The sequence below is a fragment of the Acanthaster planci genome, linkage group LG01 (assembly GCF_054643075.1).
Source record: "Acanthaster planci isolate LZ-2023a linkage group LG01, COTS_SCS, whole genome shotgun sequence".
Classification (NCBI taxonomy): Eukaryota; Metazoa; Echinodermata; class Asteroidea; order Valvatida; family Acanthasteridae; genus Acanthaster; species Acanthaster planci.
In genome coordinates, this window is record NC_141777.1 from 18,489,771 (window position 1) to 18,734,292 (window position 244,522).

A 244,522-nucleotide genomic window follows, 5' to 3' on the forward strand; every position below is an offset into this window, starting at 1 on the left:
TTTGGCGAGATAAATCCCCCAAATACACAATTTCCCCGTTTTAATAGGGCATGATTTGGTAATAAAAGTATTTTACGGCAAGCAACGGGCGGCCTAGGCGGTTTCCAGAGTCTGCTTTATCCGCACCATCATCCATTTTGCTGTCGTTCGTATGCCGCTCGTCACCCAACGCCCACTCAAGGCGCTGTAAAGGGCTAATCCGTTTCACAATTTTTTGTGAAGAAAAAAGTCACACGGGGTTACAGTTTTAGACGTGTAAAACATATGCGAGCTGTAAGCACAGAAGCGCAAGCGGCTCAAATGTGATGATATCATCCTAACCCGCAGCTTATTTCTGTAAACATTAGCACAATTTAATGATCAAATGAATTACCTAATAATGTTTCCAAAGGAAGTAATGACCTCGTGGTCACAGGTCGTAAAAAGTTGGCCAAAATGAGAGCTCAATACGGTTGGCCCTTCCCAGCGTCCTTGTGGACGCTGGGCGACAAGCTAACGGATTCGCATGCTTCTTGATGAATTTCCGGTTATGTTGACCCCATGATCGCTTTAATACGGCAGAGGGCAGTAAAGTAAAACGTGATACACACACAGTTGTTAATATTGTGGTATGTAGGCCTACACAAATTGAGGAGACTGGGAGTGGTTCCAGGCGGGTAACCATGTGGTCTGGGTACTAGCTCTAGCTCTTACAACCCAACCCATCACAATCCTGGGTATGTAGAAAACGTTCTGAGTCAGCTTGTTATTATGCTCAGTTATGCCGGCCTTGGTCAGGGACAGGCTTTGATCACAAACCTGGAGAAAGTTGTGATATGATTCGTTTGTTCAGACCTCCATCAGTGCATGTATCCCTTCCCAATGGTGCGGATCCAGGGAGTTGAGTGTCAGTCCCCCATTGCCCTTTTTTTTTTAATCCATTTATTTATTTATTTTTATTTTAGAGGCCATCTAAAGGTTGGAAGACCTCCTAAAGCATAAACCACGTAGGGTTTCATTTTGTGTCCGCGGTTGAGGACAAACAAAGATATTGCGGGTGACTTCCACAACGGCGACAACTACAAAATGTAGCGCACCCCCCCCAAATAATAAGTACTATACCCAGTACAAAAAAAATCCTGCATCCATTCCATCAGCAGTTGAAAAGAATCATGTTAGTCGGGACTTTGTTTTGCTTGTAGCGATGCGAGATCGACGTGAACAATTCATAGTTTCAATTTCAAGCGCATCTCTGACCAGATGAATCTCCGTTGCTAGGAAAATTGCGCCCTCTCTTAGTCAGGCCTGGGTTCCTAGGCTTATACTGACGACAAGGGCTGCCTGCGATACGTATTCCTGTTTAAGGTAGTTTGCTGCCAGAGCAAAAGCTCCCAGTGTAGTTTGAGCCAACAGTGGTATAGTTCACTCTCACGCCATGTTTCTTGTACTCAAATCAGACTTGAGCACGTTACGTTGGATACAATAACAAGACGCTAAACTAACCCCCTTCTACCTCTGTCGTGTCATCTTGAGTATCTCAATACAATGTTCGAAAAGTATGGCGCGGGGCCTGGGCGCCACATTACACTGCTTCCAAAAACAGATCTCGAAGAAGGATCTGTTATATCCTGTACAGGGGAACTTTGAAAAATATTTCTCGTTGAAATGAAATAAATAAATAAAATTAATAACTCACTTTGGAAATATATATATGATGGCACCACAGGGCTTTAGTACATCAGAGTTAAGGCGCCTTTCCGTATGCGCGTCAACACCTGCCCCAGCGTTGCGTATCCGTCAAAATCGCTCCTGGAGTGAAATTGACGACCGAAAGCAACGCACACGTATGAACGCATCGTGTACGCAGCGCACCCAAAAACACACATACAGAAAGACGCTAAATAAGTATGTTCTGCAGTCGTCAGCGCAGGTCCATTTCCTACGCATTAAAATCAGGTAACCAGTACACAATCTACAACTGCTCAGTGAGTCGATGGCCCAATTCAGAAATCATTTTTCTTGTAGGGTTATTAACGGGCAACCTGACGTAAAAGAACTATAAAATGCCAATGACAAACAACTAATTCTTTTTTTTAACTTTATGTCAATTTGAAGCGGTTTTTCTATATGTACGTATATGGTGTAATCACCATGGTGGTATGGTAAAAACTGGCAGGCAATACGACAATTCCGTGTCCGAACTATATCAAACATTCCGACCTTTAGTGGAAAATGGGCGTCACGTACCCGACATGATCCTGTTGTGAAGGTCCAGATCTGATATTGTTCGGGACCTCACGGCAATGAATCATGCTGTAGTGGCAAAAATGATTCTGTGTTTTGATTTTTCAATCATCTTTGAAGGGCATGATTGTGAACCCACAAAGATTTTGGGGGGCAAAATCATTTCTGTTTCTAAATTACCCACACATAAACAGTGGCAGTTATTAGTGTTAATCTTTCTTGAGGGCGATCCTAAGACAAGACAGCGTTCCAGAGACGATGCGCTATTCCAGACATCCAACTCTAGGAGTGATCTACAGAACAATACGTGGTGCTGTGGTGGTGTGTTCCAAGTAACTTTACAACCATTAGTTGTAGAGGTTTGAATTTAGGCATGGATAGTTAGATCATGGTTATTTTTGTTTTAAGCTGTAATGTTGCTATACAGAATCTAAACAGGCGCTTTTTCAACACCAAAAACTGCATGCTTAAGCCATATCCTTGGGGAAAGGAGTCAGACAGAGGGTACGTTGTTCAATGGTTTACATTTATACACGCTCGCTGTTGTGCTTATTGACATAGACATCGCCACCCTAGCAACAAAAGCTTTTAACCCTAAGTAACAATAATGCCATTGTGTCCATTTGTTAATTAACTTTCTGGACTTCCAAGTGTGTAACCGAACAATGGTTCGGCACGAAAACGTTTAAGTTTACATTCTTAAAACGTCCTGGCAACAAAGTTATCATCACTGCACCTTCTTGCGTTCAAATGTGCAAATTTTGGAATCAGGAAACCGCGACTGTTTCGAAATTCACGTATATAGCTTCAACCGGGAAGCTATATATGTACATGACATATAACATGACATGTTTTCATTTGTCAATTTCTACGTCACTCTGCATTCCGTTAAAAGATTTGAGCTCACTCTGTTCTGTCAGCAAATTAGCGAGGTGGCTTGAAATCCACAACCAACTTCAAAGTTTTGGTAGACATCGGTATTTTCATGGAGTGCCCCTTATCATTGAAACCTGTGAGTTAATAATTCATCATAATCGATTCTGTCTCCGTGCGTATTTTAATTCCATAACAAACAACTAGTTCTCGCAGATTTACTATAAATTATTGAGTGACTGGTTGATTCTGACCACAGTCTGTCGGTTGGACGACTCAGCAAGTTGACGTACAGTGCTACACGTTGTGCCTGTAAGTAAATGGTATATACAATGTACATAAGTATATGAAGCCAATAAATTTTGTCAAAAAAGATATATTGGTTGATATTCGGTTACCGATTAGGATCTAATACTAAGTAAATGTTTTACGTAACACGGAAAAATGTCCAACTTTTAATGTTGGGTAAAAATATTAATGATAAAAACAGTCAAATTATACCAAATTTAAAGTTTACCTTTTTCAATTGCACGGTTCGTTTTTCAAAGGGCAATAAAACTTTTGTAATTGCATCAAAGTTCATTTTTTTAAACGGCATGGTGCTTTTTCCGAACGGCGGAGTTCACCTTTCAACTTCTGTGACTCACTTTTCAACGGAGTGGTTACTTTAAAAGACAACAATGGCCATTTCAAACGTTGTGATTTAACTCGTCAGAAGCCTTACCATGAGTTCTTAAATACTGCACTCCTCCCAGCTAATAGAACTGAAAGATTGTCTTCAGTTCTGCGTCAATAAGAAGGGGTGATGAGCATAATTCCCCTAAACAGACTTTCTCTCTTTTTCCTTATCATTTAAATTCCGAAGCGTCAACAACATCAGCGGCAATGGGTTGGTGTGATGTTAAACCCAAGAAAGCTATGTTGTTAAATGGCATTGCCAAGCAGTAATTGGTGGACAGTCTTTTTATCTACCAATTAAATCTACCAATTGGTCAATTGACGGTTACATGAATTTGCATGCATGAGATTGGCTCTCTTATTAGAGTGACTGTAAGCCAATATCACACACACTGAACATGTTTTGAGCTGGAGTGAGTCACGCGTTTACTTTAAGACCCGGTATGTACTTTAGAGGCTGAGTAAGCCAGTTTTTTTAACGGCCTGGTCACTACAGAACAAAGCGCACAGAGTGTATACGGGGGCCGGGTATGGCAACTTGAAAGGACAGCGATAAGGACAAACGCCTGCACTGCGCTAATTATTATGACCGTGTAGGCCTTTAGGGTGCACCACTACAAATAACTTCCCATAGATAGCAATGATAAATCCCCACACTTCACAAATATTTTAAAAAACTTACAACTCTCAATGGTGTTCAGGCTGCACAGAAAAAAAAATGATGTTCCACATGTCCTCTTTAATTTTCCTTTCAATTTTCGGGGGGTTGACCAATGAATTTTTGAGAAATTTTCACTAGAAGCAGACCACCCCTAAAATGAACAAAATGTCCCTGTCCAGAAAAGTAGCCATTTTGAAAAACCATCCCTCTGCAAAATGGCTCAAATAGTGCCACTTTCGGACCCGATTTCATCCAAATTGCTCAGAATTGAAAGCCCCGAGTCCGGCCCAGAGGTTCAGTCTCATATTTCTTCAATTCCATGGCTCTCAGGACCCTCTAATATAGAATATTTTGAGGGTATAACCTTTATTAATTAATAAGCTCGGCGGACATTATTTCTGGCTTAAATACAAGGGTTTACCCTTATGCGCCAAACGCTCATATGAGGAGCCCACATGCATGACATGCGGCGTGTTAGTCGCCCCATGCTATAGGCAGACGATGCAGGCGTTTCACAATAGTGCGCCTTCAAGATTTTGCAACGCGTTGCCCAATCACAAAATGCGCGAAAAATGTCGACTCAATGCGTGTTCTGAAAGGGTCGACAGATTTCGCGCGTTCTGATCGGCCAACGCATAGCAAACTCGAGGAGGTGCACTATTGTAAATAGCCCAAATTATTGCTTGGTCAGGAAAAAGAAGAACAAAGACAAACAAAAAAATTTCCTATTTTCTTCATCGACACTGAACCCATACACCAATTCTTTCCGGAAGACCACATGGCAGCCTAGGCCTAGGCAATATACGCTGTGCCGAACTCAATTCAATTTTTAACGTTCGGTACGGCAACAGTACAGCGTTTAGCGCGATTCAGCTCGGCAAATTGAATTCGGCACGGCAAGCGATTTAATTCGAAAGGGTAAGCTGTGCTTTGTTCGATCCAAAATGGCAGTGGCACGACGTCAAGTCTTGTCCTTACTGAGTTGTGTTCTTGGAGTCAACCTCATTATTGCCAACATGCGTTGTGGCCAAAACAGAGATGAATTTCTATTTCTCTATCCGCTCCGAGCGGAACAAAAGAGGGCGTGTTTTTTTTTAGTACTCACCATTGACATAATAACCTTGTTTGTGCACAAAATGCGCGGCCGAACAATGGCGGCGCTTCAGGAGGGTAATATGATGCTGTATGTTGAGCATTTCCGGTCAACATAACCTTTTTTCTCATAGGATGATGGCTAAGCCCTCGGCCTCCCTCCCGGTAACAAGCCAACAATAAACAGAAAATGCAAGAATATCATTTCCGGAAACAACTGACCATTAACTAGCCCACTCGAAAACGATAATTTTAACCTGTTTTTGTGTGTGTTTGTTTTTAATTTATTTTTATACACCTATTGTCTACGGTCTCACGTTAGAGATTTGAGAATTCCACCAGGACATGCAATATGTTTTGTCAGTAAATATTATGTCCAAACTGCCTATGTGTGTTTTTCCGTCCGGTTTCGATGAGCCAAGACTGAAAAAATTATCAATAAATTGATTTTAATTTACACACCCTCAGGAAAATTACTAAATAAAATTCATTCATATTGTGGCGCCGCGCCCCTCCGACGAAGGCGAGGGCGCCCTCCTCCTCGAGGCGCGGTGCGTCGGACGGCACGCCGGAGAGTCCCTGAGCGGCTAGGGACGAGTCCGTTGGGACCGAAGTATACCGTCCCCCAAGAAAGTTGGTCTTCGTCGAGATGATGGCTAATCTGATTGGTCGAAACTTAATGACGTAACCCGGACAGACCTGACTCGAAATAAACTTCGCCTGGACTCCTGACTTATATACAACAATTCACAAGCGGCTGGTTTATTCATCAACACACTCAACCAATACACCAGTAGAGGGCGCTATTGACGGGGAAACTGCGTGATTATACGTGACCGGACTTCGCCCAGAGCAGTGAACACCACAATTAATTGCGGGCATCCAGTGCCAAATCAGGGACTTTAGCAAGTCTACGGGGCTTATTGTCAGGGCTGTGCTACACGCAACTCACGTCACGAGATAGCAATGCGCCCTTGCATCGACCGCAAGCTCCTATCAGGAACTATACCGCACCACCAATCAACCCCTCAACCTACCGAGCCCCTCAACAGCACACGCACCACTCGGACTTAGGCACAGTCACACTAGGCTAGGTGACTTTAACCCTCGCACAGGATTCTCGACCCTTACCTCAGGATCAGCCCTTTATCAGGACCACTAAGCGTAGCCTACGCGTGCCTTTTATAGCTTTCGCGCTGCTCTGACCACGCCCGCGCACGTGCTCACGTGACTAAGCAGTGACTTCCGCTGCCCTATCGCACAACGCACAAGGCGGAGCCTATGCGCCGTGCTTGCTTAACACACAGCTATGCGCGCCTAACATCTGCCTCTGTTACTGGGCAGAGCGCCATCTATATCTTTGCACCGTGCCTAGTGACTAGCGCCCTCTGTCGCGTCACAATATGTTTAGTAAATGTTATTGAAAACCAACATGCGGCATACGGAAGTGTGAGAATCTTTTCTGTGAGCACAAAGTGAGCGCAGCTTTAAATAAGCCACCAAACTAAGTTACTGCCGTTTTTAATTAGACACTTATTAGCTTAAAAAGTTGAGTTCACAACCTGACTTAAAGATTTACATTTAACAATTACTTTCCGGCATAAAAAAGTCACCCTTTAACCGAGAACGAATAATTTTGTTATGTAGACTAAGTTTCTTTCATTGCGTTGACTTTGAATTCCGTTGTTTGTAACTTCATTCAACAGAAACGTCAGCACTCTGCTTCTCACTTTGGTTTCATCTCTGCCCCGAAGAAGAATTCTGTCACTCATATCACACTGTCTGTCACACGATTTGGGTTCAGTGCGTCTTTAGAACCGACAAGCGCAAATCATGACTATCTGGGAGATTTTTCCGGTGAAATCTGGAGTAAATAAATGACAAATTAGTCATTCAGTTTTTGAAACCACTTTTGCCAATAAGTAACATTTCAGACAGTCCCAACTTCAAGATAGTGAAGTTTCATACACAAAGCCTGATAGGCTGGATAGACTGTCATAAATTTCTTCCCAGGCCTATACATTATAAAGTACAACTTGAGAAACTTTCTGAAAGTAAAAAAAAAGTGCAACTCACATTTCTTTCTGTTCCTTCTCCTAAACATGACGTTGACCTCCGGTAAATCACTGCTGCGTACACCTCAACCATTTTTCTTTCCAAATTTATCCATTCTAAGTGCAGAATTCAGTTTTTATTGGAAATCTGACGATTGAAGCAACCGGTTTTTGAAAAACGCCATTTGAAAGTGTACGCAACGAAATTCGCAACGCTTGTTATTTACCCTCCTGAAAATGCGCATACTTTTTGGACGCGATGTCCTTTCCAGTCTATAAAATGGAGATCAATGGTCAAATTACACTATTTAACCAAAGATCGTATAGCACCGCGCTATACAATTTTTTACTATAACCGTGATTTTGAGAAGTATGGGCAAACAATGAGCGAAGCGACGGATGGCAGCGCGTCCAGTGCGCATTACGCGCAACGCACTTACATGGCCTGTATTTGTTTACATGTGCTCCCAAATTATGTTCTCATTTTTGATCTTGGGTACTGCTATTAATCATCTTTTCAAATGTTGCAACCGCATTGTTTTGAATTCCTATGGGCCAGATTAAGTAAATAGAGGATTTTTTTCAATAAAAAAAAATGGCTTCATATAATTCTATGGCTGGAATTCTTCAACTATACATAAATTTCCTATACCGAGGGGCGAATTTGCCCATAGTTTTGATTTTAGTCGGGCGCCGCGTAGATCACCAAAAAACCCTGCAGTTTTGAATCGGATCAGGCGGTCTATACGTTTATGGGTGGCTACTAAAAAACACGCCCTCTGTTGTTCTGCTCAGAGCGGATAGAGACTTACTTTTGTTTTCTTAGGAGTTCGTGCAAACTGAAAACCCGCACAAAAACATTCGAATATTTTAATTATTTCGGCATGCTTGCTCTCTCACCTTGACAATTGGCCTATGGACAAATGTTTAGGATTTATCTGTAAGTTTACCACTGACATGTCCGGTAAACACTGTCTAATATCCAATAACACACACCGCTCCAGTGTGTATTCTTATATCAGCTGATAAGAAGACAATTTGTGATGTCAATAGTTTTATAGTTCAAACTCAGAGGGCCTGGACAGTTCAAGACTGACTGATTTCCAACGTAAAATCAAATTGCTAAATATTGTTTCTACTATTACTTATTAAAACGTGTTTAATAATTAAACTTAATGAAACATTTTGCAAAACGGGCGTGAAAACAAAAATATAGATATAAAGTGTGATTCGATGTTACTTTTACTTACATCTTTAATTTTTTTTTAAAGATGGAAGTAAGTGTGTTCATTTCTTTAATAAAGACTAACTGGAAGGCAAAGACACAGACCATCCCTGCCCTCATTGGACATTACCGGGTGGATGGGGTCAGGCTAGGTTGAGTTTGGTTTGGTAAGATTTGCTTGAGGGAGGAAGAACTGAACAAAGGCTCGTTTCAAACAACTTCATATTCACCTCTTTGTTTGTTTGTTTGTTTGTTTGTTGGGGTGTTTGTTTGTTTGTTTGTTTGTTTGTTTGTTTGTTTGTTTGTTTGTTTGTTTATTGCAATACGCAGTATGAACGCAATTCATTTCGTACTTACTGATATTGTTAGAATAAATCTGAGACTACTAACACTTGTTTTATAAATTGCTACAAAGTAAAAGAGTTTTTTCTTAAGTTCTATGTTTTCTTAAATTCGTTGCTTAAATATGTTTGAAAAGTACAACATGTCGCATATATAAGCTGACATATTGGGCGTTTTGTTAGCCTTTTTAATCCAACCAGTGTTTCAATAAATCACACATCTTCATGTAGTTATCTCCTGACTGATGAACTGTACTGGGGTCGATTTTACAACTCGCTGTTCAGTTTGGACGACAGACAACGCATCGTGGTTATAATACCACAGGATTTTCAAGAAATTTACGACGGTCTGAATGTCTCAAAAGTACAGGTTAAGACATCGTAAATCACCTTGAATGGTGTCATCCTACCACGAGGACAGCCATTTAAGACAAAACTAAGAACAATTCCCGTCAAAAGTCTTAAACTTTGACGGTTAAATTGTTTTTAATGTAACCATTGTAAGGTTTCGAATTTCATACAAAATTACAATGAGATAAGGGAAAAGTGTTTGAAACATAATGATTGCAAGAACAAACTATAAGATGCTTATTTTCAAGCCGTCATGACACACATCACAATTTGTTTTGTGATTCCGAATATCTTTAAAAAATCCGTATTGTTCAAGAACTAAATTGTATGAAACAGTCGTCGCATTATGCTATAAATGTTCTTATGACGCATCGCACGTGTACAGCGATATCCTTCTTACAACCCATCGCCTGCAGTTATCCACCCAAATTCTATTAGGGATTTAAAGGCACAATAAATTTTCAGAAGCAATCTTTGTCAAACAAATGCACTGGAGCTACAAGATAAATTCTGTGTTTCAGCAAATCATCACGATCGTTTGTGACAGAAGGTAGACGGATTTTTAAAAGGGTATACCAGTATTAGCATAATTAGGGGACTTTCCGTTACTTCACAACCCTTAAGATCAAACTAGCGTTGTGCAGTATATATACATGGTTCTGACGGACATGCATAAATATGATTATTGTTCCATATTTAAAAGGCCTGCAACTGTATAGAATTCAATTTCGAATTTGCAGCATGCATTTAATTTTGTTAATTTTTTTGCGGCAATGTAAATGTACTCTAGTGTAGCTAGCAAGAGCCCTCTAGTTGAAAACAAGTAAGTTTATCACATGCACGTCAGTTTAAAAACAAGTGCTTAAACTTGGATATCTGCAATATTCATCACCATCATTTCTCTTCTGTTTTTTAATTTTATGGCGCCCTTGTCATCGCCATCTGTTGTTTTATTCTTAACATCATTCCTTCAACCCTACATTAATGTATACAGTTCTTCTTGAAAAAATTCAGTTCCAAAAATTACAAGAATACTTGTCCATTAAACAATGCAGTTGACCATATCGTTGTCAGTGGAGCTTGGTCAAACTCAAATGCTCTTCGCTGCCGGGAAAACATTTCTACACATTTGTTTAAAAATCAGACCTCTGCGACAAATCTTAGAAAATGGAAAATACACGGAATCCTTCTCGTCTAAGCTACTTGGTAGTTGGTAAGTGGTGCTGTTTCCTCGGAACGAGGTCTGCATGTTGCATAATTACCGGGCCGTTGAGCCTGTTAAAAAACAAACACAAAAACAGGGGCCGCTTGATTAATGGAATAAACAAGTGACCAACATTTACAGATACAATGATGAATATTTTCGATCTTCTGTCATTCTGGTTTTCAGACAAAAAAACCTCCTGATAGCATAAGTGTGGACTTGGGTTGGTTTGTTTTGCAGCATTAAATACACATTTTATATCACCGTCAATATGAGAAGTTTTCAGGGAAAAACATTAAATTTATCTGTAATTCATTTATTAGAGACGTATGTTATGCTGCCAAGACATGTGATGAAATATTCCTGTATCATTCATATTCATGTTTCCCATGTACGCTATAACAAAGTATTAAGTCAATGGTAACGGTAGCTTTAAGAAAGTGAACTGCTTGGAAATCAGTGGTTTCAAATATCCAAATACTGATCGAGATCTAGGGCGGTTATAAAGAGCCTACACAGGAATTCAGTGTGGTCATCTTTTTGGGATACTGCAGTAGTCGCCGCACAAATTTGCGATGAAGTTTTTGCCCTGAAATGTTTTCTAACTATATGATCATTAGCATATAGGGTTTCCCTATTAGCTTGTCCAGTAGCTTATCCAGGTTTTTTTTTTTTGGGGGGGGGGTTTCTGAAATCATGTTTCTATTTTTTGTTTATCTTTTAAGATAAGTAGCTCTATGGCCAGACAAAAACCAGAAGGGCATTGTCCACACCAAAAAACAATTCCACGTAAACAATTCCACAGCAAGCAGCTTGTGGATAGACTGCGGAATAGGCATTTTAATTGCATACCGGTCCTGGCCCGTAGTACGCAGGTCTGTTCCTGCCATTGCTCTTCACGCAGCAGCACTGCAATTTAAAGAAGAAAACATTGTTCTCACACGTGTTGCAAAGTTGCTGTGTACAAGGTCACATTTGGCAGAGTTGTTAGAGGCATTCTAATCTACCCCGATATCAGTTTAATGATACTCCTTGTAACTTCACCTTTGTTTCACCTGCGAATTATCTGCCCAACAAATAGTAATAGTTTTAAATCAATTCCGTTGATATTTCCATGTCAAATAACAAAGGTCAGATGGAACAGGGACCGTGAAATGTCACACTTCTGGACCCCTAATTTCTGGAATTACCCACCGTTAGTAATTGAAAAAAATCTCATGTAGGGTAGCGAGAAAATATAACCCACTGTAGATTCGTCAATTGTCATTTAAAGCATTCTACACAAGTTGTGGAGGGATTTCTCAGTCCAAATCATGGGATGGTTAAAACCGGCACAGGGGAATCGATTGGGACGCGTTTAGGTTTCGAAATTAATCTTTTAATTTCAAGCTGCATCTCATTTAACAGCGAGAGGATATCATCATTTCCGTGGACTAAAGTTAATCACCTTGTCTCGTGGTTAAATTAGTATAGGGTGGGTCAACTGTTTGACCATCAGATATATAGGAATAGTTGGTTACGGAGATTTTCCATCTAGGGCCTATTGATAGCTCACCACACACAAGGAGACGACCAGACTGATTAACAGGGCAACTGCGGCAGTGATGCTTGGCACTATCCATTCCCTCGCAGCCAATGGTTTGTCTGTTACAGAAAGAAAGGTGTATTTAGTTGTGGAGCATAGGTCTGCAATGAATTCCTGATGAGTACAAAAAGTAAACTTTTTGTGAAATCCCTATTTGTATTTCATTTGTTAAACATCTTGTAACTACATGTACATACCAAAAAGAGACTGCACTTTTAAGATGGATTGCTTAGTCACAATGCAGGAAGGTCTGCATATGTGTTAAATCCCTCTACTTACATGATGTGCCTTTGTGAGAAGGTTACTTAGACAAAATCAATATCAACCTTTGCAACACTTACCACAGGTATTATAGCACTCTATATCTCCATTGAGACACTGACTGTGGATAAAAATCAAATTTTAATATCATTTTATAAACGGCGGGCCTCAAAATAGGTAAAGACTTTGAGTATTTTAAATAGGTATGACAACATTCCAGAGTAGTCAGAATCATCGGGTCTAGTATCCAGACTAGGGGCAACAGTCAATTCCGTGAGGTACATGCCTTGGATGTACCATATAGAGTACACTGACGTAAAAGCAGGGAACAGAAAACACTCTGCTTTACGTGAATTTTCTGTCCTTGGACGATGCACACATCTGAACGTTGTGGAACTAGTTCGGCTTTTATTCGCCAGTGGAGGCGGGCACAAAGTAACATTATCAATTTAGGCGCTGATGGGGCCTACCATTTTTGGAAATGTCTGTAGGTGTACCCTTTCCCTTTTTGTCCCTTCATTGTTTTGTTTTGCTTTGTTTTTAGTGGAAAAATACTAGGCCTATAAGCACTCCGAAATTTGCACGTAGGCCTATCAGTTTTCATCATACACTCACACCCCCTGGTCTCTGAATTCACTGGCAACAAAATTGGAATTGCTGATTGAAAACTGAAGCGCAAACCAATCAAAATTTGGAATCTTTCAGAGAATATGACCAGAAAATGGGGATTGTTGAAAAGAATCTCATGTATCTGTAATTCCAAAGTACTAAACTGTTGTCGACAGCAGAGTGCAAGTGCAATACAAGCGTGACGCATAGTACTACCAGCACGTTTTTGTTTTTTGTTTTTTGTTCTTTCAGTTGATATTTAGAGCACTTGGCGGACTCATCTCGGTCTCGGTCCCTCTTGAAGGTGTTGGTGGCGGTCTCGAAACTTCTGGTGTCGGTCTTGGTCTCGGACTAACCGGTCTCGACTACAACACTACAACCCAACCGTGTTAAATCATATTAATAACGATATTTATGCCTTTTCTGGTTTTCCATGTATGCTCCTCAACCCTCGCTTTCGACCTCTTCAGTTTGTATTTGTGGCCGAAGGGGGGGGGACTCAGGTGTTCCAGGGAAATAAGTGGTTGCTTGCCCAAGAAAAACATTCGGCGACAAATTGTCGGTGGAAAAGGAAAAGAGCTTGGGAAAATATAGAACGAGGAAATCGGATGGAAAATCGCCAGATTCCAGAATGAGAACCCCGTTTATGTGGTTTGTCAACCCGTGAATAATGGGTGCCCCCCCTTTACTGTGAGGAGAGGCAAGCCTCCTTCCTGGCGACAAGTACATGTACTTGTGTCAGCGGAATAGCACTGGTTTAAAAAGTGGCCCACTTTCATGTAAATCAGCTCCGTCTTTGTATACAGAAGGGGCCACTGAGGGAGGATTTTGTAACACACTGTGCCATTGATAAGTCAATTGTGGCAAATTGGAAAAACTGATCAACTCAAATAAACAATTAACTTACCAAATCGTACATCCATCGTACCAAGGGGTGAAAATCTGGTTGTTTTGATAGTAATCACTCTCATAAACTGCTCCAAAGTAACACCCTCCAACTACGGAAAACAATGTAGTGAACCGCTACTCAATTTTCAAAATAAACCGACAAATATAATTTACAAGTCTAGCACGTACAAACAAGCCTGAGAATAGGGGTGCTGAGTGGTAATTGTGCCGAGATATGCTTCAAATGTTGAAGCTCACAACCCCTTTTTGTGTTAGATGCTGTGTGGTAAACATCAGCTCAGAAATGATGCTTATCCGCCCCGAGTGGGATCAATGAGGGCGCGGTTTTTCTTGTAATGGAGCCTCCTTCAGTGGGAACAAACGACTTTGAAATGCCGACCCCGGCAAGCTCGGTGGTCGAGTGGTTAAGACGTCTGCACTAGTAAGCAGGAGGTCGTGGGTTCGAGTCCCACCCGAGTAAGCTTGTGGCTTTTTCGCAAGCTCTCGGACAAGCACTGAGCATACAGTGTTTATTACTAATATATACGTTGGGTAAGGGCAAACCCCGTTATTTGAAGGAAGTAGGCTGTTAACATGCTTGTACATGAAAATCCCCGTGTGAAGTTTGTTGATATCAGATAAAGTTAATATAAGAGAGGTGCTGTATGATTCCAAGGATGTGAAAGGTGTATGTTCTAAGGGCCCGTTTACGAAGTCATTGGTTAATCCTTCAAGGCAATACGTGTCACTGTCGGACGATTAAAAAAAATTCGAATGTAGCTTTGAGCTCATTCAACACGACGTTGGGGAGGGGGAAAAAACGAAAAGCCTTGCTTATGGTTCCGACATCCTTACCTTTATTTGCTGTCATTCTTTTCTTAGGGTTTTGGTGTTGATACACACCGATTTCTTTCTTTCCCACTCACCTATGAAGTATTCTTGGTAAAAAAAAAAGTCCATCGGGGGGCCAAGTTTCACCCTCCCCCTTTCCCCCCCCCCACCCCCCGGCTATACCCCTTCCTAAAGCTAAATGTCGGTTCATACTTCATGCGAAAGCAAACACAGACGCGGATCAAACATTTGCGCTGCGAATTCACAAAAGTTGAATACATTTCAACTCGGCGAAACGTCCCTGCAAATCTGTCATGACGTCAAATTCGCTTCTCTTTCGTTCGCCAGTAGTACACCTATGAACCGGCCTTTACACATATGACCCACCATATACAGCTTGCTTGCACTCAGTACATCTGGACCCTTGCGACTCGGACGTTGACTCCAAGACACAGCAAATTTCTCCGTCGCTGCAGTCTTGGTCCGCATTGCAAGCGTATGTACAAGTCACGTCATCTTGGTGCGTGTATCTTTCGAAGCCACTTGGGCAAAAACCGTCTACAAGATGGAAGAAATGACTGTCAAGTTTATTTTCCACTGAGCTCGTTTAAACAACTTCCCCATCTCGTAGATACAGCTTTACACGAGATAGGAAATCATTAGAATAATACAAGCAGCCGTTTAATAGGGATAGTAAGTCACGGTCGGCGGATGTCCCCATACAATAAAACCATTGAATAGCTCCATGATAAAACTGACCAGAGTGAAATAACTTATTATTCTCGCAGTTCCTTCAATCGAGATTCAATCAATTACACCAAGAAGACTGAAATGTTAGTTGAATGAAATTATGTGCCTTTTTATTCTTGTTGTGAAAACACAGGCAAGCACAGGAAAGCTTCGACTGTTAAGGAAACTCACATGTCCACCTCGGCATGTAGTTGAACTTCATGAGGAAAGATATGGCTACATATCATTCATGAACAGAGAACTTCTTAGGAAAAGTTAATCAAAAGTGTCATTGCACTTAAATTACAGCTTCGGTACTTGCCAGTAGGAAAGTGAAAAACAACTTAAAATTCTTAAGCTATTCCTCAATAGAGAGAACCCAGTAGTTCAAGGATTTGCAAAATGCACATTACAGGTTTTCAAAAGAACGTGATTTTTCCGAGCCTTTGCGATGACGCAGGACCTCAAAGGCATGCACTCAATTTTGTAATGGAACAGGGAATTAGTTATCCAATACCAAAATATTGTAGTTTAGCCATCGTTTCAAAGAGATTACTTTTTCAAAAGCACCCCAATTCCCTCAACCCTAAATACCCCCAAAATTGTTTAAAGCTGTCAGCTTTAAAGTCACTCGATATTCTCATCGAGTCCATATATTTTGCAAGATTTCTTGAATGTTGAAGAGTTTATCGGTTTTCTGGTTATTTCCGGGAATGCTCATTTTTTCGGGCTAGTGTAAGGCTAAGTCCCTGATGTCATCAGTCTAGTCAGTCCCTGATGTCATCGTCTAGAAAACAATTTCAACAGGCATAAATGCATTGTTGAAACAAGAAAGTCAACGTCTGTTGTAATTCATTTTAATCCACACATCAAATCATTTATGGATGTCCAATGTGAATTAACAACAAAACTGATTTATGTGTAATATTGGTATGTTTATTTGTCATGCAACCCCCCCCCCCTTCGATTTTGTTACAATTCAAATTCCTTAATCTAGACCGAGGCACGAAAACACACTAACCGACTTGTAGTCTGGACTATTAAAATAACGTCTGGGTGCGAGGCAACCGCACGAAGCAAGCTGTCCTGCTGCATGCATTCCTGCCAGGCTAGCCCGATAGGAAACCCAACTTGAATAAAGGATACTGTATAATTGTGCCTCAGTAGAGATTTTTTTAAGGGAAGTCAAGTCCAACATTTCAACAATCCGAGGCATGAGGACTAATCTCCTCCCAAGAACCATTTCCCCATAGGAAAGTGCATGGGTATCTGCGGAGTTGTGCAACAGAAGGACAAGCAGCACGGCTTGGCCGTCGTGCCTGTGTACATGTACATTATGCCTATAGCTTGTACATAATGCATGTCGCAACACAGCAGTGGGTGTCATTATGTACATGTACAAATACGCACAGTCGCATTCCACTCGCCCGGGCTGATACATTAAAGCGTAGATGTAGCTAGCTGCAATGAATTTGCTTTGACATAATTTTTTGGCAACTTCGTTAGTCTTCTGCAATTTATGAGAACTATTTTACATTCTTATTTGGTTAAATGTTTTGAAAAGGGCACTTTTTGAAACGTTTAAAATTATCCATGCTGCATGTGATGTCTTCCTGGCCGGAAGACATTGGTTTTTCTGTTCAAATTGTGAACCAAGAATTTACTTACGGAAAATTCTGAGAATGGGATTGATGCTTGCCTATTGCTATACGGGTAAACAACAATGAATAAACAAAGAAGAAAAATCAGTCCAGCAAAATCTACAAAAATGCACAATATTTTTGTGTACAAAGCAATGTAACATTGAGGCTGTCTTCCTTGGATGACATCACAGTTTTGTACATAAATATGGAAATATTCATTAACGGTACCAAAAATGCAGTGAAATGAACTTTGAAATTGCGGAACAAAAATGTATCTGCTCGAATAGAGGCAACTATTTTGAATTGAGTGAATGCATCTCTAATCGATCTCGAAACTGCCCATGTGCTGGCCCAATGAAATGGCTAATGTTATTGAATTATTGCCGGTGGGATTTTCTTTTCCGTTTGGCGAATGTTCCTCTTGTACGCGGTGCGCGCTATACGATCTTTCATCCGGCACGTCCGGGTCACATCATTACTTCTAGTTCTGCTGCACCCCGACAGAAACACACCTCTGTCGGCATGGCCATCAGTAATCAAGTCACACGAAATATTCTTTAGAGCAGAATTTATTGTTTTACGCGGAATGTTTTTCTTTATTTCATGTATCCTTAAAATCTGTCTAAAGTGTTCTGTACGTGCAATTTTTGGCCCATTAAACTCGTGGCGGCCATTTTGTACAAGTTGAAGAAGTAGTGAGGAAGTTGAGGAAGTAGCAGAGATGTCAATCGCATGAAATCGGTATGAACTTTATCCTCAAACTCGGAAACTCGGGTGGTTACACACGAAAAATAGCACGAATCCGCTTCACGTAAGTATAGGCATGAGTGCATACATGCATGCTTACTGAAGCTAATGTGACAACATAAGACCTGCATGATTTCAAATTATAAGAAACATGCTGCAACGGTACCCAGGCTGTATCACTTACGGTTTTCGCCATGTGATGTGCCGATATATATCGCAAGGAAAATGACGAGTTCAAGTTGGAATTTCTCTAGTCGTTTCATATTCCTCGTCTTCGAGATGTGGATGAGGAATCTCTGATCAAGCCAGTGAAAGCACAGTCGCCAGGATCAGAAAACAACCCAAATGTGTTTTGCCTTGCATCGGCGATTGTAAATGTCTCACTTCCGCAAGGGGGATGCCAAGCGAGGCACGTGCAAAAATGAATATCTAGCGGCTTTCCTCATTGGTCGGCAGTGATGTCATCGTGTAAATGTAACATTCATGTGACTTATTATGCACTGAATGAAAGGGGAAAACGAACGGCATTTATGTTGTGCTTACACCGTCTACAGCGATATGTCAAAGCAGTGCTTCAGGTTGCCTGACGCTGAGTCACATGACGAGCAGCGGCGTAGCCAAGATTCTGAGCGGGAGACATTCGCAATAAACACAAACTTGTCATTTGACGAGAGTGTGTAAAACGGTCGGAATTTCACTCGTCTCGACAAGACTGTTCGGCGGACCAGTAACCTCTGACATAGCCAGGTTCTTCTACGGGGGGCAGTGATTGCCACCCTTTGCTACGGAGCCAGGCTGATCTCAGAGGGAAGAGAGGGGAAAGAGTTCCAAGGGGACAGTTGCCCCCTTGCCACATCTGATTAATATTGATGTGGCAGTTCAGGCTTTTTTATTTCATTATTATTTTTGCAACATCACAAACAGTGTCTGTTTTGAAGGTTCAGGTTGTCTGTCACCCCGTCCCGGTGGAATCATATTTTTACACCACACGCTGGGGAAACCGAAAGGAAATTTCAACCACGAGGCGTAACGATTGCTCTCCACTCAAGACTGGCAATATAACACTTTCCCGTAGGAAATTACATCATGTCTCCCCAGACAGCTGTGTAATAAAAACCGCGTCCTTTGTTTATGACGTGTACATGTTGTGTGCTTGGGGGAATTCCCCATTATAAGAACTCTTTAAATTAGTTGATTTGCACGTGACCAGGCCGGATTACGATGATCTCCACCCACGGACCACTGTAGTTCCAATGTAAAAAAAACTACATAACATTATTCACAACTGAGATATCTCTCCCATTATCCAACAGCAATAGGTCTACGATTTGCCAGGCAAGAAAACATGAATGCAGAAAACAGATATGCCTAAAGGACCGTTAAAAACTAGGAAGTGTAAACACTGTTTTGAATAGACTCGATTGTGACTGGATTCTTAACACAGTCAATGTGCTTTACGTCATAAAACGCTCAGCATATTACGCGAGCGTCATTGCGTTGTGCAAGAAACATTGACTCGTCACTCTATAGTCCTCTCAATACGGACGTTTTGGCATCATTTTCTGCAGGGAGCCCAAGGGTTCGAAATGCAATGGCTTACGATCCTTGAAAGGGATCTCCATACTGAAGGGGTCCAGGGACATGCTCTCACTGGAAAACGGAATAGGTCATCTAGGCCTGTAATCTGGCGTATTTGAACGACCTAAAAAGGCAAATCCAGCCCTTCTGTTACGTCGTTGTTTTATTAGTGAAACAGGGATGGTTACACCGAGTATAAGAAAGGGGGTTCACTCAAACCCTGACTATGACCCCCCCCCTCAGCGTAAGCCCTTGTTCTGCATGGCAGCCGCACACATAACTTCGGACAACTGAAGCCAAGGCATTCGAAGGAGAGATACTTATAAACTTTACAGTTGAAGTACCGATACATTTTCTTCTTATTAAGTGGTACAAAATTAATTCCGCCAAAAATATTCAAGCGATGTGCAATATTCAGCTTCAGTATAGTCCCCGTCCTTGCACTGGGCCTCATTCTTTAGCAAAAACATGTCAAGTTGCTCGTACGGACTTGACCGATAATGGCAAATGCGAACATTGTGTGTTCTTGAAGGGAGACGGGTTGCTCATAACAGTCACAAAGAAATGTTTGGATCTCGCATCAGCTGACAAAATCTGACTAACTTATTTAACAAAATTAAGATCCCCTGCTGTTTTATCTGTGTGTACATGTATTGACCATCTATAACAACCTTTTTCACAACCGGACTCAGACCTGGCAATTTGGATTCAGGATCTTAGTTATAGGATTTGAATCAGTCTCTGTCTCGTGGATTGGGCATGGACTCGGTGATGACTCAACTGCATCCCTGGTTATATTTTTTTCTTTTGTAACGAAGCGATGGTATGAACCTGTCAACCTTATCCCCTTATTTAAAAAATGGAATGTATGGAATGAAATTCGTCTTACTAATGCTGTACTGTTATTAAATTACCTATCAACTTTGCTTATTTGAATACTGATTAATTACCCTGCTATAGGAATTATTTCAATTTCAGTTTTATGTTTGTTACTTTGTCATAAACATAAAAAGTGCTATCACCGTAGTTAACAGCACGATACAGATGTATTTAAAAATTATATATAAATCTAATAATTGTAATGAAAAGTCACAAAGAAGCAACGACAAAGTAAACTCATACGACAAAAACAACTACCCGCATTTCATAATCCCACCCACTCCCACCAACCCTATCTGGAAAATCGAGTGTTAAACTGTTTGAATGCAGATGACAGAAAAAAAACCTAAATCTGTTTGTTTTCGACAGAGGGCGTCTGATTCTTCTCTAACGTGTGCCAGATGATGACAGAATGTAAAGGATGCTGAATGTCAGACACAGTGTCAAGAATGTCCACCCATGAAAGATTTACCCTTGCAAAAACTGCACACCCTCTGCTTTTGTTAATGTTACTAGCCAAAACTAATAGGTCTGAAAACGTAGTCAAGGTAATACTCTGATGCACATTACATAGCGGTACGAGTCTGGTCCCTCCCAAATTGGGAATTCTGGTCCCGTGAGGCGTAATTTAAAGTCACAATTGTGGCCCTGGGACAACTTTTTCTCAAATGTGTGTAATAATTATGATTTTGAAGAGGTATTAGGAATGGTCTTCCCCGTCTCAATTTTGGGTTTTGGCGAGTTGATTTCTTAAGACTTGGCATAATTTTTAAGCGATTTATCCTCGCGAAAACTTACTGTTTGTATCAAAATAAAATCAAAGTAATCTTTAAGATTATTCCACTGGACATAAATAAAAATTTAATGTCGAAACAAACACCAAGTTTTCAAACCAATACAATAACCGCACTGAAAGAAATATCCAAGACAAAATCGTTCTGAAGAGGGTACCACTGTTTGGGTCTCTGGGAATTCATCTTCGCGAGTGCCAGAAACAAATGGCTTGAACACCCTCAAAATGACGATAACATGATTGACCATTATATGGTTAAACATGCATGCCGTAGCCTACTACAGTGTAAATGCTTTATTTGTGGCCTTTCAATTAACAGGTGAAAAATGAACAAGAATATGGAGAACAAGGGAGATGGGTAATGCTGTTGGGGTTGTTGAAATAATACACTCCACGCAAAAATCCAGACTATTGACCTCATTGTCATAGAGCACTGGTTGTGGGAACTCCTTGGTGAGTAGTATTATTTCTACAGATAGTTACAAACTGCATGTTATAAATAACAGAAATACAAATCAACACCTAAGAGGTCTCGATTGTCACAAATATTTACGTCCCTAGCATTCATTAAACTAAAAACAGATGTAGGGGTCTACACACATAAGGTCACAAGTACTATGTAGATCCTTTCAGCTGTGGACCTATGTCTTGCCTTGCCAGCAATATTTCACAGACCTTCCATCAATCCAGAACCCCATGTATATCTATACTCTCAAATAACACAATAATTATTATTACGCACGTACACAACTCCTGCAAGTGTTTGTCAAAGATTGTACTTGCTTGTCACAATCAACTTCTCGTTTGTATTTTCTCTTAATTTTCATCATGAAACTAGCGTACGGGCACAGAATGTCCTATATCCAGCAAGAAATGCGACCGAGGGGTACCCCCATCATGTCCAATCGCTATACACACCCTAGAATATTGTTACCTAGCAACCCCCCCGTCTGAAAAGAATTCCTCAGATTTCAGTGAAACAGAGACCAGCACAAAGCTGGGGGGTTCTTTCGTCTCATATCTTGCTTCGTATGGAATGTCCCGCTTTCGTTTGACAGATCAGAGCTCAGTTACCATGTATACTGAAACATTTATTCTGAGACGCATATTATCTGACTAAAGCTGTCGATGTCTGATACTTTACTACACGTACTTAACAGGAAATTTGACCAGAACGAGCGAATTCTTTTACGTTCTTTAGGGCCTATGAGTCCTGGGTTCTATGAAATACAATTACATAACAATAAAGAGACGATCTTAGTTTACGGATACCAAACTTCATCTAGGATAGTCGTGCAGATTCCACAGTTTGCCTTGTTATTGAGTACTGAATTATTAAAGTAGGATTTTTCCTCAGTGGAGGTGGGGCCAGAACCCCACAAGTTGGGCACATTCTTTTAAGACTTACAAAAGTACTACGGGCGCATAGTCCTAAAAGTAATAGCGTTTCATGGTTCATCACCAATGGACGCCAAAGACTCTTATATAAACATTTCAGGTATTAAAACGATTTCAACTATTTCAGGTAGATTAACGACCCGTACGCAATTAAGCATTTTGCCAATTTAACCGAGACAGTTAAGCTGTGGTGTAGCCGTTTTCAGCTAGAGGAAGCTTCTCTTCCTTGGGAGGTGACATGTAGTAGACATTGCCAGGTTGTTGTGCCTTCAACAGAGAAAAGGAAGAAACGTATGATATTGATGACTTATTTTGAACGATAAATTCATAAAGGTATTTAAAACCATAAGGATTATACACATGATATAACATTCAGTAAAATGCTTTCAACATCCTTCTTGAGTTATACTTCCCCGAATTCGAGTCAAACACTGTTGTAGAAATTTCACTGCCCAAACAGTTTGACTCCACTAGAGGTCGTTTGTTTGAAAAAAATGTCAAACAGGTTTAGAAAGTCGTTTATGCATATAGAACAAACAATCTGAATTTAATGTTTACTTACCACTGCGGGACGTTGCTGCAAGACGATTGTCTGCTTTTTGTCACTGCAACAGCATTTAAGGCAGCAGCACTGAAACAAATACAGAGTTTGGAGGCGCATAAGCATGTGTCAAATCCATGGCTATAATCATTTGGCTGGATCCATTCAAGTCCATTTACAAGCTGAATATTATCCTGTGCTTAGGCTCGGCGGATATTGAGTTGCCAAAGGTGCATGTTACTGTATTTCATTCATAAGACAGTCGTATACCGTCTACAGCGAAATATAGCAACCTCTTAAGTGGGTTTCTCGCGACAATAAGACATGTGCGTTACAACAACGCAGAATATTTTACCCAGCGCACTGAGTATTAAATGTATCGAGATTCTTTTATAACCGGTCGCGGTTACATCAACTTCGAGGGATATTCAAAACATTACCGATTATATTCTGCCTGGATAACACAGCAAATGTTCAAAATTCAAAGGAAAATGGGTTTGAACTCACCACGGATAGAGTGAATATCACACTGATCAGGAGAGCAACCCCAGCGGAAATTCCAGCAGCAAACCACCCATGCGCCCAGAAATGCTCTAGAAAAAAAAGAGCGTGCCTCGAGGAATTCCCATGAACTTCCATCATAGGGTGCTCAAACAACAGGCTTTGTTGGTTGATGCTTCATATAAAATTGAGGTCCTGGACATTACCGTTTTACAAACTTCACTGGGTCTTATTTTGTGTGTGGCTCAATTGCTTTGTAAGTAGGGGGCCTACTATACAAAGAGACTTCATATGAAGCCATCACAGGCTGAACATCACCCATCTTCGAACAGTACCATCCATTAAGTTTTTAAGCATTGGTATATGTATAAAAAGCTCCCACTAAGTCATCCAGTTTTAGCTAAATTTTCTTTTGAAATGATGACAGGAGAACTAAACGTCTTGGAAAAAGTGCTCAAAAGACAGCACAACTTACCTCTCATGTAATCATCACCGCAGATATAGAAGCAGTTGGACTGTCCGTAGTAACACTGACTGCTCGAGAAGGGAAAAATTTAGATTGAATATTTAGTTCATATGTTTTTGAAAGAAATGAAAAATGAGGTTGAAAGAGAGAATTTGTATGTTTCAGTAATTGTTTACATCAGGAATTGCACTCAGTACTGTTCCCTTGTCCATATTACATACTAAATTTCTTTTAGAAATGGTGTGCCTTCATAATATAAAATTAAAATCTGCAAAAAAGGATTTTACAGCCAAGAAACAAAGTAACGCACAAAGCTTGTGCACAGTGTATAAAATATACAAGCTCAGCTCATTGTCTTGGATGTCTACATTCGACAACGCTGAACCTTTGCGTCTGCCAGAACAGATGATGACGGATTTGCTTCACTGAAAACCTGACCCTGATGGCCTAAATTTCATCCTGGGATGATAATACCAGTGAAAACTTACCAGACTCTACAGTAATCGGAACTATCATAATACGACTCCATGTACATCTCGCCATGGCTGTACTTTGTCCCGTAGGTGCCGTAACAATCTGGAATGCACAACAGGAACTAGATGGTTGAAACATTCCGTTTACGTACCCTGCAGCTCCATATGTAAAATGCCTGTCTGTTCTGACGACTATCATTCACTCCGATAAAACGATGGAAACGTATATTACGTTTACAGTGGGTATGAAGAATAACTGACGAATCAGATATTCAGGTGGAATGGAACTTAAAATTTGTAGACCAAAAGAACAGAACGTTATGGCAAAATACATATCTACAACAAATTTCCTGCATGTGGAAAAGGAATCGTACTGTCCAAAACAAACACAAAGTGCATTTCGCTGTTGCAGGGCTACTTAGTGTAGTAAGTTCAGAAATAAATATTCATAAGACAAATATGGCCATAGCATTTCCTTCTCTCCCTCCCAACCTTCCCCTCTCTCTTCCTGTCTTGTAATCGCAGCAGTGAAATTTATCTGTCTCTGGAACCTTTCAAAGAACTTACTGAATTGAAGCATTTGGGGAAACTTAGGAATACACCGAGACTCACCGTAATTAGCTTTCTTGCAAACGGGGCACCGTGAACCATCTACCTGCCGCCGTTTCCGATATGAGACCGGAAGATCATCGTAAATAATCCCTCCACTTTCTTCAACGCAGCACAGCTCCCCTTCCGCGCAATCATCGGACGAGTTGCAGTGGTTCTCGCAAGTGATGCCAAAGTCGTCATACCAGTGATATTTCTCAAAATTGTTTGGACATGTGCCGTGGTGATCGCCTAAGATATTACAACGAATGCATCAATGATACAATGTCGACTTCTGAGTTCTAAAGACAGAGGTGGATGCTAATAATAATACGTTTAAAGGCATGCAATTTTATCCAAGTTCAACCTTTACTTCACATCTCTAGAAAAAATACTTCTTATCGTTCATCGATAAAAGCTTGTGTTCAAAAGTTATCTGGTGATTTAGAATTCGTGACTGGAGGAAAGCATGTCAATGTTAGTAATTAAAGGTTGGTGTATCTTTCCAAGGCAGTTATTTTGAGAAGCTGGTTTTCAATTATTGGATGAACTACACGCGACGGTAATGCGTAGCTTGGGCCGTTTTCCAATACTCAACTTCGTATAACAGGCAAGATATGGGACGGAAGGGTACCCCCCTTACCTGTCCAATCCCTATACACACTCTAGACTATTGTTACCTAACACATCCACCCTAGAAGTCTGGAAAGAATTACTGAGATTCTGATCAAACAATGACCAACACAAAGGCGGGGGGGTTCTCTCCATCCCATGTCTCGCTTCAAATGTAACTTCGTCTCCGTCTCAGGCTACGTTCCCAAAACCAATCCCCGATTGTGGGTCTGAAGCGTTTAAATTACATTGAAATACTGTAATTTTTGGCTCTCTTACATCTTATTTGATACTTTGTGGCACTATTAAACTAAGTACTGAGATTACAGCTTTAAGGTCGGCTAGTAAAAAAAACAGTTGAAGCCTGAGACGGAGCCGAAGTTAAGTATTGGAAAACGACGGAGCCGAAGTTAAGTATTGGAAAACGATCTTGGTCTGTGTTTTCCTTCCTCCATGGTCTCATTTGTAAGTCGACTTGGGCTGTATATTACATGTAGTTTCAAAGTCAAATTCAGATTCAAATTTCTACAATCCTCTTCGATCCGCCACCTTCGGAGACAGGTTGAGTATTAACTGTCTAAGTCTGCAGCTACATGTATTTATCTTAGCAAATTAATCAAAAGTGATACACTAGCCATGCAAAAAATGGTAGAGCGCGAATGGCCGACCGTGCCACAAATTGTGTCATGGTCCAACGAATCTGTTGTAAAAACAGAAAGCACAGGTGAACTCACGGTGAGGTCTGTTGGTTGGTTTGGACAGCGGTTGCCTAGTCGTGGTGACTGTGCTGTTGCTAAATTCCGGGAACCTGCAGACGGAACAATCCTCACCGACGAAGCCGCGGCAGCATTTCATCTCTCCAGAGCAGTCACTGTCCCTGGAGCAATTGTGCGTGGACCAGCTACTGCAACCACGCCCAAAGGTGTAACGGGGCGCCGGGCACTTACCATCCTTCACGGTGTCTGTCAAAAGAAAATTGAAAGGAAATGATGCAGTGCTCATTCAACTATTACAGTCCATCTGTACATTGATGCTAATTTCAAGATATAGGTGAGACTTCAGTGTTTATACTTTTTGGATCTATCCATACCGCTAATAGGGAGGATTACCATCTGCTCTCAAAATAAGCTTCTATGAAAAATTCCAGCGAGTCACTCATTTCTGTGTTTGTCCGTACAACGGACTGTGAACATCTGTCAACCTTGTCCTCATGCAAACGGTGCTGAACAGTGACGAAATGTAATTGTAATGACATTCGCTATCATGGGAGGACAGAGCCTATCTTTGTGATCTATAAAATACATTAAACAACAACGAACCTCATTATCCACATTTCTAATTTACATTTTGGGGAAGACTTGTTAACCCCTTAATTTAAGGCCGGGATGCCCAGTAAAAGCCCTGGCCAGCAGCAGACCCACATTTAAACCGTAGGTGCATGATGAATAGAATGTGCGTGCAGATGCACTAATCCTCACACAAAGCCGCGGCTGTTGATCTCCCGGGAAGTTGTCTTTCTAATAAAGAAAGGTCAAGGCTGTTTTGTTATCAAAAGCTCGCGCTTGAACTGAGACTGTGCATAACAGTAACGGTTTTAGTGGGGTTTTAGTCAAAGTGCGCTCACCGGTGCATATAGTCTGCAACTACAAGAATTCGCTTGTCAAAATAGACAAGTCTGTCTTCATCTTGTCATTGTTTTGCCCTTCATCAACATAATTAATAGAACATACTTTATGATCAGTGCTTTCCAAGAGCTTGTAATTAAAATCACGCATTTTCTATCGGTGGAATGTGAATCCACAACCTCCCGCCTGCTATGCGCTCTTTTCACTCGACCATCGACCTGTGTCGTGGGTATGTGGCTGGGTCGAATCGATAAAGCAATGGTACATGCAGTTCTGAATACTGCAACTATTTACCACTCCTGATGAATTTTTCACAATACCTTGTCATTCTGACAAACAGAACTATTATTTTTTTCCACTGACAATAGCTACAAGTAGTTCTTGTCATAACTAAGATTTTACACCGTTTGAAGTTCACTGTTATTGTAACAATCTTGTCTTGTGGCACAAAACCTTGTCGATATGACAAACGGAGCTTTATCAACTGACTTAGCAGATCTTGTCATTATGACCAGAACCAATACTTAGTGTACATTATAAGGATTGCAAATCACCAAGTATGTTACTTTTACTTGAAATTGACTTTGGGGTGGAATTTTCATTCTATTCAGTAGGTGGCGCATGCCTAATACGAGGTGACAATTAACGTTCGAAATTTCTGGAATTCGAACGTTAGAATTAGGGTTGAAGCCCCAAATTCAAAATCGTTTGTCACATGTCTTCTGAAAGGATACTTTCATAAGAAATTAAGGAAAACATCGTAGTTACAAAACAAATTGCAAGATTTTTTGAAATGGAGGTTAGTTTTTTTTTTTTAAAAGGGAAGGTAAATTGGACAAAGTTTAGCGGAATTACTTTTTTCATAAGATAACATTTGCTTTAGAGATAATCACCCTGCTAATAAATGTATAAAGACAAACAGATCGTTACATGAAACACGTGTCAAATACATTGTGGAAATGTATTTTTACTTACAAGTTTGCCCGTGTACGGCGCACACCAGAGCTATAAACACAGCCAACAGCGTAGTTCTTCCCATTTTCTTTTACAGCCAAGTTGTGACGGTAAGTCTTTCAGAGCGACTTGTAAATGCAAATACCCGTATCCCAGCACAGCGTTTACTTTTATATCGTCACTTGAACACCTACAAAAATACAATACCTGCAAAAGATATATACTTCACCACCCCCCCATGTACATTATTCATATTCCTATATGTATTGAACGTGGTGGTACAGCCAAACACTGTTTGAAGCTCTCTCATTGGCTGTGACTGACGTCAGCGTGAACTATTCAAGTTCACCTTTTGTTATTTTGTTTACGCGGTGACAGGCAGTGTCTCGTGTTGCTTAACGGGGTTGCTCATTGGTTGTTAGTGACATCATAGATTTAATTAGATATCAAGCGGGCTAGTGAACATCTGTCAGTGTCACGGGTCCAGTACATGACGCTCGAAATATCGGAAACTGATTTGAATGATAAAATGGCATTAAAACAAATAAAAAGGGTGTAAAATGAAGAAATAAGTGAAAAAATTCCCTAAACTAGAAATGCAACTGGGAATTTAAACGTAAGTCCTCAATGAAGCAACGAAGGGCAATAATTTAAAACTAAATGACGGAAAGAGGTGTTCAACGCAGTGACAATGAAAGAAAGGAATTTTAAATTGCCACCAAGATACGTGCGTAAAATAGATTCCATCTAACTGTATTCGACTCATAATACACTGCTCATCTTATCTATTTTATTTTGCATGGGGAATAAATCATTTAGGGGTACCTTGTACATGTACATGTAGTACACTTGGTCTGAAACGGCTGTGTGATTATCAATGACTCATACCCATCACTGATATGCACGTGACCTGCGCCATTCCGTCAGGCTCACATGATGGTTGCAGCGTAAATAGCCTTCACCATGGTAACATGCAATGGTGTACTGAAGTCACGATCTTTTAATAGGCAGTTTTTAGTTATGATATTTCGAAATGGACCGCCTCTGGTTTCTTTAAGTAGATTGGAATAGCTAGCTAAAGAAAACGTCGATCGGAGTTTTCTGAGTTTATCATTGTTGTGTTATTGGACACGGATTACTCACACATTGCATACAAATCTTCTTGCTAATTTTTTTTTTGTGTAAATTAAGAAGGTAACTCGTTTGTCTGTTTTTTTAATAGAATTTTTTCAGGCAGTTTATAAAAACAAAGCTAGGAAGAGCGGTATCCATTTTCACTTGCTTTAAGAAAAAATAAATGCTCCCCTTGATTTCATGACCTGTGAAAGTTTTATCAAATGGGACTACCTTTCAGAGCACAAGAGGCCTCATACAGACCACTCATATTTTGCCTACAACTTGTATGGACGGCCTAAGTTTGCAGAAATATCTCCCGTTGGAAGGTTTTCAATTTTACCTCAAATTCGTTCAAAATGGACATCTGTCCCATTAATACTCTATGAATTATTCTTCATCTTTGGACCGACGACCAGCCATGGGGTTTAGCGGCTGCTTACAGGAAAACACGACTGTGACGTCAACAGAGCAGACTCTATTATCTGTATTAAGAGACGGGCGTTGAATCAAGCCCCTTCAAGGGCGGATTCGGAGGTGGAGGCACGAAGGCCATGTTCCCCTTCTCAAAGCAGCCTTTTCAATGAGAGAGAGACCTGTGTCTATATTATTTCCTTTCCTTTAGTAAGTCTGTAAAAAGCCCAAAATGTAGTTTTACTTCTCAGAAAGGCCATAAAAGGTTACTTTAAAAAATGCCAATTTACATGCCCAAAATGCAATTTTTGTCACAACCAAGTGTCTGTGTGAAATCGGGGTAATCTCACAACGCACGTTCTGCCAACACTTTGAAGTTTGATTTTTGATTTGAGGCGATAGGTACCACAATTTTTTTCACTGACCGTGCAAAAAAAATGTAACTGATTTATGGAGAATTAAAGAAAGTGCCTCGGGCTGAAACGTTTCTAAACCATGAGCGTCTATTAAGTCTATAAATCACAAAATATGAAGGGCCTGACGTTTCGATCCAAGCAGAATCTTTCTCAAAGGCATTTGTATTTTAGGTCATTGTTGTCAGCAAGCAGTTTGCAGCAGTTTTTTATTACTTATATTTGGAAGTCTATAAATCATTGATTACATGAAGAGACAGAAAACGCCCCACGCTTGAAGATTTTTGCCTCTCTGAAAGTTCAAATCAAAAACCTCTAACACAAAAACTTTGGTGTTGTTCTGAGCCTAGGGCAATTGTAGGCTATACGTGTGCTATATATGCATCTATGATTACTCGATTTGTGTAAAAGTAACGTCAGCAAAAATTGACACAACAGAGGTGTAGTTACATTTCAAAATCTTAAGTAAGAAACAGATTTTAAATGAGACTTGTAGGTTTGCACGTTGGCCATAAACAAGGTGTTGAAAGTTTGAGGGAACACAATGGAAGCCAATCTGTTTTGTCAGATGATAGGCCTAAGAAACAGTTGTTTTAAGTTCACGTTTCGATCAGGTGTGCTATGCTCGTCATCCGGATTCTGCTTTTCAGGACTTACGATTTGTTTTAGAGGCCGTAGTTTTAGGTGGTTTAAATGTCGCTCGGACTGGTGTCTCAGGTGGCATGCAAACATAGCAATCGGTTATCATGATTCGCCAGGCGTTACAACATTTCTGACTGCCCGGACACTGACTGTCGTTGGAACACAGCTTCCCACCGAAAGGTGGGGGGCAGGTTTCACTCCATCGAAACTGGGGAGATGGGCATGTCCCTGGCTTTAACCCTGTGAAATAAAGAATGGAATAGTCAGAAAAATAGCGTAATTCTTTCCTAAATTAGGAACATTCCAGGTGTAGTCCTTGAGCGAAAATAGTAAGAGTGAAATTTAATTAGAAATCGGCGAGTCCAAGTGCTGCAACTTTGCATCAATTCTGGAAATTACAAAGTAAAATTGCGTAAGTTCTTAGTTGCCTTACCATTTGCTTCCTGGGCATATACAACGGTAATCAGGGCCGTCACTAGCAGGCCAATCACAAGCCAATTCTTCTGCATCTTCCGCGTATTCTCGGGTATAACACGCGCACTGCTGTACTCAAAATGGACGAATCGACACTTCGACGGTCGCTTTATATAAATCCCTGAAGTCCAGGAGTAGAGTCGAATCAAGGTTCAAGAAGTGTTTACTGCATGGTTCTGATTAACGCAAACACGAGCAATATCTCTGTCGAAACACAAAGTTGACTTCTGCTCGAACCTTTGTTTCCCATTCTAACGACAATAATGAAGTTCAGCCCTGCAAATTTTCCCGTGTTAAAACGATGCATGTTTTTTTTAATGCTGGACCCACTGAGTTTCTAGAATAATGCCTTCCGCATGGTTTGACACCATCATTGTGACAATTTAAAAAGAGCTCACATACGGCGTTGTGAAATAATAATACGTAATTGTGTACACCGTCTACTGATTATGCTGAAACTTGGCGGTTGAGGAATCATATACTGTAAAGATGTCGGTCAACTTTGGTTTGATATTTTGCCCAATGTAGGTAAAATATCAACTCAGCAACCTTTGGGCAAATTCTTCCCAAAATTGGGTCTATGTTTGACCAACAGTTATGAACACTGTTTTGACCAACTCTATCTTTTTGCAGAGTTTGTCATCGTATGCGCGAGGTTGGCAAAGAGTGGCATTCAACCCTTTCATTTAGCTGGGGAATGTGGGAACCCTGCTCGTTTATGTGTCGTTCTAGCTCTGCACGGAAGAGAACTGTTCCATTCTCAGCTTGTTTCAAAATGGCATTTCAAATTAAGTCTAGTTTCTTTTCCCACCACGGCTCCGTTCAAATTGTGCCGTGCATCCACAGGAAATGTGCCCCATCGACGTGGTTTGACTGCACAATTAGTGTGTGAGAACGAACACCAAGATTCGCTGTCCCATGTGCAACACGGTACAAGTCACACAAGATGACAGGGTCATCTAAAATATTTAAAGCAGGTATTTGCCAGATAGTTTGTCCCATACTTTGTATAAAGCAATGTTTTCTTTGATTGTACATAATCCTTGCAAAGATTGTGGAATTCGTATAGCACCCAATCCGACTACCCATATAGGTTCTTAATGCAGATGCCAAGCAGCTAGTTGAATAAAAATTTTTAAAACTCATGATATATAAAAAGGGGAAAGGAATACCATCTAACAGTAGTTTTCTATATCCTAAATACGGTAATACGAGAGTTAGTTTAAAATTTTCCCAAGTGAAACGGAGTGCCTTCTTATGTTCACATGAAGGTCGCGCATCCGTATTTTTGAGGTGCGTAGGCTCGGAATCACTTCACATCCTTCGACCTTTATTTGGGTGATTGCTTTCATGCTTGTTCGTTACTGTCTCTGTGCCATTTTTCCTTGATAAAGATTCTGCCAGGATCAAAACGACAAGTCCTCTAACTTCCAGATTTCCAGATTTCAGAATTCAGTGTTTACACAGGGGCCTATTACGATTCTAAACAAAATCATAGTCAAAGTCTTTTTATTAGCTGTCATTGCAGTTTTTAAATTTGAAATGATAGAATCTTTCATTGCAGGCACTCTGACGATAAAAAAAGCCAACTGGGGAAAACACAAGAAATAAAAGCAATTAAATACTGAATATCACACATACCCAAAAGATAATTTCAAAACCTTAGAAATAACTTTAAATATTTTAATTACTTTAGCAAAACCTGAGAAAGCACAAGGTAAACGCGACGAGTGTAAAGGGACAACACCCGATCAGTTCACAGAACTCTTGGGTAGTTATTCAGAATACCCGAGATCTTATGCAGCTGGCGCATGTGGAAAATACTGAGGAACGCTTATCGTAGAACACAGACAAAAAGGTTGATCCACGAGTTTTGTCCACGAGTCCACGTCCACGGCGTCAGTCCCCTATCATTACAGAAAGATATTTTGGGGTGACATGAAAAAGGGTCATTCTATAAATTTGGGGTCCGACGTGTGACATTTTCCTGTCTCTATTAAATCTGACCTGTGTTATTTGACAAGTCGCTGAAATTAACTTCAAACTATTTCATTCGTTTGGCAGGCAGGCCCTATTTGCATCCCTGCTTACATAATTACAAAATCATACGCCAGATGTAATAAGGACAGGAAATTTGGACTCCAAATTTACAGATAGATCAATAAAGCGGGCAAGAAAGCTGAACTCAAGCCCGAAATTTGGGGTAGGCTTCAAATGAAAGATGATGTCAATGAAGGTAATCATACTGACGATGGATATTATGTGTCGTAGTATTATTGCGGTATGCCGATTGACTGCACAGTTTGTGGGCATTACGTCATAAAATGAATTACATATTCTAAATTTCTTCTTGTTTCTTGGTTCTTCTTGGTTGAATAACCTACAAACTGGAACAAACCCTAAAACTTCTAAAATGTAGATGCGAGTCGCATCTTCCCTTGTGCATAATTTAATTCGAGTGAAAGGTTACCACGATGATGCATACTAATTTACGGCCGGTACAAATGGCTTGGAATGTCCAACCAGCAAATTGGTTTCGCCAAAGTGTGCTGGTAGGTTGTTGCTGATGATAATTGAGGTCTGGCATAAATAACACAGCGACAATGTGTATGCCTGCACTGCCGTGGAAGCGAAGCAGCTGTTCCAACCGACGTAATCTCGATCTTCTGATAACAACACAACAAAATTGTCCAACTTCACCCCACTATTTCAGACACTGTTGTTGCGTGCAAAACAAGCCGATTCTTCGTTGTGGTCTCACTTTTCCAAGCGTCTAAGAGAATGAAGTTCTTTCGGTTGGTGCTGTTTGTTACATTCATTGCTGTGTGGGTCGGTAAGTGCATGTGGTATTTTCCATCTTTGTATCACCTCTTCTCCTGTTACGGGTTGGTCCTGTGTACATCGACGGCAGTTTGTTAGTGACCGTGCGGTTACTGACGCGGAACTGTATTCTTCATTTAGACGACGAATTGTCGAATCACAGTACATGTACTGAATTCGATACTGAAACCCTTCAATGTGGGAAATGCAACTTTCCCTAACCTAATTCTCCAAATTTGGTATAAAAAACATTTGTTTGGTTTGAAATTCCTTTGAGGGATGGAAATTTGTTAAAACAATCTCGGTAATATTGAAGAAAAATTGTGAGATTCCCAATAGCCTGGAAGATGGTAAGGAGAGGATCGCTATACCGAGCAACGTATTTTACCTGAACGTATTTTATTAAAGTCCTTCCATATCTGTTCATTGTATGGTCAAGGAAAACTTAAGGAAAAAACAGAGGTAATTTGAAATGTAAGTGGCACGAACATACAGGTTCTCAGTCCTGATTTTGTGAGCCCCTCGAAAATCAAAGTTTTCGTTCATGCAGTTGTGGGTTAAATTTGAAAAAAATACATTAGCTTTGGGCAATTGGTTGTTTCAAGTAATCAAAGCTTGTATCGTCTGTTTCACACTACGGTTTCGCATTTATGATCCATTTTCAATGGCCCTCGACGACACCACAAATAAGGGACAGTTTCAGTTGGTCTCCACTCCATCGTACAGCAAGGGGACCAAAGGAGTGACTGAATTCCATGAATCATTTTTTAGCTAATTTGAGTTGTCAGTTTTGAAACTGGAATTTGCTCACAGACTTTTAAAGGAATGCAGTCCTTTGTAATTTCTCTTAGTCTCAGGAGGACATGTTGGGCAGTGTCCTGCAATCGATGGAAGCTCCAGAGGTACCTGTGTGGAGCTGTGTTCGTCGGATTCCGACTGCATGAGCCACCAAAAATGCTGCTCAAACGGCTGTGGCCACGTGTGTACGACCGTCAAACAACCGCGAATCGGCCACAAGCCTCCGCTGCAGTGCCCGCCGATAGACAGTGGAACGGTCGGTATTTGTACTGAGGAATGCAGCTCGGATGACCAGTGCAAAGCAGGGAAGATATGCTGCAGCAACGGCTGTGGTCATGCCTGTGTCGAACCCGTGGAACCCCCAGGGAAATCTGGAAAATGTCCGGCGGTGGATGAGCGTCGAGACTCGGAGGACAACTGCACCGATGACTGCGGCGTAGATGCGGACTGCGAAAACGATCTGAAGTGTTGCAGAATTGGCTGCAATCATTCCTGTGTGGAGCCCGTACGCGACGCCAATGTCACCAAACCAGGAGTTTTGTCCACAGAAACCTCCGGAGTCATTTGGCATTTGCTCTGAGAGCTGTGACTTCGATGGCGACTGCCCCGAGAACCAGAAGTGCTGCAGTAATGGATGCGGACATGCTTGCATGAGCCCCGCCCCGTCTAAGCTCGGTCAGTGCCCGAAGGGTTCTGGTGGCCAAAATCGGAGTGTGCTCCGAAGATTGTCAGTCAGATGCAGATTGCCCCGATCAGCAAAGGTGTTGCAGTAATGGGTGTGGCCACTCTTGTATGGACACCACCCAATCCAAGCCAGGCGAGTGTCCTAAAGTACCGGATGGACTGGCGGGCATCTGCTGGGAAGGATGCTCTTCGGATATGGATTGCGAAGGAGTTGGGAAGTGCTGCAGTAATGGGTGCGGCCACGTCTGCGTGGATCCAGTGGTGGTTGTAACGCAGCCGCCTGAGCGGCATTGCCCGTTGGTCAAGGGCGATACCGTGGGCATCTGCGTTGATGAATGCAGTTCGGATAGCGATTGTGAAGCTGCTCAGAAATGCTGCAGTAACGGATGCGGGCACGTTTGTATGGATGCTGATACGACCGCCACAGCACAAGGTAATTAAGGTATATCTACGTTGCACACGTCACGACATAAATATTTGGGATCTCGTTTCGGCCTGCCTCACAGTATGTTTGTCATATCCGATCCTTGTACTTCCCAGACCCTCTTTTGATTAGAACAGCTTATCTTACATCCACAAATCTAAATGGAGCAACGAGAGCCAACCCCCCCGCCCAGAAACAGCAAAATTATTTGGTCTATTTCATTTCCGTGACTTCCAAAAGCTTGTGAAAAAAAACCAAATACAGCCCCATTCCTCAGAGAGACCATAAAGGGTTACATGAAAGAATTTCAGCATTTTCTAGCAACTTACAAACTATTTTGACTCCTCCCCCTCAAAAGTTGGTTCTGGATCCGCTCTTGCTCCTTTGGTTGCTAAATCACTCCTTTTCGCAATTTCTCCAGGTTGCCGACTGGGCGAAAATTATTACACAAATGGAGAAATGGTTCCCACAAGCGAAGACTGTCAGGCATGGTAAGAAAGCTTGGCATGAAGAACGAGCCAAAAACCAAAGAAAGATCAAATCATGAATCATAGATCTAAAGGCAAATGCTTATGTTAAATGAGTATATTCCACCTTGCAGGTTTCGATCACACACCACGTGCAAGTTCAATGGTTTCCACGTCACGGTTTTCTTTGTTTTGTTTTGTTTGTTTCATTTTAGGTATTTCACACACTATGTTTTAAGCCTCTATGCAGAATCTTGATTGATTGATCACCTTCCCTATATTGTTATTTTCTTAGATTTTTGCTGGCCATGGCCAGCTGTTAAATCCTGAAGTCAATCCTACAGCGGACTAACAATTGATTTGTGAACTTAGCTATTCTATCAATATGGCTAATTACTATCTGTCCGTGAAATATTCACCTACTTACTAATCAATCAATATTACATGCTTATTTTCAGCCACTGTGAGGAAGGGGAAGTGAGATGCAGTGATTTGGAGTTTTGTGGAAGAGGTAAACGAGCTTTTGTTGTTGTTTGTTTTGGTTGTTTCGAGTTATGTTTAGTACATGCAATGAACTTGTGTACCAAATGCACCAATGACAGTACGATGGCTCAGACATACCCTTATAGGCGGAACAACGGCATGACTGACTCACAAGGTGTCTCAAAGAGTGAACACAAAAATCTTTTTAACAAAATTCATTCCATCGCACACATTTCCAACTTGAACTCGAGAAGTTCCCTTAAAATTATCGTCACATCAAATAAAATAAGTTTTATTCAAATAGTTTGGTATCTCTGTGTCCCTTTTTGTAAATAATAAAGTATGCTTCAGGGCATAGACAGCGGTACCAGGGGGCCACGCAGGTTCCCGTCTTTGGTGTATTGTTTTTCCCCACGCATACCTCACTGCACGTATAAAGCACATTCCCAAATGATTTCATGCATTTTTTTAGTTACCATCAAAGGAGCCGCGGCAGAACTCAGCCCCTGTACTTTTTCCATTTCCCTTTTATACTTACATTTATTATTCAATAATACGTAGTTTCCAGCACATGATACAAAAAACACTTGATTGAACCGAGTTTAAACTGTACACAAAACCTAAATACAACGGATTCCAATGTCACTGCACGGTCGAGATGCGCCAGGACGGACCCCCCCCCCCACCACCACTGTACGTCAAACAAAAATCCATGATTTGACCCTTGAAGTATTGCAATCTGTTTTTAAAGATGATATGAATTGCAATCGTTTTGAGAAGTGCTTGGCTCTTTGAGGATTGATAACAAATTTATTGAGACTTCACACAGTGCATCTGTATGTTGTTTGGTTTGACCAGGAGTGTTCAACAAGGCCCTCGTTATGCCGCTGGTATTAAGCGCTGCCGGGGTGTTGCTTAGTCTCGCTCTCGTGATTCTGATCGTAAGAGTGAGTATCCCAGACGACAGGTAGTATATCAAGATGTTCAGCAGGTAGCAAAATCCTAACGAAAAAATGAATTTCGGTTCTTAGTTCGCGGAAAAATGAAACTTGCATTAATTAAGAGTTGATGGAAACTTTAAAGTTAATATTTTCGACAAAGCTTGGGTGTGAAGTGATGCGTCATGATGGCAAATATTAACTTAAACACTTTTTAAAAACTTAAACACATTTTTTTTATTTACAGTGTTTCCTGATCAGAGCAGCGTCAAAGAGGTCACGATACAAATTGATGCACGAGGTAATTCATTATGTTAGCTCAGTTTTCTGTTTTAACAACCATTTATACTTCACACTAGGCCTATCTGTGGAATTTATTGTGTAAAGAAAAGTCAATATATATTTCAGTGGAAATCTACCACTGTTACCAAAGGGGTCATAAATTTAAACTTGTGTAGTTTCTTCATTTCCAGTTTGCCAATTTTTTTTGTCTCATAACCTACCTCGATTTTTCATCATTGTGACAAAGCATAGGCCCTATATACAAACTGTACCCTACACATAACCACCCAATGGTTACAATTCCTGTTATTACACCATATGTCTTTAACACCAGCTTTTTTGCCCTTTTCCCCTTTGTCAAAGTGATTCATATTTTCCGAAGGGGCAGAGATTATTGTTGATGGTGTTTTAGTTTCAATCATTTTATCAACATTTTGCTATTCTTGATGGAGAAGAAAAGTTTGAAATGAAAGAATAATCTCTGGACATTATCTATTTCTCTCTCCCTCTTTGTTAAATTGTTGTTAAAGGTACCGGAGTTTGAGCCTATTCCAGGTGCCTCTACGAGGAACGCTCTTTAATTGGACCGTGCTTGGGCAGACCCACTTAAGGGAGCTGATGAAAGCCGTAGAGGTCACTACAAATATAATAACTGTGCGTAGCTATTATACGCCCTACTTTTAAAGTATGGTATTAGTTGCTTGGAGAAAGTTGTTCTGGTCTATTTCACAATCGGTTTTTAATAGGGAATGATTTCTTGGGGGGAAAATATAGCAATGAATGGCCTTCATTCATTTAGACTGTGACGCAGACCTGCCAACCTCACCGTAGGCATTGAGGTTAGGCATTACCACACAACAAATTAAAAGCTAATTCAAATGAGCCTTCAGTTCATTTAAATTTTAATTAATCTATTGTGTGGTAATGCCTGACCTCAGGAAGGAGTACGGCATGTTGGTAGGTCTGGTGACGTATAAAAAGGGGCAAAGCTTCAACACTTTTCCCCTTGATCGGTTTGACGATGTGGATCACTTGGTTATTCGAATGCTGTGACATGTGACAAATGCTGTGAAAATACCTTTTCAAAATTCATTGATACGCTCAATCGTAGGACAGAGCTCAGTTCTTCCATTAGCAGGGAGTAGTGTCATGTGGGTAGAGAAAGACGATTGGAAAGATCAGCATTCTTCAGGGATACGATTTTTCAGTTTTTCAGCTGATTTCAGCTTTTTCTGTTTTGGATTTCAGCTTATTTCCTCACTAGTTGTGTACAAAAGTATAGGAGATTTTCACAGTTCAGCTTCTTAATGCCTTTTTCAGCTGTTTTCAGCTATTTTTATCATTGGTCAATCTCATCCCTGTTTCTTTATCTTTCGTGTTTTGATGAAAGGAAACAAAAGACTCCCATGTCCACGTTTCTTTGTAAGAATTTCATTATTTCTCAAAACTGAACGAATAAAAGCTCTGACAAATAATTTATCAAAGATTTGTAAGCTGCTGGTCTGTCGTCAAAGTGTGCCATCACATCTTCATAATAGCGAATATCCATTGTTCCAGATATATGTATACATATGATGCTACATTTAATTTGGTGGGGTGTATATAAGTCGGAAAGCTATGTTGAATTCCAGAGACTGTAGAACACAGATTTCTCAGTACTGTTTAATTAAGCTAGTCCAGAAATCGTAATTTTTGCAACGCGTTAAGGGTATAGGAAAATATGGGGGGGGGCTGAATACATTTAACATAAAAGAGGGCGCTGATCATGTAATACGTAGTCTGTATACGTCCACGTAAGTTCACTGTGCGCCATTAACCTCTAGGCCTTTTCTGTCTCCCCTCCCTTTTTTGAAGGATTGGGGGACCCATTACCAGCTTTCATGCGTCATTACGTCAGTGCACAAGGGGTAAGCTAGACTAAACCGCTTGCAAACCCCTCACACTCAGACTCGAGTCCGACTCGAGTCATAATTTTTGGCAACTCGACTCAACTCCACTCCAGTCCCGACGGGTACATGACTGGACTCGAGTCTCTGCAAGCAAATGACTCGAATCGAATCTCTCATGGAGACTCAACTCGATTACAAGCTCATAAGACACGAGTCTCAACAAACAAGCAAAACTGTAGTTGGCTCGATACTTGTCAACCTAATTTATTTTCAGTAGGCCTAGGCCTATGTCTAAATGAAAATAAAATACCCCAAAAATGAATGATATGCAGTTGTGTTTTTATTGTATTTTGTTCAAAAAGTTGGGACTCAAATTGACTCGAGCTCGGTACTCGACTTGAATAAAGTGACTCGACTCGACTTCTTGAAACAATGACTCGACTCGATTCACAATGCTAAATGACTCGACTCGACACGAGTCACCAAATTTAATGACTCGTTACAACACTACTCACACTGTATTTAAGCAACAAACCTTAGAGGCTTCAAGTTCCATGAGGTACTTTGATGGGAGGGCCATTAAATGAGGGCGCTCTTTAAATCTTACAAAGTCATCAAAAATATTTCTGTCCCCAAAATTTGCCCTGTGAAGGATCTTAAAAAGCTTATTTTTCCTATCCCACGAAACGGAAATGTAACACGGTATTGCCTAGTATGTGTTACAGCTTGTCAACTCATCGATACTCTCTACGGTGCTTGCAAAATATCGGTTTCTGTCCTTGTGTTACTGTCTTTTACACTGGATCACTGGTAGACCTACATTATACCAAACTGAATCGAAACAATTCTGTATCTTCAGGTCAAAGGCATAAACGTTCACGGGTCTGCAGCAAAACTTTTCGTCGAGCTAAAATTTAGGCGAACTGAAGACGGCGTCGTAAGCAACATTGTGATGTATGGCCATTGGGGGCGCCCTTGAGTGTTTTGTTCGGAGCCGACGATATGCATGCATGTCGTCTGTATTTTCACTTTATTTTCACCACGAAGCTGTCTTTGAACGTTTGATAAGCAATGCCAGAAATGGAACTTGGGATTTTTTTCTGTTCCATCTTAGTACTTTTTGGAGTACAAGGTAAGATGGGTATTCAGTAATTCTAATGGTTTCATCGCGTCAGCCTAGGCCTATAACGCGCTACCTACCCGGTACGTCATTCATGTGCACCTACATTCGGCATGTTGGGGGGGGGGTGCTCTGGAGGCCGCACCCACCGTTCGAGCAGCGAATGTGCAGGGCAATTATAGAACAATGACAAAATTACCCTGGCTTCGACAAATCAGGAAAAACACAAGTTTCTCTGATGATGTCCAGAGATAGGCCTAACTCCTAAAAAAAAGGAAAGAGTTCCATATACTGACATTGACAATACCTGCATGTAATGCCCTGTGCAATGTACAAACTTTTGAGACTTGTCTGAAAAAACTGTTTTCTACAGAAATTTTTTGAAGTTTCTCACCTTAAGGCTTAATTTCACTTTTTGGGATATGTTATCACTTTCTGACAGCTTTCATAACCTTTTAACATGTTTCAGGGAAAATTACTAATTAGTGCTGTTCATGATTATAGAACTCTTACCCTAAAAAATGTCATGAAACCAATTTTCATTGTGATGATTGATGCCTACACTTCATGTAAAATGTATATAAAGCAATTTGGAGGGCTTTATCACATGTGCCAAGCAGGCATTACATTACATTACATTACATGGGATAAGATGGCCAACAAGCCATGTACATACATGTACATATGTTGTCCTGTGTTTTCAGAAATACATACAGTGCATTAGGGGTACTGGTAGTCTTGCTGGTAGCTCTTCTACACATGGTAATGTGAAGTGAGTTACTTACATGTACATGTACATCCTTGTTCCATGTTCACATTCAGTGTTGAACAAGTGCATGTAACTGTTTGATATTCAGCGTTGACAGTATGACATTCAGCAAGCGCTCAGGATGCACACCCTTAGCAAAGACCTTGCCGGCATTCTGGTTGCAACCGCAATGATGGAGTTCGTTTCTGACAAGATATAAGGAAGTTGCCTTAAATTTACCTGACTTCATGTACATGTAGCTGTATGGCATGATTCATATGTGAAATCTGTGTATATGTACATCTGTGGAAGAATCCATGCAGCTTAGGCATTTTTTGCATGCTTCGTACAAGTACCCCCCAAATAAACCTGTTTGACATTCTCATTGCATCATGGGATAGCATGGCAAACAAGTCATGCATTTAATGCATGAGCCTGTCGTTGGAATAAACCAGTCAAAAATCAATATTTCTTCGAAATATTTCTCAAGTATCTGCTCATCAGTGTCGGAGATGGATGCATACATGTAGGCTTACTGTACAAGAAACATTTTCAAAATACATGTAACAAACGTTAAAACAGGGTTGTTGATTTTTTTAATTTAAATCAGATTTTTTTATTTTCATAAAAATTTGAGACAAGTTGGCTCAACTGTCTATTCAAAAGCAAGCAAATTACCTGCTTGTGTAATAGTTTTCTTTTATTTATTTCTTTGTGGCAAAATTAAACAAATTTGGATTTAAATTAAGAAATTTAAATCAATTAATTTAATAAAATTCATAAACTACCATGTCTTAGCCGTAATGAAATGCATGCAGTAAAACACCCATCAGTACATGTACCCTCACAGAAGACACTTCCTTCAGAGACAAGTACATGCACATCAGGACTAATGCTCATACATGTACACCAAGGATAGAGTGCATACCAGGTTTTAAACCGAACTCTTTTAGTTTTGACAAAAGTAGAGTTCACAAGAATTTTTGTACATGCATCAAATGACTAATGAGTGAGAAACATGCCATGCATTTATTTTGCATGCTACGTGTACACGTGTACTTGTACAAAATGCTGGTATTTTACCTTGCTCTATGTGCAAAAAGCTGCCTCATTTTGTTTGTGATCCAGCTCCACAGAGCAATGACTTAGGCTTGATTAAAGATCACATTATTAAGGGCAACATTAAGGACTAACGTTTCTTATCTCAATAAAATACATGTATACTTGTAGAGATGTACATGTAAAAGGTTGATGTACACTGATATTTTACCATATTAAACCATCATGGAGGAAGGACACAGAAGGAGTTTGAACTGCCCGGGCTATAACTTCTGACCAATTAGCGCAAGCTTTCTGTCATGCCTGGTGTTTCCATAGCCAGAGCACAGCGAATGCTTGCTACACACCGCCTGTTTCACAACCATAAGCCCCCTTTGTACCCTATGATCATTGCTGCAATGTTTCACTGGTAATCTGTATCCTTAAAACGTTGTACACTGCAGTATAGGAAGTTGAATATTCATGCCATTGGTGGTGCTTGGTATGACCTGAAAACCACATCAAATTTAATGCTTGCTCAGTTGCTTGTATTAGGCTGTGTACCCTTAGTGTTCATGCACAGTCATTGCCCTGATGGACCGCTTTCTTCTGGAGTTTTGGGAATGAATAGCCAAGTTGTTTATAAGATATTATGTTTTATTTGAATCATTATTATTATGGCATTTATACAAATAGGTATTCCATAAATCTCTTGAGCACTCTGTGTGATGAAATAGCACATTTTGTTTGTCATGAACTTACATGTAACTGTCCAGTGATGGTCAACATGTTGGCCAGTCTTAGCCAAATTTGTAGAAAGACTTTGAAAACTGATGTTTTGGAAAGACAAAATAAAATTACAAACATTGTATGGATAAGAGAACCGCACATCAAAGTAAAAAGGTTATTCTTCATTATTATGCTTCATTTCTCCCCTCACTTGTTCTTTTGGGCTGCGGTTTCTAGCTGACTGGAAGCCAGGCCTGTGCCCAGCTGTGAGAAGTGACCGAGCTGGAACATGCAAACATGTCTGTACAACTGACTTTGATTGCCATGGTAACCAGAAATGCTGCAAAAATGTCTGTGGGACTGCTTGCCAGCGGCCAGTGATTGTTGGGGAATTGGAAGAGGATGCACCGTACCGGTACCTCCAAACTGTTGGTCCCAGCGACCCGCAAAGAAAGACAACATGTATGTGTCAAATGTGGATTTTTGTTTGCTGTTAGAGTTAAAACTTTTCACCTCTGCCTGCCCCAATTTCTACATGTTGCAACTTTGAAGTTGACATGTGCAGACATGTACATGTTCATCCTCACAGACTAGTGTAAGTGGCATAAGAACTGTATTACCACATCATGGCTGAGATGATGCAAAAGGCATTCACATTTCTCCAGCCTGCTAGTCTGTTTATGTTAAATCGGCACCGGTCGTTCTCACGAAGTGACACTAATGTCCAAAAAGGAATTTGTGAGGATTTCCGTTTTTTTCAGTATTCTCTTTTACAAGTATCGTGCTTGACCATTTTGACATGCTCCTACAAACAAAACATTGTTCATGTCATAGTTACATTAATGTTGCCAGGGGGAAAAACATCTTGAAAACAGCATTTGCATTTTCACGAAGAGACGCAAAAGTTCTTTGAGCATGGACTGTACCAAACGTATTGCAAGGAAACGGCTGAAAAGTAGGTCAACTTGGATTTTCTTTTTCACAAAGTGACATTAGCATTGTTACATGTGCATTCACAGTTGTGTGCTTGTAAAGACACGAACACCTTCCCTGTGATTATTATACATTGAACAGAAGGACATTCATGTACAAAAACATAATTTTTGTTTTCATGAAGTGATGCTCACCTTTGCTAATTATTTTTTGCTAATTAAACCTTGTTTTTGCACTAATTACTTGGGTTAAGTAAACGATTAGACATCAAAGAATCATTTAAGGAATTTTTGTTACATGATATTTTCACAAAATACTTATTTTGGTAGTTTTACAAAGGATAATCTTCCCTGGCGATTATTTCGAAAACCTGTTTTCCTCAAAATCCACATTAACATCACTTGGTGGTGACTGTGACAAATGTGCATGCACGATGTATGAATATTTTGGGAAAGACCTATATGTTGGATCGTAAAATAAAGTGCAAGACAAGACACCACAACTCACTTGAAGCATTCGAAATTAAACTCTGGCATTTTCCTCCCAAAACTTAATATTACAGTGTACATGTTCATGTATGTAACTGTATGTGCAGGTAGTGTAATGAATTTATCTCTTATCAACATTTATTTCATTGTTTCACAAGTGCCACATGAAGAACTTTGTCCGCAGCCAGTAGAAGACAATTCAGCGCCGCTGTGTGTCGACCCACCACCCTGTAAGATCGACCAGGACTGTGCCATCTTTGAGAATTGTTGCTTCACTGGATGCAGTTTCATGTGTGTTGCTCCAAAGGGGCTTACAGGTAATGTGGCTGGAATGTACATTTCTGTACGTATATGTATGTACAGTATGTTAGTCCCTCTTGAGTGTGGCCTTATCCTAGTGTTTTATACCTCTTATGGGGCCCTGGGAAATGTTTGGATTCTAGATGCTCTGCCGTACAATCTGAGGCATTTCCTGGCCACTTTCTTCAAATCAAATTTGCTTGTGTTTAGAACTTACCTGCAGTGGTGTATCCAGCGGTTGGAGGGAGACAAGTCGCCCCCACAGAGTTTTTTTTTACAAATAATATTTAATAATAAAAGAAAGTAATTGGTATAATTACATGTAGGACCTACATGCATAAATGTTAGCACCAAAACCCTTAGAAAACAACACCACAAAATAAAAGCAAAGATGTCCAGACTGTGGGTAAGACTTTTGGTATTTTTCTCATCATGTCCAATGAGTCGAAGCCGTATTCCCTTTTGAATTTGCCCCCCCCCCCGCCAAAGACTGGATACGCAACTGCTGACATGTAACATAAAGGCAAGATCTTGAAAGGGAGGGGGTTTGGTCATCAAAAGTAGATTTTTCCTCAGAGGCACTTTTTTGATTAGGTGCCGGTGTATCCTAAGAAAAAAGGGGCCCTCAAGTGTTATGGGAACATACTGTGTGTGTGTGTGATTTAGGTAAACTGGTTCTCAATGTGACAGAGTGAAAATGATATTACATGTACTGGGGAGACTGGAAACAGTCCAGAGTTTTGTGCATACCTGCAATTAATATTTTTATGTGAACGTATCTAGATTTGTTTGATTGTAAATGTTACTTTACTAACGCTGAATATTAATGCTGACAGACTCTTCATGTTCATTCCACTGAGTGCGGTAAACTTCTTTATACATGTACTTCTGTAACAGATGTACTGCCAAGGCAGTTGAGTATGGGGAAAATTTAGTGGCAGAAAAAAGTACACGGCAGCAAAACTTCAGGAGGACGGCATCATATGTTGGCTGGGCAGTCCACCCTGCTAAGCCCCTCATTTGGAATACTGACAGTACTTGTCACTTTGTCAGACTTTGATGATGCATTGTGTGAAAGACACATTAGTCATCGATCCTCCAACAAATACATGTACAGTATAATTAAGCTTACGTGTAGAGCCAATGATTTTACGTTTCCAAAATGGGTATTTTCCCTTTTGCAAAATTAAAAAATTCGAATTCAAAATTCAAATTCTGTTTAATACCTTCGTAAGCATGAGAGCAAGTTTTAAACTATGCATAGACACCATTTGCTCAACCATACCCCCCCAAAAAAAAAACGAAAGAAAAGAAAAGAAACAAATATTGTTTGGAAATACTCTGCAGTGTTTCCAACTTTTTTTATAATTTCTGTAGTGAAAATTTTTTTAAAAATCCACACAAAAAATGCGGCATCTCCACCCCTTGATTTCCCACCAGTACACGATCGCCCTTGGGCGCGATCATCAAAAACTTCTTACGATTAATCAATGGACAATTCATGTGCCACTCCTTGTGTATAAAATCAGATTACATGTACATGTATCATGAAGCCACCGAATAGGTCTTGCATGTGACAATTGTTCATCACAATATGTTATTATTAGATATGACTCCACATTTTTATTTGGTAGTAGTGCGACAAATTTCAGAAAGTTAACATTAAATCGGAGCCTTATTTTTGTCATGTTTGTGACAGAAAACTTCACTCTTCATCAAACACTGCTGAGGGTTCATAATGATACACCAAGCTTACTAGGTTTCATTTAATTCGAGAAAAACGTAATTCTGTTTTGCTACCACTGTTTCGTCGTTTTGCCATATGCTACTAGCCTTGTCTCAACGCGTCTGTGCAAATTTACAGACTGGATTCCCCACATGTGCAATAATCATATGTGTGAGTATGAACTTGTTTGCCCCTTGATTTCATTGCTAGTATGGTGCACATGTGAACGGCCAGTGTGTGTGCCGTACTGTGCCACTGTGTACTGTGCCGGCTACAAATTTTCTTTTCCAGGTGGGTGAGTCAAAAGGTATGAATTATTCATAAGACCTACTGCTGAACTAAACTCCAGTGACCCATCATACAGTATACTGCCGGCTGCCACTGAACGCATGGAGTTCACGCATGCGATAACGCTTGCAAGTATCGGTACCAGCGCGGATGACCCAATCATGTGGCGGAGTGGTGCAATTTAGCATGTTTCCAGCATTATTTGTTCATTAAAAGCAAGCATTTTAAAAGGGTTTGGTAGGAATTTATTTCTAGTACTTTGCTGAAAGTTTTCTTCACTTTTTAAGCCATTCTTAGTGGGAAATTTTGCAAGTTCTGTTTCAAGCAGTGGATTCTGTTTCAAAGTGTTGATTCTGTGAATTCCATCCATTTTCCGCAATTTTAGAAAATCATTGGCTCTATACTATACTACATGTACTGTCCCAAACTATTTGTACATAGATATAGGGTAAGAAAATCATTGGCTCTATACTATACTACATGTACTGTCCCAAACTATTTGTAAATAGATATAGGGTAAGAAAATCATTGGCTCTATACTATACTACATGCACTGTCCCAAACTATTTGTAAATAGATATAGGGTAAGAAAATCATTGGCTCTATACTATACTACATGTACTGTCCCAAACTATTTGTAAATAGATATAGGGTATGAAAATCATTGGCTCTATACTATACTACATGTACTGTCCCAAACTATTTGTAAATAGATATAGGGTATGAAAATCATTGGCTCTATACTATACTACATGTACTGTCCCAAACTATTTGTAAATAGATATAGGGTAAGAAAATCATTGGCTCTATACTATACTACATGCACTGTCCCAAACTATTTGTAAATAGATATAGGGTAAGAAAATCATTGGCTCTATACTATACTACATGCACTGTCCCAAACTATTGTAAATAGATATAGGGTAAGAAAATGATTGATTTTGTTTGTTACTAGGATAAATTTGTACTTAAAACCATTGAAAAGAACAATAATGCCAAACTATTTACCCAAGCCTGAAAAGTTGTGAAACGTGAGTGCACATACACACACCAAGCAATACCATACCATACTTTAGAAGTACATGTATGTGTAAATGCTTTTAGAAGTGATTGTACATGTATATAAAACGTCCATTTTAGTTTGGTCTCCAGTCTGGTGTGTTTGATCATGGAGAAATGTGTTTTATTTCTCCATGGTTTGATGTATACCATCTTATTGTGTAGAGTGATAGAGGCAGAAATGATTCATTTGACAGTGGCCCATGAACATGGATATCAGAAAAATCACAATGTCGAAACGACAAAGTTTACAAATCACAATTGTGGTGATTTCGGTTTGGGTTATTATGAGCTTCAAAAGCCCAGCCGGTCTTAAACAAACTGGCCAAGCACATACATGTATTCAACCATAATTACACATACATGTATTAAGTCCCCTGTATCTTTGGTACATTTTCTCTCCAGCCCTGTCAAACTCTTCACAAGTACATGTACTATAAGGTAGCATTGTACATGTATATGTCCTTTGACTGATATTTTATCCATCCCTGAGGTTGCAAATCTGACCTTGATTGATACTAGAATCCCTGATACCTTACCAAAATTGTGGCTTCCTAGGTCCATCTCTTGATTTTGTTAGTATTTCCTGTATGTTTTTTGGGGGCGGAGGGGAGGGGAGATTCCATACTCTCTGAAATCACACCTGTTGTTGATCCTAATTAATTCTGTTTGTCACAGCATGCGATCACAATGGCAAGATTTACCAGACTGGGGAAGATTACCTAGCATCTGATGGGTGTAACACATGGTGAGTTCACAGGGAAGCTTCAGGACCAGTCACAGAGGGTTTGTTCAAATTTGGAAAGTATTTGTTCAGGTTTTTCCCAGTGTTGTAGTTTTGTCCACTCAGACCATCCTACAACCAGACACAAGACCAATCATAAGTAACGTGAACAGTAACGGAACATTTTCTGTTGCACTTCATTTGAATACATGTAGCTTGTGATTTGAATTCAGACCGGAGGTCTTGTGTTGGTCTTATGATGGTCGCATGGGGTCTGTGATAAAAGAGGTCTTAACTACAATACTGAAGGGATCACGAAGGGTATCAGCCCTCTCATTTGACTATGTCCCAACCCTCTCTGGTCCTTCCTCCTTGAAATTCTGGTATGAACACTTCATTCCTATTACTGGTATGGGAATTACTGGTTTTTAATGGCTGTGTAAGTGATGGAATTTTCCCATTAAAGCATGCTAGGTAAGGCAGAACTAAGGCGTGCCATTCCAGCACCACCATCTTGCCTCTACATGTACATGTACATTCCAGCACCACCATCTTGCTTTACATGCACATGTGTAATATGACTACTGATCAAAACAATGATTTCCTTTTGTTGTTTTACGTGCAGCTATTGTTCAAATGGTTTCTTCAGCTGCACTGAGAAATACTGTGATTTTGGTGAGATCATTCATATCAATCCAGCATCTCTACCTGATAGTGCATGTGCTCGTACATGTATTACTTTGTCCATTTAAGCCCTCCCCATTGCTAACTGATTGTGATCAATTTTGATGAATTTTGTTAAATACATGTACAGGTAGTTAGTATCTAATTGTGCTGTTCATTACATGATTTGACTAGCCCAAAACATCTGATGAAGTTTGACATTGTGGGATCTTTGCATGATTACAAATGGACACCCGGATGCATGAAATAGAAGACAGGTGCACTTATTGACAGGTGCGTCATTTCAAGTGCAAAGGGCTCATACTCTGCTATAACTGCATGCATAACCGTAGAGATACATACGTGTATACATGTATGTAGTAGCATTGCAAATCTTTTCTTACAGGCTGTCAAACACTCCGTGTGCTGCATACACACTCACAGTTGTCTTTGAGAGAGTTATGATCATATGTTTTGTTGTAGATCCTGCTATTGACAAGACCCGGATTCTGACCCTTAGCCTCATTGCCCTGGGAGTTGTGTGCCTCGTGGGATGTGTGCTGTCATTGGCCAAGGTTAGTTGCTCATTTCAGTAATCCTGTAATGTCAGACCCTGTAACTTAAATACAGAACCATGTAAAGTTTTGCCCTTTTAACGGAGTCTTTTTAAAGGTTTACTCCACAAAAGCTGGCCCTTGGCGGTCACTTGTCTAAGATTTGTATGACATTGCTGACTGCATCATCATTTTTGTTTTTACACTTGGGGCTAATTTTGTGGAGTGATCTTTGCTACATGTACAATGCCCAGCCGTGGCATATGGATTAGCTTCAGTGACCTGTGTATGTGGACAAACACAGACAAAATGGCTAATTAGCACACAACATCCCTGCACGTTTATACATCATCCTGCATGAAGTGGGGAAGAATGATTTGTTCAAGTGTCATGCATTTAAAGACTCTGAATAGGATTTGCAAGATCTCAAAAACGGGACTGTTGAATCATCTTGAAATTCCTTAGTGTAAAGTAAATACACGTACATACATGTAATAGTATAATAGAGTTAGACAATCTGCAAAAATCCTACCGCCAGGAATGTTGTCATTTTCTAGAAAAGAGAAATTGTATAATTATTTCCAAAGATTGTCCGGACATATGATCTGTGGAAAGTACAATTTGTTCAAATACCACGACCATTAATTTTGGGCGCAACGAAACTGTGTGAAGCATTCACCTGTTACAAGAGTCTACACTAACGGTAATATGCAAACTGCCAATGCGCCTTCAGTATGCCTCAACTCATTATTAACTAATAAAACAGATACATATAACCATAACCAAAAGCCTAAACGATAATTTGAGCTACCGGTAGTTTGAAATTAGAGTTTCTTTATGAAACTGCGGAAATTTACCTTACGTGAATATACATGTATCATCGCTGTATCACCCCTTAAGATAATGGTATGGTCTAAATTGATCATGGCTGCTCCTTTGGAGCTCCATAGTGATGTCCAGTTTTCTCAAACAAACTTTCTAATTTCGAGACATTTAGCTTTCTGTTTTTTCAATTACAGTAAATCTTATGCCCAAAATGCAAGGATAGTTGCCACATTTGTTGATTTACAAAATGTTTATGATGAGTACTGACATTGTGTGGACGGTTTTTGACCAACGTAACAGGCTACATGTGAAGAGTGAATAGTGTGGTCGATAGTGCATGTGTAATGTACCAGTGCGAGGTAGGCCTAGGCCCTAGTGCAGTGACAGTGGTGACTATAGTTCACTGCACAATGACACGGTATTCATTTTACAAATTCTCAGCTTTGCATTGTTAAATACGGAAAACAATCTTGAAGGTAAATTTGCCAACCACTGTTACTGCACAAAGCCATAGAAAAATGCATTTCGACCTCGCCCTGTTCACTTTACATGTCCATGGCACTCAGAAACATCCAGTGGCTCATTGATTTTTGCGAGACAAATTACACAAGCTGGGCTTTCAGTGTTAAAAATGAACAGCATTCTTCTTGATTTCCCTCAAAGCAATGAACTCAAAAAATGAAACGTGTCCTAAAGTAAATCACAAACCCCAAAATACATGTAAGCAAATTTTGACACACTGCCTTTAATGTCAAAAAAGCACAGATATTAAAGTTTAAATTGACTCATGATAAAAACAGACTGCATACTTTGAACTTCTTTGTTTCCTTCCTGTTCTTACAGCACCAACTTGCCAAGAGAACTTCCTCATCAGTCAAGAATGTGAACAAAAAAACCGCTGTCAATGTGAGTGCAGTTCTCATGCATTCTCTCTTGTCTCTGGTAACTGGTCAGTCTTTTGTTCAGTCCTTGGTATTCCTGCGAGCTTAGTCTACGGGAGAGTGTTACAGTGTATATTATGGGAACATTGGGAAATGTAGTGCACTGTCCTTGGTTGTATGGTAACGTGTGATTGAACATACACAGTCCAACACGATTAACATGAGCACGCTTGAGATGAGATCGCGCTTAAGACGAACGTATTTCTTCAGTCCTGTTCAAAATGTACACATTCCTGTGAGAGAAAACTTACTTAATAGGAGCTACCGGTATGCTAAGACGAGAACATGGAGCACTTTTGCTCAACCGGCAGTGTCAAAATCCATTGTCCGTGGCATTTTTTATACAAGTACAATTGAAAAGCGTCTTCAAAAGCTTTATCCCAGTAAGTAATTCCTGATGGAGTGCGTGTAGTTCTCCAAAAATGCTAATCTGCTCGGCAATTTGCGCTGCGGTTTGGCCAACGATGACTTGGTGACTCTGTTCCTTGTGCCGTTAGAGGGAGCTTTATTCTAGACGATAATACGTGTTGCAATGTCACGGCATCAAAGGAGTTTTGATCACAGTTGGTCTGGTCCGAAAGAGATGTTTTTTTTAATTAAGCCGAACATGAACAATTATTGGTGAACCTGACTTGAAAAATAGATCCTCTCCCGCCAATTACAAACCAACGGAGATTCCCCAATTTCAGTGCCCTCTTACGTCCGGTTCTTATATGAAATGGTTCTCAAGTTAATTAAACCTTTACTTACGTGTAATTTCAATGTCGGGTACCAGTTTCATAGGAATGCTTTACCGGGCCTCCCCGCGTGTGCACCGCGCCAGGCGGCCGGCAACTTATTACAACCTCTGTTCTCTGCTGTTGTGTCAAACTAGTAGGCGTATTCGAAATCATTGTTTTGTTCATTCGAATCACATTTATTAATATGATTTACAAGTAAAACTTATTAACAAGTTAAAGGCTGTACATCAAATACCAATCCACTGCATAATACTGTATCGTACAGTACATGTAGGCCTGCAGTACATGTACATTGCTGTAGTGTATAACAATGCTAGCTGGTGCATGACGCCAGGCTTGCGCTTTATGAATGGGACAAGTGTCAACATGTATATAACACAAGGTTTACTGTAAGACAAGGTTTTTTGGAGAGTCCCTTCGAGCTCGTATTAAGCGTGTTCGACTGTATCCACATTGGTTCACGGGGACAATTGGTTCCCCTGTTGGGCTATGGTCCATCATGATTTGAGAGCCCAGTAATAATCCCATGGGAACCCCCAGCAAACAGTTCATGTATGAACAACTGCAGGACAGTGGAAGATCCATGATCAGTGATGTTAATGGGCATGTACTCATTAACAGAGAGTTTAATGGAAGACTGGACCATTTCTAGCTGAAGAGTGTAAATTAAGCTTCAACTTTGTGTGAAATTGCCTCTAAGTAAAAAAACGGATCCACTAGCGGGACGCTCAGAAATACCGTGAAGTGCACTGGACCTCATCAGCCTTCTCCCCCTCCCCTCCCCCCGAAAAAGAAAATGAATTCGGCTGAAATTGATTCCAGGTGTTTTGGTTTAATGAGCACAGTTCCCCCAATCCCTTTTGAAAATAATTATAGGTACCTCTAACCGTCTACCTCAAATTACACAACCATTTTCACTACTTTACATTCTGTACATGCAGAAAGTGAATAATTAGACAATGGAATATATTTGTGTGTTGTATAATAGGCCAGCTGTCATAAGAGTTGGTAGAACTACCATAATGATAAATAGTTGATATTTTAGGTGATAGGACTGCCATACTGATATCTAGCAGCCTCTTTTTCTTCATAGATGACTCATGAGCTTGAGTTTTTGGATCCACTCCCCACCAAGGTGTAAAGAGGATCATGGGTATTCCAGGCTAGATTCCTGGAGAGCTGTAGGCCTGCTCTACGGACTAAGCTGCGGACCACGACATTTATCACAAGTATGGCCTCTGTGAAATCTACAGCATGTACATGTTTTTACAATTAACCCAGATATTGATAACAATTTTGAAATACATTTTTAACCATTCACCCTGAAAGCTGAGCCAGTTGTGCAGGAAGCTGAAATAGTTAAATATGCAAATTTACTATATGCCTGCAACCAGGTAAAAATGTGAATGATATACAGAGAAATATGAATGTTTTACAAATTTTTTTAATGAAATATATATGCGCGTGACGTTATGTGAACTGATATCAATACTGTTTCGGTGACACTGGATTTTTCTTGGAATATTACAGTTCTATATTGGCTCCCAGCCTTTTTTTTATAAATTTGCCAAAGCAATAGGGGAAATCGTCACAAATAAAGAGCCATGGGGGTGAGGGGATGTATAACCCAACATCCCCTGGAATCTCCACCCTTGATTTGAATATATGTGTGATAAAGCTTAGAAAATGGAAAGAAGTCTGTTAAGTGATGATTAAATTCTGTGGGATCCTTGGATTTCATTTTACACCTCAAACTGAGAGAGGAGATGAGATGGATGTGACTCTTCACATTGAGCAGAAGTAGCCCCTTCATCGGTTGAGTGTTTATTGTATTGGTAGTGAGCGACTGCAAGGCATGCATTTCATAGGCAGCCGTTAACCAGCAAAGTGCAGTTCATACCAAAGGAGCCTCTAATGCAAGGAAAATGGCTCCCTCTCTTGTTCCCTCTCGGGGCCTACATCCCCAAATGCCCAGAATGACTTAATTTCAAAATTCAACATCAAAGTTAAGGATTTAATAGGCTACGTTGTGTCTCGGAAGTGCAATACATTCTGCATTTGCAGTGATCTGTGTTTGTTTGTTCTAAGAGAATTTCTCACATGTATTGCAGTAGGTGTATTGTTTTTCACAAAGGAACAGTGCAATTGTTCATCATTTGTTACTGAATTTGTAGAGTGCAATATGGACTGGCTAGAAATATTTAGCATGGTCTGTTGGCATGGATCTCCCAATCCGGATTAAGGATTCAATTATGCTTGAAGATAATATCAGGCTCTCTGTTATGTGATCTTTGACATTTGACCAATGTACTTTTTAAACCTTTTCAGCTTTTGATATCAATATGAAATATGTATATCAGCTTGAACCATGATTTTGACATATCAGCATATTTAAAGAAGTCGGTCTGTATATTGGAGGAGTTTTGTCATATTTGTCAAGATAATTGATAAAGGCCAGTATTGCTTAGTGTAGTGGTTAACCAGGTATGTTTTGACTGGACCATATGATGGCTTCCAAATTACATGTATCGTTTGGTGTGGACTGCCAAACACTGAAAGAAAGTTTGATGATATCTACAGAAGATTCTCTACAGTGATAATGGATTAACTCCAGTACTTTCCATTGTTAAATTGAATTTAATACTGACATTTCTCATTACTCGCCTTTTCAGAAGTTATGTGAAAATATTTATGTATTATGCTACCGTGTCAAACGGATACATGTTCCTGAATAAATATCTGGACTTTGAACACTTCATACTCAACTGATGAGTCAAATGTGTTTCAGTTTGCAGTGTTTGATGTGAAACTGGAATCTTAGTTGAGGGTAGTGTCATTATTTGCACTCAAAGGAATCCTCCCATATCAATGACTTCCTGTGTGCAAAAAAATATGTGACCTGTTCCCATTCAATCCAAATACAGAAACGGAACTGAATTTTGTGTATTTTGAGTTCTCCAGTTAATTCGACTTCCCATGTACATGAACTCCTCATTTTTTATTCTGTGCCTCTTTGTCCACCGGTTTTGCAGAACAAAATATCCTAAATGTAACCTACATTCTGCTTTGAGGATGCAATGTAGATCAGGGGGAATGGTGAAAACAGGCTGATCTACCAACTGTCATTAGTATGCGAGGTTTATGCCGCGAAAAATGAGCATGCAGGTAGCATTAGCAACATTCTGTACAAATATCATTTGGCTGCTACCCCCTCAGTCAAAAAGTGGGGGGGATGTATCTCTACTCCATTCCTTTGAGAAAGAAATTATGTTGGACAGCTGTAGAATCCTTCACAGAAGCTCTTATAAGCAGATACATGTACATGATGACCTCTGCCAAAAAGGTGCTCACATGGTCAATCCATAAAAAGCAAAGCTATTACCTTCCCACTCCTAATTGCAAGTGTGCATGGATTTTTTACTCTTCACGAAACTATTTCATCCCCAAGTTCAAATTTTTGAATGAATGCCGAGGTTCATTTACCATTGCAAATTGAAGGGAACATTCTGAGGATTTCACTTGTTTGGACAGCAAGCACATTTGCTTCCTCTTGCCATCCGATTGAAAACTGGGTTAGGTTCACATTTTGAAGCCTGCCTTCACTTTCAAAGAATATACTGTGAAGTGAATTTTATCTCATTGCATTTCGGTGTTTCCTGTGGCATTTTCTGCTAGATTGTTTTTCAGCATGACCAAATTGCAGAACCTGGAAATTTTAGGTACTTGTATTTTCATCTATTCATGTGCTCATTGATGGACTTGTACAAGTTGTATCTGCCCGCTCAACCTGATCCTTTCACCAATTTCCAAGTCACATTTCCGCTGCAGTTCTATTTCTCCCTTCCCCAACCCTTTTTATAGTCTTAGGACCTCAAAAGTTGAGCACCAGCCCTTGTTAGACACAAAAAAGTATAAAATTGTGTTACACATCGGTTTTTGATAGGCTGATTAGGGTGCAATGGGAATCCATTTTAGTTCATTCAAACATGTTTCGAGATCTTCATGTGTAGCATGGACAGTTTCAAAATATTTTTTCCACTGTTGGGTTGAGTGTCAATTGTAAAGTTACTTGTGGAAGGGGTTTGGAAGAAAACAAGACCATTTCAATTCATTTATACTAGTTCATTTCATTTATGAGCAATATTGCTCATTTCCAATAGACTAGTTATGTCAGACATTTTCCCTCAAATCAGCTGATTTCTGTTTTGGAGTGTCTGTTTTGCAGAGTTTAGAATTTCCTGTTTTTCTGACTTGTTGGTTGCATGTTTGAATTTTGTATACTGTCCAAAGAAGGAAATGAAATGTAAAGCGGTTGAGGAAGCAACGTTGCAGGAAGTGCAGTAGTTACAACCTCATCATGGGGAAGTACCAGGACAAAAAGCATGCAAAATACATTATAGGCTGTATCTGGCAACAGGAAAGCCATGACTTCCATTGATGCAATCTACCACTATTTATTGTATACACCATCTTGTTTCACATGATTTTGTTACTGTAACATAAACCACTCACACCAGGATATCAGGAAATGGGAGACAGTTCATGGACTGTGTCCAGTAATGAGACACTGGAGCACAGTTGGTGTGGATAGCTCTTGGCAAGTCGCTAGTTATGGTAAGCATTGCCAAACTCCGACATGTACAGCCCTACATGAGTACAATCTCTCTTTCAACACATAACATGCCTGTAGAAATGGTGAAAAAGGCTGAAGACCAACCTCTGAGTTGGGCACAACATTTGTGAGTCTTATTGGTGAGCAAACATGTACACGTAAATTGCCAGATTGCATTAATTTTTCCTGTGCGTGTCCAGGGGACCTCCATCCATTTAGACCATAGATTAAAAGGACTGTGCCCAGCACTACCCATCCAACACGGTTATTTACATGCAATAAGCGTAATACTAAAAATTAGTGTCTACTGCAACTGTGTGATTTTGTTTTGCCTTCGTGGATTGGAGGGTAGAAGAGGCAATAGTCACAATGGAAGGACAGTTTATGATGCTTTTGTTTATATGCGCTAGCCACTACTTGATTTAGTAATGATGGATTTGAGCTGAGGTGACAAGTGGGAATTGGTGCTATTTTGTTAACTAAACGACAAACCTTTCAACTCATTCAATAGCAGCAATTTTGCTAGCCAGGCTGCAATTTCAACGTGGATGTGATTCAACATGGATCCATCTGTCTGATACAGTTCCAAGTCCAGATATCCTCATCAACTGGTAACAAACAAACCCAAATGCACTGCAGCAATTCACAATCAGTGACTGTTCAACCATTTTATTACTTCACCTTTCCATATGTACGGTACAAGTGTTAAGACTGTGGAGTCGACAGCATTTGGCAAAATCACAATACAAATGTACACCCATGAACTTTGTCACATTGGTTTGGAGTACAAGCACTGGGTATAAAGCTAATCACAGCTACAGCAGTTATCTGGTTACGTATTTCCTCTCTGGACCTATATGGGCCAAGTTTAAGGGAATTTACTATGGCAACTTAAACCATTTATATCAAACAAGATGGTCATTTCTACAACATGACAACATCATTCAATACTGAAAACTGAATTCCAGAAAACTGTTCTTCCTTTTTTCAGTTCTAAAGGGCAGTTCTCAATAGGTGTACATGTAGTTTCCATCATATATTGGTAAATATACTGTGCATATAAATGCAATGTAAATTGACATGTACATGTACCAATCAGGAAGTAAAACAATGTGTCCATACAAGTACCTGCAGTGTGTTTTATTGCGTATACAGTACATGTAGAAGCAAGTCATGTTTCAATGGCATCCATTTTACAATGTGGTGTATATACATACAGGCACTACATGTACACGTACACAAAAATGCAATTCATGATGCATACTATTCAATTTCAATGCAATTTTACCTGCTTGTGTCTTCATGTACGTAGTTGGTCGGTTATGGTGACTGGCCAGGACCAATGACGCACAGTAAATGTACATAAGAAGAGGTTAACCCATGACTATACTGTACTCCATTAACCACAGATGGCAACATCTACATGTATGTGTATAATCACGTTCAGTGAGCCTGGTGCTAGTACACTAACACTGCCTATATTTCAAAGTTGAAAATTGCTTCATAAAATTCTATGGCTAGAATTCTTCAACTGCATGTAAATACCCTGTTGGCCATGAGCGGAAGCACCCCCTCATCTTTTGAAAAGAACCATGCGGGAGGGGGACCGTTCATTCTGTTGGTAGCGATGCAAAAGCAACGCCTGCATTTCATAGTAAAATGTATATGTTTTGAATTTGATCTTGTGGTGTATGCATTCATGTCTGTGCATGGATGGGTCCAGTAGACTGCCAAATGCATCACTGTTTGCATACCAGTACATGTACATGTATGTATGACGTGGAGTGTAGTGTACACACGTAGCCTGGGAGTCTAGGGATATTCAAACACAATGTACATGTACATGCAGGGTGTACTCATCTCCTACAAAACACTACTGTGTGTTACCGATTTTGGCCAAGGAGCATCAGGACTGTTTACTGCAGTGACGTGTCATATACTGTCCAAATAATATACAATGTATCTTTTTTAATTTTGGAAGTAAGGAGCAACTAAAAAATGGTACATGTAAAATCCTGCACTGTAAAATGACACACACAGGTATACACTATGAGAGTGGAAATCAATTAACACATTTGGCAATAAACTAATTAGATTAAAATACATGCACCCTACTTGGACAGGAATGTGAACGTGTAGTGCGGCCAACTGGATCCATGAAGTTCTTCACATGTTCAATATGCACAGAGTAGAGAACACCTGTACCCATAACAGTGCAATGAGTAGGACTGTACAGTATGTGATTGATGTACATGAACAATTCATTTATACATGTACCAGACAGGTATTTCAACCAAATGTCACATGGCATAGAATAATATTGTCGTTAGTCAATGGCAGAAGGCACTTTACCATGCTGCTGTGGTACATGTATGTCGGACCATGGTCTGACCTAAGCTTTTGAACACCTCACTAGTAGTAGTGCAATACATGTACATGTATTATACATGAGCCCACAGCAGCACTTTGCCTTGTAGGACGGTGAAACTGCCAGCGATGTCAAAGCAGGACAATTCCAGCCTTCTACAAGTACAACGGCTACTTGTACTATGTGCACATGCACTGCACTGGATGCAGACTCCGGCCTCGTGTACAGCGTACACAGTGGTACATCTAGGGACATGTACATGTACCTACCATGCATTCATAGAAGTCATGCTCCATCTATAGTACCTGCATACATACATGTACAATGTGCATTCAAATGATAACTTACATTGCATGCTCAACAAACATGAAGACCATATGCCACTTGATGTTGATCTGCATACCCTGTATGTACAAAGTAACCAGCACAAGGTCATACAGTATATCAAGTTCCATTTAGACCTAACAGTACTGTACCTAATTAAGTGGATAACTTCAAATGGCATCAAAGCATGGTGTAATGTCACATTTTGTAAATGGTGCAGTTACATGTACATATACATGTATGCTTTGAACAGATAAAAGAGTTTCAAAACTAATTTTATTGTACATTTTGTGTACATTAATGTTAACCCCTTCGCGCCGGGAATTTCTTCCCGAAAGCTGACTCCAAGAATTCCAGCCTCACTTGGCTACGAAGGCCACCTGCCAAACTGCAAATTCTCGGTTACGTGGTCCTGCGTGCTCTGCACGCTTTGAATTACACGGTGAAAAGGCTGATTGTTCGGTGGCATGCGGCTCTATTCAAGCTTCCACATTCCCGTTGCCTCTTTTCAAAGTGGGGACTATTGTAAAGCTGGTGATTATGATGCAAATTCGGTCTTTTCATTTCTTGGCAACACACAAAGGCCAATCACCATATATACAAGAGCCAGGGTCTGCCTTCTGTCACGGTGTTCGCTCGAGCGTGGGCCGAGAATAATAGCTGAAAAGCGGGCTGAGGATCTCAATTTTACGGCGCGTCCCGGCGCGAAGGGGTTAATGATTAAATTGGAAAAATAACATGTCCAGACACAAACTCATGCATTCACTAAAAGATAAAAAAAACTCTAAATCCAATGTACCCTTGCTCTTTTACAACCTCCAACAAGACTTCTGCATTTGCACATACATGGACATGTACATTATATCAACCTACACACATGTACTGGTAGATCCATTACTTGCCAGTACAGCAATGCCTGCCAAATTACTGCAAGAAAATGACTACCCAGTACATCATACACGTACATGTATGTAACATGGGCTTCAGAGCAAGGGTTACTGGAGCAAAGGCTACTGAACAAGGCTAAGGAGCACAGACTATACAAGCAAGGGCTACTGGAGCAAAGGCTACTGAACAAGGCTAAGGAGCACAGACTATACAAGCAAGGGCTACTGGAGCAAAGGCTATTTAACAAGGCTAAGGAGCACAGACTATACACGCAAGGGCTACTGGAGCAAAGGCTACAGAACTACATGTGCAAGCAGGCCAAGGAGCACAGCCCACAGAGCAAGGGTTAACAATCCACAATTTAGACATCAAACTGAAAACACTTTCTTACAATCACCCCATTTCCACTCACACTTCTCTGAGTGTACTGCATTTCTTAACAAATCCCCAAATCCAAGCAGATTACCGTGTTTAATGAAATGGACATAATATATATACAATGCATTGGAGTACAAAGTAGAAATGTAGTACTTTTGGAGCCTATTACTAACTACTCATTTTACTTACCATAAATTGTAATATTGAAAAAAAATTCAGGTCCAATACAGTTTCTTCAGACAATATTACATGTTCATTTACATTATGCTGCTTAACTCCAATGAAATTTGTTGTTCTTATCATCAACAAATAAGGAAATTTATGCATGAAAATGTTTAAAGGTCAGAAGAACTCAGGTTAAGATACTGAAAATCTTATAATGCAAATAACATCTTCCGTTTAACAAGCACACAAGGTTCGGCTATTTGAAATACAAGGAAAAAAATGGATATAAGCCCTGACATGGAAAAACCGTCTTCTTAAACGTCTGATGCATACACACACTTTGGCTATAATTTTGATTATAACGAAACATCTTAATTAACACTGCAATAAAACCTCTTACATAATGTATATAAAGAAATCACTTGACAAGAGTTGGCTGCTTACAAGCAGACACATGTACGAGTGTATTGCCCAGGTCACCAAATCACATACATTAATCAAGCTAAATATCCTGTACTTTTTTTCCTGCACGGATTACATGAAAGTCCTAGCACTATTTTATAGTTATCTACCATATAACCACATGCATTTACTCAGTGAGTATTGATAGCATATTTGGAAATCTTAACTTTTAAACACATTACTGAAAGTTGCCTACGCTTCCTGCTTTTCACTTTTCGCATTTGGAGTGCTTGTTTCAAATACATGTACATGACACTCAATATCAATTGACATAGCAGACACGATGTAGCTTACAGCCTGGAAGCCATTACATATATTCTAAACACGCTGCTGTACATGTCGACATACATGTATTCTTAACTTTTTATTTGCATTCACTAAAACATTTGTGAAGGTGCATGTACTTACATGTACATGGGTATGTGTACTGCTTCACATCCTGTTTTAGCCATATTCTAATGCCAAGAGGTTTTTACCAAGCATGCATTTATTGTACTTGTGTTTTGTTATATTTTTATTTACACTGGACAGAGTTTCCTGAATCAAGAACTTAGCAGACTGAAAAAATGAAATCAAGACAGAATAGAGAATCCACTGGAGCGTTTGCCATCCAGGACTCTCCTTCAGGATCTACAGAATGATCTGAAGTGTAATCTGGCATTTGTGCGTCAATGATCCCACAAAGGGAGGTCCAAGCTGTACGGGGATTTACATGTCAGTGGTATTTCCAGTGAGGAAATGAACATTACATTGTATGTAATGCAGCATGGACCACAGAGTACACGTGTATATGTGGTTTGACTCATTTGGTTTCGTTTCGCATCATACATGTATTCACACGCAAAAATGCAATCAGAATTCCTTTGCTTTCGAATGTGATCAGTGAGGTTTGCTGTTTAGAGAACCTTTTGAAAACAAATGTGGGCAGCACCACATGTACTGTACATGCTTTGCAAAGTACATGTACATAAACATGTACACCAAGCTTTTCCATGACATACATGTATTCTTGTACTTGTGTAACATGTACACACTCGGCTTGACTGTGGGTCTAAGAGTGCATGTCTAGTGCAAAGCGGCGTTTAGATGGAGGGACCAGGTGTCTAGGCAGGGCCTCTGGGATATCATGCCCATCCAGCTTGATGCTAATAAGATGCTGGGCCAGTGCAAACTCCTCAGAATCCAGCATGCCATCACGGTCTACATCAGAAAGCTTCCATATGCGGCCCAGGACTGTATTGGGCAGCTTGGACTTCACCATCTGCTCTTTGGCCTTCGTGCCAGAGAGCTTCCCGTCCGTTGGACCGAGTGAATCAAAGAGCCTGTCGTATATGTCCTTCTTCTCGGACACCACCCACTCATTCAGCTCCCCTTTGCCATAATCAGCCCCCTCGCCAGACCCTGCCCCAAACGGGGTCTCATTGCCAACAAATGCTCCCCCGCGTATCGGGCCCATGCCATCACTGGGCTTCTGAGCTTCCTCCTGGGGCACCATCTGCATGAGACGTGTCATGTCGCCCTGCAGCATCTGGTCCAGCTTCTCGATCATCTTGGGCTTGAGCTGGTGGAACTTGGTAAAGTCCATGTCAGCCAGGACTTCCTTCATGCGCTTCATGGGAGGGAAGTCACCTGCAGATATATTGTAGGACCGCTCGATCTCTTTGTAGACATCTGCCAGGTTGTTGATCAGTTGCTGTTTCTTGGATTCCTTGCCAAACATGGAGGGCATATCACGACGCAGAGTGCTGATGATATAAGCATGCACCTGTTCATGAAGAAATCACACCAAAGACTTCAGACAAATGCGGATAAATATTAACAAGCACACGTGAAACTACATCAACTCAGTATATGCAGATTTGTTGATACATGTACTGAACTGATCAAAATATCTGAGATTCCTAACCGGCTCAGGAGAATAATGCTGATAATGCCTGAGCCCCAGGTCAGGCCTTAGTTGCATCCATTCTCCTAAGCCGGTCTTAAATCCACATTAAGACTGACTAAGCACTAACATGTACTTATTCCATTTGTTAATGGCAACCCAAAGTTTAATTAATCAAATGACAACATGCTCTTATGCAAGTAGCCTATCTACCGGTATGTGTACACGTGTAGATGTTCAGCGTGAAGTCTGTCCCTTTTTCCTAGTCCCCACAGTCAGCATAATCACATTGTGCAAAAGTGCAGATCAACATGCAGCAAAAAAAAATGAAAAAAGCCATGGACCTCTTGGTACAAAATTTGAGAAAGAATTCCACATACATGTACATTTATGGATCTGCTTGACACTCTGTGTCCAAACCTCATGAGACTAGTCTAAAAACATATTTTCTAATATTAATGTTTTTACAGCTGAATTTGACTGTTAACATGGTTAAGGACATGTTATTGCTTTAAAATGGCTATTACTGTTGGTCACTGCAGGGAAAAATTACTGGCATCCAATGGTGATACATATACGGGAAAATCTGCTGAGAGAAGCAATCAACACATGATACATGTAAGAATTTAAAGAATATTGACATTATCCGAAAATCAACAGAATGAAACATTTCTGCAGGTTTCCAAAAGTTTGAACGATCAAAGATTTAATCAGTACATTCATGACAACATTACTCCTTTTCCAAGGCAATAACTGGCAGTACTGACATGAGTTTGCCTCTGTACTGGCTTAACTGAACATGTGCAATGTGCAAATGTTCTGGGATGGGAAGAAATTCTACCATGAGAAATCTGTCTGGTCCCCTGCTTTTGACATTGTCATCGTAAGCTCAAATTTGAAAGATGGAATTCAGACTTGGTGTAGTTTCAGATATGTTTCCTTCAAAAACAAAAATAATAAAAAATCCTCCACAGCCACAGAACACAAAGATAAAAGCGAAACTTCCCACAATTTGAGCTTAAATTGATTTGAAATATTAAAGAAAATGCTAGGTAATGAAAACCTCACTACTGACTGCTCTGGAGATTAAAACGGCCATCTCCAATGGTTAACAGGTGCATGTGCTCAACAACTAAGCTACCGGGTATCGGCCTAAAGAGGGAAGTTAGTAATTTTGCCAGTATACATGTACATGTATAAGCCCTATTATTAGTTATTATTAGTTATTTCTGGTAATGACACCAAAGATTCCTCAACAGCACCCTTGGCTCTGTACACATAGCGCACAAGCCTGAAGAGACCTGTGGAAAGGAGACAGTGAGGAGCAGTTGAAGTTTTAGAGGTGGGAGGAAAACCCCAGAGGAATATTCTGGGTAAAACCCACGGAATCAGATAAGGACTGAAAATCCAAACCACGAGTGGGCCAAGCTGGGAATCGAACCAGAGGTGGAAGGTGAGGCAAAAACCACTATGCCAACCTGACTCTCCTAGTATCTGCCCTATCAGTTCAATGCCAAGCAGGCTAGACTGATACTATATGTAACAGGACGTCGTACAACCACAACAAAGTAAAATTTAGACTTTGATAAAGCGGTACCTTTGCCAGCCTGGCTCTCTTGATGAGATCATTCAGCTTACGCAGGGCAGCATTTCTTGGTAAGCTTTGGATGTCCCTGAACAAGTCCAACTCCTCAGCTTCAAACAGCTTCCTGTTCATGTCAAAGTGGAGTGGCTTGTCCCAAAAGGAGCCAATGTACACACGGGAGACCTCCGGTGTGTTAATGACCTTGCCCAGAGACCACATGAGGGCTCCATACACCCTCATCAACTGCTGGTGGTCTACCATGTCCGACTTATTCAGGACGATGCGGATTTTGTCATCATTGCCTCTTAGGGCCTCGATACACCGGCGAAACTCATCAGAGATGTCCAGCTTGTGGGCATCAAAGAGCAGGATGATTCGGTCGGCACGCTCTGCAAACCACTCCAGGACGCCCACAAAGTTGTACCCACGGTCTACTCGTTGTTTCTCTCCCGAGAGAATACCCGGGGTGTCAATGATTGTGATACTATCAAGAACTGGGCTCGGTGTGAGTGAGCACTGGAAACGATTCAAGAAGGCGTTGCCAAATTTACCAAGTGCTCTGTACTGGCGTTTGGGATCGACCACCAGAGCGTTTCCAGGGATAACGGAGTCTGAGTCCCCACTTTCAATGGCCATAAATCTGTCGGTGGTAGGCTCAGGACCCACGCGCATTCCAGGGAACTCTTTCTCAAGTAAATACCTGATGAATGTCGTCTTCCCGGTCGAGTACTGGCCTACAAGGAGGATCAGCGGTTTGGCCAGGAAGTCGGCCTCATCCATGGGCGGTGAGTGGAAGTCATGGAATTTATAGTGTTCCTCCAACGGACAGATGGTCGACTTGTACAACTCCTGCAAACCCTCTACCACCGACTTATAGGTGTGGGGCTGCTTTCGACGGTTTTCGTCCTTATTCAGCCAAGAAAACATTTTGAAGTTGGGCTATATCGCATTAACAGTAATGCGACTTCACGCAGCGTTCTATTACCAGAAAGTACACACGTCCACGCCTTCCAGATCCTCCGCGTAACGCACAATGGTCAATGTAATGTGTATGTGAAGAACTTCGTGTACGTGTGACATTGACACGCTATCGCTAGTGCTAAAGGAGACTGGTAGACGGCTTCGTCCAGATTCTACAAACGAACCTCAGCACAGGGACAGGTCGGGTGCTAGATTCAAGGATGACATCATTGTCAGCAAAACGCATGCGCTCCACATGTTGGCTGAGGGCGTTCTACCGGCACAAAAGAAGCTCGGAAAAACTATTCGGAATAATCTTAACACAAAACTTAATCGCAGAAAAATTGTCAGCACGTGATGAGTCATGTTCTCAGAATTTTGCGGCACGGTAAAAAGAACATTGAGAACATAGACCTCCCTCTCTGTCCGAACGTCGACAAGGTTCACTTTTCAAACACACTACATCTTTTCAAACAGCGCAGTTCAACTCGGTTCTCAAACACTTTGAATTGTTCAACTTTAGTTTAACACAACGTATTTCAACCTTAACATAGTGCCAGCTGTCAGCACGTACGTGAACGAAGTGAGAACTTCCAAGTGGGTCACGGTGAGCACGTTTACGCACAAGAATGACAAAACTAAGAAGCAAGACTTCCACAAACGGGTCACGACGGTTTGAAATTACAACGGTTTGGTGTTTATCTGTCAGTTAAGTTTACTGTAATAGGCCCACCCGACTTTGAAAAAATATTTTTAGAGCATCAAATGACATTATTTGAAACAATCCTTTTATTATTTTGTTTTTATTTGATTGCATAAAGACAAGGTAGCTTCAGTTAGGTAACAGACATATTGACAGCCTCCGTGCCATGTTGTCAATTACATCTAGTCAGTGTTCTCAGTATTGCGTTGAATTATCTTTGGGCCGGGTTGCCCAAGCATGGAATCTCTCATCTGGCCTTTAATACTAGTCCCGGCCTTCGATATATGATACCAGTATACATGCGGCCGGCCTCGGGCTGAAGAGCAGGGATTCAACTGCATCAGAAGTTTTGCAAATACTACTTACCGTGGTGGAGGATTCAAGGATTTCATCGGACAGCCCGGGGGGGGGGGCAGATCGCAGAAATTGTTAGGTTTAAGAACAGCCCCTTTCAATCTACTTTCATGAGGCCATTTCGCTGGGCTGTATCCAGTTTCAGTGAGGTGCCGAGTTCGCAGGTGCCGAGTTGGCAAGATGTCGAAGTGACCGATTACCTGTCCATAGAGTTTCTTCAAGAAATTGGATGAACGTCAAACTCACAGAAATACATGTTTTACAATAACTGCAAGTAAGGGAAAAGAAAAGAGTATGCATGTAAACCCTTTTACTTTTTGGCCAAGGGTGTGCCTGAAAAGTATTGGTCTAAAATAATTATATTTCATCAATCGGCAAGCGCTCTCTTGCTAAATGTCATATTATACGAATAATATTGGTTATAAAAAGGAAATGCCGCACTTTTGCCGAACTATATTATGGCGCCTTATACTCAGCATCTTTATTTTGTGGGTTCCTAATTATTTTGTGGGTGTCATTTTGGCGTGTCAAATTACTTCACAAACTGAAATAAAGGAACTATTTGGTATCTTACTGTTTCCCAGTGGCAGAGGAAAACAAATTATGATTTTGTCAGTAGATTTTGTTCCTTTATTTCTTGCGTTGGTGACAACAATGAAAAGAAAAGCTGGAAACAAGGGCTATCAAGATGGTGACACTGTTTTACCCAAGAGCGTTTTCACGGTGAGCTTACTGTAACAAAAAATCTTTCCCAGTGTTATACATTTTAAAAATGGAAATGTATCATGAAAGCTTTCGCCACTGTCTATGTTCAAGCTCCAACCTCGGTGGAACGCAATCTTGACAGTTGTGTTCACGTAAAATATTGTTAGCGCCCTCTGTTGCATTTCCCGTGTTGTCTTCCTCGCCAAGCTTTGTACCTTGGGCGTGTTTTTGTGAGCTCTAACCAGAAACATTTTTGTAACCTCAAAGCAATAACTATAAAAACAATATTCAAGGCGGCCCACATAACGGACAACCAGAAATGTCACATCATCTGACAGAACCAAATTGCAAGGAAGCAGATGATCTTGGTGATGAACGTCACGCACCCCCCATTCGGCATATTTCTTACCAATGCTGCTCGCTCTGTTCACATTCTAGAAGAGAATACCTCTTTTTGACTTAGTGCATACCCCAAAATGGAATATATATTGATTTGAGAGGTGACAGAACTTGATTTGATCCGTCATAATCCACCTGTTTTAACAACCGCGGTTTTTTGTTTGTTTTTTGCTTTCAAAGTATAACAGAAATCAAATTCAACGTCTTCAAAGATTCAGTTCGGCATTTTTGCTTTTCCGTGTAACCAGGAAACTAACCAGACGTTTTTAGGTTCAACTTTCCGCTGTTTTGCGTTTCTGCCACTTAAAAATCAGGTGTAACTTTTCTTTCCTTACCGGTGGATGGAAGGTTGACATGTACCTGTCGTTGCATTGGGGTAGAAGAAAAACAGATATCATTATCCAGGTTATCCTTTTCTGGTTATCTGCTATTGAGAAGCAAACTTTACTTCAAATGGCCCAAAATTCCCAACCGTCTTCTCTCCGAGAAGCAGAAAGGCCGATTTTGCCGCAACCGATATTTAATCCCTCTGCTTTTCGACTTCCGAAATAGGATATTGTATAAATGAACATTATTATATAAACCTCTTTCACACTGCGGAGTCAAAGAAAAATCACATTCGATGTGTATTTCCTCAACACGCACACATGACCCACTACATATGCTTTGAAAGAAGGCTGCTTTTTAAAATCTAGTAGTTTGTTACAAGCGGTTCGATAGATGTGTGAATTTATATTTAACACTACGGATTATGTACTTCTTTCGTACCGACAGCCCATCATCCACACGAGATACGACTTTGACGCAGCATGAAAGGATACAGTGTCCATTACTTTTTCACCAAAGACTCACTTGGAGACGAATCACATCCACACAAAAACAAAAGCTGCTCCATTTAACCAATCATTTCTATTTTATTGCTGATTAATTTACTGAGTAACGTATATTGCTAAATCAATGCAATGGCGCTATTTCTTCACTAGACAGACCAATTTCGTAAGTAATATGCCTGTGTACCATGCCCTGGGCCTGTTTGTTAATGTTTCGCACGGATCATATCTTTATCAGCAATCCGTTGCTGGTTCACTGCAGGGAGCGAACCGGTACCATCGCTGGGATCACTCATTGATGGGATCCATATCCATAAGAACGAACAGGCCCCATGAAACAACCATTGTGTGCCATCTCAGCACCATCAACCGATTATGACTAGGAAACTAACGGCGTGCAAAGAAAGGCACTGAATCTGTGCAAAAAAAGAAGAAATTAACAAGGTCTTCAAAAAGGACCCACGGTACAAAATAATGCTTATGGTTTATCACTGGGGGGGGGGGACAAACAATTCACGTTGCTCGACGAGTGCCGAATCATGGGAACAGCCATTATGCTACTTGAACGTACTCCTTCCAATGGGGTTGATTCGATGGTCTGAGCCCAATTCAATGGAAATACATGTACCGCATACTATAGAGCTCAGCTTCATTACTATCTGAGCAGTCATCGTTTTTTCTTTTTTTTGTTTTGATAATTTCACTCTGACTTCAGGCATTCAGCGTGTATCTGTTATTCATTTTCCCCTCGTCTGTGTTACCTTTTACAAAAAGCAGTGGTTTCAAAGTAAGTCATTTCAAAGTAATGCACTTGGATGCAGTTCACACTTTTCCCGACAGCATGCAATAAGTTAAGAGACCATTCCTTCCGTGTTATAAATAACATTTCTTATCAAGTTCAAAACTGCTGTTAGCAATTCATGCTATTCAAGCGTGTTACACATATTGGCTTGAAACCATTATGTATATCATATTTTCTCCATTTCTTCATTGAAAACAGGTTATTCTTTTCTTCATATTGACATTTAAAGGTACCTCTTTAAAATTATCACTGCATTGCAAGAACGAAAGAGAAAAACTCAAAACTTTTCTCCCCAAAAATCAAAAAGTTAAATCTGGAAAAAAAATCATACAATTACTGAAACACATATAAAACCTGATTCTAATATTTACATCAAAGTAAATGACTCCATAGAGAGGTAAACTGATTGATGGCAAGCATGTTATGCTTGTGCCAAAAATCAAACTACCAATGCTCTATTCTTATTAAACAAATTTTTGTATTTCCGATATTCTCCACACATGAAAAGTCCACATCAATGGAAAATGCACCACACTCCACCCAAAATACGAAATGACACTCGTTTCCCTCTACAAAGAGTACAAAACATACATCGCCTCAAATGTGAATGCTGAAGGACAGAAAGGAGTTGACTATTTTGCAGGTGCTGTTTTACCAGTACATTCTGATGGCATGCATGGAGCCTTCAGAAATCGGCTGCACTGTGACTGTGCAATACGTACAGGTTTGACGTAGTAGGCCTACATTACATACAATGCATATGATTCATGTGGTGTAGCACCCACAAACAAGAAATTTAAGACCTGGTCGAAGACAAGTGGTGAAAGAGTAGGTTAAAAATTTCCATCCACCATGCATGTACAGGCCTCCTTACAAATGTAAAGATGCTAGCAGACATTTTTAAATGAGACACCGATCAGTTCTAGAATGGAAATGAAGCTTCGCTTTGCAATGTCTCAAGGCTATTTTTTAATATTTTGAAAAGAATTACAAAGTGAACCTGTGCCTTTATTCAGTGTGCGGAAAGTCAGGCATTGAGCTGAAAGACTGTGATACATGGGTTTCTGATTTTGGTCCATCTATCAAATCTTATGTCAACTGTCATCATGACAGGATAATACACAACATGTGCACATGTTTGTGCAAAAAAAAATATGTTTGAAACAAAAGTTAGTCCACTTAATGGTGCCTTCAAAAAGACTGTCAACATTACAAATTTAATATAGTTTCGCTATGTAGATTAACATTTCAGCTGTCCCCAATACAAGAGTATAGTTTTATTGGCTCAGTTAGCACCCACACCACTTGGCAATGAGAGATGCTTCATTTTCCAGGACAGGGGTGGGGTCAGGTGCTGTGAAGGGGTGACATAACACAATGGACAATGAGGATCAATACCAGGCATGTACCCACAAAGATGACAATTTTCTACAGAGGGCATAGTTTGAGAAGGGCAGGCCTGCTGGTAGGGAAACATCTTTCACTTGGTGACACACAAATACAGAAATCCTAACTGGTATGTACACCAAAATATAAATGTGTCCACATGCATTAACCCTCACTCTTAAATACTGTTTTTTCATTGGCCCAAAACGATCAAATGCACCCCCCCAGTTTACAGGATAAGGCAGGGAGCACCAAAGGCTCTGTTCAAAGACACCCCTGTGGCCCTTAAATTTCTCACAGAAACCCAAGTGACAAACATCAAGACAGAGATATAACGGATATGGCATGTTGAACACCTTCGGGTTGAGCGCAAGGCATCCCTTGGGTTTTCAAAATGTCATATCCCACACCAAAGCAGCCCATCAACTATTTGTGACATTGAAAAGCCTGGCTTGGAGGGGTTCCATGTCACTTTCCTTTTATTTTTCCCTTTCTGCCTTGTTCTTTCACTATATGGGGTGCAGATGAGAAAGTTAGGGTAAAATATATTACTTTCATGAAGCATGGAATTGAAGTAAACTGTCCCTATCATTGGTTCTGCCACTAATCCAACTAAGTTCTATTTACAATTTCTCAAGGTGATTTTTTCCTCTTTAAGGATGCATCTTGTCCCACCAAACACACCTAGTGGCTGCCAACAATATGGGTACATAATTGAGTTCCCAACAATCGTGTCTTCGCACAAGTGATACAATGTAAGTACATGTAAATCCATGATTCTCATGTATATTGCATTACATGACAGGATATAAAATTCCATCCATCAACAGAAACCAAACTCCTGCAAATATTGCTGTCAAATACATTATTTTAAGTGCATTCCATTTTGGCAAAACATTACTGGAGCGGCATAGAAAATAAGCGCACCGACCAAGACTTCATACACACTCTACACACAAGATTCAAAAGTTGGAAGAAAACTTCCACATTTGCAGCCAAAAACAAACCCCAAACAAACCAAAAAAAAAAGCAACAACAACAAAAACTACCAGTGTACAAATCCAATATAGGAACATGAAAGTACTGCTTGCCATGCTTAATCAATTTATAATGTATTCAATGCTTGTAAGCAAACTACGCCTAGCCATGCTATGGAACAACCTTGCAGTCAGGCTTATAGGATAAAGGTCCGCATACTGTGTACATACATATGTGAGAATGCATCCTTAAACACATGTATAACATTCTTTGGTTTATACATGTAGGGTACAGTTGTACAATAAACTTATGGCAACTCTAGCAAAGCATTTCCAATGAAATTTCCCCTACTAAACAGTAGCAGTATAGCTAAATTCGTTACCTGAATTTACATGTATGCACATTTAAGTGTACATATCACATACATACATACATGTACATATACAGTGTACATATCTCCTTTGGCATTTCTCTAAGAACATTCCAAAGGTTTCTCATATCCTCAACCGTGCTGCAGGAAACTCGAGGCACATTTGTTGCTTAACTTTATAGACGCATCATGCCCTGGGTGTTGAAGATGGCAATGGCTGGGCTGTGCCCCTTTCCAGATCCTTCAAAATCCTTCGAAACTTTCTGATGGATTTTGAAGGATAAGGGCTTGGGATAAAGAAGAAGTAATATTCAACAATTTCGATGGTGAAACAATAGTATTGAATTAATGTATGGCACTATTTCTGCTTAAGAATTAAACATTTTCCTGGAAACATGTAGCTAAAAGTTCAAGCATTAGAAAATATGTTATAGCTCAATTTAAAAAAAACAGGCAATGCATATTACACAGTCAAATCTACAATTAAAACAAAGTGCTCACACAAAATAATTACTTAAAACATTTCAAAGCCAAACTTGAAACTGAAATGGCAAGTACTAGAAAGTTTTACAGACAGAGGTATTTCAAGAAAAAGAACTGATTAAAAAAGGGCAACCCCATCACCCCAAAACAAACTCACTCGGAAATAATCAGTACTTAGAAATGATTGTTTTTCACATGACACAAATTTCAGGCTAACACACCCCACACTAGGTGCACACAATTCACTAATTTAACAAATCAATCGCTGAGTAATGAAAGCTTTCACATTAATTTGACTTTCCTTTAAAAAAAGTAAAGTGGCTAATGAAATGACAAGTACATGCACTGGTAATGCATGTTGTCTACAATTTTTCCATACATGTACATGGACATGTATTTGCTTGAGGCTACTCGACATTGTCAAGAAGGCAATGGGTGAACCGGGGCCGACAATGTTGCACCCCTGCAAGGGCAATGGTTTCAACAGTTACTGTGCTCATGACACTGTCCCAAGTGTTACAGAAGGGTTGGGAAATCAAAACTATGGTATGAGGCCAGTAAATTTTCTGCACACAAGAACAATGTGCGGCCTATACACTGGAGGGTTTAGGAAAAAGACGGGTTGATTGCTTGAAGTGAACTGCAAACTTGTACATTATTTCTATGAAATGAAGACAAAATGGGGCCTGAAACCTGGCTCTATTATGCACTCACATTGTAGGCACCACCCTGTTTCAAAGTAGTGCTGTGCTAAGGGGGGTAGTTTAAAGTTGTTAATTCTTTGATGTAAATAAATTCCTCCAAACATTTATCTGTTTAAATTGAGAAGCAAATGAATGACAAGGAAACAAGCGTGAATTTGACATGTGCTTCAAACACCTTGGAGAATTTCCATTATTTTGACTCAATTTTTTTGAGTGATGGTATCTAATGTTGTTCACTATACAGATTGGATTTCCCAACCACTCCAATGCAGATGGGACCGGATGTTCCCAACTGTAGTTGGGAATGACCAAAGTATAGTTACCAAGGCACGTGTATATATAGTTGAAGAGGTCCTCCAGACTTATCTTGTTGTAACAGCCAAACCCTGAATTATCAGGGGAAAAAAACAATGAAAAAACAAAGGATTGGGGCCTAAAATTCCATTGTAATCAGCAGAATCTTGTATCAACAGTGCTCTAATTAATAACTGTACATGTACAAGTGGCCAGAATGAAAGTTGATAAAACTAGTTTTTGGGCCATCAAATTTGCTTCCAGTTTACAGTAAACTGATCTGACATTGTGTAAGTGTAAATACACTTATTACAGGTAGGATGAAGGGAAATGAAACAAGCTTTTCCTCAACATGCATTCAGTAGTGATTGGGGTGCGGGGCGGGGGTTATGTTATGTTTGATTCAGCCACTGAATCAAATATAACATTCTCCTTCCCTTCTGCTCACAAACTGAACAATGAGGACACTCTAATTTGAATGATATTCAGGAAAGAAGAGTATAGTTTTTTGTTACTGATGAAGTTCATAATCATACCTTGTAAAAATTCTGAAATTTGATGATTTTTCTCACAGGTCTAAATGTCCAAATGTACAAGAGTCTAACAGTATTTTTTTTTTGGGGGGGGAGGATTAATAGGACCCCAATACAAATATTCTTGATGTGATTAGTAACAGATTTTTTTCCAATATACAGTTGTGAAGATAAACAGAAAATCATACACTTGTATCTCCTACTGTTAAAACCACTGCTTCAAAGACTGCATTGAGAGCTATGTGTACTTGTACTTTATCTTTATGGACCACTGGTGTACAACAAGACTTTGAAATGATTTCATCCTTTCATTCTTACACAGGTATTTTTGTTTTTCACATACATGTATGGCACTGCAGAGGGCCCTCTCAATACCAAAAACAATGCTATAAAAGACAAACTCAAAGAGAGCAAAACCTCCTGATTAAGTCAAATAATCACATTATAAATCCCTGAATTTAAGCCCATACAAGTACATGTACATTAACTGTTGGCCATATTTACAGCAATCATTGTGTAGTTATGCCAAGGGCATGAAGACCGTATTACACATGTATCTAATCAAGTCATCGCAGATACAGCGTGAGAAAAGCTGTCTTGAAATACGTAAGCACTGTCGAGATAAACCAAGGTTGGTTTGCAATTTTACCCTCAACATATCCGGGATGAGAACAACCCACCTCAAAGAGACAAACTTCTTTAATATCCAGTTGAACACAAGAAAAGCTACTTACAATGTAAGCACAGTTACCGATATCTGCACTAGTATGCAAACATTTACACGATCAAGTCTACTACACACTCCAAGTTGTGCAGGGTTCTCCATTACAAAATGCGATCAATACTCCCATGTCATAGAGCAGGTACACAGCTTGAAGAACATGAAGGATGGAAGTAAGTTGACTGGGGTTGACTGATGACGCTCCTCGGCTCAGCTGTTGATGCCCTTGTTTTATCCTTATCCCCCCCCACCCCACCCCACCCCACCCCGCCCATCTTAGTGCACTTGAAAACAGGCTGCACGGAACTTTGCTGCCGAGGGGAAGGACTGTGGTATTTCAACTCAACACCTCAATTTTTTGTAATAATTCTCGGATGAATGTCTGTGGAGAAAGCAAAATCAGACCAAAACAGAATTCAGATTGATGACAGGAAACCTTACATGCTGCATGAGTAAAACTGTGCACAAGGAACTGCATGTACTGCATGTGCATTTCAAGTATAAAGTATTTTGGACATGTGTGGGTGAATGTACATGTGTACAAAATATTTGATGCTTACCTGGTCCTGACTACAGTAGCTTCAAAAGGCATAGTACACTGCTTACCTCAGTTTAATTAGCTTTACTGAGAAACACTATCCAATTTAAGCTTGTTCCCCGTCCAAACCCCTTGAGATCCCACTTTAATAATTTGTAAACAGGCTTTCTTCTTGCAAAATTTCAAAAAAAAATATTTTCTTTCATTTTGTGGACCTCAAGATGAAATTTTGGTCTTCGTCACATCATTTGAAAACAAGATGGTTTCTTACATAAGTTATGAGCCTTATTTTAAGATGAAAATCATATCTGACAGTCTTATCCAGTGATAAAGGTGTTCAAAATTAGAGAAAAGACAGTTCTCTAATAATAGAAACGATAGAAAGTTAGAGAACATTTCAAATGGGCAAGGTCCAATGTGCTGTCACTTACAAACCACAAGACTCAAAACACTAGAAGTTTGAATTTGGGGTTTCTTATAAGATCAAACAATTTCAGCAAATTTCAAGAAAATCTGTGAGACCGAACCTGGAAAGTGTTTGACTTGACATGGAATGACCCAAATGCACAATGACATTAGAATGGTCTCTCAAACTCCGAAATTAAAAGGATTTGTGCTGTGTCAAAGAGATGCCTCTTACCTCTTTAGGTTGTCTTACATCGCTGAGAATATCTTCTACAAACTTAACACGTTCTTCATCTACATTTGTTTCTAGGAGAGCATCGATGTCAATTTCAACTGGATAGTCTTCATCTTCCTGCAAGAGTTAATAAAAGAAAGCAAAAATAGGGATTAAAACTTTAAAATTCAAAATACAACAAACGTGAAAACCATTAATAAGGGCTGGTTCACACATGTATATACACTGTACATGTACATGTACAAGTAAATATAAAGCTAGTTTGACATCACAAAAGGCTTGCAGTGAAATTTGCTTGAGCTGGAAAGGTTTAAGCTTTTGTAACTTTGCATTGTGAGTTTTGACATAAAATCATATGACTGTGACTGTGCTTGCTTTCAAACCAACTAAATGTACATGTATCTACATGTTGAACTGCTCAATGGAAATGTACACACATACATACGGTGTAAGCATTAGGTCATACACGTATTTACTATGATGTACAGGGTGTTTAAAAAAAAAAGATAATCCAACTTTAAGGGGTTAACACAAACATACTATAAACCTTTCAGCTAAGATCATGGTATCACATTAAAGTAGAGATTATGACCGTTAAAATGACACAAAGGTTTCTTGTCTAGGGCCATGCATGATTCAGCACCATAACCCAGAATTGAGGGTTCAAAAAATGTGGTTGGTTCACTTTCGTGACACCAAGCTTGTTTGATGGCCAGAATGGACACGCCAGGCCTTTTGAATAAACCTCATTGCATAACCAGGCGAGACATTATTCACAATCAAGGTGAAGTAGTTGGTCAAGTGAAATGCGACGAGGTTCAATAAGTGAACCAGTGCAGTTTTGGTGCCATAATTTCAATCCATTGGTATTCACTTACGCAATAACATGATTAGGCAAGAAAGGTGTCATTTGAAAGCTCTTATCTTCAGTTTTATTGCTGTGGCCCTCAAAACGCTGTGTGAGATGCCATATAGCTATATTAACCCCTTCAAATTGGATGACCTTATTTTTGGAAACACCCTGTATATTTTTGGGAAACCACAACCTTCATTGCCATTGAGCGCAAACTTTTGAACAACTGGTACATGTGTGTACCTAACCACTGAGAATTGCTCAGGCCAGTTTGCTGGCTTGTGCCAACCTTGTCATCTTTGTGTGGACCTGAAAACAAAAAGGTCCACATTCTGCAGTGGTTTTTCCTCTCTCTAAAACAAAAAGGCTTTGGAAGTACATGTGCATATATTTTAGGGTCAGGGTCAGCCAGCAAAAGGAAGAGTTAAGGAAACCAAAATCCAGCTGAAAATTGTGTTCACAGTTCAAGAAAATAAATTTGATCGAGTTTTCTTAACTGCATAACACGATAGAAATAATTTGTCTAAAGATGACTAAATAATCTGTTTTTACTTGGTACACTTTAGTATACATGAATTTGTACGTGTAATGATACCTTCCGTAAAGGCAAACATTTGTGCTACATGTACATGTGTGTATCCATGTTCTTGTCCAGTACTTACATGTAGTGACAGATACATTTGTACATGCTGTAACAGTTTTGAGTAAAGTAAGACCTGCTCTCAAGGAAACATGGTGACAGGTGGATCTCCCTGATCATATTGTGCATGTACCATAGGCCTACTGTTTATGCACTACTGATCAACAGGAAACAGTTGCATCCATTGATGAGTGTGCACCACATGCACAGATGCCACCCCTTATATCATGGTGCTGTCTACTCCAGTAATTGTAAACTGGCCACTGAAGAATATCAAATTGTGTGAGTTTTTCCTGTCATGTACAAGTACATGTACAATATACATGTGTGTAGTATGTAAGCATGTGTATACATACATGTACATGTACGTGCCAGTATATAATTCACATGTACATGTACATGGGGGCCTGTTTGTAGTATTTACATGTACACGTAGCTCGGGGGGAGGGACAGTTCAAATTCAATTAAGTATCAGAGTAAGTTTCAATTACTAATTTCAGAAATGCATACATGTAGTTGTAATTGAGATGTTGCACAGGGGAGACGTACATGTACTGTACCGGTATACTACATGTACTCGGAACAAATTGTGAATGTGGCTGAAGCCAAACTTTCTGAGTACATTCAACCACATCCTTTATTTCCTGACCAAAGCCTAGACATGTTTCCTTCATGGCCAGGGGTCAAAGCCCACTGAGGCTGGACAAACAGCAAATACCAGGAATGGTCAGCTGCCTAGGCAATGACTGGAAGAGATGAAGGGCAGATTTCCTGAATACCGACTCTGTCCAAATTTAGCTTTGTGTTACCGATAACACACGTACACTGTACACACGTACATGTACTGTATAACACCACCAGGTCAGTGACCATCCAATTATTAGTCATCAGCAAGACACTTGTATTAATGTTTTCTAAGAGGACCTGACATAAATTATAATTATGGGTTCTCTCAATTCATTTTTTTAAAAATGGTTGGACAAAAACTATAAATATCTTTAAGCAGGAACAATACACATACATGTACATTTACATTTGTCAATATACATTAAGCACACATGTACAATATATGTTCATGTATGAGATTTTTAGTAGTCATATTGTTGATATGAAACTAGTGGAACTTGTGCCAATCCTGTACAAATACTGTGCATGTGCATAGCAACACTTGTACAATGAGACATGTACTGGTAACTGAGAAGTTATAAGCAAAGACAAGGAAATATTTAGCTGCACAACACTTGCTGCGTTTTTCTATTTGTGTTGGCACGAGTGAGAAAACAAAAGGAAATCACCTTATCTGAGGAAAAAGTCACATGCCTGAGACCAACACAGATCAATACCGGTACGAACGGAATCACAAATTTCACGTACAGTGCACATTATATCAATTCCATACAGGAGCCTTTTCCCTTTGCCTGATATTGCAAAATCTACTATGAAATGGAAGGGTGGATATAGTGAAGGGTGGGTGGGGTTCACAGGACCCCCTTCCAAATGACCAATGCTAAATTTGAACATCAGATACACGTGTACCGTTAACTGTGCATGTACTGGAGAAAGATCCCAAAAGTCCTTTCCTTGGCACATTGGCACTTGAGAAAACTGTAACAACTCTTAATCCATTTCGTACTGTACATGTATGGCCTTTGATCTCTGTGCCCTGTGGTACTAGAACATGTGTATATATTTATGTACATAACATATATGGTGGTAACTGACTACATATATACATGTTGACTTCAACACCTTGGCCATGTACATGTATGCTTGAATATCCTGGAATTAACAAGGCCCTGTAACCCTCCAACCACCTCCACATTATCAATGTTTAGTCACACCCTTGGAAACATTCTGAATCCATCACTAAAGAAGCATGACAGTTTGCTGTATCTTTCAAAATGTACAGTGTCCCTAATTCTCTGCAATGATATCACGAGGTGTTTTGTGATCAGATACAATGTAGCAACCCGTATGCCAAACTCTCCAATGGGTAAAGTGCAATTCTGGATGGGCACTTTGCTGAAAAGGCAGTTAAAATATATGGTCAGATTTTAGCTGAATCATTATCAAAATGCCATTGCATTTTGGTTTGTTTGACATTTTTTCATCATTAACTTTAAAATCAATACATGTACCGGTACTAACTGGCATACATTCAATACTTAAAAATTTGAGGTGTATGTGCATTTTTTACTCAAACAACATGCCATTTATTTCATTTGTTAAAGATTTGCCAGCAGTGCATTCACAGATTTGCATGTACATGTAATACTTGAATTAAGCCCCATGCCTTTTAACTTCCTTCATTTCTTCATACATATTCATGTACAATGTAATGTGCATACACGTGTACGTGCATACTCAATGTACATGTACAGTACATGTACTGCCAAATTGTGAACAACATTGTTTCATATCATGTGCATGGAACAGTGCACCAAATTGGCTCAGTTTTAGTAGCATGAAGAACACACTGAATATGCCTTATTAACAGTGGAGACTGATTAATGTATTCTGCCAGGCAATTTATTAACAATGCCTAACACAAGCCGACCTACATCTATACTGGCATCTGTTCATTTTACTGGTGCCACTGGGGCCAGAGGGACAACTGGCAGGAGCAAGCTCTACATGTATATTGGAAGCTGGCTAGGAATAAACAGAACCCCTATCTCTATAGGCCCTGTGCAAACACTCCAGCTAATGGGCCAATTAATATATGGTCTTCCCCCTATCAATGATCAGGCATTACTTCTCTGATCTGATTACATTTGATGACAACCAAGTGATAAAATGCCACCCTGAAGTCTAGCTGTCAGTCTGAGAAGAGGCAAATATTACCATACTTTGTGGGCTACACATGGTTGATGAAATATGTAACACGTGCAGTAACTGTACTGTGTATTTGTGATGTTCATGTATGTACATGTACATTATGCACGTGTGAATGCATGAGAATGAAATATCCATGAAATAATCGGGTTTTGAGAGCCCCACAGCAGTGTACATGTAGTCTACAGTTGTGTTTTCCTGCAGACACTCCTTCAAACACACACAGTCCATTTCTTCTGTTCTATATATAATTTGTACACATAGAAACACCTTTATTGTGAACTCAAGATTTTCCAGAAAATTAAAAGGGATGGTTTAAAAATCCTGAAGTCAGCAAAATCCGGATGAAAATATCCACGAGTCAGAAGAAATCCTGACAAATCTCACCTACAACAGGTACATGTACATCAGTTTAACAAACTGAATAATTGATGACTGAACTTTGTGCCCCATCAACAAAAAACTGTGGAAGTTTACAACTGAAAGTGAACCCCTAAAGCTAACATATTCCTCCCATTAAATTCCAACAAGTTCGGAGGTGTAGTGTACATGTACGTACAGGTATGCCTGTCGATGCCCACATGTACTGGTAAACATACCGTTAGCCGACATTCTAATAATTAGGCTCTGATAATAAGGCTTTTTATTTTTTTTATTTATGTCTTATTTATACTGGGTAGTCCATTGCGATTCATAAAAAATCTGTTCTCCCATGAATCCCAGTGCAAAAAATAGTTTCATGTACAAACACTAAGGTGGTTAAATAAATAATACACAGGCCTACATATACATGTATGTACACGTAAAACATAAAAAACAGCATGGCCCCAAAAGGAACACATGGATGAAATAATGTTGGAGAGCTCCCTTGCAAAATCTTTTCTGACATTTCTGTGTAACAGCATAGAGGAATCAAAACAGAGTCCCATTTTCTGCCCTTAAGTGGCTAGTAAAACTACAAAAGCAACAAAAACAAAAGCAAAACAGTAATTCACTGCTGAGATGTTAAAATGCACAGCCACCAAAACACCAATTAATAAACACCACGCCATTGTATGCACATGTACATGTACTTTATAATCAAAGAGCTAGGTTTTCATCCTGTTTTCATGGATAAAAAGTTTCGAGTCCAAGTATCAGGCAGTTTGATAAATAACAGGTCGACTTGTACATGTGCAAGATCCCCATACACAGTTTTGTAATGGAGGAAATGTTTATTTTGGGGTACCACACCTATGCATTGACCAAGGGTGATATACATACATGTGTACATGTATTTCTGCAAACGCTGGCTGCCCAGATGGACAGTAGGCAATATGAGACAGGTTCATAAATGAAGAAATGATTTCTGACACTGACGATTCCCCATGGTACAAATTCACACTAAGACATTCAAACAGCATGATGTTTGGCCTAAGGCAAACAGCATGTTTTCCTCCTAAATTCACATGTATTCCATGGACTACATGTAGCCTACCTGTACATGTAGCTCAGTGGCTTTCATTGATTTTTTCTCCCTCTCGCATCTTTTTCCAACTAAATGTACAGCATCTGTACAGCATCGACACGCACCTTACTGTGTTCCCACATGGACACATTTCTGACCTAAGCAACAATGGCATTGCGTACTTCCTGCAGAGGGCCACACAAACAGCTGTTGCAACTGATTGGCAATGGTAGCAAAGCTGCCTTAGTGCACATAAATTAAGGCAACCACTGTACTAGTATGGGTGCATGTAAGGGTGAAGCATGAAATACATGTATGGCACACCTATTAGTACACTGAACGTTGAGGACCGGGTACATGTACACATACTGTGCATGAAAAAACCAAGGTACATACATGTACAAGCCCCTCATTCACTTGTACCATATGTGTACATGTGCATAATGCATGTGTACATGCCCGCATCGGAAAAGTTGTACACTCTTTCTGGCAGGGTGTGCCTTCATTCATAAATTACATGGTATTCATAAACCTGACGATGGTTCACAACTTCACATGATATAGAGGGTGATGGAATGTACATGTACATGTATGCAAAACATGTACATACATACATGTGCATGTACCGGTACAACTGTATGTATTTAGGCCTACATGTACATATTTCTGAAATTACAAAATATGTGAAATTTTGCTTCATATACCCTATAATCCTTGAACCAATATTTTGCAATGATAAAATGAAAGCACAGTTATGACAGATTCTTTTATGTTTCATTTGGAAAAACTGATAGTATTCAGTAAAAAAATTGAATGTACACCTATACTACAGTACTCATATGTAGCGGGTACAGAGTATACATGTAGCATACTGTACATGTACATTATTCTTTACATGGGCACTTTAACGGCATGTTCTTCATAAAATGGTCCAAATGCAACTCCAAATGTCATTTTTAAAACTTCTAAAAGAGTGACTTTGATCATGTAAAATACAAATTAGCACCTTCAGATTTATAAAATGATTATTTGGGGATAATTAGGCATACTGTGTACATGTACATTTGGTTGGCTACCAGAGCAAATCAAATGGAGTAACAAGTTGAATTCATTTAAAGTTTTACGTCAAAGTGTTTGCACCTGAGGACTTGATTTCAAAACTTCTCGACAAGCATTTTCTGTATTTTTTTCAACTGTTGTGTTTTAAAGCACCTAAGAAATAACTTCAAAAAATATAAGCCGTGAAAAAAAGTGCACAAAATTGACAGAAAATGATGAGAAAAGTTTGGCTCTCTTCACTCTCTTGCCGTTTCTAATCACTCTCACTATACCAGCATATCTGCCACGTCTGATGCCTTTCAACCACTGAAAATAATCTGTAAGTTTGGCTACATCAAAAGTGTATAATGAGTACAATATGTTCGTTACAAACGTCATGTTTGACAGAATTTTGATGACGCTTGAGAATTTCGACAAAACATGCATGATGTTCGAGAATGCCGAAAATGCTGTCACATGTAGTGCTTGAATTATGCAATGTTCATTTTGCCGTTTATTTTGATCATGAATCGTATTTTATGTCTCAGACATCATTTTTTTTCGAACATCATTCAGTTTGACGAGAAACCTTGGTCCGAAGAGAAAACTTACGGAGCGTCGCCATTCTGCGGAGGGGCTCATGAATATCAAAAGAAAAAGACGACGCATTATCTGGGTTGATGTCAAAGGTCAAACAGGCCACAATGCAGCAAAATGTTTCAGCGGCACAGTGAGATAATGACGGAAGCCGCAAAATCGCCACAGTCAGTATTTTGGACTGCGGTTTTTCGGGAACGTACTTGAAGAAAATGTGATCGCTCAAGTCATAAAATGATGCTTGTTTGGGGGTGCTTTTTTGCACTCTTTTTTAAAGCTTGTGTTGTACACTGATTTTGATTTTACTTGTTTTTTTTGAAGTCGATTTTTTGGCACTAATGACAGAATCAAATGACATTCGCGACTGCCGACTTTGGGACCCGATTGATTGTGAGAGGTAGTTTTTAACTTCGTGATTTCAACAGGTTGTTCACATCCGTTGAAAATGCTGATGTTCGAAACTTTAATTAATTAACTCCAATTAAGTTGAAAGATGGACACGGTCATCGTTGCTCCACATATCAGTCATGACTTCCCTCATTACGTCAGACATTGGGAATTAATTCACTGCTGTTCAGGAAAAATAAACCCCCAAAGTTGAACATTATCTAATGGTCCATATAATGTAACTGGTATGCAAGTTTCAATGTTGTGCGCACATGTATGTGCATGTACATTGTACATGTACATTTGTATATGAACATGTTGTTGTACTGGTACATGTACATGAACATGTGCATGCAAACACATACTGTCACTACTAACACTATACTAGATTCAACATACACATGTACATGTACCGGTACGAATACATTATGTAACACTGGCTCACAGACAAGGAGAAGTTGCACTCCAATCATCTTAGTGAACTTTCGGAGAACAAGTGTAGTGTTTGTAGAATGTTTTAATACAGCTTCTGGTATGCCACAGAATACAGATATATAGAGTGAACATCACAATAGCACAAAACAACTGAATAGTGCTGCAAAACAAACATTATGAGTATTGCTCCATCCAAATAAAGACAAGGCCATCCATGAATACAGACCCACTACAGAGAGCTGAATCAGAGGGAGATTCAATTCTCACAACCTTCGCATTCAACTGTTGCAACAAAGAGGTGTTAGGTACACTACGCAACAACTGCTGATGTTGAAACAAAATCTTTGTGAAGAACTTTCAAGTTACTTGTACATGTATGGGTTACCGGTACCGTACGTAAACCAGCGGGGGCCGGTGAATGCACCCCATCACAAAGCAAGACTTTTGCTGATTCATTTCATGTGTTCAACTGTGTAGCCTACACATACACGTATGTTGCAGAGAATTTTGAACAGAAACTTTTATTAAAGTTATCGCATAACGCTACACGTACATGTATGGCTTATGCATCAATAACATGCACACCGGTACATGTACATGTACTGAAGTCGATCTGCACTGTTTTCATGTATTGCAACTTTTCCCTTTCAAAAACAGCTGCAGACGGTACGCAGAAAATCATGAACTGACAAAACAGAGTTGATGCTATTTATACCTTGACCTTGTACTAAAAAGCAGTATGTATTGTATGAGGATGGCGCTTGAGTACATGTCATGCACATCTATGCATTGTCACATTGTGAGAGAGAATGAGGCCAATTTTGTAAACAACCCTGCATCCCTTTTTAAGCCATGGGCCCTTCAGATCCGGGAAAACATACTGTATGTTTTAATCATCACCCAAGTCAGCCTTCCTCGGACACATGTACATGTGCAGTACATATTGTGATCTACGCTGAGCAGTTTGTAACAAGAACTAGGCAAGTCCCACACAACAAAACTTCTGCCTGGACTTGTCGAATGATGGTATATTGGTGTTTACTTCAAAATCTGTCCAGGAGGCCCATGGCAAATGGGAGGGTGCATATAATTATTTTACTAGCCTATTTGAAGCCTTGCAAAAAATGGCAAAAGAATAGAGATTGAGGACTGCACCTACAATGTACCAGTCCTGGTACGTACAGTACATGTAGGTGTACATGTACATAACACAGTATGTTTTACCAATCTATGAACATATGGTGCAGTGAACATATGGTGCATGAGTACATGAGAATGAAGCCCTCAACTTTGGCAAGGTTCTAGTCACTGATCTTTACATGTATGTGTCACTGACTGTATACCATTGCTCACTGACACCAAGGGGCAAGACGCCACTAGGCGCCAACTCTAGAGGCTCAGACTCACTGAAGGCATTTATAATGAAGTCTCTCCGGGAGACTCGAAAAATTGTTAGTCACAGTGGGCTGCATGCGTCATAACCAGTGTTGGATTCATGTCCATCACAAGTCCCTGTAAGTCCATCACAAGTCATTCAGTCTTAAGCCAATTCACAAGCTACATGTGTTCAAATAAGCTGTGATCAACGCATTCCTTTTGTTCACCTTGTTACTTACCAAGGGACTTGTGATTGGACCTGTGAAGGGACTTGTGAAAGGAGTTGTGACGGACTCAAATACAACACCAGTCATGACACTCACAGGTCGTTTTTGAGTGACTGGGTTTAAATATGTACAGCAAGTCAGGGCTACAATTTACATAGTAGATAACGATATGCTATCTTTATAACCACAAATTATAAAATGATTGCCTTGGTCAAAACTTGGTATTGTTGCAGCACGCTCTGGTGTAAGGAATATGGTGGTAAGTCATCTTAAGAGGCCCAAAATACTAAGCCATCGATACTAGGTACAGAGGCCCATGGGCACAAGTTACATGTACATGTATATACTGGTTTATGTATAAATGTACCAGTATATTAATACAAGTTGTACAGGTGGTGTACATGTACATGTATTACATTGTACATGTACATACACGTATTGAACTGCCACAATGGAATAGTGGCTGAATAGCTTTTGCCATTTGCAGTTCCATTCAGTGGCCAAAGTTCAGCAACTCCTTCAGCAGGCAGCTTGGCATCTTGACAAGCCAGACTGTGGGATGAGTGATTTATTGGAAGGCCCAGACTCCTGGTCCCTGGCCATGGCTAAATATTGACTCCACTGCAAACAGCTACCTCAAAAGTGATGACAAACTGGCTCGTTCTGCAGACTCTAACCCTGTGAATTACATGTACTGGTACATTTAGCTGAACATTCAACTATACTAATCCTTATGACAATATTTTACATGTACACATAATACTGTACTGGCACATGTACATGGTCGACACAACTTTACTTAGTGGATGCATGTATGTTCATTTAAGCAGGATGCTAGAGAGTTAAAAAAATGTCAAAGAGTGGTAGTAAAGAAGGACAATATGGTGCTTAAGATTCTGGTGGAATTACACTGCATTTGTTAAAATTTAATAAAACCAAATATTAGCCTCAATCTCCCTCAACTGCTGGGGTATCACATCCATCAAGTCTGTGCACAGTTTCTTAAAGAAACAACAAAACTACAAATCCGAGAGGCATGCAGACAGACAAAAGAAATATTTCCCTTTGGATGATTTTCCAGGTAACCCACATATGTACCGGTTGTAGGTACATGTACCACTGCAGTCACCTGTCAGTCCAGTCCACCGAGCAGCCTACCTTGCTGCCTCGTTGCTCTTCCAACGACACATTTCTGTGGCAAATCAATTCACTTATGATCACCCTTCCCCAGAATTTACCAAACATGTGAAAAGTATCCTACAATAAATATTAGTACTAAAAATTGATCTTTTAAAGGGTAAACATCTTAGAATTATGCCAAGCATAAAATTAGGGGGGAGGGACAAATCACCAGCGAATGACCACATATCAATCATGGATTGCAGCCTCCCGAGATGTACATGTAGAGTCAATTCTTTTAATACTAGCAAACATTTTTTAAGGTCATAGCATGATGTACCATATTAAGAAATTCAAACAGAATTCTGATATACGACACACAGCATTTTCCTTCTCTGATGCCCACATGTACATGTAAATGTACATGTAGGCCCTTACATGTACATGTACATGTTATGATGTACATGTACAATGCACTATACATACATATGTACAACCTGTATTCATGGGCTGTGTGCAGGTAAATTCACAATGGCATACCGGTACATGACAATTGAATGTTAAGACTGTGAATTGGAATGAGAAATTCTGTGACAAGAATTCACCTTCCCATTCATGCTCACATTTCACACGGTGCAAAAATAATTTCCCATTTGTGTGAAAAGGTGTGAAAATGTATTCCCACGCGTGGAGAGATCTGTAAAAGTCTTTTCCCGGGTGCAAGAGAATGTGTAACATCTTTTCCTACTTGTGTGAAAATCTGTGAAAATCTTTTCTCACTTTGGAATTTCCCAGAAAGAATAGAATTACCCGCTGCGAGGTAAAATCAAAATGTACAGAGGTACCTGGTATTAAACTGAAGTACATGTATCTTCAGATAATATCCATGTGAACAGGTACATACATACAAGTAACTTGTTGATTTAGTACACAACTGTGTGGATACAGGGGTACCCTAGTACACCTGCTAGTTCACTCAGTTCGCTGAAGTTGGTATTGAGGTTCTCAAGGTGTATCAAATGTCAAAACAATCAATTATTGGGGTGTGAAAAGGGAAATGGGAGGCCTATTTGTGTGTGGACTATTTATTGACACTTCCTGCATATGAGTGCAGAGAGCAACAAGGCCGAGTTTCTGTTTTCAATGTGCAGTACATGTAGCGATAGCTCCATGGGTGTATTTGTAATGGACGCTTTTTCTCCAGATCATAAATTTCTTGCACACATTTCTTGCATATTGTCTGTTTACCCCTTCCACAATCTGATCTACCAGAACATGTACAGGTGTACCGATACTGTACATGGTTTAATTTCAATAATCTCAGATACACAATGAACATCCTATTCCATTCAATCTGGATGGAAAGGATTACTTGTAGCCTACAGGTACCACAAAATCTCTGGATTACAGCACTTAACACTGTAGAAATATGCACTCACTGTTACCTGGCAGAGCCAGTCTATTCAACCCAGGGCACCATACATGTACTTCCTTATTCTCAGCACTGATCCCTCTTAGTGCCACAGGCAGATTAGGAAATGTAAGCAGACTATATACAGTATCTTCTGCATGTATATTCACTATTAGACAGTCTCCAGGTAATAGCTTCTTAGCCTAAGCAACACTAAAGTCGATCTGCATACAGTCTGTCTTAAAGCAGTGTTCCCATTGCATTTGCAACTTCGTACTGTACATGTATGACACTTACATGTAGTTAGACTCAGTGTCAGCAATCATTAGTAGGTGTAGCAATTCTTGCAGTTGTTCCACTCTTTACAAGTATTTACCGGAACTCACTGGCTGGTCAATGGGTGCCATACTGTACATGATACTGGTACATAGTGGTACATGTACATGTACAGTATGTACTTTGTAACCATGTACATCTGTGTGTTGCAAAACATAAGGTATCAAGCAAAGCTGAATGAGCAAATGAAATGTTCAAAATTTTAAAGTTTGTTTTAAAAACTGTGAAAACTATGCAGGTCTTTTCAGCTGGTAACAGATTTTCTGAACACTGACGATGGTATAACCCAATTAAGAACCCCAGGATGGCCACCCTTCATTGTCACAGTTGTTAGTTCACAGCTCATCCCTACTCCTGCATCCTTTTATTCGACAAATAAAAAGAAAAAGCCATAGAGTTGACTTGAACAAAGGTACATGTATGACAGGTGGCATTTTTTCTATAATATACTCAGCTCAATTTGGAGAGCATCATGGTCATGACACCACACTCTTTATCATGTTAACTGCTGTGGTCAGATGGTGCATGTACATGCGTACATGTACATCTGTACACTATTGGAACATGTTTCTGCTGTGAGGATGATGGGACATTTTCAAAGAAAGCTTCTTTGCGACATCTTTTTCACCACACTTACTGCTTACAAAGTTACAAAATACTCTACATGTACTAGTATTTATGGTATTAAAGTTCTTTTTTGGAGTTGTTCCAATTGGACGACAAAGTTGATATAAAAATTACATGGTTCCGGTACAAATACAGCATTGCAACTTATTAACAAAAAGATATGTGAAGTCACCCTTTCTCTTATGGTACATGTATACATGTGCATGCAAAGTACCCCAGTATGTACATACGCGTATGATACCAGTCAAGCCTCATCTTTTGAATTTTATCTTTAATTTGTGACAGTTTCAACTAGAGTCACAAACAGTGGTTAACTAAAAAGAAACAATTATTAACTTTTTATTTCAAGTTACGCTGTAACAGCCAGCAAAAATTCACTGCACTCCCCTTTTGCCATTTTAAACTGCTGTAGAAAACTACGTACATGTACATGTATAACTTCTAGCACAAGTGCCATTAATGATCAATGAATGCAATGTACACTGTACATGTATGTACAGGTATTAAAAGAAGAAAAAAGAATGACTGAACCCTCCCCCCATTGACTGGTACTGCGCAAGATTTGAATGTGTTTCAAGCAACCGTAGGATTACCAGTACATGGTCTGTACATGTACACCGTGATCAACCACAGTTCCTTCAGACCCAGACATCCCTGAATCATCGTTGACTGTACTGTACCACTTCATCATGGACTTGATGATTCATCTGGAATGATGTGTATATGTAGTAGGCTTTTATTGAACAAAGACTTGTATGACTGCTATGTGGTTTGAGAGCTCAAGCAAATGGTGCCACTGTGGGTAACCATGCATACATTAATTTCCAAATAAAACTTGTGTGTTTCTGTGTTGCTTGAATTTGAAAATTATCCCAGTGGGCTAAATACATGTAAATGTACACTTAAGCATATATGTACATGTACATGTACAGTATGTGTATGTACGGTAGGGCACATTGAACATGTTCATGTAGGTGTGGGCCAAATTTATTTGCCTCAAAAAGGGAACATGTACATGCAGCCTCTGGTAATCTTACTTCCTTTCAACATTACTTTGTAGTGTATTAATTATCCACTTTAAGTGCAATGAATGCAAGAGACTTGCCTCTGGTTTGTTGTAAATCACTCTGTGATTGAAAGGGTAAACTACCAGCTGGGTAAAAATGCCCATGGAAGGGGTAATATAAGGAAGGGATTACGAGATACAGTATTAAATGGAACATACATGTATGATACAATGAAAATATCACAGAATGGAAATGCTGTTGAAAAAGTGTGAAGGATAAAGTTTTATAAAATGACTGTCAAAGGTTTAGCCATACATGTGGTTTAGCCTTTATCACTGAATTTTCTTTTCAAAAGATGGATATTTATTTTTTCCTTACTCTTGGATATATGTGCTACGAATTTTGAGCGGCATGTTTACCCAAGATCAGGGTAAACACATATCCAAAACTTCCTCCCATAAACCGTGGCATCATAGAGAAGACTTGTATTGCATAAAACCACACGTTAATCTCCTCGTGTCTGTACAAACTCCTGAGATACTGCATCATATTAAGAAAAACTTAAAAGTCACACATCTTTACCCCAGTTTACAAATGATATGTTTGATAAGCAAAGTGCAAGGCAAGTCAATTGATGCACTACGCCAAATGCCTGAAATTGCATGTTCATGGGTATAGTACTGCTATTTGGAAATTAAAACCAGGACAAAATCCAAAGTACGGGTACATGTACAGTACATAGACTAGTATGTACACGAGCAGGTCAAGTCCCATAAGATAAAGCAAATCTCAGCAAATCACTGCATGTACATGTAGGCCTACAGGTACATGTACACATGTATGAGTACAACCTGTGTAAATGAGATGGGTGGTGTTTGGGTACTATGCATACAATACAGTGTCCCATCACATTGTAGGAGCACATACTTTGCACCCGTCGTAATTATTTCTCACTACACATGTACGGTATGTTTACCAATATACATGTAGATACATGTACATGAACTGTCATGCATGCAAAACTGGCACACGTGCTATTACACGTACTGTAGGGCATGCAAAATTACTGTTGGTACCCGGTAGTAACAGTGATGGAGGAATACCGCACATGTACAATGTAATACAATGGCCATCTAACTGTGAAGTATTGCATATGTTACAAGGTCAAAATGTTTTCCCAAACTCAATTCCAGTTTGAGCATTATGATTACTAGTATTTTGGAATCAGGTCACACAGTACACTCTTCATTTAATTCAACAGTTGCAAGGTTGGGATTCAAACATACAGTGTACCGGTAAGTACAGTGTACTGTACATGTACCTGTACATTGCATACAGTGTGAGCACTGTTCTGAGAAATGGAGCCGCTGATTCAGCAAGTATCCTACTTCCGTCATTCCGTGTACACGTACATGTATGTACATGTGTGTTGGTGGTTGAATTCTGTTGAATTCACCTTTAAATATGGGAAAGTGACTCAGGGGAAAAACTTAAACAAACAAGAAGCAAACTTAAAGCCATTAACGAATTTCTCCATTTAAGTTACATGTACATGTAACCGGAACCCACATTTCAAAGGCTTGACCAAATGTACCGGTACACATGCACAGGTATTTTGTACTTTTATTCTATTGTGGGTTTAGATTGATTTTAAACAGACATGGCAGACCACCTTTTTTTTACCTTGGGAAGAAACAAGTGAAAAAATGGAATCACCAAATTCATCTGAAAATGAAACAAGTGTAGTTGGAACTTGTAACTGTAGACTGTCGGTCACTTTGCATATGGTGAGTTTTACAGGAAAGTAAAGCAGCTCAAAAATGAGATGTTCTTTTGTCCTCAGACATGTCAGATATCTTTATGACATCACACTCTCACAAAATTTATGGCATGCGATTAAAGGGGACAACAGAATCTTTTACTTGAGTGATGTGTTGGTGAGTTGAGACCTAAAACCTAACAATCGAAAGTTTGAGGTGTCAATTTGGTGTGGTACAAGTACATGTACCTTGTGGTGCATGCAAACTGGAAATAATATTGAGACAGAAACTACCAAATCAAAACTTGTTTAATTCCATGAAATGTATTTAATAGTGTACGTATATGTGATGACACTAAAAGCGTGAAAAAAGGTTCAAAAAAACACACACGTCAAAGAGTTTTTGTTTTTAAAAACGGATAGCCCAAATAGTGCGTTTTCTGTTTTTCCTCTTCCATGGTTTGTCCACGTACAACATACATGTATGTCCAACACTGTACATATCTGTATCATTCAGTCAGGAGCATGTCATCTTCTGACACATCCCGCTAGCTTTTAGAGCACGCTACGTACAGAGTTTCTACTACATCAAAAAAGTTAGACTCATGAACAATTTTCTTTCCAGATCATGGTACATGTATGAACTATGTATTGGTACGTGCATACATTGTACCTTTTACCAGAACTAAAATTCAATTCAACTTTACAGTCTGTCGTTACAGAGAATTACGCACACTTGACTTCAGCATACCGGTACGCAAGCTGCACGTCCGACAAGGTGAAACTGCCACAAGAACTTTACGTGTACCGGGGGACACAGTTGGCCATGCATACACTGTATACATGTATGTAGACATTATTTAAAGCAACCGTTTTGGAATTCTTGTGAAACAGTGTTATTTCAATTCTCAAATTCAATGTCCGACCATTACCGGCATCTTGAATTTTTTTCTCCGCTCACAATAAATGTCGCAAGATTATCTTTCCATTTTGAAATTGATACCTAAAAGAGAGGTTCTGCATTTCTGGCACTTTGGTGTCTGTTCTTTGTACATACATGTATAGTACCTACCTGTACAATGAATGCGTAAATGGTTTCCACAAGCCAATCCCAGTGATACAAAGCCCTTGCCCTCCCACTCCACCTTAACGCATAACCTCTATACATTGCAGGTTCTTTTTCTTCTTGTGATTTATGGCTCTAGAGAACTATTTCATTATAAAGGGAAACGGTCCAAAATTGCAGGAGCTCCAAATTCCATCTCATGAAATTCACAATGTCTCAATGTACCGGAATGCATGGAACCAGACGATGGTTTCCCATAGTAAAAAATGCGGTTTCAAGGTACTCTGTGCCATCTTATTCATGGGAGAAAAAAGAACATGGGTTATTGAACAAGCATGTCTATCAAAACTTTTACACTTCCAAGTCATCATACTGTTCTGTGCGCGCATGTACAGTTGCCGTGCCAACACAAAGCCAAAGGATAACAGGGCCATGCTAAACGTGTTTATTATTGTACTTCTCTTATCGATTCCTGTACAAATTCAATGTGCAGCCATGACGCATTGCATCGTGACAAACTTTAATGAAGTTACATGTATTTAACACTACTGTCACTGATCAAGGTCGTACAACGAAGCTCCCCCCCCCGCTTCCGGTACTTCGACACATAGCCACTTCACACTGCCGCCACTTCTCCCCATTTCCACTTCGCTCCGTCCTTGTTACAGCTTTAAACGTGGGGAGAGGGGTTCCCAAAACGGCACAGAAAACTTTATGGCCTTCACTAACTGTTGACTACATGTATGCTGTCCATGGTGAATTAATACTGTACAGTGTAGTTGGACTTACATGTACATGTATACATCAGGTTTATTTCTCATCCTCTTTACTTCAAATCAATACAAAATTCTGTATAATATTTAGATCATTCTCATAAATATCACAGTCATCCAGTACATCAAGTCATCTATGGGAAGAATGTAAAAGATGCATCTGCCATTTTTGAGGCTGTTTCTGACACGTTTTTGACATCATATTCTCATGCCAGCACTAAATATAGATTCATAATGAATGGTTCAGCTGCTTATTTCTACAAGTACACAGACGTGACATTTCTAAGGTTGCATCCCGAAGCCATAGAGTATTGGAAGGAAGTGGTTACATTGATTGGAGTTTGAATTGCCTTGCACTTCCACTTCAATTTCGATGGATGTACAGTGTACAGTGTAAGAGGCACATGAAATACATATGGCCAGTATTACGTGAAGATGCGAATTTTGAAAAGTTATGCGATTCTTATTGGGGTACCCTTACTGAAATAAGGTTGGATTCAAACCAAAAATGAACATTTCCTCAAGTCTCCTCCTCTACTTTTTAATGCTCTCATTTGGGACATTTGGGTGTTTGAATTACTTTTGTGTGATATACCTCTCAAAAACAGAACTAGGTATTTAAAAAACGAAAATGGCACAATCTCCACTTCATCTCCAGCAGTTATTTAATTCTGGTGTGTTAAAAGTTTACAGATTGAACTACGATGATAAATACATCACAGGCAACCTGTGGTCAAAAATAGGCCATACCATAGAGTAAGGAATAGAAACAAGTTGTTTGAATCGGAACCTACATGTGTACATGTAGGCTCTGACTAGGCTGGGTACTCAAACTATTGAAATTTTTATTTGTTGCATATACATGTACATTTGTACCTCTGTTAAAGCTAAAAGAAAAGAATGAACGATAATCAGTGGGGCAAAGTGGGGATGGAGCGAAGTGGGGATGGGGTGAAGTAGGGATGGGGCAAAGTGGGGATGGGGCGAAGTGGGGATGGGGCGAAGTGGGGATGGGGCGAAGTGGGGATGGGGTGAAGTGGGGGTGGGGCGAAGTGGGGATGGGGTGAAGTGGGGATGGGGTGAAGTGGGGATGGGGTGAAGTGGGGATAGAGCGAAGTGGGGATGGGGTGAAGTGGGGATGGGGTGAAGTGGGGATGGGGTGAAGTGGGGATGGGGCGAAGTGGGGATGGGGTGAAGTGGGGATGGGGCGAAGTGGGGATGGAGCGAAGTGGCGATGGAGCGAAGTGGCGATGGAGCGAAGTGGGGATGGAGCGAAGTGGCGATGGGGCGAAGTGGGGATGGGGCAAAGAGGGGATGGGGTGAAGTAGGGATGGGGCGAAGTGGGGATCGGGCGAAGTGGGGATGGGACGAAGTGGGGATGGGACGAAGTGGGGATGGGACGAAGTGGGGATGGGACGAAGTGGGGATGGGGTGAAGTGGGGATGGGTAATACATGTATGTACATGTATTACCCACATGCAAATGTAACTATCACTTGGAATTTCAGTCCTTACAAGTTTTTGTTGGCATCTCAAACAAGTTTTAATTATCGATACCTGTGGATCCACATCACCACACGTGACTGACCTAATCCATTGTCAAAGGGCTAGAGCGGTTCACTGCTTCACACAGACGCTAGCTTGCGCCAATCAAAAGATTAATTCTAAGACGTCAGCATTCATTTGCTCCAGATCGCTACCCTCTGTCATTGAGAAGGCCAAGCATACTATGCCATTTGCATGGGTCTGTTAAACCTTTCAGAGGGTACTGCAAATGATGAAAGACCCAACTTTTACAGAAAGACTTACATCCTTTGCAAAGAGGTTCCTGTTTAGTTTTAGACTTTTGAACCTTGTTTTAACAGAATTAGTATATCAAAATAAGAAAATGAATTGAAACTGTCGTCTGCCAAAAAAGATTATCTAGAGATGTTGATCATGTGGTGTAATTCACTCATTGGTTTTTACCTTCATTACACATGCATGTAATTTTTGGTCTTCACTTTTATCAAGTTCAGTAATAAATGAAACTGGGGGGGGGAATATGATGCATCATCATTTCAAAGGAAGCCTTTATGGTTTAATACATCAAACTATCATGACTCGCCGTGCAAATCCAAATGCAGAAGTACACAGAATATATGTACATGTAACAGTTAGGAAATAAGACACAGTAGAAATACACACGTTTAAAGCAATTCGAAATTACTAAATATATTAAACTTCGAATCATTTCATTTTAAAATAACTGATACCAATCCAATTATCAATGGACATATAAAAAGACTGGAAACTGATAAAAATTTCTTCAACTGATCCCCTGAAAAGCAAAAGATTTCTGTCTTTTCCTTCAGCACTGATTTTTTTCAAAATGCAAACAGAAATTTTATGTTGACCCTGAGCTGAAGTCCAACGAAGATGCTATTCTTTATCGTGCACCACATTGTGGATGTTGCCGACATCATTGGGCATCTTGTGGGCGAAACTGTAAATTGGCGAAGGGACTGTACATGTACCTGACCATAGACCACCCAATGAAATAATTAATGATCTCCAACGTACATTTTCTTATAGGGACCGAGTTGACTTGGGACCGAGTTGACTCGGACGACTATGGGAGCTTTGTACAGTGGCTCTCTGGAACCAGCTTGAAGTTCATCTTAGAGAGTCTAGGAATTTGGAGAGTTTTAAGACCGGGCTGAAGACGCACCTTTTTAAACAAGCATTTTTAGTTTCTTAGTATAGATTTTGATTATGGTACATGTAGGTTATATTTATTCATTTATATTTTGATGTACAGCTCCTGGGAGCAGCTTGATGGATTGGGCACTTTATAAATGTCAATTATTATTATTATTCTCTTTTACAGTCTGTCTCTTATCTGTCGTCATCACAGCCCTACTTCAAGACATGTCTTAAATGCCTGAAATCCAAACTGTAGGATTGTCACAAACTTTGAATCTTAATACATGTATCTTCCGGAATGAGAATGACTCGACAATTTTACTTACACTGGCATATTCCTCAGAGTTTGGACTTTCATACGAGCATCCTAAAGCTTTTCAAAACCGTAAATTTTCTGATGTATGGCGCCTTGAAAAACCCGGCCAGTGGTATTATACGCTGTATGCTGCTTCTTGCATTTGGATTTCAAGGCACCCGACAGGTGCTCTGGTATAGGTTGTACCCTAGAAAACTGGTTCCTGTCACCTTGCGTGACAGAAAAACAAGGAACCAGTCTTAGCAGTGAACTTAAATTTTAATAACAATATGCATGTCACTGTACCATGCTCCAAACATGTGCTGTGGGCGTACAGTACAGTAGCAAAGTGTGCGTGCAACTTATTACTAAGTAATACTAAGTTAATATGAATTACCACTACGGCACCTGTCAGGCGTCTTGACTTCCAACGCCCAAAGCGCTGCCTTCTTTTTTTAAAATGGGGATGCCCACAGTCAGCATACCGGTATAATACCACAGGCCGGGTTTTCAAGGCACCATACGGGTACATCGGAAAATTTATGGTTTTGGAAAGTTTCATGGTGCTCATGTGAAAGTCCGAACTAGTCTGAGGAATACACCAGTGTAAGTAAAATTGTCGAGCCATTCTCATTTCAGAAGATATTATTAGGATTCAAAGTATGTGACAATCCTGCAGTTTGGATTTCAGGCATTAAAGTCATGCCTTGAAGTTAAAGTAGGCTGTGGTGGCGACACAGAAGAGACAGATTGTAAAAGAGCCACTACAGCCTTAAGTGTGGGGGCCTGGGCTAGCTAGTGACATGATCAGGTCTAGGACCAAACCACAAACTAGCGATGACGCCAGACTATGCGTACGCCGCTCGTTTGTGCAACGATGACATAATTTTTGAACTATTTTTAGATCACGATTCGTAAATAACATCAATCTCTTTATCCGCCTGAAGATTCAAAACAAAATCCCCTGATCGATCAACTTTAAAGGAAACATGCTACCCAAGATCTAAATGAAATTTTCATTTGGTATCTATAAAAGCGGATCGAGGAGATTTTTCGGTCAAATCTTGCACTGGAAGTGTCAAATTCGATGGGCAGGCGAGTCCAACTCTGCCGATGAAAACGTTTACGCGAAAAAAATGAAACTTTGCCGAAGTTTACTTTATGCATGAAAAAGTTCCCTTTATAATTAATCGTGGCAGATTTTATGTTTACCGTGGCGATTTTCCGAAATAGCGATCGAAAACAATTTTGCCATAGACTCCAACGGTAACGGCAAAGGTGGCCGTGTTGGCTGCTGGCATTTCAAATCTCGTTATTTTCCCAAAATCGCGTGGGGAAAAATACATCATTATCACGTGACGTGATGAAAATGACGCCATTGCCGCTTGAACTACCGACATAAGCAGAAACTAGGGACGTCGCTAAATTGTGGTTTGGGCCCCGACCTGATGATGTAGGCCCTATGCTGTGTGCAGTGATCATAAAAATCATATTTTATACAAATTTAATGAACCGCTGAAGCAGCAAATTAGCATGCCAAGGATCATATGCATGCTCCAAGCATGTCATAATAATGCACATGTAAATGTAAAGGCAAAATCACAAAAACGACGCAAAATCAGCTCTGCCAAAACGGCCCAACCAACGCGGCCTACCTCGCATTCGTACAGCTGCCTGAGTTGACCGTCCATCCATTCCTCGATGTTGAGACGCATTCTCATCTGCTTTCTGTTGTATTTAGCTGTGACATGAATATTCCTCTTCTGTTTCTTGTCGTCCGATACCTTGGCTTCCATGGATACCCTCCTTCCTTCAATGGGCTGGTGGGATTTGGCTGTTGGCGAGGTAGATTCTAAAGACCGAGAGGCCGTCGTCCGTGGTTCACCTGTTGTCGCCATTTTTATTGCATTATCCGATATGCGATCGAAAATACGGGACTCGACGACGCGATCGAGTGTGCATGCTGTAATCCGTTAGTGACCGTTTTCTAAATCTCGGCTTCGTTCCATTTATTGTGTCAATTTTTTACACTCCCAACTGTAAACCCTCTAGATCAATAAAACTCTCAAAAAGATAAAAATTTCAGATTTAAAAAATGCTATTTAACGGAACTATTTTATCTAATTCTTGTAGTATAGGCCTAAATGTGCTTGGTTTGAAGACAGTGGCAAAGCTTCCACCGAACGAAGCCGCGATTTGGAAACTCCATACGCAGTGAACCTCACGGTGGAGGCGCCCTGGCCCTAAGCGCTCGGCGCACGCACGCAACCACTCCAAGTAAACTCTGTACGGCGGGGGGAGGGGGTTCGAGGTTTAAATTTTCGAGGCAAAAGTTCTGCTTTCGTTTTCCCAAATTCCCACTAACGTGTTGTTATGAATGAACTGAAATGAAAATGCAATGGATTTTAGGCCAGCAACAGCTTCATGGAACGGAACATTTGCAACGGAACATTTCATCTGTACCCTCATGGAATGAGAATTCCTTAGTTGTAAAATGGTAACTTTTGATGTTTTCATCCAAATTTCACCTGTTCAAAATATCGCTAAGTACATCCAGGGATAATGTGTTGTTATTTCCTTCATGGACTCTTTTCGGGGCTTGGTGGAGTGAAGCGGTGAAGGGGTGGGATGATTTTCTCGTAGACAGCCTGCATTGGAAGGAGGAAGTGGATGAAATTGTGGTGGTCTAGATCTGTTTGTGCTTATATTGCACATACGAAGGTATAATGTTTCTGTACGCTGCTTCAGTTACTGGGAAATATTTTTTTAGTGCTGTTAGTTTTTGTTCTTATGGAGTGTATACAAGTTCAATCAGCCTTTCAAACTGTCCTTTGTTCAGCGTCATTGGTGGACAGTTTCCTTTACAAGAAGGTCCCTTAATCAGTGCATGTATGTGTACATGGAGCAGATGGAGCGCTATATTCGGTTGTGATCCCCCTTTAGAAATAATCCAGCAGAGGCCAATTGGATGCAATTACTCGCACAGTGTTTCCGCCATCAACAGGGTGAAACAGCGATCAAATAATTGATTTAAAATCTCTGTGCCAGGGAATGTACAAGAATCCATGAAAATGAATTGGTTCACATTCGTGACTTAAATGCAGCCCCCCCCTTAAAAAAGTAAAACAAGAAACAGCCCCAAAACAAAACACAACCAAAAACCCCAAATAAACTTAATTTACAGGTTTAACTAAAATGTCTTATAAAATGAAGCAACTCAATCACTTTCCTGTTTGGTTCTGACTAGTGGAATAGTGAATGAAATTTCATTATTATGCAAAATCTTCGTACACTTCTGAAACAGAAGTAAAGTTATACCAAACAGTCTGCCAGAGGCCACAAGCAATGACAAAGAAAGACAGAGGAAGACATGAATTATTTATCTTCCTGTTTCTTTTTTTAATATTTTGTTGCAACAAAATGTGAAACTGAAAGCTATTCAGATTTCCAAGGAAATCAAGCTGTTGGAGTGAAAAGCCATGTTAATGACAGGGATATTATCTAACAGAAAAATGGATGGCTTAGGTTCCTTTTGCACATTATAACTTCCTCCTCAATTTACAAGTAAGTCTGCTGTTGTATTCAACTTTAAAATACTTATGATCTGTAAACAGCTTATATTACTTGCAAACATGAGTCACCGGTAAATAAAGACTCAGATAAGCTTGATGACTTCCCAGTACTGCAAGTGAAAACTCAGTCAAACAGAAGACTTCAAAACAAAATATGCTGATGTATTTTGCAGCAGTAGGTGACACGTATGTACATGTATATTCTCACATTTGGTGGTTCTGATTGATTTTATGCATACAATACGGGCGATTACAATGCTGTGCGCCACCGAAAGGGTTGTCATGGAGAGGCCTCTTTTGCAGTGCCTTGTGGGGAAATGATTGATAAAAGTTCTTTGTGGCGGCTTTGCTGTGCGTGGGGAACTTGGACTGTTCCCCTGTTCTCTTTGTCTTGGTTCATCACTCGGACATGTTTAGAGTATCATTGTTAATTAATATAAAATGGTGTTTTATGTGAGGCATGGAATGCCCTGATCAATCAAACATTTCCTCAAATTGTTTACTGACATTTGCTCAAAATGCGAAGTGCAGCAACTCAGCCATCTAGCGAAATGGCCTTTCCATGAGAACCTCTTGGTGACGCACTGTACTGTGAGTTGCCCATATTAGGCCATGTCCAAATTACTTGGCTGTGGCTTGATATTGGTTGAGGCTGCCGCCACTCTCAATAGAGTTTAATATGTATAATTTCAAGTCACAGCCAAGTCATTAGGACATGGCTTTACACTGTCTGACAGATCCATGGACGCTGACCATGAGTCGTACCCTGACTCGGCTGTTGCCACCTGTCATATCACAGCAATTATACATGTGTAACTGCAAGGCAAAGCGTTGAATTGATCAAAAGAGGAAATACCATTCACGTTGGATGCAAATGACTCCCACAGGTTGATAAAAAGGAGTTTGATTTCAACTTTTGTTTTATCTTATTGCAAACTTTGCTGGCATACATTGTCCTTCCCCAAAATTGAGCTTTCTGGCCAAGAATAATCCATGCCTGGGGGGAGTTTGTTGTAAACTAACACCCCTTTTAAGTGGTTAATGATCTCTGTGCACATATACTCACATTGTTTGAGACTTGTGAATATAACAAACCTGGAAGGACTTTGTGTGGAGTATACGGTGAGCAAAAAACACATTAAAGACTACAGGTATTAAGACAAGACTGCACTTTTTGAGTCACCTCTAACAACCTGTTGCAAACGAGAGCGTGTACCTCTATTTTGACGATACAAATTTTGTGTACATTAACAAGCAAAAACATACCTCTCTATAGTTCCTCAATTTTCATGAACTGCTATTAATGTTAAGCATTCTTTTATGGCTGTCATGTACCAACCATTAGTCATTAAACTGAATTGAAGGGGTTTTAGGGTTTACAGGTAGAGCCCTTCTGGTGTGCCTTCATTTTTGCGGTATAAGACGTTCTCTTTGGACTTCCGGAAGTCTTCGTTGGTGACCTTCATGCGTCTTTCTCTTAGAGCCATGAGTCCAGCCTCTGTGCAAATGGCCTGATGAAAAAACCAAGTAAAATTACTGGTGCTTGTCCTGGTGGGTCTTTAATTATGTCAATCGTTGTTAGGGAGTTAACAACTTGAGTAGGCCAGATTTTACAGTCAGTGGACAGCAGGCTTTGTGATGAGAGATGCAAAATTGACTGTGCAATTCCCAATAAGCAAGTTTCAGTAGGTTTATTATGAGTGATTGTCAATACAATTTGCCCCTTTTTCATAACGGCCAACACTGCAAAGCAGAAATCGGAATACCCATTTTACAACCCATAGCAATACAAGCAGCTCTGCAAGAGAAGCTCATGCATGTGTATTATAAATGTTATATTAACATAGCACAGAGCGCCTTCCTCTTTCTTTTGCCAGGATTTTTGATTTTTTTTTCCTTTTTATGGAAATCAGAATGTTACAATTTCTTCTGGTCTGGAAACCTTAACCCTAACACTCCTCAGTCCTCCAACAGGTGAAGGATTGAGGAGGGTTAGGGTTAAAAATTGGGACAGTTCCGATTAGATGGAAACTGTTGGCAGGTCTGGTGGTTCGTCTCAAAGGGGCCCACATTCCAAAGGTTTGTGGTCATCACCTTGCAAACATTTCTCTGCACTTACCAATCCTTCTTCTACACATGTTACACTACACTTTACACAAATGCCTTTGGAAGCCTCTCGAACTCATTACATGGAGAAAGTTCCAACTTCTACCAAAAACATACTTGAAAGTTTTAAACTGGTTCCTAGTTCTTGTTGAGATGCGAATTTCACTCCTGTAAAAATCTTTTTAAGAGTGCTCTTTTTCAGAGGAGCCCACTGAGTCACACTGTTGCCAGTGGATTGAAACCAAAGTACCCAGTGATGGCGTATAGATGTATGTAACAGCTACATCTGAGAACCCACCTTGATGTCTGCCCCGGACAGGTCATCCTTAGCCATAATGTACTCATCTAGATTCACATCTTCAGACAGTGTCATGCGGCTGGTGTGGATGTTGAATATGCGACGTTTTGTCTTCTCATCTGGCAGAGGGAACTCAATCTTCCGATCAATACGACCTGCAAGAGACAGAAAACAACTCAGAAATTTCTGTAAAAGAATTGCTGCACCTGAAGGACAGTTGATTCCATGATTTTTCGATGACCAAATTATAAAAATTTATGACCCAATAATGCAGTTTCTTGGACTCTTCAGACTTTTAAAAGTTGCAAATAAAATCATGCATTTTATGCACTTATTTCTGATAACAGAAATCACACACAGTGTTTGAAAAATACCAAGACTTTAGTCATTTTCATAAAGTTCCATGACTTTTCCAGACCTGGAAAACGAAAACAAATTGCCATGATTTTTTCATGAGTTTTCCAGGCCGCGGGAATCCTTTGTAAGTACTTGGGCATTTAAAAAACATTCAGAGCATGGGATAGTCCCAGGCATGGAGACTGGAGGTAGTATTTGTGTGCCAACATTGCCAAAGCAACAAATGAAGAGATAATGGGAATAATGATATTACACAAATAATCCATGTTTCATATTCATGTGATGGAATTCATGCAATTATTCTTCCCATCGTAGCAACATGACACAGTCACTGTTAATTTTATACAACACTTGTATAAATCCTCGTCATCTGATTATCTGTCAATTAGAATCGCCAACGTTGGATGTAAGTCCGCCATGTTGCTGTGAATATTTTGCGCCACAGCTCCACCATGCAGAAGCTGCAGCGCAATCGATCCGGAGGTGTTTGTTATCCAATGCATAGTTGATATAATTTTTTTTGCACTCTGCACGTGCGTCGTGCACACGCGTCATGATCCAGCTGTGTGTTGGTACAAATAATTCAATGGCAAGTGATCAACGATCTACCAATCAAATGACAGGAATTTATGCAGATGTTGTATAATAAATAATGATAATGTAAATGTCACTCAGGATTTTCCTGTAAAAAAAATGACACCATATGTATGAAGTGTTGCAAAACAAATACAGCATGATTTACTTCGGGCAGACAGTCAAATTCTCCTCTGTACAAAAGTTGACAGACTAGTTCCTGAGACAAAGTTTGCTGACTTCCAGTACCTCAGGGTGCTAAAATGACTATACACCTTCAAACCATGTTCCATTTGCTTAACACCCCCCTTGGCAAAATTGTCTTTGCCTATCATGCCTCCTTCAAGTATAAAAACAAAGCCACCTGTCAAATCACAGCAGTCACCAATTTTTCATTATCCCTGATCCTGCCAGATGCAGCACAGTGCAACAGGTGTATAAGTCTGTTTGGCCTTGGGGAGAGTTGACCGGTTGGATCTTGTTACACTGGACAGGCAAGCCACTTTGACAAAAGATACTGACTGATGTGTCTGGCAGGGTTTTCTAGCCAAAGTACCCTGGAGGGTTAGGGTTAAAATATACCGTAAGTCTTCTTCACCTGGTCTGATGAGTGCAGGGTCCAGTGTTTCGATGCGGTTGGTCGCCATGATGACTTTGACATCCCCTCGCGAGTCAAACCCATCCAACTGATTCAGAAGCTCAAGCATGGTGCGTTGGATCTCACGCTCACCTCCTGAGTTAGACTCGTACCTTAAAACAGGAAGAGACAAAGGCAGACGTATTTTCAGTGTTCCCCTTGGTAAATCTAAACTGAATTGCCTTGAAATACACCTGTCAGAAATCAATACTTCTGATCAACCGTCATAATCATTTCTCTTTACAAAGTAGCTAGTACTAAAAACCATTTTCTTGTCAATCTGAAAATCACCTGGCCTATGCACAAAGAAGGTGGTTTGAACTTCATTGTAAAAATCAATGTTTGAACTGGTTTTTCATAATGTGAGTCACTTTATCCTACAGATATCTATGCGCTGGATAGTCAACGTCTACAAAATGCATCTCAGTAAGGATCCGGTATCAAGAATGTCACATATACAACAGGTTTGGATGCTTTGCATGTGATGTCAAGAATCAACTCTTGTCTTTGTTCGCAACCACACCATACATTCCTTGTTCACCTGTGGGTTCTTAGCTCAGGAATTATTATCATACTATTTACAAGTCACATCACAAGCCAAATCACAAATCTGAACAATGCAGAAATGACCGTCTTCTGTCCCAGTTCCAGTGAATGGTTTTTTTCAGAGATTTTAAGACCAGATGAATTGAGACTAGCTACTGATGACCTTACAATTCCTCCCATAGCATGACTGTGTCCATCTTACACTATTCCTACATAACTGCTACCCACCTTTTAGTTCCGATGGCATCAATTTCGTCAATGAAGACGATGGATGGTGCATGCTCCTCGGCTACCCTGAATAACTCTCTGACCAATTTAGGGCCATCCCCCTACATGTTCAGGGTCAAAAATTAAATGCGGTTAAAGAAAATCACTATGCAGGGCTTGCTAGCATTTAAGCCACACTGAGCTATCTAATCTAATGGTCGGTGTCTCCAAATTTGTAATCGTCTTGTATGGGAGTCAGACGTCATTAAACCACATATGCCACTCCAGTAAGGGGTCAGTCATGTCTGAAGTCACAATGCTAGCAGCATCAACAAGCAGAAGATAGGGCAGGTGATTCTTGTACAAAAACCGCAATGAGAAAACTAAATGGGTTACTGACTTTAATCTACATGATGCTTTGTATAAAAGCAGAGAAACCAAACTAACAATCTCGAAGACCCATTAACAGCAAATCGGTGCTGACAGTGCATGACCGAAGCAGCCTGGTTTCAAGTTCATGTTCATTTTACAATGCATAAAACCTGTGCGACTACTGCATTAGAACAGCATGACTCAATGCTACTCAGTGGCTCATGACTGCTCAATTCCCAGGCTCGCTCAGTTGAAATTTGAATCCATCTTATTTTACTCAGGCTGGAGAAAATGGACCAACTAACATGCATCGGATGAGCAGCCCCAAGCGGTACTTACAAGGTATTTCTGAATCAGCTCCGACCCGACCACTCTGAGGAAGGTTGCCGACGTCTGATTGGCTACTGCCTTGGCCAGCAAAGTCTTGCCTGAAATCAAAGTGAAAGTTACATCCAGGATAAGTGAATAGAAGAAAAAGACCATACTGCTTGTGACTATGTTTTTGAGCACGAGAGGAGGCTCTTTTTTCCAAGCATGTACCTCCCCTGGGGTGCCAGTAATATGACTGGACAGACCTCCTGGTGAACATCAACAAGGCAAATACTGCAATGCTGTGTTTAGCAAGCTGCTTGTTAAAAAGAGGAGTTTAAAGCACTGTGCACAACCTAACGTTTGTCTTCAAAAAAGCCGACTTTCAGCAGCACAGTTGACACTATGTAGTGTCCCTCAGCAATCACCCATTTCTTATTGTTTACATACTGTGTCCCACAAAGACCAATATACTTTGAACATTTACAAATAAATTTGTCATCTTTCACACAAGTTAATTATCCAGTGTAGACATCTGTTTGTTTTGAGAGAAATACTCCTATTTCTTGAGCTGTACAGACTATTTCAAGCTGGATTTTTTGTACAATTTCCTTTAATTTCCTCTTCCTTTTTTGATGAATAACCCTAGTCCCCAAAATGCCTCTAAACCTCTTTTTCAGAGAAGGGGAAATGTACTGTGGACATGAGCAAGTCCACGGAACGTGTTCCCTTCCTGCTTTGTATGAATATCTTTTATCCTGAGTCCACACTAGGTATGTTAGGTTAACACACACTCACAAACATGTACGTGTTTCACATGCCTAGTGTAGATATACCTTTCAGGGATTGGAATTGGGCTAACTATCACGGAAGCAAGTACTTGCTCCCTAGGCAACTGAATTTGTCAGTTTACGGGAGGAAGTAGCTTCCATACACCATTTATGTTCTAGAGGCCAAACTTAAGGCCAACTAAAATACTAGTTGTGCTTCCTATTACCATGATTACATTGAAAAAAAATAGGTTGGGTAGTATCTTTTTTTTTCTTCTAAAGTTTCTGGGTCAAAAATTTTAGCGTGGGGAATTTCATTTTTTTTAAAAAAAAAAGTGATCTTGATGGTCTACGGTATACTCCATCCACTGTTTTTGCATGGATTCGTAACTTGAAGATCGGTCTTTTCAAAGACAGTATCCAAGTCAGCGCCTGTTCGGCACATTATACATTTGTGTTGCACTGACATTTCGATAAGTTAATGTCCAAAATTTGTTTGAACGTCGTACAAAACGATGCCCAAAGAGCACTTCAAACCCATGCGATGATGCATGACACTGTAACTTTGCACACCCTGCGCCATTGTCACAAAACCCTCTGTCAGCAAAAGCCAAAATGTACAATCCTTATGTCAAGCCGTAAATTCACAGTGAAATGTGCGCTACCGTGAGTTACAGTGGAGATTGTTAGTCATTACTTTTGCTCACGCAGGAATGACTGTAATAAGTCCCACTGACAATTGTATGAATATTGATGTTTCATTGGCAGCCAAGCACAACACAATGACCGGCTGGTCCCAGGATGCACAAGGCTTGCGCTTCGAGCTGTCCAGTTGCATAGCAGATACGTATCACTGTACGCACGTACTGTACATTGACTTGTACATGTGCATGTACAATCTACTAATAAATTCAGCCGCGTGCATTACGGAGGTCCAGTACTGTTTTGGTGTCCTGGCTTGCAAAGCGCGCTGTGCATGTGCGGATGCGTGCAAGTCTGCTGCACTCGGTGACATTGTAAAAAAATTGTAGTCGTGTTGTGGTTCCATGACAGGGGCGATCTGAAGTAAAAAAAGCTCAGGTGTATTTCATGGCAAGACTAGAAACAAACAGCTGTTCATACTTGAGCCTTTCTTGATAATTTAGGGGTGCATTTATGAGACAAACAGGCGCTTTTTAGCTACTTGCGCCCGTTAATTTCGAGCCATGCTTTAATTATCCTGTGGTTATGAAGAAACTCTGGGAAATTGCTCGTTTTACTCCTCCGAAGACAACTTGTTCATGCTTTACTTTTGATGATGATTTCCAGGACTGTGCCTCTTCATTTTTCCACGAATAACTCAAAATGCCTCTGAAATACACTCCGTGGACGTGTGCAAGTCCACACAACATCTTCTAACCCTACATTATGTGGACTTCTTTTGTGTGGAGGTCCACACTATGTATGCCACTCCTGCACACTCACATAAATCCACAAATGTCCACACCACTTGAGTCCTCATGGCAAAAGAATGTCAGCTGGTCACAGATGTTACCCTTCTCACACAAAGCACCATCAAACAGGTCATCAAACTTTCCAAAAACCCTAGGGCAATCCCGTTACATCTGAGAGCCAACCTACCCGTTCCAGGTGCACCGTACAGAATGACTCCCTTTGGCGGTTTGATGCCCATTTCCTCGTAGTATTCTGGGTGAGTCAAAGGTAACTCAACAGATTCCTGCAACCAGTGTAACACTACATTTAAATACAGGGTACCGGGTAATATTTAACGGTATTTGTAAAAGTACTGCACAATCAAAATCAGATGAATTAAGCCTTCATACATCATTTAAGCTACCCCAACATTCAAGTATTAGCAATACTGTACTGACTACAAACATCAAGACTGTTGTGTTCCAACCAAAGATCATATAGCGCCAAAGGCGCAAGATGGATAACTCTGCCCAAAAGATGTAATTACCATGGGCGCCATTTGAGCAAGCGATGCACCTGCGCAGTTTACGGTAATGCTTAGGCACGGGCTCACCAGGTGCACGTGCCTGCCGAGGCACCTGCACTTTTGCATTAATGTGCATTGGGTAGGCGTATCGCTTGCTCAAATGGCACCCATGCAATTACATTGTTTTATGTGTATTCACTGTGAAGTTCGCCATCTTGCACCGCTTTGTGGCACTATACGATCTTTGGTTACAACTGTGCACACTTTAATAAATGTTTCTTTGTAAATACTGTTGTATAATATTTCTTTGTAAGTAGATATTTGCAGACTAATGATAAAAAACAAAAGTCAACCAATTTGAAGCTTCCAAATAGTGAATGCATATATTTTGAATTTCTATTCTTAAAACTAAAGTTTACATTTGAAGTTGTTGTGGTGACAAACCTTGATTTCTTGAATTTGTTGATCTAGGCCTCCGATGTCGGCATAGGATTCTTGGGGAGCTTTCTCCAGTTTCATGACTGACACCATGGGATCGGTGTCATCACTCAGCACCCCAACTATGGCCAGGACCTGAAAGTGTAGAGAGAATGACAGCCAAACTGTTGGTTGGAAAGGTCAATTAGTTTTTGGAATAAGTTTTGTCATAGTTAAAGTCACGCCACTAGGATTGCATCATTGTTGGCAGTTGAAGTCGTTTTAACCACTTGCTGCCTGGTGGTAATCTGCTCGCGCTAAATCCCCAAAACCGTGGTGTACTGTTTCAAAACAAGGCTGGATTATCTCCACTATTGAGAGTGAAAAAATGTTGGTAATGCCCAGCAGCCTGGTCTTTTGTTCCGAGTACGGTCTTTTATTACAAGACCCAGTTTCCTTTTGTCCAATTTCAGAGACTCCGGCCATGCGTATAAAGCATACGTGTCCGTTACCGGAAACCCCGGCGGCAAGTGGTTAATAAGACCTACTGGCTTGGTTACATTCCATTGATCCTCGAGCAGGATTTTTCAAGGTAAAAAAACTCAATAACTCCTAACATGTTTAGGAAACTGGAAATGGGAATAGAACATGTTAGCCCTAACTGAAATATGACGAATAGAATAAGTGATTTTGGACAATAAAAATGAACACTTTAGTGTCGCTTGCCAACGCTTCAGCAATGGTTAATATTATTCACATGAGTGGAATGCACTGCCAAATGTTAGTTGAACACTTTCTTTCTCACAAGTGCAAGGGTTACCGGAATGGAGAACGTACACAATGCTTGATAAAGTGACAGATACCACCTACCTCTTTGATGCAAAAATTTAATGGCACAAAGAAATGAACACCACCAATGATCTGATCACGGACCCACCTTGTGATTCAGCAACACTGTGCAGCCCGGCTCCAGCTGGTCCTTGTCCACAAAGGACAGGATGCTGACGTAGTACTCCGAGCCCACTGAGGCAGAGACAATGGCATGGTTGTCATCGATGATCTCCTCCAGGTTGCCCACTGACATGGGGGTACCTCTCAGATCATCCACCTTGGAACGCTCCTCCTAGATGGATGACGGGAATATGGGAAAATGACAGGAATGATGAGATGGAGGGAACATGTACCAGTAAATCCCCAGCCAAAATTGAAAATTCATGAAATATCACAAGCAGTGCAGGGTCTATGGTGTAACATCTGCGTTGCCTGAAGGCATCCCTTGACATACCCATTTCTTGTGTTCCTTACCAACTTTTACATGTAAACAGTTCAAATTGGTAAACTCTGGGCATTCCTGATTTCAAAACAGATTGTTTGAAACACCCTTTAATTAGTAAAAACCTGAAAACAAAAGTCCTGAAATCAGTAAATATCCTGATAAATTGTTGATGGTGAGAGTGATGCACTCAGGGACTGATGTTAATGTAGCCCACTCAAATAGATTTCCTTGGATGATGTTTGAGGTGTAGCTGAATATGCCTTTTCAAAACATTGTTTCTGTACCTCGTCTTTTTCCTCCTGTGGTTTGAGTCTTTCCTGGTTGCGGATGAACTCCTCTTCCATCAAGAGGTAGTCTTTGATGCGCTCCAGCTTCAAGAGCCTCAGCCGACAGCGAGTGTGTGGGGTGACTGTGGAAGGACAGGGGGACAGATGATCTGAACTGTTCTGGTGCAGAGATTGGTTATTCTGTGGAGGTGGAGGCATTTTCAGAGCACAGGAATGCGGGGAGCTTCAATTACACTGCTTTCAATGACACTGCTTTCCCCTGGCATTTCATTTTCTACCATGTGTTCCTGTCATTCATGCATTAACCCTGTTATTCCGACTCTCCTAAACATCTTGACGTGTCGCCAATACCACTTCGCTCAACGAGGTAGGACCTGAGCTTTGAAGCCTCTCAAGGTGAAGGTGACGAATGAAATCAAAGGATTTGAGGTAGCACCATGCAGATAAAAATCCCACTAAACTGCGTAAGGCAGTTCAATAATGCCAACGTGTTTGGCGTCTCAATGCAGATAAAAATCCCACTAAACTGCGTAAGGCAGTTCAATAATGCCAACGTGTTTGGCGTCTCAATGCAGATAAAAATCCCACTAAACTGCGTAAGGCAGTTCAATGATGCCAATGTGTTAGGCGTCTCAATGCAGATAAAAATCCCACTAAACTGCGTAAGGCAGTTCAATGATGCCAATGGGTGAGGCGTCTCAATGCAGATAAAAATCCCACTAAACTGCGTAAGGCAGTTCAATGACGCCAATGTGTGAGGAGTCTCAATGCAGATAAATATCCCACTAAACTGCGTAAGGCAGTTCAATGACGCCAATGTGTGAGGAGTCTCAATGCAGATAAAAATCCCACTAAACTGCGTAATGCAGTTCAATGACGCCAATGTGTTAGGCGTCTCAATGCAGATAAATATCCCACTAAACTGCGTAAGGCAGTTCAATGACGCCAATGTGTGAGGAGTCTCAATGCAGATAAAAATCCCACTAAACTGCGTAAGGCAGTTCAATGATGCCAATGGGTGAGGCGTCTCAATGCAGATAAAAATCCCACTAAACTGCGTAAGGCAGTTCAATGACGCCAATGTGTTAGGCGTCTCAATGCAGATAAAAATCCCACTAAACTGCGTAAGGCAGTTCAATGACGCCAATGTGTTAGGCGTCTCAATGCAGATAAAAATCCCACTAAACTGCGTAAGGCAGTTCAATGATGCCAATGGGTGAGGCGTCTCAATGCCCTCCCTTCCTGAGTCTTAGGATGTAATGCTCATGACTCAGTGCTACATTACCTTTGGGAAGTTTATTAGCGGAGTCAGGACCCTTTGTCTTTCTCCGCCTTTTCCCAACCCTTGTTGGTACTGGAGGTTCATATTTCTTCTTTTTATCCTGGCAAATATGAGAGTAAAAAACACAGTTAATCTTTCTGTACAGTTGTGAAATCCTAGCTGTGGCGGTTAGACAGTGAATTCTCTGCAATAAGAATATTTTGTGTGTGAGTTTGTAAACAAAAATGAAGGTGTTGAAGGCAGGAATTGGACTGCAAGCTTGTATTTCTGTTAAAGTTCAACAGACTGGGACCCTCAAAGTGGCTCTGTTTTGCAACAGTGTGCAGGCATCATGTTGTCTCAAAATGGCAAAGAGCTTGAGGGCTTTTAAGAGATGATCAATTTTTGGATGGAAACTTCTCCGAAAATTCATCTTTTTACTGACCAAAACATGACAACTTAAACACTAACTGAATCAGTATTAATCTGATGTGTATTTCTAACCCCTTAGGGATTCGTGTTTTTTCAGGAATTAATCTGATGTGTATTTCTAACCCCTTAGGGATTCGTGTTTTTTCAGGAATTAATCTGATGTGTATTTCTAACCCCTTAGGGATTCGTGTTTTTCAGGAATTAATCTGATGTGTATTTCTAACCCCTTAGGGATTCGTGTTTTTCAGGAATTAATCTGATGTGTATTTCTAACCCCTTAGGGATTCGTGTCTTTTCAGGAATTAACGGAATTCGGCAGAGTTTCCTATGTTGTACATGTGCAAATAGTTGGGATTTCCTATCTACGCTGCTGCAGCTGGGATCATCCCAACTATAGTTAGGAGTGACCCAAATATAGTTAGGACCACTGCAACTGTTGGTGCATAAGAGATACAGATTTCTGCATGGAGTGGAGACTGACCCATCCCATGGCTACCCAATACCACCCTGCCTGTTAATAGAGTACGGAAGTGTGAAGTCATTTTGAACCAGAAAGTGTAGAGCAAACAAATGGGAGTACGAACACATGTGTTGGGTTCACAGGCTGGTTCTCTCGCTAATGCATTTCACTTACATTATAATGTGCATGACATATTCACTTGGTACTCTATAGCCGACAGTAATAGCTATCCAGAGCATTTGTATCCCAACCTTACAAACACGTACACTTGCCACTCGTTTTTACCGATGACTCAATTAAATCCAAACTTTCTTCTGTCATGACGGATCCCCTCAGGCCTCTGAGCTTGTATCTCTTCTATTTCAGTGAAGAGAGGGTCCCAGTAGTCATTGTTTTCAGTGCAGGATCTTTCTGTGTACTTTACCTTGTCATCTTTCTTGTCGCCATGACCTCCACCTGGTCCACCTGACTGGTTCTGGCCCTTCAAAATAAGAGAGTACAATCAACATCAGCATCGCACAGGTCCATGTACCGTAGCTTCAAATATAGGGCCTATGCAAGTTTGTGAATGACGGAGAGTAAGTTTCAACACTAATCCCTGTGTAAGACACTTTTCAAAGTTTTAGAGCTGGGCAGTTTTTCTGCTCTGAATGTCGGCCTATGTAAACAACCTAAAAACAGCCACGATAGAAAACCATGTCTTCTATATTGTTATTGCCCTCGATGTCCTGGCAATACCTCAAATGGATTCCGTGGAAAAAGACACCTTAAAGTGCTCTTTATAGAAACAAATTCCACCGTTCATTTCTGGGATTACAAGTGAACATGGGTAGAAGTCTGCAATAGCATGATGGGAGGTAAAGAGAACGTACCCTCTGATTTATTTGTTCCCAACGTGTCAAGTTAATAAAAGTGGCACAGGCCTAAGAAGTTTGTGCCAGTCACTCAATTGACTGTACATGTGGGCCTATCCATGAGGTACCATAATTCACACACTTTATCTCAGTACATGTTGCCCAGGCCTACTTTGACCAAAATTTGTTGCCGCATACAAGTTGGTACACATACGAGTTGACCAGCATTCAATGACTTAATAAGAAGGATGTTGTTTAGTTTAGGCAATGTTAGGTATCAAATGATTGTGTACAGATGATAAAGGGCCTAGGCCTATTGCTATGCATTTTCAGGCACTCGAGGTCAGGCATCTGGCTGTGATGTGCTTAATGGTACATGTATATGTAGGTACGTGGAATAGAGGCTCATAGAAGGCATTCTATTTAGTCGTTTTCAGTGTATCATGTCTTTGAATCAGTCCGACAACAATGCCTTCAGATTATCACCCATTGATAGAGTATGGTGGGGATATGTGAAACCAGACTTACAATGTATACTGACAACTGGCGATACATATTGCTGCACAAACCAATGGCACAGTAAAATCTCGATAAGTCGAAGCTCAGGGGAATGGACGAAAAGCTCGAGTTATCTGACATTTGAGTTATCGAAAGTGCACATGCAACCTTACTGGCTTACGGCAGTTGGCCTGCAAGTTGAGTCGGACACAAAGTGGATTTTAGGCTATCCCTACTGTGCAAGTTTTCCTCAAACATCATCCTTAAACACATTTTTATATGGTACATTAATAAACAATAAACCAATGAAGTTATGTACCGGTACCTGTGTCTACGTCTTGAGAATTCATTCATTTGCTTTGCTTGATCGGGCTGTTACCGCATAATGCAGCGCGCGGGCCAGTCGGTCAGGGTTTCCGTGCTGGGTCACCTGATATCTGTACAAAGCGCGCGCTCGAGGGCCCATCATTCGTGCCTGATTTAGGCTGCATTCAAAACTCTTGTCTAGAGCTAGGTCTTGGTATTCACTCCATTGGAAATGCACGGAGATGCACAGACAATGGCAGCCCATGTGAACATGCTCGGTTCATCAAAGAAAAGTCGTGCGCATGACAGCAATGACTCATAATGAAGGCAAGCGTTCTTTTATCACTTTTTATTCATCATTCTTCAGTGGTTTTTTTTTTTAATTGGCCTGCCAAAACTTTGAGATAAGCAGCTTTAGTGGTATTGACGTTTCCAGTTATGGATAGTTTATTGTACATGTACATAATGGCCTATTCTTTTGGGAAATACAAAAAGACGTCGAGGTAAACGGAGTTTCGATTCAACAGGCTTTGACCTATCAAGATTTTACTGTACTCATGTTTTTGTAAGACGTTTTGAAACTGGTTGGAGCATCATCTGAAAATTGTGTTTGTGGATTTTATCAAGAGTTTACCTGAAGATATGATAGTATAAGATTATAACCCTATAATTTGAAAACTAGATACAGATATTAATCTACATTTGTGGAATTTTTTGTTGAAATTTATCAAATTGCCCATATTTTGTACACTCCGCCGACATGCAAATTGCAAGCCTCGCATCACGAAGCAATTTTTAGTGGAATTTTGGCACACTGTGTGCTTTTAATATAGGCAATTATATCCAAAATTACATTTTAAGTAACATTTGAAGTGTTATTATGCCCAATCTATACTTGTTTTGTGCAAAGAAATAGCCAATCTGCTTGTTTGGTTCTGCACTTTCATTAACGTACGGTAGGGGGCAGAAATCAGACCTATGAAATTTTAGACTTCAATTCCCTTTAAAAAAACCTCCAAAACCAAGAAATATAAAAAGAACTGGATGTAAACTTAATTAAATTTCAGATTTTTATTACTTTGAAAAATATTCAGAGCTAGGAAAAAGAAACTAAAAACAGAGAAAAATTTCTCCATTGGGGTTTGAACCTGGAGCCCTACGCTCCGCAGGCATTCGGTTTATCCTATTGAGCTACTGCATTGCTCGATTGAAGGTGGTAGGCCCCTATTTTCTAAATTACATGTATATACATTCGGAAACACATCCCGGCAAAATAGCTTTAAAAAACTTTTGCCGTCACCGGCAAAATATAGACCTACACTTCCAATATTTAATTCCTCAAAATTTCTTAACTTTGTTGACTGAGCTGATTCTTGCGTTATTTTGTTGCATTTGCAAAGCTCTTTCCAATGACACGTCATTTCCTTTCATTAGGACTACTCACACTTCAAAATTTTGGTTAGGCTTAGGCCTAATGAATAATGTAGCCTAGGGCAGGGATCAGGTCAACTCGGACCCAAACCAACTCGGACCCATTCCAACTTGGACCCAGGACCAACTCGGACCCAATACTTACTCGGACCCGCGACCATCTCCGACCCACGCCAACTCGGACCCACCTCGAGTCAATTCGGACCCACTGAGGGGAAGAATTCCATATACGAAGTTCACTGTAATATCGCGTAATTACTACAAAAGTATCCTTACTTTGATCGCTGAATGAAGACGATTCCAATAGGCATTGAAGAGCTGAACATCATAGGACAGAAATATGGAGTTTTAGGCACACTTTTGGAGCTACACATAGACCAGGTTTACATCGACAGGCGGCCATCTTTGCTTCTGAAGAACATGGCGAATGCGCACGACGTGTGCGCATGAACCGAATCATATCCGGAAAGAACCATTATGTAACAGGGGTTGGGCTGCCACAAGCAATGAGGTAATTTTATGCATGAATCCGCAAAACGAGGAGTGCAGAGGGCCGTCACCTGTCTGGATGGATCTACACAGTTCACGAAATGCTGCGCAATGTGCCCTACTGTACATGTACAATTTTTACTTGGGGGAAAATAGTGCGTATTTTGCGACAATTTTTAAGTTGGACAATTTGTTTAGAAGGAAAAAAGGGGCCCAATTTCTTTTACAGACAGTTTGTAAGTTGGACAATTTGTTTAGAAGGAAAAAAGGGGCAAATTTCTTTTAGAGAGTGCTTGTCAGTTGGAGGAGTTTTTTTCTATATTTATACAGAGGGAAGGGGGAAAGGGAGCTGAAACCTGTCTTTAGATTATTGTGTGGCTATCTGCGCTCGAAAATGTGAGGGGAGGCTTGTACAGGAGAAGAACATCCTTAAGGATTTGATTGAAGTGGTCTACTCCTGCATGTCGGCAGCGCCACATGTATTCGGCCAGGTAGAACCCAAACTGGTCGCTTCCACTGGTGTGGATAGTCACCTCTCTCACCAATTGCGCGTAAGACTCCAATTCTCGCTCATAGTGCATGTATTGCTAATGGATGAAGCAAGACTCCACCTAGCCTGAGTTCTTATACAGCATTGGACTGAAATTCCTTCTTTCGTACGGCCGACTGCATTTCTACTTGTTCTTTCTCTCTTGGTTTACATAATACGACGGAGATAACTCACGTCATACAGTCAATTGTGCTCAGACATGTACCTTACCTAGTTGATTTCCTTTGGCACAACTTACTTATATTAACAACGGAGAGCCACATTTATTTATATTTAAATATTCTAATTTATACAAATATTTGTGAATAATTACATATTCAGTTTCATAAATATTTAATTTTTTTAAATATTCATCTTGACCTCATCATGACCTCTCCTTAATTCAACCGTAACAAGCGCTCGTGTGGCGTGGTCAGTAAGACTGCTGTATTTCTATACCTAACAGTTCTCTTCATTGCAGGTTCGATTCCCCTTTACGACACAATTTGGATTAAATGTATTAAATGTGTATACTAACTGTAATAATCCTTGTATTAATGACAGGAAAACTGTGGAGAAATAAAAGGACGGGATAGTGAAGGAAAAAGGAAACGGCAGAGGATATAGTAGGGAAAAAAAAGAACGGCAAAAGGACTCACTTTTTTGCCGTTTTATTGCGTGGGGCCCCTTCTTTTTAAACCTGTCCCCCTAAGTTACTGAACCCCCTTTCACATCTCTATCCCCAAAAAATAAATGTCGCCCCTTTTTAAATCTGTCCTGGAGAAAAAATTTCTCCTAAAAAGTGAACTTCGTATGTGGAATTCTTTCCCCACTGAGTCTTATGGTTGCACTACACCAAATACGCGCCTGTAGACCGAAATAGCGCCGACTCTTGAACCTCGCGATGAGGTTGGCCTTCATTTTTTTCGATGGAAATTCAAGATTATTTTTTTTTTGCTGAAAATTCAAGATCAGGGCCAGATTGATCACTTTTTGTTTCAATTTTATGAACATTTTTATTCGCCTTTTCCTGAAGATACCCCCCTAATAGTAGTAAAACTATGCACTCAGCTCTGAATGTAGCCAAACGCCTCTATCCAAAATAGGCCCGCATTGTGGGGCTTTTTGTGAAAGAAATACTCTGAACTGGAAACTATCAATCCCAAATTCGGGATTTATATAAATAATTCTATGATCCCTTGTAATTATGGCACTTCTTATTGTAAAACAGTTTTAAAAACGTAGGGTCACAAAATACATGTACGACGCTTCAAAACCGTCTCCAAGTTTAAGACAATGGGAAATATTCCACAGTTTTATTTTAAAATGATTTGATTTGTGTTGTTCGAAATTACCAACCTATTTGCGTTATTTGGACAGTCAGGTTAGGCTTGTGTGGATGAATTCCTCCATCTGCCTAAATTTTGCCGGTATTCGGGGGGGGGGGAGAATGGGGCAAGGTGGAGGTGTGAGGTGAGGGATAACACCGTGAGACAATATAAATGGTTAATGTTCGTGATATTGATGTATATCTGCAGTATGTGTTGTACGCATGCAGCATCTCTTATGTACATCAGAAGGGCCTATCTGTGGCTTTTTATTCGAACAAAAACTTTGGGGCTGTTTGCTGAAAGTTTCATCCATTTCTTCTGGTGATCTGGAATGCCAAAAAAACTTCGGAAAAAGGACGTCAATGATTTGGTACTGTCAATCACACTCCAAAAGCTGCTCCCATTGGTTGTCCCAAGCTCCCACTCCCCGATCACAGGGTTTCAAGAATGGAAGGTGACAAAATCAGTCTTTGTGGTCAATCATGCCGGTACCTCGGAAGCTAACAACTGATTAAGATTCCAGATTACAAGCGGCAAATAAGACATCAAAGGAAATGTGCCTCCATAAAAATACGACGCTCGTCGGTTACTTATCACTTGTTCCAAGACATCACTGATATCAAATCTAGTCCTGTATGGTTTTCAACCACCATGCCTGTTCAAACCCGAAAACTGGGAAATTCTGGGAAGCCTGTGCCACTGTTTCCCTGTGTAGAGAGGACGTTACATCTCGGCAGCATGCAGTGCAAAAGTGTCATTTACCAAATGCTAAAATGAAAAGTGGACAAAATCAAAAATTTCCACGAAGTTAATCACGCTCCTGGGGTTGGGTCAGAGTTGACTCAGGGTGGGTCCAAGTTGCTCGTAGGTCCGAGTTAGTGGGTCTGAGTTGGTTGTGGGTCCGAGTTGGTCGGGTCCGAGTTAGTATTGGGGCCGAGTTGGCATGGGTCCGAGTTGGTCGTGGGTACGAGTTGGCATGGGTCCGAGTTGGCATGGGTCCCAGTTGGTTTGGGTCAAAGTGGACTCGAAACCGGAAACTTTACATCATGTTGATGATGCCTTAATCATGTTGGACATGCATGATGGAGGGTCTGTTTTGATCCTTTAGGGCTAGGCCTAACTGTTATTAGTGTCAGGCCTCATTTAGCAGTGAAGTCAAGACTGCAGTGGAATTTTTCTAATTAACTTACCATACTTCAAACAACAACAGCAACAAAGAAAGCTCAACTTCTCAAGTACGCTCTGCTAACTGCACTTTCGCTGTAATATAATGCTACACGTCGTATACGCGTACTAGACTACACTAGCACTGTGCGTACACTCATTTGCTCACTTGGCCTCAAGTCTATTTTCTATGTACTGCAATGACAATGCTCCGTCATTGTGAGTTGTTGCAAAACATGCTGTACCCATAAAGAAGATCAACTTCACCTTTTAACCAAGAATCGTCATTAAAAGTTAGAATAAAAGTAATTTTAAAAATCATTCCAATTTTTCTACTTTTTTTTAGAAAACGGAATGTTCTTTTATTACTAAAAGTATGAATTCATTACAACCGAGGGATGGAAATTATGTAACCAATTATTTTTGTAGCACACGGTTTTAGAATTTGCCGCAAGAGGGCGTCAACAAAAATGACCGGCCAATTTTTTTTTACTAAACTATATGTACAGAAATAACTAACATAAAGTTGTAGCTAGCTAGCTCACGTTGATTTGTAGCCGCAAATGATGCGACTGTAGTGTAACTGTAAGCTGTCGTGTGGGTATGCCAAGCCAGAGAAAGTTAGTTTTTGCCTCTTGTTTGAAGATCCAACATTAAAATCATTAATATTTCTTTGCAAAAGATAAGAGCATGCATGTCATAAACGAGCCTGACAGGAAAACATGACCAACTTACTCATGTATTTATTTATAATGACAATAATCCTTATCGCCAATACTGCATGGGTGATTTTACACAATGGTAGAAAGGCATTGTGGGAAGGAAAAGGGAGCAGACATTGCCCCTTTTTCCTTCCCACAATACTTTTCTACCATTGTGCAAAATCACTCATGCAGTATTTACGATAAGGCTTGACATTGCCATCCGTCTTACCCCCAGAACTGTGGGGTCCGACGTCCGCCCCAGGTATGTCGAGGCATTTACCCAGCACCAGCAAATTTATACTAGGCCTAAAATTGATGTTTTGCTAGACACGTGTGCAGTATTCCTACCCCCAGAATTGTGGGGTCCGATATTTGGGGCGGACGTTGGATTTTGCTTGTCGCCCAGCGATGGGAAGGGCTGATGCCATGGCTGTGATTGGCTACGTTGTCAATAAATGTCATGTTTGTGCACAACCTCCAACTGCAAGGTTATCCTATATGTATTAGCAAAGCATTACTTGAAGTTTTCGGTTCGCAAATTGGCAATGACAATGTTTTGACAGATGTCCAAGTGTCGGCTTAGGCCTATATAATAAATACATGTACATGGCCTTGATACAATCATGGTAGGCCTAATTTACATGTATCTTCTCACTAAGTATCACTAACTTTGGATGAACTAATAAAGTGTAGTGAGAATATTTTCAGCAATGAGGAAGAAAAACAAAAATCGAATTGATAACTGCCACATTGAGCGTGCTCGTGTACCTGGCCATCAGCCCTTCCCAGCTCCCTGTTCGGGTGCTAGACGACCAGTGAAACGTCGGATCCCACAGCTCTGGGGGTACATGAGCAGTAGCTGTTTTTTTACTTGGTTACATTCGTAAACTTTTTCATGTTTTTATTTGTACATTTTTTTTTATGTTACCAACTGTAGTTTTCAGGTTTTTAACAAATCTTAGTCTGGTTCTGTGCCAATAAAATTATTTCAACTTCATATTCATGAAGTAGGAATCAGACCATTTTACAATTCCAGATTCCTCCAGAGCAAGGAAACAGAAAAGAAATGATGGACATTTACCTGTAGGTCTCTTTATTTCTTTTTAAAATTATTTACATGTATTCTTCATAAATACTGCATGCAACTTGACCCTGTATTAACATTTGATGATGCCCGCTGAAAAGTGATAATACCCGCTGCCCAAATCACGCCCTGGCACCTGGATATGAGACAGTTTAATCAATTCTGATTGGTCAAGAGTCTGTGTGTACGCAGCTCACCACGCGCACTCCAAGTCCATATAATTAGGAGATTCATTTGGACAACTTGCACAAGGAATATACCATTAACCCTAACCCCCTGAGCATTTTTCTAGAAGGCTGACTCCACCTGTCAAATTCCAACACCCTTTTGCTGCTGGGTGGGGTGTATGTACTGGAAAAGAATTTAGAGAAGATAAATGGGGGTGATTAAATATGGAGTCACTGGATGTGTTGGAGGGGGGACCACGGGAGGATGTACCCGTACATGTAGGGTGCCATTTTAGTGTTGGGTACTGCAGTAGACACTGCTGAACACTTGTAATGTACATGTAGTATGCAAGAATGTTACAATGTAAATCGTGACAGTTAGTTAAATTCATTTCCTCATTTCTGAAAAAAAGATCTTGAAATGCCAACTGGAAAAGAGAGTTAATGTTTAAATTGTTTTAAGAATTCCAAAAATGTGCTGTTTCAATGTCTACAATCAGGACTTCCCTTCTCCGCAGTTTGATTTTGAATACTTCACTGTACAGTCAGAAAGTCATTACAGTGTTTGTGCTGTTCACATTTGTGCCTGCCCAGCTCCTGACACTTATCTGCATTAGCCTCTTCACATTTGTTCATTTCAGATGGGAATGATGAAGGTTCAGTCCTCTGCACACAGTCTGGCCAGGATGCTCCAGCACACAAGGCTTGTCCAGCTCAATCTGGGTACGATGGCATCTACCTCACCCTGTTGCCAGTACCATCACTTTGTGATGGGAGACAATGGTCAGCTGTTGTCAAGATGTCACAGGATGTCACAGTCTTTCCACGAACGAGGGCTTCTAACAGCACCATCTGACCGGCAAAGATCATGCTTAATGAGACGTGTGCCTGAAGAAATCCATTCAGTTAACTTGAAACTGTCAAAGAACCAAGAGGTAGCCTGGCCCCCTGTCATTTTGCCAGTGCGCTCCATGCATCCCTCAGGTCCTAGCCAAGAGAGGGTAATGAATGTGTTTGACCGTCGAGCTAAGCGAATGCAGAAGGATAGGGCTGCATTAGCAAAGGATGCTCATGTGTATGACTACCTGAAAGATGAGGTTAGAATGCAGCACATGATAATGTTGTCAGCAGTATGTAACCATATGATGTGTTTGGAGGTCCTGACAGTCTACAGGTTGAATAGTTGGCTGGTTCATTAGTCGGAAAGGTTGATGCGCGGTAGGCTGAACATACAAAGTTTTGTAGACAGGGCTTCAGTCGTCTGCAGAAATAAAAAAAAAAGTGCATAAATCCAAACAATTAATGAAAAAATCCAAAGGATTGATAATCTGACAGTTTTTAATATTTATCTGAAGATTACATTTTTTCAATTCAGAATAAGGTGTGTCAGTTTGAAGATTCAAAAAATTCAAACATGGACATTCACAGTAATTCAAGCAAATGCAAATGCGAATTTGACATCGCAACAAATTTGCAATGAAATTTCACTGAAATTAAAATGTGTTCAACTTTTGTGAATTCGCAAAGTGAATACCGGTGGTACACACGCTTATGTTTGTTTTCACCTGAAGTATGAATCGGTCTTAAGGCTCAAACTGAAGTTTCATGAGTCTGAGTGGCACTCAGTGTTCAAAAGTCCGAAATGGGATTTGGCAATTGGCTTCCCTTTCAAATAATTCTATTTTATTTTGATCCTTGTTGATTGGGATTAGTGAACCATCTTGTCGATTCGTAACATCAAACCTTCAGACTATTTAGGTTAAATCTATTGTCGAACTGTTGAACCTCGGGCTAAAAACTTTTGCACTATCCAACCTTTGTACAAACATACATGTACATGTATCTGTGGACTGTTGAACCATTGGACTATTGAACCTTCAGACTACGGAACCTTCAGATTATTGAACCTGTTGACCATTAATGAACTTTCAGCCTATTGAACCTTTGGATTGTTGAACTTCGGATTGTTGAACTTTAGATTATTGAACCGTCTGACTATTAAACCTTCGGAATATAGAGCCTTGGGACTATTCGGTATTTGGAACCTTCAGACTATTGAACCTTTTGACCGTTTCACCATCAGACTACAGAACCTTCAGTTTATTGAACCTTTTGACTGTTGATGAATTTTCAGCCTATTGAACCTGACTGTTAATTAACTTCAGATTATTGAACATTTGGACCATTGAACCTTTGAAATGTAGATCCTTGGGACTGTTTGGAACCTTCAGTCTATTGAACCTTTTGACTGTTGTACCATCAGACTACTGAGCCCTCCGACTTCTGAACCTTCAGATTATTGAACCTTTGGACCATTGAACCTTAGGAATGTAGATCCTTGGGACTGTTTGGAACCTTCAGTCTATTGAACCTTTTGACTGTTGTACCATCAGACTACTGAGCCCTCCGACTTCTGAACCTTCAGATTATTGAACTTTTTGACCGTTGATGAATTTTCAGCTTATTGAACCTTTGGACTATTAAACGTTTAGAATGTAGGCCTACATGTAGAACCTTGGGACTAGTTGGAACCTTCAGACTATTGACCCTTTCGACTATCTACAAAAATTGAACTGAAGTCAATACAGCCTTTCATCAGTGTGAGCTTTCCTGTCGGATATGATAGGTTGGAGAAACACTGTGACCTGAATTGTCATATGCATGTATACAAACATGCTGTGTATACGTCATACCGGTATCTTGCCTTTAGGACACAAATGATGGGCTGCATGTTGGTGAGATTTCAGTGACTTGCAAGCGAATATGTTATTTATGTTATACAAACTGGATTCATGACTATGTTAGCTCAGTACATGTACACTTTACCGCAGACTAAATCATATTTACATACAGTACACCGTATGCTTACAATAGGCTAGTCATTCAAGAAACACAGTCCATCCATCTTCTGCATGTACATTGTACCTTATTAGCAGTTTGACACTGATCACTTTTTCTGTTGCTACTGGGGTGTTGAACAATTGTATCGTGCTTGTCTTTATAAATGTGTTTAGGCTTGTGTCTTAATGTTTCTGCTGATGTTTCAGCACTTATAGTGATGTGTTCAGGAGTATGATGAGAGATGCTGGCCGTGTTTGTTTCACACAGATGGACCTGGATCACAATCAGTGATCTGTCGTTGGTTTACGGACACCAAAACTCACCTGATGGACATGATGGATGGTGCGAACCAGCGTTAGGATCACTGATCGAGATCACATGGACCTGGATCAGGATCAGTGATCTGTCGTTGGTTTACAGACACCAAAACTCACCTGATGGACATGATGGATGGTGCGAACCAGCGTTAATATCACTGATCGAGATCACATGGACCTGGATCAGGATCAGTGATCTGTCGTTGGTTTACAGACACCAAAACTCACCTGATGGACATGATGGATGGTGCGAACCAGCGTTAGGATCACTGATCGAGATCACATGGTTCTGGATCACGATCAATGATCTGTCGTTGGTTTACAGACACCAAAACTCACCTGATGGACATGATGGATGGTGCGAACCAGCGTTAGGATCACTGATCGAGATCACATGGATCTCGATCAGGATCAGTGATCTGTCGTTGGTTTACAGACACCAAAACTCACCTGATGGACATGATGGATGGTGCGAACCAGCCTTAGGATCACTGATCGATATCACGTGGACCTGGATCAGGATCAGTGATCTGTCGTTGGTTTACAGACACCAAAACTCACCTAATGGACATGATGGATGGTGCGAACCAGCCTTAGGATCACTGATCGAGATCTAGATCCGTGTGAAACAAACAGGCCCACTGTTTTCACGTCAGAATTTGTCACAGCCTCATAGGGTCAGTTGCCATTGAAGGTCATTATTTTACTTGACGCAATAGGCCTTTATTGAGCTGACAGTTACTGCTCAGTCTACAGCCTTAGTTGGATTCCTCTCCTGTGTGTATGCGCATGCCATAGAGATTGTATCACAGTTTCTGAAATCAGCTTTGATTGGCCTACAGTGTGAGTATGTTTTGATGATGTCACACTTTGTTTACATGTGCACTTTCAAATTAAGGCCCGGGTTGGGTGACAAGAGTTGAAACTGCATTGGAAAGTGAACGTCTGAATAAAGCTTGACATCAGCAAAACGTACATATGCATGACATGTACACAGGCCTGTTGGTTTGTAGATTACATGTACATGAATCAGGCTTGCCATCATGTACACAAAATTGTACCTTATATGTTCATATATTAGATGCTTGTGAAGAACAGGCTACATCAACCTGATGATGTTCAAGAAGTCGGCAGACCTTTTGAAAATAACCTGGTGTTTTTCCTTCTTTTACCTCAGGTAGCTTTCCGGGTTGCAGATAGGTTAAAAGACATAACTAGGTAAGTATTTCAAAGGTTGGAATTTCACATTAAAATCCACATTGCACAAACTTAACAAAGGACTTGACCTGCACCAAGATGCATTCACTTAAAACTTTTGTGAAGATAAAAATCAAGTGATGCACTTAAGCAATCTGTTGTTTATTGTCATAAATGACAAATGGAAAACTGTAATCTGGTAATAAAACAAATCATTGGTTCTTATCGATTGATTTGGTCAAATGCAACTGCATCAAATTAAATTCTCAAAGTCTTGGTCCACAGAGGGTTTGAAGCCAATGTGGGAAAAGCTCATCTACAGTGTGCATGTAAATTGCAAGTACTTTTTTTTTAAAAAGATGCATATTTGTATGTACATGTATATTAATTTGTTTTCCTAGGAGGTTTGATGTTGCTCTGGACCTTGGATGTGGAAGGGGTCATATAGAAAAACATATTTCCAAGGCAAGTGCACCGTTACATTCTGTTACAACACCCCTTCACTGTTTGAATTGTTCAGTTTACCGCAGTTTTGATTTTCCAATAGAAGAAGAATAGAAGTACTCACAATTTGATGATGAGTATTACTGTATTTAACGCATTAGGGAAATTTGTGTGTGTGTGAGTTTGTTTCTGCATTCAATTGGGGACCCTGAACAATAGAGGACAATAAGGTCCCCGATTGACAGAGGGTCCCCGATTGACAACTGTGCACAAAACATATGGGTGGTCTTCTAAAAAAGTTAAAGTACAAACAAAAGAGAAACAATAGGGGGTCCCCAGTTGCAGGCAAATACACAATTGCCTGTGTGTGTGTGGGCATTCACCACGTTAAGGGGACAAGTTCTTTTGTTAGGGAAATTTGAACCGAGTTGTGGGGACATTTCTGAGTCCCCACAACGTTTTCGGTCCCCACAAAATAGGCAAAATGTCGAATGTATGTCCCCACAGCTACAGTGCGGGAGTGTATGATCCCCCATACTGTGGTGTTAGCAATCTGCCTGGAGTTGATGTGTATCCTCACCAGCAAAGAAGAGACAGGTTAGTGGGAAATTTGTCCACGGGGCTCATGCACATCGCAAGCGCTCACACGAGCATCATGTATTCACATAGAAATTGCTCGCACGTGTTTGTGGTGTCCCGCATAAAACACTTACATGTACGAGTACAAACCTGTGTTCACCTCACACCAAAGGACCGTTGTTTGCTGTACACGTACATGCACAAACAGTTCCTTTGTTGCTCCCGCTTGGAGTAGTTTGCACAGGACGTCTGCACTGACCACAGATATGGAAAATTTCTTTTCAATGTTCACTCTATTTTCTCTTGAATCAATTTTGTGGTATTTCCTTTGCAGAAAGTTGTCCAAAAGCTTTATATGACGGACCTGTCCAGGAATATGCTGGTAAGTCTGTCGCCAATACGGGTATCTCAGTTAGGTTAATTGTGTGGAGAATTTTGGCAGTAATGGACAGCACCTGCGTAAAGAAAGATACTGTCTGTCAAAAGAGTAAGGTGGTAAACTGACATACACATATGACAGTAAGTCAAAGGTAGTTTCAGGCTGGGCATAGGACTTTCCCATAGTTTACAACAACGATCTCATTTTTGGGGGATATTGCATGACCAACGACACTGTGCATGGTTGCATTTATAAACTGGAAACAGAAGTGACTGTTGTGGGGGGCCAGATATCTGTAGCAGTCCGCCTCCTTAATTGGCTGGGCGAATGTTTAATACCCACCAAAAATGTGATCTTCTCTGTACAAACCTACTTGTATGGGCATGTCCAATGACCAATAACAACTTAACTTTACTGTCATCATATATATACGTACTGTACATCACGGGTGTCCATAGACCAATCCCATGACAGGAAATAGTCCTGGCCATTACTGCAGTAGTGTTATGTTCATACTCAGGTTTTGTTTCATTGACTTGTTTAAATTGGACTGTTCTCCCAAAGGGCCCTGGGAGAGAAGTTAAAAAATGTTCAGTTTTCGAATTGGGAGGACATACGTTTTGTCTAGCTTTGGAAGGCTGGTGACGCCGATCCATTTTGGCGGCAGTTTACCGCCTGGCCTGCAGCACACCACTTGTGGCAACCACACCCAGGGGTCAGTTTCAGCCTCGACGAACAGGGACAATAACAACGGGGCAAATACAATTCATACAGGACCACACTTATTTATTCACATCAACATGCGCCTCACAAAGACACTTCACCAATATACAGTATCAGTGTAGCAACGTTAAGAAATTACAATGAGTGTGAATTACTGATTCTTTGATTCAAAATCGACAGTCATAAAAATTGACTAATTTTCAGTACAACAATGTGATTAGCGATCAGTAGGGTGATTTACGTCTTGATTATTTACATTAAGATGCCACACTTATACTTGAAACAGTACTTCTTTCCCGCGCTTACGCTCAAATAGGTCACGGTCAGGAATATAAAAATTACTGGTCTGCTCCGGTCGACCACCAGGCGGGAAAAGAGGGCGAGTCACACCTGCTGCACCTTTTTATAGGGGCTGCTAGGCTTAGCTGGTAAACTGAAACAATGATACAAACAGACATAGCTAACAGCCGGGAACCAACTATGGCACACTTAAAATCCCCAAAAACTGGTATTGATGCTGCACTGCGTTACAATTATATTGGTAGGCAATCCATCTAGTGCATGTATTGAGACCATTGATATGTTATTGCGCCCTCTCTTGTCTGGAAAAATTACTGGCTGCACATGCAGTTGCTTGTTCAGCTGAGCAGCAGTTTGAGGTCTAGTGCATGGACACACATGTATCAGTACATGTGCGTGTACTAATACGTACCTTGTGCATTTTACAAGCTCGTATTACTTAAACTGCCACAGGCAATTACTTTACATGTACTGTACTGTAAGCCATTCCAGCAGCTAGGCTCCCAATTTGCACCCAATTTCAGTGTGTTTAACTTTAACTGTCCATGCTTTTGAGTCTTGCGCATCAGTGTTCGTGTCAGCTTGCCTCATAACTACATGTACAGGTAATATCTACTTGTACATGTGCATGGCCTGCTATGCCTGTGCAAACCATTGTACCTGTAATTAACCCCTTGACGACGGGAATTTCTTCCCGAAAACCGACTCCAAGAATTCCAGCCTTGCTTGGCCACCAAGGCAACCTGCCAAACTGCAAATTCTTGGTTTGTGGCCCTGCGTGCTCTGCATGCTTTGAATTACACGGTGAAAAGGCTGATTGTTCGGTGGCATGCGGCTCTACTCACGCTTCCACATTCCCGTTGCCTCTTTTCAAAGTGGGGACTATTGTGAAGCTGGTGATTATGATGCAAATTCGGTCTTTTCATTTCTGGGCTACACACAAAGGCCAATCACCATATGTACAAGAGCCAGGGTCTGCCTTCTTTCACGTTGTTCGCTCGAGCGTGGGCCGAGAATAATAGCTGAAAAGCGGGCCGAGGATCTCAATTTTTACGGCGGCTATAGCCGCTTCCCGGCGCGAAGGGGTTAAGAGTAAGATCCAAGAAACTGTTGCCTGTCTTCAACAGACTTTGTTAAAAAAAAAACAGTTGAATTGATCTGGAAAAATGATGACTGGGGTGGGATCTGTAAGAAAAATAAAACTTTACTGACTATTGAAAGTTGTAAGCCTCAGAAGAAGATTCTGGAAGAAAGATCAATCTTATATACATGTATCTTGGGTTTAAAAGTAATTTCTGTGCATGTACATGTATGTACTTCGCAACAATACGATGGTGTGCATTTATGAGCAATGTATAATTTGGGTGGCGGCAACATTTTGGAATTTTGAAAAGTGGACTCTGATTTTATCCCGCAATGTGTCTAGTTAACTGTAGTTATAGTTGGGTGAGTGGGTCAGCGTAGCGGTTCTTTCCTCGCTTTGCACCAATGAGGCCCGGGTTCGAGGCTCAGCTTAATTTGGCCCAGGCTTTAAGTTCATTTGGTTTCAGGCCATACCCGCTCTCGCAGGTTTTCTCCGGGGTTCTCCGGTTTCCTCCTGCCTCTAAAACTGGACCTGCTTCCAAACTCAATAGGGACCCCATTGGAAATAAGATGCAAAATTTACTGAATAAATCCAATCCAATTCAACAAAATGCCAAACACAACTTCTTTTGTTGTAGCTGCCAATACCAGAGGGGCCTGCAGGAATTGCTTTTTACATGATACTGTATGTGCAGCTGAATAAAGAATGACTGAATGAACCGATGACAGCTATCATGAACGACTTTGTCACACATGTTTGCTGTCTGTAGTTTAGGCTGTGTCTGGATCTCTTGTCTAGAGCTAGGTCTAGGCCCTCGCTCCAATGGAAATGCGTGGAGACGCGCAGACAATAGACCTAGCCGTAGCTCTAGAAGCCGGTTTTAGGACACTGCTTTAGTCTTGGTTCCAAGAGCTCCCTTTAGTTTGTAATTCCATGATCATGAACCACCACTTTTAGAGGGGTCTACATATTTCTGGGCTACATGTAACTGCTGTTTCAGGAAACGTTTGCATATTTCATTTGATCCAGAAGTCAGAAACAAACCCACACACTGCTTTCTGCAGTTTGAATAAGCATTTTGCGGCAGCAAAAGGGCTCAAAATGTAAAGAAGGGTGCCTAAAAACTATTCAGTTTCAGCTCAGTGAATGCTGTATGCATATTCTGAAAAGCACCACATTCTGGGATCTTGATTTCAAATCAAAAGTTGTCGAGTTATGTTACATTTGAATAAAATCTTGTATACTGAGTTATCTTGTTGCACATAAACATAGCAATTTGAATTTCCCCGACTAAAAATACTGTTGCTGTACCTCATGATTCGGGGCAAGCTTTTGGATAGCAGCTGCCATCTCTGGAATGGACTGGTTCCTTTGTGCACTACTTATCCATTGAAAACAGTGTATTGGTGCAAGGCATCTTTTAAGTAACTTAAGTGAAAGCTTGTCCCGAATCACAAGGTACAGAAACAGCGTCTTTAATGTGGAGAATTGTAATTGTTATGTTCATGTGAATTTAAGGAACTCATTGTATTGTGAATTTAAGGAACTCATTGTATTGTGAATTTAAGGAACTCATTGTATTGTGAATTTAAGGAACTCATTGTATTGTGAATTTAAGGAACTCATTGTATTGTGAATTTAAGGAACTCATTGTGTCAGATTTTATTCAAATCTAACTTGCAAAAGGCTTGGGCCATTTCGGCTAAAAGCAATGCGAAGATCTCAGGACTAAGACTGTAACCCAAAAATTGGGCACGGCCTAATGTTAAAAGCAGAGGCTGTTGCTGGCACTACCAGTGGTACTGGTAGACTTCTCAATAGATGCTTGACAGCTGTAAACACACAGTACCAGTCCCATGTGACCATTCCACAACATGTTTACCATGAACTAATTTGGGCATACTCAAATTGACACTAACTGCAGTGGGCAAGTCAGATGGAAACGGTATGTTCTTGACCATCACATGTCTCAAAAGTCTCCCATTCCTCGCCCATCCCCTCCTCCCTCCCCCTCCCTCTGGTGGCAAGTCCTTTAATAGCTAATGCCTGATGGTCTCATAAAATGCCCTGTCCACTTTAAAAATCACTCTGCTGCTGTCCACCCCTCCCTAAAAAAGACGAGTTACGTATACATGAAAGTAAAATTAAAAACCTTTTAAAATGTACATACATGTACATGTACAGTACATAAGCCAATGCAACCATACAGATATGAGAAACAGACATGTAACGTAACTTTCCTATGGATTTGTTTTCACCTGTACCTGTATTTGTTTCTTTCCTATGGATTTCTTTTCACCTGTACCTGTATTTGTTTCTTTCCTATGGATTTCTTTTCACCTCTCACCTATGCATAGGTTGTTTCTTTCCTATGGATTTCTTTTCACCTGTACCTGTATTTGTTTCTTTCCTATGGATTTCTTTTCACCTGTACCTGTATTTGTTTCTTTCCTATGGATTTCTTTTCACCTCTCACCTATGCATAGGTTGTTTCTTTCCTATGGATTTCTTTTCACCTGTACCTGTATTTGTTTCTTTCCTATGGATTTCTTTTCACCTCTCACCTATGCATAGGTTGTTTCTTTCCTATGGATTTCTTTTCACCTGTACCTGTATTTGTTTCTTTCCTATGGATTTCTTTTCACCTCTCACCTATGCATAGGTTGTTTCTTTCCTATGGATTTCTTTTCACCTGTACCTGTATTTGTTTCTTTCCTATGGATTTCTTTTCACCTCTCACCTATGCATAGGTTGTTTCTTTCCTATGGATTTCTTTTCACCTGTACCTGTATTTGTTTCTGTCCTATGGATTTCTTTTCACCTCTCACCTATGCATAGGTTGTTTCTTTCCTATGGATTTCTTTTCACCTGTACCTGTAATTGTTTCTTTCCTATGGATTTCTTTTCACCTGTACCTGTATTTGTTTCTTTCCGTTTTTTTTGTTTTCACCTCTCACCTATGCAAAGGTTGTTTCTTTCCCATGGATTTCTTTTCACCTCTAACCTTCATGTATGCATAGGTTGTTTCTTTCCTATGGGTTTTTTTTCACCTGTACCTATATTTGTTTCTTTCCTGTGGATTTTTTTCACCTTTCATCTACATGTACACGTATGTACATGTACTTGTTTCTTTCCTATTTGAAAAATTTGTTTCAATTTTATGGATTTGTTTCCATCTCTCACCGTGACCCCTTTCCAGGGTACGCTCATGCACTGCATATTCACTGTTGTCCAGAGTATTTTGAAACTATTGGTATGAAAATTGTCTTTTAGAGTATATTACATGGCCTTTTAAAATTCCATGATAGGTCCAAGAAAGATTGTTGTCATTCCAGCCATTGATGGGTTGTGAATCTCTACCTCATCATGACTTCAAGGCAAGCTAGCGTCAAATCACTTGAGTCATTTTATCTCTTACTGCCTTCCTGTTTTATGTGATTGTAAGTGGTCTTTGGCAAATTGATCATGAAATTTGTCAAGGAATCAGAAGCGGGATAATGCCTTCGAAATCACCTCAAAATCGGTCACGTACTGTTGCTTCGTGCTCAAAGTGGCTAAGTCCCTTCAAGATAACGTTACTTACGTTACAAGTGAAGGTTCCTTCTCTCCCTGAAGCAGTTGTTTCAGCTGGGTATGTGCTGGTAATTTGGCTATAATTCCATCTTGCACTTAAGACTAAAAAGTAAAAAAAAATGCTGTTGCCTGGCCTCCCATCCTGAGGGACATGGGATGCAATGCGACTGAAAGACGAGGGAAAGATTGTAAGCCATTTGTACGTCACCAGGCGCAAAAACGGGCACTGTGGTTAATTGTGGAAATCAGCGAGAAGGCTTTAGATTGCAAAGCTTGCCCGGAAATCATGTGATAATTGGAGTGGATTTTCCGAAGTACCGGTAGCCTTAATTGCCCACAGATTTAATCAATTTATCCGTGGTTCAACCCTTTTCTCTGTTTTTTTTGGGGGGGGGTTACCTTTGTGTGAGTCTCAGAAATGTGGTCCTGCTCATTCTCATATGATGCACATGTATATTCTATGGGAAGATACTGCTGCATTGACAGGAGCATGTATACATGTATTGAGTTCTGGACACACTAAACAAACATTCACCTGTAGGAGATGGCAATCCGATTTTGTAAGCCGTGCCCTTTGGTGCGTTTCAGTTCCTAAGTTTCCATGGTAGCGGGGTGGCTACGTGTATATGAACAGCTGTTTCTATGATATTGTCCCCAAGATATTTCAGGTAGGATCTGATTATTGGCCGAATACCCCCTGGACAAACTTCAAGGCAGTATATGTCTGCGTTGCTATTTGGTGTTTTTCCCCGGGAATCGGGGTGGAATTGGCCGCTGTATTTTTCTTTGGTGGCCGCGGGCCTATTTTTGGCACAGCTAGCTCAGAAATAAAGCAGCCTCTTCCCCGGCCTAATTTGTATTTGATCACTGTGCTGGAGTATGTGAGGAAGGAGACGTGCAAGTTGTACATTTGGATTCAGACTTTTTGAGTTCAGTATAAACACTGTGGGTTAATGCAAGCGTACTTGAGCCTCAATACACAGGTCCCAATGGGGCTAATTCACAGCACTCTGCTAGCCCACACACTGCCCAAATGTCCAACTACGTACATCACCAGCACCGATTCACTCTGGTTGAGACCAAATTTGAGTCCTCCTATGTACTTATTCTGCTTTCCCCCCTTTTTTTCTTTCATTCTGGAAGGGAGGTATATTGCATCAACAACAGGGTGAGAGAACTTGACATGTAGGGCACTGCTCTGCCGAGTGGTACTCCACATGAGCGGAATTCTGGCTTGAAGTAGCAGGGGCATTTTAGTGGAAGGACACAATTCACCACTCCTGCCAGGTTGTTGGAGGCATGCTGATATGCATTAACCCAACCGCACTCTCGTTCATAAAAACAGAAAAAAAAAATTACTCATGAAAACAGTACCTTTGGATTCTTCCCCTCAGAGAGAAATACACGTTGTTAAATATTTCACCTACATGTAGAGTACATGTATACATGTACAAGTGTATTGTCAACCACCAAAACCAAACCGAAAAATCCTTCCATGTAAGAGCAGATGTGATAACAATGATCTAAAAACTAGCTAGGTACGCATGTACGTACATACAGTATATGCATGCAAAAGTTTTTTGTTATTTTTCTCTGTCATTAACAAATGTCATACTTTGAACTTTTTAAGTACGTGCATGATTAAAAATTCCATTAGTACACAATCCAGTACTGATGTATAAATGACAAGCTGACTTTAAACAATGTAAGTACTCCTTGGTTGGGCATTTATTTCTTTACCCCACTGATGCTGAAAGTATTCACAGAAACTTGTCAAACGACGCTGTTCTATTCAACTTACATTCAAATGAAACGTGGTATAATATAGTATTAGAAACGGTTGAACTGCTGCCATTAAAAAGTAACAAACTGCAAGTATGAAGTAAGCAAACTGTAAAGAATTGACATGTAGAACAGAAAGGAATTTGGTGTCCATATATTTAGGACTTTGTGATTGCCCTGTAAATGTACTGGTACCAATGGTAGTTTCCTATTCAAAACCGCAGTTTATTTCTGTTTCTTAGGTACACATAAATACTGGTATATGATAGTTAATAACTATAATAATATATATAATAAGTATATATTGGTTGCAGTGCAGTACATGTTTTTTTCATACACTGATATTTTGCAAGTATTTCTTTCTTTTGCAGTATTGGTTAAAAGGGGAAGGAACTTATACGAGTACATGCATGTACATGTGTGGAAGGGAAAATGTCTGTTCAGTTCTCAGGGAAATTTACATGTACATGTACTGTTCAATGTAAGACCTTGAATGGATAAATGGGTTGATTTTTCTTTCCTTCACTGTCCTTTTTCCCCTTGTTTTCAGTTTTTTGGATTGGATGGGATGTACTTTTTACTGCGAGAGCAACTGCATGTACACGTACTGCATGGCAACATGTTTACTTACAGTAAGGCCAACACTTTGTTTGAAATTCCGTGCATGTAAAAAGGAGAGAATCCCTTTGAGGTGTACATGTACATGTACATGCACGTGATGTCTGCCATTCTCTGAATACCAATTTATGGACTTACTCATCGTGGTTCATTAATTGATGGGATGGGAGATCACACACTGGATCAGGTGTATGTGCATTATGGGCATCCTCACTTTATAACATACACGCACATACTCAGTACATGGACACCCAGTCTCATCAGGTAGTTCTTGGACCACAAGATCACTTTCATGACTGGTGTGAAAGTGATCATCCCAGCAGCCCATCTGCATTTGTGGACGCCGACTGTCACTCTTTATAAATTTCCTTTCACTTGATGTGTATGTACAATACTGTACATGTAGGTGTAATGTAGCTGGGGCTTGATACACAGTGCCCTTTCATAGTCTACATGTGCGTGTTTAAACATGTGAGATATACATGTGTACAAGTACTCAGATACATTAGTCTTCTTTGACATGTGGAATATGACACCAGTACACACATGTACATTAACACGCACTACGAAACTTCAGCAATCTTAAAAAGTGAAACCTGTGTATGCTACTCTTCTGCCTACATTTCCAACTACGACTGGTGAAGCGTATGATGTTCATTCTTATTTCTTTATCTCTTTTGACAATCATGGAATAACATGTATTCCTTGGGCCATTTAGCTGTAGCCATAGAATTACATACTAACAACCATAATTCACACAAAAAACTCTCACAGGTGGCATCTCGGTTTTGGAGTTTGACATTTCCAATTAATGCTGCAGCCATTTCAAAAATAACATGTCGATATTTTTTCTTCGATGAACTGACAGTGTAGCCACTTGGGTTCCGACCATGTATCTTGATACACGTAATTCTTTCACCATCTACCATGTCTACCATTTGAGAGTTCCATCCTTCTTCCTAGTAAACATAATGTACATGTATGGGACTCTATTACCCCGTATGAATTTTCCATACATGGATCTTAACTGTACACATGTACATGTACCTTTCATACCTTTTCAATCCCTTGGGCAGAAAGCATCTTCTCTAGTTTCACACTCTCTGTCACGATACGTGACATCAACTATGGCAGAATTGTGACAAGTAAGAAGCCATAAATTTCTTAAAGGTTAATAACCTCGACTGTTCCTCCGGTGACATCATAGGCATTCAGGCTTCTGTCCCAGTGGACGAAGCAAGGGTCCTTGTCAAGTTGGTTTCCTTTTCTCCTTTGACACGAGCATTTCTGTGTGTGACGTCTTTTCCAACAGGAGGCAGCCCGCACACCGGATGGCATCCAGTGCGTCAAGGTCCATGCAGATGAAGAGTTTTTGCCTTTCCGCGATGACTCACTGGATCTTGTAGTCAGCAGTCTGAGGTGAGATGTAGCTCAGCCTCGCCGCTGGGACCCTGACATAAGATCCTTGTCATGAAAACCTTCGAACAAACGTAGGTTTCTTTGAAAATTTGACCTTCCTATTTGGACATGGATATCAGCCTGAGGGAAGGGGGCAGAGATGGGGCCCATTTACACATTTCTTGTCAAGAGATGGATATCCCGTCTTTCTCACTACATGTAGGTACAGCGATTCACTGACATGTCAAAGTAGATCTAGAGTGTTCCAAAGTGAGAGCTTCCACTGTTTCCCTCTAGATGCACTACATGTACATGTACGGTACAATATGATTTTTAAAAGCTGCCCTGTGAGAATGCTGGCCATTTTAGACAGGGATCCTTCCCTTCTCCTTGTCCAGCATGCTGAACCTGGCCTGTGATTTAATGTTGCTACCGGTACGCTTATTGTGCTTCAAAACATGTACATGTACATGTGTATGTTCTTCCCCAAAGGTAAAGCCATGCACTGTAGGACCAAAGATATTAACTACATGTATGTACTGTATACATGTACATGTTTACCTGTACATTCCTATAGGATCCTACATGTACATACCCACAGTCCATCATAATAATTTCCTATCAAAACCTGTCAGACCATCTTATAAACCTTTACATAAAGGTACATGTTCATGTATTTATAATGACATCATTTCTTTTTTTTTTAGCATTCTCTCAACTTCTAAGCTCTGGGACATGTACCTCCTCGGATTTCAAAATCAGAGTAATCATATTTTGATGATGTCACAAATCTTCCAATTATCAAAAAACTTGATGCCGACGACCAAAAAGCAGAAAGAATATACAAAACCAATAGGTGGTGCGGGTTTAGCCCTTCACAGAAAATATGAAAGGAACCACTTTAAGAACTTTTTATATAAAATGGGATGTTAAAATTCTCCTAAGAAGCACTATAAAATACTAAGGTCATTTGCACGTGTCTACACTTGGTACCTGTCAACTGTTTACACATATATGAACATGAACAGGTGCAACATCCTCAGTACAGCTGAAAACATGTACAAATGTATTTGCCCACGTACCATTGTCCTCCTCCATTACAAATGCATGTCGTGTGGTTCAGAACTGCCCTGCAAATTAGGGCAATTAGCGTGATGCACGCGACGTCTCCCCTGTACCATAGATTGCAGCGACGTGCCAACGATCTTGCAAAAATACCAAATTAATCATGGTACGCAGTGGCTGATTAAAAAAGTTCCACAACCTGCACGGTCGCACACATCAGACTCTTTTTTTTTCTGGAGATTACCCTGCAGGTAATCTGAGAGTTGATTGCTGAAACAGAGCAAATGCAAACAGTGTCTTCTGGGAAGAAATGTTCAGCCGGACTTTAGTTGTACGTTGTTGGTTTGGTTTATTTATTACATGTGTGTTACATGTGTGAGTGGAGGATCTTGTGAATATAACTAGTGTGTTCTCTCTGAAAGCTGGATTTTTTTCTGCATGGTTTTAGGTTGTAAGTTCAATCTGGATCAAACTTGTCATACTTTGCACATGTACATGTACAGTACATGTACCATACATGTACCGGTACTGTACATGTACGGTACATGTAGTATTTTGTTGCATGTCTTAATGTATTCAGACAATACTTAGCTCAATTTCTTGACAGTAGGCCAGCTTTACTTTCATCGGATGATGAGCAACACACTGAAAAGACTGTGTACCTTGACTGGGTTATTGCAGTTCTATCATTGCTGTTTAAAGTGAGTGGCAGTGCGTATATACTGTACACGTCCATGTGACTGCTACAAGTACATGTACCCGTAGAAACCTTTACACACACTGTACATTTACATGCAGTGCTGGTAACCTTTGTAATGGCCTGATCATAGTCGACATAGCGAATGTTTATTTCCTTTTATAAGATTTATTACGTTACCGGCCGAGTGGCACTACATGTACAGTGTATATGGATGCCAAAACATACAGTGTAAGTACATGCACCTCTAAATGTTAAAAAAAATGTACAGGAGTAACTGCTATGATACCAGTGCGGACATGCACATGTACATGCCCTAATTTGAAGTACATGTATACTGTCTATACATGGACATGTATATACATGTACACATAAATGCAGCATCTTGGATATTGGTCAGTTGTTAACATATAATGTTGACTCTGCTGTCCATCATTTCAAAGGGGGTTCCCATGTGCTAAGTATTGCATGCGCGCATGCTTAATAGGTACATGTACTTTTCCGGTGTATATGTTGTAGTATGTTCTTTTTTAATTACGAGTACTCCATAAAGAAAAAAAAGTAGCTTGTAGCTGGCAATGCCATGGAGCTGATGATTCCACTATGCCAGCTACAAGTTACATACATGTTACTAGTATCTCGTACGGTGTCACTGTGAAATAACTCGTAGATACAATGTAGGTGATGGGATGACAAACTTCAGTGATTCTCCATACCAGGTATCGCACATGCAATACAAATATGTACATGTGGATTGCATTCTGTGAAAGTTCGGACTGCCGTTGACATTGGATTGTATGTTACCTACATGTATGCTGCATGAACCGTCCGTGCCAGATTATTACAAAATAAACTGACTAATAAGTGCTGACAGTGTAATACATGGAACACCATGTCCTCCCATGAACTATACTGACTACATGTATATGTAAACTGTACTATCAGGGAATCAAAATAATCAGATGGAATTATGGGAACAATTAGGAATCAGAACTGTCCAGTAATCCAAACAACTTGTTCACTTTGACATTTCGAAAGCAACTGGGTTTGTGTGTACAGCTTTGGATAAATGTGTCCGTGAAAAAAAGAAACACCATGTCATGAACATTGTACTATAGTGTATGTTTCTCAAAAATGGAAAGAGAATGGAAAACAGAAACCTTGTTTACTTGCATGATTTAGACAACACAAAGATGAACTGATAATTTGTTGCTGTTGATTGATCAAACTGTTTTGGGGTGGGGTAAAGGGGGAATTTGGTCTCACTTTTTCTGATTCACTTGGCCCTTTCACTTTCTGATAAGGGTGACATGCCACCAGAGGCAAGGCAACCTGCCCTCCTCCCCCCTTCCACCTGGATACATCAATGTAATCAAACCCAAAGGATGAAAAGCCACTAGTCAAAACTCAAACCTATCTTGGCATTATAACAATTTCTTCTTCACTCTTGATTGAAAATAAAGTACACCAGGTGACGACACATTTCACATTTCAAATGTCAATTTCTGATTTTAAATTCTAACGGTGTAAACGAGTTATTCAAAAGTATTTGAACATGAAAAAATATTATAGATGTGTCCCGGCCACTGCCAGGAGTGTACGTGTGTTTGTTGTGTTCCGAGTGATCGATGCCAGTGTATTCAATAACAAAAACCTTTCATTTTCTACAAGTATACTTGTAGTGGCAGAATCTGGTACACCTAGCTGGGACCACGTGTGTGCACGTCGGCAGTTAACTTGTTAAGAACTTTCTTTGCAGTTTTCTTGTTATCAAGCTCCCATAGCAGTTGCTACGTGTACATTTGTACAATGTATAGATGTATTTGCTGTCAATTACATGTACATACATGTATACATGTACAAATGCAAGTCCACATCTCGCTCAAGGCCTTTGTCCATCAACTGCCAGATTACATTTCTTCAGAGTTTTCACTTCAAAGGAAACTACGTGTCAACCTGCCATTCTTGGTCGGTTTGTGTTTTTTGCGTTTCCAGTGCTGCGGTTTGGGAAAAATCATTAGAAAATCATCCAAATTTCCAAACCTGTTAAACGTTATACATGTACCGGTTACCATACATGTATGTCTTTGCCGGCTGCTACCACTGCATCCCATGGTCAGCAATACATTATATCCTCAGGTAGTTTGCCAATTCAGTGTTTGCACTTGGCAAGATCAGGAAATTGATTGGTAATTTTTGTTTGATTATGAAAAGAATTTCATTCAGGATTGTTTTGAGAGCAAATAAGGGCTACACATCAACCATATCTCCAGTCATTACAGAGTACATGTAAATAAACTATAGATGGCCGTTTTCCAATACTCTACTTTGTCTCCGTCTCGGGCTTTGTGTAGGAAACCAATCCCCGATTGTGGGCCTGAAGCGTTTAACTTAAATTGAAGTACTGTAAGGTTTGGCTCTTTTGCATCTTACTTGATGTTTTGTGGCACTATCAGACTTACTGTTGCACTTACAACCTCAAAGTCAGGAAGTAAAAAACAGTTGAAGCCTGAGACAGAGCCCAAGTCGAGTATTGAATAACGGCCCATGTACATGTATATCAGCTTGTTTGATTACTTTTTCTGTTCTTATGCAAAGGTGACTTCGTTCCATCTGACACTCGCGTGACATTTCGTCAGTCCATTTCTTTCGAAATTCCATCCCATGTAAATTTTGTGCCAATATGTCTGTTTTTGCAGGCACCCATAATTGAGCAAGATCAGTACATGTAGCTGACACTACATGTACATGTAGGTTGTCATCGGAGGCTGCGATTATGCAAGGACACACATTGATGCAAGGACACACATCCAAGCATTCTTTTAACGCACTGCAAGAGGGTTATATGAGGACTCCACACTGCAAGTGGCAAACTAGCCAATCATCCAAAAGGACAGGGAGCCTCGTACCTGTCTCTGAAGAAATCATGCAGAAACTGGTACGGAGCCCAGCTGAATGCTAATCCTAATCCAAGTGCTCTGATTATCAGAGAATGCCAGGAGGGGGGCGGGGGGAGAAAATTGCTTGACATTTTGACTCCTATCCCTTTGTCCCTCTGGTAAGCCGATCCGGTCCTGTATACAGTCTTTTACCAGCTATACCCAATTGGGTCAAGCACTGTATTAACCCAGTATACAGAGTGCAGCTTGCACGGACTAATACACACTGAGGACCCCAGGAATCAATTCCAACCAACCAAAGTGTAATTGCGACGAGTCTTAAGAGGGTTTCATTTTTCGTTCTTTGGAACAGGACGTGAGGCATCAGTAGAGGAAACAGGCCGGGCTATTAATACTAAAAATATTAACTTTCACGCTGATTGTTAGATTGGAGGACTTTTCCCTGTGTGTGTCCTGAGCAAAGGTGTCGACTTTCAGCCAGCAATTTCCTGCTTGAAGCATCTGGGCATCTAGTAGTACTGAAGATATATGGTTCATCCTCTGTATTCATGACGGATGGAGTGGTGATGGATGCTTGTCAGTTGGACAGGATGGTTTCCTACCTTCAGGATATTCAGGCAGAAACTCAATATAAACACACATTGATTAATGACAAAACAAGGGACCAGACTTTCCAAGGGGAGCACACCCTGATGTCAGTGTGACCAGGGGGTCCTTTCAATGGAAATCAATCCTTCTTTCTACGATTTCCATTTTCCCCTTTAATCTTTGTCTATAATGATATCTGAAGATACGGTTTTCTTGTTTTTGAATAATGGACTGACATTTAAAAACAGTGTAATTCATTTCTTTTTTTCCTTGAAGGAATGCAATGGGATTTAAGGCAAGCTACATGTACATGTACATGCATTGGATCGTACATGTGAGAGGCTCTGTACTTAGCGTAACTGGATTGGTAATGGACCAGCAGATTGGTACATTTGTACTGGGCATCACTACAGTAACCAATACTGGGCACTGTGCATCCCTTGATTTTACCGCAACGTTTGCAGTCTTCTCAATGTCCATAATTATATGTATGCAGTTGGAACATCAGCTAGTCTGCTAAAATAATACAAAGAAAAACATTGACACTGATTAATTGGTTTGATGCCCATGTGTACTCATATGTACAGCCAATGGGTGTACTTTGATGTACAGTATGGGCATTTGAAAGGAAAGATGTGCAAAGTAGATATTCAGCTTAATGTTTTCATGCATGTACATACCGGTAAATGTATCACTGTATGCTAAAACAACTATACATATAAGATCTTAATGCTTCTTTGCATTGGAAGTGACAAGAACTTGAGGTGGTAGTTTTCCATTTTTATCTAATCCTTTCATCAGTACAATACTTTTAGAGAGTACTATCACTACTTGTCACATACTGTACATGCATGTACACCAATACGTACATGTAAGGCCCTCCTTGTCAAAAGAGCATAAGAAAAAGTACAAATTACTGTCCTTCAAAATTACCTAAAGTACCAACCAAGATTTGAAAGAATTTTAGCCATTTCCAGTGCTCAACACAATAAACAAGTAAGAAATTGAACTTGCTCCAAAAATGCATGGTACATGTACATGTAGAAAACTGTGAAATATGCATGTATTTGTACACAGAGCTTTGGAGCACTAAATATCATGCTTTGGCTCATGAATGTGGAAATTTTCATGAGCATATAAACTAAACTGTTGAGGTTTCTCCCTTTCACTGCTTCAAAGGAGGTGGAAACACCCTGTTGTAACCTTGCAAGAAAGACTTCCTTCATGTACATGTACAGTAAAGTTTTCAAATCATACAAAATGTACTACATTCATGTATGTACAAGTCTCATTAAATTTTCTATAGTAGGTACATGTATATCTACCACATAGGACAATGTACATGTGGTCTCATTGCCCGTGTTGCTCCAAAAAGTGTGTTTAAAATCTTAATTAGTACCAGCACCTCTGTACGGGATGTACTGGTGCCAGTATTAACTTTGTACATGTATGTATGTAGTCTTTCCATCGTTGTGTTCAAGATATCCAGTATTTGCAGCAAACTGTTGGATCCTTATCTTTGCCCGTCTTTCTAGTTCTTACTATGTACCAGTGCATGTTAGGATCAAGTGGATAATTGCAGATGATCGTGGAATATTGTACATTGTATCTGAGTCAGATTGTCACAGCAATATACGGAACACATTAAGACTATTTGGCATGTACAATATGAAGCTGCAAATTAAGGCTGTGATGCCTAAATTGGGTCCACACACTACAACAACTTGAGTGCCCAGGACAGTAGTTGTGGTTGAGGGAGGAAGGCAGTACTTGCCCAGACAAGAAGTACATGTACATGCAAATGTAAAACTAACCACCTCAGGAAAATTGTGGCAAGTCTGCCCAGAAACCCATTTTGGCACTGTAGACCTCGTAGAAATTTGCAAGTTCACCCGTCATAAGCATTGGTAACCCTATTATACGTTACCTGTAGCAGTCCTGAATTCTCCCCCATTGGAGGTTTCAGGACCGCTGTATGGCACAATGACAAAACACTTGAAGATTTAGGTTCTTGCTCAGTTTTTTATCATGCATGAGTTGATATTCCTCATACGTCAAACGTCGCAAACGTCCTCATCAGATATGCTGCTTTTGGTTAATGTTAAAGTGTATCAACCCCAATTCTGCATGATTTTTATGACAGAGGTGACATGTACTTGACCCAGAAGCGTGTGTGGAGTCTGACCCACATTATTGAAAAGCCTTCAACTTCTTTCCAATCATACTGCATTGAATTTCTTGCCAATTATACAGTTTTATTGTTTCAATATTTAAAGGTGGGTGGATGGATGATGCACAAATTGATCTACCACAGGTCTGTCTCTGCCTAATTTTCTGTGAAGCAAAAAATACAGTTAAGTGCATTCAGTCATGAAGATACCAGTACCGGTAGTTTATGAACTGGTTAATTGGATATTTGAAGATTAAGCAAAGAGTATGGGGATCACAGAGCTGTGGAAAGTGAGCCTATTTCATCTCACATTTCACCTTCAGTGCCTACGTGTTTTATTGAACTGACACACAGTACATGTACATCTGCTAAAGTCGTAGTGAGGTCTCAGCCTGATTGGTAACAAGGATGCTGGGTGATATAATCTTCTCATCCCAGGCAACTGAATGTAAAGTTACAGTACATGTACATGTAGGTACATTGTGTATTCTCCACTACTGTTCTTTGAGCATGCATACTGTGTATAAATGTGGTACTTTATTTGAATTGTATCTAGACTACAGTGTAGTTTAAATTACATCAATAAATGGAGGACTTTGAGATGGTTAAATACTGTACAATGTACTTTGTCAATTGCAAACTTATGCCAGGTGTTTGCTCGCCTTTTCGTCAGGGTTGCTACAATTCAACACTTTATGACTTTTTCTCAGTTAGTCTTGTAGAAGTTTTATTCTGCTGAAATGAAGTGACAGTCATGGTGGCAACTTCTTTACATGGTTAATAGTCGCTCTACTGCTTGACCTTGAATAACCCAAGATCTTTGGTTTATAATCAAAGATTGCATAAGTACATGTACATGTAGGTAAATCCAGTCTTGTGGTTTAGACTGGATTTAGTGGTGTCTCGCTGATAGCGCCCCCTGTTGTTGAAGTTTGGCTGTACTGTACATTGCTGCTACCAGTGTACATGTACATGTATAAAGGAGATTGGGGCCAATTGCACACAAGTACGAGTACTAATACATGTAGACCATACATGTACATGTATTTGTGCATAATGTAACATGCTTGTACAATGTGCGTTAATGTTTATGCATGTATAGTACATACAGAGTTTCTTTAAGGGTAGAAGATAAGTACCGGTGCGGTAAATGGGTCTTATTGATTACAAGTTCATAAAAGTCATTATACAGCACCTTACGCGTATAACCTTTACAGTCCTCAGTCCTCCAATTTCAATATATGATTCTACATTGTACATGTCCATAACATACCCCTTAGGGGGTTAGGGTTAATAAATCTCCCCCCCCCCCCGGCTGGTTGGTGCATCGGCAATCACTCCCCAACGGTGTCCATTAGATACCCAATACACCCACAGTGTATAGTGTTCTAGTACATGTACATGTATGCGAAATTGGGAACACACAAAGAATTTTGCAGTACTCTCACACATATACAATACTGGTACAGGTATACCCATGCATATCACATCTACATGCTCATATGGTTTCAGACAGTTGGGGGTGCTGAAGTCTTGATGACACACTGTTAACATGTATCTTATCAGAGATCTCCTCTCCCTAGGGTAATCCTGTAATGTAACATATCACAACGGGTGCTTTGACCTGTATGCTGCACTTTTGCGATGGTATTTAAAACCCATCATTCCCAAAGTGACAACTATCAGATGAGTGACAGTTGCTTGCTCATACATGTATCTGTAAATTATTCAGTATGTGATAACATTTTCACAGGTGCATATTGTTTGAATTTGCAGACAGGCCACTGAATTTTACTCGATGTATGTTATCCTTCATAGCACCTGTTTTTTGTCACAATCCATGTTGACCTCAGAAGAGGAAAAGAAAAACTCATTTTGTCCAACATCCGTTGCCCGCATCATTTTTTTTCCCTATGCCTCATCCTCTCCCAATTAACTTCAGTTCCTGTGGCCAGTTTCCCTCTACATTCTCTCCCAAGTCCCTCCTTATCTCATCCAGATATTTATCGGGAGTGTTTGATAGAAGGCAACGGAGTTTATTCGCTTGTACCCCCCCCTGCAGGTTGAAGCTCTGAAAGTCAGTTTTGGTTGGAGCATGGTTGGAGGGTATTATCCTATCTCTGCCATCTGGTGCTTGGCTTAGACAGTTATGAAGTAGGGGATTGTTTTGATTGCTCTCTTTGCTAAAGTGAGTCAGACTTGTCAGTCCATACGTGGCTGTAAGGGACGCTTACTCCAAACAAATACTATGTGTGCCCCATAAATGATCGGTGTATGATAACTTTGTATTGTGTTAAGAGACAGTATAACGGTAGAGTACATGTATAATTGAAGAACCATGTGAATTCGTGTACAATGAAGTGAGAAAATGAATGAGGAACAGAATGAGCAGCTGCATTTTGATTTAGAGTTCGCTTTAGGAAGTTGATTTGTGATGGAAAGGTCACCAGAGGAAAAAAAGGAGCTATAGAAATTCACTTCCAGGTATATTCAGGTGTCCATGATGCCTGACTTCAAGCATGGCTATGGATTAGGTCTGAATTGCTTGCATGGCACGTCATTAATCATTTAAATGGGATTTGTCATTAAGGAAAATATATAATTTATAAATTGTGAAAAGAGAACAGAGTATTAGCAATTGCAAAACCAAGTAATTCAAAAATTTTATTGAATCAATTACTCAGTGGGATGGTGATTTTTGGAAAATATTCTGAGAAAACGAACTACACTGTATATGAGGTATCGTGCAATCAAGAACATTAAAATACATGTACATGTATGCATGTGTGTACTGTGAGAATTCAATCAGCCACGAGTAGGAAATTCACTAGATATCGAAGTAAATACAGGTACATGTACATGGTTTTATCTTGCCACTTGTAACCCTCACACCCTAAAAATTTGGGGCTAAATCAAATGCCAAAGGATCCCAGCTGTACAATGTTTTATTCCCAGTACTCACAGGAAAACAAAAGGGAAGATATGATTTTTATCAAAGGTGAATCACAACCCTGACGACACGCTTTGTTGAACTCGGTCTCATTGTCACAGAGTCGAAAGCGTGTCTCCCTTAATCAGCTGTGAGATTTCTTTCTGGATTCCATATCCTGGTTGTGATCGACTGCATATTGCATGTACCCCTCTAAAAATTAAGGGCCCCTTATAAATTAAGATTTTGTTATGTGTTTGTCTTTCCAGGGTGTTGGTACATGCAGGACAGTCGTGTTGCAGCATGCATCATACTCGTTCCATTACTGCTTGTATAATGGAAGGCATTAGTTTTTGTCATGCACCCTTGAGGGGAGATAATATACTTGTACCTGTAATCCATGCATATTTGTAGTTATGGTGGGGGCTTACTCCTCCAAGTCTTGGATTTTTTACAATTTATTGTAGATTTTTTCTTCTTTCAGTTATCCATGCAAGCCTTGAAGACATGAGAGATGCAACCTGAGAACAGTCTGATTCCGTGTATAATTATCCGCTAAGTTGGCATTGCACGCTCTGGTATCGGTGATAGCTTAATGTGCAGTGTAATATCGCCAGAGCAAATATCTCGGTTCTTGGTGGGCTCGCAGAATCAATGTGAATTGGGCGTCTTGGAACGTGTGTAATTTCAGACAGTGGAGATCAATTCATGGCAAGTAGGTCAGAGATTGCGTGTAGAGACCAACAATTTGACAAGTCTGGTGTGTTGGGTCAATACGTAGCGTGCGGGTGTGTTTGTGCCATCATGTTGAAGTGCATACATCATTAGTCGGGCAATTAAATGGGAATTGTGTAGTGTGTGGGTTAAATAGGTCGTTGCTTACATATAGATAACACGCAAGGGTTTAGATGATTTTTTTTCAAATTTTACTGCGGGTTGTTTGGCCATTGCATTTTCTCAGTTCAGAGACAGGATGACGTTGATTACAAATTGGGCCGGTTGATGGTCGTTGTACTTTAAATGAAGTACTTCCCTGGATTAATTTGCAGAACTTTTGTTTTCTGTCCTTTTGCAGTGTAGGCTTGGTATAATGTAGAGCGTTCCTTTTTTGCATTATGCACAAATGAACGTATATAATGTCACAGGTTTGTGCAAGAACTTTTCAGTGAAAAGTGAAAGACAAAGTGAAATTCACTCTCGTATTGCAGTTGGTTGTATTGAACCCTTTTTCAAGTTCTTTTACTTTTTTGTATGTGTACCTGTGTAAAATGTACATGTAGCTGCTATCCTATTAATTTATAAATCGAATTTGAAAGTTGAAAAATAACCACTTCAGATTTTTTCCCACAATGACAAGTTTTAACATAACGTAAGAGCATGCTATTCAATTCAGTATCCTCATCCTGGAGGCCTTCCAACAATCTCATGTCTTAAAAAAGAGCATTAAAAGGCATAAGTATCGCATTTTGATTGTTGAGGTAAATCCCGTTCGACAGAACAAAAAAGTACTTGTCTTACATAATCAAGATTATCTCCACAACACATCATTGGATTTCAATGAAGTCTTAAAAGATACGTTACATCCTATAAGCTTGAATTTGATAGCCAAAACAACAATTTCTTGTAGTTAATTTGGGAGAAATGTTACTATTTGATTGCATTTTTGTGGAGTCGTCCTGTACATTTCTTGCAAGTTCTTTTCCTCGGGCATCATGCTGAATCTTACGTTGTAGCTGGGGTATGCCTTCCCAAATCCTATAAAATCCACCAAAACTTCCTGGTGGAATGCGGGGGATTTGGAAAGGGTTAGGGTTTACGGAGTCAATGAATTAAACTTTGCTCCCAACTCTAGTATCGTCTCCCAGCTCATTTCATTTAACCACTGGAAATGAGCTCATCTCTCAGGAGAGAGCCCTACAATTTCTAGCCATTTAAACATGATTCTGCCTGCGCGTGGGAGCTGCGGAATTCCAGTGGGATGTGTGGACAAGTGGAATGAAATGCTGCTGGAGGAGTGCTACTGCACTTTTTTAATGACATGACTGATGGCATCAGCCAAATTCAGTAGGGGATACATTCAGAGAGTGTAAAAATGGAGCCCTTTGCAGGCATCTAAATATACCTGGGGGAAAGCCATTCACCATATTCACTGAACTTAATGTACCCCTTTTGCCATTACACATGTGCAGTTTAATGTTCATCCAAAGGGCATACACATATTTAGCTGCTGTTATACATGTATGGTCAAGGTAAAGTCATTTAAATGCACAAGTCAACCATGGCTCCATCAAAACATACCGTATCTGGGCTTTTACCTTCATGATCTCCCCAGGATTAATGTAAGTGCCTGCATGATAATGAACGCCTTCGCACACTCATATATGTACATGTAACAGTACAGGTACACTCTTTGAAAAACAGTAAACATGGTACTTTCCCTAAATGCCACAAATTGAACCAAATCTTCATGGTGGACTCAGCTACATGTGCACTGTACACCACAGCCTCTAGAAGCACAGTATTGTAGCATGAACCAGCTAATGGGGTTCTACCATTAGGTGTCCTCCACTTTCTGCAAAATGCTAGAAAAGGGACACAGACTTGGGATTCCCAACTCCGAACAAGCAAAACTCTTATTTACATTGTATTTCAAAGAACAACTCTAAGGTCAACTTGCCGCACCGTTCAAAACTGCAACAGGTGATTCCAGCAAAGAACTATGAGTAGCACCAAGCAAATGTGTGACCTGGACAAGCCCTAAATTCCCATGAGTAGCCTACTGGAACTAAAGCTGCCCCCCAAATAGATGCCAATTTTTGGCGCGAGGTATCAGGCCACTCCGCTGGATGCCAGCAGCTAATTACCAACTGCGGGCCAGCAAAGCAAGGCTCTGTAAACTTTCCATGACAGTATCTAAGTACACAAGGCCTACATGTACATGTACGTCAGCTTCTTGCTTGATATAAACGGTAGTGAGCTTGTTGGTAGCCCCCTCGTGCACCAGTTCTTATTACTCTTGGCCCCGTTACCCTGCAGTGTCAAAGGAGTCTTTATGAGATGCAGACTACATGTACATGTAGAAGTACATGTACTTGTAAGTGATGCTATAACTCTGCCTGCTTATATACTGGGTGTGTGGCCGTGGTTACTGGCACATGGTTCAGATCTGGAACTTGTGATATTTTCTTTCCAATATCAGCACTTCTAGTGACATATAATGTGTTGTTTGGATATTACACATGCTGGTGTATATCATGATTTTTTTGCATCTTCCTCTCTTACTGCAGCCTTCACTGGGTGAACGATCTTCCAGGTGCATTACGTCAGGTAAGTTTGAGTAACATATACACGTATCATCGGATGACATGATTCGCTGTACAATTAAGCACAAAATCTGCATCCTGAATAGGCCGAGGGGTGATCCTACGAACGTGTATAGTGTTGTAGACAAGTCCAACCATCACAAGTCCCCGCAAGTCCACCACAGTATGATAGTCATTGAAATCCAAGTCTTAAGCAAGTAAAGAGACTTGTGACAAATAATTCCTTTGTCATTGTTCCCCTTGCTACTTGTGGATGCTGGTCTTGCCAAAGGACCCTTGTGTAATGGCAGATCGCATATCGCACCAGCTGGTAATTATGTTAAGTTGCTTTACCAACCTCTGTTTATTACGTCCAAATGTGACAAAAATCTCCTTCAGAAATTTGTCCAATGTCCAGAGATTTGTACATGGGAATTAAGTTCTGGGATCAAAATCTTCACAATGTAACAAACCTGCATACATGTTTAATGCATGTAATTAGTGGAACTTACTAAATGTGCATGTACATGTACATGTACCTGTATCTTGAAACAAATAAGCCAACACAGGCGTGCATCCCTCGCTTTTGGTACATGCAGATGAGCTGGGCTCTACATCAGGAGACTTTGTGGACTTAGTGATTCCTGGGTGGGCAGAACTTTAATGCAGTCAGTTCCTTACATGTACATGAATGTGTCTTCATCTGCCATATACATGTATGCTGAGGTGTGTTTCACTGCCAGTTCCTTCTTCTGTATGTGACTTACAATGTATGAGCACCGGTACATGTAAACCACATCTGCAGTTTCCTGAAAAGTGTCCTAATGACCCCACTTCAAACACAAAACTCTCCATCATGGTTTTTTAAGCAATGATCAAGGTGAACTGTGAATGCTGACATCTACACTAAGTTTTGTATAATGCATTTACATGGACTATGACCATTGTTTTGCCAATGATTTTTTGGGGGGGAGTAGACTAGACCTTCATCAGGACAAATGATTGTGGCCAGTTGTGAAATTGACATCTGTAGTTGTATTAGAAAGAAAGCCTCGTACCTGGTACATGTAACTCTCCTGATCAAATACGTGGAGCGTAGCCTACCCGTATTTTTGCAATGGGAAGAAATTATTTTTTAATTTCACACTCTTCACTCTTCAGACGTGCAATCAATGAACCAGTAATACACACATATTCTTATGCACATGCATACGTTGAAGAATGTAGGTAATTCATCACTGAAATGTTTAAGAGTGGAAAGGAGATGCTATAACCGTTGGAAAGGTTTTGTTCAGGTCAGCAGTTTATTCTCAGTGTACTAGTGCATGTTCATGAAGGTCTGACAGGTCTAGATCTGTTTCTGTCGCAGTCCTGTAAAATCCTCAAGGCCAAGTACATGTACATGTACAAGCAGCTGGACATTGCTTGTCCTTGACCATTTACAACTTCACCATACAGGGTACTTTAGGATTGTATAGAATTAGACTTAATGTACACTGTACTGCTCAATTTGAAGGTTCCCCCCACCTGTGTCAATAATATAGAGGGCATGAAGATAATGTGGCAGTGTACTTGTATACTTGGCTGATTACATAGAGCCGATGTACTTCAGATGGCTATTTAGTCGTTCTGTTTATTTGCTTCATCATCATTACTTGTGTTTGATGGTCAAGGACCATTACCAAACCCTGGTGCTGCATTGCGTCCGCAAGGAAGAAATTTTTCACTGGGGGTTTCTTTCCCTGTTCAGGGAGCCAGGATCCTTTAGGTTTCTTTCATGACAAGGAAACTCTTTTTTTGGGAGGAACAGATTGATCATAATTGTGTTGGCATGATGAAATACAGAAACTTTTCTTCATTTGGCAGTGGGGAGCACCTAAACTTCACATATAAATACATACATGTACATGTAGTATTCCTATACTAGAATGACGATTAAATACCATGTGTGCACAATTTACATGTACCTACGTGTACTGGTTCTTTAAAATGTATATGAATCATACACTTTTCAGAATTTGTAGCAATTGTGAACACAAGGTGAGTTTGTTTTTGATGGGTGCAATCTGATGTCACCGAGAAGCAATTAAAAGCGGGTGTCTGGATAAAATATCTCCTCCGTATACACTCGTTTTCATTTTGAACCCAGCATTCCAGTCTGCTTTGGAAGTGAACCCGATATGAATGTTTTCAGTTAAAAGTTTTTAACACTTTCATCACAACAAACAGGAAACAAGTACATGTGTGGTTGTAGCTTGCCTAGAAGGCTTCTGTTTCATTTGCCATTTGTGCTAGCCTTAACAAACTTTGAAGCGCCATATGTGGAATGGACTCGGGTACGGTTTTGCTTGTCCGCTTGCACTTTGATGAAAGTAAAGGCACATTCTTTGTCCTTCAATTCATTAATACTGGATCAGAAATGCCAGAGTTACCTTCATACAAGTACCTTCTAGGATGACCAGCGCCCTCGCTTGTTGTACAGGTCGAGCTGCTGGTACCTTGGGGAAGATGCGGTACGGACAGTGCAAACGAGATTCAAGGTCTTGCAGTTTATTGGATTGGCTTCGCTCCTGCGGACCGTGACTTGTCATCAACAGTTTGGCACAGGGAAGTCACGACACACATATTGAGGACTTACTCATTTGCTTCAGGCAAAAACTTGTACGTTTCTGGTCATCTGGTTTGGTGAAATGTATTGATACAAAATTGTACCATAATTACAGGTACATATATGTACATGTAGCCTACAACACACAGACATTGAAGACATTGTTTGACTGATAGCAAGAGTAAGGAATTCACAACTTTGGATGAGAACAGTTTGAAAATCTAGCAGTGTGTATGCAGTTACAGTGTACATGCATAACTGCATCCTTCAAATTGTTCCAACTTTTTCCATTAAAGCGTACACGTACATGTATGCTATATTCACAAGCAATTCTGAATGTAGTAGGGGATAGGATGGGCTACATGTTTAGATACATGTGCATATGGCATGGCAATCTGTAAAGAAACAATACCAAATCTCAATTTTGAAAAAAGTGATACTCTGTACAATAAACTTGAAAAAACTAAATTGCCCTGCAGTAGATCCATTGAAGACCCAAATTTCATCTTTCAGATTTGATCAGAGACTTGATTAGACACACACATGTATTGACACTGTACATGTGCATGTACATGTATGTCTATGTACAGTTTACATACATACATACATTTACTTGTACACTTATGCATGTTCCATAACAAGTCATGCATGTTCTTACACATCCTCATGGAGCTTAGGCAACTTCAAATTCTTGAGCATAGTAATACATCGTGGGGTATTGCCCTCTTGTACATGTACAGTGTGAACAGCGCTTGTGCTGTACCCGTGACTGTTCACAGAGTTTTGTTTTAAGAAGTACAGGTATACACAATGTGCAACAACACTTGCACAGGTGTATATACGTATATGTATGTCCCCGCTACGTAATGGAATGGAGGCATGAGAAAATTTGTTGTCACGTTTGATTGTCAGAGGATGTTGTGCAGGTGGAAACACCGTTTATTCACTGGGCTGTCGTGTGTTTGAAAATTGCACTCTCCGTGCCATATTCAGTTCACTCTTAATGCTGTTAACGTGTGAGTTCAAAAGGAGGAGCGGCTTTTAATATCTAGGGAACACAGCACAAAAGCAAAGTCTGATTGTACAGTACTTGTTTTATTTTAAGAATTTCAAAAGCCGGCTTATGAATGTCTGCCTGGAATCCTCTCAAATGCTCTAAGCACCTTACAAGTTGTTCAGAATTTGTTTTTCCAGGATCAGAAAAAAGCCTGAAAAGATCAGTGGTAAGACCAGGAAACATTCTCAGACAACATGAGTGGCTGTTTACTTTTCTTTGCAAAATTGAAAAAAAAAATTGCCTTTTGAGATTGCGACTGATTAACCGTGTGTCCGTGTTGTCAGTTCAGTTATTTGTCCTGTTTGATTGCACTTCTCCAATGATGAACATGATAATTTTTCAGCCAGCTTTTATTAGATGGCTTAACTGATGAATTGTTTTCATGGAGCCATAGCTATGTACATGTAAGCATCACAGATAATACATGTTCTAGCACTGTAACTACATGTACATGTAATATATTTTGTGGATATAGCTTGATTTGTTTTAAGAGAAGTTGTACATGTACATACTCAAATCTTGAGATTTTTTCCCCTTTCTTTTGCGGAGTCACTTGGTACATATGGCCACCAAGACTGTGTTTAGTATTTCAAAAGGCAGCGTTAAGTGTGTTTTGCAAATTGCATGTAAATGAGCATTTTTAGGAGTCAGTGTTTTGTTGTCAATACAAACATGTACTTATACCTGTGTTTAATGCAAAATTAAAATGAAAAGAGCAGTGTGAGACCATACATGTACATGAAGTCTGAGTCTGTTTGTGCATACATACCAGTGCAGTTTATATCCATTGTTGTCTGAGAATAATTGTGGATTTCATAACTTGGTTTAGTTTATGCTAAGCTAAAACACAGTCAACTTCCAAACATTAATTCTTGCACACTTTCTCAATGTAACCATGCAAACCGTTACCACCAAAAAATTGCACACATAAGCATGCTGATTGCTGGCATTGATACACTTCACTGATCTCTGCTAAAAACTTGTCACACACAATGTTTGAGTTCTCCAGTTCTAGTTCGGTCGCGTGTGAAACAATGTTTTCAAAATGCTCCCATTTCAACATGAATCACTCTCCTGCTCTGAAATTTCGTTAGAATGTCCCTGTTATGAAACACTTCAATTTGCGACAGATTCTTACACATTAAAAAATTTCTCCTTTTTGAGCAATTCCAAATATTAGTTTCATTAAATCCTTGTGGAGACCTACATGGATACACCTTTAGAAATTCCTTGTGGAGACCTACATGCATACACCTTTAGAAATTCCTTGTGGAGACCTACATGCATACACCTTTAGAAATTCCTTGTGGAGACCTACATGCATACACCTTTAGAAATTCCTTGTGGAGACCTACATGCATACACCTTTAGAAATTCCTTGTGGAGACCTACATGTATACACCTTTAGAAATTCCTTGTGGAGACCTACATGTACGCACCTTTAGAAATTCCTTGTGGAGACCTACATGCATGCACCTTTAGAAATTCCTTGTGGAGACCTACATGTATGCACCTTTAGAAATTCCTTGTGGAGACCTACATGTATGCACCTTTAGAAATTCCTTGTGGAGACCTACATGTATACACCTTTAGAAATTCCTTGTGGAGACCTACATGTATACACCTTTAGAAATTCCTTGTGGAGACCTACATGTATACACCTTTAGAAATTCCTTGTGGAGACCTACATGTATACACCTTTAGAAATTCCTTATGGAGACCTACATGGATGCACCTTTAGAAATTCCTTGTGGAGACCTACATGCATACACCTTTAGAAATTCCTTGTGGAGACCTACATGCATACACCTTTAGAAATTCCTTGTGGAGACCTACATGCATGCACCTTTAGAAATTCCTTGTGGAGACGTACATGTATACACCTTTAGAAATTCCTTGTGGAGACGTACATGTATGCACCTTTAGAAATTCCTTGTGGAGACCTACACGTATACACCTTTAGAAATTCCTTGTGGAGACCTACACGTATACACCTTTAGAAATTCCTTGTGGAGACCAACACGTATACACCTTTAGAAATTCCTTGTGGAGACCTACACGTATGCACCTTTAGAAATTCCTTGTGGAGACCTACATGTATGCACCTTTAGAAATTCCTTGTGGAGACCTACATGTATACACCTTTAGAAATTCCTTGTGGAGACCTACATATATACACCTTTAGAAATTCCTTATGGAGACCTACATGTATGCACCTTTAGAAATTCCTTAGGGAGACCTACATGTATACACCTTTAGAAATTCCTTAGGGAGACCTACATGTATACACCTTTAGAAATTCCTTGTGGAGACCTACATATAAACACCTTTAGAAATTCCTTATGGAGACCTACATATATACACCTTTAGAAATTTCTTATGGAGACCTACATGTATACACCTTTAGAAATTCCTTGTGGAGACCTACATGTATACACCTTTAGAAATTCCTTGTGGAGACCTACATGTATACACCTTTAGAAATTCCTTGTGGAGACCTACATATATACACCTTTAAAAATTCCTTATGGAGACCTACATGTATGCACCTTTAGAAATTCCTTAGGGAGACCTACATGCATACACCTTTAGAAATTCCTTGTGGAGACCTACATGTATACACCTTTAGAAATTCCTTATGGAGACCTACATATAAACACCTTTAGAAATTCCTTATGGAGACCTACATATATACACCTTTAGAAATTCCTTGTGGAGACCTACATGTATACACCTTTAGAAATTCCTTGTGGAGACCTACATGTATACACCTTTAGAAATTCCTTGTGGAGACCTACATGTATACACCTTTAGAAATTCCTTATGAAGACCTACATATATACACCTTTAGAAATTCCTTGTGGAGACCTACATGTATACACCTTTAGAAATTCCTTGTGGAGACCTACATGTATACACCTTTAGAAATTCCTTGTGGAGACCTATTCAACCCATTCTTCTGGGTCTCCCCAAGGCACCAAACTTACAAATTTCGGAATGTGTGTTCTTTTTGCTCAATTTCAGCACTGGCAGTCATTTATCACCAAACGTTATAATTATTCAAGAACTTTGGCTTCCGGAGATCTTTATGCATGTCATATATCGGTAGCTTGTGCATGTCAAGTACAATTATTTTATTATTATTTGGCCTTTATTTGCATGTACAAGCTTCCTGTGTCTTGAATGAGTGAGTGTGTGGCAAGCCTGCTTGGCTATTAGTACACTCTCTGTAATGAGCCATTTTTGTACACATATTTTATTTTGCAGGTGTCAATCTCGCCATAGTACGTGTAAATTACAGGTACAGGTACATGTACATTGTACATTAGTGTGTTTATTTTTGCATATTTCTCACTGCGTGTTTGATCCCAGTCTCAGAATCAGTAGGCATGTACATGTAATTTACATGTACATGGCTGCCTTGTGAAATTCAAATTTAATTCAACTTTATTTTACACACCAATGCTGTAAATACACATACATGTAACTGTGTTGACAGTGTACAGTAAAATGTTTGTGCTCAGCATGCATTCCATAAAACCTGATGTAACTGATTTGTCTGATCAGATTGAAACTCTGTGCAAACTTATATGTACTGGTACTGTACCTACAGGTGCACATGTACAGGTGGTGTGCACCAGTGAACAAGAGAGGTCCACATATGTGTACATACATAATTAACATGTACATGCTTGTGTGGACTTAGCCAGCCCACACAAGCTTTCCTGGAAAATCCCAACCCATAGAATGCCTCTTCACCTCTAGAGTTCAAGACGCATTTTAAGGCTATTTGTAGCAAAAGGAAACAGAACTGTCTAGAAAATCAACAACACTCCAGCTTAAAAGAATGTTCATGGTGCAAGAAAATTGAGCAAATATTCTTTAACTACCAGTACATGAAAATAAAGGCATGTCTGCTCTAACGTACCATTTCTTGTACATGTACATGTAGGTTTACTATATGTATCATACAGTACATGTAATGTTCTTGCAGATGGATACAATGTACACTATGTGAATAATGGAGGTCTTATACCGGTACATGTACATGTATGTGCATAATTTCAAAAATGAAATGAACCTTTGGACAGCCAAGACCTGAAGGGAGTTGGAAATTGCCTCTCTTCTTCCTAGCTGTGACAGCGTACATGTACGGTATGTCCGGTAATTAATGGTCGGATCTGCATAGTGTACAGTGTAAAATGTACCGGTAATTGCTAGCCAGAAGGTATACTTCATGCACTTTGTACACGTACATGTACATGTATGCATGATCTTATAATAGCTTTGATTGCTGCTTTTGATCAGACAAGTATCAGTAAAGCAGTGGAAAAAGAGTGGGTGTGTTTGTACGATTTGGACTGAGATTAAGCAGAGAGCTATAATCTTTTAACAGCAGTATCATGGCCTATCATTTGCACTTCACAAGATAAACTGCCCTTGCCTCAACCATCCTCTGTAGTTTTTGCCACTGATATCGTGCAGTTGTTTTGACACCACATTTTCTGAGAATCTGACTTGGAATGTCCTTTGTGCACATAGCATCTGCTTTTGAACAGTTGATAAAAAGTCAACTCGTCACTGACTATACAAATATCATTTACAAGCTCACTTGCATGAATTGACGTAATTACAGCAAACCCTTTGATAGGAGTGAAACTTTTCAGATATACCACACACACCCAAGATGGTTTATTTGGATACATGTTGAGTAAACAAAAATCTGTCACATGGCAGTCAAAATTGGAGGGATCTTCTCTGTTTACTGTCGGAAGGTCTTAAGATTTTTCACCTGTTTGTTGACTTGGGGTAACAAGTTGCTTGTAAAATAAAGAAACAGCTTTATATTCGAACTGAATTTACCAAATATTCCATGGTGTCGTATTGTGTGTGTGTCCATGGTACCTGTTTCATTTGCTCAATTACTTGTACATGTACAGGATTAAAAAATCCTGGGGAAAAAGTTATTTCGGAAAGTCAAGGAAAAGTCATGGATAGTGGTGTACATGTATATAGGGTGTCATTGAATCCTGCTGTTCTTTAAGGGTTAAAAAAGTCATGGAAATCAAGATCATAAAAGGATTATACATGTATTTGATGGGCTGCAGGTCACTTTTGAGGTTATAATAGAATAATGATTAATTTACAGGATTTTCATGTATCCTTGTGGGACTATAGGCTGGGGCAAAAACTTTTTTTATCACAGAAATTAATATTGGAAAGGGCTGGAAAATTCATGGAATATGGTTTCCAGATTTCTATGGGACCCTGATTGTGTGGAAAGGTGTACCTCTGTACAAAAACATATATCATTTTCTCAGAGACCGTCAGACACATCCCTTCTCAATTCCAACTTTGTCAGTGCTCGCCTCCAGGACAATCATAGGTCACTTCTGACATGAGAATACATCGATTGAAGTCTTGTATATTGGCTTGGATGCCGGGGGCCTATTTACATGCGCATACTGAACCTGTGAGGGTGTATTTTCCCCTGAGTGATTACAGCAGGATTTAGGCCCACTGGCCCCTTGACGCCGGGATTTAGCACAGTCAGTTTGGCAATGAGAGAGGGTGAAGAACTTCATCTTCAGCTTGAGTGCCCTGTCAGACTGGAACACTCACAGAACAGTCACCTGTGATATATTTGTCAGTCTTGTTTTGAGCTGTGCATGCACACATGAAGTGATAGTCATACAAGACTCAAAACAGTAAAAAAAGATTTTTTCTTTTCGAAAACATGGCCATTTTTCCAGTTACATGTGGTTTCTACATGTATCTTGTCTCATTTAAAAAAATATCTTGTAACTTTATACAGGTATGGTACATGTACCTGACTGGACTTGACACAAGTCACTGACAGCATCACTCCGACTCGAGTCACGGGCTTGAAACTCTTGAGTCAGTGGTTTTCGTGTACTTCAATTATACATTGTGTCCCAAAATAAAGAACCTATGCTTTATCATGGACTCCCAGCTTGCTCACCTTGTGGTGTCATAATAAGCCAGTTTGGTATTCCAACAGTGCATGCCCAATACGAGGCTATTCATGAACAGCAAGGCACGAGTGCGATAGTCTGTCCTATCAGCGCAGCTAAAAGTTGGGTTACACGCGTGCTTTGTTCCTGAAAATCCTGCTTTTGAAATACCGACCTGGCTCATTAGTGAATACAGACATTGAACCAGACTTCAATGGCAAGCCCCCCTATTTCTGCTTTTATGCTACATTCAAGTGATTTTCTTAAGCCCTTGATGGGGAGAAAAATCTCTCCACAATTGGAATCCGATGGTGTTCAAATATCAGTGATGCAAACTGATTGGGCTATATGGTTTAATAATTTGACTTTACTCAATGTGACTCAACCATGCACTTAGACTCAGCTCAACTCAAATTAATCCCTTTGATCCAGGTGACAACTCAGCTTGTCACTTACTTCCTACATGTCAAAAATGACTCCACTCTTGAGTCAGTGACTTGAAGTACATAGGGTCTGAACTTGGGTAATTTTCTTTAAATATCGTAGGACTTGATGGGAACACCAGGAAATAAATATGTGGTTTTTATGCAGTTGATATGTCTCCTCTAGATCTATCATGTCATGGTCATCAAATTGATAAAGGGAGGGAGTTTGGTGAGCTCGTTCACCTGGGTCTTTGGGTAAAAAAATAAAAATAGATTCACAGGCAAATATAAAAACTGAAAATTTTAGTTCTTTATGAATGGTAAGGTTGTCCAGCGCATGGGCCTTCTAGGGGAATTTAACCTCCCGATAGTACAGTTGCCACCACCAGATGACTACTCACAGTCTCACGTAGTGAGTGTGCATAAAATTGTATGAACGTGTAAAGTAGTTAAGAGTCATTCAGTTGTTAGTCATCAAGTCTGTGCCGTGAGTTTTTCAGGTACAGGTTTGGTATGCTTCTTTATTTTCGTGTGGTGGGGTTGGAGGAAAGGATGATTTTTAGGTGGTTTAGGTGGGGAGACACCAGAATGTGTTGATTTCTGTTACATTTGCTTTGATATTACCAGTGCACACCTATGTACATGTACGTACATGGGGTTTAAATGTTAGCCATGGTTTTGAGTCTTGTACACATACATGTACATGTACATTTAGGCCTGTAATGATTCCAAAGCAAGTCTATGGGATTTTTGTATGGATAAAAAAGTGCGCTTTGTTTCTCAGCAACCACATCCCTTGGATCAGTAGACTACACACCATGACGGTGTAAAACTTCTGGCATTCACTTGTACTGTATATAAAGGGGTAAATTTTCTTCCATTTGAGAATCCGTTAACAGAATTTCAGACTGTTGTAAAGGCCAGAAATGCCTTCGACAAGATGCCAGTGGTAGTGGGAAGGGACAAAAATCCAAGGAAAATCCAGTTAAATCTTCCCATGGGGGAATTTTTCACGCAAAGTCAGTGCCCGGTGTGGAACTGCCAACCTAAAAGCAAACAAACTGGAAATGTGTATTCCAAAACAGGTGCATACATAATGATACATTGTACACCTCTTTATACCTTTACATGCACCTCGCTCATCGAATCTCTACACTCAAAATAAAACTCCAAATCTGTAGGTGAATGCAAGCTTTGCTCCATTTCATCATGTACATGTAAGTTCTGTGGCTATTTACAGGCACACGTACCATTCATGTATTTGCAGCAGCACTGTTGGTAATTCAATTTTCAGTGAGCCCGATGATGCATGCCGTAAAAGCACAAAAGATGCACACGAAGTGCATGTGCACATATTGTCATCATTGTCATGATCACTGTGAACTTGAGCATGTGTTTATTGTATTGGAATTTTTACTGTGGACATTCATTGAGTTAAGTATAGCTACATGTACTGTACCTCCATTGGATAGAACTTGTCATAGGGATTAAACCCTTCCAAATCCAATTCTTAATGTTCAGTTCTGTTAAAATGGTGGAGACATTTAGCCTGCAATGGCAGACATATTCTTCAAAATGAACATACATAAATTTTCTAAACCTAATGAATATTTCTAATGTCTTGAATTAACAAAACAAGTATGTATATAAAGGTTGGTTTAATATATACTGGTACATATGTACTTGATTTTAATTTGTTGCTTTTTCAAATTGTTCAAATATGTACAGTACATGTACTGTTGAGATTTACATGTAATCTTGAACTTTTGGAGGCAGACTGTCTATGCCTGTGATTAAAGTTGGGGAAGCATTTGTGAATTATGCAAATTAACACATGATGAACCAAAGCGTGACCTTTCTTTGAAGACTAGCTGTTTGTTGTAATTTACAACGTGAAAGAATTGCTATACATAAACACATGTACATGTACAATGATGTCGTGGTATGTACATGTATACAGTTACTTCTTGTGCCAATTAAATATAGGTCAAGCTGGTCGCGGTCAGTTCGTCAGTCACTGTTGGTCAGTCGCTCAGTTTTTCAGATGACACATTTACATTAATGCTGTCTTTTCCTACATTGAGCTGTGATTCATGGGCCAGGGCAGTGTGGTAAATTACATGTACGCTTCAGTGTAAAAGATAATTTTCCTCTAATGCAGACAGGGGAACTTGTTGAAGATTAACAGTTGGTGAAGAGTGGCATAAGTAAGGGGGGGATATGAGGGATGGCCCATGTGTGTCCCCTCCCCCAAAAGGAAGAAATCTGGTGATAGTCTGCCTTAAGTGGTCAGTAAATAAAGTAAAGGTGCTAGCTGATCAGCTACGGATAAGAAATCCCTTCCCAGAATGAGCAAAGCCTTAAAAACTGTCATTAAACACTTTGTAGTCCAAGTGTACCAGTACGTGAACTTGTTGGTAAGTTGGTTATTCATTCCTTTTCAAAAAGTTTCCTTTTTTTACAGCTGGAAGTGTACAGGAATTTGAGAAACATCACGTTTTTATTTTCAATATTTCAATGTTGCTGTCTTTTATGAATTAAAACTTGCTAGCAGTTTTGATACTTTAGTTGGTCTGGTCTTCAACAGTCTCATTTGTTACTCTTTCTTGAGCATTGAAAGTTCCTCCACCCTCTCTCCCTTCCCTAACTAACCCTTGCATTAAGCAAACAAGGGAATTGCCACCACATAATGGGTGATTATACAGTCCGCCTTGGTCAGCGTTTAACTGTGAATAAACATGTACCGGTATACCAGTATCTGGCCCCTCCAGGAAGTGAGGCCTCCACAAGTGCTCCTAAAATGATACGCATATAGAAACCAATTTTCAGTGTTCATGCAGTGGCATTTCAGTGGCTTTTTTTAACGCTTGTGATTAAGTGGCAAGAAAGTACATGGTCAAAGACACAATCATTTTGGTCCTTTTTTTGTGCCCTACCAGATTGTGTACAGGGAAATTTACATCTTTATAACAATTTGCATGTGAATTAAAGTTGGCGAGTTAATAAGTGCCAAAGTGCATATCTTTACAGTTGTGCAGTAAAAAAACATCTTCTTTGTAACCCCTTGACAACGGGAATTTCTTTCCGAAAGCCGACTCCAAGAATTCCAGCCTCGCTTGGCCACGAAGGCCACCTGCCAAACCGCAAATTCTCGGTTTGTGGCCCTGCGTGCTCTGCTCACCCTTCCACATTCCCGTTGCCTCTTTTCATAGTAGGGACTATTGTGAAGCTGGTGATTATGATGCAAATTAGGTCTTTTTATTTCTTGGCTACGCACAAAGACCAATTACCATATATACAAGAGCCGGGGTCTACCTTCTTTCACCGTGTTCACTCAAGTGTGGGCCGAGAATAATGGCTGAAAAGCGGGCTGAGGATCTCAATTTTTACGGCGGCTATAGCCACTTCCCGGCGCGAAGGGGTTAAGTATGCTATGAATCATGTAAAATGTACATGTGTGCACATTTCAACCACTTTTTATGGCACAACCGTACCCATGTACAGTACATGTATCTGTAGTGTCCCAGCCAAGTTGGTATTCATGTTCATGTACCAATACACGCTTTCTGCTGCAGGTACCGGTAGGCAAAAAAGGCATGGTTTGATATGATGTTGCATTTGTCTGGCCAGGTACCGGTATTTCAATGTTACTGTCATGTCGACATGCATGAATGAAAACGGTGACATTCAGAAAAGGGCAACCACATGTATTGGTCTGGTCCATGTACTGGTACAGTATGTAGCTGTAATAGAAAGGAGATTGTAACAATTTCTAGCCTTTTTTCGTTTGATGTGGATTTGTGCAGTGGCTTGATCCCTTGTGACTTGTATTGATGACGCACATGTTTTTATAAATACCTGTCCATGTAGATGCACATATTGGTTGGATTTTTTATTTGATAACCTTTTCATGTTGTCTCACCGGCATGTTTCATTTTTCTCAGTCTTTGCTCTCATGTTTCATTTTGTTCATAAAATGAAAGAGGAGCATTCACGTCATGAAGTTACATGTATTTACTTACCAAGGGTTTAACTTTGAAGAAATGTCCCTGCATGAAGAGTGGTTTAGGTTCAACTTCTGTGTTTGTCGGTTTCACATTATTGTAATAATTATTAGCATATGCATTAAACCAAGCACTGCAAGGAATGTGGAGCTTAGATGTGAACATTAGGCAGAACACTCAGAGAAAATTCTGGAAATAGGCAATTGGAAACTGGTAACACAGCCAGGATTGGCCGATAATGTGGGTGTGATCCTAGCAGGGTTATCCAACCGCCAGAATGCGCAACAACTCAGGGTAGAATTACCGGTCAATCTGTCCCAATCTAGCATCCCCTGGGACTTACGGGGCACTGATGTTGCACGTTCATTGATGATTACGCGTTGTTATGCCGCACTGCGAGTCGCTAAGATTCCAGGCAAGTGTCAGCATATGCTCAGCTGATTTGATATTCAATACGGCCCTCTTACTTTGAAATTCCGAAGTTTGTCTTTAATACTTGTGCGTCAGCTTCTTTTTTCTTTTTTTTTAATCAGACTTCCTGGACTGATTCAAGCAGGATATGGCAAAATGGCAAGCTATTGGTAAAAGGAAGCACCCCTCTTGAATAACAATTGCGGAAATACCTCTTGTAAATTGAAGAACACCATGCATGACTGACCACGAAAACGTGGAGAGCTAGGGAAAAAATTGGAAAGAAACTCTCCAGAGGGCATGCATGGGTGATGATGAAGCCAAGCCTGCAGATTCAAGATCTCTGCAGTCTGTGCCGCCAATTTTATTTGGTTTGGATTTCCAATGTTGTGGCTTCTGCTCCTGAAATATTCCATCAGTTTGTGCGGATGAGGTATCATGATGGAGGAGCCTCAATTGACAGCTTCCAGTGTCATCTGCGGTTTAATTGTCACTTGATGCTCTTGAAGCACTTAATTGGCTTCTTGTTTTCCCAGAAAAGAACGATTAAGCCAGGCATAAGTGATTGGTGTACCCAGTGTCGGGTCATTGGCCTTAATTGTCAGGGTCAAAGCTGTGATTTTCATTTTCGCTGAAAATGAGCCAAGGCAGCATGACGCGTTAGGAAAGAAACTCCTTCATGCACCTGCCATCTTTCATGAAAAAAGTTGCGTCAAGCCAAGACATTGCCAGAATCCAGTCGGTGTCACTTGAAATCTTGAGATAAGTGAACAGACGAGTGAGTGTTCTGCAGGTTGCAGAGTTTGTACAACTGATTCTAACCGAATGCATACCTGTAAAAATATATCCAACTTTATGCTCTTTCACAACAGCGTGCCTCCAAGAGTTTATAACACGTTGACCAATCACAGCGTGCGAAATAAGTTGACCCTCAATGTCCTCATTTGGAAAGGATCGACAGATTTGGTGCACTGTGATTGGTCGCCATGCTGCAAACTCTGGGAGGTGCACTTTTGTGAATCGTCTGTATTACTGAGCATTCTCACAATCACTGGAATTCTTTTTCCTCTCTCTTTCTCCCTCTTTATTTTGAAAAGAAAAGGACGGTTGCTTGTGGAAGGCACATTTCTAATTACTAAGGACATGCCGGGTACACACATGTGCACTCTCTCTCATCTACAGTCCCTTGCAACAGATGTCTCTCTTCCAATTTGAGTGTGACAGGTGTTGGCATGCAGGTCTGATTGTTGTTTTGGGGGGAACAGCGGGGATTTTGACCAACTCCCCAAAGAGCCAAGTTTTTCTTTTTGGTCGTTTGCTTTGTCAAAATAATTTCTGTCCTATGCAAAAATGTATAAGAATTGTCTCACTTGTCAAATTTTGCCCACCCCCCAAAAAAGTGGTTTTGGATAATGCACTACGGTGTGATGTATGCACTCACCTACATTTTCTTACGTTCTTCTACATGTAGATTAACAGTCAGGTGTAATATTTTTACCACTGACAAAAGACATTAGATGCGATGCCCACATGATATTAATTTTTACATTAGCTATGCAAAAAAAAACGTGCGTCCTCATAACTTGTATGAGATGTGTGTCTAGGCTGGAGTGATATAAACCGCTGTTAGTGCAGGTACATGTACCGGTAACGTCCAAACATTTACATGTAGTCATCAGTTCTCTCTACCTTTCCCTGACCATTACAAGTGCCTATTAAACACTCTTGGGAAATAAACTGAGTTGATGAGGCCGGTGTAAAATGGAATATCCCGTGGACATGTACATATGTACATTATAACTCAACTTTTTTGTAGTTTTTGTGGAGTTGCGAATGCCAGATTACAAATGTACGTGTACAAATAAATGTACAATTCGATCTGCCATATGTGTATAAATATTTATTGTAATGTACGTGTAAGTAATGTATCAAGCACAAAATCTGGTAAACTGTCCAGGGGCATGATTTCTTGTTGTACAGATTTCAGGATTTTGACGTAAACACGACTGGATTGTAGATGTTTAATTAACTATTCAGGTCCGGCTGCTTTGTTGAACTTTTTGGAATGAAACCAGTGTAAGATTTAGGTAACCATTGCCATCTGTGAATGCATTGCCATTTGTGAATGCATTGTCATTTGTGAATGCATTGTCATTTGTGAATGCATTGCCATTTGTGAATGCATTGTCATTTGTGAATGCATTGTCATTCGTGAATGCATTGTCATTTGTGAAGGCATTGTCATTCGTGAATGCATTGTCATTTGTGAATGCATTGTCATTTGTGAATGCATTGTCATTTGTGAATGCATTGTCATTTGTGAATGCATTGTCATTCGTGAATGCATTGTCATTTGTGAATGCATTGTCATTTGTGAATTCGAGAATGCGTGCCCCATCATGCAACTGATGATACAAGCCCCGAAAATTCACAGCATGCGATTGTTGTTGTCACAATTACATCTCTGATGGATGTATTGTGGACATTTCTCTTCATCTCACCTCTGTGATAAAGCAATGTCATGGCTGACATTAAAAACGCTGAAACTCCTCGTCAGACATGTCAGATGGTGTAGGAGAGTGCGTTTTTCATTGAACCTTCTGTCATTTGCAGCATGAGAAATGTTTCAAAAATTGTGTACAGTGGTGGAGAAAAAGATACTGTGTTTGCACTGCACAGCTTTTTATGCATGACGCAATGTAAATGTAGCCTACACATGTGCACGTGCCCTTGTATGTCCACACATTGCCATGACTTTTAAATAGTCACAAATTCTATGTAGTTTTGTCCAACTGCGTTGAGTGAAAAAACTGGTTGACTGATCAGTGTCCAATTTAAACACACATGTACACATGTACATGCACATGGTACTTTTTAAAATTTATCCATATTTTCTACAAAAACCAAGAGATCAATGTAGCAGTGTTGTAGTTGAGTTCAGTTGAAGTCCCAAGTACGTTATGTATGTGGAATCAAGTCAAAGTGCATAGAGTCAGTGTTAATTGACTGCAAGTGTTTGATGGACACACATTTCACACACACCCATGTTTTCTTCTTTCAAAAGAACTTTGGCTAAAGTTCTATGCATTTTGCCAATTCTTGGACACTTCCAGCATACATTGTACCTCATTGTATACATGTACTTCATGTATCTGAGCCCTTTTCATGTATTCATAAACACGGTTTAGTTTCATAGGCTTAATTGATTCCAACTAGTCAGTACGGTGCATTGATATCCCATGTACGATACTTGTCAAACTTGTGTTAGATTCAACTGTTTTGTAAAGAGCCTTTAATAAACTGTGTGTACACGTTCATGTGTGCAGTATGTGTCTAGGAATAGCTAGTGCATACCCATGTACAATACATTAAATGTATACAGTATATGACTTAATGCTTTGAAAATCTACAGTTGAAATGTACAATGCTATGTGTCCTGTTCCTTGGAGATTACCAAGGCACATGTATGAGTTCAGGCACCGTAGATGTACACGAAGCTTTTATTGCATCATTATTAAATCCATGTATGTTGTGATGGGTACTTGGATGTTGCTTGGTATTTTCCTCTTGTTGTAGGTACTGCAGGCACTTAGGAGTGACGGTGTTTTCATCGGTTCCATCTTCGGAGGGGATACTTTGTTTGAGCTGCGATGTTCCCTCCAGCTTGCAGAGCAAGAGAGAGAGGGGGTAAGGTGCAACATTCAGGACCATTCTAAGTACAATCTGGGGGGGCTTTTGTATCATTTCAGACATGTCAGACAATTCTCTTGGCTGGGCCGGATATGCGCATGCATAAAAACGGACGAATCCATTCACCTGATGCTGTGCAATCATTAAAGTTTTATCTTTATTAATGAATAATGGTCAGACATTGTAGTAAAGCTTATGCCCTAGATGTGCACTGATGGATTAGCGTTGTGTTCACGTACTATTTCCTGCCCTTGCCATTTCATTTTAGCAATTGTCCTTCAGAATCAAATTGGCATTTAAGTGACTTTCCGTGACTCAACTCATGAATCAATTTGCTTTGTAGAAGATGAATTTTTAAAATATTTTTTAAGCGAGAGTGGAAAGGCGAGCTTGGCTAACCACAAATCATAAGCACATCATAGCCCCCCCCCAGATTTCTCCAAGGTGTAATGACAAGTGTTTGATTGAGCAATAAATCCATGGACATGCACTGTGAATTGACACAAAAACCATTTGATCGCTTTGAAGACTGGAACCATTTTCTCAGGAGGAAATCATAATCCGAGAACATGATACTGTTGGAAAAGGGCTTGTGCACTGCTGACTGACATAAATTAACCTTTGCAGACCTCATTTTGAAAAGATAAATGAAAACAATTTGGTTATGAATAAGGTGGAGTGACCTTATGGCTAGGGGCAAATTACATTGTTCCCACCATCACCATACTGGTACTTGCATACCGTACCTGTATGTACAGTTTTACCTGCAGAGGGTCTAATGGCATTTTGTATACCAGAGGGGCAGATGGCACCTGAGGCAAAACCCAACACCCAAGGTCACACCAATACAATGTGGTGGAAATGACATTGACAACCATGGAAAAGATCAAAGTAATATACTTGGTGGAGTACAAGTACATGACTCATGTACATGTACCACCGTGAACATCGATCACATTTTCGCGATCCAGTACATGCGTGTTTGTGGCATATCATAGGATCGATTCTCGACTCATGGAGGAATTGGTCCATGGTACAGTGCACAGTAAAGGAGGCCCGTAAGTTTCCATCATGTCGGCAGTGTTTCCCTGATGGTTTGACATTTTTGCCATGTCTTGAGCACTAAGCAACCTACTCAAAGGATGCGTTCCAGTGTAGAGGCTATATCACTGGATTGAGACCAGAGAGTGATTTTTGTTTTGAAAAATAAAGCAGTGTCTGTTTTAATGCCAAACATCACAGGCAAGTCCATTTTTGAGTGCACAAGGAGAAAACTTTGTAGGAAGATGAAGTGCATTACTGTTTCATAGAGTGCTGTACTTTTTCTTTTGATTCTGTTTTGCTAATTTTAAATTACCGTGTACCCTGACAGTTGTTGCTTATGATAGTTGTTTTCATGCTCATTTTCATTTTGACTTTTATTGTTATTGTTGTCCTGGTTATAATTAATCATGTAAAGAATTATACTTTTTAATAGTTTTGTACATATCTGTACATCCTTGCCTGAAAAATTACCTCAGTAAAGAATAAATGAATTCAAACTACCACCTCCGTGCCTATTCACAGTTATGTTTACATACATGTATGAAACACCCAAAATTGGGAGAAATTTATAACCCAAGTGGAAACACTACTAATGTGACTTGGCCTCTTTACTGTGTTTTACTCTACAGTATATGTTTGCCAGTTTCCTTAAAGCATGGGTTACAGGTTAGTTTCAAATGATTAAAGCTGTGTTTCTCTTATTAATAAAGAGAGCAGATGGATGAAGAATCAGCAAATGTACCATGTACACGGATAGTCTTATTTGACGTGTTGTCAAATAATGGTGTATATTTTGACATGTACATGCATGATAGCCACAGCAGTACTGGTTGTATACCACAAAGCAAGACACGAGATGAGTTACAACTGGAGCCTCCTCACCCACCATCAAATCTGCTGAATGCAACATACATGTACATGTACATCTTGAGCCGCAACTGTCTGCCTTAAAGTTGCATCCTTGAAGGTCCCATATAAAGAGTCTGCATATAAGCCAAATACACATGCAATACTGTACATGTAGATGTACCGGTGCATGTGTTTTACCATCTTTTTTAGTTTGGGGGAGGGGTGGAGTGTGCACGTGAACTATTAATTAGTCTTTAATGTGAATTAAGCACAGTGAATTTGTAGCTTTATTTAAACTCCAAAACAAAATAACAAAAGAAGTTGCCCCCTCAAAGCGGGTCGGCGATCGAGGTACACGTACACATTTGTAAACAGCTTCAACCTCTTATTCTCTGCTATTGATAAATTACACTTGATACAAGGGCTTCCCGGTAGGATTTGTACCAAGAACATGAAGAAAACACAAGGCTTTCCAATCGTGGCCCTTCACCTAACTATGGACCCATTGTCGCGATTGTTGAAAGTCCACAAGATACATGTAAATTGTGTGTGAATGTTCATGTACATGTACAAAAACACAAGCAGCTCTGAAGCTGTCAGTGAAGTTCGGGGTTTCTGTATATATTTACACCATGGCTTCATGCGGCAAAGCTTTTCATGGTTCAAAACTAAATTACCCGTACCCATTGTCCACTTGTCAATGGAATACCCATGCAGTAAATGGCAGCTATCGAGAAAAAATAATGCATTAGTTAATTGCCCTGGCTATAATTTATATACATGTAGCAGTCTTAAGTGCTGGCAGCATATCTGCATGTAAAGTGCAGTGTACTCTTTGAGGCTCAGATGCTCTGCTGTGGTCACTCTTCATCAGCAGATGCACTTCCTATTTGTTCTTGTGCATGCATCCCTACAACTTTTTCGTGTCTGCTCATCAGTGAGCTCCTTAAATTTACAAGTAGTAACTTAATGTGGATTCAGATAGTGAATGATCTCTTTGGTTTTTTCTTTTTGCCTTATCATTTTTTGTCTCATTCTTTTTTGTTTGGATTTCGTTTTGTTTGGAGTTTGTCTTTTGCTTTATTTTACATGAACTGTTTGTTCCAGTGTTTGCAGACAATTTTGTGAATACAAAATTGCATGGGCAGGTATAATTATCATTACTTTGTACGTGTGTTACATTATTTTGTAAAAATGAAAGGCAAGACGAGTGGAAGATAAAGCAAGTACCCAGTAATTAAATTTGGGAAGCAAAAGTTATTGAACCAAGCATTTTAATTTGAAATGATATGAAATAATTGATACTGTGGTTCAATACCTGTACATGCAGGACTGTACTGTAGGTACTTCTTCTGTATTATTGATGTACGTGGCGTGACCCCTAACGTGGTGCAGTTTAAATTTTTGCCTTGAGCGTTTTGCAATATTTTTCACCTTAAATTGCACAAAAAGTGAAATTTAAGCTCCCACTTTTCTGATTCATAAATCTCAATTTTACCTACCCACTTCCAAGTTCTGATGAGATTTTAATTTATAAATTTTATAATCTTATATAGTGGCCTGATTTTCTCACTTCTTACCAAAGTGTAAAATCGACTCTTTTAAAATGATCCCCAAAATACAAAAATAATTTTCCAACCTATTTGTAGTTTTATACATGTATTTGTACACATTTCTGAAGAATTCTTAGATCAGTATTGGCCCTCCTTTGTCTGTTTTTGTCAAATGGCCACAATATATTGGCTAGTTTTGTATGTCATGCACATTAGTCATGTACATTATACAAGTACAATGTACATGTACATGTGCCGTACAGTCTTGTTCTGAAGTTCTACATGCACCCATATTTGATCTCGGTACATGTAGCTTTTGAGGAATATTCTCTATTTGCCCATGCTATGTAACCCAAATGATGCACATGATGTACATATACATGTGAATATAACATTAGTGACATCGAGTATAACTTAAGTTACACTCTATCACTAGCACAGCTGCACAAAGTACAGGTTTCACGTGCACAACGCATACATGTACATGTAGGAACGTTCCATTGGGAGTTTTGTCAGAGCCTTTGCAAATAATGGTAGAGGTTGTTAATTGCTGGGTTAATTGCATCATTTGTTGGGTCAGGCTGGAATTCCAGTGGGTGGATCTGATTTTGATGTGATACATCTTGCATGCATGCTTCTCACCTTCGCATGATAATTCACAAACATGTACGTGTACTAATGGAAGCTTTCAGTGCAATCATTTCTGTGTTTCCTTTTTGAGTTAATAATTTAATATTGGTACATGTACCGTAAAATAATTTATGTCCATATACTAATTTCATTCACCTTGATGAGAGCCTGAGTCATTTTTGTACCATCAGTTTTGAGTAAGTTTAAAGCATAAGCTATGGAGCCACACTATGCAATTATACCAAATTTAGGAAAGACGGTACATGTACTGTACATGCACCACCGATCACTAATGATGCTTCCTTGAATGCTTTCTGCCTTGATTAGCAATGTATTTCCTGGCACTCATTTACATGTATAGAGGTTCACCATTTAGCTCTTCTGAGGCGAGGTGGCAGCAGAAAATGTGGGAATCAGGGAGTTCCCACTTAACCATAAACAAAGCAATAAATTCCAAACTGAAGAGCTTTACATGTAGATTATGTCTGTGAGTTATAGTGACAATTGCCATCTAGTGCTGTAAAAGATGTTGGGCCCTAGCTGCTTAAGCAACTTCACAATCGCACGAATGCAATTAATGCAGCCCCATTTGTTTGATTAATGTCATGCGGAACGTCCAAATGTTGTACATGTACATTATTGTACTCTATCATGCATAAATGTACATTTGCAGATGTCCTATATATACATGTAGTCTGCCTCTGTGCATATTTATGACAGGCTTGAAAAGCCAGTGTTCATACTATACATGTACATACATGTACCTATATATGTACATGTACATTATGTAAACAGGTGCAGTACATGTAGTCCAACTTTTTGGAAATCAAGAATCTGAGAGTGATTGAGACAAAGAGGGGGCAGTTGTAACTGTTTTCTCAACAGGGAACTTGAATTTCATCTCCCTTTAATGCAAAGTATATCCCTAGCACTTGGGGTACAGCTCTGCTCAAAGTAAAGGCTAATCATAAGTTTATCTTTGCATGCACAGTCTGTTATTTAATGGGTGTGGTGCCTGAGGGTCTACAGCAATGGCCGTAGGAATGGCTTCAAGTGTTCCTCAATGCACATCCACCCACTAGCAAACACATTATGTACATGTATTGTACGGTACATGTACATGTTCATAAAGTTTAAGTTGACTTCTCTGTGTTTGCCATTACCTGACGTTCAATCTCACTTTACCAACATATGTAGGACAGACCCATCCAGAGTTAAGATGAGACTCAGTGATAACATCCAGTTATGAAATTATCAGGTCTGATAAGCTGATGCTGAAAAACAAACAAATCTGAACTTGTGATTCCCAAGTTATATACATGTACATGCACATGTACAGCCCTGGAGGATATCACATGTTGCCAGGCTGTGGCACACATTTCTGTGAGATAATGCCACCTGGTGATGGATGCATTCATGTTCATGTACATGTTTATATACCGATACACATTTGGGCCTGCATGCTCTGGCAGTGTGCTAATTGATTTGTGTACTTTGATTTGTGATGTATGATAACAAAAGTCCTTTAAAATACTTTACTTTTAATACTGGAAAATCTGCAGCATGTTTCTTTGGCCATGTACATGTACCCGTACTGAGTTTGCATGGTTCGGCTGTCAAGTCATGAAGAGCTTATTCAATTTCATTTGTAATAGAGTTGTTTTGTATGTTTGAGTCCCATTTGAACTTAACTTCAATTTTCATCTGGCTATTTTTAAGGATGTCTGCTATCTTAAAGACACTTCAATACACTACTCAAAAAAGTGAAGGACCACTTTTTTCGTAAGTTGTAATTTTTTCTAAGCAATGACTTCGACTGGGGTCAAGCTCTTTCATTTTTTTTTTTTTGTCTAGATGGTGTTCTCATTGGAATGAAAAATTTTAAAAATGTTTAAAAACATCAAATGCACATTTTCAGCAGTAAAATATCTCATATAACAAAAGTATACACAAAATAAAAAGTGGTCCTTAACTTTGTTTGAGTAGTGTAGCCGTTTTAAACAGTGGACTTTTCAAAAAGATTCATGTAGTATCCAATGCATAATGAGGTTAAGAAGCTGAGGAAGTTGCATGAAATACATGTTCCTTGTAAATTAGGTGGCATGAGCCTTGTGGAATCGATGTGCTGCCGTGTCGTCGATCAATCTTGGAAAATGTGCTACATTTACCTCCCTTAAATTTCTATGTGAGAGATAGAGGAGAATTTGGGGTCTTTTCCAATGCCATTGACCTTGATATATTTCTACATTGTGTTTCTCAATTTCATGGATCTGGTAGTGTCTGCTTACTATTCTTTTTAATACAGTACATTTTGTAAAATGATACCGGTATCCTATTTTGTCAACAAGACAAGGAAAAGTGAAGAAACTGGGACTTTACTAAACTGTCATTTTGTTCCAACTCTTTGGTACTGTAAACATGTACTGTAGGCTGCGACCATTAGCAAAAATAAAGACCAAATACAAGCAACAGCACCTGAATAAAACACTAAGCAAAACGAGCCAACAAAGTTCTTATACTTGTACATGCTTGTACGTGTTGTGAGTTACTGATGTAGGCACAGTGAGTCTGACTCAGTATGTCTTGCTGATGTTGGGTTTTAGCCAAATCCAATTTACCAGGTACATGTACCAAGCTGCTGAGGCTTCGTGTGTTCACTGTGTTGACAGAACTTTTGATTACAGTGTATACATATGCTGTACGTACATGTACACCACCTGGAAAACACTGGATATTTCCGTCCCATACTTTGCAAACAGTAGTTGAGTTGTTTCCGTTTGGCGTGCTTCTCACAGCAGTTTTTGGCGTAATTGCATCTGCTCCCACCCATCTTCCATCCCCTGAACATCCTATTTAATGAGAGACATCCCTTAGTGTTGACTTAGCTGGGAGGGATGAGATGTGCATGACAAACACGATTGAACAAATGTAAATCCATGCAACTCTACACCGCTCGGCATTAAGGACAGCACACATTGTGGTAGGTAAATTATGACATACCGTACAGAAACTTCCACTTTTGAAGGAGGATTACATGTACATGGCAGCGTATGGCTGATTCTATCACATATGGCAAAAATTCCCTTGGGGAAAATATGGAAATCTCAAACTGTTTCCTAAATCTTTTATCTTAAATTATTATTGCTGATGAGTTAATACCGTTGGGCCACATTTTCTAGGACCACTCTCACAGTGGGCAAGGCCATATCCAGACCCGAATTTTTTGAGGGGGCCAAAATAGGTACAAGCAGCATCCCTGGTGCACTTTTGCATTAAGCAGCTGCTCAGAAACAATTTCCTGAACAAAATGGCTCTGTCCATACAGAACAACCTCCATTTAAGACATTTGTCTTCACTCTGATAAAGAAATAAAAACCTTATCGGCTTTTTATTGGGGGGGTGGCCCCTTGTTGCCCATCCTTCCTTGACAGTGGGTGGCATTGGCGGAATCGTGGATCACCGCCCCCCATCCTTCCTTGACAGTGGGTGCCATAGGCAGAATCTAAAATCACCCCCCCCATCCTTCCTTGACAGCGGGTGCCATAGGCAGAATCCAAGATCACCCCCCCATCCTTCCTTGACAGCGGGTGCCATAGGCAGAATCCAAGATCACCCCCCCATCCTTCCTTGACAGCGGGTGCCATAGGCAGAATCCAAGATCACCCCCCCATCCTTCCTTGACAGCGGGTGCCATAGGCAGAATCCAAGATCACCCCCCCATCCTTCCATGACAGCGGGTGCCATAGGCAGAATCCAAGATCACCCCCCCATCCTTCCATGACAGCGGGTGCTATGAGCAGAATCCAAAATCACCCCTCCTCCTTCCTTGACAGCGGGTGCCATAGGCAGAATCCAAGATCACCCCCCCATCCTTCCTTGACAGCGGGTGCCATAGGCAGAATCCAAGATCACCCCCCATCCTTCCTTGACAGCGAGTGCCATAGGCAGAATCTAAAATCACCCCCCCATCCTTCCTTGACAGCGGGTGCCATAGGCAGAATCCAAAATCACCCCCCCCCCATCCTTCCTTGAGAGCGGGTGCCATAGGCAGAATCCAAGATCACCTCCCCATCCCTCCTTTACAGCGGGTGCCATAGGCAGAATCCAAGATCACCCCCCCCATCCTTCCTTTACAGCGGGTGCCATAGGCAGAATCCAAGATCACCCCCCCATCCTTCCTTTACAGTGGGTAGATTAGGAGGAATCCAAGATCACCCCCCCCCCCTCTGATCCTTCCTTGACAGCGGGTGCCATAGGCAGAATCCAAGATCACCCCCCATCCTTCCTTTACAGTGGGTGGTTTAGGAGGAATCCAAGATCACCCCCCCATCCTTCCTTGACAGCGGGTGCCATAGGCAGAATCCAAGATCACCCCCCCCATCCTTCCTTGACAGCGGGTGCCATAGGCAGAATCCAAGATCACCCCCCTCTGATCCTTCCTTGACAGTGGGTGGTTTAGGAGGAATCCAAGATCACCCCCCCATCCTTCCATGACAGCGGGTGCCATAGGCAGAATCCAAGATCACCCCCCCATCCTTCCTTTACAGTGGGTGGTTTAGGAGGAATCCAAGATCACCCCCCTCTGATCCTTCCTTGACAGTGGGTGGTATAAGCAGATTCCAAGATCTTGGCTATCCCTTTCTAATTTGTAAATTGAACAAGTCTGAATAATTTCAACAGTGTGCTCTAGTTATCCCCCATACCAGTATGTGTTGAATTGCATTCATTGAGTTTATCAGAGGGACATGTACATGTAGATAATTCTTCCAGACCAGTGCCATATTGACTTAAACTTCTTCAAAATGTTTCTGCTGATGGTACTGGTACTTTTAGCTATGGGGCAGCACGGACATCTGGGAGTTTCACAAAAAATATGGGTAGCAACCACACCGTGCCGCTGAAAACAATTGCAACGAGCGCGCACATACGTACAGATCAAAGAAAAGATTGTATAATCCGATCCTCGGACTGGCTGGTGCATGTGTACGTCGCCAAGATCGCTGTTTTCACCGGCCCAGTACCTGTTATTTTGCAAGAATCCTGGATGTCTGTGCTGCCCCATACATCCTCTCTACAGATATATAAATGCATAGACCACCAGTCTTGCGCATTTAACCGTGATTTTGAGAAGTATGGACAAACAATGAGCGAAGCGAGGGATGGCAGCGCGCGCGTCCAGTGCGCATTACGCGCAACGTACTTACATGGCCTGTATTTGTTTACATGTGTTCCCAAAATGTGTTAACCTTTTTGCTCTTCTGTACTGCTAACTCTTCTTTTCAAATATTGCAACCGCATTAATTGTTTTGGATCCCTATGGGCCATATAAAGTAAAGAGAGGGGGTTTTTACAATCGCAAAATGGCTTCATAGTATTTTATGGCTGGAATTCCTCAACTATACGTAAATTCCCTATATCAAGGGGTGAATTTGCCCATAGTTTTGATTTTAGTCGGGCCCCGCGCAGATCACGAAAAACCCCTGTAGTTTTGAATAGAACCTGGCGGTTTATATGTCTGTGGCCCTCTCTATCTGCCCCGAGCTGAAGTGCACCCCCAATTGGCGAAAGAAAGACAGGTGGTTACAAGCGGGTTCTTGCACGCGTGCTGCGTGTACGCAAAGACCATACAAGCCGGAATAAATTAGTTACGCATACTCAGCGTCCTCCGCATCAAACGCGCATATACTTGTGCGCCTCATATGGCGCACGTATGCGGTGAGTTCCCAAAAAACTACGCCCTCTTTTGTTCCGCTCGGATTGGATTGGTTTACATTTCTTGTAGAAAGATATTTTTGATAAAAACACTGCAATATGTACCAATACTGAAGTTGGGTAAATGTATGTACATGTATGTATTTCATCAAAAGCAGGAGCAATAAGCCAACATCAGTGTGAAGGCAAACTACGAGCCACCAAGAAGGTTGTTGTCAATGGGGCAAAATCCTGAAACGTAAGACATGCATGTGTTATCATTTATCAACTCATTTACTTTCAAATAGAAATTATTTATGTGATGGAATACCAAAAAGGGAAGGTAAAATTTGCTAAATGTTTGAGGCAGAAATGGTGCAGTATCCCAACACATGGATGGAATTATAAAATGGAAACAAGTTCTGTTATTATTTGCATGGACAAACCACATCCCTGTGAATGTGTGAGCTACATCAAAAACACGGCGGCGAGGATAAAACTTCAAATGCTTTTAAGCTGCTTCAGTTCTACGTTACCAAGTCAAACTGGACAATAACATTTCATCTCTCAGCTGTACATGTGACAAAGCAAACACAAAACTGAATGACTCCAGCTAACCACAAAGAATTGAATGAAATGGGATGATATGTTGCTGTTTTCTGCAAACCCTTTAAATGCGTCAGCATGAGCTCCGTGGTATTGAAATTCCACACCGGTTTGGGCAATATTTTAGTCCATCCGTCGGTATTGTTCGGTATGGAACCAAACAAAATTCTACTTTTCATTAATACTGAAATGTTGTCCAAGCTGGTCCTAAATCCTCAGAATGGAATTTCAAAACCGTGCTCTTCTTGCTAATGTGCGTGGCATGTTTGCAGAACACTTTCGAAATAAAGGACAACCACCGCATCTACATATTTCATTCCAGTCTTTGTGGTTCAAATCATTCAGTCACATGTGTCACTTACAGCGGAGCATAAGAAGTTATTGTCCAGTTCCACTTGGTAACATTCAGCTGCCGATCCATCCGTTAGAAAGACTTTAAAGTTTTGTTGTCCGCGCTGTCATTGTGTTTGCAGTTTTGGTGTAACGTATAGCGTATAATACTTCACATGGATGAGTTTTGTCACCATCGTAACGTAGGAGCTTGTTCTATTGTTTTCATTTTATAGTTTCATGGTCTGTACATGTAGTTGTTTGCATTCCCATTGATGTCAGCTTATCACTGCTGTACATCTACCAGCTAATTGTAAATGTTTGTTTGCTGTATAAATATTAGGCCCCCAATGAATAGTGATATACTGGTATTCCTAATACATGCACATGCACAATTTCTATGTATTTTCATCACGTGAGCTGCCTCTACCAATATTTGCACACTTGAGAAGTTATTGTACAGAACTAGCTTTCACTCCAAGTCTGTACTCACATACATGTATATAAGGTGAATGATAAATAAATTCTCTTTTAGAATTCTTCCTTTCTGCTTCATTTTAATACATGTAGCAAAAGAAACAACTCTAAGTATCATGCTTTTTTAACAGAATATGTACAGTAACTGAGGGTAATTTTTTTTTCATTAAAAGATGACTCAGGAAGTCATTGGTGTGGTGTTCTATTCTGTTGCAAATCAGACTCCAAAACTGTACGTCTAGGTAAAGTGGTTACTTGTGGCATGTTGTGAAAATCCTGCAAGCCTAACGAGAAATACATGTATATGTCAAAAGCGTCTCTGCAAACTTCAGACCAGATACTCACTTTTTCCCCACTTGGATGGCTAAATAGGAAATATCTAATTAGCCGCTGCTTGTATAAACCATGGACTGTAATTAGTACAGTACGTCTTCCTGCTCTACCCAGATGGAATTACCACAGAAAACTAATCCCAACTGACAAGTCAATCTGTTCTTTTATTCATTGATGGATTATTTCTTAAGCTCGTGCACATGTGTACATGTGCAGAATATCAGGTTGTTTTCCCCACATGACCTGCAATAAACACAGACTGGAAATGATCCTGGTCTTTTGATATGACATGATTTTCTGAATCAATATAGTAACTTTGAAAATAATGGACAACAGGTGTACTTTTAAATTATTGGTTTTGTTTGAAGGTAGTGTCATTCACATATGGCCTTTACACTGTTACAAGGTGTTTTGTTCTGTGTGGGCTGCAATTGCTACATAAACATATGTTTCTTAAGCAACATTACATTTGAATGTGTATGGGCCTGCTACGAGACAAGAAGCAATCCAAGGAGCAAGGGATTTTAACCCTCATTTTCCCCTCTAGATCTACCTGTTTCTTCCAACAATAGAAAAGACAGTCTGAATTTCATTTGTTTTATGTGGATACTAATCATATTCAACCACCACTCCCCCCCTCGCCTGAACTCACGCATCTGGATTTTCTGACAGATTTCATTGAAATCATTACGACATCCATGCTTAATTACCAGTGTTACTGCTGTAATCAGATGAAAGGTTTGACATTTTGGTAGTTTATATTTGTTACTCCCACTCAGGTCAAAATCTCCCCACCCCAACCCCACTAGCTTTTAAGACATATGACATACATGTACATGTATACTTTGGAAGTGCAAATTTGCTGTCCATGTAATGGCCTGTTGCCTGTATTGTAGAAAGTCAACTAATGAAGGAAAATAAACTTGTTCAAAACAAATGCACCCTGCAGCATTTCAGTAAGGTTGTCCATCACAGTCTAAAATAGTCTCTAAAAATAAATACACTGGGCATACTAGCTGGCCCTTGACAAAGTTGTTTTGACAAAAAATGAGCCCCAGTTGTTCAGGAGTGTGTCTGCAGTGTCTGTAATTCACCAGGAAACAATCTTTTGACATTAATTTTGTCAGTACAGTAGTCCAAGTCCGTTGACACTGAAAATTGGCATTAGGATGATATGAGACAGGTGACATGCTCATCAGATGCACCCTGGGTTAGTATTTGTTTTTCCGTTTGCCCTCGACCTTGGACTTGCTGACAGCGAGAGGATTCATTTGTGGAATGGAATTGGAAAGGAACTTAATTATTGGCATGTGCGGTGTGCACGTTTGCACTTTATTGCAACAAGGAGAGTCAACATTCCACCGGTAATGAGGGAATTCATATGGAGGCTACTCATCCAATGTCTGCCAGATGGCTGTGTCCCCGCCCTCTATGTCATCTGACCATGGCACTGCTTCATGGACAAATTTTGTCCAGATCACAAATGGCATCTGTTTCACATCATGTGGACTTGTGATGTTTGCTCCGTCGATATGCAGGATAAGCATTTTTGTAGAACCGTATATGCCGGTACATATACATGTAACTTATCGCAATTAACAAAATTCTGTTTGAGCAATTTGTCAGACAATGAAACTTACTACATGGACATGGACGTGCACTTGTATGTCCTTGTATGATGAAGGGATTTGAAACCTCCTAAGTACTGTGGGCAGCACTCTGTGTAATGGTGGAGGGGGGCTATGATTGTACATGTACACATTCAGTCATTAACCATGTGTATCAGGCATGCAACTTCTTGGATCAGCCAATCTCCTCATTTTTTTCTTATAGTTTCACTTACATGGCTTGAAATATATTGCCCAAAACACACTTGATCAGTGAGAAGATAAATTACCACACTGTGATTGTACCAAGGCCATGTTTTTATCATATAGCCAACACTTTGCCCAATGGCAAAACATCCCAACATGGCAGGGATCTGTAAATTCAAATCCTGATACAATTCCTTGCAGTATTGTTGATGGAATTCCTGTATCATTACTAGAATTCTGTATGAGAAGTTGTTGAAGAAGTCTGCATTACTATATATGCTGGAGATGCTGGGCTTATCTCCTATTGGAGCAAACTTATGACATTTTTCACTCAATATCTCGATAGCTTTTGACTTGTGTTATGACGTGTATGCCTGAAAATAGCATACTGGGTACAATGTAGACGAAGTACGCGCAGTTCATGTTAGGAAACCCCAAACCACCGTACTAAAGCTAAATCTCTCACCACAAAAATTGCATGTTATATGGCAAACACATATATACATGTACATGTACGTCATGAGTAAAGTAATAAACCCAGTAAATCAGTTTATTCCACTTTGTTGCAGAAATAATACAAGAGTAGTACATGTGGACAATACATGTACCTGCGTACTGTATGCTTAGGTCGATCTACATGTATGGTACATGACAAAATGGCTGACCGAAAATAGCACTGTTTTTTGGGAGGGATTAATACTTGTAGTTGTTACTTTTTTGTCATTTACAGATTTCTATACTTGACAATAACTATGACCAGGGTATTCTTTTGTCATTTTTGCTAGCTGCATGCATGTGAAGATGACCTTTCTATATGCTTCTTTACATACAGTATACATGTAGATGAATGTGTATACATAGTATATCATATATACTGTACATGCAGTGCATTAAAATTAGTTACATGTACATTACAAGCATTGACAAATTCTGATTTGATTTAAGATACATGTAGATGTATGCACATTTCACCATTCCTGCATCACAATCCTGAAACAATTGTCTTGCATGCCTCCTGCATTTTCAGTGTCGGTCGAGAGAGATGCAAACAGTCCAAAACCTCTTACCGCAGACCTCAGTTTTTCATTTCCTATGATTTATGCATTGTAATAAACCTAATGCAGACCTGTCAAACACAGGCAAGGATACATTTCCCCGAGCGGCTCCCCGTGGGGGGGGAGGATGAATTCGCTTTGCAAGCGGGACGGGAGATTTACTGCCGGCGAGCTTGAAGATGTCTGGCTGCAAGACAACTTAAGGTATACAGCAGAGATAGTATTAGGTGGCAGGCTGTGATTGTTGCCCCTAAGTTATATCACCACAGCTCAATAAATTTTCCGCCTACTTAGTGACTACAGAACAGATACTGTAATTTTTCATTTAAAAGAGAGAGAGAGGAGTTGATGTTTCTAATCAAAGCCTACTGGTTGTTTTTCATTTACAATCTAACTCTGTAGTTATGGGTACCACAGTACAGTGGTTACTGTAATTGGGACTTGCTAAAAGAGTCCAAACTTTCTTCAGAGTGAGAAGTCTTTCTGGAGTGGACTTGTCCCCAGCCAGTTGTTATAGTCTTGAAACAAGGTCTTAAAGGTATAGGATTGCATCTATGTGTGCACATGTAGATTGTACATGTTGTGTTGATTGGTCTGCTTGAAAGCATTAATTTGGGTTAAGTTACTTTCGTTGAAGTGCCAGTCTTGTTTTTGTAGCCTTAATTTATCATTTTGTAAGTTATTGCATGATCTTTGTTTATACTTTTTGAGCAATTAAATTTTTTTTCTCACAACTAAATAAAAAGCCACGGACACAAACAAAGAAGACAACATATTCTTAGAATAATCAACATCAGTGCCCTTATATTCCTTACAGAAATGATGATTAGCCTTAACATTTTTCAAAGAATTCTTCCATTCTTTTTTTTAATTATTTTTAGTTGTCATAGCATATATTGCTTAATTGCTTGTTTGCTCTCATAAACTACCCAGCACACTTGGCCATAATTGATGAGGATCAACGGATGCAATACCAGAAGCCTACTTGATTGGACAAGTACATGTACATTTACACAAGCTTTTGTTTTCAAAACCTGTAAGGCAGTTTTGTGGATCAAACAGTTTGCCCTAGGTGGTTCATCTCAAAATTCATCCAGGAAAGTGCAGCTTATGACAAGGCGGGTTTCCCTTAGTGATTCAGAAAGAGGTTTTCTGCATGCGATGGGCATGGGTGTACATGTACAGATTGCGTGTGGGCAGTAGTCAGTGTGTAGAGCTCCTCAAATTTGCCCCTTCCTGCACAGAGCGAGAGGTTTCTTTCACAAATCATTCTTCAATTGCCCGAGAGACTTTGGAAAAAAGATACCCACTCAATTAGCCCAGGCCTTTGATGTCTGCCGCCTGGTGAGATCGTCTATCCATTGTCATCAACAGATGTATATATTACAGGGGATCATACACATGTCTGGAATAGTTTGAGAAGAGCCACCCTTGTGGAAGTTGTGATTTTTTTCTTCTAGGTTTTTTTTTTTGTTGTTGTTTTGAGTTGGGGGTGCGTGGTCAAGATGCACATTGTGTCTTGAGTCTCCTGGCAAGATGGATGTCATTTTGTAAATGCTTCAGAAAAAACAAATTTCTGGTTTTCTTTTTCTCTTTTGAGTCTTTGAACTCTCATATACAAATTTAAAACTTAAAAAACAATACAAAAAGAAACAAAAAATTCCCAGTGAGTAAATAACATGTTGCTGTTGATATTGCCTTAATGCCCACACCAGACGCATTATGTGACCTACCTGTACAGCTACACAGTGGCATCATTCACTGCTGCAGTTTTACTGGTGCAATGCAATGTCACACATTTATTTGAGCTCCGAAAGAGCAATTTACATGTAGTTGACAATCCAGATGTTACTAACCACATTGTCTAAAATCTTGTTTTTTTGTCTAAATTTGTCCCATTCCACAAGAAAGGGACCTTTAGGCTTTTTAGGGGGAGGGGGACTTTCTTTTTGGATATCTTCCCTATACCAATGTCAATCATTTTGAGGCATTGTATAACAGGATTCCAGTTGGCAAGTTTTAAATAAAAGCTGAAATTACAACTGCTGGCAGCAAAATCTACCATTTGCAGCCACTTAATCTTTTATGCAGAGCTGAGTACAATATTTTCCAGCCACTTCCTGAGGAATATAGCCAAAGTTTTTAAGATGCAGTAGTTGGACTGGCTACCCTGACGATGATGTGAATGACCTATTGTGAAGGAATCCATCATGAGTGCATTTGTGAAATGCATGTATCAATTCTCTCTGACAAAGGGTTTTGTCGTAGTGATCTTTGTTTGTCCTCTCACCACGCACATCTTCCTAAGCACATGGGAAAAGTTAGAGGGTTTGGTCTGCCTTTCTTAGAAAAATTGATGTCAGGAAAGTGTTGTTCTTAAATTAGATATAAAAATGAATGGACAGATACACACTGTACTGTATCCTCCAGCTTGTTTGGTGTTCTTATTCACATTAGTATAAGTACTTTGGGGCAGTCTTTGATGAATAATACCTGTATGTATTGTACAGATGGAATGTGTCTGATCATTATGCCAGCCCATCAGGAGTATAGTTACACACTTTATCTTTGCTGGGTTGTTGTAATGTTTACAGTGTGTTTACTTGATATAGTAGTCAGTCTAAAAATAGTGATGAATGCTTTACTGCAACTGCTGATGGAAGTCTAAGATGGCGGAATTCAAACCAAGGATACTCGCTCTTGTTTTCCTTAGGTCATTTACTTTGGATACAAGCAAGACCTTTACAGCACACCACGTCGTTCCCAAATTACAATGAGCTCTGTTGTTATTGTCTAGTTTAATTTTTTGATGACGTCTTGATGAGTGCAGATGAGCCTGTTATGATGACCTCATAATTGTTCTCTTCTTAGCATTTTCCTAAGGGGGGGTTAAGATGACCTCATACTTGTTGTTTCCTTAGCATTTTTGGGATTTCAAGCTATTCATGGTGACAGACGACTAAGATGGAAAGCTTGCGGTAAGCACCATGCAATATCTCTTTTTGAGTCTGTATGGTTCTGATAAGAACCGGAGCTCTCCGGTTCTTATCAGAACCATACAGACTCAAAAAGAGATATTGCATGGTGCTTACCGCAAGCTTTCCATCTTAGTCTTAGCATTTTTCTAAGGGGGTGGATTGGGAATAACAAATTTGAAGCTCCATCATAAAAGCACTGTGAACAAAAATGTGACAGTATCAATGTGTGGGCCTATTGTTTATGTTCTCATTTTGAAAGTCATTTTATTTTGTATCAATGAAAAGACTGAAGTGCCATACACACTGCAAGAGGAGATGCTGAGAGTTTTTTAAAGATTACACAACAAACACAGAATGTGGAAGGAAGAGAAAACTTGAGGGAGAAAACAACAGATTTCCCAGGCCAGCCAGCCGTGTTTTTCCCACATCCCCCATGAAAACAGAATTGATTTGCTGGCTATAGCTCCGGGCATTCCTTTCACCATAATAGCTTTATTGTTCTGATGATCGATAGACAAGGCATTAAATAAATGACAGTTTTGCTGTAAATAATTTTTTCTGCAATGGTGGACGAACTACATGTACATGTTGGTTATTGAATTCACCACTGATATTATTGAGTTGTGTTTTGAGCATGAAATGCAAAATCAACCTACCCAACCAGTCACTACATATTCAAATTTCCTAGGTGCCTATTACTTATTCGCTGAAAAGATTTGATCCCTTGTGGTGCACCCTGACCTCCCACTTGTCTTGCTAGGCATGTTCGATTTATCGTGTTTCCATTTTCATTACATGGTTCTGTGTTGATTTGATCATCCATGCTTCTTGAATAAAGTATTACCTTAATTATCACACTTCGTAGGGTAAGAGTGTTTTTCTGGTGTATATTTTGTGTTCTTTTCTTCTCTATTTTTTCTTGTATGTGCACCCTGCAGGTTGTTTACTGTCGGTATTGTGAGGTTTGTTCCAGCTACACCTGTGTCTACCCCACCAATAAATTACAGGCCTTAGCCGGTTAAATTTAGGGGGTCGCTGTCAGGATCTGTCATAAACATGTCTTCTCCGGCTACCAGGACTAGGAAAAGGCCTTGCCGTCGTTCAGAGGGCTCCAGCCAGGATTTTGCCAGGCCCCTGGATTTTCCGGCCCCACAGAGCTGACGGGGAAGCTCTATGGTCGACAGTGGAAGACCCAAGCAGGGACACCGCCAGCATCTGGCAAGGACCCTGTCTCCTTGGTCAAGTGCTGACCTGGCGAGCCAGTTGGGACTCCAGAGAGAGTAGTACCCCATCAGATGTCTCTTGGGCCCATCCACGCCACGCCCTTCGCCCGACATGGCCCAGAGGAATCCACGTGGCGTTCCAGCCAGGGTTCCCCCTTGACGCAAAAGAGTACCACCCGCCGTTCGACGTCGGTCAAGAAGACCATTTCTCCTGTGGTCCCTGTGCATACTCCCTCTTGCCCAAATACCGAAGTCACCCTGGTTCTGGCTTTCAACTTGGCATCACCAGGTCATCGGACCTCATTTCTCCTGGTCCCTCTGCCCGGAATTCTGCAGTTTCCGTTGACCTCGACTTGGAACGCACCCCGGGCATTCCGCCTTTCGTGGCAGACTGCCACCTCTGCCACCGGGCTGCCTACCACCTGGGCTTCAAACCACCACAGCCCATCCATTGCTTGGGCTTTCAACTGGGCACCACCGGGTCATCGGACCGCTTTTCTCCTAGTCCCTTTCCCTGAAATTCTGCAGTTCCCGTTGACCTCAACTGGGAACACTCCCCGGGGGTTCCACCTCCCATGGCCCTGTCTCCTATCTCTGCCGCCAAGTCACCTGCCACCATGAAAGACAAGCATGAGCACTCCTCTTCTTCATCAGATTCCTTGAAACCCAATAAGCAGCACCCCTTTGACCACCACGAACATACCTCTGTGGCTTGGATGTCAGCCTTCCAGTCCATCAATGAAGTTCTGACCTCCATCGTACGGAATTAGAACGCCACCTACTTCCTCCACCCTTGATCCGTTTCTGTTGGACCAGCCTCTTCCGCTTTCTCCGACCACGAGACATGATGACACTGGGCAGGGATCCACACCAGAATTGCACCAGCCAGGCGTTCTCCCGCAGGAGCAGGCCGCTCCCCATGGGACTGCACATGACTCGGAACGAGGCACTGCCCTGTCCCCATCCAGGCAACCAGCATTGTTTTCCAAGGAGGACAAACTTGATTCCATTAGCGGCCTCACTCCATCCGATTGCCGCCTCGGTCCTTAGCAAGTGCTCGGCCTGTCATCAGCCGCTCTCCCAAAGGAGGACATCAGTCACAGCTTGTTTAAATGGCACAGCATGACTGGAGTCTTCCGAGTAAATTTTTCCAAAACTCCCTCTCGATCGTTCATGCATGAAGATATTCTAGTCTCTAACCAGAACTTGGCACTTGTCTGAGTGTGCTCCAGCCTGATGCAGTCCTCCACTTAACCACCCGCCAATCTACGGGGCACCCCCGGCTCTTGACTATTGCATGGCCTTACTTCAGTCCAAACAGGTGACCATGTCTTTGGTTGAAGATGACATCTATTTCATTGGCATCCTTACCCTTATGACATGTTCCAGATTCTCGGTCCTCCATCAGCCTCCCTTCCAGAGGAAGACACTGACCACACCCGTATCAGTCAATCGACTGCCCCACGTCTTCAGATACTCTTGCTACTGGGCTCCCAGGTGTGAAGTAGGCTCTTCCCTCTACCAGACCATTCCCCCTTTTGATCTGTAGTGGCCCAAGTGTATACAATGCCGGGCAACGCATGCCGTGTGTCTCCTTGTCACCTTCCCTTTATCTAGGGCCTTCCAGAAGAACGTCTCTGAGGCAACTACAGTGAAACACTATTATAACAAGATCCTTGGAACTTTACAAAGAACAAAAAATAATAATAATAGAAATTTTTCAAAAATATATTTCCTGGTTTAAATATGACCTTGTATTATCAATGTCCGTTTTATCTGTTTTCGACTATAAATGTATTGCAAAAGTCCATCGGGCTCCCTCCTCATATGAACATGAGCCATGGTCCCATCTATCGAGGTGGCCATTACCTGCAGATGCCACCTACTTGTAGCCTCCGACACATCTACAGCCTGGGCATCCAAATGTAATCCAGACAGTAGCACTTTCTGGGCCAACTTCCGGATTGCTGCCCCAGTGAATATGCCATCGGTATGCAGACCCAACCTCGAGTCTCTGTCACAGCCTTATGGGTAGGCCTAGCCAGGCCACTTGGAAGTGAGTCCACACCTTACCTGGTGATCTATAATGACCACTACAGGCCTGAACCTCCCAGCATTCGATACTACTTCACCAGGCATCCAGACAGAAACAAGCAAATAGCGTTTCCCGGGCAGCCTTCCTATCTTTTTTAGCTCTGCCCTTGTGGATTTGCCATCATGATGTAGACCTACCGCTGTGTCTTTCCAGTCCACATCCCCAGGCATCCGAACCTAAATGATCTTTAAGTCATTGGGGGTTTTACACGCCCCTTGGCACCCCATAATCTGGAGTTTTCTCAAGGGGAATTGAGGCACCGGTAGCCGACATGGCTTACTTTCAATTTGACATGAACGTCCTCAATACCCTTCTGCATATTCTGGAGCTGTACACTGCCTCTATAAAGACAACTTTTATATTACTTTTATATACTTTTATAGCAAGCCTTCCATTAGGAACTCCTTGCTCAATAAAGACTGACACCGACTTTATCTAGGTTACATAAAGTTTTTGTCTTGATCTGTGACCTATTTCATCTCTTTCCCTCTTATTGAAGTAAATTCCTGGGATGTGAAAAGAGAGTTCTTCTTTCCGTCTCGGGTGCCCTTATTTGAATTATCTTGAAGGAAAGCCCTCTATAACTTGCAGTCAGATTTGAATACGTCAGGCCACCCCAATTGTGTACAATAATATTTATTTCTATATACCTGATGGTCAAACAGTTAATTTCCATGTGAGTTCCAGTGAGCCATTACTCTTGCCATGATAGCCCCCTTTTCTGTGTATTTAAACAGTATCAGACTTGCTTTTTAAGCTGTCCACACCCCCTTCCCCCCGTAACATTGAATCTCGTGTTCAAGCGAAAATTCGTACTTTATACTCATACTTGCATTTCTGTTAGGTGTAACATCCCTTGCGACCGTCATTTAGAAACTTTGACGCCCCTCATCAAGTAGATGGATCCCTTTCCTGACCTGTAATCCCCGCTTCTGATGATGTACATGTACTGATCTCCCTGCTGATATTCCTCACCTTCCCTTGGAAGCTTTTCGTCCATTTCCTCCCCTGACTTTCAGGATTCTTCCTCAGTACTTTCAGTTTCCTGAGCATTGACCCCAAGCTGTGATCTTTTCCCTGAAAGCTTTCAATCGACTTTTGAGGTGCTGTTTACCACACTGTGGTATTTTATCAATCAAGCAAAGGAATTATGATGCGAGCCGAGCATAACCCACACACATGCATGTAGCTGGCAATTGGCAAGGGATGCACATTGAATTGGCTCTATCCATAGCATGTGTGAAAATACATAGGGAGATACACTAATGGCCTTAATTGCAAGGGTGATGGATCCAGGGATGGGGGAGATTAAGGGAGTGTCTCTATGTGTCCTTTTGTGGCATTTTTTACTTGCTTTGGGAGGGAAATCATCCCCCAGTCTATTTTTGTCATTATACATGTACTTCAGAAACTTACAAATAGAGACCTACATTTAATTTTGGAGGGTGGCATGGCCCCTTGGATCCACCAATGTGTCCATGTACATGCATGCACTCCATGGACCTATACTGGTACAAACAGTACATGCTTGACAGACAAATGTAAAAGTTAGCCACCGCTACTTTTATTACATAAAGATGTTACAAATTGTGTGCACATTCTGATGAAATGTTTCCATAGTACTCTCCACCATTCCGCATGGAACCTGTGTGGGCATGTGAGCATATTACTCATGTTGCCCCTGTGAATAGTTGCTCAGTGCCGTGTACATGTACTACTGTTCATGCAGGGAGTCTGTAGCCAAAAAGTGTACATTTATAGCAAATGGTATAATTGGGCAGTTTTTGTTTTGGTGCTGTTCTTCCACTGGAGCAAAACTGAAAAATACAAAAAATGGAAAAAGAAAGGAAAGGGGAGAAGCTGAAAAGGAGGAAAGGGGATGAAATTACTCATTGGTTTGAAAATACATCTGAATGGACACCCTTCTGCTGTTGAGTACTCAGAAACCTCCCTCCCCTATCCTTACACAATACCCATCACGACAAACTCCCACAAACTAAAGGAAAATTTTCACTGATTTTTTTGATGTACATGTATGGTTTGAAAGAGCAACTCATCTCTGATCCTGATAAAATGCAAATGTCATGTGAGTGCCACATTGTTAATATGCAGTTTTCACTGCTTTCTCATAAGTATCTCATTTTGTTGAGGTAAGTTTATACACATTTGTACTTTATAGGTCTTTCAGGAAACTGAGCCTAGAGGTTAAGATTTTGCCCGTCTTCAAGGCATGATCAACACAGCATATATTTGAATCAGTCTGTGAAGTTGAGGAACATGTGGGAATATGTCGACATTTTTTACATTGTGGTTCAAACAGAATCAACCCAAGTTTAAGGTGATTGTTCACTTCCTGAAATTCCTGACACTTGGCTTACCTTTCTGAGCCACCCTGCAGGTGAGGTATGTGGGGCCACTCTATAAAAAATGTCTGTTTCAAAAAGTGTTATATTAAGGGTCAATTGACCGATTTTATAAAATCACTAAGACCTCACATTAAATTTCCAAATACTAGGAATCATGGGTTGGGGTTTCTGCTGTGTATTTGGAGGAAATTGGCATACAAACATTGAACTTAAAAAATGGCGTGGTGTCGCTACAGTACATTCACAGATTTTATTTTAAATGTCATAATGCCCTGAAATATTTCAGAATGACTACAATAGCCACAACCAATGCTATAACTAACTGAGAAAGTAATCTCAATGACCCCTTATGCCTCATCTGAAAAAAAATGCCCAAATTTCCTGACACATTCCTCAACTTTGTGGACTGGCGCATTTCAGAATTAGTGCACTATGTACATGGACAAGCTTTTTTTAATATGTTGTTTGGTTTTGATTTGTCTATCGGCAGGGCTTTGCTCCACACATCTCCCCGTTCACAGACATGCAAGATCTTGGTAATCTACTGACAAGAGCTGGGTTCAGCATGCTGACAATCGTAGGTATTAATTGTTACCACTGGTAAAGAACCTGTATTCGGATAGGCCCAGTGCAGATGTTGTGCTGTAACTGCCATAGACTTGCGTCCACTGCTCATGTGACCCAAAAGTTGCCACCAAACAGTTTCATTAGTTACTTTTTTTTTCATTATTTTTACGCATAGGGCGCATACTTCCCAACTCAACACAAGAAGCAAATCATTTGCCTAGCCATAGATCAAATGCTCAGACCTCTAAACAACATAGACTACTACAGTACAAACCTTTTATTTTGAATGACGTGATTGGCCCATCCGTTTGCATGGGCTTGGAATTGACCAATGGGAATGATAGCTTTTTTTAATTTCTAGACCATCACTTTTTCAGATGATGTTCCTTTTGAAACAATTGAAGAAATGGTGAAAAATAATGCAAGAAGTGTTATTAAAGAAATGATTAATGAAAAATACCCTCAAGTGTTTTCAAAACTTTTCAGCCACTCGATCGTTTATGACTTTCCATTCTCATGGCCCAAGGGTCAAACTTTAGCAAGTGCAGCGGTTGTGTTTGGTAACAATTTAATGCTTCAGTGACATTTGCACATACGTGCTTAGTACCCATGGATGAATGACAGTGCGTACAATATTTTGTATTCATCGCCGCACGTGTAGCGTTGCCTCATCACTACCATTCAGAACAGCTGTGGCACAGCAAACTGTTGAGCCAAAGGATGTTGTCATGCCAAATTCTGTGCATGTACAAGCCAGATGATTCACCTCCTGCTGTCCCAAATTTTCAAATCAAATTAGATGTATTTGGGTTTGGCGTGTGGGGTTAGCATTTGTATCCAGACCAGGCCTACATGGGTTTTGCCTTTCAGATTTCAGCCTAATTAGGTTGCAAGGGTACAGTTGTGGCTGTCTAATTCTCAGTCATGCTCGTAAGTTTGGCTCTGACACTTTGGCTGTGGTCCCTACCATTGTTTATTACAAAAGCTCAGGTAGTTGAGACCAGTACATGTTCATGCGGCTCTTAATGATTTTTATGGTTGTTCCGCCAATCCTGGGTTTTCTTTTTTTATTTTAATATTTTTTAAATTTATTTTTAATTCTATTTGTGATCAGAAATCTGATTCAAAGTGTTTGGCTTAGTCATTTCCAATGCCACACTAGGCATTAGTCTGCTATCCATTCCTATTCAACAACTACATTATGCAGGTTTGTGTTAGTGCATTTGTATGTGTATGAAAGCATGTTTAGGATAGTGCACAGGCCTTGGTCTTTGCAAAATATGCTGCTTAACTTGTTTTATGCGTCAAATTTGGTTGTGAAGTTTCTCTGTTAATTTAGAGATTTGGAAAGTAATTTATGATTTATGTCAGGACATTTTACGTCACAGCCTATTTTACACTGTCAATAGACCCTATGCCATCCTTGTCCTCTTCTTGAAGAGGACAGCAGTTTTATGAGGAGCACGTCTGTTATAAAAACACTGATATTTTGAGAATGAAGTGGTAGGCATACTCCCAGCGCACGTTCCCAAACTACCCATGTAACTGGATTCGGACATCAAATCTGCAGTCGTTTGTTGTTTTCTTGTCAAACAAGGGTTAGAAAAATGGGTCAATACTTCATCGTCGTCTCCTTGTCCCCGTTTGCAGGGATTTGCTTTTCTGAACAGTGTACACAAACTGTTCGCTCAGATAGGGTATTAGGTTTCTCTGGTATTGCTCTGAAGGAAAGGAGGTCCACATTGCTCTGCTTGTTAATGGCCATTTGATGAAGTTAATTGCCCGGGTTTGCTCGTATGCCACAGTGAGCTGCCATGGATCATTTTGCAAAAGACCACAGGTTTGCGTGCCACTAGGTCTTTGCGGTTCTCTGCCAGAGTCAAATAAAACTGATTCCTAATATTTGCAGTCGGAATCGAGAAAGTTCACTTTCTTTAAAGTTGATTCTATGTGGTAACTGTAGGTTTCCTTGAGAATCAATTCTTGGCAGGTCCTGACAGTGAGAGACATGAAAGCCAACTCCATCATCTTTAAAAAAACAAAACAAAACTAGAAAGTGTGGGGAGCATTAGATTACAGTATTGATATAGAGAGAGAACTGAAACGGTATGCACACCACGTCACATCATGTCCACGGAGACTGTGAGTCCAGAATGACTGTTATTTTAAGGCATGTTTGAGAGAGCCATTTCACCTCAAAGTGTTCTTGCGTAAGTGAATTCTACCGCTTATTGTGTGGACTTTATAGCAATTGCCCCCTTCTTGGTGGAGAAATCTGAAGTTGGTTGCAGACAGAATGGTGACACCTCTATGGATTCAGAAGCAAAGCCGCATACATGTGTTTGCAGTTGCCAAGCACATGGTACATTTACATGTACAGGACATAACTGTCCCAGTTTGTTCATGTACTTCATCCCCACCACTTGTGCAGGCCAAGCCTGGGTACCATGTCAAAAGTGCCTCAGCAGTATCTTTTTTATTGATAGTATCTGCCTCTGTGTTCAAGATTCACAACTGCTGAATTAAAAATCCCCCTTATGACTTACCATAGTTTGTTTCCATTTTCCAGTTTATGTGTATAGATTTCCCTTTTTATTCAAACTGTTCTCTTTTTTCTTTGAAGCACATTTTCTTGTGGGATATCAAATTGCATCTTAGCCTACTTTGCTGATTTGCTGACAAAAGGGCCATAAGTCCAGGCCTCGTGTCATGGGCACTGATGGAGATCAACTGAGATGGGAGTTGACCCAGTGATTAAGTGATGAGAGACTTAGCTTCCTCAGGAACTAACTGAGATGTAATGGATGGACACGATGAGTTGTGTTCAAATCCTGGGCCCTCCAGATTAATCACTGCACCAACAACACTGCTCTTCAAACACAGTGCTCCAGATAAATTAGACTTAATCGTGGAAACCGAACCACCTGAACTTTCATCAGTGAAATGCATCCCCCCAATTAAGACCTTCTGCACTCAGCCGGTGCTTTATTCCCACATTCAAGAATACATGACAGATTTTTTTTGTTGGGGGGGTGGTCTTTGGTAATGTAAAGATGTACAGTGCACGATTCTAAGTAACTGCACGTATACGTGCACAACAGTTGGTGAACTTTGCCTTTAATTAAAACACGTCCCAGACACATGTGATCAATGGAGTTGGCAGCTGTGCATATTTGTAATCAGCGCGTGATCTCTTTTTTATCGTTAACATCAACTGAAAAAGTCAGCAAGCCGTGTACATGTGCAGTTTTGTGTTGCTGGTGTATGTTCTTATTCCCCAGAGGTTTAACTCAAGTGTAGCAGGAAGAAAATGCAAAAGGGTCACCTGTATGCACATGTAACACATCACTGGCAGCATGTTGAGAGTCCTCAGACAACTTGAATCATGAGGCTGGACCATTCATGTCCATGTATATACTGTAAACGTACTTGTGTGCACACTTGTAGGATGTCTTCAGGGTGGTCATGTAGTCCTCATCAGTGTAGTGGCCAAGGAATTCGTCAATCATATGAGTACCTGTAGCTGGTACAGTGATTCCAAGAACTCCAGTAGAAAATTCTCATTTGCTTTCTGATAAATAAATTTCAACCGAATTCCTCTGCTGCATTTTTTTTAGAAAACCGTAATTCACCCACCATCACTCCACTCGAGTGAAGACCTGCATGGAGGGGATCTTGGATGTTTGCCAATTCTCACGTGTACCATCACCCCCTTGTGCTCCAAATACTGGAGTGTGGTTGCCATAGCATTTCTGGTATTTCATTTTATCAACCCATCTCCCTCCACACGGAAAACAAAAGTATTACAGGCCTGTCTAATTGCTGGAGCAGACATCGGAAATTGTGAGATGGAGCCTCATTGCACTCGAGATGGCGTTCCAAAGGTCACAGCAATTTTGAGTATAATTGTGGAATAAACCTTTTCACATTTGAGAGAGATGCATGGTAGCATCCTTGTATGTTTTATTGCAAGTAATCAATAATAGTAAAGAAAAACATGTGGAAGAAATCTTACATAGAACATAGTGGTGTTTGGTTGAGGTTTGGAGGGAAATCGATTTGCCCTTACCTCTCCCCCCGCTGTTATTTGAAGGGATTTGCTGTCCAGACTGGCTATTAGAGCAATGACTAACGCATCTCTATGTCTGTAATGATTCCAATATTGTGTGGATGACCCGCTGTGACTTCAAACAGCTTTGCACAGTAAAGGAAGGGTCAGGATCTGTTGTGTGTACATGAAATTTGCATGATTTGTGCACCACACAGTGCAGGGTGGTGTTAATAACCTTGTCTTACCAGTGAGTCCGGAACTAAGGTAGACATGTCAACAAGAATTGAATATCGGAATGCAGAATTGCTAGTATTAGAAAAATTCAACTCAATTTCATACCAGCTTGCATGGCAAACTGGGTTTGCTGTTAATCCTTTTGAAGAGATATTGCGTGTGAATTGAAGGGTCCTTAGAGCAATGAATTTTTCTTGCACAGGTGTTTTGTGCAACTTGGCACTTTTGTCCTTTGTGTGAAAATTACTTTGACATCTCCTTCCGTTAAGTGCATTGAAAAGTGAACTTTCTTAGACATTGCAAATTGTCCATACCTTTCTGAAGAACAGAGGGCACTGTTGCTGTGATTTCAAATCGGGGAAGACACTATTCATTTTACAGGTGTTTCTATTTCAATTAGGAAACCAAAATGTGCTTATTGAATTTCTTTCTGGGAAAGGGCTGCTCATTGATTTATTGCCATGGACTTACCCAACGCTGTATTACCAAGAAAAGGAAATTAAGCCTAGTGAATATAGCAAAATTTAAACTAATCTATGCTAATCTATGCCAGGATGAAGTACATGTACGTATAGAAACAGTCCAGCCAGTGGACTGTGCCGTATTTGCATTGTGTCATGCTTTTTTAAGCTTTTCATTTAATGACAGTGAGTGCACAAGGTCTACTCTTGCATTTTGTTGTAAAATAAATGCAAAATAAAAACCTCAAGGTCTAGTCCATGTACATTTACTGGTACGTGTACTGTTTGGGTGCCGTTTTTGTGGATTAATTACATTCAGGGTATATAATGTACCAATGTAAAATGTCAATGTAAAATGCCATACTAATTTGGAATCAGTTGTGTGAACTGGATGCAAACAGGTGTAATGTCTTCCCATATTCATAACATGGAATTGCCTGTGGGTTGTTGTATTTGCAAGTACATATTTTGTTTCAGAAAACATTCAGGCAGGAAAGAGCGGATGGAGCTGTAATGGTGAATGGATGGATTGTGTATATTGTTGATGGAATGTCAGTTCCGGTTTATTCACTAGTCATGTAATCTTGTCTTCATGGAGGAAAAAAGCCCCAAGCAGACATATTCGCTCTGGGGGGAAAATGTTGCACATGTCAGCTTTACTTCATCAGCTTCAATCAAACATGAATTTCTCTTGGGTATCATGCAAACCGTACAGTTTCATCCATTTACAGGACGTATGTTTCTTGTCATATTGATACATGTACATGTATATTGCGTCTGTATGCCGCCACACAATGAAACTTTGAATATTGGTTGATCGGCTCCTTGGCAAGGGTTGGGGTTGAATGCATACCATTCTCGGACTGCCACATTGAAAAGAAAGCATTAAAATGATTTTAAAAAAATTGTAATTAACCTTCCGATCTTGTACCTTTTCTCGTAAGTGATTTAAACATTTATGAATTGTTCATTATCAAAGTGTCCTAATTTACCCAATGCTTTTACTCTCTGTGAGATGCTATGGAATTTTGTCACCTGTTACTGCAATTGGGCAAATGTCATTGAAGTGGTGCAATTTGCATTCAGATCTCTAACTTGCCTGAAAATACTGCAACTTTTCTATTAAAGATCCTTTAATTATTGAAATGTGAATAAATACGGTACCCAAATTTTTGTCATCTGTGAGAGACCATGGGAGTGATATTTAGTTTTAATGAAATCTCATGAATTACATGTACATGTACAGTAGTCAGTCTGGTGACATCCAAGAACAAAAACAAAGCATAGAAAACATACATGTAGCTAATTGCTTGGTACAGTTAAACTTGCATCAGAGAATCCAATGTCTGGGGGGGGAGAACACATTGTACAGAGATGGTCAAAAATGGATCTGTTGACTCTGCCGTTGACAGTGACAAAATAGAGTTGGCGGTGCTATTAGCTGGAAGGAATTTCTAGACTGATGAGGCTTGTAATTTAAACGTACTGTGATCCCATATCCATGTTGTATTTGTGATTGTCCTTGTTCTTTGCTTCAACTTGACTGACCCTAATATCACTTGTGGGTGAAGTTTTTGCCTTGAATCACTAATGGGTTCTTGCTTTCTTAATCTCATTAATTATCTCCTGTAATGTACAGGCCACAAATGTGTCCATTCAGCTTTGACATACTTATTTCATCCAATCCAATGAGAGGCACTCTCCTTTTGTTTGTTGTGCCCAAAGTTCTGCAGCACCTCAGCAGCAATTTTTACGGGCAAATTGCGTGTAAGTTGTGCCTCGAAATGGCCTGATTACCAGAGTGTGAAATGCTCTTGTGAATGTAATCCATTTGCTCTTTTGTGGGTGGCCTCGTCTAGATGGTTCCAGAGCCATTACATCAATTACTAAGCGGTCGTGTTACAGTAAAGATGGATTGCTCACACAAGCTGCAAAGATGGACCAAAAAGGCAAGGCTGACCGAAAGGGGCAAAGTAGAAACCGAAAACGTGGTAACCTGATGACAACACACTGACAATGGACAACACTTATCATCACATTGTGAGATGCTTTTCTGAACGCCTGGCTTCTTTTGCAATATGTCCCTGACTGGATGGAGTACTGCTCTCTATATAGCTCCTGAGCTAGTGGATCTTCCCTGTGATTAATTTTCTGCCTTTGTTGTGCTTGTGAATTGAATCAAGGACCAGAACATTATGGATTTTCATTTCCACAAGTTATTCCACCTACAGTACATGTACATGCAGTAAGAGTTGTAAGGCATTCGCTCAGCATAGCTATCGTGCACTTCTGTTTTGCCAGGCCTTTCTCAACATGGGAAGTACTCTTAGATGGGCATCGATTTCCAGCCACTGGCAGGTTTTCCTTGCACATTCAAATGAAAATTGCCAAAGCACAAGCACAGATGCATCATATTTTGGGGTGTTGGTGACAAGTGAGGTTGATCCCGGCCTTCTGTTATGTTTGCTTTAAAGTTTGTTCTGCTGATGGATGGTTTTGAGACAGATTTATTGCAACATACAATAACTGATGGTAAATTGTATTTGCCATCAATCCCAAGGAGATATTACTGGATTGTGCATGGTACATGTACTGGGTAGATGTACGTGTACAGTTTGACTGTTTTACATTACATCAATGTGTTATTAACAAACAGTCCTCCCTTGCAGTGCACTTTTTACATGTGCACTTGCTTTTACCCCATTACTCAGAGCCAAGTTGATTTATTGTTCCTGATGCTGCTCTCTCTCAAGGCAAGGCAAATTCTGAAATTACACACACTTAGATAAGTCACTAACAATCATTCTAGCAATATTTTGATTATGATTTTGACCTTAAGGATGGCATTTGGGCTGTATGTGATATACATGTGTAGATGAATCATGCACATAAGTTATTTATTGATTTAATTTTTTGGGTAGGCACTATCATTTCGCTTGTCCTGATTTTCCCCCTCATATACATGTGTGTCCGCTTTTTCATATTTGATCATGCTGGCATAGTATTGTACTATATTTCAGTATTTGTGGCATGTTCAACACCATTTCGCAGGAACAGCACTATTGGCTGCATATGCACTGTAAATGTGGATGTTACTGTTACAGTCGTTATTTTCAAACTCAGGATTCTATGCGCTTCTGAGACAGTACTCACAGAAATTGTACTGATGGAGACTTGTGTGCCCTTTCCAGAAAATGTGGATTGTTATGATCTGTAAAAGACCGTTCTAAAGGCCCGCATGAATTCTTTCAGTTAGATATCAGCCCTCTGTGCAGGCTACTTGAAACATATATACGTATGTAAACATGGTCTGATGGCAGGTAACTAAGTTGACTCCCCTTCCCATCAGCCAAGCTAGTGACCACGGTGGCTTTGTCTTCTTGCTGGATTAAAGATAAAATCTGAGCCAATGGTCATCGAGCAACTGGTCGGGACTATGAGTAGATCTGCCCCAGTCATGCTTGGTTCGAATGCCCTAGTGCCTCCCTTGAAGAGTCTGGAACCCGAGGCCAGATAGGAGACTGGGATGAAACAGTTCTGGCCTTGTGGTTGGCCAAGTCATCCTAGCCTGTCTGAGCTGCCATGGATTAATGCACTGCATGGAAAGGGGGGGGTCCTTCAATGGAATCCTTTAAGTGTGCATTTATGCCCCTTTCAAATTAATGACTAGTCTTTATTGCCGTTTGGTATGGTACAATGTACATGCACATGTATTTGGGGGGCTTTACTTCCACATTGAAGAATAAACCAAGTTGAGGCATCATATGTAAGCTTCAGCATTATGTTTCCATTGTTTGTTTTATTCCTATGCTCATTTCACATTTCTTTCTTTCATTGTAAGGAAGACATCCAGTAATGAGCAAATTGTATACACTGTATCCATGTAGGCCTGGGTGTTCATACAGGGTTTTTACAAAGAGCGAAATTTTAATTTTGTAACAAAATCCATCCTCTTAAAACTTTATGGTGCATTTGCAGTATCATGTTTGTTCAATTCCTTTGGAGGAGCATATGGCCTCATAAAATTCACTTGATTTACATGTTTACAAGCATCATGTTTATGGTTTATTTATGGAGGAATGCCAGTTGGGCCTATTTGCTGATGTGCATATGGATGCCTTAGAGGGAAGTCCTTATTAGCCCAAACATAGGAAGTTAGAAAGGTGTACAAAATTGATGAGGCCCATGCAGTGGTAATTTTGGTCAGGGTTGGATGGAAAGTATTGTTTTTTCCAGCCAAATTGTAGCCCCCCCCAAAAAAAATATAGTGGGGGCCCCACTTAAACAAAATTGTTCAATTTGCATTCTCAGAGTGGAGAGTATTTGTAGCAGTGTGTGATAATTTATTCAGATCACACTGGAGAAAGAGACATTTTAGAGAGATTTTATTTTTCCGGCCCCCATTGGATTCATCTTCCTAGGTGCCTGGCATGTATTCAATTTCATGCACATTTTTCAGTTGGCTCATATTGGGTTATTTCTTTTTCAGAATTACCATATTCACTTTCATTTTTATGTTTTGCATACTAATGCGTGTTTTAATCAATCTGTTTTATTCATAGGCATTTAAAAATTTTATTTTCACCAGTCATAAGTCTATTTTATGCTTCCTTTCACAAATTTGTGCAAATCGAATTAATCTTTCTAAAGCAGAAATATTTTTTACAATATATTTGGTGTTTTCATATTTATTTGAAGTCAATCGTTTTCAAACTTAAGTGCCCAATTTATTTGTCCCGAAGCTTATCTGAGAACATGTTGCATTGTTCTTTCACTATAAATGTCCTTATGATACAAATGTCACGTGATTGGAACAATTCCTCTGTGTAATATTGTTATTCGTGTCTCAAATTGATTACAAACAAGAAATTAAGACTTTTTTGTGATTGTGTGTGCAAATACGGTTCATTTTCTTTATTTACTAGTTTATCGGTGTGTTTATTAGAGAAACAAATATCCTGGCCGTATAAAATGTGAAATTAACAAAGTTGGTAGAGGCAAAAGCAGGGTTGTCGTTCAACATGAAATCAAAGCTTGCTTTTTTCCCCCAACGCATTTATTCACAAATGCCGTGTGTCATTTTTTCCCATGGAGATTTCCCTTCAACATATGCAAATACGATTCAGGAGGCATATGCCATAGAAACGAATGTGAATGAAAGTTTGACAAGTATTTGTCAGTTGATTACATGGAAATCCTGACCAGGGTCATTCCAGGGCTTCCAACGAGCGTAAACGAAAGAAGAAACTCCTTTGAATTTGAATGAACTTGTTTAGTAAAAGACTGCTCAAAAAGAGAAATTGAAAAACACAGTTTGATGTACTAATGGTTACACGAGGGAGCATTAATTGTAAACAGTTTTTGAATCAGCCTCCTCTGAAATTGAGCAATATTTTAATGAAATTTACTTGGAAAGCCTAGGGCCGAGTCATTTTGAATAATTCACTATTTGATTATTCGACCTTTCATTCGATCTAGTATCTGAACATTCGGCATTACCGACCGGCCAATTGTTGATGATTAAACCATATACAAAATCAGTTGCTATAACGTACACACATTATAATCACTATAATAGCTTCTCTTTCTCCAGCCATGAGAGACGAACAATACTTCCTACCCTATTGAAAATTTCTATTGCTTTTAAATTTTGTAACCTTCGTCCCCTAGGGTGTATGTAAAAGTCATATTGAAATCCGAGGATTGGAACTGCTAGGGCTCTTGAATAATTTACTTTTTGAGTCGTTAACTTTTCATTTGGATCTGCTTGAAACAAGCCTCCACAGTGCAATTGTTCTCATTTAAAACAAGACAATTCTCCCTTCTTTTTCATGATTTTTGCATTCAAATATTCAAACTCAGAAATTAATATTCTAATATTCGATAACTGATCAAATATTCAGATATTTGGCACAGCCCTAGGATATCCATGGAAACTTACACTCTATTTATACTTTTGCAACTACAAATAATTTTTCTTTTTTTTTAAATTAAAATGGTGTAAGAGAAAAACAAACCTTTTTGGAGGATCCCAGAAAAGTTAGTACAGCTTGAAAGTTTTATCTCACTTAGTTGCCCGGTTCTTTTCCCGAATGCAGTCCTTGTTTGGCTGGTGTTTCTAACAAGGCATCAAGATGGCATTTGAGATTCCAATTTTCAACGTAAAATCTGTCTGTCTGTCTGTCTGTCTGTTTTGTTTTGTTTTGTTTTGTTTTGTTTTGTTTTGTTTTGTTTTGTTTTGTTTTGTTTTGTTTTGTTTTGTTTTGTTTTGTTTTTTGTTTTGTTTTGTTTTTGTTTTGTTTTGTTTTGTTTTGTTTTTGTTTTTGGTTTTGGTTTTGGTTTTGGTTTTGTTTTTGGTTTTGGTTTTGGTTTTGGTTTTGGTTTTGGTTTTGGTTTTGTTTTTGGTTTTGGTTTTGGTTTTTGTTTTGGTTTTGGGTTTGTTTGGTTTTGGGTTTGTTTGGTTTTGGGTTTGTTTGGTTTTGGGTTTGTTTTGTTTTGGGTTTGTTTTGTTTTGGGTTTGTTTGGATTTTACGATAAAGTCATGAGAGATTGACATACTACACAAGCCCATAGTCATCAGCTTTCACATCTGATAGTGATAACAAAAAGGGTTTAGGAAATAAATTCCAAACATAAAATAAATAGTTTGGTAGCATAACAGCTAGACACTGAAGCTTCCCTTACTGTCTTCAATTTGTGGAGTTTTTGTCCTTTGCATCATACTGTTTCGCTGGGACTCATCAGATGCAAGGTGTCACCTTAGTGTATTCACCCGGAGTTTGCCATGGTAACCACAGCAGAATAAAATATCATTGTGATACATTTTGGATTGGTCTGTGCCCATCTGTTACTCTCCCCTAGTGAAAATGGGGCGGAGTAAGAGAGGCTGGCATCCTCAGGATGGGCGGCCCCGTTACTCAGCAACTGTGAAGTGGCTGGCATTACTAGCCAAGGTGTGGCGCTGTACCCTCACTGAACATTAAGGGATCATCCCTGACCTGACCAAGGTGTGTTGGCGGCTCCACACAGAGCAAGCTGCCGAGCGTGAGACACTTTGTCAAGACAGTTCATCTGGAACTTTCTAATATGTGCTCGTATCACCATAGGGTTAATTATACAGACAGATTTCAGGCAAATATTACGGATGTCACATCTGCCCAGAGTCAAGGTGACTAATGCCATAGGGGAAGTTGTCAGGGTGTCAATGAGGCCTTTGAAAATCCTATTTCAAAGCATAATTGAATGGAAAACACCCGCCACAAATTGCATGACTTTGCCATAGCCCCCGATCTTTCAAATGAGGCGTTTGGAATGGCAAGACGTATTCCCCTCCTCCACAGAGTTCAGCTCATTCATGCTTGGCGGCTTTTGCACCAGGAGCCAATGCATACATGTATATTACATAGACCTTTCTTTGCGGTGCTAATATAGCAGACCCTTGAAAGGTTTATTTGTAGCACGTCTCCAGGTCTTCAGAAAGCATATCAGCAAATAACGATACTGGCAGAATTTCTAAAATTAGCATAGATCCTGAGCAGTACCATCACCAGACATTTTCTAAGGAACCTGGCGACGAGAAACCAACATACGTGTACATGTAATTTGCTGTTCAAAACCTTTCTGCAGCTATAGTAGCAAATTATTTTGTAAGGTATTTGTCCGTGCTGGTGTCATGTACATGTGTACATCAGCATGTATGCACACGAGGCACACATGATGTACATTCATGACTTGGGCAGAGTTTACTCAAGTGAAGGCTGAAGAGTAAGTTCTTCCATTTTATTCAACCCTTGAATAATTTACACCTGTCATTTGGTAGCTTATTTATCAAGTGTCATGGAATTCCAACACACACTGCTGCCAAACTATATAAATAGAAGTTCCATTCCTCTGATAAATGGAAGTTCCATTTTTTTTCTTGTCACACTGAGTCTGAACTCCCATGTAAGGGGTGCATGTATTTACCAGTAAGAGGGTATTTCTTCAGATGATGCATTGATTTATATATAGTGTATAAGAAATATTTCACATTGTCCTGTGGGAGGAATAGTGGCACGAGATGACAGATGAAATACCCACTGGCGTCACCTCCTAGAATGTAGCTTTAGGCAGTCATCTTATGATATTATTCTTACCAATGCACTCCCAAACATCCATTATTTGTATACCACTCAGAATAATTATATGATTAATAAAGAAGTAATCATATTTTAATGTTTTTTCTATAGATGTTGATTTCAAATCTGTTTGTCCACACAGGAAATCTGCAATTGTTCGACCAAAAACCAAACAGTTGGCACTTTTCTCAAATCAAATTTCAATCCTAAAATTTACAGAAGCTGCCCATTCAGCAACCCACGTAAAAAGAGGAATTTGTGTGTCGTCCTTTTCCGAGCCTTCGATTGTGTCTGTGGTTCCTTTGAGTTGCATCATTAATGGAATTGTGTTCTGTTTTGTCACCTTTGTTATCTGGCGACCTTGACGTGTCTCTGCACCTGCTTCCACAGGGCCGGAGTCCCACTATAAAAACCAGTGGTAAATTTGCAATTTAAATTTAGTAGCAAGGGATTGTAGTGCCACTGGCTGTCAATTCACTCTTTTCTCTCTCGTTGGTTTTATTTTTATTTTTCCTTGCGCTGATGAAGATTCGGTTTTGTATTCCGGCTGCTTTAGTTTTTCAGTTTATGAAACTCTACTCTTGTGAATGAAACCTGACCCTGCCGAAGATGTCGGACTCTTTTGAAATGGGCAAGCTTAGGCCATAGTTCTAAATACACAGCAGGTAACAAACATACTTCCCAAAAAATTCTGCCAATTCTGAAATTACCCGTCTTTCTCACTTGAACAGAATTTAAAATAATGGTGGTATAGCTAGTTTCTACCAACAGGTCCCTTCAGCCCGGTGATCACATGTCAGGACAATTTTATTCGCAATTTGTAGTTTGGAAAGAGCTTTATTGGTTAACACTCTGCAACCTCACTACTGTTAATGGTCGCAGCATAGACCTTATAATGTGATACCACAAACAAGAGTTTAACGTATGCACGCACAATATACACTGTCTGTTGTCTCGAGTCCTTTATCATATCAGAGTATAAGCCAAACGAAGTACTTTACCGAAGTTTTTTTGTCTCTGTGCTTAACAGACATGTACATATGCCTTCATTCGTCCCGATCAAGTTAAATGATCCACGGCCTTCAACTTGAGGTGAAGCTGAGCTGAGTTGACGTTTTTAAGCGACACTCAAGCATGCATGGCAGATATTTAATTGTTGTGAGCGGTGTAAGGTCCATGTATCAATATAAGCTTGGATGTATGTACATTGTACAATGTACTCACTTCTTTCCAAGTTCATTGATGCAGTTCTTTTTGTCATAAGGAGGACTTTTCTCCCATGTTGACAGAAGAAATCCTGTGTGTTTTTCCGAAAAGTATTAAGAGGATTTTTCTTTCAAATGTGTGTGTTTTCTTCTTGGATTTGCAGCCTCAGCCATGGGCATAGACCTGAGGTTTGTTGATGTGCAGTGTTGTTCTTTTAGGAATAGAACAATTTTGCTGCGAGCTTATCAAGTTGCCTGCGATTCCTTCCATTTTCTCGTTCTCTAATTCTGTTATTGTTGGCATCTTGCAGGATATAAGTGCAGCTGCCAGCTAATGAACCGTTTTGTTCAGGCACTTTATGACAGAACTTTGAAGAGAGAGCTCCTTCCTTCGATGCCCACTCCCCCTATTTTTCCTCTAACTGTACATGGTTTCACTCTCATGTTTTTCTTTTCTTTTGCATTACCAACCTCTCCCTAGGACATTGACGAGATTACGGTGAACTACCCATCCATGTTGGAACTGATGCAAGATCTGAAGGGAATGGGGGAGAGCAATGCATCATGGTCTAGGAAGAGTGTCCTTCACCGTGGCACTCAAGCGGCAGCTGCCGCCATCTACAAAGGTGACAGGATTCATCCCTTCAGCTAGAACAATGAGCTCCTTTTTTCATGAGATGGGGAAAGGGAAGTAAAGCGGCGAGTAACCACTCGGGTGTGGAGGACGTAGTCGCACTAGACTCAATTGGATTGACAGGTGGTGGGCCAGGATGGGCTGTCTCCTTGGGAGTACAGCGCTTGTTTAGCTGACTGTGTTGTCCTGTGAAATCTCGGCAGTTTCACGGTTGTGGCCATGTGCACAGAGCGTAGCGTTGGGGGAGCGATGACAGGAGGTTCGAGTGGTATTAAAGAAAGCTCTCCACATCCATTTGTTTTCCCAATGAAAACTTACATCATGTGCTTACATTTAAGGAGTTTGTAGTTGAAGTGTCATGTGCGGTTCTTCAACCTACATGTATTCTCGCAAATTCTTAAAAAAAAAAAAAAAGGTTTGAGCTTGATTTAAATGGTCAAGAAAGTTTGTTGAACCATCTGAACTATTGAGTGCAAATGTATGGACATCTTTCTGTTGATGATTTGCGTCTAATCTGCTGTCTATCGTTTTACCATTTACAAAGCACAGTGCCTTGGGAATAATTTATCACGGCAGTCCGTGGAGATTGGGCAGCCTGAAATGACCTTTTTTGTACTGATAAGACATATTGTTAGGACTACGAACACTGCACTTTAGAAATGCTCACGACTGCTGCTGGTGGAAGTGTCAAACACGCCTAGGCCTATACAAGTATAGGCCTTATTTTGACTCTTGTCGTGACTTTCATCCCCTCTCACTGGGAAGCCTTATAAATATACTTGATGAACCTGCACGGCTGGAACATGTTTGGGTGGTAAAAAAAAATTCGCGTGTGAAGCACAGCTCTCTAATTGTTTCCATTCAAGTTCGCCCTTAGGCCTTATCATTTTCCTTGATTGAAATTTCGACCGAACGTCCCTTATATGAAACACTTCAATTTGTGACTGATTAGGACACTGTGGAAATTCCTTATTTTTGAGTAAATTCTAAGTATCAGTTTCTCGTTGTCCTGGTACCCTACAAGGCGCCACAAACACACGCACACGAGAACAAAGGAAATTTCCCACAAGGATGCGCATGTAAGTCTGGGTGTATATGTGTCTGTCTTTCTTGTCTACTCCAGTGAGGGTAGGCTACTCTTAACCTTCTGACAAAAAGCCGAAGTTTACACTGGCGCTCTCAATGTTTACAAATTTCACTACGGTTTAAACTCATCATTCGGAACTGAATTCTGAAGGGCTCGCTGAAAAGAACGACCCCTTTTAAAATCCTCTGCAATCCTTCATTGTTGACTTGTAAATTACCACAAAACAATTCATGTATTTTACTTAGTTGGTATATAAACTACACCAGATTGCAGGATTTTATGTCCTCTGTAAAAATGTTCTCGGGGAGCATACCAACAGACACTCCTGTAGTCTGGGGATCTTCGTCAGGGCTCCTAAACCATCATCATTTTGAATCCTCTCCTGATAATCTTGGGTACAGCCCTGACAAGTTCCATCGAGCTGTGTTGTAATTCTACCCGACAAGCTTTATTAGGTTTCCACGTAACTAGTGAGGGTTTGATTTGAAGTTGGCTGGCCGGCCTAACACTCTCCCGCCCATCGTCGGCGAATTTCCCGCATCAGTTCGTCCCGCTGATGACGAGACCAGATAACCACCCACCCCGTATATGTCCAAAGGAACAAACAACCAGCCATGCATTTATTCCCTTTATAAATTACCCGTCCGATCCTGACAGCGCGAGAGGGAGGGGGCCTGTGGAAGACCATCAGTTGTTACCAGGAAGAGAGGCATTCGTTCACAACTTGTGTTCTGCTTCCGTTGGAATCGCTCTCGCCCGTCCCCTCCACGCTGTGATCTGGACGGCGAACGGAAGCAGTATCTCCTCCGGGCCAGACAAGCCGTCCCTTCCCGTTGTTGGACATTTGGACCCTCAGCCCCCGGCAACCCTCTTAGATCATTTATTCTCTGATTTTTGACACGTTGCCAGCACTTGCATTGCCCACTTCAGGACCTGATCTCATGTAATTGCTTTATACCCAACACAATTTGTGGTCCATTTGTCTTGTATCTAGCCCACCGCCCTGCTGACAGTGTGCCAGGGATATTACAAGCGTCACTTCAAGTTTCCCCTTATAAACATGCACAGACACCTTGTCTCTCATCTTCACTGTGCACTTTATAATCAGGTTCCTTTGCAATAATGATAGATGGCCAACTGAGCAAGATTAATTGAACTCTAAGCAAATAGCGTCATAGTGCAAGTACGGGTACCGCTTGTTTAACAAGTTACTTTGGAAAGCCATTTCCTTAAATGCTTCCATCGAAAATAGATGTCGCATCAGACAAAAGCATGGTTTGCACTGCTGCCTATCGGATTTAATGTAATATTATTTTCCACACCTTACAGTGTAAAGTGGGATAATCAAATAGGATTATCTTCATAAACTCACCCAAAGCCCCTGTTCCATTGAAGTTTTATACTTTGACAGGAAAGAATGTCGTGACTGTAGAATCTTTTGCTAAAGTCAAGGCCGCCATCCCCCTATTTGGCATAAAAAAGAAGCAGACGTATTGTAGGTATGGGGCTTTTCCCAAATGACGAGCAAGTTCAGTATTCTTCAGACAGTTGTCAAGTCTTAATTTCTAAGGGGTTTTGGGTTTCAGCATTTGCGTTTAGTTGACAACCTATTCAGTGTATCCCTTTTTGTGTCATTTGCAATGTAGATTAAGGGGTTTGGCCAGTCTTCGACCAAATATCACTTATCCCTGTTTGTTTGTCGCCTCCCGAAATACCAAACTATCAAGTTAAGCTGTTAAATCAGTTACATCATGTGTGTCACATGTTGAAGAATTTTTTTTATTTACAGACAGTGCAAACTTTTGGCCTCAGCCATGGTGTTCGTAATTTATTTTTGATGAGTGATTAAATACAAAATGAAGATCTCAGAATGTTTTTTATACGTTGCGTGTGAAGAAAAGATGTGCAGCAAAATGTACCAAAGTTTCTTTTTGTGGGATTCAGTTTCATCTGTGTGTTATTGGGATGTGAGATTGCGCAGTGGTATTTTTTCACACCCTTAACCCTCTCTATTTTGAGTTCAAATCAAAATCATAGTGGAAGCGATAATCATGGAGGTTTTTTGGAGTGGGGGGCTATATCAAAGCCATAATTGTATACTGAGTTGTTACAGTGCATTTTCTTTGACGAGTGCCTCTCGCGACCTTGTCCAAATTTTTGCTGTGTTCGCCATGCGTAGATCGAGATTTATTCCCCAAATGGTTGGATGGGTTTTGCCCGGACTAAGCGTTCTCCCGGGTTATTTCATCTCTGCAGATGAAATATCTTGTCTCGTTTCCTCTCTATTCCAAGTCAGAGCCCAGTTGAGATCAGCCCTTGCACATCAGAGCTTGCAGGGGGTAAAATAAGAAATGTGAGATGACATTGGTCATAACCTTGCGAAGTCCAGCAAGATTCTTTTTGGTTTACCTTGCACCTGTGGGTGGGGTAAGCCGTGTGCTTTACATTATATAGGCATGTGCTTATTACTATTTTTGTACACTTGTTACCCATGGTGCCAGTTGAAAAAAACAAACAAAACAGGGAACATCGTAAATATTTTGCGGAGGAAAGATGTTTTCATACGTATCAATTTTTAATGGAAATTTGCCCCCAACTGATGTCGCTCCACAGTTCATGGTCATCATTCTTATCACGAAGAAGGTAATCATCGTGAAATATGAACAGTGTATATATTGTGAGAGAGAATCAGCTTTGGAGATGTCCCTGGGGTTAAGAAATTGTAATAAGATAAAGACGGATACTGCCTGGTTAAGTCCTCGTGTAATTACCTCAAGGTTGAGTTAGAGGAGTCTGCATGACAATACCATTTTGTACACACGCGTTAGTTTGCTATTTTGGGTAGTGCGGTAATTGCTTGTTCTTTTGTGCACGATTTATTTTTTTCTGGCGCGGCTTTTCCACAGTAGTTTTTTTTTTTTCAAATGAAAAATCCCTTGTTAATTCAAAGAAGGAAGAGGAGTTAAGTTCTTAAGAATCCATTGGCCAAAGTAGCTATATGGAAGGTATCCCTCAAAATCTATTTCAAAATGTATCGAACTCTCTTGAATCCCTAAGTCCATGCTGTTGTTCAGACGATGAAATTCTGTCAGTATCATATTTTGAAAGGATTGCATCCTGTTTCATATGAAAATGTCTGGCACTTTACAGCATGAAAGTAGTATATTGAACACCATTCAGTTTGTTAGTCAGCCCCCTCCCCCAAATATTGATCTGGCACCCTGTATCACTCGCTATCCCGCCACCAATTTAAAACAGCAAAAAAATTGTTATATAATATTTAAGAATAGTCATGGTTTTACTGTCCTGACAAAAAAAACAAAAAACAAACAGCAAGACTCGAATGCCAGACAACCCGCTCCTCAGCATAATCCTTTTGTACGGGCTATTCAGTATGCATCGATATGGTAAGCTTACACCTGCAATGTTTCCTTGGAAAGAGTATTTGCACTTCCCAGGACGTGGCTGTTTTGCTCGCATGCCGATATTGACCACAAGGCCAGTGTCCGCTATACGCGCTGCACGCCCGATCCTTTCCCCGGCCAGCTTTGCCCTGGAGATAGCATTCAGCGTCACAATAAGTCAGTGAATGGTACACAACCATGTGCGAAACGAAACTGCATGTTGTGCTTTTTGAGATGCCTTCGGCATTTCCATTGTGTGAAGACGGGTGTTTTCCCAATCTTCAGCAAAAATAAAGATTAGAAATGAAGCGTACAGCTGCGGTGATACAGCCAGGCAGGCTGCCCCGAAGGAATGCCTTATTGTTAGGTGAATGCGACAGCTCCATGTGCACATGTACATGTATATACATGTACATGTACATACCTTTTGATCATATACTGTATCGAGTATTCCTGTGTACATCAGTTTGATAATACATTGTTTTGTGTTTGTTTTTCTTTGTTTGCCAGACATGTACGGTAATGAGGATGGCTCGGTACCAGCAACGTTTCAGATCCTCTACATGATAGGCTGGAAGCCACATGCATCTCAGGTACATATCAACTTCCTTGTCAGTTTTGTTAATTAACCAGCTTTGAAGATTACTTTGGATGGAGGAACATGTACATGTGCTTTCCTAACGGCCTCTTTGATAGTCTCTCCAGTCGTTTCATTTGAATGTCAAAGTTACCTAGTTTGGACACCTCTTTTACCGCTGAAATTGAAGTCCTGCTAGACGTCGAGTGCAGAGTTTTTTGCCGCATTTTTTAATTCTCGGTATTTATTCTTGAAACTCCATGGTCTGTTTGGTGCCTTTTCTCTAGAATGAGCTCTCCCTAATTCCGTGTCCATTATTATATGTGTATGCACCTTTTAATTCATAATAATGAATTTCTTTTCATCAGTAACGTCCCCATTTCCACCGTATAGGTGAATTTCTCACCAGAGAGTAAAACCTAGGTTTTGAGAAAATTGCATTGGAAATTAGTCTTTTTTTCAAACGCTTATTTCCCCTGTATTTAGCGTGACTTTGACTTAACCAATGCTACTTCATGAAAGAGACCCCCCTCTTAAGTAACACAAACTACCGAATAATGTTCATAGAAGTCAATTAGAATTGTTCATCTTGTAAACAAACAAGTTCGCCACTTCGTGGAAACGCTAAAATTCATGTGACTTGTCTTCTCGTGAAAACGCGTGCTGTTATGCTATAGCGCGGGCCAGGTTCAGAATTGTTACAGTTGTATACATTTCCTGCGTCAAATTTGCCTCTTCGTGAAAACGGCAAAACGAGTTTGCACACCGTTTTGCCCTTCATAGCCAACGCTATATCTATGGAAGACAAATCCACCTCTTCGTGAAAACGCATAATGTGGAATAATTGAAATTTGCTCCAGGTAGATCAACGTGGTTTGGCTGATTTCAGCAGATTTGGTGAAAAAAATGATTACACCAAGTTGTAGGCATTGCGTAACCTGGTTGAGTTTGTCTAGAAACAGAAATTTGAAAAAAAAATCATGTTTTTTTGGCCAAAGTGTCTCTTCGTGAAAACGGTGACGACATATGTCAATATCTGATATGTCAATCTTGCAACAGTTAATTAAAGATCACACAAAAAAACTCACCTGAAACTACACTGTAACATATCAGACGTCTTTATACGTGCATAATAAGGCTGCTATTACTTTCCTTTTGTAATTGTAATGAACAGACTGCTTTAATGTCGGCAAAAATGACGAAAGCACACTATTAAAAAACCCTCACTGCCTACACTTATCTTTCCGCCACCTTCAAAGACAAACTGATTTCTGAGTCATTAAAAAATGCATGGAAATGATATTGAACGAAAAAAAACCCTGAGGATTACATCAAGGGTGATCATGAAGAGATTGCAGGGTAAATGTTGACAAAAGATACGCATCCACACGCCCACTAAAACTCCGGCTGTGTCAACATCATCTTAATAGGTTTTTGCACGGATAATTGGACACTAATTGGGAGTCCCATTTAATCTCTCGATTGGGTTTGTCTAATTTATACCCCCAGTTTCACTGTGGTATTTCACCAAGGCTCTATCGATGTCGGTGTCATACCACTGTCATGTGAGCGATAATGGAACCAATCCATGTATCTTAGACTGTTGTGTGAGCATATCGAAGCCAGTACTCCGATATTCAGCACCCTTGCCTGAAAATGCTGAAGAGTTTGGGATCACATGAAAATGTACTGCCTACAAGGTGAAGCTCGTTCCCAAGGGATGTCTGATGGACACGTGGATGGAATATAGAGGACTGGGAAACGAGAACGGGGTATTTATGCAAAATGGAGCAGGATGGGTAGTTCACACCCTTTGATTGAACACGCGTTGTCTGAGGTGTTCAACTGGAACCTCTCGGTGGGCGATCATAAGGAACCTCATCAATGACGTACATGAAGCTTGAACCTCCCAAAACGCGAAAATGAAAACAAAACATCTACCCAAGGTCAGGTCGACCTGTCTGGCAAGCGGTGCGCCTGTTTGCGTTTCTGGGCACCTTGCGCCTCTTGTAATAATAGACAGTGTTTGAAATGCTCATTATTGGTGTTAATGGTCAACAGCTGAAGAGAGAAAAAAATGGAAATTGCCTAATCGTCAGTACCATTCAGGGACGGGTATTTTAGCCGCCTAATTGGGGTTAACACCTTGAATTAAGGGGTTCGTTGAAAGCCGCTGACGATGTTGGCCGACCCTGAGCTGTGCAAGGAAGTGTGCGGCATCGCTGCCTTGGCGCGCGCTGGTCGAATTATCCAAGCACGTAAATTGATTCAGGGCCTCTTCATTACCGCTGAACGGTAAAAGACGTTAAGCGCAAATCCTCAATATGTGGTAATGAGGATTTCGCTGTGTTAAGCATAACCTTGCAACGCCGCCTGTCTGTTAAACATTATAGCCCGTACACCATCATTATTGATCAGGAGGCTAAGAGTTATAGTTTCCCTGTATCACCGAGTTGTTGCTTTGTTCTCACGTAATCAGTTATACTTATCGATATGTCATTCGGAGGTTTGTGGAGAAGAACCGCCACACAATGTTGTCGAAAGGGAAATCAAATAACGAAGTGGGGGGGGGACGCGTATTTTGAATGAGTGCAGGCCCATATAATTTGGGGATTTTATAACGAACCTCAGAAACCCCAATTCATAAATAAAAAGTGCTGGGAACCACCAAAATATTTTGTCAGGCATCTTGCTGGAATGTCTTGTTCTATAATTGTCATAGGGAAGGTAAGTGATGTTTTTTCATCCCTCGTCCTCACCCTGAAGCCCACTCATCTTCAAGTTCTTGTTCAAAGAGCTGTTATTGATTTCCACTTGTGTCTTGTCTTCATCACAGCCCAAGCCAGCGAAACGAGGCTCGGCGACTGTATCTCTCAAGGATTTGGATAAGCTTTCCAAAACCGGTAGGCCGACATGAGGAAGCTTATACCCCGCCAAACCTCGGCAAAGTGTCATCTCTAGAGCCACCCCTCGTCACCATGCTCCCAGCAAACTGGACCCTTGTTCACACGTTTTACTCAATGTACTTCTGGAGAGGAGAGTAAATAAGGGCATATTATTATGTGCTTCGACGGCTTCAAATATTCGTTTCAGACCGGCTCAGGAGAATGGACCCTGATAATACCCAAGCCACTGTGAGGGACATTATCCGCATCCATTTCCCCGAGCCGGCCAGACCGGCCAAGCATAACTTACCCACATTCACGAATACCTTTTCAGTCACAAAGATAACCATTTCCCCGAGCCGGCCAGACCGGCCAAGCATAACTTACCCACATTCACGAATACCTTTTCAGTCACAAAGACAAAACTATTTTTCAAAATTATAAAATTCGAACGATTCTGTTAACAGTTTAACTTATATTTAGCATATATTTCAAACACCCTCAGCCACACTATGCTCCTCTCGCGAATAACCCCCTTATATGGAAATTGTCTAGCGCATGGCGCGTACTGAGCATAGACATATAAACACATAGATCGAGTTTGGGCTGCGTGTTCTTGACACGGGTTTCTTGTTCTTGCGCTCGAACGGCGGGAACACGACTCAAGAACACTGTTCTTGGAACAGGATCACACCACCTCCTTGTCAGAGTTTACAGGAACACACGGAAAAACTCGTGAGATTTTGATTTTCGAACAGCCGCAAAAAATAGCGAGATGGCTTAGCCGGAGACAATGGGAAGTTGTTACAAAAATAACAATAATCATTTTCCATAGCAAAGAACAGAATGTTCTTTTTAAATAGAAAAGAATTCAGCCCGGCTTTCAATAGTCTACTCTGAAAGAACGCACATGGATGCCGCAATGTTGCATGCAACAAGCAGCGATAACCGGCTGTACGTTCCCGGCGTTTGAGCGGCCGACTAATGAACAACAAATCGAGCGATTCTTGAACATAGGAGAACAAGCCGCTCGAACTCATCCATAGATCATCGGTCTCGCGCGTATAACCGTGATTTCGAGAAGTATGGGCGAACAGTGAGCAAAATGATAGATGACAGCGCTTTCAGTGCGCATCGCGTGTAACGTACTTACATTGCCCGTATTTGTATGCATATGCTCTCAAAATACGTTCATTTTTTTGCTCTTTGATACTGCTGTTCCAAACGCATCGTTTTGAATCTACTTGAGCTAGGTGAAATAAATGGAAGATATTTTTCATAATCAAAAAATGGCTTCATAGAATTTTTGGCCGGAATTCTTCACCTCCTGTGCGTACATTCCTTATACTGAGGGGGTGAAATTGCCCATCGTTTTGATTTTAGTTGGATGCTTCGTAGAAATGTTCATGTATGTCTGAATGCGATCTGGTGGTCTGTGTGTTTAAATGTCAGTGGTACTGAGTGAGGTGGAGCACAACCAGCCGGTGCTCTCTACAGTACCGCAGTGAATACGTCATGTCCGCAATCATGTTTGTAAAAGGTATATGCGAGAGAACCACCGCGTGAACCAACGCGTGCACTCCTGGTTCACGCACTTCTGTACTCTGTGTAATAGCTCCATGCTCTTATCAACCGTTTGAGACAGACCACGTGACTGGCTCTGGACCAATAAGAATGGCTAAACTGTCATTGTGTTTTCGAATGCAGTGTTAAAGCTAGACCATCAGAATTTTATTTTGCGCCTTTTGTGCTTTTTGTTTATTGAACCAGTGTTTCAAATAATGATGGTAATGTAAAGATGACAAAAAATTGGTGTGCAAATAAATGAATTCAGCATTATGCTGTCTTGTTAATCGTGCCCCTTATTGAGTGATTCATCTTTTTTTGCATCATAAAGATATAATATACAATTCTATGACTCATTTTTTTTTTTACAAAATAAAGCTTAAACTTAATGAAGATTTATACAATAACCTAATGCATCAAGCTGTATAGTACATTTTCTCATATTGTATATGAAGGTGGCGTTCTTCGTGTACATGCTTTGGAAGGGACTTCCACGACTGCGATTTGCACAAAAATAGTTTGGTAATACTTGAAAATGTCAAATACTTCGACATGTCTAATGAATGCTTAAAACCGTGTACGAGAAATCCCCTTATGACTAATTGATGTCCGGCCATTTCCTACCGCTGATGCGCGTCTTGCGATCAGGGCTTCGTTGAATGGTGCTCATTCAGTATTTATGCCTGCCCTGTCCTTGTTTTTAAGGCTGTAGGGAAGAATGCTGTGAACGTCGAGCATTATCTAACTGCAGTTAGAATGGGCTAACTGGACTAGAAATATTGCAAGAAATAACTCATTAAGGCAGACAATTTTGAACAAAAATGACGTTCATATAGTCAGCGCGTGTTATTGCATCATTACTTTGGACAATTTTCTTGCCAAGAGACAAGATATACATAATTTACTTGGATTGCAAGGGCATACTCCTATTGTCATTGGCTGGTACCAAAAGGTCTTTTGCATGTTTTATTGATGTTATGCCGTTTCATATTACGATGTACTTCAGAGGTGCTCTGCAGAACTACAAATATTTCCCGGCCTTCCGTCCGGCCCTGTGCCCTGCGGGGTCTTGGTGCTGTGCGTTCGGGTCTTACCACTCTGACCTTGGAAGTTCCCACCCCCTTTTCTGAATATCCTGGAACGGCCCTTGACATTGGGATAAACTTTTCAGCCATGAGAGGTTATCTCAAGAAATTCTTAAAACCCATGTGCTAAAGGACCGAAGAACGCCACGCGTTACATTACGAGTGGTCCCAGCAATGGCTTTATGAAAAGGGTAGTGGTTATTTTACTCTTTTAAAGTGATTTTTTTTTCACCCTTGGCCAAAAGATGCAAACTTCATTCTGATAGACTGGAGGACCATTCGAACAAGAGGCTCTTCAAAGAGTTTATTTTTCACTCCTTTGCATTTAAAGGTATGCATTAAAATGCATCAGTCGCCCTCACGTGTAAACCCCTTCCACTTAGTTGTGCGCATGTGCTAAAATTTCGCAAAGTCGTCGTCACTTTCTGTTGCTTGTTAAAATGGCGACACCAGCCAGCAAACGACTATACCAAAATCCATTTGCGGAGATCTTCCACATTATGTAAAAGTTTGCTGAATTTATACCTGAGAGATATATCAGGCTTCAGATTTCATTTTGTGATGTGTTTCATGTTAATCATAAGTGACATTTCGGAGAAATGAAGATGCTTGTGGACGTTACATTTCCGAACGTAAAAAGGTATTTTAAAATCGAAATTGTGAATTGTTCTCCAGTATTTCCACACAAGCTGCATATCTTGGTAGTTGAAAGACTGTTTGATAAAGGATAATATGTTATGTTTAAGCTACTGCGAATTGTCCTTCGTTAGTTTTATCAATTTCAACTTTAGCTCTGTGTCGATTGATGGTCGGCCATGATTTACATTTGCACATGTGCACGTACAGTACATGTACTCCATCAACGCACGTATACGTGAACTACTACAGACAAATGATTCTCGCGCAAAATGTTCAATTCGCGATAAAACTTGAAAATACTATTGATGTTTTTATTGGGTCTTAATGCACATGCCACTTTATTTCGTTTGTTTGGATAAACTGGAGAAGTGGTTTTATATTAGGAAAAACCGTGGACGTATTTTCTTTCAAATATGTTCTTTTTTTAACCGGTTTTTCAGAATTTGTTTTAAAATTTGTGCAACTGGGTTCATATAGTACGGTGGTATAATGTTGTCTAATCAATTTTGAGTTTTCAGGTTATCTCCGTGAAATTTAGTTGTTGTTTTTTTTTGGAGGGGGGAATAAAAAATAAATTACGGTCTCCATTCGCGGAAAGAAGTGTCAGAACGGTGTCTGACGTCGCCTGCATCGAAATCCACAGTAAAGTGATCGACTGCGCATGCGCTAACTCTCAACTAAGCACAAAGGCATCGGAGTGAACGTGTCATTTGCCCTAAGTGTATATAGGCCTTTAACTCTAGACAATTCGGGAAAATTAATTGATTGTTGCCAAATAAGGCGGGTCACACATTTCCACTTTTTTAACCCAAATTGCCAGGAAGAGTTATTCTCCAGTAAAGCGGGAAATGGTTCTTGGCTGCCTCGTGGTGACTGTAGTAGTTCGATGAAAGCTTGTTCAAGATCAGGAAGGCAGTTTTTGGAATTTTTTTGCCTCCAATTTTGGACATGTTTCCAATTGTGGAGGTGATTCGGGAACAAATTGCAGTTCTTTGCTCATTCTGGTATTCACAACCAATTCTGGAAATTCTTCTTGCTTTCTTGCAAGTTATTCTTGACGTAAAACATTTCCGAATCACGCCGAGTCATTGTGACTGTATCAAGAACAAGAATAAGGATAAAAAAATGAATACGCTCAGATTCTCAAATCTGCATAATTGCAGGTCATTGTGAATGGTTGTGGAGTTATCTGTATATGCTTAATAAAATCGCTATATAATAGTTCAGTTTTGCTGTTATTATGCATTAAATTGCAATTCTCTGTCTTCATTCGGCTTCCAATTCTTACACTTTTTGAGTATTATTGTTTTATTTTTAAGTTGTTCTTGTACTAACAGCAAACCGGGCCAAATATCTTCTGATGCCATCAAGATTTCTGTAGTCGGGCCAGATCGGAGTATTTCGTGGTAATAGTTCGGGAATGTGTAACTTGACATGTTGCAATATGTGCTTTTATTCTCTTGGGAGCACCCCCTAAATGAGAGGAGGAAGTGAAGACTTTCTCCATCATGCCTGGCCGAAGGAAAGTATCTGTAAAGTCAAGCCGCCACAGTTGGCCGTAGGGGACCTTACACCTTGAAAATGTCAGCGCGCCCTGAACACGTGTTGACCGGAGCATGGAGTAGTCGAGGCGAGATGCAAGCAACGTTTAGTATTCAACCCATGTCGTTTTTTTTAACCAGAGCACGGCCGAAACGCTGATTGTATACATCCTGTATAACCGCATGGTTATGGATGTGTGACATTGTATTATTCAAAAGCTGCGAATGGGAATAGATGGCAAAGAATGATGCGGAGGTAAAAATGAAAAGAAAGCTTCGATCGTACGCGTAGTCGTGCCGGGTCATACGATCGAGTGAAGCTACACACTAGGTTGCGATCTCTCCCTTAGAATGCGCGGAGGGAACCAAAAAACCCTACCACTCCCATCACTGGAAATTTACGAATCTGTTGTTGGAGTGGTCGTATGGAAGATGGTCCATCAGGAGTGCCCTTATTGGCATGCCTTCTGTGCCTTTATTTTTGGTAGTATAGTTGCGGCAGAAAAGCACTGCAGTTCCGCCTACGTCACGTATTCGTGCGCTAGGTTGAATGGTGACCGCTCGATAGTCGAATGGTTCGTTTGTCGGAAGGTTCGTTAGTTCGAAGGTCCTGTTATCCCAATAGACAACAGGGTTTCACAGTCTGTATCGACAGTAAAACTTGACTAGATAGGAAGAAAAAGAGGGCTCAGTGGTCGAAATGGACAACAAATAATGCTTAGGAGTTGTCAGTTTGGATGCTCATACATCCTGTGCTTTAGGAAAAATGAACCTTTTGCGTACAGTTGGATCCTTTTTTGTTTTGGACTTTTGGACTGTATTGGGACTACTAAATCTTTGAACAAAATGAACCTTGGATCACTTTTTTAACATATGAACCCCGTTTTATATGTGGAATTTGCGCATTTGGTCTCTTTGCCTTTTTAAGCAGTAAACCTTGGGACTGTGGGAACTTTCCAACTGTGGTTGAACAATGCCTGATTTGGTCAACTTGACAAGGTACAACCGGAACTAGCCTGCAGCGGCTGCAAGACAACTAAAAACAAAGACAATTGGCATTTTGCAGAATCTGTGGTAGAGCAAAATCCATGGTAGAGTTACCGTCAAATCCAATTGATTCTGCAAATTTTCCCTTCGTTTTCGTCACGTATTCTTTTCCAGGACATAATGCTAACCACTTTGTTAGTGTGAATGCAGTTGAGTGCCTTTTAATGCCCTTTTCTTTCCAAAACATGCTCCGCAAAGGCAGGCGTGACACAAGTGGCTTAAGAGTTGGAGGAAGCCATCTAGTAAAAAGGACTGTAAGCTTTGGACCACATTTGCAAGTGGAATTCAGAGGTTAAAAAGAGGCTACGTATACAGCATCAATCTTAGGCTGTTTAATTGATCTTTGAATCCGGCAGTAAATCTCACTTGAAAGAAGTAGGATGCCAGTTTCTGCTCTTCGAAAGGATGGATTGTTCAAGAGACGGTACGCGTCCAAAATGGACAACGATGCCGACCAGGCATGCCTTATTTTTGTTCAAAGATCACTAATTTGTGCTTGCTGAACATCCCATAAAATGAATTTCCTCCTGGTGTAACGAGAAATGGAAGGGATTTTGTTTGATTAAAAAATGCATTTTCTTGTTTTGTGCTGGAAGATTGCTGGGCGTCCATGTGCTCTAGAAACAACTTCAAAAGTGAACAGACTGGATAATAGTTGTTATAGTTGTCAAGAGAATCTATCGATTTCGTATTTCCAGGAACTTACCCAAATGCGTGGTTTTGTACAGTTTACGCTTGAATTACAACTAACAGTTGTTATCTGCGTGTGAACGTAACGGCCACTCCCGTTCAAACTAAATGTTTTTACAGCGGGAAAAAGGGCATGCTTTTTTACTGGTGTTTATGGCACATCGTTTGATAGACCAGCGTGTGCTAATGTTGTCGACGTCGTCCCGTCGTGTCATAGTTTAATTTCTCAAAATCTACGAGGGATGGAAATTAGACGGTACTTGAGTGAGCAGGTCGCCCAATGCAATTGAGCTCGTGTACAGAGATTCAGTCTCAAATTGCACGTAGTTTGGTAAACACGAATATCAACCTGTGTGGACTACACCCCGAAGGTTTGAAACGGTTCAATATAATTTGCAGTAAAAGCGCAAAAACTGTTAATAGCAAACAAAAGCTACAATTAAAAACTACCACGTAGCCGAGTGAAACGTAACCTGCGTTATTGCCGCGAAATACCCCGTCAAAGACTGCCCTCTGGTTACATTAATAACCCTCAAGCGCGACGCCACGGTTAACGAAGTTAATCGTTCGTTTATAGCATTTCAAATTGCGCTGGGCCCATTCTGTTCAGGACGTGTGTCATTATTTGTTTCGTTTCCAATGATGAGAAACACCTAGTATATCGGATGACACCTTGGCGATTGGTGTGCACCTGCATAGTGCTTACTGGCAAGGTTTTGAAGAAGAGCTAGCGTTGGGTTTAAACAAGACTAACAAACACTATATCTCTCTGTTATCTCCTATTCGGTGCGGGGTTTTAAACTTTCCTATCACGTATAGGAGATTTATGCAGACCTGCACGGCACAGTTAGTGCTTTGTGCTTATTTCGGAGTGACACTCTTTTCATAATTGTTGAAGACACTCAAACACTGAAAATAAATCCCCTCATTATTGCCCACGCCCACCCCCTGTGGAATCTTGGAATGATTACAATCACCAGATTAGCTGCAGTCCAACTGCTTCAGTGTCCCCTGTATAAAAACTATGAGGGCCCAGCCCCCCCGGAAGTTTTACCCCATTACATGCCAATGTTACAACGTTTGGATGAGTGTGAAGTTCCCCCAGCTGTTTTGCCAGAAAAGATCAGTATCAACTCAGATTGCTATCAACTAAGCTGCAGCTTCAGCGATGTTGGAAGAGATCAAAAGGTGTTGTGCTCGAGTTATAGGTCGAGTTCGAGCGGCCCGTTCTCGACACGGGTTTCTTGTTCTCGCGCTCGAACAGCAGGAACACGACTCAAGAACACTGTTCTCGGAACAGGATCACACACCACCTCTTCGTCAGGGTTTTAACAGGAACACACAGAAAACCTCGTGAGATTTTGAGTTTTGCAAAATTAACATTAATTATTTTCCGTAACACTGAAATGGATGTTCCTGTTTATGTAGAAAAGAATTCAGCCCATCCAAACATTAACTCTTGAATAACGTAGCCTACATGGACGCCGCCATGTTGCATGTTGCTTGTCACTAACTACTAGCGATAACCGGTCGTTTGTTCCCGGCGTTCGAGCGGCCGACCCACGAACAACAAATCGAGCTGTTCGTGAACAAACGGGAACATGCCGCCCGAACTCGGCCATAAAAAATGTAAATAGTCTTGTAGTTCTCTTATGGTGACTTTTTTTTCTATAGCATCTTCCGTTACATCGTCATGTGTGCACCTAGTTTGGAAAAGGCACTTTGTTACCGTAAGTTGTGTTTCAAATTATCCCCGCGTGGGTTTTCACACCAATGCCTTCAATTTAAGGAGGGGAAATGAAAGGAAAACACTCTGTGAAACGTGGAGTACTTTCTATTGGATGTATGCCATGAATCATGGATTTAGGGACATGTCTTGTGGTTGTTCACAGCGTTTGAAGTCACGACGTTTTTACCGTCAAGGACGCTTTCGTGAAACGTTCAACTCTTGGGATCGAAAAAACGTGACTTCAGTCGATTCATTGGATGCAGTATGCTAAGGTGTATGGACTGTTATGCGGTTTTGGATGAATTAGCACGGTTATCCGATCTGTTGGTAATTTAATTTTGTCTGGAAATGAAGAGCTTTTGGGGGGTTGTTTACCGTTTTCTGATATCTGCATTTTGTCTAGATGAAAGAACAATTCTGAAACGAGTCTAAGCAAACTTCCCAGCAAGCCTTTGAGAACACGAACTAAATGCTTTGTAATTCTAACTCCAGGGGGATTTCACGGGATAGTGGGATAGTTTTTACCTGGACGCTCGTATTTCAGCTATTTGTTGCGACCGAATTCCACCTTTCACTCCTTAACGTGTCAATATAAAAACTGCATGGATGCCACAGCGTCGTGCTTGCGTCTGTAGGGAATATCAAGAAAACACAGTTAGCGCTAAGAAAACACTTTCAACTAGACATGCAGATTAACGGTGACTTTTGTCTTGTCGGCCACAGTGTCGCAGCAAGTAACCGAAGCCTGGGTGTTTGTGGTGGTCGTAGCTGTCTGCGAGATGCAGCGAGTGCGTTGACCTTGTCATGAGAGCCTTGTGTACGATTTATGTCTATCTTTTTCAAAGGCAGCGACGATCCCCACAATATGTGTCAAGAACTCAACTCTTTCGGTGTTGAGTTATCGGTCTGCCCAGGTGTAGTTTTACCAAAGGCGGTATTGTTTTATGAAGTAATAAAACACGGACGGAAGACTCTTCTCAGTATCATTGATACATGTTCCCCAGGTCCATAGAAAGGATAGCCTTGAAATCTGTGGAAGTGCGCCATAAATCGATATCTTTGCGATATGGCAACGGTAGTTACTTGATATTTTATCGAGGAATACGTCTTCGGGCTGTTGAACATGTTACGGGCACAACTTCAGATGCAAGTTTCCTTTGGCATATCAAATGACACAGCCCACTGGCTTATTTTGCATTGAAACATTTGCGACAGTTCACACTGAACATCCGAACACTTTTCGCAGAGTGTGTTCAAATTAAAGGAAAATCTGCCCAACAGTGCTTTTCTCAGACAGAACATATGCTTTTGCTTTTCTGAGTGCGGGCAGAACTTTCCCTAAATTGCAGGCACCCGTTCAAAAGTCACGCTGTGAAATTCGCTGCTGTGCATGAAGTATGTACCGAGCCGAGAGGCACTTCGCTCGTCGTCATACATGAGAGGGACGGTCACTGTTACGTTAGTGCGTCATCCTCTCTGCCTTTTCTGTGGTAGCTATACTATTTAATATAGTGTCCTTGGGCATCGACCAAACAACAATTTTGTGATGAATTATTCTTGTTATTCTTGTTCTGTCTCTTTGGAGTGAATAAGTTCTTGTAGATAATTTCTTTAATACCTATAGACCTCTGAGACAAAATAAATTCATATAACCAGTTACACGAGCACCCGGGGCGAGTTTTACAAAATTTGTTTGGCCATTTTGTGGTATAACTTTTTAGAAAATAATTTCTGTCGATCCGTGGGCTGTAAAAAATGACTCGACATTTCCGGGCCCGACGGGCCCACTTGGTCAAACAAGACTTTAAATACTCTGCCGAACGCACCGCAGAGAAACTGTGTTTCTTTGAAATCATATTCCTGACACGTCATGCATGCAGATTTATATCTGTTTCAGTCCATTTGACCGAAATAGGGTGATTTAGGAGTTGTGCTAGAGATGCAGACAGCACGATATCAGATAAGTCGATGCTGCGCCACAGGTGAAACGAACACAAACTGAGATTGGATATGGAGCGAAAAGAAATGGTTGCCAGACTGATAGTTAAACCGACAAACATCAGCACTCTCAAAATGCCTCGTTCAAGGTTGTGTTATTAACAGCTTTTATATCACGACATGTCTTACTACGTGTCGATAAACCCACCTGCTTTAGTCTACAAAACCAGTCCGTTCCTCTTCCGTTTGATTGTGATCTGATGACACGTTGGACGTCACAAGTCGTAATAATGGCCCCTGGCAGGTATATAAACTGCACGTTGGCTCTCGTCTCAGCATGGTGCGTCCAATCGCACGTTTAGACCAGCCAGTTTAATTAGTCGATGTGTGTAAATCTATCTCGACTCTGCACTCGATAAGTTTGCTCATTCTTCGGTGCTTGTAGTTGTGAAAGTCTGTTGCTGAAATTACTGGTTTTAGCCCAGGCACACAGTTGTTCTGGTGCGTGTGTGCCGTGAAGGTAAGTCCACTACATTTGAATTTTATTGGCCTCTCCGAAAGGGAAATACTAACATGATATATTTGTTGGGAAATGCTCTAGTAGTAATTAACAAGGCTCAGCCGTTATGTGAAGAAAAAAAATATCCTGTCCTGATTCAAAATGACTCAATATATGAACGGGCCCCAAGCCCAGGATCAGCTGTCATTGACGAGGAGTAAGTAATTTGAAGAGTTTAGACTTGAGTTGATCGTCATGGGCTGAATATGTGGTTTGTCATTGACGGTACATGTATCGTTGTTCGTTGAAGTACATCCATAATGAGTTGCTTTAACATTTACAAACAAAAGTCCTCGTAGGGGTAAGTGGGTAAGCAAGATATCTTTAATGCCATTGATATCAATGCATTTTGTAAGTGACGTTAGTTTTGGTCCCATTTTATGAAACTGGACTTTACCTGTTGATCGTACAGCGCCTAAACTCCAATACGTCTGGCATACCGGTAGTTGTCACCGTGATTCTTTATGCCATTATTTCCAATACACAACTCGGTTGGCCTTTTTAGACGTGGAGTATTTTACCGAAATATTCCTATGGGTGTGTATGCGACCTTGTTGCCCAGGATTGTAATAAAATTTCGCTCGCTGTTTAATAAGTTTTCGGCAATCGCATGGGATGATACAGAGGCAAACGATTAATGTAAAAACTTTTTATTTTAAAAACTGTTTTTCATGATTGAGGCCTGGGGACCCACGAGCCTGTGGTAGACAAGAACCACAAACTGTAAAATTCGGGTGGAATATCTCAAAGACATATCATCTAGTAATAGGATATGGCACGACTGTAATCTTGCATACGCTGCAGTTGCTGTGCTACTATTGAACTACCTGGTGTGTTTGGTTTTTGTCTGTATAAATCGCTCTATTCGGCGAGTAAGCGAGGAATAATCGTGATCACTGCGTGGCTCGGAATGACTGATGGGCGGATCAGATGGAGTGGTAAACACACATCCTAGTAATAGGAGGCAAACTACATTTGATTTCGCGCGCTAGAATTAAACATTGTTCAACATCGCAAGATTGACTGTTTGGATTGAATATTTACCTCCAGATTGGAACGGGTCTGAGTGTTGACTCGATTTTGCAACCGTAGTCACGAAGCTTATTGAAATGTTTAGACAATGCTTGATGTCTTTGAGAATATGGCGGAGTTCCCGCGCACAGACAGGCTTAAAGGCTTTGCTTTATCATTTTGATTATTCTACACTGACTCAGCTGCAATGCTGAATTAAAACTACAAAGTATGACATTATAACCCCCCCCCACAGCAATGTGGATACTACATGGGTTATTAATACCAGAGTTGGAAATGTGTTACATTACAGAGAAACAAGAGATACTTGTATCCAAATTGTGTATGTGTGAAGTTTAGACTATAAAAGGCGTCGTGTGGCTAAGATGAAAAGATGTCGTTATTTGATGTAAAGTGATGAAGAAATATATCTTGGGGACTTTCTTTCCGTTCGGCGGAAATTAATCTCCTGGCCTCCTGTGCACTTATGAAAGAGCTCAGTCGAGATTCGTAGATTTCACTTTACCAAGAAATCTGACATTTTTTTCGGACATACATTGTGCGAACTGTTGTGGCCAGTATAGTTGAGCGCGCGAGTCGTATCGCGTTAACAGCACTACAATAGAAATGAAAATCAGGCAGTGTCTAATTCCTTAATGGTTATTCCTCCGTGGGTCTGGTTTCATTTTTCAGCAGTCCGCAGGCAAGAATAATTTAAGCTTACCGGATTAACGAGATGACCATCCGGGCAGGAATCGGGTAAAGTGGACAGAAAAGGTACGCCTGTGTATGCGACGCTGAACGGGCTAGTTTGTAAGCTGTGAGTTGGCCCTCTCGCCAATACCTGAACCACATTAGTATTCTCCTTCAACCAGGAACCGAAATACGCTGGGTATGGTACCTTTTTACGTGAAACAAGATATACTGTTGATCTTAGTCCCCGACTTGACTGCCCCTGGGATATGTCCGACGCAAAAGGCGCAGGAAAGAAAATATTTATCCACAAAGCGCGAAGTGCACCGTCGTCTGCCAGGCGAACGTGCACCGGCTCGCTGTTCAATTCTGTTTGGAAACTTATCGCCTCTGGTGCCCCATACTGTGATTTTAATACGCGTCACTATGTCTTGATAGATTCGAATGGATTGGTTTTCGTGCTTAGGTATGAGTGCAGGGTTTCTAACGCCTGCAAACCCTGAGGATAGATATTTATTGAAAATGACTATGCTTTTCAGGCTGTTATTTCATGCATATCCTCAGTATACAAAAATAGCACTATGTACCGTATACAAACAATTTAGTTAGCAGTGCATTCTGCTGCGACGACACCCGACCCCGATAAATTAACTTACGATCCCATATCGACAGGTTAATGAGACACTTCAGCCAAAAACGTGCGCAGTGGAAGAGAGAAATTGTTTCTTACCATGACATTACCAAAAAAAGTTGTTTGACAAATCATGCAGATGGTGATTATAATCGGCCTCTGACTCAACATGGCAAGAAATAAGCAGATCTCAATGTTATAAAATTGTGTCTAGACCGTACATTTCAGCGTTTTTCCTTTCAAGCTTAGAGTTCGATTTCTGGACGAAATAGATTACAGCAAAAGGTAACTTCACTTTTGACTTTGCAATTTGTTACCTTGTCCGAAACATCGTCAAGTATTCAATCCGCATGTATCCTCCCCCATTTTCAAAGATTATGGTAGACAAAACTGTGGAAAGCACGGTTTGTTGCTCAGTTGGTGGTCAAAATTTAGACATAAGCTGTGTAGATTGACTGCATTGATGGTTCAAACATTCCGTCGCTTTGTTAGTTGATGTGCTCATCGGTGATTGTACTCTGGGGCTCCCTGGCTTGACAGTGACCGTTTTCTGTGGAATCGCGCTTGAGTTTAAACAATTAATGTCCCATGCGGTTCAGTGAACGAGGATAAAAAATAGCCCGTCCTCATTCATTGAATTTTCTTTTGCGAGGATGATTGTATGCACACGACTCCTTTTTGTCAACAAGCTGGACAAAGTGATCGATTTACTAATGCGGTTGTCGTAAATGAAGTCATTGAATCTTGAAATTAATATTTTATCGACTGTGCGTCACATACGGCAAGCATACCAGTAATTACCAGGTCAAACTACTTTACATTGGTTGATTTCCATAACAGTAGTAAATGTGAGCCTCCTAATGGCTGTTAGACTGTTGAAACAGCGCCCCACATGACGTAGCGCAGCCATCAGGACAGCAGAAAAAGTGGTTGGTGGGGAGAGGAGCCAACCGCGCAGCGTTACTGGCTTCACTTTAGCGCTGGCACAGCTCGTGCACGCACGCATCTTCACACCCACTGCTGAAAGGCTGCGATACAATGGGCTATCTATGGTGTGTCTAACCACTGGCTGCATTGAAGATTCTGGTTGTTCGTCAACGTGATTTGCTGTCTACTCCAGCGTTATGTCACACTGGATGGATGAATTGGGGGACTAAACATACAACGGCACTGTGATTACTAAAGGTAGTTTAGTCTTGGGATTCTGTCTTGTAGTTTGTCTCCTAATTCATCTCTGCTGACACCGAGTTCCTCCAGGAAATGAGGGGCTTTGACAGAAAAATGAAATTCAGCCCTTAACAGACCCGTGTGAAGGGTAAGTGGATTTTGCATGTTCAAGCATGCAGCCATTTTTCGTTCATAAAGAGATGGGATAAAGAGTCACAGGCACTACATTTTCTGAGTGTAATTCAACCCATTGAAACGAATGGAGTTGCGACGATTGCTTTGTGGCAACACTCTGTAAGCAAAGAGTGAGACTGCAACCAGCGATCATGTGCGAGTCCACTGTTTGGCTTTGAAGCTCCAGCTATGAATTAAAAGTGGTCGGTGCTGGTACAACACAGCACGAACAAAAAGACGGCAGAAAGCCCCAAATCTAATGTAAATACTGCACTCCATTCTGGTCCAAAACATTAGAGTGACTACGATATTTATGGTTTATTTGGAATGCTGACTGTAGAATGGCAGTTGGCACAGAGGCAAACCGACACGTGCAGACAAAGAATGACATAAAAAAGGGAAATGCGGCCGGTTGCTCCATACAGCAGAAAGTTTCGGTGAGACATATTGATTATGCCACTTACCAGAAGAATCTTAAGGAAAAACAGTTGAATTTGATGCTTTGAATCGCATATTGGACTTCCTTCACTGTGTTAATTATCACTATGGTGGATTATAGCTTGTTCCGAAGGTAAACCGTGCAACGGTGCTCATTTGTAATTGAATGCCTTGTCAAATATCTGAAAACCTACGGTGTAGCAGGTTTTTAAAGCCTCGCACGAATGTTCATGCGCTAATGGTACCTTCATTCACGACTTCGGTTTTCTCAGGAATTTCTTCTTTGGCCTCTACAATACCATCAAAGACTATTGCCAAGCTTTGACATTTTATAACCTTACGTATTGGCGGCCAATAAGGAATGTACTATAATGGTTAAAGGACCTAGTCCGCCAGCAATGAGACTAAAATCTCAAAATTTCCTCTAATTTGGTAAATGCCCAACAAGCTTTCCCGAGTGTGTATGTGTTACACGCCCTAATTGCAAACCCATTGGCAATACAATCAATTAGATTTTCTTTGAATTCGGCAGGCAAACTTACGTTTGCCATCAATATTGGCTGTTATTCCTAGATGACTTGAGCCTTGACGGGTGAAATTGAAGTCTTAAAACATTAAGTGTTCATTTCAAGGATGAATTTTAATCTAGATTGGAAGTGACATAAAGGTACAAGACACTTTGGGATGGGGTGATTTGAATATTAAAATAAAAATCCATTTCGGTTTCATTATGTTTGAGGAGCTAGAGTGTAAAGTGAACAAACAACGTACATAATCGGAAACATTTATTTTCTGGGTTTTTTACATAAAAAATCACTACTTCTCTTCATGGTACAGTTAAAGCTAGTGGGCAGCTGTACCTTTAAAAGCAATTAATGCAAAATTGCCTCAAAATATTCATTATTATGAAAAAGAAAACAGCACACCCTTTGTTTTTACTTCAAATCTTTAGGAAAACAACGTTAAAGTTTCTTTCAAGCAAGGTAATTCCAAGTGTTGTTTTCTCGAATGAGGATCGACAAATCGGTTTAAACAACCCAAAAATAAATGTAAGTGTCCAACCAACGTGATTGATTGGGCACATTATTTACCACTTGTTGGTTGATTTTTACCAATTTGTTCTTAGGGTGGAGAAAAAAAGGGTGTTAAGGCCATGAATGCATCAAAACCAAGCCGAAAGTGAGCCTCGTCTCTGGAATGGGTTTCAATTAAAGTACCTCGCCCACTTTCCCTTTTCCCCATTCATTTCGGATGCCGCGAATACACAGAACCGAAAAATAGCTTTCAATGGTGAGCTGGCTTGCGAGTAGCGACAATAGGGATGTAAAGGTCTGTCTTCCACGTCCCTCCAGTTAATTGCTCGTTGGTAACGTTGAACTGACATCGATGCTACAGGTAAAACTCCGAAGAAAGAATTGTTGCCTGGAGACGGTGCATTTATAGCAAGGAGTACATCACCAGCGGTACTTACAGTGATGATGCTGGTGAAGCATCGGGAATGTGTTTGTCGTTAATCCAGTCTCTGCTAATACAAAAGTGCGTATCATGTATCAAACGAGTAACAAATTATGAATGCGTTGTGTAGAAATATTCAAGCTGAAAGCACTGTCGATTGCGAATGAAAGTAATGAAGTAGAACCCACGTTAATGTTCAGTGTATATTTTTCAATAATGGTAAATGGTTCTTTGAAGATTAGTATACAAATCCTGTTTGCTAAAATTCACACTGATGGATGCATAGTCACGCAGCAGTTTAGACCATCCCTTAAAATAACTGTGGACCATACGGTAGTCGCTCTTGAGTTGAATTGTAGCCTCGTAAACACTAAATACCACTACAGACTTCAAGGAGCTTGGGCATTATAAATGGGGTTTACCTTATCGCGACGACAATCATTTATAAATGGCGGCAAGGTAGTGACAGTGGAGATGTGGTTTGGCGCCGCGCAGAATCGGTTGAAGAGCAAAGCAGGCGGGGTTGGGCCTCGTCGGCGGCAACTACTCGCAATTAGACGACGAGCCGAGATCTGTTGTCCCGATTTTCCTGGTTCCTCCTGAAAGGTTTTCCTCTTCATTGTGCTGGCAGGTTAAACACCATGGAGATGGCAGTGTTGCCGCTGACTTCACTGAATAGAATGACCCATTAAACATAATTGGTTTTGCGCCATGTTTTTTTTCTGTCAGCCTAGTTCAGTATATTGTTCTGACTGTGAATAAGTACTGCATTTTTGTGACTGATGTAAGATATTAGATAAGTTGGCACAGACGTGTAGACGCAAGCATCATGGCGACTTTGTTTATAGTGTGGCACACTTGTCGCGGCTCTGTGGGTACAAGATTTTTCTCTGAACCTGCTTCTGTTGATGCTTCAAACTTTGCTTGTACGTTGCTCGTCGTCATCTTACGGTTTATGCTTGGTGCGTTGTCAGACAGTTGTACTTTGGATAGGGCTGGGCCCAACGGGCAGTTGTTGGAGGAATCAGCAATATATATGCGATTTCGTTCGCCGCAGGAGGTTGAATTTGTAATATGTATAGGCCCGTGTCACACAGAGACGGATTCTACAGTATGCAGTACTGGTGTGTACGGCTTCAATGGAATGCTAGGATGCGGTAGCGAAGGATCAGAATATATCATAAGAATCAGAAACTTCGTATTGTCAACAAACTTAATACTGACTATCGGATTCCATATCTTGTTGATATACCAGGCTTAATTTTGTCAAGATGTCATACTTTTTTTTTACTTTGTTGAAGCCAGTATTTAATTTCATCTAGTATCTGCTTTAGTTGCCAACTTGTCTGGTGTAGATAAGTTGGTGATGATTTATGTCAAAATGTGACAGAAATTAGGATTTATTGAGATTAGAGATCGAGGATCGCAGGTCCTACTGCCAAAAATCTCCTTGGGGAAGTACAGAATAAAATAAAATAACAAATTGGACCTTCGGAGCGAGTTGGTAGTGGTTGAACCGTATGAATATAAACCTACTATGGTTGTCGGGGTCATACTCCTGGTTCAAAGCACCTCGTGTTCCTTGTTCTGTGGTATACTCAAGCTAGCCGGAAAACCCTCGAATGGAATCTAATTCGGTCCCACGACAGTGTGCAGTACGGATTAAACTGTCTCCCTTTACCTCGCCGTCTTCTGAGAGCTTGAAATCAACCGGATTGAAATCGCTGGAGGGATGAGTTTGATATTAGGGAAAAGGGCCTGATTTGCCGAGCCGGTCGGCGCTTGGCATTAGTCCTGCCTTACCGCATGGGAAGCTGTAATGTGACCGACCGCGTATGCAGCGAACACACAAACACGACAACACATGGAAAAATATCGAGCGCCTCCAAGCAACCAGCATGACATTTCAGGTTGAGCGATGATTTATAGGCATGCAAAGGGCGAATTGTTGAAATTCGGAGACGAAGCAACATCGGTTCTTTCTTCCTTCAATTTGCAGGTGGTGACCAAATTGATTTGGCTTCTGACAGGTATACATAGCCAATCAGCTCTTGTCAGCTTTTGTGGGACATAACTCCTTCGGACTGAGAATTGATTGCAGGGAAAGAACCTTCTCCCCAATATCAGCTGTCTAACGCATAGCTTTCAGCAATCATTTCATATGAGAATAAAAAACGAAACCAGTGTTTGTGGACTGTAAAGAGGACCATCTTGAAACAGACTTGTAAAATCTTGTTGGTGTTTCGAGAACACTCATGGCTTGCTTTCTGCATTCATTTATTCCGTTGGCCGCGGTGCGCCGTTTAGAAAAGCCGCAGTAACACTGAATCTGTGCAGTTGAATTGTAAAGAAGATTCTCATTTAAAGGAGACCTCTTAGTGAAATACTGTTTTCCAGAGGTGTCCAGCAATTACAATAAAACCCATTAAAACAGCAATTTATGCAATGATCTAAAAACGTAAAATACAAAATGTATGCGTAAGAACCAGTTAAATAAACACGTTAAAACACAAAAATATTAAGAATCGCGATCCAGCTTTGTACTGATGTAGATCAGACAAACATCAAAAAAAGTATACATCTTTTACCCCCCCGGCATTAAAGAAGCAAAGATTTCTAACTGTTTTTAAAACTAGTTACAGATGCAGGCAGGGGACATCTGAGACACATAGGCAGGGCATTGAAATGCGTAAGCTCCACGAACAACAAACGCACATTTACATAAATTCGATTTCCTGATTGAAATAAAAATGTTACCTTAGGAAACCGACAGAGTATTATAAGAATATGATGTGAAAGAATGCCGTGAAAGAAACAATGGCACAGTTGAGGTGGTAATTGCATGGTGAGACTTTTGAAGACCAACGTATTTAAATGAAAGGTGTACGCCTTTCTTCTAAGGTCCATTCCATTGTCGGTAGGACATGCTCTAGATAGTGAGCGTCTATCACCGTGCATATGGAGCCATGATGATGCTTTGGGCCTCCAAACTTGGCAATATTTTTGTTTTCACATTTCCACGCAGTGTCAAGCGTTAACTTAATTCAAAGAGTAAAATGTACAAGATATATTTATTTTAGTACCACTTTGTTAAGGAGAAGTGTCAAAAATGAGTCGTCGCTAAATGGTTTATCAACGATCATGATACACAGCCAACTATTAGAGACTCTCACTGCTATCCTGTACTGGTAACGCCCGTCACTAAATTTTGGGCCCCAGAAATTATTCCTTTGCTATTCAGCCAGTATATGGCAGTGAGTGGTAACATAGTCAGCAATATAAACCTTTATTGTTATTGTTTAATGTAACTTGTTTTAAATTTTAGAAAAATGCGCAGTGCTCTGATAATATCCGACGACCGTTCGTGCTAGATATATTCCCCATTGGAACTACTTACACCATTATAGGATATCTTGGTGTGAACCGCATGTTGAGATTGCTTGTAGCCCACTACGATCTCGAAATAACTGTTTGCTCTAGCGTGTACTGTTTTTCCTTATATAACCCATGTCCTGTTGAGCTAGTGCTCTTGTAACCATGGCCTGTAAATTTCTAGTTGCGTGATATGAATTTGTATCACAAAAAACGGGAATACATGCAGGTATCATGCATGCTCCTTCAACAATAACTACGCAAAAAAGGATTAACGGTAAACTCGTCTGGCTGACGCTGTTTGTTATTGTCATCTCATCGTTGATTGAGTTGTAAAATGTCACAGCATGTACGGGGCCTTCGCGCGTTTACTCCAACAATTCCTTTACTCTATCTACAGTCTGCCCGTCAACTCCGATAGAAAAGTAAATTGGCTCCGTATTTAAAAATAAAGCTTTGAAAATTGGTTTTTACAAATGTTGGCAATTAATTGGCAACTCATGTTGTGAGATCGATCAACCTCAATCAGACGTCTGTGTCCTGATTTGAAACAAGAGACTGATTGAACGAAACAAAGGGAAGGCGTGTGCAGGTGAAAGCTAACGGCGCAATCATGTTAAGCAGAAGTTATCAACAATATCAAAGTCAAGTATTTTTCTGCCTTTAGCAAAACATTGTTCTAATTTTGGTCTAAAAGCGCTGCATAATATTACCAATGGTCTATTTGCTGATTGGAATTTTAGTATTTATTAATTGGTACCGCAAACAATCAGTGCAGATAAATACAATAGAAGACTCTGTGTACACTAGGCTGAGAGAATAGCCTACGCGTTTGCATTCGTAAATTTAAGATCGACTATACTTTCTCTAGAGGTTTCCTTCAAAGTGTAGGCAATTCCTGTGTAGTTGATATCCACCATCGACCGAAGTAGCCGCGTGTTTTGACCACTTGATGTTGCAGAGAATGCTTGGAAGCACAACCAGTTCCCCTTTCCAGTTCCTACTATTATTTCCGCGCTGTGACTCGCCCCTACCGCCAGCAATTCATCAGGCCTACATGCTCTATGAAATGTCCCTGTACCTTGGGACTTGCGTGAAAGAATGCATAAGACGCGCCTTCTCTTGGGCTGCCTTGTTCGCAATCCGACTTCATCAATGCGCCCATTTATGTGGAAGACTTCAATTGTAGCATCAGCGGAGGAATGCCAGAGCGTCCTCCCGCTAGATGGTTCGTCACAAAAGAATGTTTCCATGAAAATGAATTAATCTTGAATGAATTAGATTTCAAGATGCAGTCGGACTACTTCTGCGGCATTGTGTGACATTGTCAATCGTGTACAAAACAGTTTAATTCATCAGAATGAATGAGGGCGATTCACCGATAAAGGGTAAGAAGGGGATTGGAATGTAGAGGGTGAACCCCCCCCAAAAAAAGAAAGACCGCAACCCACAAGTATTATTTATTTCTCACCATGTCATAAATTGTAAAGCTTAAGATGTTAGCTTTCAAAACTGAAGACTTCGTTAAAATTTTATGATGTGTTTCAGAGGTATTTTCAATTACGTATAAGACGTGTTTTTTGTTCTGCCCAAGGGGATTTACCAGAGCAATCAAAATGCTGCGTTGAAGCCCGCTCATATGAGATCATTGCAAAGGCCTGTAAGAGAGGATACTGAACTGAACAGGGTTACGTTATGTTACATCTTCTGGTTTTTTTTTCCACCAGGAAACAAAATGGATTCTAAAAGGGTTCAAAAGTGATTAATGTTACCGAAGTAAATAAGATCAGCGCCCTGTCACAAATTGACTGATGAATTATACAGGCTCAGCCGGAGCTGTTTCTCAGAAAAAAAAACTCATTAAACTATGAACCCGCACAATTAATTAACAACTACTGCCTTCTGCAATAAGCATTAAATTTATCGAGTTTGGGGCTCGAGTGAGATTTGAAAGAAGTCAGACATTCAAACAGTTGCAATTTTTGTGTGATTAAGTTATCACAAAAAACCATAAGTCAACCAAAGTAGTGTCAACTCACCCAAGAAACAGATTTGGATTTTATGCAAACAATAAATTTGATTAATGCGACCGATCAAGTACACGGCATATACCCATGTAGAGATTTCAGTTATACCTCGTAGAAACAACAGCGACAAAAGTATTGTTGGTTTCCTTTGACTGATACGAGTATACGGACAAATCCTTGTACTTGATCGCTTATCATTGTGCGCAAATGATGGTTTTCAAAAATTTAGCACCTGACTGTTCCAGGCCACAGAAAATACATTATTCAAGATACGATGGCGCTAACACTTCCCGTCACCCCTCTAAAGGCCGTACAAGTTGTATTAAACTCTGACATATCCCCCACCCATGTTTTTGGATCCGCCCTTGTAGTATACCGTTATGCTGGTTGAAATACAAAATATCTTGCCTTTGATTGTTTTCTGAACGATAGTATTTTAGAGTTATTAATAACATCCCAGTTTCTTATAATACGGCATTATTAGGCCTATGCAGAAGATTTTAAGTGATTCACTGAATCAAAGGATGTTCACTACCGACACACGAACAAATAACATTCGTAATTCTAAGTAAAGAGGATCTTTTTACACAAAACCGATAACTGAATTTAGCCAGCGTTACACGCAATGCATCCACTGCACGTGTACATGTATGTAGCGCCCACGATGTTGGGCATTCACTCCACAGGCAATTTGGAGTTCCCCTCGCGCGGGCGGAAATATCGCACCGTTTTTCCTGGCAACGGCGCGTGGCCCATCCCCGCCTGAATTGAGTCGCTGTGCCGCTCACTTACCAGTAATTTGATGATGACAATTAATGGAAGACATTAGGTGAGTAGTGGCTTGGCAGATGACGGATATAGGTTGTCAAGGGAATGCTTGGGTTACCCAAGAATGTCTGATGTGCTGCTTAAGCACTCGGTATCCATTCACGCATGTCAGACGTGTCATTTAAAACCCAAATTACCCTGTGAAACAAAGGTCATTGCTCCACACTGAACCGACTTAAGATGAATTTAATGGTTTACAATGAGTTTTTTAAGGAACAGATTATTTCTAAATCCTTGCTTCGAAACCAACGATCTAAAATGAAATTGCACAATATGTAGTGTTATCAGCGACCATTATCGTGTACCAGGTTTTCCTGCTAAACGCCAGTCAGACCTGAAAACTTGTCTTTTTCAGTTCTGGTGATGTGTCCCACTCATCCCTTCATCACTGTCCCGTATTCCCAAGTGGAATGCCATGTTCATAGCAGCATTTTAAATTCCACCGCTTCGCATGGCCTGCAGGGACTGGGGGACTTATCAAAGACCCAGGGGCTTCCTGAAAAAACCAGAGATTCAATAGACACCTACATCTTTTTCTACTAGCTCTGATACAGCCAAAGATCCCAGTCTTCTGTGGCGCAGGGGGGGTCTTGAGAATGGGCGGGGGGGGGGGTAAATTCCGGCACCACAAGATGATATCCTTGAGTAAAACGGTTTTTCTCGTCCTTACTGCCCTTAAATGCATCGGGACAAGCGAATCCCTTTCACACAATTTTGTGAGGAAACACAATACGTCATTCGTTCTAAAGAAATTTGGCTTTCCCAGCGCCCTAAGGCGTAGGAGCTCGGAGAAGCGACTCAAACGCGTCACAGACCACTGGAGGGCGCTATAGCCTAAGTTTGGGTTGCCTTCCTGCTTATTCGTCAACCTTATGGCAGACGCGACCGGAAATTACAAAACGGGAATTATCTGTAATCGACATCAAAATATTTATGCTTTGAATGACTTAGACATTCCAAAGTATACGCACGTTGTAGCAGACATTTATTGTCTGTGACCCTTTTTTCCAACTGTTTGTCAATTATGATGAAGGTATTTTGGGCAAGGGAAATTACGAACTGACTACAGAAATGTGTAAAGTTTAATTCAACGTCTTAGCATTTTGATCGATGACAGTGGGCTGGATCAGTCAGCACTGAAACAGGATTATCTGTCTAGTCAGGCGATGAGGAGTTAGGAGACAGGGAACTACTTGAACCATGTTACCATCGCACGCCGTATATCTTCTGCTTTCCTTTGCAGAACTCGCCTCGATAATACGTGAGATAGGGTCTCGGGGAATCCAGGGCACATGATTCGTGGAGCCACTTTCACTTCAGAAGTAATTGCGTCTCTGGTGGTGGTTAGCTCCAGCCTGTGTGCGTGCAGTCTCGTTTGATATTCCCAGCTGTGAATTAACTTGAACTCTCATTTCGTGTGTTTGCATGTGGTCGCAGGATTTACATTATGCAGCTCCACCGAAAGGGAGGCCGTAGTCCTTGGTGAAATTAGGTCTGAAGTTCATTAATTTGGCGCAGCTTCTTATCTGTCGTCGTGCCACACATTCCCCTCGTGCATTTTTTATTCTCTGTTTATGCACTCTTACAGCATCTCCCGTAACATTCTTTTATTTCTGAAATAAAGTGCCATGAAAAGGTACTGTAGAATGAATACAGACTTTTTGAAAAAAGTCTCCTTTTCAATTCTCTCCTGCATTTCTGCTGGAACAATTTTAAAAAGGAAACAAAAATAAAACGATCACAGTAGTTACCCTCACGCCTTAATGTCCGGGGAAGAAATCTTCCGTTCCATGGAACTGCTGAAGTTCTATCCGGAAGCCATTCCTCACATCCCCTTAGGAAAGGGAAAGGCTTTTGCGTCTGAAAGACCACTTGACAAATCGGAGGAAATTGACGGAATCTGTTCTTCCCTGAACGCCGCTGGCCGGAGATTGGCGCGCGCCAAGCGGCAAATGCACTTCCCCGCCTGCGTGGTGCAAGTCCTGCTCTCTTGCTAATTATGAACAGGTCAGTGAACTTTTAGAATACCCCTTTGGCTACCTTATTTGCTAAGAGCGGCTATCCAAGTTATTCAAGTGTTAAACTGCTATCATTTATATAAAGTAAAAGATTTATTGTTAGTCTGCTATCTTTTTTGTCCAAAGTGCATTTGAGGGAAATACCTGAGAGTATGAGAAAAATGTATTTGAAAAAAAAAACCTTGGTGGACACTGTTTATGAGCAGATTGGATCCATCATCTGTTTAACTCGTAGGAAGAAGTGGCGTACCAAAAACGCGAACTACAAAGTCATGTCCAATCAAGTAAACGTTTTTGTCGAGACATTCTCAACGAAATTCGTTCTACGCAATGAAATGTGTTAAACATAACAAAGGTCACGTCAAAGCTTCATCAAAGTTAGCTGTCTAGGTTAAGCCTGAAATATTTCACGGATGAGGAACATCACAGTGTCACGTTTCGTATTTTTAGGTTTTCCTGCTGCCAAATCGTGCAGCTTTTTAGTATGTTATGGAATATCTGATTATTATATTTGTCCGTTAACTTCTATAGAGGACGTTTTTCTGATTTAGGATTAAAATAGAGGTGGTTATAACCCGTGCATGTCTTGGAGTGGTGGCACAGGATGGCATTAAGTTTTGTTGGTATTTACCTGCCCCCGGTCAAGTGCAGGTATTTAACGCGATTTCTTTTCGAAGAACTCTCGTCTATCCCCATATCTCCATTCAAACACACCAGGTTGTTGGAACGTGTGGACGTCTAGAGCACTTAACCTGTCCCTCGCACTCATGAGCCCGCATTAAGTGGAGATGCGACGCGCCGCATGGTGTATAATATGGCACCACTCACATGTTGATCGCCCTGACAGGTAATGCAGCCGTAGGATCAGATAGGCTTTTAATCAATTTGTCTGTGTTGTCAAAAGCGGGGCTCGCGTCACACGTTCTGTATGCTCTGCGCGGTAGCGGCGTTTTGAGCAGAATGGTACACTGACTACCAAAGTACCGTGACATCATGTCGTTTGACAGGATGCCATCTTTGAGTCAAAATTGACAGTATGCCTCAGGCCTCTCCAGTTATGTTGTAAACTAACACAGGAAGATATATGGTTTTTCTGAAACAAACGATGATCTCTCTCAATAAATAGACCACATCAAACTGACAGGATTTTAACAATCGACTGAAAACTTGACGAACTACTGAGTGTATCAAAGCAGCCTTGTTAACATTATGCACACGCCATACGTAGGGCTACGTTTGTATGGAAGATCTCCGGTAAGATTATACAGACATCATTTCTGGGTGCTAAGATGTTTTAGAGAAAAACAGCTATGAAATTGTAAAACCATAAAAAAAACATCTTTGCAATGTGCATCTTATTCAACAGGAGAGTTCTGTTGTTAAGGAGTTGTGACTCTCTGCACAACTCGAATATTGCAAATTGTTACAGACTGAGACTGAAAAAAGGGATAAAACAATATTCCCTTCGTTGATAAGTACGCCAGATAGCCTTATTTACGAGGTATTAAAACGTGAATATCTCAATTAAGTCTGAGGGCGCAACACTGAGTGCGGGGACTGAAGAGATGGTTGAGAAACCGATGATTGCGCTTTCTTCAGAATGGAGGACACCTGCTACCTCTAACTTAATAAAAACTGCACAAAAGGTAAAAATATATCTTTGAATCTCTCACTGGTTTTTTTTTACACGCCTTTTTCAATACAGTAGCCATGCTGTACTTTTTCCTGATCGTCATAACCTGCTCTTGGAAACCCTATTTTTGTTTGTCGACATAGTAGGAATGGAAGATTCTCGCTTGGACCACGCAATGCAATTTTTAATATGCATCTTGAAAGTGAACCTTTTGTATCAATGAACCTCATTGTTATTTTTTGTTCTGCTATTTTTAATTGGTATTTTGGAGCCTTTTGGGATTGTTTGCCTACATACTCATGAGTAAGGCTGTGATGTCATCCCAGACACTGAACCCCAATGTTGTATTGATTTGTGGAAAAAAAAAAACTGCTGGAATGTTTAATTATTTTGCTTTTGTATATTTCTCTTTTTCTTGAAATTTGTAGTTGTGTATGGCCATCAGCCAGCAAGCAACCTGTTTTCAGAACTGTTTTCAAACAGTATTTTAGGGTTCAAAATTTGTACGTGGAAACATGTAAACTGAATAGTGTCTTCCCTGATTTTTGTCACAGCAACAGGGCCTTCATTTGTATGGACAAATTTTAATATTTTAAAAAAGGGACTTTTCAATACACTTAACTCCAAAGAGATTTCAAACAGTTTTATACATTGAAGAAGAGCAATGTATTTGCCTTCCCAGTCAGTTAAAAAAATAATGCGCAACGCATTCAGGACAGTAATATACCAAAAACACAGTCAGTTTGGCTTGGCGCTAGTGTCTTAATAGTTTTCCCTTAGGACCCGTGTGATGGACTTTTCTTAGCTACATTTTGTACAGATTTCTTCCCTCTTAAGTATTTGATTTGAAGACCGTTGGACATCCTTCTAGGTTATGACAAGTGCGCTTCTTTAACAAACGTTCACAATTTAGTGCTCCCAAGCAATCGAGGGCGTGTTGCTCTAATATCATTCTGCCTTTACACAACAAATAATCACCAAGGAGTTTACGACTGTCACAGAAAACCTTCCAAAATTCTAGCAATTGTTGTGCTGAAGTAGCTTTATGTTGAGCTTTCTGCCTAGAACGAAATAGAGCAGAGTTTACTCACGAATGAAGCAATGTGTACTACAAAAATTAAATCAAAAGATCAAAAATGCCCTGTAATGGGAAAATAAAAAAAAAAATAAAAAGAGGTTAAAGGGTATATATAAGGATTGCCCTAAACTTAAACTGCATAACACTTTATTGTCTTTATTAATCACACAGATAATATACTTTCATGAACGTTAAATTAGATCTGTACATATTTCTTAGCACGAAATTGTGACTTGTGGTGGCCTATAACCCTGCAAAATCCATGTGATGCATCGTGGATTTTGGATTGGCTATTTTCTCAACTCTGAGGCCAAATGGAATACCATCTGCTAGCATTTCTTCGTCTCAACCCTTCGAGTTGATAAGATGAGAGACTCAATCTCACTGAGCCTTTGTTGGCTCATGGTGATTTGAAATTTCCGTTAAGGACTGGTGACGTAGAACATTAAGAAACAAAGGCCTACATTCCATCATACACCACATTTTGATGTTTTAGGTAACGATAGATTTTATTCAAATTGACAGCCGCTGGTGATTCACTGAGAACGGCATTGGCGGATCCAGAAACCAATTTTTAAGGGGAGCATACTTGTTTTGGGGTACAATAATTTGGAAATCTTGTAACTTCTTTGGCCTTTTTGCACTCTTGGACTTGTTACACACTTTTTGTAGGAAGGGAAATCGACCCACAAAAAGTCACCTTTTTCTCGTTATTTACAACAAACTGACTTTCCTTCCTTTGTTGGGGGCTGGGATAGCCCCTTTCCCCCCTCCGTGGATCCATCTGTATGAAGAGCTTTTCATTGGTGCACATGGCGAAAAAAAGCTGCTCTCACACGCAACAAGCCATTTGTCCTACATAATTCGGTTGTGGATACAGTAATCCCTTTGATAAAGATAAGAGGAAGTTCCATAACACGCTGGACTTCTGAGAGACGGGACAGACGCATGTTTAAGACGCCAAAATGAAGTGTGTCAATAATGGCCGCAAACGTACAATGAAAATTGAATCAGTGATCCGCGTTTGCCCCGTCCAAAGCCCAATCCATACAACAGGACGTCGATTGGGTTTCGTATTCCAAGGGACCAGGCAAAGATGCGTTCCTGGATGCCTCAATTCCTTCGATTACTTGGAGGACAGAACTTTGTAGCCTCGAGCACCATCAGTGAGCTGCATGTAATTGCAATAGCAACCCTGGCGTGAAGCTGTTCGTTCTAAGTGCAGCGCCCGTGGGCAGAGTATTTCATTCTCCAAATATTGGCAGTCTTGGTAATAAAATACGGCCTGACAACCTCTCCATTTGTAATACGACGCTTGTTTGTAAATCACGCGCAAATCCGCGCTTAATTTGGACAATGTCCAGAGATACAGTGCCAGTGCCCAGGTTATCCGGACGAGTCTACG

The 244,522-nt window shown here is 40.4% G+C and overlaps 7 protein-coding genes, 1 long non-coding RNA gene and 1 pseudogene across 16 annotated transcripts; 3 read left to right on the forward strand and 6 right to left on the reverse strand.

Annotated features, from left to right (window-relative positions):
• Positions 1 to 9,069: 9,069 nt before the first annotated feature.
• On the reverse strand, positions 9,070 to 18,414 carry LOC110978203 (uncharacterized). 2 transcript variants are annotated; one of them, XM_022233004.2, is made up of 7 exons: positions 18,180 to 18,414; positions 15,264 to 15,434; positions 14,065 to 14,155; positions 12,629 to 12,669; positions 12,258 to 12,346; positions 11,555 to 11,611; positions 9,070 to 10,773 (listed from the first exon to the last, which is right to left on the reverse strand). In XM_022233004.2, the coding sequence occupies exons 1-7, from the start codon at positions 18,256 to 18,258 to the stop codon at positions 10,693 to 10,695; spliced, it is 609 nt and encodes a 202-aa protein (XP_022088696.2). In that variant the 5' UTR covers positions 18,259 to 18,414; the 3' UTR covers positions 9,070 to 10,692. The 2 variants fall into 2 exon arrangements, with proteins under 2 accessions (XP_022088696.2, XP_022088697.2); XM_022233005.2 differs by lacking the exon at positions 15,264 to 15,434 and having other exon boundaries at positions 18,180 to 18,408.
• Positions 18,415 to 21,287: 2,873 nt separating this feature from the next.
• LOC110978173 (uncharacterized) lies at positions 21,288 to 31,577 on the reverse strand. Of its 3 annotated transcripts, XM_022232953.2 has the most exons (9): positions 31,419 to 31,574; positions 31,001 to 31,225; positions 26,559 to 26,786; positions 25,237 to 25,464; positions 24,640 to 24,727; positions 24,161 to 24,219; positions 23,692 to 23,777; positions 23,206 to 23,274; positions 21,288 to 22,910 (listed from the first exon to the last, which is right to left on the reverse strand). In XM_022232953.2, exons 1-9 carry the CDS (start codon positions 31,492 to 31,494, stop codon positions 22,824 to 22,826), a joined length of 1,146 nt encoding a protein of 381 aa, XP_022088645.2. In that variant the 5' UTR covers positions 31,495 to 31,574; the 3' UTR covers positions 21,288 to 22,823. The 3 variants fall into 3 exon arrangements, 2 of the variants coding, with proteins under 2 accessions (XP_022088645.2, XP_022088646.2); XR_002598029.2 differs by lacking the exon at positions 23,692 to 23,777 and having other exon boundaries at positions 31,419 to 31,577; XM_022232954.2 differs by lacking the exons at positions 31,001 to 31,225; positions 31,419 to 31,574 and adding an exon at positions 28,425 to 28,621.
• A 2,436-nt stretch (positions 31,578 to 34,013) lies between these two features.
• Positions 34,014 to 40,571, forward strand: LOC110978172 (uncharacterized; annotated as a pseudogene). Its single transcript, XR_015425695.1, has 7 exons — positions 34,014 to 34,292; positions 35,131 to 36,194; positions 36,607 to 36,676; positions 37,111 to 37,163; positions 37,994 to 38,082; positions 38,321 to 38,374; positions 38,886 to 40,571. The product of XR_015425695.1 is annotated as an uncharacterized LOC110978172 (transcript).
• Positions 40,572 to 41,124: 553 nt separating this feature from the next.
• On the forward strand, positions 41,125 to 55,885 carry LOC110978202 (WAP four-disulfide core domain protein 2-like). 4 transcript variants are annotated; one of them, XM_022232999.2, is made up of 8 exons: positions 41,157 to 41,376; positions 44,117 to 44,341; positions 45,459 to 45,617; positions 49,352 to 49,421; positions 50,023 to 50,072; positions 50,544 to 50,635; positions 52,283 to 52,345; positions 54,214 to 55,885. In XM_022232999.2, the coding sequence occupies exons 1-8, from the start codon at positions 41,316 to 41,318 to the stop codon at positions 54,259 to 54,261; spliced, it is 768 nt and encodes a 255-aa protein (XP_022088691.2). In that variant the 5' UTR covers positions 41,157 to 41,315; the 3' UTR covers positions 54,262 to 55,885. The 4 variants fall into 4 exon arrangements, with proteins under 4 accessions (XP_022088693.2, XP_022088691.2, XP_022088692.2 ...); XM_022233000.2 differs by lacking the exon at positions 41,157 to 41,376 and adding an exon at positions 44,732 to 44,834 and having other exon boundaries at positions 44,203 to 44,341; XM_022233001.2 differs by lacking the exon at positions 44,117 to 44,341 and having other exon boundaries at positions 41,125 to 41,376.
• Positions 55,886 to 58,374: 2,489 nt separating this feature from the next.
• On the reverse strand, positions 58,375 to 66,888 carry LOC110978194 (EH domain-containing protein 1-like). The gene is made up of 2 exons (XM_022232983.2): positions 65,800 to 66,888; positions 58,375 to 64,082 (listed from the first exon to the last, which is right to left on the reverse strand). The coding sequence occupies exons 1-2, from the start codon at positions 66,712 to 66,714 to the stop codon at positions 63,369 to 63,371; spliced, it is 1,629 nt and encodes a 542-aa protein (XP_022088675.1). The 5' UTR covers positions 66,715 to 66,888; the 3' UTR covers positions 58,375 to 63,368.
• A 2,910-nt stretch (positions 66,889 to 69,798) lies between these two features.
• LOC110978140 (protein phosphatase 1 regulatory subunit 14C-like) lies at positions 69,799 to 100,038 on the reverse strand. The gene is made up of 3 exons (XM_022232890.2): positions 99,756 to 100,038; positions 77,188 to 77,304; positions 69,799 to 76,391 (listed from the first exon to the last, which is right to left on the reverse strand). Exons 1-3 carry the CDS (start codon positions 99,996 to 99,998, stop codon positions 76,347 to 76,349), a joined length of 405 nt encoding a protein of 134 aa, XP_022088582.1. The 5' UTR covers positions 99,999 to 100,038; the 3' UTR covers positions 69,799 to 76,346.
• Positions 100,039 to 101,475: 1,437 nt separating this feature from the next.
• psmc1 (proteasome 26S subunit, ATPase 1) lies at positions 101,476 to 120,706 on the reverse strand. Its single transcript, XM_087147811.1, has 12 exons — positions 120,548 to 120,706; positions 114,344 to 114,400; positions 113,052 to 113,148; positions 111,764 to 111,888; positions 111,141 to 111,326; positions 110,231 to 110,359; positions 109,468 to 109,564; positions 107,108 to 107,196; positions 106,418 to 106,518; positions 105,605 to 105,756; positions 104,077 to 104,231; positions 101,476 to 103,183 (listed from the first exon to the last, which is right to left on the reverse strand). The coding sequence occupies exons 1-12, from the start codon at positions 120,548 to 120,550 to the stop codon at positions 103,049 to 103,051; spliced, it is 1,326 nt and encodes a 441-aa protein (XP_087003937.1). The 5' UTR covers positions 120,551 to 120,706; the 3' UTR covers positions 101,476 to 103,048.
• A 277-nt stretch (positions 120,707 to 120,983) lies between these two features.
• Positions 120,984 to 217,656, forward strand: ndufaf5 (NADH:ubiquinone oxidoreductase complex assembly factor 5). Its single transcript, XM_022232906.2, has 12 exons — positions 120,984 to 121,141; positions 123,118 to 123,573; positions 126,812 to 126,852; positions 127,233 to 127,296; positions 128,189 to 128,236; positions 137,626 to 137,732; positions 151,348 to 151,387; positions 169,419 to 169,529; positions 193,067 to 193,153; positions 207,693 to 207,837; positions 212,847 to 212,929; positions 215,750 to 217,656. The coding sequence occupies exons 2-12, from the start codon at positions 123,118 to 123,120 to the stop codon at positions 215,828 to 215,830; spliced, it is 1,263 nt and encodes a 420-aa protein (XP_022088598.2). The 5' UTR covers positions 120,984 to 121,141; the 3' UTR covers positions 215,831 to 217,656.
• On the reverse strand, positions 215,811 to 229,598 carry LOC110978153 (uncharacterized). Of its 2 annotated transcripts, none has more exons than XR_015428132.1 (3): positions 229,245 to 229,598; positions 224,621 to 224,724; positions 215,811 to 215,941 (listed from the first exon to the last, which is right to left on the reverse strand). It is a non-coding gene; the product is annotated as an uncharacterized LOC110978153 (long non-coding RNA). The 2 variants fall into 2 exon arrangements; XR_002598026.2 differs by lacking the exon at positions 229,245 to 229,598 and adding an exon at positions 226,242 to 229,042.
• Between the last annotated feature and the right edge of the window lie 14,924 nt (positions 229,599 to 244,522).

What these genes read in the sequence shown, in the direction of transcription:
- LOC110978203 (XM_022233004.2), bottom strand. Translation starts at nt 18,258, where the DNA reads ATGAAACGACTAGAGAAATTCCAACTTGAACTCGTCATTTTCCTTGCG. An exon ending in AGAGTGCTATAATACCTGTG is followed by an intron (nt 12,347 to 12,628) that starts GTAAGTGTTGCA and finishes TTTCTGTAACAG; the next exon opens with ACAAACCATTGGCTGCGAGG. An exon ending in TGGTCGTCTCCTTGTGTGTG is followed by an intron (nt 11,612 to 12,257) that starts GTGAGCTATCAA and finishes TTTAAATTGCAG; the next exon opens with TGCTGCTGCGTGAAGAGCAA.
- LOC110978173 (XM_022232953.2), bottom strand. Translation starts at nt 31,494, where the DNA reads ATGCAGAAGAATTGGCTTGTGATTGGCCTGCTAGTGACGGCCCTGATT. An exon ending in ATATGCCCAGGAAGCAAATG is followed by an intron (nt 31,226 to 31,418) that starts GTAAGGCAACTA and finishes TTTATTTCACAG; the next exon opens with GGTTAAAGCCAGGGACATGC. An exon ending in TACGGCCTCTAAAACAAATC is followed by an intron (nt 26,787 to 31,000) that starts GTAAGTCCTGAA and finishes TTCTTTTGACAG; the next exon opens with ACACCGTGAAGGATGGTAAG.
- LOC110978202 (XM_022232999.2), top strand. Translation starts at nt 41,316, where the DNA reads ATGCCAGAAATGGAACTTGGGATTTTTTTCTGTTCCATCTTAGTACTT. An exon ending in CCCGCAAAGAAAGACAACAT is followed by an intron (nt 44,342 to 45,458) that starts GTATGTGTCAAA and finishes TTGTTTCACAAG; the next exon opens with TGCCACATGAAGAACTTTGT. An exon ending in ACAAAAAAACCGCTGTCAAT is followed by an intron (nt 52,346 to 54,213) that starts GTGAGTGCAGTT and finishes TTTTCTTCATAG; the next exon opens with ATGACTCATGAGCTTGAGTT.
- LOC110978194 (XM_022232983.2), bottom strand. Translation starts at nt 66,714, where the DNA reads ATGTTTTCTTGGCTGAATAAGGACGAAAACCGTCGAAAGCAGCCCCAC. An exon ending in AGAGAGCCAGGCTGGCAAAG is followed by an intron (nt 64,083 to 65,799) that starts GTACCGCTTTAT and finishes CTTCATGAACAG; the next exon opens with GTGCATGCTTATATCATCAG.
- LOC110978140 (XM_022232890.2), bottom strand. Translation starts at nt 99,998, where the DNA reads ATGGCGACAACAGGTGAACCACGGACGACGGCCTCTCGGTCTTTAGAA. An exon ending in GGCAGCTGTACGAATGCGAG is followed by an intron (nt 77,305 to 99,755) that starts GTAGGCCGCGTT and finishes TAACTCTTGCAG; the next exon opens with GAAGATGAAGACTATCCAGT. An exon ending in ATGTAAGACAACCTAAAGAG is followed by an intron (nt 76,392 to 77,187) that starts GTAAGAGGCATC and finishes CTTTCTCCACAG; the next exon opens with ACATTCATCCGAGAATTATT.
- psmc1 (XM_087147811.1), bottom strand. An exon ending in GATGCCATCGGAACTAAAAG is followed by an intron (nt 105,757 to 106,417) that starts GTGGGTAGCAGT and finishes TCCTGTTTTAAG; the next exon opens with GTACGAGTCTAACTCAGGAG. An exon ending in TGTCCGGGGCAGACATCAAG is followed by an intron (nt 103,184 to 104,076) that starts GTGGGTTCTCAG and finishes TTTTTTCATCAG; the next exon opens with GCCATTTGCACAGAGGCTGG.
- ndufaf5 (XM_022232906.2), top strand. Translation starts at nt 123,118, where the DNA reads ATGGGAATGATGAAGGTTCAGTCCTCTGCACACAGTCTGGCCAGGATG. An exon ending in AGGTTAAAAGACATAACTAG is followed by an intron (nt 126,853 to 127,232) that starts GTAAGTATTTCA and finishes TTGTTTTCCTAG; the next exon opens with GAGGTTTGATGTTGCTCTGG. An exon ending in CAGAGCAAGAGAGAGAGGGG is followed by an intron (nt 169,530 to 193,066) that starts GTAAGGTGCAAC and finishes GTCTATCGGCAG; the next exon opens with GGCTTTGCTCCACACATCTC.